Genomic DNA, 288358 nt, shown 5'->3' on the forward strand with positions numbered 1-288358 from the left:
ATAAACAATCACTTATGGTCCTTTTCTTAGTATATTATTACCATTTCCCCAAACCTATTGACTAACCTCTTCAATTTTCTCTGGCATGACTACTCACATATGTTGATATATCTGGTTACCACAGCATAAGTGATGATAATTTACCAACTTTCACTTTTCAGACACTAGCTTCCTTTCTCATTTATTTCCAAAAGATGTTAAAATGATTCTATACTCTCCCTTTTGTTTAGAGTTCAGGGAGCTACCAACCTAAAGATAAATCTGCAAATCTACCTGGATATTCTTTATCATTGTCACTAGCTTAGTGGTGGTCTGCCATTTTTCTTGAAAGCTGGGCACCAACTGCTGGCCAGAAATATTTTTCACGGAATTCTTTGTACTTTAAATAAACTACTACTTCAAGAACCGCCAAGTGTCCCTCATTCATCTTTAGGACACAGGGAGCTTCATGTACATCTTTGCAAGCTTTGACTCTGGGAAATGTTTGTCTCATCCTTTTGCAATCCCTTGCTGTCTTTGAACTCACTGTAGGTTTATTAATGGCCTTGACTAAATTAAGGTAGATGTATGTTTTAAAGGTTTATTGTATGACTAATCTTATGCAAAAATGCTTATTTATAAAATTAGATCACCTATTTTTTTTTCTTTCTCTTTTTACCCATTTTTAAAAGGTCTTTCTGTGGATTTTGCGTAATGAATGAACATCACTAAAGGGGAAAAGATTGTTGTTTCCTTTGGCATTTCTCATCTTAAAGCAGAAGAAGAGTACGCATCTGCTTTTCCCTGTGGAGAGGGAGATAATATGATAACCTTCTGATTATATACATAAGCAGAAACTGATCAGCTTCTCTTGTGGTTCGTTTTTTAAGGGCAAGTTCCAGTTGGATTGTGCTAATACACATATTCATGAATCTCTCCAAACAGGATTCACAGCTCTCCAGGGAACTCTTGAAGTATGCATCATTGTTTCAATGAAGTATCTTCATTATAAAACATAGGGACTATAAAAGGTGAATACCATTTGCCTCAGCCTAATATAATCTCTAGTTTGACTTTCTTCTACTGTGGCAATTTTTTTTTTCTGTAACAGAAAGGGAAAATGACAGAGAATCAAATTAGATATTACATGAAATTGGGTAAAAATGCCTTTTCTTTAAAAATCGAATTCAATCTCCTCTACAACATTATGTGGATGAGGTTGAGAACCTTAACTCTGAAATCCAAAAATCTTTGTGTGCCTACAAATGTTTTATTTGATATGAAGTAGCTTATGGAAATTTTTGGTCTCCAGAGGTACATAAGTTCCTTACAAAAAAAAAAAAGGTTCAAAAAGTGTGAAGATAAAAGTAAGTAAACACCTTTAAAGAATAAGCAGAGATCCAAAATTAGGCAAAGTCACATTTTGGTATCACTGCAAATAGTATAACATCTTTATTTCACTACCTTTAAATGATGAATAAAATACCTACTTTTCCAAATGTTTCACCATTCTTCATAATATAGAATTTTCCCAGGGAACCCTAGATTTGGGAATTTATACCAACACACATGTTACAAAGGAGTCTTTATTAGAATGGACATGAATGGAGTTCTGAGCCAGACTACAAAAGCCCTACATTGGAATGCTATATAATGGGCTGTATTATAGAGAAGCACCACTGTCTTTTAGATATGGAGGACAGTTTCATACAGCATCTATTGCAAAGAAACAAAGAAGTTATGTAACTCACAAATTGGGGTATTCACATTCAATTCTATTAGTGGGGGGATGTGGAAAACTTGGAATATAAAATGACTTTGTTTTTTCTGACTAATACAGGGTATGATTAAGTATCATTTGTATATTTCTTGTATACTGACCACAAGAGATAATACAACAGAAAATATAAAATTTCTATGTACCAAATTATGTTGTTCTGAAATTGATAGAAGTATTATCAGCTCCAAAAATTACTGATATGTTAGTATTAAACTCATGAAATTGCAAATCTAGAAATTAGAAATCCTAGGTCAAAAAATATATGTGTCAATAATCTCAAAGATAGCAATTTTTTGTCATTAAAAATGTAATTAAACATTTATATTAAACTGGAAATGACAAACACTATTGAAGACAATAGAATGCAGTTTTTATACTAGGTTACTTAGTGAAATTTCTATATGATAAGAACTAACAGAACATAGTTTCTGCTTGGATTCACTGGCATTTCCTTAATTAGGTACATCCAAATTTAGTTTATAATTTGAAATGTCTAGTGATATCTGAATTATCCTTATTTAGCTTGGCTGAGGCTAATTTTTTTTTATCTCTATTCTACCTTTTCCCTTCCTGTTGATTAGTTGGGGGCACACACACCTACCAATAGTTGTTTAACTACTAAGTTGTTCAGTGACTACTTTTGACATTGTCTTAAAATGAAGTTGATAAGTTAAGATTATTAAAAGAGTATATATACTACCTTTCAAAATGAAATAGAAAGGACTATAAAATTATCGTGTGCGTGTGTGTATGTTTGTGTATATGTGTGTGTAGACACAAGCATATATAACCTATATTCCTTTTCATTTGAATGGAATTTACTAGTTATAGGTGTGACTGGAAGAATATGCTAGGCTAGGTCAGAATTTCTCAAACACTAAGAGCTCTGAATTACAACTTGAATTTGAACTTTTATGATTGATTTACCTGGCAAAATGTTACTTGTGTTTTCATGGAATAAAAGAGTACTTCTGATATTTCATAAGGGATGTTAGAGATCTAATGGTTTTTATCAAATAACACTGAGACAACGGTAGAAGGCAGGGAAATAGGTAGATGAAAATTTCCTGGAAATAGCTATATTGTCTCTTACAAATAAAGAATGGTGATAAGTATATTGCTCTTGGTTGTAGTGGAAAGAAGACTTTTCTAGGTATTAAGTCTGCTACTAGAGGCAGATGAACTCAAGTTTCCTTCTAAATGAAAAATGGTTCAACTAAGTTAGCTTTGGAAACTTAGTGGGATCACTGTTCCATGACTGAGTTTCTTCACACCAAAGATGAAAATGCTGGGTCTGGTGGTCTTTTAGGTATCTTTTTACATTAGCATTTTGGAATTCTAAATATTATAGATTTTCATAAATCAAAATATGTGAGGATGTTATATCTAGCCTTAATGCATTAACTCTTGACTGTCTCAAATGAAAAAAAATTAAAAATAGATTCTTGGGATTTTCTGTAGTTTTTTTTTTCTGGAGTTTTAAGAGTTTCTAAAGTACTTTAATATCATCAATTAAATTAAAACAGAATGTTCAACCATTTGGCCAATTTTGATGCTAAGTGAAATTAATCAGTAACTTAATAAAATAGTCATGTTCTATCACACCCCTCCTTCCTTTCACAGAATTACGTATATGAAATATTTTACAGAAGTTGAAGACTTTAACAGTGTGCCTGTAAGAGATAGCTAAGGGTAATAATGGAGGAACTTGAAACCTTGTTCTTGATTCTTCATTCTTTTCAGTGAAAAGAAAAGATTCTCTTCACCATTTGGATTTGGATCTCAATGGACTCAATGGGAAATGGGAAGAATATATTGCAGAGAACATTTTATAAATGTAAAAAGAAATATTTTTATTTTAATGCCATGATATGAGGTAAACCTATGAAAAAAATAGTTTGTTTAAAACAGAAATAAAATCATAGGTAAATCAACGTATAAAAACCTGTTCCAGGAGCAGCATTATTGTCTACACAGAGACAGAAAGCTGTGAAAAACAAATGTTAAATTAAAAGTCTGACAAGAAGTTCAGAAAATATCCTAATCAAATCATAGTTTTATTTTCTCTGATAAATTTTACTTGTATGTTATTTCATAAGATTTTTTCTTTTACCCAGGGAAATGGGTATATGGTTAAAAAATTTACTGCCAAGGTAGGCTAGCAGCAAATAAAAATAATGATGGAAATGGAAGGCACATAAGGAAACATGCTTGGAGTAAAGATATAGAGTTTGTTCTTTTAATCCTTAATTCTATGGACATGAATAACCAAAAATTGTTTCCTGTTTCTTACATAGAAGTTATAACTACTGATTTTTGAAGATGTAGAGTAAATTTCAGTAATGTATTCTACATGTCACTTGAATTTTACTATATCCATTATTATATTTCACTACTAAATCATACATTTCTCTCCTACACAAAAGTCAAACTTATTTTCAGCAGCTTCAGGTAATATAATCAGGTTGAATGAGGTAGTATTTTTAATAGGCAAAAGGAAAGCTTAGTCCTGTTCGGCCAAAGACTTCTGATACCAAATCTGAGATTTCGGATGTAATTACCACATCCAACTTTGGTTGGCTGTCATTCAACTGGTAATCTAATTGGACTCTGGCAAATAACAGTACCTAAGTGAGTCCCCATAGGCTTGTGGAGAAATTCAACACAATTGAATGGGAACAAGAAAAAAAAATGCATCTGATAGTCTAGAGATGCCAGAAAAGAAATTCAGCTTTCTCTTTCAGTACCATATGACTGGGGAAAAAACAAAGCAACCAAACCAAATCAAACTGAACAATGACACTGTAAGAACTATGTGTCTAATGGAAACCACCTAGAAGCTATATACTATAAAAGTATATGATAGAGTAGAAGTAGTCCTAGACTTAAGAGTCATAGGTCTTTAGTTCAAATTTTTATTCTGCTACTTAGTAGTATATGTATGACTATGGACAAGTCACTGAATTTCTCTATCTCACTCTCTTCAGCTTCAAAATAAGATTAGCCCAAGTCATCTCAAAAGTGTCTTCTATAACTCCAGTTTATCCAGAATTGTCAGGGAATGGCATATTCTGGAGAGCAAATCCATTTTTAATGACTTGCATGAAAAACTGATTTTAAAAAGTAATAATGATCCAAATGAAATATTTCATTGTTGTTTCTAAGGATACTTAATGATTTAGCAGAGACTCAGTCACCAATGTAAATATCAGTAATTGCTGTGTATGACTTCAGAGTAGATCTAGAAACAATAAGGCTAAAATTAAGTTTACAGTGATAAGTCCTGAAACTTGTGTTTGAGGGATGCATGTCAGTTGTGACTTCCTGATAAAAGTATGTTATGGGAGAAAATGCTGGATATTTGATTACCTTTAAATATGAACATACTATTGAAGACCTGATACTGGTAGCTAAATACCTAAATACATATGATATCAATTCTATTAACAGAATCAAGTAACCATCGTCCTGACATTCTGAGAACAGCACTCTTTCTACTTTGACTTGCATGAATATTGACATTCTTTTCTGCCTTTCTCAGGGATATTTTGATCTTTCTATGTAAATATATCAGCTCCAAAAACATGTGTTCCTTCTTGATTATCTGTGCTAAAGAGAAGAGGTCAGTGAAGAAACTAACACAAAACACAGGAGTGGGGCAGATAGAGCATTGCAGAAGGAGTCATTTAGTCTAGGTTTTAAGTACTGACTCTGTTCACAAACTATATTAGATTTAGGCAGACAACTTAATCTTTCCTTATTTTTAGAGAGGGGTTTGAGCTCAGTTACTTTGGGGGGTGTCTCTTCTTCCTCATTTATAGTTCTACCTAATCAAGATTTATCTTTGAAACACACTTTATTCTATTTTTGGATTATGCTCTATTAGGACTAATGATCAATCAGTTTAGATACTCCCAGATTTAATTTTAAAATGATTTGTAAGAATTTGGCTCAGAAACACCTGGATGGCAATGGAAGGTATACAAACCCAGAGGGTTAGTAAACAGTTGATTTTGTTGAGGACAACAGAAAAAGCTCACTGTTTGACTATGATTTTGATGGAGCAGGCAAGAATTCACTGAATATTTTAATGAATACTTGAAGCACAAATTCTCAAAATGTTTGGAGTTTGGTACAACTCCAAAGTTGCTTATCATAAGCTTTTTGGAAATTATCTGAACCTGATCGGTCAGAAAATTGGGCTACTAATCCCAGGAGACAAACTATTTCTCACAAGATATCAAGAATGGATAAGTTTAAATTGGGTTGGAAATTCTGCATGGGTGGCACTTTTACAGTCTTAAGCATATTTCTGACTCCTGTCCTAACAAGAGGTCAACCACATCTGTGTGAAACTATTTTGAACATCAAGAAAATCACCAAATTTTACTTTCTTAAGTTTCTGCTTTGTTTATAAGATAAGTGAAAGTTCAGTGAGACATTGCATTCGAATCACTTGGTCCATCCATCCCTAATCACAATGCAACACACTAGTACAATAACCTCAAACAAACAAGCTATCAAAATAACCTTGTCATTTCCATTTTCCACACAGTTCCTTTTTGTCTGTGTCTGTGTCTGTATCATACTTATATCTCTGCTACTTTCTGCCATGGGCTTCTATTCTAAATTCCATTACTGCAGAATTTCAAACATGGTGAAAAAAAGGTAAAACCTAGAGAATGGAAAGTGTAATTATCCATAAACATGCTTTTGACTCTCTTTTTCTTTGGGTTAAGTAGTTTTTTTTAGATTGTCCAGCTCTTCTGGGTCATAGGACAGGACTGGTCCTACGGTTGAGACAAAAAGACATTACAGAAGAGAAAATAGAAAACTAGCCTTGGCTAAAAAAAAGTTAAAATGTTTCTAATTATAACAAGACCCTTATTTTTTCACCATTTATAAGTGAAATTTGAAAATAAAACTATTTTCATGATAGTAAGAATTGAAAAGTTAATCTGCTGAACATTAAATGGGAATTCAGATGAATGGAAGAATAAAACATTTTTAAGTATTTACTATGTGCCAGGATATGTCCTAAGTACCAGTAATACAAACACAAATAAGTAAAAACAATGCCTGCCTTCAAAGGGCTTACATTCTAAGTGAAAAAGAATATATAAAATGATACAAGATTTTGAAAACAGAGGTGAGTGGGAGAAGGTTTATGAGCAGGTAGCATCTCTTGAAGATGTCTGTAAAGTAGCATTCTGGGACCATGACTGGGTAAGAGAAGATGAAAACTCACCAATCTAAGCCCAGGGTTACAGGGGTTAGAGTCTGAGTCCTTGTGGCATGAGACTAAGGAGGAGTGTGTAGTGTGGGCAGCATAATTTAGATGTTCAGAAAATGGCATGTTAAAACTAGGAGAGGGAAAGATAAGGTAAAAGCTCACCAATAACAACTTGGAAGGCAAAATAGCAACTTGTTTCTAATTTATTGTCCTAGAAAGTTATCTGGGCCCTGAGAAATTAAGTAACTATAGCAAGCTTTCCCTGACTCTTAATTCCAGAGCTTTCTCTCTTTTAATTATTTCGTATTTATTCTGTGCATAGTTAGCTTTGTATATAATTGTTTGTATGTTGTCTCCCATGTCCACCCTCCAATTTTGATGGTAAGCTTCTTGAAAGCTAGAACTTTTTGCCTTTTTTGTCTCCCCAAAGTGAAGCACAATGCCTGGCACATAGTAAGTACATAAATGTTCATTGAATTGAACTGAATTTAATTGTCCATGGTTACACAGCTAATAAGTTTTGAAATCAAGACATGAACCCAAGCCTTTTCTACTATTCTCGAATATTAACTACCTGCTCCTTATCTAGCAACATAACAGGAAGCAATTGTTTCCAAGTAGAACAGAATTATAGGAGATATGGTATTTGAGCATTAGAAAAGTAAAATTCAAGTCCATGACTTCTAATTAAAAGGAGTGACTTCTGTCTAAAAAGAATTTAGTTTTAATGAGTGGAGGAGCAGGAAGTATCTATTTTATAAAAAATAAAACAATGCTTTATTGTTTGCAAAGCATTATTTATATGCTATCTCATTTCCTCTTCAAAATGCCCACATAAGAGTTATTGTGTTTTAACTATAAGGAAACTGAGCCTTATAAACATGATTCACTTAGGATCACACAAATGGTAAGGGTTTGAAGCAAGATTTCCAGTGATTTTACCTGCTGCACCATTTAATGTCTTTTTATTTCCTTTCCATACCATTTTCTCCTCATAACTGAATTATTGCAATAGTTTTCTTGTTGGTCTTCCTGCCACAAGTCTCTCCACTCAAGTTCATCTTCCATTAAAGTGCCAAAGTGTTCTTTTTTTTCTAAAGAGTAGGTCCAATCATGCTGATCATCTACTCAGGAGACTCTAGTGGTTCCCTAGCACCTCCAGTATGAAATTTTAAATCCTTTGTTTAGTGTTCAAGGGTCTTCACAACTTATTCCCTTACCCAACATCATTGCAGACTTCTTTTGCCTCCCTACATACTCTTCAATGCAATTAATACAGGCCTCCTTATTATTCCCCACAAAAGAAAATCAGTCTTTCTGACAAGTAATTCTTTTTGGTTATCCCCCTTCCATGGAATGCTCTTCCTTATCATCAACAGCTCCTGAGTTCGTTAGCCTCCTTTGAATCACAACTTAAATCTCACTTTCCAAGAGAAGCTTTGTTAATCCCTCTTCTTCTCTACATTGATTCTTTCTTATTTATCTTATTTGTACATATTTATTTGAATAGTATCTCCTCCACTAAGTTCTGAATTCCTTGAGAGTATAGATTGTCTTTTATCTTTTTTTGTATCTCCCTCACTTAGTACAGAGCCTGGCATGGGGAAAACATCTAAAAACATAGCATTAAACAGAGTTGACAACATACAGTGACCACCACTCACGTTTTATTCCTACATTTATGTTTGTAATTTGGTAAGTCACAGATTCTCTTTCTCAGTTCACTCTTTTAGAATATAAGGAGAAAATAAACTATATCTCACAAATGTTTTGAGTATTGATCACAAAATACTGTATAACTCACCAAAATGGCAGTTTACTTATGACTAGCAGAAAACCAGGCTAATGACTAATAGACTGTTTTAATTAGGAAAAAAATAAATTTTAAAAAACCCTTTTGGAAAAGTAGTTTATGTTGGTTTCAATTTTCTTCAATTAGGATGGATGTTAGTAAGGACATTAACCCCGTCATCTTGGCTTAAGTCCAACCTGGGTAATTAAATTCTGCCTACTTAAATTCTCTTTGTAGCTTCAGTGGCCAAAGGAATGCTTCACTTTCTACTTTATATTGTTACACAATATTGTTCCATCTTGCTAAAAAGAAGTCACAGTTAGGTCCAGGGATGGCAGCCTCATTGGTAGAAGGAGAACTTTATTTCATTAATAGTATGGCTTTTAGCATACTTTTATCCTTAAAGATTTATTAAATAGTAATATTATAAAGCAATAAGTAGCAAAAAGAAGCCAACCAGCATTCTTAGTAGAAAGTACCAAAAAAAAAAATTCAGCCTATAATGAATCATATCTGACAGGGACTCTGCAGTAATTGGAGATTCTTTTAGCAGACCTTGGCTCCAAATGTGAGATCATTATCATTAGATTTTTAAAATACCAACAAGTAAAATATGAAGGGATAAGCCACATTTTAAAGTCACCTTAAAATTGCCCCAAAAGTTCAGTCTCAATTATCTACAATCAACATCATTCTCCTTGACTAGATATTGGTACCAGAGAATAAATTCCAAGAAAGGAAAGAAAAAAGCACAATTGATGCTGACAGATTATCAATGAAAATGCTTTTCTAAGTCATGCTCATGCATGTGCCAATCCTCTGTTTATTTCTGTGCTCCACCTGCAGTGAACTTTCACTACATTTTTGTAGGGACACTGAAAATTGCACTTCCATCAGACATTGTGCAAGAGTAACCTTTACTATAAATACCTCAAACCCTTTCCTCAAGATTTCATTTGGAGATAGAGATGTCACTCCATGTGCTCTGAGTTGGTGGCAAATCTCAGATACATTTAAAAATTCTATGGCAGTCTTTTCCCCCCCTCTCTATAATACTTGTGAATGAGACTGCCTTGGGCTTACATCTTTAAGTAGAAGAGCCTTTGGTTTTCATAGAAAAGGACATATTAAGATAGGCATAAAATGAGAATTGAACTTCTATTTTAGAATGGATTGAGCAAAGTCTATTATAGACATATATAGACAGTCTATGAACAAAAGGATATTTTTTTTAATTCTGTGATAAATAGGTTTTCTTGCTGATGAATATTTATTCTCATGCTGTCAGCTCCTACCACAGGAAGATAAGAAGTTATAACTATGGTTCATAGTGGTTTCTTAGATGTAAGTATGTCTACTAAAGTCTGACTCCAGCTTATATTCTTGCCTTATCATATCAGTGTTGGAAGGGATCTCAAAAGCCGTCTGGACAAAACTATACATAAGAAATAATGGCCACTACAATATACTCAACAAATGGCTATCCAGAATCTACTTGAAAATATTGTAAGTCTTAGTCTTTCTGATAAAAGATTTGGTTTTCAGCCCATGTTATGGATAGGTCCTTTATCTGTGCTTGTATTAGAAGGAAAGCAAGGGTATAGTTGGAATTCCTGATTCAAGCTGCTGAAAGAATTCAATTATAGTGACAGAAATACACTAGAGCCTAGTTTTAATTCCATATGCGCTCTAACCTCCCAAACTCATGGCATCAGCTATAAGAGCAGAAGTCAGCTGGGGCCCATTCTTTGACCCACAGACAACATGTCAGTGGGATAGGAAATGTGACCACTCGCAGGTCACCCCTATCCCTAAGAAGTCTCAGTGGAACACTACCTTAAGCATATTCCAGAGCTTTAGGCTCCTATTAAGGAAAACTCAGGAAGAGCAGAATGAATCAGCCCTAACTCTTTCATCAACACCTCTAACCAATACAAGCCTTTCTATATAATTGTGGCTGCCTCAACATTCTTCCCTTCTAAAATGTAAAGTTTCCTCAAATGTAGTGAACTCTTAATGCCTTCTGATAAACTAACCAATGTCTTACTTTCACCTGGTATAAAGGAACAGTTTATTTATTAACCAAGACATTGGGAGAACTTATTTAACTTCCTTCTAAGAGTTAAGAATAGACTATATGATGAATATAGAGATGAAGATGTTACAAAGTTAGAGAAAGGGCAGGGAAACCAACAGAGAAGAAAGAAGTACAAATGAAGAACAATGGAAGGAACAGAAGACAAATATTGCTGATTTCACAAATTTGTTGCTATGTCCCTCTAAATTATTTCCATGTCACTTTTGGTATGTTTTACCCCCAGAAGCATGTAAGCTCTTTGAAGATTTCAACAAGGAACAGTACAAATCACTTTCACCAAAGAGCCCCCTCTACTAATTCAGAATACTATCCTCTCTACAACTTTAGACAGTTACCCTAGCCAATGGGAAGTTAAATGACTTGCACATAACTATTTGTCAAAATCAGGTCTTGAACCTAGGCTGACATATAACAGATAATTACAAAATACTTGTTTAACTGAAATGTATGCTAATAAATTGTGGCCCTCTGAGATAAAAGGAAAACACAGAATGTAAAAGTTCATTATTTAACCTATAGTGGAGAGCTCAATGGGTAACGTTACCCATGCTTCCTTAAGTATATATCTTCTATATAATTCTTTAGGTAAAAACATTTCCATTTGTAGGACATCCTTATTATTGCTACACTTTCTGAATTATGACCATTTCTAGTACTGTAATCAATTCCTCATTTTGTTCTGACCACAACTCAGTAGACCAATATTTCATTCCCAACTTTATAATTACCCTTGTATCCCCACTACAACTTTTCACCAATCTGAACAGGATTTAGGACTGTCTGAACCCATGTAGTCACCCCTCTGTGCTTATTTTCTATCATTGCTAAGTATAAAATGTATGTACTTAGTGATTTATGTAGTATCTCCCTAGCATGTAGAACCTTTTGAAGACAGGGATGATTTTGTCTATCTTTTTTTATCTTTATCATTTAGCACAGTATCTGGAACATAATAGATCCTTTTAAAAATTTTTTTTAAATTTATTGCCAGATTATACATCAATACAATTTTTAATGATCATTTTCTGACATTTTGTTATCCATTTTCTCTCCCTCCTACCCAACCCTATGAGTATTTAATAAATGACTATTGATTGGGTGGAGCCAAGATGATGGATAAAGTACACAGACCCACCTGATCTCCACTGAAATATTCTCCAAAATGACATAATGTCTAAAAATGAATCCTGTATCAGCATAACTCACAAAAAGATGGAGTGAAATAAATTTTCATCCTAAAATAACTTGGAAGGTCAGCCTAAAAGATCTAGTGCATCAGGGTGGAAGTGGAGTGCAAAGCAGTGTCAAGGCAGACCCTACAGTGCATTGGGGACTGTTGAACCAACAGCAAAGACTCCTGGAGCTCTCAGACACAGACAGTAAGAGAAGGTCAGACAATTGCTTAAATGGTGATCATAGGAGTTCTGCTAGCTCTGATTACATGACTCTTACTGAATTGCCCAAACAAAATCAGATCTCAATTCCTGGTTTCATCCTCAGGGTGAGAAGGGGCACTAGCACACACTAGTACTTTTGGCCACAGAGGAATGGGGGATATTGGTCTGTAAGGGTTAAATTAGGAGTTTTGACAAAATAAGAGAGCAACTTTTAATAATTTAAGTTTTCATGAGAATATAGTTTTGTTGTAAATTAATATTATCTCTTTAAGCCAGAGGAAAGAAAAATTCCAGCAGCTTTTAATAATTAACAATTTAGTTTCATTAAAATAGAGATAGTAAAAGAATTCACTAAAATGAATATAGTAAAGGAGAGAAATAAAGGAAAGGGGTAAAGAATGAAAACTTCCTAATGCCTATACTAATTACCCTATAATTACATATAACTACTTATAATTGCTACCTAAAACTGCCTATATCTACCTATAACTGCATATAACTACCTCTAATAACAACCACCCCACAAAGTTCTAACACAATCCAGCCCAAACAGTATGTAATCCAACCCCAATTAGTTCTGTCAGCAAAGACCAGTCACCTCCCAACCCAGAAAAGTTCAAAAAGCCCTCTAAAGGCTAAAGCCAAAAAACTCTCTCACTAAGCCCAGGCCTGCCTTTATATTCCAGCAACTAAATGCCAACCACCAACCCAACTCACTCCCAAAAGCCAACTTCCCCTCAACTGCCAGCCCTAACTGTCAGCAACTGATCCCTTTTTAAATCCTTTCCTACCTCACTTCCTGTCTTTATGGTTTCTCCTTTTTGTCTCTATGGTTTTTACCTCCTGTTACTGTGGGTTGGTTAATCCCTATACATCTCTATGGTAAGAGGACCTCCAGGTCTCCAGTTAAATTAAATAAAGAAATAAATGATTCATTTTTACAGGTCAAAGATACAAGCTGGGAAAAAATGCTGATAGTTGCTCACAAGCCAGAGCATAGACCAAAACAAGTATTAAACATACCTTTTTTTTACATAATACCACCTCAGAATAACTGAAAGTTTATGGATCTCCAGATATAGCTCTGAAGGCTGGTACACAAAGAACCAGATGCTCAGAATAGTGATCCCTTCACCATAGGAACAGAGTCAAACCCAAACGTTAATAGATATTTGAGTTAAAAAAAGAGAAAAGGCAGAAAATTAGCAAAAAAGAAAGAAGAAAAAAAAAGAAAAAGAAGAGAAAAGAAAGAAACAACATAAAACATTACTTTGGTGATAGGGAAGACCAAAACACATACTCAGAAGACAAAAGAGTATCCAAGAAAAATTGAGTTGCTCTCAAGCCTCAGAATAATTCATCAAGAGCTCAAAAATGATTTTTTAAAAAATAAGAGATGTAGAAGAAAAACTGAAAATAGAAATGAACATAATACAGGAAAATGATGAAAAAATTAACAGATTGATCAAGGAAACACAAAAAAATGCATAAATTAATAACTTAAGAAACAAAATAGTTCAATTGGTAAAAGAGGTACAAAAGTCATTGGAGAGATCTCCATAAAAAGTGGAATTGGTCAAATGAAAAATGATGTTCAAAAATTCAACAAAGAAAACTCATTTAAAGGCAAATTTGGCCATATAGAAAAAGAGGTACAACAGCTCCCTGAAGAAAACAAAAACCTTATAGTTAGAATTGGGCAAGTGGAAGCCAATGACTGTGAGATATCAAGAAACAATTAAACAAAGTCAAAAGAATGAAAAAGTAGAAAAACTGACTTGGAAAATAATTACAGGAGAGATAATCTAAGAATTATTGGACCATCTACAGTCATGATAAAAAAGACCTTAGATGTTATCTTTCAAGAAATTATCTTGGAAAACTGTCCTGACATTTTGGAACCAGAAGGTAATAAAAATAGAAATTGAAGGAATTCACCAATTACTTTCTAAAAGAGAACCCAAAATGATAACTCCTAGGAATATTGCAACCAAATTCCAGAATTTCCAAGTCATGGAGATACTATTACAAGTAGTGAAAAAGAAATAATTAAAATATAATGGAACCCAAAAGTAACAAAAATATTAGCATCTTCTACATTAAAGGATGAGAGGGACTAGAATGTCTACCAAGAATCACTTACCTAGCAAAATTGAGAATAAATCTTCATGGTAAAAAATGGATATTCAATGAAATAGAGGACTTTCAAATACCTTATTGATAAGACAAGAGCTGAATGGAAAATCTGACTCAACTATAAGACTCAAGAGAATCATAGAAAGGTTAATAGGAAAGAGAAATTATAAGGTATTTAATATGGTTAAACTGTTTACATACCTATATAGGGAGATAATTCTTGTACCTCCTAAGAACCTTTGTTATTAGGGCAGTTAGAAACAGTATACAGAGGAAAGGGGCAAGGATTTGAGTTTAATATGATGGGATGATATAAAAAAATAATTATTGCATGAGAAAGAGTAATGCTTTGAGAAGAATGGAAGGGAGAAATAGAATGGAATAAATTCTCTCACATAAAAAGAGACATGAAAAAGCTTTTATAGTTGAAGGGAATATGGGGGAAATATGGATGGGAAAACTTGAACCTTACTCACATCACAATTGGCTCAAAGAAGGAAGAATATATACAGTCAATTGGATATAAAAAATATATTGCCCTAGAGAAAAAAATAGGAAGGAAAAGGGATAAGAGAAGAGAAGAGCTGATAGAAAAGAAGGCAAATTGAGGAATATGGTGGTCAGAAGCTAAACACTTTTGAGGATGGACAGAATGACTGGAGAAAGAAAAGAATAAATGAGGGGAGACATAAGATGGAGAATTATACACAATAATCATAATGGTGCAAAGTTGTTAGGCTTCTTTAATAAAAGCCTCATTTCTCAAATTTTGAGGGAAATAAGTTGAGTGTATAAGATTATAAGTCATTCCCTAATTGATAAATGATCAAAGGATATGAACAGGTAGTTCTCATACAAAGACATTAAAGCTTTCTGTGGTCTGGAAAAATGCTCTATCAGTCTTCATTAGAAAAATGTAAATTAAAAGAACTCTGAGATACTACCCCACACCTATCAGATTGACTATTATGACAAAAGAAATTTGCAAAACTTGGAATAGAAGTGTTAAAATCGAGATTCTAATACACTGTTGGGGAAATTGTGAATTGATTCAACCATTCTGGAGAACAATTTGGATCTATGTCCAAAAGGGTATAAAATAATAAATACTCTTTGATCTAGCGATACCATTACCAGGTTTATATATTAGAGATAAAAAATTGGAGAAGGACTAATATATTCAAAAATACTTAAAGCAGCTTTCTTTGTGGGGGCAAAGAATTGGAAATTGAAGGGATACATGTCAATTGGGGAATAGCTGAATTTGTGATAGCATATAAATCTAAGAGTATACTAATGTATTGTAAGAAATGACAAGAAAGAAGAGCTCAGAAAACATATGAAAGATTTACACTAACTCAAGCAGAGTGAAGTAAACAGAACCAGGAAACATTGAACACAGTGACAAGAATGCTGCATGATAACTGTAAATAATAGCTATTTTCAGCAATACAATGACCCAAATTAATATCAAATGATTCACCATAAAAAAAATGCCATCTACTTCGAGGGAAAGAACTGATGGATTATGAATTAAGAGCAAAGCAAATTTATTTTTCACTTTTTAAATTTTTTGGTTTAAATGTTGTTCACAAAAGAATTAATATGGGGAAATGTTTTATATAATTACACATGTAAAATCTATATCAGATCACTCACTGTCTCAGCTGGCATTGAGTGGGAAAGAAGGAAGGGTTGGAGAGAACTTGACTCAAAAATTATTTTTAAAATATTGTTTTTACATGTAATTAGAAAAGAATTAACTTAATTTTTAAAAATATTCATCATTTTATTAATTTCCTTCATTTGTAGGTGGCTATATCTTCCTATCAGACACATATATTCTACATCACAGAAAGTTGCAAGTGAAGGAGGCACTTCTGCTTTCATCATACTGTTGCACTGACCATTCCCTGAGCCAATTATTTTTAAGGGACAGCTCAAACACCATCTTCTACATGAACCTTGATCTGATCTCACCACCAATAATGCCCTCCTTTCCAAATCATTTGGCAACCAACTACTTTGTATGTGATTGGTTTATATTATCTTGATATTTATACCCTCTATATTTATATGCATTTATCTACCATACACACTCCCTGAAAGTTGGGGTTTTTTCATTCTTTGTATTTGTACCACTATTGCTTAGTACTGCACCTTACACATGGTTTTTATTTAATAAATATTTATGGGTCAATTAATCTTCAGAGGATGTTTTTCTAACATATCACAATACCTTAACTCTAGTAAAAAAAAAGGCAAGGGAAAATGGTTTCATTAGAGGAGAAATACCAGTATAGTTAAAAAAAAATCTCACAATAGGAATTAGGGCTAAGGAACTATGATTCCATTAATGAGGAACTTCCTGAGCCAGAGAAGGTCACCATCTTCTCTGACTTAGAAAATGACTTAGAGCTGCAAGAGGCTAAATGACTTGCCTAGATGGTGTCAACAGCTAGTATGTGACAGAGTTAAGGCTTGAACTCAGATTTTTGCATAACTTTGATGCTAGCTCTTTATCTACTATGCCAGTGGCTCTCAAAGTTTTGATCTCAAGACCACTTACACCTTTAAAATTATTGCGGAGGACACATAGAGCTTTTGCTTATATGAATTATTTCATCATTATTTACTATAGTAGATATTAAAATGTTTTAGTATTGTTATAAAATTATATTGATTTCATATACCTACTTCAGGGGTTTCAAGTATTCCCAGGGTTCATGGAACACACTTTGAGAATGTCTGTACTATTCCACTCTGCTTCTTGTGTTTTGTTTTTGTTTTTGTTTTTGGTATAAGATGAATAAAAGAAACCCACAAAAATTTTGAAATTTCATTTGTGATTCTTTCTATATCTTTCCTCACAAAAAAGTTTTATAAGAGCCATTTTTATGGAGTAAAATTGACTTGTTTTATTTGTTTTCAATTTCATTCTCATCCTATAAAGATGAACAAATCATGCAGAACAGCAAGATTCTAGCTAATAAGGCAGAGTATAGAAAAGAAAAAAGAGTACTACTGACTTTAAATCATAGGCAAATTTGAAAAAAAAAAGATTTTTTTGAAGATATGGTTAGCCTATTACTAGTTAATCCAGAGATGTCTGTTTTATATCTTTTAATTTTTTTATTTTTCCATATTATATATCAACACAATTTTGAAATCATGTTCTCTCCCTCCCTCACACTCCTTTCCCCTCCCCAAGACAGCAGATAATATGAACTATAATGTACATATAGTATACATTTCCATGTTCAATCATTGTGAAACAAGACATTTCACTTATGCTGTAAAAAAAAAATCATGGAGGAAATTAAGTAAAGAATGGTAGGTTTCCATCTGTATTTAGACTTCACCAGTTCCTTCTCTGGAGCCTTTTTTCACCACAAATCCATCTCAGCTGCCCTGAATCCTTGCCTGGTTGATAATAGTTGCTATTTACTCTTTTTCTTCATATATTACTGTTGTTACTGTGTATACTATTCTCCTGGTTTTGATCACTTTGTGATACATCACTTCATATAAGTCTTTCCATGGTCTTTTTGTGATTTTCTTCTTTGTTATTTCTTAGAACTATTTCTTATTTAGAACTATATTAGAACTATATTTCTTATTTGTTATTTCTTAGTTTACAATCTTAATAAATCTCTATGCAGTATATTACGTAAAAATAAAAATATTATATTTGAATTTGGGACAATCCTGTTGGTAATCTGAATAAAAAGCCGTTGGCTTTGTAGAACTAACCTTTCTTATTATGACATATTGTTTCTACTCTAGACATTTCACCATCAATCACTTCCTGCCTCATATACTTTCCTAATTCTGGGATTTTCTATGTCCTATGCAACTTCTCTAATTGTTAGTTGCCCATTTATGATGTCAGGGATAGAAAATCATTAAGATGAACTTGTGTGAGACCCTACCAGTACTACTATATCTCAGACCTTTCATGACACATGGAGTGGCAAAATCCTCAGGACGGCTCCCTATTGAAACCAGGAAGAGTATTTAGAATTTTGTATGATGATGAGTTAAATCCTAGATGCAGCTGTGCCCAGGACTGTCTTTCACTCCTTTATCCTCCTGCCACTCACCTGAATAGCATTATAACTGAGATTCCAGCAATATCCCTGGTTGTAGTTCTTTTCTTTCTTTTCCCATCTTGTTTTAGAATTATCAATTAATGTATGAGCTAAAAACAGGCCGAATTGAAGCATATATTTGTCATTGTTGAATGGAAAGGCCGTCTTCTCAAAATATCAGAACCACTCTATTAGACTGAAACAGTATGTTTAAAATCTGTCTCTATTGCTTAACAATTGTTTGACAATGGCCAAGCTAAAAAGTCTTTCTGAACCTCAGTTTCTTCATCATTAAAATAAGAATAACTATACCTTTAGTTACCTCATAGATTTCTGAGAACTATATGGATGTATATGTATACATATGCATGCATATAAGTATTAATTTATACAGGTATATATGTGTGTTGAGAGAGAGACACAGAGAGACAGAGACAGAGAGATGAGACAGAGTGCTTTTTAACCAAAAGGCTTAATGAATGTCAGCTATTATTATACCTATTGATTTATAAAACTAAGTGAAGATATTTGACACTAATTCTTCAAAAACTCTGAAAGGTCTGGTATTATCTTTTGACTTTACTAAAGACTTTAATTTTCTATGTTTTTTTCCAAAAAATGTAATAATTCCTGATATACCCCAAATCACTGAAAAGCTATTTCAATTGGGAATATATGCATATATGTGTATATATCACTGCTACAGGCATGTATTTATTGTTGTTGTTGCCTTTGAGAGAACCTTTGATTTTATTAGTGTTGAGAACCCCCAGTGAAGAAACTCCCTCTACCAATGTATGGAGGCACTCATTCTGGGGTACTAGGAGGTTAAGTAATTTCCCCAACTTTACATAGTATATATTAAATTTAAGACTTTAACTCAGGTCTTTTCTCTATCCATACCATACTTATTCTTAAATGTATATTTACACACAGAGACATGCATATGTATATAGAGATGTGAATACATAAATACATACAGTACATATATCTGTATATATATAAATGTATAAAATATGTGTGTATATATATATATGTGTGTGTGTGTGTGTGTGTATATATATATATATATATATATATATATATATAGTATGTTTAACATTTGTAGAGTTGGTGAATGGCCTAGGTAGACAAGGCAAGAGGAACCACTAAAACTGATGAAGCTTTAAAGGAAAAGGCAAAGATATAACTGATTAGCCCCCTAAAATGTCTGTGAGAGTTCTTTTATATCTTAACTTCTCCAGATTCATTCTGAAATGTTCTTTTAGTGGCTAAAGAGAAGAGTGCAAGATGAAAGTCCCCATAAAAGCACCAAGAATTATTTGTGTCATATATGCCCTTGTTAGATCCCTCAAGGAGAACGGATTAGTTACTAACATAGTTCAAAGTGGAGAATTGAGTAGCAGAAGGGGAGGAGGTTTTCTCTGCCAATGTAGTATGAACTGAAGGCAGCTACAACTTTGAAGTCTATATTCAGAAAAGCTTCAGTCTGCAGAGTATAAAATGGTTCACAAAATAGAACTCTACCTGTGTCCAAACACACTACAGTAGAATTCATGACTAACTTCACTTCTTTAAAGACTTTAACATTTTGCAGTTTTACTCTACCATGTTGGCGTGCAGCCAAATTTTCTCTCCTAAAAGTATGTAAAATGTGTGCAGTATGATAACAAAATCTCACAAATAAATGCTAAAGCTTTGACTATTGCTTGCTTGTAGCTTATAATTCTTTCAAGAAATCTGTGGGCTGCAGCAATCAATCAATCAATCAATCAACAAGCATTTATTAAGTGTCTGTTATGGGCCAAGCTTTGGGGGTACATTCCTTACTCTTAAGGAGCTTACAATCTTTGCTGAGTATTGCTCACATACATGTCCTATAAAAGACATTTTCTCATTAGGTATGATATTACTTGTCTGTCTAGATCTATTGTTGAACCAAAAGGACTTTGTCGAATCATTGGCAATACTAAAACCAATAAGCTATGAAGGAAAAGTCATATCTCTTAACTAGAGACATCTAAGAAATCATGGAATAAAAGGTCTGGAAAATAAGGGAAATGTAGGAAAAACATCTCCTTACACTCACAAAGAGACACATACACACCCTCACACTCCCCACATACAGGTTGATACTTCTAAGCTGCACTTCTGGGTTCATTTGCTTTCAGGTCTTAGTTAGCTACTTTGTTACATTGGATTCTATTCTACTTTTTAAATATCACCAAACAATTTTAATGCTTATTCTTTGATAAATTATTTTAAAATCTACTAGTTCTATTGACCCTTTATTCCTACTTTATAATTTTATTATTTCTCTTGAGATTCTGACCTCTAGCTCCTCCAAAGAACATTTTTTTCAGTGACACACAGGTGTCAATTTCAAGTCTCTCTCACACTCCATATCCATATCAGTTATTAAGTCCAATCTATTCAACCTTTATCATGTCTCTCCTATAAAACCCCTTTTCTCTGCTAACTCAATCTTGGTTCAGGCCCTCATCACCCCATGAATGGATTGTTGTGAGAGACTTCTGGGTGGTTGCTCTGACTTAAGTCCTTCCCTACTCCAGTGGGGTGTCCATCCTCCACTAAAGTGTCATTATCTTCCTAAAGCACAGGTTGGATGAGGTTACATCCCTCACCATAATCAATAAACTCCTGTGGCTCCCCATTACCTCCAGGATCAAATATAAAATCCCATGACTTTTAAAAGTTTTTTTTTTTACAATTTGCCCCCTACCTTTCCAATCATGTTACATCTTACTCTCTTCCATGTAATTTACAATATAGTGAAACTGTCTTCCTTGTTGTTTCTTGTATAAAAGACTCCATTGTCCAACTGTGTGCATTTTTACTGGCTGTCTCCCATTCCTGAAATTCTTTCTCTCTTCATTTCCAACTATTGCTTGGCTTCCTTGAAATCTCAGCTAAAACTTTACTTTCTATAAAGTCTTTCCTGATTCCCATTAAATGTTTTCTCCAAGTGTCTTGCCTTTGTGAATATCTCCAAAATAACCTGTCTATGCCTTTGTGCACAGTTGTTTAGATGTTGTTTCCCCATTAGACTGTCAACGCTTTGAGGGCAGGAAATTTGTTGCCTTTCTTTCTTATCATCACTGATGAGAACAGTGTCTGGCACCAAAAAGAATAATAAATGCTTATTGACTAGAAATACACTTACAAAAGTCCTTAATATGTTTTTGTTGTTTAATAGTCAAATATTTTACATACTTGCTATTTATTGTGAATGGAAATTCTCTGTCATGTCCACTTAAATTTTGTTAGTATTGTTAATTAGAGATGATGATAAGGATTTTAAAATTTTATTTTATATTTTGCTAACTTTTAGATATGATTGAAGCTATTCATCACCTTAAGTAGTCTCCTCATTGCTTCTCTGTGATTTTCTACATAAACCATCATACTATCTATATCTTTATTTTGTTATGTATAACTTTAATTTCTCTTGTCATAATTATAATTACCACTTATAAAACTCTACTAGTGGTTTTGGATTGCTATACCTTAATTTATTCATTTGGATGTTTTCCTGTTGTATTATGAAAGCTATTAATTATTTACATTAGTTTCCTCATAGATTTTCTGGACTTTGCTAAGTAATCTGTTGTATCATCTATAAATAGCAATATTTTTCTTTACTTTGATCATGTTTATAACTTTGATGAATCTCATCTTATATAGGTAGAACTTCTAAAACTCATTTAGTTCTTAGGGATTTTCTGAATTTCTGCATTTCAATATTTTGTTAGAGTTTTCCATTAACATTCATTTTTTAACATTTCATTTTTTTGGTTTTTTATCAGATATTGTCTTCAATAATTCCCTCCATTCATTTGTTTCTAAGGACAGGTCTTGATTTGTTTCCCAACTCCATCTAGAAGATCTCTGCTTCCAAATGGCCTTCCACTGCTCTCCAGATGACCTAATCAAAAGGATGTCATAAAAATAAAAAACAATAACTCCCTCTCATTTTTCGCTCTGGCTCTATTCATTATCTCCCTTCTCAAGTTTTGTTTGAAAGACTTCATCTATTAATTCCTAGATAACAGAAAAGTTAGTTCACAAGTAGAGAAACAAACTTCTTAGTCCAAGAAATATGAATTCATTTGTTTTCCTTTTTTACTTGTCTGATCGGTTTTTGAAGAGTAAGCATGATGATTTTTACATATTCTTTTGTCTAGAGGCTTTTAATTTGTTTTCTCTAGTCACAGAAGTATATGAATAAACTAATGAAAACATATTTATTAAATATTTACTCTGAGCTAAGTTTTGGGAACAAAAATAGAAAAAGAGATAATCTAGGACTTCAAAGAAGCTAATTATCCAACAGGAGAAAATAACATATAAAGGGGAGATGTGACCAGGGAAGGAAATTTTATTATCAGGAGGTAAGAGGGGATGAAAGATAAGATAGTCCAGAGTTATGGTCCAGTAGAGGATTCCCTTTTCTATCATTATACTTTAGTGAACCAACTTATCTATATAGTATCCTCTTCTCTTGAATCTTCACTTATTTTATGTCTTGCCAAATTTTAACCTTGCAATACTTCTACCATCTGCTCCCCCCCTTTGCTTGTATACATTGACTGCTGAATGGAGCTAAGAGAAATCATGAAACCATCCCAAGGCTCCTACAAATAAATTGGCTATCACTATAGCAAGGCAAACATTTTCTTCTTTAGATCATAAGTATAGAAGTGTAAGAAAAGAGAAAAAATTAAGGGTAAAAGTTTTTGTAACTTGCACAATGTTACATAATTCATAACTGTCTGGAGCAGAATTTAAACTCAGGTTTTCCTATCTCCTACCTCAGTACTATATCCTGGGTGAGGACCATATATAGGCCAGTGTATCTGGTCACAGATTAGATGGAGAAGAACAAAGTATACAAAGACTTGAAGGATAGAATTTTATTAAGTTATAATGAGTTTTAATGGGACTTCTGGGGGTAAAGCCAAGATGACAGAGAATAATAAGCATTGATCAACACTTTCCTAACTTTCCCATCTAAACAATGTTAAAATAAGCCATGAAATAGAAGTATAGAGTGGTGGAGCCAACAAAAGGAGAGGATGGGGCATTCTTTCAGCCAGACACCTTAGGAGGTTAGAAAGAGAGTTCACATGGATGAAACACCAGTAATGGGATGGCTGGGGGTAACAGAAGCAAAAGTAGTTTTTGGAGCACACAGTCAGAAATAGTAAGAAAAACTTGACAAATGTTCTGAGATTACAAGGAACATCTCTGCTAGCATCAGATGTAGGACTGGATGATATATTTCTCAACTCTATAGTCTACACTAAATTCTGGCTTTACAATTCAATGGCCAAGAAGATAACTTTTGGTCAAGAGGAAACCAGACCCTTAAGATCAATATTAATTTCAATCCCAAGGATTTGGGCAACCTTCCTGGATAAAGGCTATATTATGGAGAGAAGTGACTAAACCCCTCCACAGACCACATGACCAGAAAACTTCTAAACCATCAGAACTAGCTCTGGGATAGTAGCATAAAACAGTATTTTGGGGAGAGTGCAACTCCCTCACACACAAGGAACAGAGTCCAATTTAGACATAAAATTAAAAACCAAGAAATAGAATAGAAAGAAGAGCAAACAACAAAAGGATCTGACAGTAAAAGGCAATTATGGTGACAGGAAATTTAAAGACACAAGCTCAGAAGATAATGAAGTACAAATGACTACATGCAAAGCCTCAAAGGAAAAAAAAAGTGAATTGACCTTTAGAAGTTCAACAAGAATTTTGGGGAGAACTCAAAAATACCTTTAAAAATAACTAAGAGTGGTAGAGGAAATAATAGGTAAAGAAGACAGAAGAAAAGAAGAAAAATATGAAAATACAATTAACAGCTTAATAAAAGAGACATAAAATGATGAAGAAAACAATTACTTACAATTTAGAATTCAGAAAGTCCAAGCTTATGATTCCACAAGACATCAAGAAACAATAAAACAAAATCAAAAGAAGAATACATTATTGTTATTAGGCCATAGACATAATATTTCAAAAAATTACCAAAGATAATTTTTGCATCATCCAAATATAATTATCTTATTAATGCACTTTCTATGTAGAATTCTTCTAACTGCCCTAAATTAGAAATCACATACATTGTCTTCCTCTATAGAAATGTAAACATTTTAACCATATTAAGAATCTTATAATTTTTATTTAATATCAAGAATAATTATGTCTGAATATTCTAGAATCAAAGGTAGAAAAAGAAAATGAAAGAATCCATAGATCACCTCCTAAAAAGATTCCAATATGAAAACTCCCAGGAATATTACAGACAAATTCCAAACCTCCCAGATCAAAGTTAAATACCATAAGCAATCAGAAAGAAACTATTCAAATCCCTGAAACCATGGTTGGGATAACACAAGATTCAACAACTCTCATATTAAAGGAATAGAGAGCTTGAAATATGGGAAATATTTTCTAGGAGGGAAAAAAACCTGAGATTACAACCAACCAAGAACAATCTTATCTAGCAAAACTGAGTGTATTCCTTCAAGGTAAAAATTAAATAGAGGGTTTTTAAGCATCCCTGATGGAAAAAATTAGAGGTATATAGAATTTTTGACTTCTGAAAATGACTCAAGTGAAGAAAAATAAAGGAAAACATGAAAGAGAAATCATAAGACCTCAATAAAGTTAAACTGATTAAATTTCTATATAGTAAGATGATGTATGCAACTTCTAATAATTTTATAATTAGTAAGGCAATTAGAAGAATTATAAACAAATAGAAGATGAAGTAGTGAGGTGATTGTATTGGGATGATGTTAAAAAATAGATGAGCAAGAAAGACTGATGTCCTAGAAGAAAGGAAGAGAGGAAGAATGGGGGAAATTATCTCACATAACAGATGCATTCAAGGGAGAGTTTTTACAATGGAAGAGAAAATGATGGGTTGGAGTAGACAATGCTTGAACCTCAATCACATCTAAATTGGGTCAATAGGGGGAATATACTTACATGTGTATATATCCATACACACATATGTAAGATAAATATGAATTAAACACAAACACTCAATTGTTAATAAAAATATTTTTTACCCAACAGGGAAGTAGGAAAGAAAGGGGATAAAAAAGAGGAAATAATAAAAGGGAAGGCAAATAAGAGAAGGCAACTGTCAGAAGCAAAATAGTCTTTGGAGGAGGGACAGTAATAGAAGAGAGATAAAAAGATAAATAAAAGGATTATAAACTGATAGAATGGAGGGAGATGCACAATTAGTAGGCATAACTATCAGTGGGATTTAGATAAACTCACTCATAAAATGGAAAAAGCATAATGGATCAGAAACCAGAATCCAACACTATGTTGTTTACAAGAAACACACTTGAAACAGGGAGACACACAGAGTTATGCTTCAATTGACACAAATAAGGAAGGTGTAGTGATCATGATCTCACACAAAGCAAAAATAAAAATAGAACAAATTCAATTAGAAAAGCAGGGAAACTACATCTTGCTAAAAGGCATAATAAATAATTAAGTAAAATAAATACTGAATATATAAGCACCAAAATGGGATAGCATCTACATTTCTGAAAGTTAGATGAATTATATGAGGAAATATGCTGTAAGATGAAACTAATAGTGAACTCAAAAATTCAAATTTCAGATCCAGATAAGTCCAACCATAAAACAAAAAAAAAAGTTGAGATCAATAGAATCTTAGAAAAGTTATATATGATAGACCTCTGGAGAAAACTGAATGGAAATGTAAAATAATGTAATTTTTTCTCTGCTATACATGGCACTTTTATAAAAATTCAACAATGTGTCAAGAAATAAAAACCCTTCAACCCAAAGCAGAAGAGCGGAAATGTTAAATTCACCCTCATCAGACCACTATAAAATTTTAAAAAATACATTTATTATAGGGCCATGGAAGCATAGACTTAAAATGAATTGGAAGCTTAATAAACAAACCCTTAAGAAAAAGTGAGTCAAAGAACAAATCATAGAAACAATCAAAGATTTCATTAACAAAATGACAACAATGAAACAGCATACTAAAATTTGTGGAATACAGTGAAAGCAGTATTTAAATGAAAATTCTGTGCATAAAAAAAGAGAGAAAGAGTGGATCAACTCTGCATGGAACTATATAATAAATTATAAATAGCAAAAATAAAAAACCTCAATTAAACAACAAAATAAAATTCTGAAAATCAATGGAAAAATTAATAAAATTGATAATTAAAATTGAGCTACTAAAAGCAGAACATGGCTTTATGAAAAAATAAAACTATTAATAAGTTCGATTTAAAAAAGAAGAAAACCAAATTACCAGTAACAAAAATTAAATGGAAGAATGAACCACCAATGAAAATGAAATTAAAGCAATTATGAGTTATTTTGTTCAATTATTTGCCAGTTAAAAATGGCAATTCAAGTCAAGTCAGTGGATATTTTTAAAAAATATAAACTGCTTCGATTAACAGAAGAGTAAATAGAATACTTAAATAATCCAGTCTTAGGAAGAGAAAATGAACAAGCCATGAAAGAACTCTTTAAGCAAAAGAGTCACCAGGACCAGATGGATTTATACATCAATTCTATGAAACATTCAAGGAACAACTAATTTCAATACTATATAAAATATTTTTAGAAACAGTTAAAGAAAGAGTCCTCCCAAATACCTTTTATAACATAAATATGGTTTTGATACCTAAACCAGAGAGAGCAAAAATAGAGACCAATTTCCTTAATAAATGTCAGTGAAAAATTTAAATTAAGTAGTAGCAAGGAGCTTATAGGAATATATAAGTAAGATCATATACTATGAGTAGGTGGGATTTATACCAGGATTGAAGAACTAGTTTAATATTAAGAAGCTTTATGCATAAGTGATCATATAAATAACAAAAATAACAAAACTCATGATTATATCAATAGATGCTGAAAAACATTTGACCATAAGCAATACCCATTTTCTATTGAAACAATTAGAAAGAATAAGAATAAATGAAGCAGTTGATAAAATGATAGGTAGTATCTATCTAAAGCCAAGAGCAAATATTATCTGTAATGGGAATTAACTTGATGTCTTCCAAATAAAATAAAGGTTGAGTATGAGGACATCAATTATTGCCACTATTATTGAACATTCTACTAAAAATATTACATATAGCAAAAGAACTAGAAAAAAATAATTTAAAATCATAAAAATAGGTAACAAGGAAATGAAACCATTATTCTTTGAATATCATATGATGGTATACTTAGAGAAGCCCAAAGAATCAATAAAAAATCTATTTAAAATAACTAACAAATTTAGCAAAGTTGTTGGATATAAAATAAACCCACATAAATTATCAGCATTTATATTTACCAATACTAAAAAAAAGAAAAAAACCCACACACAGAAAGATGAACTAGAATGAAAAAATGCCATTTAAAATTACTGTAGTCAATATAAAATATTTGGACATTTACCTGCCAAAACAAACCCAGAGATTATATACACACGGTTACAATAAACTCTTCAGACAAATAAAGATTGCTCTAAACAAATAAATATTAATTGTTCGTAGGTAGACAAGTCAATATAATAAATAACAATCCCACCAGTTTGTTTACTTATTCAGTGCAATAACAATAAAACTAACAAAAATTAATATATAGAACTAGAAATAATAATAATAAATTCATCTGCAAGAGTAAAACATCAAGAACATCAAAGGAACAATTTTTAAAATGTAAGTGAAGGTTGCCAATCATTTCAAACTATATTAGAAAATGGTGATCATCAAAACAAATGGTTTTGATCAAGAAATAGGGTAATGGGTTTTAGGAAATGATTGGGTGCACAATACATAACAAAAATAATCATAGTAGTTTAGTGTTTGATAAATCCAAAATTCCAATCCAACAAAAAATCATTTTTTGACAAAATTTTCCAGGAAAATTGGAATAAAGCAATATCTGGCACTGAATATGAAGACAATGTTAAATGGATTAAATGATTTAGACATTAAGTGTGATACCAGTAGTAAATTAAGGTGGAATGGAAAATGTGTCTGTCAGATCTATGGGTAAAAGAAGAATTTATGACCAAAGAAGATTTAGAGATCAAAGGGGAAAAATGGATAATTTTGATCATATGAAATTGAAAAGGTTTTGCACAAACAAAATTGATGCAGACAAAATCATATGGAAAACAAAAAAAACTAGGAAAATTTATAGCAAATTTCTCTAATAAAGTCATTATTTTTCAAAGATATAGGTAACTAGGATGAATTTACCCCCAAATAGCATTTCCCTATTGATAAATGGTCAAATGCAATGAATAGCAGTTTTCTGAAAAAGAAGTCATATGCTTATTGATTTATTTGATTCCTCTATCTGAAAACTATTTCTTTATATTATTTGACCATTATCAATTGGGAATAATTTTTATTCTTTCAAATTTGGATTGTTCCCCTATTCATTTGAAAAATCAGACCTTTATCAGAGAAGTTTGTTATAAAAAATTTTATCCTGGGTAGTTTATTCCCTTTTAATCTTGATTACATTCATTTTGTTTGTACAAAATCATTTTAATTTAATGTAATCAAAATAATTTATTTTACATGTTGCAATGCTCCTTATCACTATTTTGGTTGTAAACTCTTCCCTTCTTCATAGATCTGCCAAGCAAAATTTTCTATGTTCCTCTAGTTTACCTTTGTATTACCCTTTTTGTCTTTATCATAAACCCATTTTAATCTTAACTTGAATTGCACATGAAATACTGATATATATATATGTATATATATATATATATGTATAGTTCCTGTTATATTGTTTTCTAGTTTTCCCAGCAGTTTTTATCAAATATGGAGATCTTATCTCAAAAACTGGAGACTTTGGAATTATCAAACACTAGATTGCTAAGATTATTTACTTCTGTATATTGTGTACCTTATCTATTCCATTGAGGTATCATTCTATTTCTTAGCGAGTAACAGACTATTTTGATGATTACTGCTGTATAGTACAGCTTGATATCTGGCAAAACTATGACATTTTCAATCTTTTTTTTTAATTCATTTCCTTTGTATTTTTGTATTTTTGTTCTTCCAGATTAATTTTGTTACTATTTTTTCTAATTCTATAAAATAATTTTTGTTAGTTTGATTGGTATGAGACTGAATAAGCAACTTAACTTTTAAGTAGAATTGCCATTTTTATTATATTATCTTAATATATCCATGAGCAATTAATCTTTCCAGTTGTTTATATCTGACTTCGTTTGTGGAGAAATTATTTTTCAATTGTGTTCATATAATTTTGTATTTATTTTGGTAAGTAGTTTCTCAGGTATTTTATATCATCTAAAGTTATTATAAATGAAATTTCTCTTCTTTCTCTTGCTGCTAGACTTTGTTGGTAATATAAAGAAATGTTGATGACATATGTGGGTTTATTTTGTATCCCACAACTTTAGTAAAGTTATTATTTCAACCAGTTTTTTGTTGATGATATAGGATTATTTAAGTATATTATCATATCATCAGAAAATAGTGATAGTTTCCTCCTTGCCTATTTCAAGTCCCTTAGTCTCTTTTTCTTTTTTTATTGCTAAAGCTACTATTTTTAGTACAATATTAAATAATTGTGGTGAGAATTGACATCCTTGCTTTACCCCTGATTTTACCTATCCTCATTACAGATTATACTTGTGATGGTTTAGATACTACTTATCATTTTAAAGAATGGCCCAATTATTCCTTTATTTTCTTGTTTGTTTATTTGTTTTAAAGAATGAGTGTTGAATTTTATTCAATGCTTTTTCTACCTCTATTTGGAATGATCATGTGATCTCACTTTGGTGATTGCTATGGTCAATATTTTCCTACTATTAAACCAGCCTCACATTCCTGGTGTAAATTCTATCTGGTCTTACTGAATGATCCTTGTGAAATGTCGCTGTAGTCTCCTTGTTACTATATGATTTGAAATTTTTGCAACTATAATAATAAAATTAATCTATAATTTTCTTTCCCTATTTATGCTCTTCCTAGCTAAGATATCAGAATCATATTTTTGTCATAAAAGGAATTTGGAAGATTCCTTCTTTGTCTCTTTCCCCAAATAGTTTATATAATATTGGGATTAATTATTATTCAAATATCTGAGAGAATTTACTTGTAATTCCAAATGACCCTGGAGTTTTTTTTTTTTCCCTCAGGGAGTTCATTGATGACTTGTTTCATTTTTTCTGAGAAGGGATCATTTAAGATTTCTATTTCCTGTTTTGTTAATCTGGACAATTTGTATTTTTGTAAATATGCATCCATTTCACTTAGACTATCAGATTTAATTGACATATAATTTGGCAAAATAGCTCCTAATGATTGCTTTATGTTCTCATTTGGTGGAAAATTCACCCTTTTCATTTTTTACACTGGTAATTTTATTTTCTTATTTCCTTTTTTTAACCAAATTAACCAGTTATCTATTTACTTTATTTGTATTTTCATAAAACCAACTCCTAATCTTCTCTATTATTTCAGTGGTTCTCTTATTTTAATTTTTAAAAAAATTTCCTTTAATTTTTAGTGTTTTTAGTTTATTCTTCATTTGGGGATTTCTAATTCATTCTTTCTTTAGTGTTTTTAGTTGCATAAACAATTCATTGATCTATTTTTTTATTCATTATTTTGTTGACATAAGTTCTTAGAGATAATTTTTCCTTAAATATTGCTTTGTCTAAATAAGTTTTGATATGTTGTCTTTTCTTGTCATTCTCTTTAATGAAATTGTTTTTATAATTTGTTCTTTGTTCCACCCCTTTTTAGAATTAGATTATTATCCAATTAATTTTTCTTATCTTTCCCTGAACCTTTACTTATAATTTTTTATTGTATTATGATCTTAGAAGTATGCATTTTGTTTCAGCTTTTCTGCATTTGGTTGTGAAGTTTATATGCCTTAATACATGGTCAATTTTTGAGTAGGAGACAGGTACTACCGAAAAGAAGGCATATTCTTTTCTATTCCTATTCAGTTTTCTCCAGAGATCTATTACATCTAACTTTTTAAAAACTCTATTCACATTTATTTATTGTTTCTTTTGATTTACCTAGATCTGAGAGAGAATAGTTGAGGTCCCACACTAGTATTATTTTACTATTTCCTCCTGAAGATCATTTAATTTCTCCTTTAAAAATTTGGACATTGTACCATTTGGTACACTTATGTTTAATATTGATATTACTTCATTGTCTATGCTATCTTTTATCAAGACATTATTTCCTTCCTTATCTATTTTTGCTTTAACTTTCTTTGAAATCATGATTGCTACTCCTGCTTTGTTTTACTTCAGCTGAAGTACAATAAATTCTACTCAAGGACCTTACCTTAATTCTGTGTGTCTCTCTGCCTAAAATGTGTTTCTTGTAAACAACATATCATAGGATTTTGGTTTTTAATTCTCTCTGCCATCTGCTTCTGGTTATGTGTGTGTTCATCCCATTCACATTCAGGGTTATTACCTGCTTCCCATCCATATAAATTTCCCTTTTAATCCTGAACATTCTCTCTCTTTTCACTCTGATTTCTACTCACAAGTGTTTGACTTTTAATCAGCATACCACAATCTCCCACTCTTTTCTAATACTTCTTCCCTTGTCTTATTTCCCACCCTTTGTCTTTTGGGTAAGATCAGATTCTATACTGAGAAGAGTATGGTTGTTATTTCCTCTCTGAGCCAATTCCAAGAATAAGGTTTAAACATTGTTTGTCCCCATGTTCATCCTCCCCTTATAATTTTGTCATACCTCTTTAGGTGAGATAATTTATTCTGTTCTATGTTTCACTTCTCTTTTTTCTCATTGAAAACTTTTTCACACCTTGAGAGTTATTTACATATCATGTCATTGTAATCAGCATTCTCCTGCATTCTCTGTCTATATATTTTCCTTCTAACTCCTCTAAAATTGATAAAAATAAGTTATAATTATCATATTTCCATGTAGAAATATAAACAATTTGATCTTATTGAATTCCTTAAATTTTATCTTATTTACTTTTTTATATTACTCTTGAGTCTTGTATTTTAACATCAAACTTTCTTTTTAGGTTTGATCTTTCACCAGAAAGATCAAACTTGTATTTGTATTTCTTTTATTAAATTATCATTTCCCTTACCCCATTCCCCTAAAAGATTATGTTCAGTTTTGCTTTGTATCTGATTTGGGGTTGTAAATATGATTTCTATGCTTCTTAGAATATCATATTCAAAGCCTTTTGATCCTTTAATGTGAAAGTTTCAGTGTTCTCTGTAATCATTACTGTGGCCCCTTGGTATTTGAATTGTTTCTTTCCATCTGCTTGCATCATTTTATACTTGGCCTGAGAGCTCTTGGGTTTGGCTATGATTTTCCTGTGTGTTGTCATTTGGGGATTTATTTCAGGAGGTGATTAGTAGATTCTGTCAATTTTTCTCTTACACTTTCTTTCAAGAATATCAGGGTAGTTTTCTCTCATAATTTCACATATTGTAATGCCTGGGTTTCTTTTTTAATAATAGCTTTTAGTTAGTGTGAAAATTCTTAAATCATCTCTCCTGTATTTATTTTCTAAGTCAGTGGTTTTCTTCAATGAAATATTTTACATTTTGTTCTATTTTTTCATACTAATTCTAATTTTAAAGGAATTATTTTCTTCTATGAGCTTTTAAACTACTTTTAAAAAGTTTTTTAATTTAATTTTTAATAATTTATTTTTCATTTAGAGCATTTTTTCATGGTTACATGATTTATGAATTTTCCCATCCCTCTTCCCTCCTCCCTCCCAGAACTGACAAGCAGTTCCACTGAGTTTTACATTTATCATTGTTCAAAACCTATTTACCTATTATTCATGTTTGAGATAGAGTGATCATTTATTGCCAATACTCCAATCATATCCTCATCAAACCACATGATCAGTCATATATTTTTCTTCTGCATTTCTGTTCCCAGAGTTATTTATCTGGGTGTGGATAGTGTTCTTTCTCATAAGTTTCTCTGGATTGTCCTGGATCATTGCATTGCTACTAGTAGAAAAGTCCATTACATTTGATTGTGTCACAATGAAACAGTCAATTTTGAGATTTTGAGAAACTTTTTTTCTTCTTTGGATTATCATACCTCTTTTTTTCCCCATTTGATCAGTTTGCTTTGCATTGCTTTCATTTCTCTTCTCCATATTTCCTCTGACTGAATTACTTGATTTTTAAAAGCATTTTTGAACTCTTCCAGAACCTGAGGCCAATTTATATTTTTGTTTGAAGTTTTTTGTTTAGATGTCTTGCTCACACATTCCCTTTATGAGTCTCTGTCTTGTTCTTTATCTCCATGATAATTTTCTGTAGTTTTTCAGTTGTTGTTGCTCCTGTTTGGCCAATTCCCCAGTCTTTTTCTCAACTATTACTTTTATCTTAAATGTGGGCCCTGTTCTCATGGTAGAGGAGGCACTCTCTCAAATTTCAGTTTTTTCCTTGAAGCTATGCTTAGCAGTAGTTCTGGATTTTAGCAAATTTCAGATCTTCCAAAGTAGTATGATGGCCTATGGGCTGAGACTTCTGAAAGCCACCTTTCACTGCTGACTGGAAGAAATAAAAGTTGGTCTCAAGGCTTAGCACCAAAGTTATGAGCATTTATTTGTAAGAGAGAGAGAGAGAGAGAGAGAGAGAGAGAGAGAGAGAGAGAGAGAGAGAGAGAGAGAGAGAGATTGAGAGGTAGAGAGAGGTCTTTCTAACTTAAGCTAAGATCAGGTCCCATGTTTTAGCCCAGCATGGTGCCTTCCATGATGTACTGCCACTTGCCAGCACCAGCCCAGGGTGTGATTCTGTTCAAGACTTAAAGTAAAAAGCACCTCTCTTTCCTGAGTTTGCCTTTTAAACCCCACTAGCTCCTCCCTCTTTGGTTACATTGTACATTAAGGCACATGCTGATGCTCATGCTGATGCCAGGGGATGCCAGGGCTAAACCTGTACTAGTTGTCCCACTATAGGGAACAACATCCTCTAAATAATTTACTTCACACATGATTCTGTCTCCAACCAGTACTACTGCTTCCTACTAATGCACTGTGAATGGAACTGTGAAGTATTCTAACCAATTTGAAGAGTAATTTGGAAGTGCATCTAAAGGACCATAAAATTGTGCATGTTCCTAGTATTAGCAATACACTACTAGATCTGTTTCCCAAAGAGATCAAAGAAAAGGATGAACTAATTGTATAAAAATATAACAATTCTTTTTGTAGTAGAAAAGAATTGGATATTGAGAGCTTGCCCACCAATTGGGGAATGGCTGAACAATATGATTGTGATAGAGTACTATTGTGCTATACAAAATAATGAAGGGGTTATTTAAAAAAAACTGTAAAGATTTATATGTACTCATACAAAGTAAAGTAAGGAGAACCAAGAGAACACTTTACAGAGTAACAGAAATCTTGTTAAGATGATCAACTGTGAAAGACTTAGCTATTCTGATCCATACAATAATTCATGACAATTATAAAGGACCTTTGATGAGAAATGCTATCGACCTCCAGAGAGAAAACTGGCAAACTCTGAATGCAGATTGAAGTATACTTTTTAAATTCTTTTCTTCCCTTTTTTTCTGATTTATTTTGCAGCATGACTAGTAAGTAAGAATTGCATGACTTCACATGTATAATTAATATTAACTTACCTGCCTTCTCAAGGTGGGGGAGATAAGAGAATGAAAGAATTTAAAACTCATTTTTAATTTAAAAAATTTAAATGTAATTTAGAAATATTCAATGAAATAAAAAATATACTGAAATAGTTTTGATCATGAAGGTAAAAAAGTCTGAAGGAGCTCACTGAGTAGGGAAGTATCATGGTCATCATTATATTTTAGAAACATCAACTTGTCAGGTTAGTGGACAATGTATTGAAGTGGGAAAAGAATTGATGTAGGAAAAATAGAAGCTATTGCAATAATCCTTTCATGGGTGATCAAAACCTGTACCATGGTGGTGTCTATGTAAGTGTAAAGAAGTGAAAATGTGATGCTAGAAGTGGCAAGGTTTGAAAATAGCCTGAAAATATGGGGTAAAATGAGAAGTCAAAAAAGACACCAAGATTTTGGGTCTGGGTGACTTGAAGGATAGTGATACTCTCAACAGGAATAGGAAAGTTGATGAAAATAAAGGGTTGGGAGGGCATGAAGAGTAATGAATTCTGTTTTGGATATGTTGATTTTCAGATGTTTACAGGGAATCATCTTCAGATTGGGTACAAACAGCAAAAAGAAACCTCCTTAGAGATTATAACTGAGGGAGGTAGAATCAAGATAGCCACTTGGACACAGCAAAAGTCCAGACCTCTCTAAAATCCCTTCTACACCAAAAACAAAATAAAACAAAACAACAAAGTGTTTTGAGGGTACTGAAAAATCAAATCTAAAAACAGGACAGAGCTGGGGGACTCTCCTGCTGGCTTCAATTTAAAAGGTATGCCAAAAAAAATACCTGGATTCTTGAATTCTCATATTTAAGGAAAAGGAAAAAGGAAGATCCCAGGATCCCACCATCACCTACTGTACTGAGTCTCTAGTGGTTGCTGGAATCTCGTAGTGAGTGCTGTAGCTTAGAGGGAGTGCCTTGCTGGCACAGCTGTGCCAGGCTCAGGGTGCTAACCACAGTCAGGAGGGAGGAAGCTGGAGGACAACCATGGAGATGACAGCCTAGTTGCAGCTGAAACTCTTCATCTTGGTCCCCCTCTTGAGGTTTTGGCCTCAGGACATGTTCAACTCCAAAGAAAAGCTCTGCCATTCCTTAATCTTATCAATAAGGCAGATAGGAAGCCTTCAGAAGGCAGAGAAGTTCAATCTCCAACACCCCTCCCCACACACTATGCTGAGAGCCACCATAAGAATCCTGCTGACTCATATTCCAGGGTGAAGACAGCAACCACCACAAAATAATACCTTGATAACAGGGCAGGAAGCACAACTCCCTTCAGCTTCCAGACCTTCACCTACACCTTCAGCTTCTGCTGCCAGCTGGGGAAGATCTGACTTCAGGACTAATTAATACTCTATCAGCCTAATCCAATCAATCAGAAGAGCAGAGAAGAAGCTGCTTCAGGACAGAATAGCCCAAACCCACAGATCAAGTAAATAAACAAAGGAGCCAGATTACAGTCAATGATAGGGGGCAAAAAAAAAAGGAAAAAATATATGAGTAAACAAAAGAAAAAGACAAAAAAAACCCATTACAATCAACAGCTTCTCTCCAGGTAATGAACAAGAAACAAATGGAAGAGAGGAGGATCAAGGAACACTGAGCAAAAATGCAGAAATTCCTCAAATTAACACAGGGTTTGGAAGAGCTCAAAACTCAATTTAAAAAAACCATTAAGAGAAACTGAAGACAATTAAGAAAAGAACTTAAAAAGCAAAATAAGTCATCTGGGAACAGGGGCATATGAACTAAAAGAAGAAAATAGTGTCTTGAAAGCCAGTATTGGCCAGTTTGAAATTGAGGCAAAGAAGGCAAAAGATGACCTACAAAGAAAATCAGACCAGAAGGAGAAGGATGACCAAAAAGTCAGGTATGAAATTCAGCCTTAAAAATTAGAATACAACAACTAGAAGCAAATGACTTCACAAGGCAGCAAAAGTCTATAAAACAAAATCAAAAGAATGAAAAAATTGAGGAAAATATGAGACACCTCATTGACACAATTACAGACCTGGAAAATAGATCCAAGAGAGACAGTTTAAGAAGTGTTGGACTATGGGAAGATCATTATAAAAGAAAAAACCTGGATATCATTCTACAGGAAGTTATCCAAAAAACTGCCCCAACATTCTTGAACAAGAGGGAAAGTGGAGATTGAAAGAATCCACAGATCACCTCCTCCATTTATTCCTCAATTGGCAATGCCCAGGAATGTTATAGCCAAATTCAAGAACTACCAGACCATCCCCCAAAAATACATATACACATATACATATGTGATATATATATCACATGCTGCTAAGAAGAAGTCATTCAGATATCATGGAACCACAGTTAGGATAACATGGGACCTGACTGCATTCACATGAAAGGACTGGAAGGCATGGAATATGATATTCCAAAAAAGCAAGGGAACTGGTCTACAACTAAGAATCATATAGTCAGCAAAACTGACTATATGCTTGCAGAGATTGTAACTGAACTTAATGTAAAGTGATTACAAAGTGAAAGAATATTGAGAAAAAAAAAAGAGTAGTCCCAGGATAGAATCTTGATAGTTAGTTGTGTGTGTTCTGAATAATGATCTAGTAAAGGAGACTGAGAAGAAACAACTCAAAAGAAAGTTAAACCAAGGACAAACTATTCTTAGAACACTCCATTTCTTCACCATCTTCTACTTCTTGATTAACCAACTTTTTTTTTAATTTAGCTTAAATGTCACCTTCTGAATCTTTCTAGGCCTCCCCAGACATTGAAGCCTTCTCCTTACAGTTTACCTTTCTTTTACTCTGTGTGTATACATATGTGGGTATCCGTTTATTCACATATTGTCTCCTAAGAGGAGGGATTGCTTTTATATTTTTACTTTTCTATGTATTCCCAGAGGTTATCATCATGCCTGGTACCATGCTTAATAAATACTGATTGATTAATTGATTCTAGGTTTCTTTGGTTGCTTTTGGACCTGAAAATTCAGTGAGGGAAGAGGAGTCAAGAAATACTGAAGCAAAAATAATTGTGATAGGACAAGGAGACAGCTTCTTTTTTATAAAAAACATGAATATGTCAACCATATCTATCATTGTTTCTAGAAGATGATGCTTCCTTGGGACCTGGTATTAGACAACTTTCTATTAATTGCTTCATGGTTGTAAAAACAAAATGCAGCCACATTAATGGTGATTTCATGACTCCATCAAATGCAGTGATGTTCTCCTTCCAAGCAAGGAAAATAAAAGTTTCTTTCTCATTCACCTTTCTACTTCACTTAACTCTCCCTTCCTTACTAATCCTTCAATATTATAGATGCTATAGTAAGTTACTTTCCATATGATGGACAGCATTTCTTTACCACTTTAGCAACTCCCAGAAGATTACTTTGAAAGTGACATCTTCCACACATCTTAAAGGGGTCATGATGTTTTCTCTTTCAGATTAAAAAAATGAATTTAAATATAAAAGAATGATATCATTAAAATAGAAGAATAAACAACTTATTGGTTATGAAAAGTTTTCTTACCCTAAAGAAAAAAATATGAGGGGAAAGAGATAAAAAAGGGAGGTGGGACTGATAGAAAAGCAGTCAAATAGTGGAAGGTGGAGATCAGAATCTAAACAGGGAAATAGAATGCAAAGTAATGCATAGTAGTCATAATGATTCAAAAGTTTTTTTTTAATAAGTCTCTCTAATAAAGGCTTCATTTCTCAAATTCAAAGAGAAACGATTTGAATATATAAAATTATTAAATCATTTCCCAATTGATAAATGGTCAAAAAATATAAACTGGCCTTTCTCAAAGTAATTTAAGTTCCCTATAGTCATGCAAAAAAGGCTCTAGATCACTATTAATTAGAGAAATGCAAATTAAAGCAACTCTAAGGTACTACCCCACACCTATCAGATTTCCTATTATGACAGAAAAGGAAAATGACAAAATTTGGAGGGGATGCAGGAAAGCTGGGACACAAATACACTGTTGCAGGAGTTGTGAACTGCTTCAACCATTCAGAAAAGCAATTCTGAACCGTACCCATAGGGCTATAGAACTGTACATAACTGTACATACCTTTTGATCCAGCAATACCACTACTAAATTTTTATATCAAAGAGATAAAAAAGGAGGCAATGGATCTATATGTACAAAAGTATTTAAAGCAACACTTTCTGTAAGGGCAAAGAATTGGAAAGTGAGGGGATACCCATCAATTGGGAAATACTGAGTAAATTATGGAATACTGTTGTTCTATAAGAAATGACAAGCAGGAGGAGCTCAGAAAAACCTGTAAAGGTTTACAGGAATTGAAACAGTGTAAAATAAGAAGAACCAAGAGAACATTGTACAATGACAAGAATACTTTACAATTGCTAACTGTGAAAAACAGCTATTCTCAGCAATACAGTGATCCAAAATTATTCCAATGGAATTATAAAAATTGATTATAAAAAATGCCATGTTCTTCAAGAGAAAAAGAACTGAGTCTGAAGCCAGAACAGAGCAAACATTTCTCACTTTCAATTTTTGTTTTCTTCCACAAAAGGATTAAAATGGGAAAAAATGTTTTACATGATTGCTCATATAAATTCTATATGGGATTGCTTACTGTTGCAAGAGATGCTATGGGTCTATGGGAAGTAGAGGGGGGCAGAGAACTGGAGACTCAATATTCTTTCAAATATATTGGACAATATTTTTTCATGTAATGGAGGAAAAATAAATTTAGAAATGAAAATATGGGGGAATGTTGTATACAGTAAAAACAATAATATATGATGACTAACTATAAATGACATCATTCATCAATGAAAGGATCCAGGACTACTTCAAGGGAGTCATTATGAAAAAAAGGATATATCAGCCACCATAGAAGGAGCAGATGGAGTTCAAATGCTGGTTGAAACATACCATTCTAAACGTTACTTTCTCCATGAATTTTTCTCTAATGTAAGCAATATGTGTTTTGTTTACCAATATGACAAATAGGGAAATATGTATTATGTGACAATATACATACCACCATTATCATATTGCCTGCTTTTTGGGGAGGATGGAGGAATGGGAGGGAAGGAGATAACATAGATTTTTTAAAATGTCAGAAAATAAATATCAGAAATATATCAACATGTAATCTGGGAAAATAATATATATATATTTAAATGTAATATAAATAAGATAAGATAAAGGATAATTTTGTAATGTCAAAAATTTAGAGATCAGATGTTCATTTATAGTTAACATTCTAAAATGCAAAATAGGAGGCTATGCCTTAATAAATAGAAGACTATTCAAAAATTAAAATTTCACATCAAAGAAGAATATGGAATTCTTGGCCTTAAGTATCTATGAAATATATATGATTTTTTCTATCAAAATATTGAAAATTCATGTTTGTGATAATATTAACTGCAATATTCCCTCAGTACCTTTTTCAAACCCAAACTATTAATAGCTTAGCAACATATGCTCCCCCCCAAAAGGAAATGGTTACCTCTATGCATATATTTGATGCCAAACATTTGTACTTATCATTGACAAGAATTAAAATCCAAATCAGGAACTTAGATAATTTTAATTAATAGGCTAAAAATGTCACCAAAATTTATGGTCCCATTATTAGAGATACACTCATAAGTTCAAGACAAGTTAGGGTTTTTTTGAGATAATTTCAAATTTACAGAGTGTGACAGGACTTCTTTATGCAGTTTTGGAATTTGAAATGGAGTGGTGGGGAAAGAAAGATAGCAGTATTTAGCTAAATTTAAGAAGATAAGTCAGATGTCCTGTTATTTCAGGATGAATATCTAGCTGAGTATCTAGGCCCTTTGCATTCTGAATTTAGGGCATTTTATAATAAATGAGAATCCTAGTTTGGTCTCAAAGTTTCTCTAAAAAAAACCTATCTCCCTATTCCCTATCTCTCATTAACATAATTTATCATTACTCCCTAACACAGACTATCCAGTCCAAGCCAAACAAATATACCAGCCATGACTTTATTCTTCCTACCTTGGTTCTTAGATTCTCTGGTAACAAATCAATTAAACTTATCTCTTTGAAAATTCTTCACATTTAGGATGCCTTCCATCATTAAGTTCATTTGATTCTGACCACCCTTAACTCAACATTCTCTGAGTAATCATTCACTTAGTTTGCATTTTATTCCTCCTTGCTTATATGTTGATTGTTATTTCCATAGGAGTCAATTTGGTGAGTTTTGAGGGTACAACTTCAATTCCTATTTATTTTGTTTCTCTGCTTTAACCAAAGATTAGGTGACTGTTCCCAGCTTATACAAGATGCTCAATCAGTATGGAATCTTGATGAGTTGACTATCTTACTAAGAGGAGAATCAATCATCTTCTAACTGCCTGGTACTGATTGTATGACCGGTACATTTAAGACTTCTTATTTAGCTCTTAGGAACTCTGGTCAGGGATTTGAAAAGAAAAAGAAGGGAATAAAGAGACTGGAACTATTGGCCATATAATCATAAAGAAATGAAATTTAGCCATTCTTAAGAGCTAACTAGACAGTTATTCTAGTTAAACTTTGAAAACGAGAACAAAATTGGACTTTTAAGTTAACAGAAGATGAACAGAACATTTAAGTCTTTTAAAATATTGAGTATGTAAATTTGTGATATCAGTCTTGATATTCCCACAATTCATTTTATTCATAATAATAGGCAGCATGGTGACTTAGAAGCATAGAGAGCTGGTTTTGGAACCAAGACTTGAATTCAAGTCTCATTTCTTTAGGCAGGTAGGTAGTACAGTGGAAAGAGTGGCAGACCTGGAGTCAGAAAGATCTGAGTTCAAATCCAGCCTCAAAGATCTATTATCTGTGTGACTCTGGGAAAATCACTTAGTTCTGTTTGTTTCAATTTCCTTACCTGTAAAATGAGATGAAGAAGTAATGTCAAATAACACCCAGTATATTTGTTAAGAAAATCTCAGATGGGGTCATGAAGTATCAAACACAACTGCAAAATGATTAAACAATAATTCATTTTTGACACCACCTTCTAAGTCACTTAGCTTCTCTGTGTTCTGCACAGTTTTTGAGGTCTATAAGTTGAAGAGAAGTTGTCTACCTTAATTAGTAGGAGTTTCCTACTCCAAGAATTTGTTATAATCATGAAATCATAAGTCTAATGCTTATCTCTAATAATAATTAGTAGTAGTAGCAGCATTGCCTACTTGAATAATAATTATTATTAGAACAGTTTATAAATTTAATACTTTCAAACATTTTCTTTAACTATCAAACTACTAATAAGTTATCTATATATTCTATAAAAAGGATACAAGAACTTCCAAGCATATAAATGAAAGGAATTCTGAGCTTCAAGGAACATCAGAGATCATCTAGTATCACCCAATTATTATATAGTTGAAAAAAACTGGGGCACAGAGAAGTGACTTGCTCAGTCTTTCAACTAGTTTTGACATTTAATTTCTATCAAGCCTCCTTAACCTCCCCTACCCTTTTTTGATCTAGGTATTTTAGTAGGTATTTATATAAATGCTTAAATTATTTTTCTTAGTAATAATATTTAAAATGAAACGGTAAGTTCTTTCAGAGCATGTATTCAATCCGTATGTGTCTTATTACTTATCCTTGTACCCAAGCTTGAATAGCTAGCATTGTGCCAGTTCATACTAAATATTCAATAAGTATGGAATTTTAGTGAATTAACTATTTTTACTAAGAGTCAACCAATAATCTCCTCATTGCCTAGTATCAACTGTATGCCCATTAATTAATATAATAAAAGTTATTGATTTATTTATGAACACATATTGATTTTAAAGATCAGATATTTAGACTGAACAGAAACTTGTAATCATATTGTCTAATCATTTAAAGTTCATATTTAAGGGACATTGTAGATCTGAACTCTGAAGCCCTATCTAAGTATCAAAAGATTTTTTAAAAACCTAAGGATTTGATCACTACTTGTTTCTAAAATTTTGCTTAATTTCTCATGCCTATTATTTGATGGGTTTAACCAAGTTCTTATTGATTATTAAAAGGGATGTATTTATATACTTTGGATATAATGCCATTTCTTTCCTGAAGGATAATCACTAAGGACATGTCCCCTCTTGCTCAGAAAAGTAAATTGTAACACCATTCTCTTCAAATCTCTTACTAGCTTTTATATTGAAAATCTATTCAATATTATGTAAGGAACAAGACACTGTGGCCATCAAGGGACCTAATTGTCACTAATAAACCGAGTGACCATGATCTAGTCATATTAACTCTATCCTTGCCAGATTTGTCATCTCTTCTGAATTGGTTGTGCTAGAGTTTCTCTAAGAAATCATATGATTCTACTTGTGAATTCTCTAAGTATTTGGTGACTAGAGGCTTCCACAAAGAAAACAGCAGTTAGAAAATGGATTCATTTGTCTGTATCTAATGCAAACATTTCTCCCAGAGGGAGCTCAATAAATATTAATTGTTGATAATGATTTGTGCAATCAACAATATGTGTGGTTTGAATGCATATTCAGTAACTTCCAAAACACTAGAAATTCAGTGCTAATGGCTTAATGGACCATGAAAAGAAGCCTGTTTTACTTTAAAGAACTGGAAATTCATTTATACATGTCCATCAGTGATTCATCTTCTTATTCAATCTGCACTTTTGGTCTGGCATTGCTGACTCTCTCTTTTTTAACTTGAGCTTAAGGTATACTGAAGGAACCAAAGATGAAAAATAATTGTGTAACAGAATTATAAAAGCTGTAATGGGCTTTAGGGATCATCTCTCACAAGCTCTTGTTGCAGCAGAAGAAACCTGGGCTCAGAGGCACAAGGTTACTAGTAAGCAGAAGAGCCCGGATTTGAAACCAAATATCCTGATTCACAATGCAATGTTCTTTCCTATGCCAATATGTCACAGAATCACACTATCACAAGAAGAAACATTAAATTGATTTATGCTTTGGAACCCCCAAGGACAACACTAGCACAAAATGATACAGGCTAAAAGGTTAAATTGTGACTCTATCTAGAAATACTTTTCCAACAAAGATATTTGAAAAAAAAAATGTGTGGATTGTTTTATAAGATAGTGAACTCTCTATCACTAGAGGTATTCTGTCAGAGACAAGAAGATTAGCAAACAGGGATGTCTTCAAAGGGATTTCTTTATTAGACAGGAGGTTCTTTCTACATATGAATTATTCTGGTTATCAGATCCTGTCTTAGCTTTTCCAATACCTTACTCTTCTATTTCTTCTGTCTTCCAAACAGGTATCTCCCTTGATGCAATCTCAGACATTATTCTTTTATCCTTAATTCCAGAGCAAGCTCTAGAGGAAGTCATTCATGACTCTAAACATAACTATATATATATATATATATATACATATATATATATATAATTCCCATAGATATAAAATGAACAGTATTCTCTAGCACCTTCTTCAGTCCTTTTACTCTTTCTGTCTATAAAACATTATGTTCTCATTATCCCCAAAGACCCCATATTGATCTTCTTTCCCCATGCAGCTGGAAGAATTCTGTATATACTCATGGCCCTCAATGAAAACCAAATATACTCAGGAGCCAATGCCAGAGAGATGCTATATTAGCAAAAGAACTCTGATGGCAATTCATCAGACCTTCAAACCTTGATCTTTATGACATAAAGAATTCAATTCATTAGGGAAACAAGTACATTTAATAGTAAAAAATGCTAAGGCACAATGAGATAGAGGAACTCACTACTTCTTCATTTGCAGTGTAATCTAGAATATATAGATGTAAAAGGAAGATGGGACTTGTTGCCCTACACAAAGAAGAGGAGAGTTGTTCCAGTGACTGATAGGTCCAAGAAAGGTAGTCCACATTTTTTATAGGCTAAATACATCTGTTTTTTTTTTATTTTATTTCTTATTAGCTTGAGTGCTTGTGGAAGAGACATGGAATTGTTTTGGGAACCCTATCAAGTAATGGGACTCCCAAAGTTTTCCAGTATGGAAGCACAAGTCTCAAAATTTTAATGAAATACACAAGTCAGATACTAACATCCCTAGCATTCTCATGACTGAAGGCATGAGACACAGGGATTTTATGAGAGGTTCTCCAGAACTGAGTCCAGACCAACTCTGTTAGGGATTGAGGTCCAACTGTCTTTTGGATTATGTAGAAATATCAATAGTGTTGGTTAGACATCATTTAAACTTTATTAGTCCTTTCTAATAACCCACCTATAGAATTCATCTTTCTCTTTCAACAAATTAAAACACCCAATAATAATCTCTTGGATCCTCTATCTTGAATTGACGCTGTAATTGTCCTCCCTCATTTTATCTCATGGTTTGCATTGAAGTCAAATAAATCCACGTCATCCCTAATATATGTTCCATCTTCTATTTCTTATATATTTCTATTTTGTCAGTTAGTGAACAAGCATTTAATAAGTACATTGTATATGCCTGGTACCATAACTAAGTACTGGAGATGAAATAGACAAAAACAAAACAGTCCTTGTTCTCAAGGAGCTCACAGTCTATTGGAATTTATACTACTAAAAATGTCCAAACAATATATATATACATATATATATATATACATACATACATATAGTGAATTGAAATTCAGCTCAAAGGAAAATTCAGCAAGATTAATATGGACTTGGAAAGGTTTCTTTGCAGAAAGTAGATCTTCTAGCTATCAGATTTAGCTGAAACTGGAAGAAAATTAGAAGGCGGAGAGCTCCAGGGACAAACAAGGAAAATATCCAGAATCAGTAGCGGAGTGACATGTGTGAGGAAAAAAAAGGAGACCAGTATCACAAGATCATAGAGTAGACAGAGTACCTATCTGCCTCCTGAAATCCCATTTTTCTTCTAGATCCAGATAAATAGTATCTGTCTCATGAATTGCGACTCTCCAAATCAAAAGCATCCTCCTCAAATGTCATTAATGCATTTATTCTCAATGTCTCCTTAGCTCTTATTATATATTACCTTAAGTTATATTTATTTATATTTTGTGCTCAGTTGACCTTGAGACAGGAACTTTCAGTGGTTCTTCACCTTTCAGGTCCTGAACCCCTTCATCAGTCTGGAGAAGCTAGTGGATATTGCCTCTAAGTAAAGTTTTTAATTCATGAAATAAAATGCATAAAATTGCATTAGAAACCAGTTCCATTAAAATGTAATTAACAATTGTTCAATAAGTTAATTAAAAGTAGCTTAAGTATAATAATAAATCCTTAATAAATTATTGTTGATTTTTAAAAGACCAATAAACAACCTTGTACAGGATATTGCAGCAACTGATAGCTGTGAAAGAATCCTCCCATTGAATTTAGCTCCAACTGAAGTCCTATTCCCTGAGGTAGATGAAATTGTTGGAAACTTAGTCATGCCTGATACAAACTGATTAGAAACATTAGATCACATTGTTGTGGATATTTTGTGTATCTATTTGTTAGTAAGAAGGGCCAGTTGTCTTGATTTTGTAACAAAGTTGATATAGGCTGAGAAGAACAGTAGACCTTCTCAAGGGATTTTGACCGACATAATTGTGGAGACAGGTTAAAAAAAAAACACTATTTATTAAAGTTACAAGGATTAAATGGTTTAATGGAAAGGTAAAAGCAGGAAAGATTCCTAAAAAACTAATGGGTTACTACTTCCAACCACCCAAATTCAAGGTCCCTCACCTTCTTCTGTCCAAACCTGCTCTGTCTCCATATTACTAACTTACCCAATTTCTAACTATTTAAGCCTATTTCTAGTAATTATTATTGCATATTATTCAATACTGCCTCCTTATAGTTGTTCAGTTAATTTTTCAACTTCTATTCAGTCAAGGGCTTGGCCTCGTTGTTTCAGGCCTGAAAAGGCTGCTCAACTCTGTAATCACAGAAGAAGCAAAAAATAGATTTTCTTCTCTGAACTGCAGATCCTCCCTTCCTAGCTTTCCCAAAACTTCCACCTTCCTCCTCTTTCCACAACTGCCACTCTGTTTCAAGGAATTTCCACAAACCAAAGTTTAGCCACCTCTCTGGGCAGGGGAAACCAGCAGAGAGAGAGAGTGCAAAGCAGCCTCCAGGACCTTGCTTAGCCCCAGAGACAGACTGACAGTTAATTTTAACAGAATTTCCAACTCTTAGGTCTCAGAATTCCTAAGCAAGATCTTAGCCCAAGGTTCCATCACAAGCGGTCTGCCAACCTGACAGGATTCAAAACTCCTGTCACTTACTTATCAAAACCCCAAATCTTATTTCACCCCTAATAACACCATCTTACAAAAGGAAAAAGAGGAGGCATAATAGCAGAAAGAACCAATGACTTTACAGTTGATGAACCTTCATTTGTCACTTACCGTCATTTGAATTTTTACTGCCTATATTGTCTTGGCAAGTCATTTTCTCATTTTTGAACCTCAGTTTCTTCACATTACAAAGTCAAAGTTTACACCTAAGTGATCTCTTAGGTCCCTTCAGATTTAACTCCTATGATACTATGAAGAGATAAACAGGAGGGAGCCAGGTACTATGTTTGTAAGTTTTAAAATTTTGAATTCTATTACAGGTTCTGAAACGTAGTGGTTAATAGCATTTTGGGAAAATAATATAACTTTTTGGGAATTTAAACTTCTCTTTTTGGGATGAATTTGATTGGTTGTTTTTCTGAGTCCCTTCTGAGCATACAACTAACTGAAAATCAATGTTATATACATATGTTTTATCTTGTATCCCTATTATAAATTCTCTTGCCCCTTTTTCACATTAGTGTATCTAAGATCTGAATTGGTACAAATAATTAATCAAATGGAGTAGCCATAGTATTTGAATTCTCACAAAATATTTCCATTGAGTTCTAACCAGTTACTATATTTTGCATATAATTATAACTTAAAAAAGTGTGAATTCAAAAAATGTGATGATTTCCTGGGATTCATTATTCACATTAAATGCAACTAATTATATCACAGAGAAATACATGAAGGAAATGAGCACTCAAAAAAAAATGTTGACTCCTGGTAGAAAGGGAATGATTTGAAATATAGCTCCACATTTTTGAAAATGTCATAATTTAATGTCAAGGATTTGGACTAACCCATCTGTATGACCATTTTCAATTCTTTTATTTAAATGCTAGTGTTAATAAAAAAAAAAGTATCTTAATCCTTTGAAAAGGAGTGAAATAACCAAAAGGTGAAGCTTCTTTTCCCCTTCTCAGAAGAAAAGTTTGCTGCCTCATTTAATGAAAACAGAGACAAGTTTACTGCAAAGACTTGTTTCTTTGTTTGTTGTTGTTTTTAGTGAAGTTCATTAAACTCTAATAGTCACACAATCAAATCTACGAGTTTCCTGAACTAATTCTTGGGAGAAGAAATAACAGGGTTACTTACACATATTTGCATGTATACACATGCATGCACCTTCACTAATATGTCTTCACTGACTTCACAGCTGCTGTTTCCATAAAGATACCGCACAAATCGTCTCATTTCCTTTCCCTCCATCTTGTCATACCTCCATTAGACAGGAAAGTGCACAGATATACTTTTTTATGAACTTTCCCATGGAATACAGGCTTTATGGTCAATGCCAAATTGTCATAAGTTTTATGTAAACATATGATCCTTAAATCATAAGTAAAGATTTTATTTTTTACCTGTTTCCAAAAGCTTCAGGAGATGGCAAGGTAGCACTGCCTTGTCTTGGAGGGTGATATTTTAGCCATGATACTTGCACTCTTTTGAACAGTTTGTTCAAGTTTGACATGTAGACGAATAAAACCTATAAGATGCTGAGAATATTATGTTTGTCAGATTTCTTTCCTTTCGATGTTAAATGTGATTTCCAAGTAATTCACATAGGTACATATAGAACTGAATTCATGTAGCTTAATATCAATGTTAACATTATTGGAATATTTATATTTTCCATTTATCTTTACTGTCATCCTGTCACTTATTTTTTTTCCTATGTATTGCCTTCCCTAGATATAAAACTAGTTTCCCTTCAGAGTATAGTAAGATTTCTTCCGGCTAAGTTTCTCACCTTAATATGCCTCTAACACCTAAGAAACTTTCATTGTACTTCAGAATTCAACAAGATTTTAAAAGGCATTGATGAACCTTAGTCCAAACAATAAGATCACACAGTAACCGTATGGCTTCATTTGATTCATCCAACCTTCCATTCCAGTTGTTAGTGTGTTTACTACAAAAAACTTTGTTATCTATTTTTACATATTTTATACATATTATCTGCCCACTAGCCTATACATTTTTTGAAGGTTTGAACTGTTTAAACTTTTGTCTTTGTAGGTAGTACATCACTGCTTGTTTGTTGGTTGCCTGTTAGGCCTTATATAGCTACAAAAGGAGAAAGAAAAGAGGTCTTGATTCTGTGAAAATGAAGAGGAAGCCAGCTGTAATGAAACCAGTATAGATTTCCCTATCTACTTTAGGCTTTTCCACTGTAAAATATCATGGAAAAGAAAGAAAATTTGAAAATTCACAACAAGGAGACATGCTTGGGAAAACATGTGACTTGTTTGGCATGTGGATCTAGCCAATTAGAAAACTGAAATATATTCAACCCAAATTAATTGGTTACTAAGTACAGAGCCATGTGATAAACTAAATTTAATAAGACCAGTACTTATGAAATTTACCAGCTAGTAGAGTAGGAATAATACATAGCTAATTTTAATATATAATAATACATGATAGTGATATTAAAGAGATTAAAAACAAAGTGATATGAGATATCCAAAGAAGGAAAAGGGTTTCAGTGAATGTTCTAAGAGAAATTTCCTATAGATTTCAGAAGTATGCCATGACTGACCCCTAAATAAGTGGCATTAATAACAGATACCATCAATACCAGCAATGTTTTACAGAATACATCTCCTGAGTTGATTCCAGGGACTTGGTTACTTATCGTAAAAATGAACCACCAACGTTTGTACTCAAGTAATCAGTTTTATTCACATTAATGTAATTCTATGTCCCTTTTTGCTATACCTACTGTGTTGAAGGTACTATTGAAGCTTCTAGTGTTGGTCTTGGGGGTAGAAAGGGACATTTGAAATAATACTTGCTTTTACAGCTTTCAAGATCCAGTAGAATGGTTTGAATTTTGTCCTCTAAGGCAATTCTAGGGAAAAGATGTGAAATAAAGAAGTCTAGAAATCTGAAGTGTCGAACATGAAATGTGAAAAAAAAAGAAACTAAGAATCAGGAAGCTTATGCTCTTCAGTAACTGGTTCTTTGAAAGTCAACTTAATGTTCTTATGTACATCCTTTAAATATATTTAAGTGTAAAATATATCTTTATGTTATTAACATAGTTAAGTAAAGTGGTTCCTATGGACACTGTAATCATGCTGGCAATTTTCTTATTACCCTATGCTCATTTTAATCAGCCAACAAGCACTTATTGTTGAATTTGATACTTTGACAGGAAAATTGATAATATGAATTAAATTACAGTATGAATTGGTAGAAAAATAGATTAGAAGTTAAGAATCCTATAGAATCTTCTTGTTCCAGACTTATTGGTTGGTTCTGGAAAATAATTTTACCTCTCTCAAAATTGTATTTTGCATTTGTAAAACTGAGATGATATCAATTCCTGTCCAGCCCACATCACAAAGTTGTTGTGAGGATCAAATGAGATAATGCATATGAAAGCAATTGTAAGGTACTATTATGAGAGGTAGTATGTTGCACTGAAAATAGATAGTGAGAAAGATGATTCATTTCTACCTCTGACACTAGCTATGTGATTGAAGGCAAGTCACAATCTCATCTTCACTTGTCCCCCTCCATAAAATGAAGAAAATAATACTTTTCCTATCTACCCCACATGGTTGTTGTGAATAAAATGCTTTGTAAAGAGTAGAGGGTCAGGAATGGTGGTACATGCCTGCAATTCCTGCTATTGGGGGAGGCAGAAGCTGGTAGATTGCTTTGAGCTCAGAAGATTCAGAAAGGCTAAAGCAAATCAGTTGTCTACAACTACTATGGTGAGCTTACCAGAGTAGGGAGTTACAAAACTGCCGAAAGAGGAAAGTAAAAAATGAAACAGGCCAAATTTTCTATGCCAAACAGCATTGAGATTGACCCTGTAAGAAGCTGATGTATTTTAATCTTGTATGAGATAGGAGAACTAAGTTTAAAAAAGCAAAAGGAAAGAAAAATAAAGAAAATAGAGACCTATATATGGATAGCTAGGTGGCAAAATAGGTACAGTGCCAGTCCTGGACTCAGGAAAAATAACTTTCCTGAGTTCAATCCGACCTTTGATACTAACTGTGTGATCCTGAACAAGTCACATAACCTCATTTGTTTCAGTTTCCTCATCAATAAAATGAAATGAGCTGCATAAGGAAATGACAAACCACTCCATTATCTTTGCCAAGAAAACCCCAAATAGGACAACAAAAAGTTGGATGTGACTGAAAATATTGAACAACAACAGAGGTATATGTATTTCACTTATTGAATTAAGTTCCAAAACACCACAAAATCTCTTCAAAGGAACTAAAAGTAATCCAAAGTAAAAAGTTCATGTTGAAAAAAAGAGATGAGAAATGAATATTTTTTTCAGATTATTTTCTCTAACTGGATAGGCACCCCATTTCTATTTTTAATTTTTATAAGTCCAAGATAAATCATGAGCCTAATCTGGAATTTAATAGGAGGAATATACAAACCTAAATCAAATTTGGGAAATTATAAAGCACTCTCAGTGATCTTCAACTAACTATTGCTCCACATAACCAGATTTAAATATATATATATATATATATAGTTTCCCAGTAGTACTATGAATTTGTGAATCATAAAACAGTAAAATTGTGACACAAAGAAGACTAGAAATATACTTAATAGCTATGTCAACTATAACAGGTTATCAGCAATGATAGCTACACATAAAGAACACATATTATTAAAAATAGCTACGATAAGGTATATTTGGTTTCATCTGAATCCTCACAATCACACAGACTTGTTGAGGGCAGGCAGTTAATAAAAGCTTGATAATTGCTTAACTGATTGAGACTATCATGTCTTAAAAGTGACAGACAATACATATATAATGTAAATGGTACATCAGTGACCCCAAATACTAACAAAATAGGAGAAAGGTCTTCAAAACATTGACTAGAATACATATGGAGATTTTTGTGGTAAAACATGAATGATAACTACATACAGTGATAGAGAGCTAGAAGTTATTTAGTCTTATTCCCTAATTTTACACATAAAGAAATCAAGCACCAATGAAATTAACTCACTTACGCACAGTCACACACATGGCAGAGCTGAGATTAGGATCATGGCATTTTAATTCCAAATGCAACCCTTTTTCTATACCACCACCACCCTTTCACCACACTGTTCACATAGAGGTGCAATTGCCAGTCTATGAAACATCAAGTGTTCATTTTATGATGTGAAATTGAGGAACTGAATTTTTTTAATTGTATTTAATTAATTTAGAATATGTTTCCATGGTTACAAGATTCATCTTCTTTCCCTCCCCTCCTCCAACCCCCCTCCCATAACTGATGTGCAATTGCACTGGATTTTACATGTGTCATTGATCCAGACCTATTTCCATATTACTGATATTTGCACTAGGGTGATTGTTTAATGTCTATATCCCCAATCATATCCCCATTGACCCATGTGATCAAGCAGTTGTTTTTCATCTGTGTTTCTAATCCAAAGTTGTTTTTTTTTGTTTGTTTTTTCCCCCTCTGGATGTGGATAGTGTTCTTTCTCATAAGTCTCTTAGAATTGTCCTGGATCAATGTATTGCTACTAGTAGAGAAGTCTATTACATTCAATTGTACCACAGTGTATCAGTCTCTGGGTACAATGTTCTCTTGGTTCTGTTCCTTTCACTCTGCATCAATTCCTGGAGGTCTTTCCAGTTCACAGGGAATTCCTCCAGTTCATTATTCCTTTTAGCACAATAGTATTCCATCACCAACAGATACCACAATTTGTTCAGCTATTCCCTAATTGAAGGGCATCCCCTCATTTTCCAATTTTTGCCACCACAAGGAGAGCAACTATGAATATTATGGTTCAAATCTTTTTCTTTATGATCTCTTTGGGGTACAAACCCAGCAGTGGTATGGCTAGATCAAAGGGCAGGCAGTCTTTTAGTGCCATTTGGGTATAGTGAGGAACTGAATTTCTGTTCTACATCTAACATTCTCTACTTTAATAATCTTTAATAAGTCGCAAAAGCTCATTAATCCTATTTCGATATTTGTAAAATGGGGATGCAATTACTTAACCCTTCTTCCCTTAAAGGATGATATGAGGAAAGCCCCTTGTAAATCTTCAAGCACTATAGTAATGTGAATAATTACTATCATAATTTCTTCATCAATTTGGACACAATTCCTTAGAATAAAAATTCTTAACCTATGGTCCACACTCAAAGCTGCATAGATAGATTGCCAAGCATCAATTACCATGGATAAGGGGTTCACAAGGTGAGAAAAAAATAAGTGATATAACACCTCTCTCACTAGAAGTAGCATCATCATGGAAAGATCACAATTTCATTGAAGTTTTGAATTCACAAGTATTATGTCATAATTTTTTGAGAAATTCTCAGACAACAATGTCAGTGAAATATATTTAAATAGTTGTATTGGCAGTGTTAACTGATCCAGAGAGCAAACATGGAGTTAACAAAACACTTGAACCCCATGGAGACACAGCAAAATGTTAGCAGCTATGCCATTATCCTGTCTGCCTTTCCCCCAGTCTCCTCGATAGGCATATTGCTCAGTGTAGAATGTTGTTTCCTGCAACTTTAGAGAGTAAAAATAGAAATAATAAAAAATTGACAAGACCATTTTTTTGGTTTTCTTTAAGGACTACAACCTGTAGACATAGCAATTAGGCAATTCATAAGCATTCATATATTTATATATATATATATATATATACATATATATATATATACACACACACACACAAACTATACACAGTCAAATGTGTAGAGTGGTCCCCTAGGCACTGCATACCTGTTGGAATGACTATATATGAGAAATAAATGATCTCTAAAAATCTATTTTGTAGTAAAGGAAATAGTATTATATGTTTGGGGGGGGGGGTCATGAATAATGAGATAATGGGATCATGTGCTGTTAAAACCTATGAGTACAAAAGAAGTAAGCAAGGAATTTTTATACTGCATTCACTTTTCCTCAAGTGAGGAAGTACTTTCTGATAGAGAATGGATGAAAAATTTGGTACACATTCTAAATATGATTTTTATGTCAGTTTTCTGTAAGAGCTCAGGACAATAAGTTGAACATATCCACATATTTACAAGTATTAATGATTGTTTTAGGATGTCAAATCAGAAACCAATTCAAGGAAATACAACCTATTTTTATGTGAGGGAAAATTCTGAAATGGAAATAATGACTTTAGATGTCAAGAAGATCAAAAACACCAATGTGATGTTTGGTTAACTGTCAAATATTGCTTCTCTCTATTGGAGTTAACCACTCTTAGCAAGTACATCAAGTTCATCCTTGTTGCTGTTAGTGGTTTGGTGACTGACATGATTCTTTTTTTTTTTTAAAGCAGCTAACATATAGTGCATCCTTTTAAAAAGATGAAAGTGGAAAAATATCCCCCAATCCATCTGCTCCTTATGTTGACTGAGGTGCTATTAAGTACAAGGAACTAACTTAACCATAGATGTGAAGTATACTCCTAAATTTTCTATGGTGAAGAGCTCTCTCTCATTATCTGCAAAACAGTTAAAAATAATTTCTCTCTTACCTTTCCTTTAAAAAACACAAGATACACACACCTGGTTATTGAATGGCTATTTTTAAATCATGATATTTCACACCAAATGTGAGAAATATCCAACTGTTCAGGTAAAGCTAGCTGGTGCTCCATCTGTAGAATATGAAAGAAGCAATTGCCATACATTAAATAGAAAAAAAATTCTTCTAAAGCTAATATTAACCCTCTTTCTTGAATTTCCATCCCCCAAGGCAAGATTTCCTGACTTGGGAAGAGTACTTGTCCTCTGTAGGACAACAGGTATTAGCAGTGACCATAGGAAGTCATTTTGTGAAGCTCATTTCTTTGGCTGTCAGAATGTGACAATTTTTCTAGGTATCAGAAAGTCTGGCTTTTCGTATTCTCTCTCACCATCACCAAGCTCCCACTGATTTCAAAAGAAGTTCCATGCTTGGATCTTCTCTGTGTGTACAGAGCATATTTAATTCTCTGAAACTCGTCCTAGGTTTTCAAATTCTACCTTGCACTAAGAATGTTCAGAAGAAGCATGTCTAGATAGTTAATTTTCTTAGATACCAACTTAATAATCACTCTATTTAATAAGTACCCTCCTCTGTCTTTTTACATCATACTACATATGTCTAATTTTCAGCCTAACATACATTCCAACTAAATGACTTGATAGTAGAAAAATGGCGAGAATATTAAAAATCAACACGGTATAGAGATAGAGACTGGACTTGTGATTTCATTGGTATAAGAAACTCTCGGGTGTGGACACTTGCTCTATTAATATAAAAGAGTAGCTTTTTAAGGTCTTAGAGAGTTGACATAGCATTAAAAAAATGTATTGCCATAAGACTTGCTATTGCACCTTAAAAACCATTGGGTCTTTCCACAGGATGTGAACCTGAACTGTCTCATAAGCATTGTCTGCCCTATTAGAATATGAGCTCTTTGGAAGCAAAATGGTAAAGGAAGAAATGCTGTGGAGGTTATTTTCTAACTATGTAACTTTCTCCCCATGTATCAGAAAGAAAACTTGGGAAAGTAATAGGTAGGCTCTTTACCTCGCTATAACCCTTAATTTATGTTCCAAAAAGTATGTTACTTTCCACAAGCCTAAACATCCCTGGGAGAACTAGCCAATGAGGGCCTACTTTTTAGGTCTCTCACTCTTCTTTGCCTTTTGAATATCTATGCAAAAGCTGATCAAGCCTGATTCCAGAAGTGAGGAACCATGGGACTCTTACCCAATATGCACTTAAACTTTGATTGTTTTTTTTTTTTGTCAGTTCAGTGAGTAGTAACAAAAAATCTTTTAAAAAGTTGCTAAACCAAATTTGAAGTTGTATACCGTAAGCTCAGAAAAAAAATTGGAATTCTCTCTTTCCTTGTGATGAGTTGAAGGAAGAATAGCTTTGCACATCCAGATTGAAAGGTATTCTAAACGTTTTTCTCACCCTGCTGCTATCTGGCTAAGAAACCTTGATGTTTCTACTTTCTTCTGCCACTATTACATGTATTCTTTCCTAATCTTAAGTGAATAAATATAGAAGACAGAATAGACTAGGTAACAACTTCAAAAGCTTCATAACATCTAGGAACCATCAACAGAGGCCTATCACCTAGAGTTCATGGTAGATTCTGCCATTAGCAATAGCAACTGAGTCCTGATGAGGAACCAACACTAAGGAGCATTCATCCTTAGCCCAGACTAGCAATAAAAATACATAAAAAGGTCATTCTGCATTCAAGTAAATAATTTAAACGTTGGCTATGCTACTACCAGAAATGAATTTGTTGGGACTAATATTTAGTAGTGTAAAAGTTAAATGAGGAGTTTTGACAAAATAAGAGAACAGTTTTTAATAATTTAAGTTTTAATGAGAATGTAAAAGAGTTGTAAATTAATATTATCCCTTTAAGCCCAAGAAAACATCTAGCAGCTTTTAACAATTAACTATTCAGTTTAATTAAAATAGAGATAGTAAAAGAATATAATAAAGGAGGGAAATACAGTGTGAAGATAGGATTAATTTTCACTTTGTCTACTTTTTAACTAATCAACAAAAGTGAATATACCCATACTTAACCCTAAAGTAAAGGAAGTCTACAAAAATACTTATTACAGAAGTTTACACCTCCAAAAGTGAAGATACCCCTACTTAACACCTAAGTAGGGGAGGTCTGCAAGTCACTTGCAAAAGTGGGTGAAAACTCAGAAGTGACTGATTGCTCCCCTGGGCAGTGCTAAGCAAATTTAAACACTGTAGAGTAGAGGAAGGGACAGGAAGGGACATGGAAAAACACTATAAAAACCCTGAATTTCCTTTCCAAACTCACTTTCTCCTTCAAACTTGGCCTTGGAGGAGTTCTAGCTTTGAGACTTGACTTGGACTGCTTCTGGTAAGACTGCTTTTGAATTTTCCCTTTGGACTACAACATGGGTGAGTGAAAAGGCTGACTCCTTTCCTGACTTCTGAAGAGATTAATGTCTGGAGAGGCCTCCCCATCTTGGGGAGGCGTCATGGTTATTCATCACTGAGTCCTGTGGCTAAATGGCCCTCTGACTGAGGACTAATTAGCCCAGTCTGAGTTGAGCCAGGCTAAGGTGATAATCTAGATTACTTATTCTACCCTCTTTCACATTTATCTACTTTACTCTTTATCTCTATTTTGTAAATAAAGCTGCTAAATAAAGTCATTTTGACTTGAGTTATAATATTGGTGACCACATTTTTATATATTTAGTCCAAACTTAATTTTAACTCCTATAAGAGGACAGAGGAAGAGAAAGAAAATTTTGTAATGTCTATACTAGCTATCCTATAACTACCTACAGTTACTACTTAAAACTGCCTGTACCTCTCCATAACTGTCTATAACTACCACTAATAACAACCACCCAACAAAGTTTCAACCCAATCAAAACCAACCCAACCCATGTTTAATCAAACCTGAATTAGGTCTGTAAACAAAGACCAGCTATCTTCAAATCCAGAAAAGGTCAAAAAGACCTCTAAGTAAGATCAGGCCTGCCTTTGTATTCCAGCAACTAAATGTCAACCACCAACCCAAGTCAATCCTAGCAGTCAACTTCTCCTCAACTGCCAGCCTTAACTGTCAGCAACTGACAGCCAATTGTCAGCAACTGACTCCCTGATCAACTCATACTGGCACTTTTTATCCATCTTTCTCTCCTTCACTTCCTGTCTCTCTGGTTCCTCCTTCCTATCTCTGTGTTTTTCCCTTCCTGTCTCTATGGTTTCCACTTCCTGTCACTGTGGGATGGTTAATCCTTATACCTCTGTATGGTAAGACGACCTCCAGGTGCCCCATTTAAAAAAAAAAAAAAGAGAATTCCTTTTTACAGTAGTCACTAATTTCAGCTTGAATTAACTCATCCAGGGAACATGCAGCTTTAGAAGAAAGAATGTTTTTCCAGTTTAAGCATATGATTTTATTTATTTTTTTTTGGCGATTCTATCCAAATTATGCTTTTCCAAGAAATAGTTCTTTGTAAATAGTTCTTTGTAAAAGGATGGTCAATTGATATTGAAGGAAAGGGAGTGGGAGGAGAAGAGGAGAGAGGAAGTAATAAGTATTTATATAGTACCTACTAGGTGTCAGCCACAGTCCTAATTACTTTTCAAAATACTATCTTATTTGGTCCTTGCAATAACCTTGTGAGTTGGATGCTATTTTCTATATTTTACAGAAAATGACACTAAGGCAAATGGTGGTTAAGTGATTTTCCAAGAGTCACATAGCTAGTGAAGATTTGAATTAGGATTTGAACTCTGATGTTTGCTTACTCCAGGTACAGTGCTTTTATCAACTATGCCACCAAGTTGCTAAACTGAGAAGACATAAATTAGTCAAATCAATGTTAAGGGTTTATTGCATGGTGATAGATATAATGAAGGAGGAAAAACAATGAGATATGGCATCCACAGCTCTAAAATTAGAAAAAAATATTCCATCACTTCAGGGTTACCCCTGGAATCTAGAAAGGAACAGTAGTCACAATAGCAATCTGATTTGGCAGTGCTAGTGAGAGTTAGGAGAATAAACTCAGAATTAGGTTCTACAAATCCATAAGCAACTCATCAGTTATCTAGGGTTTTATTGATGGTACATATCAAATTTAAACATCAAGTAAGAGGTATTATCTCCCGACCTAATAAAAAGCAGACTTGTCAAGAAGGCAGAGGGTGGTAATCCTGATCAATATGAAGTTTTTTTTTTCTTTTCATAAAACTATGTTGTAGTTGATAGAACAGTTATCGGTTCCTTATATTATGGTTTTGGTTAGTTATTGTCTGTGCACATTCATAACTTAGGAAATTGAATAAAAGATACACAAATGAATGTTGGAAAAATACAAATTAAGAAACAAAAAAAACAATTTATAAACAATAAGGCATAGAAGAAAAACAGAAACCAAGAAAAGTATTTAAATATGAAAGTATTTGTTTTATTGGGATAGAAGATTTATTTAAGAGAGATATAAGATTAAATGGGTCATTAAGAACATTACACATATGTGTAATTCTAGGCAAATGTTTAGTTCTTACCTTTCTTTTGGCTAGGATGGAGAAATTGAAAAGGATACAGAAAAGAGAATATTTTCATATTTAATCTTATATCTAGCTCTGAATAGGCATGCACTATAATGATATAAATCCCAAATAATTAAAATCACAAACTAAATAGACAATTGAAGTAGGGCTATGTAATAGATAATTTCATAATCATTTGCAAATATGTTATTAAATCATTTACAAACTAAAGCAATTTATTACTAAAGCTAAATAGGGAGAAACATTAATTATATATGGGTAGAACAAGCTACTATATAATAACAGTTATAATACAGCTAAAATAATTTACTTATTCAATGATGTAACAAACTCCCTAAACAATATTTTATAAAACTAGAAAAAAATAATGAAATTCATCTGGAGTAACAAGAAAAATCATGAATCTAGAGGGTAAATATGGAGGGGGGAAAGTGATGAGAGGATCTATTAGTATCTGATCTCAAAGTAATCATTAAAATGGTTTCATATTATGAAAGACAGAGTAAGAGAGAAAAACAGAGAATGATTATAAGAGATTAGGTCTACAACATACGGATGCACACTTAAAGAAGTAGGATTGTATTTAACAAAACCCCAAATCCTAGTCCCTGTAGGAAATCATTATATTATATTTACTACTGAGAAAACAGAACAGTAGGCTGGCAGAAAGTGAGCTTACACAATACCTCACAACATACAACAAGATAACCTTCAAAAATATCACCTTACAAATATTTTAGAAAAGCAGTGAAGAATTTCAGATCTGTAGATATGAAGAATTCATCACAATAAAAATTGTAGGATAACAGAAAATAAGATGGGCAATTCTGATTATATAAAAATTAAAATTTTGTAAAACAAATCTAATATAATTAAAATTAGGAGGGGAATAGGTAGCTGGGAAGATCTTTACAATAAATGTCTCTGATAAAGACCCCAATTAAAAGAAATGTAAGAAGCCAATTCAAATTTGTAGGACTAAAAATTATTCCACAATGAATATATGATCATAAGATACAAAAAAGTCATTTTAAAAAGAAGAAATATAAGCCATCAACAACTTATGAAAAATGTTCTAAATTATATATTGTTAAATAAATGTACATTTAAAACCCCATGTTATGATGGGGTGGAGTCAAGATGGTGGCCTAGAAGGATCAGAAATACAGACCTCTGAATACCCTTCTTTACTGATCACAAACCAAATGCTCCAAGGGAACTAAAAGTCAAAACTAACAACAAGACAGAGCCAAGGAACCCTTCTGCTGGACTCAATACAAAAGGTAAGCCACCACAAAAGCCAGAATCCAAGAACACTTGGGTTTTAGGGGAAGGCAGAAGGAAGGTCCCTGGATCCCTCCCACCACCCAAAAAAAAAGTGCTAAGCTTCCAGTGGCAGCAGAAACCTCTGGGCAGGCAAAGGTGCTGATTTGGAGGGTGTACCTTGCGGGCAGGACTGTTCCAAGCACAGAGAGTCAAACACAGAAGGCAGGGAAGGAGCTAGAGAGGGAGCATAGAGCTGGCAGCCTGGTCAGAGCTGTGGAGATCCTCATATTTACTCCAGCCTTCCAGGAGGTGTTGGCCTCAGAGAACACCCAGCCTAACCAAGCTGAACTTAATCCCATCAAAAGTCTTCAGAATTCAGGGAAGCCCAGAATCCACACCCCTCCTCATTGACTGCTGGGCTTTAATCCAATCAAAAGCCTCCAGAGGACAGGGAAACTCAAACCCACAACAAACCTCCCCTAGAGACTGCACCTAGAGAGCTTCTGTCAAAGCTCCAAGAAGGTAGACTGACAGAAATCCCCAAAACCAAAAAAAAAAAAATGAGAGGAGCAAGAGCACAGACAATTATGGGAAGCAAAGAAGGGGTGAATATGAGCAAACAACAGAAAAAGAAGAAAGAAATTACAATAGGCAGCTTCTATACAGTGAATGGAACAGAGGGGGAGGAAACAGCAAACAATAAATCAGAACTCCAAACTAATTGGATACAAACTGTGGAAGAACTCAAAATGCAATTCAAAACACAATTAAGAGAGGCTGAAGACAATAGGGAAAAGAACTTAAAAACTAAGATAAGTCTTCTATAAACAGAGGCACTTGAACTAAAATGAGAAAAAAGTGTCTTGAAAGCCAAAATCAACCAGCTGGAAAATGAGGCAAAGGAGATGAAAGATGAAACAAAGGAGATGAAAGATAAGGTAAAGAGGATGAAAGATGACCTTCAAAGAAAAGCAGACCAGAAAGAAAAGGATGACCAAAAAGCCAGGGATGAAATCCAGTCTTTAAGAACCAGAATACAAGAACTGGTATCAATTGACCTCACCAGGCAGCAGGACACTATAAAACAAAACCAAAAGAATGAAAAAATTGAGGAAAATATGAAGCATTTCATTCACAAAACAAAGGATTTAGAAAATCGTTTGAGGAGAGACAATTTATGAATCATTGGTCTACCATAAGACCATGACAAAAGAAAAAGCTGGACTTAATACTACAGGAAATTATTCAAGAAAACTGCCCCAATATCCTAGAACAAGAGGGAAAAGTGGAGATTGAAAGAATCCACAGATCACCTCCTGTACTAAATCCCCAACTGACAACACCCAGGAATATTATGGCCAAATTCAAGAAATATCAGACCAAAGAAAAGATATTACAAGCTGCCCAGAAGTCATTCAGATACCACGGAACCACCGTGAGGATAATGCAGGATCTGGCTGCATCCACACTGAAGGTCTGAAAGGCATGGAATATGATATTCCGGAAAGCAAGGGAACTAGGTCTACAAAAAAGAATCAACTACCCAGCAAAACTGACTATATTCTTAAAGGGGAAAGTATGGCCATTCAACAAAATAGAAGAATTCCAAGAATTCGTGAAGAAAAGACCAGAACTGACCAGAAAATGTGATGTCCAAGCACATAACTCAAGAGAATCATCAAAAGATAATTAAAAAAGAAAAACAAAACAAAACAAAACAAAAACATTTTTAAGAGACTCAATAAGTTAAAATGATATGTATCCCTATAAGAAAAGAGGTCATTGGTAACTCTTAAAAATTGTTACTATCACTTGGACAGGTATAAGAATTACCCTTAGAGGGAACACTGACAAACTGTATGATATGAAAGGACAAGATATAAATAGGTATATAGATATATTCATGTATAAATACATATCCATGTATATATATATATATATATATATATATATGTATATATATATATATATATATATATATATACAACTAGAGCTAAAAAAAAGAGACTAACACTAAAAGAAATGGGAAAAGAAACAAATGGGGATAAATGTATATGTCACAAAGAAACTCATGTCGGGAGGGGGGACAACATCAATACACTGGAAGGGTAAAGAGGTTGGAGATAGGAAATACTCAACTCTTACATGCTTTGAAATTGACCCAAAGAGAGAACAACAATCCAATCCATTGGGGCAGAGAATAGATTTGCGCCCTATAGGGGAGTAGAAGAGTAACAAACAGATGGGTGGGGAGAGAAGCAGCATAAGGGAGGGGGGGGTAATTTAAGAAAGACTATAGGGAAAATAAGGGGGGAATAAGATGGGAGGTAGGTAGAAAGGGAAGTAAAATAATGGTGGTAACTAGGGGAACTGATTAAAAACAAGCATTGATGTAGAAGGAAATAGTGAAAGAAGAAAAGGCAGGACCAGGAGTAGAAATCAAAATGCTGGAAAATACATAGCTGGTAATCCTAACTCTGAATGTGAATGGAATGAACTCACCCATAAAACACAAGTGAATAGCAGAGCAGATTAGAATCCAAACCCCTACCATATTCTGTCTACAAGAAACACACATGAGGAAGGTGGATACACATAGGGTGAAAGTAAGAGGATCGAGCCAAATCTATTGGGCATCAACTGAAAAAAAAAAGGCAGGAGTCACAATCATGATATCTGACAAAGCCAAAGTAAAAATAAATCTAGTTAAAAGAGATAGGGAAGGTAATTACATCCTGAAAAAAGGCAGTCTAGACAATGAGGAAATATCAGTATTCAACATGTATGCACCAAATGGCATAGCATCCAAATTTCTAAAGGAAAAACTAGAGGAGCTCAAGGATGAAATAGATAGAAAAACTATACTAGTGGGAGACCTGAACCTTCCTCTATCCAAACTAGATAAATCAAACCAAAAATAAATAAGAAAGAGGTAAGAGAAGTGAATGAAATCTTAGAAAAATTAGAGTTAGTAGACATGTGAAAAAAAATAAATAGGGACAAAAAGGAATATACCTTATTTTCAGCAGCAGATGGTACATTCACAAAAATTGACCATTGTTTAGGGCATAAAAGTATTTCAAATGAGTGCTAAAGATATATATAGTAGTCTCTCAGTGATCGAGAATGACTATTGTCTTTCTGTGCAGTTTCATCTACGGTGTACCTTCATGTGGCTTTGGAGTCCAAAGGCTGAGGTGCAAATTTTGTGGCACATGGGGCATGGGACTCCAGTTGTTATGGGAGGTGCGGTTGTGGCCTGGTGTCGGCGTTCACACACAGTGGCAAGACGTCGACGTTGCTTTCCATGAAAGATGGAAAGGAGTGCTCAGCAAACACGGCGTGTGCAAAATGAACAACAACGGCCTACTGCTACTCAGCAAATGCTCAGAGTTCAAGCTCATCATCACGAACACTGTGTTCGGAATGGCAAACAAATATAAAACAAAGTGGATGCACCCAAGATCAAAACAGTGGCATGTCATTGACTACATCATTGTACGCCGGCGAGACATCCAGGATGTAAAGATCACCAGAGCCACAAGAGGAGCTGAATGCTGGACAGACCACGTATTGGTTAGAGTGACTCTTCAAATACACATTGTGCTTTGTCATCCAAAATGCGCCCAGACAGTTCGCGCATCTTACAACGTGAGTCGTCTCAGAGATCCATTCTATTTGCAAACATTCCAGTCCTGTCTGGACGACAAGCTGTCTGCCAAGGGACCACTCACTGGAAGCCCAACCGAGAAATGGAACCAGTTCAGAGACGCAGTGATAGAAACATCAAAGGCAGTCCTAGGCCCCAAACAACGCAACCACCAGGACTGGTTTGACAAGAACAACACTGCTATTGAAGACCTGTTGAACAAAAAGAACAAAGCCTTTATGGAGTGGCAAAATAATCCAAACGTTGTTCCTAAAAAGAACAGATTCAAGTCTCTCCAAGCTACAGCTCAGTGTGAGATCAGGAAGATGCAAGATCGATGGTGGGGAAAAAAAGGCAGAAGAAATCCAGCGGTTTGCTGATATGAAAAACTACAAACAATTTTTCAGTGCCCTCAAGACTGTCTATGGGCCATCAAAACCCACCACCACTCCCTTGCTATCCTCTGACGGTGACACTCTCATAAAAGATAAAAAGGGCATCAGCAACAGGTGGAAAAATACTTCAGTCAGCTTCTCAACTGACCCTCTTCAGTCGACCAAAGCGCCCTTGACCAGATCCCCCAAAACTGCTCCATTGAACAACTTGATGTCCCTCCTTCAATAGAGGAAGTCCACAAAAGCTAAAGAGAAGAAATAATAAATACAACCTTAGATCACAATACAATGAAAATAATAATTAGTAAGGGTACATGAAGAGGTAAATCAAAAATTAATTGGAAATTAAACAATATGATTCTCCAAAACTGGTTAAAGAAGAAATCGTAGAAACAATCAATAACTTCATTGAAGAAAATGAAAATGATGAGACATCCTTTCAAAACCTATAGGATGCAGCCAAAGCAGTAGTCAGGGGGGGATTTATATCCTTGAGTTCATATATTAACAAATTAAGAAGGGCAGAAGTCAATGAATTGGGTATGCAAATTAAAAAAAACTAGAAAGTGAACAAATTAAAAATCCTCAGATGAAGACTAAATTGAAGATCCTAAAAATCAAAGGAGAAATTAATAAAATCGAAAATCAAAGAACTATTGATTTAATCAATAAGACTAGAAGCTGATAGTTTGAAAAAAAAAACAAATAAAATAGACAAAGTACTAGTCAGTCTAATTAAAAAAAGAAAAGAAAAAACCAAATTGACAGTATCCAAGATGAAAAGGGAGACCCCACCTCAAATGAAGAGGAAATTAAGGCAATCATTAAAAACTACTATGCCCAATTATATGGCGACATATATGGCAATGTAGGTGAAATGAATGAATGTAAGAGTTGAGTATTTCCTATCTCCAATCTCTTTACCCTTCCAGTGTATTGATGTTCTTTCCCCCCCACCATGAGTTTCTTCGTGACATATAAATTTACCTCCTTTTGTTTCTTTTCACATTTCTTTTAGTATTAACCTCTTTTTTAGCTCTAGTTGTGTATATATATATATATATGTATACATATATATGTGTATATATATATACATATATTTATACACACATATGTATTTATGCCTACATATATCTACATACATATTTATGTCTTGGCATTTCATCCTATACAGTTTGTCAGTGTTCCTTCTAAGTGTAATTCTTCTACCTGTCCAGGTGATAATAACAATTTTTAAGAGTTACCAATAACCTCTTTTCTTATAGGGATACATATCATTTTAAATTATTGTGTCTCTTAAAAAAAGGTGTTGCTTTTTTGTTTTGTTTTGTTTTGTTTTTCTTTTTTCCCTCTTTTTTAATTACCTTTTGATGATTTTCTTGAGTTATATCCTTGGGCATCAAATTTTCTGTTCAGGTCTAGTTTTTATTTTCTTTACAAATGGTTGGAATTCTTCTATTTTGTTAAATGACCGTGCTTTCCTCTGTAAGAATATAGTCAGTTTTGCTGGGTAGTTGATTCTTGGATGTAGGCCTAGTTCCCTTGCTTCCCAGAATATCATATTCCATGCCTTTTGGTCCTTCAGTGTAGATGCTGCCAGATCCTGTGTTATCCTCACTGTGGTTTCATGGTGTTGGTATGACTTCTTCTTAGCAGCTTGTAATATTTTTTTCCTTGGTCTGATAGTTCTTGAGTTTGACTATAACATTCCCGGGTGTTGTCAGTTGGGGATTAAGTACAGGAAGTGGTCTGTGGATTCTTTCAATCTCCACTTTTCTGTCTTATTCTAGAATATTGGGGAAGTTTTCTAGGATAATTTCCTGTAGTATGATGTCCAGGCTTTCTCTTTTGTCATGGTCTTCCAGGAGACCAATGATTCTTAAGTTGTCTTTCCTGGAATGATTTTCTAAATCTTCTGTCTTGGGAATGAGGTGCTTCATATATTTTCCTCAATTTTTTTCATTATTTTGATTTTGTTTTATAGTGTCCTGCTGACTTGTGAAGACAATTGATTCTAGTTGTTGTATTCTGGCTCATAGAGACTTGATTTCGTCCCTGCCTTTTTGGTCATCCTTCTCATTCTGGTCTGACTTTTTTTGGAGGTCATTGTTCCTCCTCTTTGACTCATCTTTCATCTCTTTTGTCTCTTTTCAAGCTAGTTTATTTTAGCTTTCAAGACACTATTTTCTTGTTTTAGTTCAAGTGCCTCGGTTTCTAGATGTCTTATCTTAGTTTTTAATTTCTTTTCCCCTATTGTCTTCAGCTTCTCTTTAATTGTGTTTTGAATTATATTTTGAGTTCTTCCAGAGCCTGTATCCAATTTGCTGGGGTTCCTAATTTTTTTTTTTTGCTTGGTGTTCCTCATCCTTCTCTGTTCCATTTGCCCTTTGTTCATTGCCAGTATAGAAGCTGTGGATTGTCATTTCTTTTTTCTTTTTCTATTGTTTGCTCATATTTACCCCCCTTCTTTAGTCCCTGCTGTTGCCTGAGCTCTTGCTCCTCTAATTTCTTTATGGTTTGGGGCTTTTCTTTCCACCTTCATCCATGGAGTTTTTTCAGTAAATCTCTCAGTGCAGTCTGTGGGGGAGGGGTGTTAAAGCTTGAGCTTCACTTCCCTCTAAAGACTTTAATGGGATTAAGTCCATCTGCCTTTCTGGATGGGCCCTGAGGTCAAAACCTCAGGAAGGAGGGGGCAATATGGAGTGTCTCTCTGCTGTTGCAACTGATGCCCTCTCTGTACTCTGCATTTCATCTCTATCTGCTTCCCCACTACCTCTGTTGGACACTCTGAAGCTGGCACAAATTTGCCCACATGGTACTCCCTCCAGACCAATGCCTTTGCCAGCCCAGAGGTTCTAGCTGTCACTGGATGCTTAGAGCTTTATGTGGGGGAGGGGTTCCAGGACCTTCCTTCTTCTTTCCCCTCAACCCGGAGTGCTCTTGAATTCTGGATTTGGGGGCCTTACCTTTTAAGTTGAGTCCAGCAAGAGGGTTCCTTGGCTCTGTCTTGTTGTTGGGTTTGATTTTCAGTCCCCTAGGAGCATTTATTTTTCATTGGTAAGGAAGGGTTTTCAGAGGTCTGAATGTTTGCTGTCTCTACACCACCATCTTGACTCTACCTCATCCTTTTCCACACTCTTATTTACCTATAGTCACTGAGCCAATCAGATCCCAAGATACAGAACACAGTGTTGTGGTTGGTTGCCTTTCTTTCCATTAGTCAATGGTGTGCCATGTACAATCTCAGGTTGGCAAACTTGCACAAATGATAGCGGTTGACTGCATTTCCAGGGTGTACAATATGGTATTCATCTGAAAAATCATGTGATATAGCAAAAACTCCATGATACAGAATTAAATATATTTTTAAAAGCCTATGATACAGTGAAGCTGTGATAAATGAATAGTGATATAGCAAGGGATGACCATATATAGAAAAAGGAATACAATTTATACCATAATAACAGTATGATAGAAAAAAACTAAAAGAATGACAAAATACCTTGATCAAATAAAAAATGATTTGTAAGCCAGAAGTCCAAAAGAATGAATATAAACCATGCCATTTATATCTTTGACAGATAATAATGAGTTAATACCCAGTAGGATTCAGACATTTTCAAATATGGCCAACGTATGAATTTGTTTTCCTGTTCTTTGCAGCTATTTTAATGTTTTATTTTTGATTTTGTTCTTTTTGTTTGCTCTATGATGATTAGAGTTAATTAGAGAGAGAGATTTATTTAATAAAAATAAATTAATAATTTAAAAGAGAAGACATAGCCCTATCACTTGTTTGTTACTACAGAAGAGCAAATTGAAGAAAATGCATTTGATCTATATCAATAAATTTTGATTAGAGAAAAACAGGAACTTCCATTAAAAGGATAACATTTGGAAAATGTTACAACCTACGATGAAGGAGGACTGTAATCATTGATTAGTTATAGATTTTAATTTAAACACTAGAATAATTTAGTTGTCCATTTATAAGGCCAATGTGGAATGAGATAAGAACCTTAAGATGTCCATATCTTTCACTTAGTACACTGAAAAAAAAGTTATTCAAAAAACATTTCATAATACTGAGTTTTAGCCTTTATTTAGCAAAAATTTTGATAACATATATGAATTATTTTAAATTAATCATTCAAGCCAGTCTTCAATGTTTAGTTCATTATAACATTCTAGCCACTTTGTTTTATATAAGCATTTCATCCCATACAGTAGATTTCACTAGGGATTATTTTTCTTTCTTGGGAACTCATATAACAACTAGAATGTCTCTTTATTCTTCCAGTATGATTTAAAGCAAATTGTTCTATGTATTACAGTAGTTTAAAAATGTATTAAAAGTTTTAAAAATTGTGAATTATGTGAAATAGTCTAACAGTTTAAGTTTAAATGATGCAATTAGCTAGTTACAACTGGAACAACCAGGCCTTATTTAAAATAATGAGGTCTGACAGTTATGGAGTCTGAATTATTCATTGATAACTAGCTTTTCCTCTTCTGCAAACCATGGGTAACATTAATAACAGAGGTGTAAGTGTGATAACAAAAGAGTCTGACATTAAGAATACACATACAAAAGTGCTAAATTCTTATTTAATTAAAAAAGACCATGGTAGCAATATTTTTCTGAAAGAAAATCATTAAGCAGAATGTGTTTTCTCATATATTTCATTGTATCTTTTTTTTTAAGGTAGTTTCTAAATAAAGAAATAATGGGTTTTGTTAGTATTTTACTGTTTGTTTTTCAAGAAATGTGTTTGTGAAACCAGTTAAAGGATACAGGAAAGCAATGGTTTTTAAACTACTTGGCTTAAAAAAGAAAAAAATAGTTTATTGTTTCCTATTCCTACTCTTTTATTTATTTATTATATTTAGGAATATGTTATACTTTCTATTGGAGGAAAAATACAGATTATAATGATACATGTAATGTAATTGTAAAGGTAAATACCTCAGTTTAATTTGAAGTAAAATACTTTTTATTTGGTTGTGATTACCATAAATCTGTTGGCTCATTGATGGTAATGTTTATAACTGATTGGATAAATCAAGTTCCTATCCTGCATATTTTGCAGCAAAGAAATTAAATTTGCATACCTATTTTACCCATGGAAGTGGCTAACTGTGCATGCTCAAGGTTTGAAAATGATGTGACCAGTATCCTTACACTGAATTTGGGGAGAACCCATTCTTCACAGCTATAGCAACTAGATGTGATAAGTCTGGTGCCATTTTCAGCCCTCATTCCTTGCTCAAACTGTACCTATTTCCGGTTACCACATGAAAAGTTCCTTTTTCTACCACTATGACTACACATGTAAGTGAAATCAATCAATGTGCAGGCTTCCATTAAACATTTATTTTGTGTCAAGCCCTGAGTCTGAATGCTAAAGGTAAAAATAAGCAAAAAAGTTCCCTCTCTTCCAGGAACTCATATTCATAAGGGGAGACAGCCCATGAAATAAAAAGAACTCCATTAAAAATGTGCACCAACATTAAGGAAAAGAATGGTATCTTTTCTTGGCTTTGGTAGCAAAGGAATTCAAATTGAGTCAGTTAATCCTAAGTAAAAAATCTAGGTTAAGGGAATACTTCATTAATAGAATCAGAAAACTTGTTTTAAGTTTACTCTTGGGCATGCAACAATAGAACCAAGAGTAAGTGAGCATAGTTAAGCTTAGAATGTCCCAAGAGTCTAAGTAAAGAATGTTCAAAATTGGGATTTTAGATCTGTCTCCCTTACTGAATTTATGGCACAGTGCCCATGCATTTGTAACAGAGTGGCCTTTTTAGAAAGACTTTCAAAAGAATTTAAAAGATGGGTTTTTTTTTTTTATTAGTGCAGATCCATACACCATAACCTGATTTTTTTTTTCAGTACAGATATCACTTACAGTATATCTATCATACACTGTGTCATTGGTCAAGAGAGGAGGCACCCCAATATAATGATTAATAATCAATGTGTCTGTCCTTTAAGTCCACCCAGAAGAGGAATGAAAGACTGTTATAGTATCTCTCCCTGAAGGAAGAAAAACACTGAGGGTGGGAAAAAAGGGCAGGATGAGTTTCCCTTAGAGAGATATAAATAGTAGAGCTGTCCAGCACTGGGTTCTGCATTGTTTGGTATAAAATGTTGTAAGTGAATGATACATGCAGTTTACATCACAGAGTCTTTTTTAAATAAAACTATTAATTTATGATAAAAACATATGTATCTATAGAAATAGCATTTTAGATTTTTTAGTAAACTTCTTTTTCCTTTTTTCCTATTGAGCCACGTAACATAATTCAATGAAGACATTTATGAGTATTCTATCTTTAATTGCAGCTAGGGAAGGAATTATCACAGTTTATTCCCATGCAAGATTCTCATTATAAGTATATCTAAGCAAGTTTAACTCTTGTATTGCTTTTTTTGTTGCTTTGGTCTAAGTCCCTAGCTTTGTTCTTAGGAGGGAAATCTGCTTTATCTTTTTTCTCCCTTAATATTTTCTTCTGTTGGCTGTTTTTGCTTCCTAAAGGAAAAAGAAAGACTGAGGTAGTTGAAACTCCAATGTACAATTCCACTGATTATTTTATGCTAATGAATGAACCATCTAGTAATATAATATTTCACTTTTTGTGCCCTCCTGGTGGTAGCATAAGATAAATTCTAGAGTGTCTTTAATTAACTAAAGGAAGCAGAAAGAAATCTCTGTGGATTAATAATATTTATGGCCCTAAAATGAACAAAATAAAGGATGGGGGTAGGAGGGGGCACCTAAGTGGTAGACAAATCTTAGAAAGTTAATTAAAATGAAATTCATGCTTATTTTGGCATTTTTGTCTACCTTTAATACTGATGGGTGGTAAATGGAAAAATTTAGACTTTATCTAAATCTTTCTCAGCCTGGTCGGTCTTAAGCCAACTTGTCCATATATTTTATTCCTGACCTTTGGCAATGAAGAAACAGCATTAGATACCTTTAAAGGCTAATTTTTATTTTGTCTTGTTTCTCAAAATGACTCTGTCTGTGTACCCCAGATACATCAAACCATGGCCAAGGATTAAAGTGAATTCAGGGGAAAAGAATATTTCACTTAGCTCCTCTGCAGGTGGGAAGGGAAGAAGGGATGTGAGAATGCCAACAAAGAAGCTAGGTTGAAACTGAAGACATAGCAAGGACAAGTATTTTCCTTGAATCTCGTCTCCTGGAACCACAGTAAAATGACCAGTGTATAGATACAATTGAAATTGTTATTGATACAACTCATTATGAGTCATAAGAGCAGAGATTTTTCTTATTACTTTTGAAGTTTTTATTTCCTTTTATTTGCATCTCCAGTGCTTAGCATAATTTCTGGCTCATAATAAATGATAAATAAATGTTGTTTGACTTGTTAACTTTGTCACTTGACCCCCAACTAAACAACTAAACAAAAACAACAATAAAAGTCAGCACTTCATTCTAATGAACTTTACATTTTATTTTGATGGCACCTTTATTTATACAGATTTTCTGATTATTTATTCAGTGTTATCCTTGACTCTTCATCTCACATAGCCAATCCAAATCTTACCTTTTTGTGTCTTGACATCATCTTTCATATCCACCACCTAATCACTTTAGTTCAGGCTCTTATCTTTCTCTCTGGTTCTTTTGCAATAGCTTTCTAATTGTACTCCCTGTCTCAGGTTTCTCACTATCCAAACCATCCTCCACACAGTAGCTAAAGTGATTTTCTATAAGCACGGATCTGCAGATCTAATCATGTCACTCCCAACTTGACAAATTCCAGTAACTCCTCATTGTCTCTAAAATAAAATATCAAGTCCCCTGTTTAGCTTTTAAGGCTTTTTACAACTTGTGCCAACCCTATCTTCCCAGTTTCACTATAAATTACTTACCCTTTTACACTCTTCAATTCAGCCACACTGTTCTATCTGTTCCTCACATGTACCACTCCATCTGCAATCTCTGTACCTTTGTACTAGTTGTCCTTCATGCCTGAGACACTTTCCATCCTCAGTTCTGCCTCATAGTAGAAACCCAAGCCCCACTTCCTATAGGCAAACCTAATGCATGAAGCCATATGCATATGCATTCAGAAACATGTATATAATCTAATGTCATGCAAGATCTTAAGTAATAAGAATTATTTCATTTTTGTCTTAGTTTCCCTAAGTGATAATTGAATGCCTGTCATAGTAATATTCCTTTAAAGAAATACTTATATATGGAAATGTTGATTGAATATCACCAAAGAAACATTCTTCATTTTAGCTAGAAGTTAAAAGAATGCAATCTTTCCCTAATCATTTTTATACCATTTGTATGTCATGTAAATGGTAAGTGCTTTTGAAACACTCTCTAGAGAACGAAATGGATATTTTGTGTACTCAGTACAAACTTCCATCAATAACTGGAAAGATCTGGGCTTTTGCCTGAGAATTAGACTATTAAGTGAAGTTTCGCAGACTGTATCTTTAAACTATTATATGTCCTTTATTTAGTGGGAACTATATGAATGAACCCTCTAATTTCAAGTCAAATGGGTCCTGGGCCCATGTGCTAGCTAAAGTTTTGTAAGAAGGAAGGGTTTATAACAACTTAATGATCAGATTCCAGGGCTTGCTCTAGGAATATCAGAATCTAAATCTGCAGAACTCAATCTCTATGAGGGTACATGCAAATATAAAGAGCAACACTTCTTGTTTTCAGCTGCAATACTTGGCAAAGTATGTTCTTTCCTTCTGTTTTCAGCATATCTTCTTCCTTCTCCCTTAATTGTCAACTGCCTGGTGACCATATGCTACCCTCACTCAATCCGAACTTATGTCTATGGCTTCTACCTAAGTTTCCAAGATAGGTGGAATATTTTAGTAGAAAGAGTACTGGATTTGGAGTTAGAAGAGATCTGGGTTTGAATTTTACGTCTTACACTAAAGTCATTTTAATCTATCTGATCATCAGTTGCCTCATATTAAAATGGAAATAAATGTTTTGTTAGAACTTTATTAGGCTGTTATGAGAATAAATGAAACTGTGCATATTAAGTGTTTTGATAAGGTATGCAAATCTCAGTATTTTTTATTCCTCTGTTAAATAACTTCCTGTCCTATTCTAATATTATTAAAGAAATAATCTTTGTAAGAAAATGTACCAATATGGAACCCATTCAGTCCATTCCCTCAGAGCTTTATGTGAACAAGCTAATTAATTTGGTATATTAACTGTTACTAATGATTAATCAATCACAGGTAAACTATTTGTATTTGAACTGGAATTTTTATTCCTTAACCTAATGTACTGACTTAATGGTGGGGATTTTAAGTACTATACAATGGCCTATTGAGGAAGTCATTTGGTGATAGGCAAGATGTTGTCTTTTCAGTTTTTCAACTCCACCAAGATATCTGACAAGTTCCACAATCCAGTTACCACTATACCTCAACAATATCCTCTCTCCTAAATTTGATAGGAAATTGAAAATATTTTACATACCTTAAAATGTATAATTGATATCATATTTTCTTGTCTTCTCAATTGTAGGGGAAAGAAGGGAAGGTATTTATAACTTTTTTTTCAATGATTGCAAAATTTTAATGTGACAATTTTGTCCTTAAAATCATTTACTGGGCAGCTACGTAACATGATGGAATGTTGGAATCAGAGTTAATTCAGATATATAAATGTTCTAATAATCATCACTATAATGACTAGAAATATCCAGCTAATGATTCCACAACCAAGTACAAAATTGACTACCACTGGTAGTTAATAAATCTAAGTATGACATTGAACATATACATACAAAACATACAAACATACAAACATACATACGAACATACAAAAATACCTGACATATGAACAAAGATAATGATGCATTTTTATCATTGACAAATAAGCATGTGCACATGAACTTACACACATGCACTATAATGAATGAAGTTACATTTTATTCTCCATGTTTCCACACATGACTGCTAGGTTGTGATGGAAAGAGAAGGAAGTGAATGTGTGGAAATATATACCACCATAGCAAACTGTTTTTCTATGTAATTAGGGGAAAATTAAATTAAATTTTAAAAGAATGAAATGCTAAGTTTAAAGAGTATACCTGTTCCTGTCATGCCATAAAGACTGGAAAGTCTAAAATAGTTTCCTGCTCATTTTTTTTCATATTTCCCTAATGCTTATCAAATTACTACTCCCCATTCAAAATATCATAACAATACCAATGTTTCCTTGAAGTTTGTTAAGACTGAATGACGGATTCTGTGATATCTACCATCACTGGCTGATTAGTACTCTCCCTTCTAACCTACATAAAAATTAAAAAAATAAATAAATAAAACAATGCATGATCTTATTAACTGAGAACATTAACTTTTAGATAATATAGTTGTTTTCCTTGTATATCCTACTACATTCTGATCATCAAATAAAATTTAAGAACCACTCCCTAGCAAAGTGAATACTTAATGCAAGATAATTCTATCATTCATAAAGTCTCTTCTGGTTCTAGGATATCTGATTCTTCCTCTTCTCAATCCAAACCTTCTTGTACACATTCACTATTTTAAACTTTCTAAATCTTTGCATTGATCTTATTCCTCCACTTGAAAGTCTTTAATGGCTCCTATTGCCTCTCTGATCAAGTCTAATGTTTCATCCTAGCATAGTTTTACTCCACATGACTTAATCAAATTATATATCTAGCTATATTAAAATTTTCCAAATTAATAGTAATTTGAGAAATGAAAAAGAAAGTAACTCAACCTCATTCTTGGCATATTCACAAAGGTGAACAAAAATTGTAAATATTGATGGGAGAGGCACAGAGGAGCACAGACATTGATGAACTGGCAGTGGACCTGTGAATGAGTGCCAGCATTCTGGAAAATTATTTAGAAGTATACACAAAAGTTACTAAATAGTGAAGCTTTTTAACCAAGTTATACCAATGCTAAGCTTTCCACTTGAGTCTCCCACTAATATGGTTTTACTGTCTAATTCCTCCTTCAATTCTCCTAGTTTCTCTATTAAAAATTTGGATGCTATACCATTTGGTGCATACATGTTGATTAGTGATATTTCCTCATTGTCTATACTTCCTTTTAGCAGAATATATTTACCTTCCCTGTCCCTTTTGATCAGGTCTATTTGTACTTTGGCTTTGTCAGATATCATGATTGCAACTCCTGCCTTCTTTCTATCGGTTGAGGCCCAAAAGGTCTTACTCCAACCTTTAATTCTAACCTTGTGAGTGTCAACCCGTCTCATATGTGTTTCTTGAAGACAACATATGGTAGGGTTTTGTGTTCTAATCCAATCTGCTATTTGTCTGCGTTTTATGGGTGAGTTCATCCCATTCACGTTCAAAGTTATGATTGTTATTTGTGGATTCGCTGGCATTTTGATGTCTTCCCCTAGTTCTGACCTTTCTTCTTTAGCTTTCTCCTTTTGAACCAGTGATTTACTTTAGGTCAGTCCCCCTAGTCCCCTCCCTTGAGATGCTTCCCTTTCTAGCCCCTCCCTTTTTATGCTCCCTTCCCCTCCCCCCTCTCCTTCCCTCCCTTTTTGTACTCCCTCCCCCCTCCCCCTCCTTAATTTTCCTTTCTTTCTTGCCCTAATGGATAAGATAGAATTCAGGATCCCACTGGATCTAGATGTTCTTCCCTCTCAGATTTGATTTCACTGAGAGTAAGGTTTAAGTACTTCCACTTCACGCTCTCTTCCTCTCCTTCTCATATGAGAGTTCTTCCCCTCCCCTTCCCATGTGTATCTTTATATGGGAAAGTTTATTCTATTGATTCCCCCCCTATTTCTTGAAGTTAATCTTAGTATTATCACGGTTCCCCCCTCCCTTTTCCTTTTTTTGCCCCAACTTTCCCCAAATCTTCTTGATTCCCCAATCTTTCCCTATGCATGTTTCTTCTAACTACTCTTATGATGATACAATTTATGAGAGTTACACAAAACATTTTCCCCACATATTAATATATATAATTAGATGTAAATGTAGTCCTTATAGAAGAGAGTTTGACTTAAAGAGAAAGATAAGATTTATCTCCTTTTCCCTTTCTTTCATATTTACCTTTTCATGTTTCTCTTGCTTTCTGTGCTTGGATATCGAACTTTCCACAGAGCTCTGGTCTTTTCTTAGCAAATGCTTGGAAATCTTCTATTTTGTTGAATGCTCATACTTTCCCCTGGAAGTATATAGTCAGTTTTGCTGGGTAGTTGATTCTTGGTTGGAGACCCAGCTCTCTTGCCTTTCTAAATATCGTGTTCCATGCTTTGCGGTCTCTTAGTGTGTTAGCCGCTAAGTCATGTGTGATCCTTATGGGAGCCCCCTTATATCTGAAGCTCTTCTTCTTGGCTTCTTGTAGGATTTTCTCCTTTACTTGGAAGCTCTTGAATTTGGCAATTACATTCCTAGGCGTTGTCTTTTGGGGATTTAGTATAGAAGGTGTTCTATGAATCCTTTCTATTTCTATTTTGCCCCCTTGCTCCAGAACGTGGGGGCAATTTTCTTTTATAATCTCCTCTAGAATAAAATCCAATTTGTTGTTTACCTCTGGTTTTTCTGGGAGACCGATGATACAGAGATTTTCTCGTCTTCCTCTGTTCTCCAGGTCCGTGACCTTCTCAGTGAGATATTTTCTGTTTTCTTCCAATTCATTAATTGTTTGGGTTTGCTTTATTGATTCTTGCTGTTTTATCATCTCACTTTCTTCTAGGTGCTTGATTCTGGTCATTAGGGACTGGATTTGCTTTTCAGCCTTGTCTGCCCTTGTATTGGATGCTTCGAGTTCTTTTTCCAATTGAGCAGTCTTATCTGTCAGACAGCTGATCTCTTTCTCCCATTTTTCTTTCCAGAAGGTTTCCATCTTTTGGATAAGTTCCAGTTTGAGATCTTCCAGAGCTTGTTGATAGTTTCCATTTTGGGAGGCGTGTTCTGAATTTTTTTGGATTTCCCCCTCATTCTCCTCTTTTCCTTGGGTACTTCCACCATAAAAGTTTTCAATAGTCACTTTTTTCCCTTTCTTCCTGGAGGCTTGATTTTGGGCCATGTGAGCCATCCCTTTGGTGGTTTTATTTCCCTTTCCTTTTTGGTCTGGGGTCTGGGTTATAAGAGTGGTTTTTCTGTGAATTTAGGTTGCTTCAGACTAGTTCTTCCCAGCCTCCGAGCCCAGGTATTCAGCTGAGCCCAGGTATTCAGCTCCGCCCAGATAATCAGCGCGCCTTGTTCAGCGCAGCCCGCCCGAAGTCCGCTGGCTTCTCCAGTGAAAGCGCCCTGAGACGTTTTTTCCTGGCAGTCCCCAGATCCCAAGGACCCTGGAGTGCCCCCCCAGACAGAGACGCTCCCCACTCACTCGCTGTCCCGGTGAGCGCTCAGGTAGCTCACTCTGGTTTAGTGGGGGAGGTGGGGTGGGGGAAGGGCGGCTCAGTTCACTTTTCTGTGCAAGCTTTTCCTTCTTATTTTAGTGTGGAAATGTTCAAGCCCCACGTACCTTTGCCTCTGTGGGGTACTGGGGAGTCCTTCTGTTCCTCCAAAGGTGATTTTATGCTCCTTTGATGTAGTCTATTTCGTTCGGTGCTGGGGAGAGAAAGCGTGCAGCGTCTAGATTGCAGCCATGATTACCCGGAAGTCTAAGCTTTCCACTTGAAAGGCACCAGGGAAATGACAAAAGGTCCTCTCTGGACAAAATGAAAAATAAATAAAAATATAGCAGATCTTTGAATGGTGGCACAAAACCTAGAGAGAAATATATCAATTGGAGCATGACCGAACCAATTATGGTATATGAATGTGATACAATCACCTTTACACTTTAAGAAATAAGAAAAGATATGACTTCAAAGCGATATGGCAGATTTCTATGAATAGACATAGGATGAAATAATCAGAACCTAAAGAACAAGTTGTACTATAACATCAATAATGTAAAACAGTTTAAAAAGTCTTTCGTAAACAAATTAAGAATGAAATAAGGATAAGCATCTATTTATATGATAACAATAATAAAGACAAACAAATTTGAAAGCTAAAGTAATCTGTTCAATGTAATGACCATTCATGATTCCAGAGGACAAATGGTGAAGCTTGTTATCTACCTCCTGAAAGAGAGAAGTGAGGCATTCAGGCTACAGGATGAAGCATGTATATTTTGAATACAGCTTTGAGGAAATTTGTTTTCATTGACTATGCATAATTATAATGAGAAATTTAATTTATTTTTCTTTTATTTTCCCAAAGGAAAATGAAGAAATGGGTTTTTTTCATTAAAATTTTGTAGTTTAAATGTAAAAGATGATGAATTGTGCCAAAGAAGAATGGGGCCAGAGGAGATGGAAAGGAAAGAATGCAAATACAAATACATACATTAATAATTTAATTAATTAATACACATGTAATTTATTACATATATATGTATTTAAAAGCAGTCATTTTCTCATGTATTTTACACTTGGAAGAAAAAGATAGAAATTAGGCACAGAGCTAGGTGCATAGTAGTTGTACAGCACATGCTTATTAAACTGAACTGAATGACTATTTTTAAAAATCATATGCTGCCTCATGAGAAACTATCATGAAAATAAACCTATGCAAAAATTATCCTTAATAAAACCCTTGTTCGGTTATTTCTTCAATTCCAAATTCAACCTTTTACCCATAAGGGTAAAGGGATCTTTGTATTTTGAGATTTTTATAAAATCAGGATTTGAGATGGAAATGGAGATAAAAGTAAATATCAGCTCAACCATATCCAAATTTTTAAACTTGTTAAGGCTTATTAGTCTTGCTAATTATAGTTATCAGAAATACAAACATGAATAAGACTACATGGTATCTTTTCCTTCCTCTCTAGTTATTTTCCATAGCCTGTTACCTTCATTTTTTCCCCATTCTGAGCTTAAACTTGCAAAGGGATAACACTGCCACTATGTTATTTCCTTTAGAAGATGCTTTAATAAGGTAATAAATCTCTCTGCTATGAACATTTTCATGTTGTTTAACTTACACTTTCGTTTTCCTACTTTCATCTTATTACTCCTGGTTCTATCACCTTGAATCAGAGCAATGTCTTTCCCTTGCTGTTTTTTCAACCTTTCAAATACTTGTAGACAATGATGGAATTGGGGAGGATGCCAGCAAACACAGTTCCAGGACCTCCTTGCCCCACTAGCACGCAACTCATTTAACAGTATACAAATGATTTAACAGTGATACCTTCTGAGTTCCCACAGGAAATCATTTTCATTCCCACCACTGCTTGCAGATGGAGGTCATGTTTCCCTCTCTCCTTAGTCACTGCTCAGCCAAACTTAATATTTACATAATTCTCCCTGTAGTGCTAGGTAAACTTTATTTCAAATGGGAGATGTTTGTAAGCATGTATTTCTAGAAAGACTTGTGGAATGTGAAGAAATATTTTAGGGGCTCTTGAACTAGAGGAAAATTAAATCTGAATTAGTAATAATTATAGTCACTGCCAATGAATCAGAGAACATTTTAGTTCGAAGTAACTTTAGACATCAACTCGTCCAGTCTCCTCATTTTACCAATGGTGAAACCAAGGCCCTAGGATTTAAAATGAGTTTTCTCACCAGAGATAAAAGTTACCTAAAAAGCACTTGTAAGAATGCAGTTGCTTATAGTCTTGTAAATATAATCATAGGATCATAAATATAGAGCCAGAATATATTGAAAAAGAAAGAGGAAGGAGAAAACTGCTCTCTCTTATTCTTTCCCTCTCTGTATGTGTCTCCCTGTCTCTTTGTCTCTCTGTCTGTCTATCCCTCTCTGTCTCTCTTTCTTTCTTTGTGTCTCTGTCTGTAACTCTCTCTCTCTCTCTCTCTCTCTCTCTCTCTCTCTCTCTCTCTCTCTCTCTCTCTCTCTCTCTCTGTCTGTCTGTCTCTCCCTCTCTGTTTCTCTCCTTGTATACAGATAGATGCAATGGTAAAGTTTAGAGATAGCCACTACAACAAAAGGTAAAAGGATGAGTGGCTATATCAAAAAAGAATGACAAAAGAGACAAAATTTGTAAGGAAAAAATTAACAATTGATTCAACAATAAAACCAATTGTAGCAAATAACATGTTAAGAACAATGTACAAATAAATACAAGAATCACAAGGATTTAACATGAAGGTGTTCATCTGGGTGAAGATAAATGAAGGTAGAAGGAAAATATTTGTATCCAAAAATATTGCAGTCACTTTGGGGAAAAAAATGAATATATCGTAATAGATTATATACTTGCCACAAAAGTAAAATGACAGAACTTCTAGAATCCAGATATTTGGTGGAATTTTATTTTTGCTCAATTTTTATTTTTCAAGTGATAATTTTTATTGAGATAAATTTTTATTACTTGTCTTAATAAGACTTTATCTGAGGAGACTACAACTTCAGAAGATAGAGAATGGTTCATATTTCTATCAATATTGTTCATTTCCACACACTTCATAAAATGGCATACATATTTACTAAATGTTTATTAATTGATTGATCAATTGATCCTTCAAAAGGTTAAGAAATAAATGAGAGAAATGTTTTTGGAATCTAATTCTTACCCTTAAGAGGGTACTAGTAAGTAGTATGAAAAAGATGTGATCCTTGAGAGGAATCAACAATTTCGTGTTAAAATTGAAGGTAGAGAATGAGTACAAAGGGAGTAGGATGAATTTCAAAGAGTTCAAATTTTTAAAAAAGATCATATTTAGAAAACCAAAAAGAAAAAAATCCAAAAGGAACCCCAGAACATTGAAATTCTGATGGTTCTAATATCAAGAATTCTGAAAAGAAGAGTAACAAGGAGTTGTTTTAAAAGAACAGTGTTAAGGATACTCATCAATTAGTAGATCTTTAAAAGGAAAGATTTAAAATAGTATATGAATAGGTAATAAATGATTAATCAAAATAATGGCATGATTCTAATACAAAGAGTGTTAAACATCAGAGTGAACTATGACTGAATGGTAAGAAGTTAACAAAAATGGGATTTTAAAAAGCTATGCTGTGAAAGAGAGGAGGATAAAAGAAGCAATATTGCTTTTTGCAGTGAATGGTATGATTACTAATGATGAATAGAAAACAGAGAAGTTCAACTTTTAATTTGTATCTCCTTATTCATGCCATGAATCATGATCTTTGAAACAGAAAAGATAGAATAAATATGAATGAGTTAATACTCAAAGTAAAGAGAGAGAGAGAGAGAGACAGACAGACAGACAGACAGACAGACAGAGAGAAAGAGTAATAGGGCATCTATCTTCCCTTAGTGAGTTCAAGACACAGGCCTAAAGAAACTAAATTCTAAGGTTCTGAAAGAACTGAAAGATAAAATTGTTGAATTATTGTCTATGAAAGATTTATGGAGATTGGAAGACTACTACAGTATCAGAGTACTAAAGAAGGACATCAGCTTTTTTTTTTTTATAAAAAGAAAAAGAATGGAATCTGCGAACTATTAGCCATGGAAGCTTCAATTTAATTCTTTTTTGATATTTCTTTTTGTTTTTATTTTTCATTTTTTATTGCCTTTGGTTTTTTAACCCCACAGTCAATTTTTAAAACATATCTCTTTCCCTCTTTTTTAACTTTATTTTATTTTATATAAATTAATTTATTTAGTCAATTTAGAACATTATTTCTTGGTTACAAGAATCTATTCTATTGCATTTTGAGTTCTCCTAGAGCCTGTATTCAATTCACTGATGTTTCTGTTTTTTTGCTTGATGTTCCCTCATCCTTCTCTGTTTCATTTGCTCTTTGTTCATTGCCTGTATAGAAGCTGTCAATTGTAATTTCTTTTTCTGTTGTTTGCTCATATTTACCCCTTCTTCACTCTCTGTAGTTGCCTGTGCTTTTGCTCCTCTTATTATTTTTGTGGTTTTGGGCTTTTCTGTCAGCCTTCACCCTTGGAGCTTTATCTGCAAATCTCTCAAAACAATGTGGAGGAGGGGTGCTGGATCTTGAGCTCCCTTGCCCTCTGAAGGGTTTGATGGGATTAAGTCCATCTGGGTTGAGCTGGATGTGCCCTGAAGCCAAAACCTCAGGAATGAGGGGCAATATGGAGTGTCTCTGCTTCTGCAACCAGGCTGCCCAATCTGTGCTCTGCACTTCTCTAACTGCTTTGCCACAACCTGTGTTCAATGCTCTGAGTCTGGCACAGCTTTGCCCGCAAGGTACTCCCTTCAGACTACCACCTTTGCCCACCTAGAGGTTCCAGCTGCCACTGAGGCTTAGAGTTCTAGGTGGGTGAGAGGTCCTGGGACCTTCCTTCTTCCTTCCTCTTAAACCCAGTTGTTGTAAAATCTGGCTTTGGGGGGGGGGGTTCTTTAAGTTGAGTCCAGTAAGAGGGTTCCTTAGCTCTGTCTTCTTGTTAGGTTTGATTTTTCAGTCCCCTAGGAGCATTTAGTTTGTAAACAGTAAGGCAGGGTCTTCAGAAGTCTGAACTTTCACTGCCTTTATGCCGCTATCTTGACTCTGCCTCTGTCCATTTGATTCTTAACAGAATTCTAGAATATGTAATTATTAAAGTTATGGTTAATGAGAACTAGGAAAAATAAGTAATTATCATAGAATTAGCATGGCTTTGTTGATATTAAGACACATCAAAGAGACATTATTTCCTATTCTGGAAGCTACAAGATTAGTAGACTGGATGAAGAAGGGGAGTAGTGTAGCTATAGCTTACTTAGATTTTACCATTGAATTTCAAGCATAATCTCTCATTCTAGTGGTTTCTAGTAGAAAAGTCACAGAGATGGTAGCTGGAAAATAATATACTAAAGTGAACTGGCTATTGATTGAATTACCAGACCCAAAAAAGTATGGTTTAATGTCAATTTTTTTTTAATTTTACTTAATTGTTTAAGAAATTTTTTCCACAGTTACATGCTTCATGTGCTTTTCCTCCCCTTAACCCCCCTGTAGCCAATGTTCAATCCCATTGGGTTTTACATATGTCATTGATCAAGACCTATTTCCATATTATTGATATTTGCACTAGGGTGATCATTTAAAGTCTACATCCCCAATCATAGTCTCTTTGACCCATGTGATCAAGCAGTTGTTTGTTTGTTTTTTCTGTGTTTCTACTTCCACTGTTCTTTCTCTGGGTGTGGATAGCATTCTTTCTCATAGATCCCTCAGAAATGCCTTGGATCATTCATTGTATTGCTGCTAATGGAGAGAAGTTCATTACATTTGATTGTGCCACAGTGTATCTGTCTCTATATAAAGTTATCCTGGTTTTGCTCCTTTCACTCTGCATCAATTCCTGGATGTCATTCCAGTTCACATGTAATTCCTCCAGTTTAATAAAAATACTTTATTAAAGTCTTTAGTGAAGTAATCCAGGAGTTTGTATTTGACTTTGTATAACTCAAGATTTTTTTAACAGTGAAATAAAGCTAAGATAGTTAGCTAATCCTTTGGAAAACAGGATGAGGATTCAAAAAGATCTTTCCCAGAAGGTAGAGTTAGGTGGCACAGTGGAGAGAGAGCCAAACCTAGAGATGGGAGGTCCTAGGTTTAAATACAGCCTCAGATACTTTCTACCTGTGTGATCCCAGGCAAGAGGCTTTGTCTAGTGCTTATAGGTGGTATTCCTTGATTCTAAGATAGAAGTTGTTTGTGTTTTTTTAAAGATATTTATAGGCTCTTATAGATCCAAAATTAACAAGAGAAATTTAATGATTAAAAGTGAAGTTTTACACTTGGATTTCAAAACATTAATATGAGAAGTTCAAAATTGAGGAGGTATAGTTAGAGAGCAGTTCATCTAAAAAAAGAACTGGATGGGTAGAGCTAAAACTGGACACTTAATAGCACTGAAGGATGAAATTGCTTGGAGAATCCTTCCAAACAAACTTTTTTAAAAAGTTCCTCAAAATAACAGTATTCAAAAAACAACAAGATGGATAAATGGGGCTCTCCTGTGGGAAACAATTTGAAATCAGACAGAGACAAGAAACCCCCCCACACACACACACACACACACACCTACAGCACCAACTTCTAAGACTGGCCATAGGCCAACTTTGGGATTTCAGAATCCTGTCTACACCAACAACAGAGCATCCCACACACATATCCCTTGAAGTCCTAAGAGCTGGCAACAGCCTGAAGTGAGGTCCTAACATCAGTAGCTCTTGATCCTTTCAAAACTGCCCTGCAGCAAAACACCTAGGCCCAGGGTAAAATGGCTCATATTGCTGAGTCCTCCAAGTCATCAGCAAAGGAGACAGAGTTATCAGCTTATAGAACTCCTGATCCACAGGGGAAAAAAGGCTGGGAAAATGAGCCAAGAGGAGAAGAAATAACTAACCACAGAAAATTTCTTTGGAGACAAAGATCAAGGCACAGATTGAATAGGGGATGGTGAGATCCAGGTAACCACATGAAAACTTCCAAAAAAATTGGAATTGGTGTCAAAAACAGGAAGAGCTCAAAAAAGGAACTCAAAAATCAATTACAAGAGGTTGAAGCCAAATTGGAAAAAAAATTTAAAGTAATGCAAAATGAAAATAACAGCTTAAAAAGCAAAATTGTTCAACTGGAAAAATAAACACAAAATCAAAAGAAGAAAAGAGTCCCATTAAAAGTAGAATGAACCAAATGAAAAAGGAGTATCATGAAAGAAAATCATTCATTAAAAATTAGAATTGGAGGGGGGCAGAGGTCAGCTGGGTGGCTCAGTGGATTGAGAGCCAGGCCTAGAGACAGGAGGTCCTAGGTTCAAATCTGGCCTCAGACATTTCCCAGCTGTGTGACCCTGGGCAAGTCACTTGACCCCCATTGCCTAGTCCTTGACCATTCTTCTGCCTTGGAGCCAATACACAGTATTAACTCCAAGATGGAAGATAAGGGTTTAAATTTAAAAATAAATAAATAAAAAGAATTGGAGGGGACAGATGGGTGGCTCAGTGGATTGAGAGCCAGGCCCAGAGATTGGAGGTCCTGGGTTCAAATGTGGCCTCAGACACTTCCTAGCTATGTGACCTTGGGCAAGTTACTTAACCTCCATTGCCTAGCCCTTACCACTCTTCTGCCTTGGAACCAATACCAAGTATTGATTCCAAGATAGAAGGTAAGGGTTTAAAAAAATTAGAATTGGGCAAATAGAAGTTAATATCTTCATGAGATATCAAGAAACAAGAAAACAGAATTAAAAGAATGAAAAATAGAAGAAAATATGAACTATCTCATTAAAAAAACTAACCTAGAAAACAGATCAAAAAAAGAAAACATTGGACTACCTGAAAAAATCATGGTAAAAATGGCTAGATATCATATTATAAGAAATTATCAAATAAAACTGCCATGATATTCTTAAGCATGAGAGTAAAATAGAAATTGAAAGAATCCATAGGTCACCTTATTCAATAAATTATCAAATGACAACTTCCAGGACTGTTATATCCAAGTTCAATAGCTCCAAGAAGAAGGAGAAAATAATGTAATTATCCAGAAAGAAATAATTCAAATATCATGGAGCCCCAGGAAGGATTACATAGGATCTGTCAGCTTCCAAATTAAAAGATTGGAAGGCTTGGAATAGGATATTCTGAAAGACTATGGACCTGGGTTTATAACCAAGAATCATCTCCCCATCAAAACCATTTATATTATTTTAGAGGAAAATATTGTCATTTAATTTTTTTAAAAAGAAGTTTTCCAAGTATTCCTGAATAAAAGACCAGATTTAAACAGAAAATTTGATGTCCAAATACAAAATTTAAGAGAAGCATAAAAATATAAAATAAAAATGATAAATGTAAGGGCCTCAATAATGTTGAATTATTGATATTCCTGGAGGAAAAATATTTTAACTCTTAAAATGTTTTATCATTATCATAGAAGTTAGAAAAATTATAGACAGAGAATTTCGTAGTGAGTGTTAGGATAACACACAAAAATAAAATAAGGGATGAAAAGAGGATTGCATTAATAGAAATGGGAAGAGAGAGAAGTAAAATGGGGGTAAATTGTATCACATAAAGAGGCATGGGGGAAAGACTATTACAGTTAAGGAGAGGAAGAGGCTGGTGACAGGTAAATCTGAAACCTTATCATTACAATCTTCTCAGAGGAAGAATAACAGCCAGATTCATTGGAATACAGAATCCTATCTTACACTAGAGGAAAGTAGAAGAGGAATGAGAAAGGAGGTGGTGGGGACAGGAGTAATAAAAGGAAGGGAGAAGTTGGAGATGATTAAAAAAACTGGTTTTGAGGGGCAGAGTGAAAAGAGAAAGGGCAGGATTAAAAAAGGAAAATAATACAGAAGCAAATACACATAGGGTATTCATAACTATAGATGTAAATCAGATGAACTCACCTATAAAATGGAAGCAGACATCACTGTGAATTAAAGATCAGAATCCTGCAATGTTTTCTCTATAAGAAACCCATTTTAAGCAGGTAAGCACAAACAAAATAAAGTTAAGGGGCTGGAGTAGGATAATACGATCTATTGGGCTTCAAATGAGATTTTTTAAAAATCATAAGTAGCAATCATCATCTCAGACAAAGCTAAAGAAAAATAAATCTGATTAAAAGAGATAGGGATGGTAATTACATCTTGATAAAAGGTAGTATAGAAAATTAAGTAATATCAGTACTTAACATATGTGCACCAAATGGTATAGCATCCAGATTTTTAAAAGAAAAACTAAAGAGCATAAGGAGGAAATGGTAAATATATACTAGTGAGAACATCAACCTTCCCCTATCAGAACTAGATAACCAAAAATAAATAAGAGAGTAGTGAAGGAAGTGAATGGATTTATAGAAAAGTTAGGTTTAATAGATATCTGGAGAAAAAATAAATAGGGATATAAAGGAATATATTTCTTTTCAGAAGCTCATTGTGAATGACCAAAAATTAACCATGTACTAAGGCATAAAGACTTCACAACCAGATGTAGAAAAAGCCAAAATAATGAATGCAACTTTTTCAGATAATAATGCAATAAAAATTATAAACAATAAGTGTTCATGAAAAGGCAAACTAAAAATCAAATGGAAACTAAATAATCTAGTACTTCAGAACATCTGAGTCAAAGAACAAATTATAGAACCAGTCACTGATTACATTAAAGAGAATGACAATGAGGAGATAACATATCAAAATTTATGGGATACAGCCAAAGCAGTACTCAGGAGAAAATGTATAACCCTGAATGACTATATTAATAAAGTAGAGAAAAAACAGATCAATGAATTGGGCAGGAAACTAAAAAAAAGATATCCTAGAAAAAGAATGAATAAGAAATCCCCAACTGAAGCCTAAATCCTAAAGATAAAAGGAGAAATTATTCAAATTGAAATTAAAAAATCAAACTATTGAGCTAATAAATAAGACTAGGATCAAATTACTAGTATCAAAAATAAAAAGTATGTCATCTATCTATTTAGTGCCATACCCATGGAACTTCCAAAAAATTTTTTTACTGATTGAAAAAAACATAACAAAGTTCATTTGGAAGAACAAAAGATCAAGGATATCCAGGGAAATAATGAAAAAAAAAATACAAAGGAAGGGGGTCTTGCAGTCCCAGATCTCAGACTATATTATAAAGCAGCGGTTATCAAAACAATCTGGTACTGGCTAAGAGACAGAAAGGAGGATCAGTGGAATAGACTGGGGGCAAGCAACCTCAGCAAGACAGTATATGGCAAACCCAAAGATCCCAGCTTTTGGGACAAAAATCCACTATTTCATAAAAACTGGTGGGAAAATTGGAGAACAGTGTGGGAAAGATTAGGTTTAGATCAACACCTCACACCCTACACCAAGATAAATTCAAAATGGGTGAATGACTTGAACATAAAGAAGGAAACTATAAGAAAATTAGGCGAACACAGAATAGTATACATGTCAGACCTTTGGGAAGGGAAAGACTTCAAAACCAAGCAAGAATTAGAAAGAGTTACAAAATGCAAAATAAATAATCTGGAATACATGAAATTAAAAAGGTTTTGTACAAACAAAACCAATGTAACCAAAATCAGAAGGGTAGCAACAAATTGGGAAACAATCTTCATAAAAACCTCTGACAAAGGTTTAATTACTCAAATTTATAAAGAACTAAATCAATTGTACAAAAAATCAAGCCATTCTCCAATTGACAAATGGGCAAGGGACATGAACAGGCAGTTCACAGCCAAAGAAATCCAAACTATTAATAAGCACATGAAAAAGTGCTCTACATCTCTTATAATCAGAGAGATGCAAATCAAAACAACTTTGAGGTATCACCTCACACCTAGCAGATTGGCTAACATGACAGCTATGGAAAGTCATGAATGCTGGAGGGGATGTGGCAAAGTGGGGACATTAATTCATTGCTGGTGGAGTTGTGAATTGATCCAACCATTCTGGAGGGCAATTTGGAAATATGCCCAAAGGGTGATAAAAGACTGTCTGCCCTTTGATCCAGCTATAGCACTGCTGGGTTTGTACCCCAAAGAGATAATAAGGAAAAAGACTTGTGCAAGAATATTCATAGCTGCACTCTTTGTGGTGGCCAAAAATTGGAAAACGAGGGGATGCCCTTCAATTGGGGAATGGCTGAACAAATTGTGGTATATGTTGGTGATGGAATACTATTGTGCTAAAAGGAATAATAAAGTAGATGAATTCCATGGAGACTGGAACAACCTCCAGGAAGTGATGCAGAGCGAAAGGAGCAGAACCAAAAAAACATTGTACACAGAGACTGATACATTGTGGTATAATCGAAGGTGATAGACTTCTCCATTAGTATCAATGCACTGTCCCTGAACAATCTGCAGGGATCTAAAAAATACTACCCACAAGCAGAGGATAAACTGTGGGAGTAAAAACACCGATGACAAGCAACTGCTTGACTACAGGGTTGGAGGGGATAAGACTGAGGAGAGACTCTAAATGAACACTATAATGCAAATTCCAACAACAGGGAAATGGGTTCGAGTCAAGAACACATGTGATAACCAGTGGAATCGTGCGTTGGCTATGGGAGAGGTAAAGGTGGGGGGGAGGGGAGGAAAAGAAAATGATCTTTGTTCCCAGTGAATAATGTATGGAAACGACCAAATAAAATAATGTTTAAAATTTTAAAAATAAAAATAAAAAAAATAAAAAGTGTGATTTCACCTCCAATAAAAATGAATTTAAAGCAAGCATTAGGAGCTATTTTGTCCAATTATCTGACAATAAATATGATAATTTAGGTGAAAAGGATGAATATTTATCTAAATTATATAGGTTAACAAAAAAGGAAATAGAATAGTTAAATAATTGGGTCTCAAAAAAAAAAAGAAAGAAATTGAACAAGTCATCAATGAATTCCCTTAAAAAAACTCACCAGGACCAGATGAATTCACAAGTGAATCTATCAAAGATTCAAAGAACAATTAATTCCAATATTATACAACCTATTTGGAAAAAAATTATCAAGAAAGGAGTCCTGCTAAATTCTTTTTATGACACAAATAAAGGGATGATACCTGAGCCAGGAAGACCAAAAACAAAGAAAAAGAAAATTCAGTCAATTTCATTAATGAGCATTGCTGCAAAAATTTTAAATGTATTACAAGGATTATTCAGTATGACAAAGTGGGATTTATATAAGGAATGCAAGGCGGATTTAATATTAGGAAAACTATAAGCATAATTGGCAATATCAATAATCAAACTAATAGAAATCATATGATTTTTCTCAATAGATGCAGAAAAGGCCTTTGAAAAATACACCTTTTCCTATTAAAAACACTAGAAAGCATAGGGATAAGAGGATCTTTTCTTAGACTAATAAGTACTATTTATTTAAAACCATCAGCAAGTATCATCTGCAATAGGAATAAGCTACAAGAATTCTCAATAAGATGTGAAGCAAGCATGCCCATTATCATCACTATAAATTAATATTGTACAAGAAATGTAAGCTTTAGCAATAAGAGAAGAAAAGAAATTGCAGACATTAAAGTAGGCAATGAGGAAACTAAATTATCACTCTTTGCAGATGATAAGATTATATATTTACAGAATCTTAGAAAACCAACTGAAAAACTAGTTGAAATCATAGCTTTACAAATTTTGAAATAATATCATAAAATTTGAAATAATAACTTTATAAAGTTTGAAATAACTTGAGCAAAGTTGCAGGATTCAAAATAAACCTACATACATCATCAGTTTTTCTATATATTTTCAATAAAGCCAATCTACAAGAGTTAGAAAGAGAACTTCTATTTAAAATCATACTACATAAGACAAAATACTTGACTCTATTTGCCATGATAAGTGCAGGAATTATATGAACACAATTACAAAATGCTTTACATACAAATAAAATTAGATCTCAACAATTGAAAAAACATTAATTGCTCATGGGTGGATCAAGTTATTATAATACAAATGATAGTCTCACCTAAATTTATTTAATTTTTCAGTGCCATACCAATCAAACTACCAAAAACGATTTTATAGAACTAGAAAAAAATAATGAAATTCATCTAGAAGAACCAAAATAAAATATATTAAGGGAACTAATAAAAAATGTAAATGATGGTGGCTTAGAGGTATCACATCTTAAACTCTACTATAAAGCAGTAATCGTCAAAACCATCTGATACTGGCTAAGAAATAGAAGGATGGATTAATGGGATAGATTAGGGGGAAATGACTTCAAAAATCTAGTGTTTCATAAGCCCAAAGGTTCCAACTTTGTGGATAAATCTCATTATTTAACAATTTTGACACTATTTGACAAACTCACTATTTGGGAAAATTAGAAAATAATATGGTAAAAATTAGAATTAGATCAATATCTTACAAACTATAACAAGATAAGGTAAAAATATGTATATGATTTAAGTATCAAGAATGATACAAGTAAATTAGGGGGTACATAAAATAATTTACCTGTCAAATCCATGGAAAAGGAAAGAATTTATGACTAAGCAAGAAAGAACATTACAAGATATAAAATGAATAATTTTGATTATGTTAAATTTTTAAAAGTTTGTATACAAACAAAACCAATACAACCAAGATTAGAAGAGAAACAAGAAAACTTGGTAAAAATTTTATAACAAATTTCTCTGCTAAAGGTCTCATTTCTCAACTATATAAAGAACTAAATCAAATGTATAAGAATACAAGTCATTCTCCAATTAACAAATGGTCGAAGGATATGAGTAGACAGTTTTCAGATGAAGAAATAGATGCTACTAATAATCATATGAAAAAATGTTCTAAATAACTCTTGATTAGTGAAATGCAAATTAAAACAACTCTGAGGTGCCACCTTATACCTACCAGATTGGCCAAAATGAGAGTAAAGGAAAATGACAAATATTGGAGGAAATTTGGCTAAATTGAGATACTATAACATTGCTGGTGAAGTTGTGAACTGATCCAACCATTCTGGAGGGCAATTTGGAATCATACCCGACTTAGGTTTGTATCCCAAAGAGATAAAAAAAAGGGAAAGGGAATTTTTCTACTGATCATAGAAAAATGTTTATAGCTGCTCTTTTTGTGGTGGCAAAGAATTGGAAACTAAAGGGATGTCCCTCAATTATGGAATTGCCTAACAATTTGTGGTACATAATGGTGATGAAATACTATTGTGTTATAAGGAACAATGAACAGAAAGATTTCAGAAAGAACTGGAAAGTCCTACATCAACTGATGCAGAGTGAAATAAGCAGAAAGAGGAAAATATTGTACACAGTACCAGCAACATTATGGAATGTACAAATGTGATAGACTTAGTATCAGCAATATGATTATCCAGAACAATTCAACTTATGAAAAAGAATGCTATCTATAGAGAATACTTGGAGTAGGAATGTAGATAAAATCATATGATTTTTTCATTTGTTTATTTGGGTATATCTTTGGAGGACTGGGTTTTATAAGATTATTCAGTTACGAAAATGAATAATATGGAAATGTTTTGTGTGATAAAAAGTGTAAAACCAAATTGAATTGCTTATCAGCTCCAGAAGGGTGGGGGAGGGAGAAGAGAGGAAGACAGTTTGGATCATAATACTTCAGAAAATATATGTGGAAAATTATTGTTATGTGTGATTTGTAACAAATTTTAAAAATGTGTATCTACAAAAAAAGAACTAGGAAAGGATTATGGACTGCAAGTTCCAAAGTAATTAACAATTGACATGATCATAGTACCCCTACTACCAAATAAAATATTTTTCTTCACTAAGAGAATTATCATTTCTAGATATAGGGACAATATTGTCTTGCCATATTCTACCCTCTTCATCCTTTATCTAGAGTATTGTGTTCAGTTTGAGGTGCCACCAGTTTAGGAAGAACATTAATTCACAGAAGACAGTAACCAGGATGGGAACGGACCTTCTGATCATGCCATGAGAGTATGGGAAATTTTTAGCCTGGAAAAAAGAAAATATTAGATAACAATTAACTGTTCTAGTATTCAAAGAACTGTAACATGAAAAGGGATATTAAACTTTTACAACTTAAAGATATAGTAGTAGAATAGAAAACAAGGCATAATGGGTGGCATAGAAGTAGAATTTGACCAAATGTAAATATAAGCTTCCTCACACTGAAGCCATGCAAATTTGGAGTGGGAAGCCTCATCTGGCTTTGAGTAGGTTCCCCCTCACTTGAGATACTTAAGCAAAAGATAGATGGCCATTGGATCCCTTAGGTACCTTACAACTCTGAGACTTCATGATTTTATGAAGTGGTTTTCACAGGATTACACAGGTCATAATGGGCAGAGATAGATTCCAAAGACAAATCAGATTTCAGCTTTGTTTTTTCCCATTGTCTAGAACTCTTAGTAACTGCAAGCATGGAAACACCATCATACAGAAGAGGATACACTAGGATTTGGAGAAGAGCACCTCTGCTAAACTCTTACTCCATCACCTACTAGCCCTTTGAAACTTTACTTGGGAGTCACTCAAATCACTCTTACTCAACCTCAGTTTTCCCATTTATATTTATTGTACCTGTGACAGTGCTACTGTAAGGGAAGCTCTTGGTAAAAAGGTTAAAGTTTCACAGAAAATTGAGCTGCAATTATAATATAGTCTATCATATGAAAATCACAAAGGATCATATTAAAGTCTACTTGTCAATCAAATATAAATTGAAGCTCAGTGAAATGTTTACAATGACATCAAGAGAAAGTCATTAAAAATAATACTGTATTAATTTTCATTGATGGGAAGTGATTTAAGCCTTTCCATGAATAGTATAAAATTTCTATTGAATATAACACCATTTGGTGTTATGTGGTCATTTCTTTTGAATAATAATTTAAAAATAACTTTGGCAGTTTATTCATAGAAAGAGACCTGACCTGGGAGTTGTAATATTTATTGGGAAAGGAAATAGGAAGATTGGAAAACAGGGATAAATGGAGGTTTGTATGGGGTATGGAGGAGTTAAGGGGAGAGAGGGAACACTGCTTGATGAGGCAAGGGAGGGAGATGCCCCCTGCTGAGAGGAAACAGCAGGGGTCCAATAAGGATGGTTTGTCTTTGAATGACTGAAACTGAAGTTCAGCTCCCTCTATGACCAGAAAAGATAGTCCACTTATCTGACTGCAAATTCAAATAATATAAAGTTTAATAATCCAGTTGGAATTGGAGTTTTTCCTTAGCTTCAGAGTATAGGGCCAGGCCCTAGAGGCTGGCAGAGAGTTTGTCCCACTCCCGTCTACTCTCGTTGTTCTAATTCAGAATCTTAGCAGTACAACAGAAAGCAAACAAGAACAATTCTAACCTTTAGAAGCCTGTGTCTTTGGGCTGAACCAAGAAGAGCATGCCACTCCAGTGGCTCCTCTCTCCTCTGACACCCGGAAGCCAGTCCCCAGCCTACAGGAAGGAAGAGCTAGTCACCAGACCCAACTGCCACACCCAGCAGGAAGGAAGTGCTAGTCAAAAGACCCAACTGCCACTCCCAGTTGGCCCCTTTCCCCACAAACTGTCAGTCTTATTTCCTTTCCACAGAGTAAGGAGCTTTCAATTCTACTCTAGTGCTGGCTCTTTCACTAACTAGCTTTATGACCTTCAGAAGCTGTTTAACACTCTAAAATCTGTTTTTTCATCAACAAATGAGGGGGTGAGAATAGTTGATCTCTAAGGTACCATCAGCTGAATAAGAGTTAAACTAAAGAGTATAAAAGATGTCAGAGACCCTAGGGAATATCTATTTCAATATATACCTGAATATTAATGGCATCTACAATAGGCTCAACAAGTAATCATTTATTTAGTCTTAACTTAAAGATAACAAGAGTGTTGGAAAGAAGAGAAGAATGGCATGATAGAATCATTATAAAAACATTATAGATCTAGATAGAAAGTAATTTAGAGTTCATCTACTCCAGGCTTCTTGTTTTAAAGTTGAGGAAATTGAGGCCCAGAGAGTTTGTTTAAGCTACACAAGGTAATACATGTTCAAAAGGAGAATTTGAATCCAGACCATCTGTCTCTACCGTCAAGGCCCTTCCCACTCTGCCTTTTTGCCTCCCAATGACCACTCTGCTTTTAGATAGCTATATCTTTCAGAGACAGTTAGAAACAATTTTTAAAAAGATTGTATTTGTTTTCTTTACATCAAAACAAAATTAGGTTGGTCTGATTCTACCTTCTGGCTCTAAGCAAGTCTAGTCTATTTTTCAAATGAGAGTCCTGCAAATATGTGAATATTGTGTATTCTCATAAATTTCTCTTTCTCCATATGAAGCATTCCCCATTCTTTCACCTAGTCCCATATATCCTATATTAAGCAATATTTTTTCAATTTCTGATTTTTGTCTCTATAGCCCCCTCCAAAGTTTTTTCAGTATTTAAGGATGTTTAAGGAACCACACTTTAGTTATTGATCTATTTCTTAATTACTTCTGATTTCTAGAAATAGATATCCAGATATATTTTGTTGATGCCTCAAGATAAGTTATTAGCCTAGGATGGACTGTTATCAGAAAGACCTTTTCAGGTCTAGGATGTATACACATATTTTGTAGTCCAATAATATAGCCAGCATCACTTAACAGATATCCTTTTTATGAAACTCCAGTCCATTCCTTCCTTAAATCCTACATCAGCATGTATTTATATGAAATCAAGTCACTCTGGCTTTGTAAGCCCTACCCTAAAAGTTCTGGGAGGAAAGCATAACAAAAACAAAGCTAGCAATTAGGGTCAGATTTCCTTAAGCAGCCCCTGTGCCCATTCCACCAAAGAAGTGAACTAAAGCCACTCCTGTCATTGAGATACTATGAAGGAAACAAACAAACTCTAGAACAAGAGTTAGGATCCGCTGAGCAAAGTAAGAAACAGAATTCTAGTGGAAGAAGTCAGAAAAAGCTGAATCTGGGGGCAGCTAGGTGGCCCAGTGAACAGAAATCCAGGTCTGGAGATGAGAATCATGGGTTAATATTTGACCTTAGACTCTTCCTCACCGTGTGATTCTGAGCAAGTCACTTAAACCCAGTTTTGATTCTTCTGACTTGGAACCATATATTTAGTATTGATTTTAAAACAAAAGACAAGGGATTAAAAAATAGAAAAAAGCTAAGTCATTTTTATTTCCTCCTTCTTAAACTTGGGACAGGGCAAAACTATGGCCAGGATGGTATGAAAATTAGACTGTCAAGATATTTACTTCCCTAGATGGCTTTGGACAATACATTTAAAATTTCTGGAATTCCATTTCTCAATTTATAAAATGAAAGAGTTGTGTTTGGTTGTACTTAAGATCTCTTCCTTCTCTAAAATTCTAGAGGTTATAGAGTTATGACATATAGCTATATCAGTAATCAGAACAGGGAATCCTATCCCCATTTGTGAACCATTCACAACTTTCTAGAAAGTTTCATTTTCAGTTGGAGCTAACTCTGGGCTACAAAGCAGGCAGTCCCTTGGTTCTTATCTCAGTTTATTTATTTTAATGACTTCTTTAATTCTTTCCTTCTTATAGTAGATCTACCTCTAATTTTATCCTTCAGGATCCTTAAAAATTCAGACTTAATTACTTGACAAATATGCAAAGAAAATTCCAAATGTGAACAGCAGTTCCTTCCTCTCCAGTCCAAACACAATCTCTACTCACAGTCAGTCAACTAACATACATTAGGTGCCTACTGTGCACTAGGTAACACCAACAAGCAATGTCAACAAAATCTACTAATATTCCTTTAAAATTATGTATAGGTCTCCCCTCCTCTATTCCTGAATCTTGCCAACCCTCCTTTTATCTCATCCCTGACCACAACTTTCCACAACCAATCCATTAAATATTACTATGCCAAATTACTTGTATCTATTATAAAGTCTTCAAAAGCACAGAATATGTCCTTAATTTAATAGCATACAGCTTGAGGGAATGTTCTAATTGCTTCAATTTTTTCTGATGTTCATGTTTTCTCCTAACATCAAGAAATTCAGGTAGGTGACCAGGAAAAATGTTAGTATTTGATATAGAATACACTAGATATTCCAAGGATTTTCTGACCATGACTATAATTAGTATATGCTCTTTCCATGATTTTTCTTCATTTTTTCAAGAATGCATGTTCCCTTTTATTTTGTCACATATTTTGTATATAGCAAAAAAATTCTCCTGTAATACAATTTTTGAATAATCATTCTTATAACCAGATACTTTAAAGTATGGTTCTTAGTGAGTGAAATTTCCTGAGTATTTAGGAAAATCTTAGGACTGTCAGAAGAAATGAAGCATGTACTATCCCTGAACCTTTGCTTCCTATTTTATTTTCACATCTTTCTGCATTATTAAAGAAACAAACTAAAAATTGCCATGAGTATTGTCAGGGGCAATAAATGCAAGACATAAAAAACAAAAAACAATCTTGTTCCAGCACCCCTATTAGCTTTTCCACTTTCTATGCAAAAATTATATCTGTCAATATTTTAATTTCATCTGAGCTGCGTGGTAAAAGTGACTGACATCTAAGCAGATATTTGTCAACAAAGTGATGCTTGTATATAGTGCAATTAAAAATTAGGACAAATATGTATGGTTAGATGTAAACTTTTTGGTATTTTTTTTACTTTATTCCTGAGAATATGATGATGAATAATTGATTCATATAGTGATCATATATTTTAATATAGGTAATAGCTGAATAAACATTTTAATGTTCATTTGAGAGCTGATAATAAAGTGAATCCAAATGCACATATATGTGACATTAAAAATCATTGCTCAGCTTTCTTATTAGCTTTTAAAACACCTTGAAGTATATATGTCAGCTGCCTAAGTGGAAAGAAGAGTAATTAAATCCACAGAAATTATTAGTCAGTAGATATTAAGGTCAAAGTGCAGCCACCAAAAATAGCAATATTTTACAACATCTCACATTGTCTAATCAATACACAACTTTGTCCACTTGAAAAGGCAAAGCAGTAGAGATACAAGGAAGTAAATATGAGTAAGTACTCTACACACAAATAAAAATTGAGGCGGTGGACATTTAATTCCTATAATTTCATGTCTTTCTGACTAAAAACAGTCTGATAAATATGATGAACAAGGATTCCTGAGTACTTAATTTTTAATGAACAGAATATTGAATGTTTGAATCACCACCACCACTGAATATCATCATCATCATCATCATTATCACCATCATCACCATAATCATCATTAATCTTTCTTCAAAGGTATCAAACTATTACTTGGACTTTAGTCAATGTAAAAATTCTGTATGAACACCAAATAAAAATAGCCTATAATATTGAATCTGAAGGTCACAATGAACCAATGGAAGAAGATCACTCCTCTAGACCTATAATTATCCTCAGGCATGACACATTAAGCATCAAGATATTGAGAAAAATGCTATGACTGAAAGTCATAAGATTTCTGATTTCTTTAAATCAAAGTTAAATGTGAAAAACTTTCAAGCAATAACACCTATGCAACACTAATCTTCACATGTACCCCAACTATACACATTTGGAAACTATTCTAATCAAGGCTTAGAAAAGGTTAATAAAACATAGTCTATTCCCCTAATTCTTCTAAAGATGGATGAATACTTCTATAGCTAATAGAAAAAAGAAGGATTGATAGTCCTTCAATAATATGATAGGGCAAAGACTTATCAAAATATTTTTTCTAAGTACACATTGCTTCAATAAGCCATTGTTTTTTTCAAAATATAATGAAAAGTGTTTTACCTCTTAATGGAACCTACGAAATGACAAATGTAAAAGAATGGAATCAAAAGGTTCTTCATAAATGATAGCTTTATGAACTCTCAAGGAATCAGTGAACAAATGACTGTCATGAGTATTTATTTTTAGAAATAAAGAGATTTAAAGGTAATAATTCAAGACAAAGGCAATACCATTGACAATAGGGTTTTCCTTAAGAAATCTCAATTTAATGATCATTACAGATTATGCAAAAGAATTAAGACTAGGTAACATATCATTTTAGGCTGTAAAATATTAGCACCTACAAAATATTTAGAATAACATGTCCTATATTAACCATGTATAGGATTATCCATCAGAAGCTTGATAATTTCAAGAGCCTGAAGATGACAAATACACTACAAATACAGACTTCAAAATGTCCCAGAGAACGCAACCAAAAAATTACTGTAACAAGTTCATTATTTCAGACTGAACTGTTACACACAATCACCCAAACGTAACATTAATTCATAAAGTGTTAAGAAAAGTATAAACATATGTCACTATAAACTACATGGAACAAAAGATTTCAAATTATAGTTATATGTCCATGGAGTTCAAAATCCTGCGGGAATAGGAAAAGACATATTATCCCTATTGATGTGTCTGGTAGTAGAGTTATACTGAATATTTTTTCATTGAATTTATATCATAATAATTTTATTCAACCACAAATATATATATATTCATTTGCACAATGGTCTGCAAGAAATTAAATACAGAGAAATAATAGATAGTGACTTATCCTAATATTGTGTTAGTTTTAAGTCCACTGAAAAGGAATGAGGGCAATGATGATGATGACAATGATGATGATATTAAAGGTACATGCTTTGGGATTTGACAGACTCTCCACTTTAAAGTTGGAATTAAAGAAAAAAATTACAATCACCTCTCACTAAATACCATTTTTTATGGTGCATAGTAGTGATAAACCACAGCATCATATATTCTTTACACTGAATAAATAGGATCATATCCTCATAAGATATGAGAGAGTGATGACTAGGTTCATCATTCCATCTAGACATAGGATTCACTATATGCTATATTGCAGTGGACATGAGACCATATGATCCCTAAGATAGGACCATTCCCTACCAGGATTTCCTTGCTCCTGCCACATCAGTTGTGCTAGTTTTATCTTCCCCTGAGAGGTAACAAAGGTCTCCCTAGACTTGATTGTCCTAAGGAACTAAGATTTAAGCTTTGTAACTCCTGACATAGTTTATGACTCTGGTCATACTGACATGCTTTTCTGTTTACTTAAGAGCATTGTAAAGATTAAAATTTAGGGGAGATAGGGAGACTGAGGCAGGTAGAAATTAGTTTCTCTCTGCAAGGAATATATATTTTTTAGAGGTTTATTAAAGGTTAAAGATTAAGAATATACAAGTAAGAAACATGTGCCTAGGCCAGAGGCCTAGACAAAATAACCTCACATCATGGAAGAGACGCCTCTGCTCCAAAAACGGAAGTCCAAAAAGGGGCCGAGCCCTTCAAAAGCCTTTGCTTAAATATCTTCTCGATCTCGGCCCAGGTGAGATTACAAGGCATTCTGGGGAAGTGGAGCAAAGGCTCATGGGGATTGTAGTCCTGTATTCAAGTCTATTTTTTACAGCATAGAAAGATGCACCCAAATGGAGTTTTTCAGACTTGGGTAGATGTCTCTAAACTGTAAAAGTCATCATAACCTACCCTGTTGATCAGACATATTTCCATATGAAGATAAGAGGAGACGTTATCAATTTAAGTGGAAGGTTATCATATTCTTTTTAAATATCCTTTCTATGTTACATCCAAGTACCTCTTTTTGGTAACTAGATGGCTCAGTGGATAGAGTGATGGGTCTAGAGTCAAGGAACACAAGTTCAAATCAAGATTCAGACACTTATTAGCTATGTGACCCTAGGAAAGGCACTTAACTTCTGTTGGTCTCAGTTTCCAGAATTGTAAAATGAAAATATTAATAAAATTACCTGCCAGGGATGTTGTGAGAACAAAATGAGTTAATATTTCTAAAGTTTTTAGCATAGTGCTTGACCCAGTACAGGCACTCAATAAACACTTTTTTTTCTTCACTTCCTCTTAACTTATGAGTTTTCACTTCCCTTTCTTTGGCCTATGAGTGTCTGATTTCATTCTAACACTGAACTTTAAATAAATGGGTAATGATCTAAGTCAGGTCTACCATTACAATCCTCTTAACTAAGGATGATAAAACTATTTTTTCTTGGTGATATTACTTTTTTTTTACCAATCTAAGCATATGCTTTTGAAAGATCAGAAAATATGATCTTTTGTGATTCTCAATCTGGCTGTGATTGGCAAATTGATTACACTAGTCCTCTCCCACCATTGCAGGGCAAGAGGTTTTCCTGAATTATAAATAATTTCATGAAGGTTCTTAGTCATGGTCATTTTAGTCACAGCTTAATTCAATCTCTGGATTTCACCTCCTTGCAAATAACCTTGTCCCACAAGATGACTCTGCCTTGACACCTGTTCTCCTTTCCCCCTTTTCCCACTGACCTTTCTTTATATGTTATCTTTTCCTATTAGAATGTATGCTCCTTGAGAGTAAAAGCTGCTTTTCTCTTTGCTTGATTTTTTTTTAATCAAAAAATCATGTGTTCATCAGCTTGTGCTGATTCTGGAGGAAAGGCATAATTTTAATTTTGTATTCTTTTAACTTTTAAAAATCAATTATTGGGTAAAGCTATTTTAATCATAGCTTTTATCCACATTGCTTTGCTTTTTTAAACTTGCAACTCCTGGATTTATCTAATTTGAAAAAATTCAATGACTTTCTCAAGATGACCCAGACAATATGTGTGAGATGCAGGAATTAAACAAGATATCTTGCCTCTGAAGACAATTTTCTAGCTATTATTCCATTCTTCATTTCAATAGATCATGTTAAAAACAAAAGTAATTTAAAAATCACTACTATATATAAAGATGCAAAAATTTGACAGAATAAAATTTTTCTTCATTTAAAAAGTTTAAAAAGAATAGGAATAGATGGAAGAATAATAATATAGAGTTTATGCTTTTTAAATTAAATAAATAAATAAGAGGGACAAAGTAGGTATGACCAAGACCTACACATGTCTGTTTAACCAACCAATCAAAGACATGTTCAGTATTCAGCATTGTTTGTCTCTTTATGTGGCATGGACTAGAGTATGCCAACACTATCCATGGGGTTTTCATGACCAAGATACTGGAGTGGTTGACCAATTTCTTCTCCAGTGTATTAAGGCAAACAAGTTTAAAGACTTACCCTGTGTTACACAGCTAGTAAGTATATGAGGCCAAATTTAAATTCGGGTCTTCCTGACTCTTGGCCTGGCTTTCTATTCATTGACCCACTTATCTGCCCCTAGCCAAGAAAAGGTTAAGTGACTTGCCCAGGGTCACACAGCTAGTAAGTGTCTGTGGCTGGATTTTGACTCAAGTCTTCCTTATTTCAAGTCCATAATGCCACCTATCTGCTTCTGAAATTAACTCATTCCTATCAACCAATAATCAGTGAAGAAGGGGAAACACCTGGGGTTTTTTGATGGATAGTACTAGAAAGTCACATCAACCCCTCAGGGTTACCCCAAGAATTCTGAAAAGAGGGATAATCCAAGATTTGACTCCCTTATATGAGCGGTAGTTGGGATAGTGAGTGCAGAGGCTTAGCTTATACAATGATTATTTGGTTTAATGTCACTTCTTACTTCTTGTATTTTTAAAGTGATTAAGTGTTGTAAGAATCATTTAATACAATATTATTTCAAAAGTGGGTAAGTATCTGATCTACTACTACATGTTTAGTAAGTAATAGAACAAGTAGCCATTGCTATAGATGATATAGTTCCCCTCTCAGCTGTGCTTCTGACTCCCCTAGGGCTTTGCCACTATGACTCAGCTATCTCTTATCCTGAAGTTTCCCTCAGCAAAGGGTTCTTCTTTTCCTGGAACGTCCTTCCTTGACATTGACCCCCAACTCTTCTACTGGTGAGTTTCTTTTGGGGCTTCCATTTGGGGAATGGGTACAGCTACTCTTTAGATTGGATTTAATTTTGCCACTATCCTCAGTGCAAATACTTTCTTAAACCCTATTCCCAATCTGTGCTTTTTATCTCATTTTTATATGTTGTCTTTCTCCAATATAATGTTCATTCTATAATGGCAGGCACTTATCTTTATTTTTGCTTGTATTTGTCTCCATCAAACTTAGCATAGTACCTGGCCCATATTAAGTGCTTAATAAGTTAAATGCCTGTTGCTTACCTTATTTGCCCATCTATTTAAGGATTCACAAATTGATTTGTGGACCTCTACAGGACCTTCATGGCAAAATTAGTGTTTGGTAGCTTAACATTTCTTATGGTTGTGGCATTATATTTTTGTTGAGAAGAATCTATGTACAGAGTATGGCAAAGGTACTCTGGGCAAATTTTAAATACTATCTCAATCTGAAAATAAAGGCATTGGATGTGTTTCTTCACTGATGTCTCTTTTAGTGATCAGAGGAAAGCACTTCTGACTACATTCTAAAATGATATTAATAAATTTATCCTGTGGACTGACATCCCTCCTTTGGTACTATGTTTCCTTAATATCATAGAGATTGTTACAATCCCTCAAATACTGTCTCATTTCATATTCAAATCCAATTTCCTTCACATTTTAAAATTATAAGCATAGATAAAATAAAATTAATAGCAAGCTACAGCACTATAAATCTGATTTATTTAAAATAAGAAAGTATAAAAAACAATGATTTTGTTCTATACAAGTTATTGGGAAAGAAGAGAGGGAATTTTCCTGATTCATCTGAAATGAAATTACTGAAGAATATGTCATTTAGGACTAACTCCCAACCTGACACATTTCTTAAAGATTTGTAAGACATGATTTTATTTGGGAAAATACAGGGTTGGAGGAGAAGGGGTACATGTAGAAAGTATGGCAGTAACCATTAAAATGAAAAGATAGTGCTCAAATCATGAGACAATTTGTGACATTCTAGAATCCCTTCTCAGCATTTCCAAATGTCTGTTGTATTAGTGACTCAAGTACCTAGTAAAGAAGAGATAATGAGATCTTTCATCTCATCAATATACTATTCCCTCCAAAGATGCAGAAAGTAGCTCATTAGTGACTGCTGATCCTTAGTAATTCTTGCCCATGTTTTCTTATAAATCTGTTACAGGAAGTTTTTCCCTACATTACTTCCTCTATAGCTCTTGTATGGCTAGCAGTGAAGCATGTAAGCTGTCCATCAATTACCCTTCACTCTTGCTATATGAAGATTTTTCCCAGGCATATTTTTTTTTTGATACCATCTTTACATCCCAACTTCTCCTATTCAGTCTCTCATTTGTCATGTTGCAGCCTGCTCATAGCCAGGAGGCTCTCCTTTGCCCTTTGTTCAAGCTTTTACTTCTATTCTTTGGAGGATGATATTTCATGATTTTCAGTCATACAAAATCATCGGAATATATTCTTAAAATATGAGTTATGTTAATTCAAATAATTCCTAATATGATGCAAAAAAGGTGAAATCAGTCATCTGAAATTAGTTTAGACCAGTATCTTCTATAATATACTATAATAAGCTGCAATTAAATGCATGACAAAAATAACAAGTCAGATAATTTTTAAATAGAGAAAAATGGAGATACTTTTTAGGAAGAGAATTCTAAACCAAAGGATAAAGCTAATAATAAAAAAATAGATAATTTAAATTATATAAAATTAAAAGATGAATATAAATAAAACCAGGGTAATTAGAACAGAATAAAAGCCTCTGCATGAAATATTTATTGAAAATATCTCTGATGAAGATCTAAGGTCAAATATTTATAGAAAACTGAAACATGTATATAAGAACAAGAATCATTCCTCAATTATTGTTGTTCTTCCTTTCTTCTAAAGGGCATCATTTACATCAATGAGTAATGTCTTAACTTGCCAGTGTATTGAACTTGAATGAAGCAGAGTTTCACAAAGTCATCAGCCTCAGTCTCTCTCCCAGAGTCATCAATTATGTAATATATGGCCAATAGGAGGGTCTCACACACACCTACACTGGGGAACTGGAGAGGGGGAGAGAAAGGGTTGAGAAAAATGAAGAGAGGGAAGAAATTGATATACCCCTCTCTTCCCCTTGGGGAAGGTAATCCAGCTTTATCTCCTTGAGGGACAGAGTGTGTCTTCTTAGAGAGTGGTTCTGGGAGTTAGAGGTTACAACTAGAGGCCAGAGCTTTAGTGAAATGACCCACAGCTTCCCTACTTGGTCTTAGCTATAGTTGAGAGACCAGATGGACTTTCCTGTCTCTGGGTCCTTCAAGTACACCAACTGCCACTTCTCCTCCCCCCAAAATCTGAAGTTACTCCTCTTCCCAAAGGAGAGGATTATTTCTTTTCATCTAATTATTTAGATCCCTAGGATCCTGAGTTAGCCCTCCTTTCTGGGGGGAGAGGTGTGGTTCTCTCCAAATCTTCAGCCCCCTTCCTTAGTGCCAAGAACTAGGAAGGCCTGATATAAGTAGTAACACTTTATTTGGGATCACTCAGGGAAGGGAGAAATGAAAGTATTAGGTGAGGAAAGTGGGTAGCAGGAATCCCTATTGATTGGCAAACTGATGCTCCCACCAAGTTCAGGGGTCCAGGCTCTCGACCTTGACCCCTCTTCTGGTTAGCTGCTGGTTTGGTCCCTAATCCTGAGCTAATCTAGTTAGAGTAATGGAGTTCAGGACAAGTGGGGGAGAGAGGTGGAGAAGAATCTTTGGAGAGGAGTTTCTCAATAGTTAGCTTTCTTCAAAGTCCCAGTCTATGATGTCTTAAGCTAAGTGAGAGATTTCAGGGGTTCACTGGGAAGCAGTTGATATCCAGAAGAATCCCTGGCCTCTTCTCAGACTCTCAGCTGGAGGAGGGAGGTGGGCTGGCAGTTTTGAGTTCTCTCAGCTTCTGTTCTCTCACTGGAATCTTGAGTTTTTTCCTTTGCCCTTCCCCTAAGCTTTCTTTTTGCAGTTGATTTCTGCCAAGGGTTTCTCTCTTACAACTTCCTCTCTTACAATTACAATGACAAGACAAGTCAGAATGACTAGCAAAGGCCCAAGATGTAGTAGATGGCCTGGGTATTTTCAAAGCTCTAAGTGTCATATAGCTCTTGCTATAGCTGCTTTCATAGCTATGGGAACAAGTTGTTCTCATATGACCATTCTGCCAAAGGAAGTCTTCACATGATTAGAGTAGACATCCTCCTAAAGGACTAATGGATTTGAAGACTATCTATTCATCAAAATCTGGTTAATTCCATCTCCTAAGGCAGTTTTACAAGTGTGTGGCCACTGCACATCCAACAACTTCTTGGAGCCACAGGTGAGAGTTGGGTACACCAAAGATGAATGTGCAGCTCTGAAAAGACCTCAGCAAGTTCTCACATCAGATTTTCTAGTCTTTTTAAATACCTCATATACCCCATTTCTCAGTTAATAAAGGGGAAAAGGATACAGTTTTCAAAAGAAACAATACAGACTCTCAACAACCATAATAAAAAAACACTCCAAATAACTAGTAATAATAAAAATAACAGTAATACTACAGTTTTATCTCATCCCCATAAGATCATTAAAGATGGCAGAATATGAAAATAATTCAGAATTGAAGGATCTCATAAAATGATAAAAGTTAAATAATGTATTGGCACTATGGCACTACAAATGGCTCTAACTGTTCTAAAAAATAGAATTATATTTGAAAAGTTACTAAACTCTACATATCTTTTGATACAGTGAGCTCACTACCAGACAAAGCCCAAGGAAGTAAAATTCAGGGGGGAAAATTCTTAAAAACAAAAATATCTAAGGCATTTATTTGTATTTGGAAAGAACTGGAATGACTGAATGAAGGTGTGTTAATATCAGTTATGTGAGTCCTAGACAAATTGTGACATATGAATATAATAGAATATTATTGTTTCAGAAGAAACAAAGAATATAAGGATTTAAAATAAACTTCAAAATTTGGTATTAATTTATGCAGGACTTCAAAATTAAACATATTTTAAAAATAGGTATTAATTTCCTGCCAGGAAACAATGTGTCAGGGTGGTTTCACTGGAGAATCCTACACTGATCACAGGGGGCCTGAGGAGCTGTACTTGGGGTGGTTGTGCTAAGCATCTGGGTGGAGCTAAACACCGGGGGCAGACCACGAGCTGATTATCTGGGCAAAGCTGAACACCTGGGTGGTTGGGCTGTGATCAGGGGCCCAGTGCTCTAAGAAACCTCGGAGGATGGGAAGAACTAGTCTGGGGCAACCTAAATTCACAGAAAACCCACCCATAGCACCCAGACCCCAGACCAAAAAGGAAAGGGGAATAAAACCACCAAAGGGATGACTCACATGGCCCAAAGTCAAGCCTCCAGGAAGAAAGGGGAAAAGGTGATTATTGAAAATGTTTATGGTGGGAGTACCCAAGGAAAAGAAGAGAATGAGGATGAAATCCAAAAAAAATAAGAACATGCCTCCCAAAATGGAAACTATCAACAAGCTCTGGAAGATCTCAAACTGGAGCTTCCCCGAAAGATGGAAACCTTCTGGAAAGAAAAATGGGAGAAAGAGATCAGCAGTCTGATAGATAAGATTGCTCAATTGGAGAAAGAGCTGGAAGCATCCAATAGAAGGGCAGACAAAGCTGAAAAGCAAAACCAGTCCCTAACGACCAGAATTAAGCAACTCAAAGAAAGTGAGATCATAAAACAGCAAGAATCAATAAAGCAAAGCCAAAAAAATTAATGAATTAGAAGAAAAATTAAATATCTCACTGAAAAGGTCACAGACTTGGAAAATAGAGGAAGAAGAGACAACCTCCGAATTATCGGTCTCCTAGAAAAACCAGAGATAAACAATAACCTTGATGTTATTCTACAGGAGATTATAGAAGAAAACTGCCCACATGTTCTGCAACAAGGGGGCAAAATAGAAATAGAAAGGGTTCATAGAACACCCTCTATACTAAATCCCCAAAAGACAACCCCTAGGAATGCAATTGCCAAATTCAAGAAATTCCAAAAAAAGGAGAAAATCCTACAAGAAGCCAAGAAGAAGAGCTTCAGATATAGGGGGGCTCCCATAAGGATCACTCACAACTTAGCGGCTAACACACTAAGAGACCTCAAAGCATGGAACACGATATTTAGAAAGGCAAGAGAGCTGGGTCTCCAACCAAGAGTCAACTACCCAGCAAAACTGACTATATACTTCTAGGGGAAAGTATGGGCATTCAACAAAATAGAATATTTCCAAGCATTTGGTAAGAAAAGGCCAGAACTTAGTGGAAAATTTGATATCCAAGCACAGAAAGCAAGAGAAACATGAAAAGGTAAATATGAAAGAAAGGGAAAAGGAGATGAATCTTATCTTTTTCTTTAAGTCAAACTCTCTTCTAAAAGGACTACATTTACATAAAATTATATATATATATATATTAATATGTGGGGAAAATGTTGTGGGTAACTCTCAAAAATTGTATGCATCATGAGAGTAGTTAGAAGAAACATGCATAGGGAAAGATTGGGGCATTAAGAAGATTTGGGGAAAGTGGGGGCAAAGAAAGGAAAAGGGAGGGGGGAACCATCAATAATACTAAGATTTACTTCAAGAAATAGATTGGGGGACTTAATAGAACAATCTTTCCCCTATAAAGATACACATGGGAAGGGGAGGAGAAGAACTCTCATATGAGAAGGAGAGGAAGAGAGCATGAAGTGGAATTACTTAAACCTTACTCTCAGTGAAATCAAATCTGAGAGGGAAGAACATCTAGATCCAGTGGGATCCTGAATTCTATCTTATCCATTAGGGCAAGAAAGAAATGAAAATTAAGGAAGGGGTGGGGGGGAGGGAGTATATAAAGGGAGGGAAGGAGAGGGGGGAGAAGAAGGGAGCATAAAAATGGAGGGGCTAGAAAGGGAAGCATACAAGGGAGGGGACTTGGGGGCACTGACCTAAAGTAAATCACTGGTTCAAAAGGAGATAGCTAAAGAAGAAAGGTCAGAATTAGGGGAAGATATCAAAATGCCAGAGAATCCACAAGTGACAATCATAACTTTGAATGTGAATGGGATGAACTCACCCATAAAACGTAGACAAATACCAGATTGGATTAGAACCCAAAACCCTACCATTTGTTGTCTTCAAGAAACACATATGAGGCAGGTTGACACTCACAAGGTTAGAATTAAAGGTTGGAGTAACACCCTTTGGGCCTCAACTGATAGAAAGAAGGCAGGAGTCGCAATCATGATATCTGACAAAGCCAAAGCAAAAATAGACCTGATCAAAAGGGATAGGGAAGGTAAATATATTCTGTTAAAAGGGAGTATAGACAATGAGGAAATATCACTAATCAACATATATGCACCAAACAGAATAGCATCCAAATTTTTAATGGAGAAACTAGGAGAATTGAAGGAGGAAATAGATAGTAAAACCATATTAGTGGGAGACTTGAACCAACCATTATCAAATTTAGATAAATCAAACCAAAAAATAAACAAGAGGTAAAAGAGGTGAATGAAATCTTAGAAAAATTAGAGTTAATAGACATATGGAGAAAAATAAATAGGGACAAAAAGGAATACACCTTCTTTTCAGCACCACATGGCACATTCACAAAAATAGATCATACACTAGGTCACAGAAACATGGCACTCAAATGCAGAAAAGAAGAAATAATAAATGCAGTCTTTTCAGATCACAAGGCAATAAAAATATTGATCGGTAAGGGTATATGGAGAGCCAAATCAAAAATTAATTGGAAATTAAATAATATGATACTCCAAAATCAGTTAGTTAGAGAAGAAATCATAGAAACAATAATTTCATTGAGGAAAATGACAACAGCGAGACATCCTTTCAAACCTTATGGGATGCAGCCAAGGCAGTACTTGGAGGAAAATGCATATCCCTGAGTGCATATATTAATAAATTAGGGATGAGAGAGATCAAGGAATTAGGAATGCAAATCAAAAAAATTGAGGATAAACAAATTAAAAACCCCCAGAAGAAAACCAAACTAGAGATCCTAAAAATTAAGGGAGAAATTAATAAAATCGAAAATGATAGAACTATTGAGCTAATAAACAAGACTAGAAGCTGATACTTTGAAAAAAAACAGACAAAATAGACAAAGTACTGGTCAATCTAATTTAAAAAAGGAAAGAAGAAAGGTAAATTAACAGCATCAAGGATGAAAAGAGGGATCTCACCTCCAATGAAGAGGAAATTAAGGCAATAATTAAAAACGACTGTGCCCAACTATATGGCAATAAATATACCAACCTAGGTGATAGGGATGAATATTTACAAAAATATAAATTGCCTAGACTAACAGAAGAAGAAATAGATTTCTTAAATAATCCCATATCAGAACAAGAAATCCAACAGGCCATCAAAGAACTTCCTAAGAAAAAATCCCCAGGGCCTGACGAATTCACCAGTGAATTCTATCAAACATTCAAAGAACAGCTAACCCCAATACTATACAAACTATTTGACATAATAAGCAAAGAGGGAGTTCTACCAAATTCCTTCTATGACACAAACCATGGTACCAATTCCAAAGCCAGGCAGGCCAAAAACAGAGAAAGAAAATTATAGACCAATCTCTCTAATGAATATAGATGCAAAAACCTTAAATAGGATACTAGCAAAAAGACTCCAGCAAGTGATCAGAAGTGTCATTCACCATGATCAAGTAGGATTCATACCAGGGATGCAGGGCTGGTTCAATATTAGGAAAACCATCCACATAATTGACCACATCAACAAGCAAACCAACAAAAATCACATGATTATTTCAATAGATGCAGAAAAACCCTTTGATAAAATACAACACCCATTCCTATTAAAAACACTAGAAAGCATAGAAATAGAAGGGCTGTTCCTAAAGATAATAAACAGTATATATCTAAAACCATCAACTAATATCATCTGCAATGGCGATAAACTAGATCCATTCCCATTAAGATCAGGAGTGAAACAAGTATGCCCATTATCACCTCTAATATTTGACATTGTACTAGAAACACTAGCAGTAGCAATTAGAGAAGAAAAAGAAATTGAAGGAATTAAAATAGGCAAGGAGGAGACCAAATTATTGCTCTTTGCAGATGACATGATGGTCTACTTAAAGAATCCTAGAGATTCAACCAAAAAGCTAATAGAAATAATCAACAACTTTAGCAAAGTTGCAGGATACAAAATAAACCCACATAAGTCATCAGCATTTCTATATAATTCCAACACAGATGAGCAGCAAGGACTAGAAAGAGAAATCCCATTCAAAATTACCTTAGACAAAATAAAATACTTAGGAATCTTTCTCCCGAGACAAACACAGGAACTATATGAACACAACTACAAAACACTTTCCACACAACTAAAACCAGACTTGAACAATTGGAAAAACATTAACTGCTCATGGGTAGGATGAGCCAATATAATAAAAATGACCATCCTACCCAAACTCATCTATCTATTTAGTGCCATACCCATGGAACTTCCAAAATAATTTTTTACTGATTTAGAAAAAAACCATAACAAATTTCATTTGGAAGAACAAAGGATCAAGGATATCCAGGGAAATAATGAAAAAAAAAATTCTAAGGAAGGGGGCCTTACAGTCCCATATCTCAGACTATATTATAAAGCAGTGGTCATCAAAACAATCTGATACTGGCTAAGAGACAGAAAGGAGGATTAGTGAAATAGACTCGGGGTAAGTGACCTCAGCAAGACAGTATATGATAAACTGAAAGATCCCAGCTTTTGGGACAAAAATCCACTATTTCATAAAAACTGGTGGGAAAATTGGAGAACAGTGTGGGAAAGATTAGGTTTAGATCAACACCTCACACCCTATACCAAGATAAATTCAAAATGGGTGAATTACTTGAACATAAAGAAGGAAACTATAAGAAAATTAGGAGAACACAGAATAGTACACATGTCAGACCTTTGGGAAGGGAAAGACTTCAAAACCAAGCAAGAATTAGAAAGAGTTACAAAATGCAAAATAAATAATCTGGAATACATGAAATTAAAAAGTTTTTGTACAAACAAAACCAATGTAACTAAAATCAGAAGGGAAGCAACAAATTGGGAAACAATCTTCATAAAAACCTCTGACAACGGTTTAATTACTCAAATTTACAAAGAGCTAAATCAATTGTACAAAAAATCAAGCCATTCTCCAATTGATAAATGGGCAAGGGACATATAAAGGCAATTTTCAGTTTAAGAAATCAAAACTATTAATAAGCACATGAAAAAGTGCTCTACATCTCTTATAGTCAGAGAGATGCAAATCAAAACAACTCTGAGGTATCATCTCACACCCAGCAGATTGGCTAACATGACAGCTATGGAAAGTAATGAATGCTGGGGGAGATGTGGCAAAGTAGGGACATTAATGCATTGCTGGTGGAGTTGTGAATTGATCCAACCATTCTGGAGGGCAATTTGGAACTATGCCCAAAGGGTGATAAAAGACTGTCTACCCATTAATCCAGCTATAGCACTGCTGTGTTTGTACCCCCAAGAGATAATAAGGAAAAAACTTGTACAAGAATATTCATAGCTGCACTCTTTGTGGTGGCCAAAAATTGGAAAACAAGGGGATGCCCTTCAATTGGGGAATGGCTAAACAAATTGTGGTATATGTTGGTAATGGAATACTATTGTGCTAAAAGGAATAATAAAATAGAGGAATTCCATGGAGACTGGAACAACCTCCAAGAAGTGATGCAGAGCAAGAGGAGCAGAACCAGGAAAACATTGTACACAGAGACTGATACATTGTGGTGCAATCGAAGGTAATGGACTTCTCTATTAGTGGCAATGCAATATCCCTGAACAATCTGCAGGGATCTAAAAAATACTATCCACAAGCAGAGGATAAACTGTGGGAGTAAAAACAAAGAGGAAAGGCAACTGCCTGACTACAGGGGTTGAGGGGATATGACTGAGGAGAGACTCTAAATGAACACTGTAATGCAAATACCAACAACATGGAAATGGGTTAGAAACAGGAACACATGTGATAACCAGTGGAATTGTGCATTGGCTATGGGAGAGGGAAAGGTGGTGGGGGAGGGAGGAAAAGAAAATGATCTTTGTTTCCAGTGAATAATGTTTGGACATGACCAAATAAAATAATGTTAAAAAAAAGAGAAAAATTCAATTACTATAGTAATATGCATATCAGTAAAATTAGAGCACCTAGAATAACAACTAAGTCTCTGATTTTTAAAGAAGTATTATATATTAGAAAATAATTTATATTTGTAATGAATCAAATATTCCAGAGCAAAATTTAGGTTGTTGGACATTGCATATTCTTGGGCAACAAGAGCATTCTAGCAGAAAATTTTTGTGATATACTAGCTGGATGCACAACATCATTCTAGTCACTGGTTTGCCATTAAAAAAATCATAATCTTTGAAAGTCATCCCTTTTTAGAACATAACCTACCTCTAAAACATTTAATTAATATCTCCAAGAAACTTTGTTTCTTCAATATTTTTCTAACCATCATCAACGACTACTTTTTATGATGACTGGATTTAAGAAGGGAATTCTCATTTTAAACAGTGTGTTTTTACAGCAACTTATCAAACTGTGGCCTTTAGCTGTTGTTCTGTGACAGCCACTCTATTAAAATCCTGATGTAAACAAGTGGAGAAGGTGAACTGGAAGTACAGATATTTGCACGGCATTACTGTCAGGTAAAATTTTAAAGATAGGTTTTATGAACCCATTATTTGCAGTCAAGGCTTTTGACTACAGAATCTGAAATCATTTAAGGAGACAAAGTGTTTTGTCAAAACATACTGCTGGGAGTCAGTGTGTGGCTTCTTTTTATGTAATTCAATTTAGTACTGTTGTTTTCATGAAAGAGAAAGTCTAGCAGGGCAGCCATAGTAATGCAGTATAAAATGACAATATGGTAAGCATCTGAGGAAATTAAAATTAAATGGTTTTGGTCTTCATTTCATTTCTTAATAAAGGTGTAATTGCATTGAGGTGTACCTGGTGACAGAATAAATTAGGAAGATCTTGCGTGTAAAGGCCTAGGCCTCCCCCACCCCAATTAAACTAAAATTTATTTTCTGAATCTATAGCATAAAGAAGAAAATCTGAAGCTCAAATCCAAATGCAAGTCATTAAAATGATTAGTATTAATTAATTTTTTCTTGAATTCATAATGTGTTTTTTAATGGATAGAATGATTCAAGAATATTCCTCCTATCCTTCTGGAAGTGATACTCATATCCTGGCAAAATAATGAATATCCTATGGGAATCTTAAGTATAGAACTAAAAGGGGCATCAAAGGCCATGGAGTTCTGTCTTAAAACAACTCAATTCACCAATATTTGGAGAATGTTTACACACAAATTGTTAGTATTCTAAGTTACATTATCAGGGCACCAAGGTGTCTCAGGGGATAGAGACCCAAACCTGGAGAAGGAGGCCCTGGGTTCCAGGAGAACCTCAGACACTTCCTCACTGTGTGATTCTGGACAAGTCACTTAGACTCAGTTGCCTAGTCCTTACAGCTCTTCTGCCTTAGAACCAATACTTAGTATCAATTCTAAGACAGAAGATAAAGTTTTTTTTAACTTAAATTATATCATGAACTAATTCAGTTAACTGAATTAATTCAGTGCCTGAATTATCTCCTGCTGTCAAAATTGGTCAAGGGATCCAATAGCCCTCTAGATATGTATTAAGTAAAGTCTTTGCCTGTCCCACTCTTACATTTAATATCTATGAAATGTTATGATGTACAAGTTAGCCACTAAGCTTTAATTTTTCAAAAGAGATATTCCAAATGTAATTTTTTTAAAAAATCTATTCCAAACCATCTTAAATTCTCATATGTGAAAGGTAGAGCTAAAATCACCACATAAGTTTCTTTCAACTGGGAAGAATCTCTGCATATTGCTCTATGATTTAAAAATGTTATAGATATTTTAAAATCATATTTTAAATATTAATTTGTAATACAATAAATTTGTAAAGATCATATAGGTAGGAATTGGGGACATTAGAAGTATTGGAGTTATAGTACAGACCATTCAGCTTGCCACCTTGCAAAACAAATTTGTCCAGAGAAAATTCCTTGATTGCATTTTATAGAAAATGGATTGGAATGGATAAACTTCTGCTTTTCTGCACTCCTATATGAATTGTATACATGATGAAATTAATGATTTAGTATTTATTGAATATGATAGCAACATAATTATTTCTCCCTGAAATGGATGGGTTGGAAAGTGGGATCAGATAATGATCGACACATACATTATAAGCCAAGCTGACAAAAGCAAATGTATTTTAAGCACGCTATTATGATGGCATGCATGTTTTAGTTAAGAATCAAGTTTTGAATTTGTTGAACAAAATATGCCAAAACAACAACAAAAATCAGTGTATGAGGACGGTTAAATAGCAAATGCAATCTCTATGTTCAAGAAAGACTTAAACAGTGCCAATATTATATATTTAAATATATTTTAGAAGGTAAAAATTGTAAGATGAATGAATGTTCCTTCTATATTGGGCATATTGAGAGAATCTTTGATAAGGAGTGGTCACTGCACATTTTTTACACATGTGGAGGAGAACAATGTTCCCGTAAATAGAAACCATTGCCTTACTAATCTGGCAGAGCTCTGGAAGGAGGGGAGAAATGGGAAATCAAGGGAATTTTGTGACCTGATTTATAATTTGCTAAATGTAAAATAAATAAATAAATAAATAAATAAATAAATAAATAAATAAATAAATAAATAAATAAATGAATGAATGAATGAATAAATAAATAAATAAATGAATGAATGAATGAATGAATAAATAAATAAATAAATAAAGGATCTTTGAATTTATACATAAGGTTGAATTTAAGATTTGTGCAGTTTATAACTAGAAGAGATGGAACTTTAAACTAGGAGTCAAGATTTCTATAATCCAATAGTCTTTATTTAAAAAAAAACAACCTTATCTTCTATCTTAAAATAAATAATGTATATTCGTTCCAAGGCAGAAGAGTGATAATGACGAGACAATGGGAGTAAGTGACTTGCCCAGTGAGCAAGTGTCTGAGTCCATGTTTGAACCTAGGGCTTCCCAACTCTGGACCTGGCTCTCAATCCACTATGCCACCTAACTGCCAATTTCACTAATCTTTAGATAAATATCCAGCTACATTGGAGAGTGGAGGTAGTCTATGACAACTTTAAAGAGTGGTTGACAGGATTCTCTCCTGGAAATTCTTTTGAAAAAAATTGTCACCATGGGAGATTTGGGTATTTTGTCAAAGTCAGAAACACTCTAATAAAGAAGAAATAAAGAGTAAAGGGAGAAATGTAAAACATAGAATACATAAGGGACTGGGATTGGATCGATTTTATTTAATATCTTTGTAAATGCTCTGGAACAAAGAGGGAAAAAAGGAAACTACAAAGTTTCAATGGCTCTAAATTGTTCTATCCAGTGAAGAGTTGAGCTGATAGAGATAAGGTTTTGCTAACCTATGTGAATGGGCAGAAACATGAGGGGGGAGTTGCATTTGCAAGGTATTGGGAAAAAAATACAAATTATATATTAAAAATAAATAAAGATTTCTGAGCTAGCTATCCATGATCAAGAAAAAGACCTAGAAGAAAAAGTAGATTTTTATTTACTGAAGGTATCTTTCCAGTCTCCTGAGGTGGCCAAAAAAGACCAAGAAAATATAAGGCCTCAAAATGATTATTGATGAGACATCTAAGTGGCTTAGTCAATAAAGTACCAGACCAGGAGTCAGGAGGACCTGGGTTCAAAGTTGGCCTCAGATACTTCCTAGTCATGTGACCCTCAACAAGTCACTAAACCCCTTTTGCATAGACCAGTCTTTTTGTCAGAAAGTAAAGAATTAAAAATATCTATGTGAAACTATCCTCTACAAAATTCTTTCTCATTTCTGTGTAGAAATTATTATTTGTTATCTCAGACTAAGCTAGAGGCACAAAAGGTCTGGCAGAAAGGTTTCCACAGTGTGTGGCAATAGTAAGAGCTTAATAATGGTTTGTTGAATGATTAATTCTCTGATTAATAGGATTTATGTTTGTGTTCAGTGAATAAATTAGTTAAATTTGGAGAATTTTACCAACAGGTTGGCCATAGGATGATTTGCCTATAGAAATTCTTTTATTTTTAATTTTTAAACTCTTGCTTTCTGTCTTAGTAAGAGTTCTAAGACAAGAGAGCGGTAAAGGGTAGGGAATCGCGGCTGTTACTTGCCCAGGGTCACAGAGCTGGGAAGTATCTGAGGCCAAATATGAACCCAGGTTCTCCAGATTCCAGGCCTTATTCTCTATCTACTGTGCTACCAAGCTTCCCCTGGGCTTAAAAATTCATGGCCAAGTTGTAAAATAGTTGTAAATTACACAAATTGAGTGAATACTATTTGACAAATCTCTGACAAATCATGTAACATTCTGAGGTCTGTTTCCTCTGTTTTCATCAAATAAGAGGCTTAGATTAGATGACTTCTATGGTATTTTCTCTTGGATCTATGATCCTATGTCAGAGTATCTAGTGTAGCCAACCAGTTTAGAAAGGTGAGGAAACTGACCTATTGAAAGAATAAATGATTTGAGGGCATCTAGGCAGAAAGAAGATGAGAGTTAAAAAAAAAAAGAAATAATTTCTTTATTCAAGTCCATATGGGTAAGCATTGAGGTAGAAAAAGCCTTAGAGATCATCCAATCTAACCCATTTGTTTTTAAGATCAGAGAAATTGGGCCCTTAAAATTTAGAGATGCTAGGATTCAAAGTCAGGTTATCTATCTTTAAATACAATGTTCTTTCTACTACACTATGTACTTTATTTCAGAAAGAATTTAGTTGAACCTGATAAAAAATGATTGTAAGGTTGAAAGAGCTACCATAAGAGAGCTGAAGAAAAAAATCAAAACCAGAACCAAAAAAATGAACACTTCAGTCCAAAAGAATTAAGACTAAAATGGCAGACATTTGAAATTCACAAGATTATGATTTGTATAGGTAAAGTGAAAATGAACCTACTCAACAAATTCCAAAATACTAGGAGGAGGAGATGATTTTTTTTTATTAATTGAGTTGCATTTAACAATTAAGTGAATATTTTGACTATTTTACATAGTAAGGGATAAACAAATTCTCCCAAGACACTACAAGAAGAAAATATCTATGGATCTATGGTTTCAAAAAGTTAATACAAATCTAATAATTGTACAATAATACATGGATACTAAAGACAGTTATATGCAATTGCTTATCTTTGAGATGTACATATCTTTGAAGGCAGGAACTATTTTATTTTTGTCTTTGTTTTACTAGTACATAGCAAAGTGCCTGGCACAATAGTAGGTGTTTAATAAATATTTGTCGATTGATTACATGACATATGAAAATTTCTTTTAGCAGTACCTCCTATAGAGTCATTATTAGGTTAACTGGATAGGATGGATCAAAGTTTCAGCCTATTGTGTCCATTTCTCTACATTTCTAATTGCTATGGGTTCTACTGTAAAAAAAAATAAAATTTGGATATTTTATTTAATATACATATATCATATTTTATTCAAAATACATCAATATTGTATTTGTCTTTCTGGTTATTAATTTTCAAAACTGTATTCCACTCTTGAAAATGTTTTATCAATATTTGTGTCTTTTCATCATTGTCTAGTCCACTTATTTTAAATGGCTTTTTTATGTCTCTAAATACATTTTATTCAGCTGGGGGAGAAACATGAAGAGGAATAAAAAATTTGTATAAACACTACAAAATTCAGCTGCTTTTTCAAGGAAGTATTTGTATGTCTAGTTTTTGCGTAAATCTATAAAATACTACAGTTAATTCAAGTAGATCACAACAATTGATTTAAAATGGAAACATCATACATAAGGGATATAGTCTTTCTACATAATTATAGGAAGGTCATCTTCCTTTTCACTGTTTCTAGGTTCAACAAGACTGTCTCTGTGATGTAGCATAACACTAAGTTAGGTGAGCACTAATTTCAACTCAGTACATTATGAACTGTAGAAGTCACCCATCTTTTTTTCTCTCCTCCACTTGTATCTTCATTACTGTACTTTGTCAGTGGTTTAGCCTTGACATGAAAATCCAGGGTGGGCTTTTCTCTTCTGTGTCTGTCTCTCTTTAAGTACAGAACAAGGAGCCTTCATGTATCCTTCTGGCAAGAATTTCATTCCACCACATCACATCACAAAGTTTTGCTATAACCTTGACATTGAAATTTTGTCAGGCTTAGACTGTTTATATGCCCCCATGCCTCTTGGAAGTCACATGGTTCCTATAATATTTTAGGAAAAAGACAAAAACACTGTAATCTCCCTCAAAATATATGCCCCCAAACCACTATAGTTACTAACAAGTCTATCAAATGTTAAAACTAAAGTGTAATGTTTTATCATAGCTCCATGCCTATTTTTCACTGTTAACACCTTTCTGGGAAGTATATCCACTATATCCTTGAGGCTCTATCTCATGTTAGTAATTCCTGGATTTCTTCCAATACCCAATATTTAACAAACATCCAATAAAACAAAACCCGGAGAAGACAAAGTCTCAGTATTCTTTTACCATTGAGGAGATAATGTTCTGTGGGATAGATTTAGTTTGATGCCAACATCTCTGAAACCCCAATACCTCCGATTTTAGAGTATACTTTTTGGTATAATTCCTGGATTTCAAGGAAAGTTTTATACAAACTAGAAAAATGTTTGCGTAAATGACAAATATGTGACTATGACGAATATTTTCCTTATGAAAATAGCTCTAAAGGCAAGATTCAATACAAATTTAGTGTTATCTTACCACATCGATCCAAAATGTGAAAAAAAATTAGTGACAAGTTGTCTTGTTTTTCTCTTTAAATAATTCAGTTTGACAAACATTTAGCCATCACCTACTGTGTACAAAGCACTGTGCCATGTGCTAGAGATGAAAAGAAAATGGTCTCTTTCTTTAAGGTGTTGACATTCTACTGAGAGCAAAGAGGACAGAGATTACATTTATACATGTTGTGTCAGTAAATAAAAAACCTGTACTAAATAATTTCAAGAGGGAAGAGAATGCTGATAAATGGGAGGATCAGCAAATGCCTATCTGAGTTACACTTTGAAGAAAACCAGGGTTACTCTGAGGCAGAGATAAGAATAACCCTGGTAGATCTGGAGTAAAGGTTTTCAACCTGGTCATTGTGAACTGATTTAAATACACATACATATATATTGATGACTATATTTCAGTATAATTTTTGAATTTTATGCATTTTAAAACCTTATTTAGAGAAGTTATCCATAGGTTTCAGCAGACTGCCAAAAGGGTCCAAGATATACTAAAAAAAAAAAAAGTTGAAAACCCCCAGACTAGAACCTAATGCTTTCTAAATTTCAACTGTTTGGAATTTCAGAGGTGCATTAATATCTTTAAACTACTAAACTAGTTGGTTGACTTTTTTTTTTGCTGGAAGAAGATAAAAATGGCATTGCTGGTGATGTCTTTTGACTTCTGCAATAAATATATTTAAGTGGAGCAGAGCTGCCCAAAGTTATCAGCCTCACTCTCTCCCAGTCATTCAAATCTGTTGGTAAGGCAAAAGTCAAGATGACTGGTGATGGTTTGGAATAGAGCAAATGACTATGGTGTCTTTGATGTCTAGACAAGCTCTAAGCATTCCACAGCACCTGCTTCTGCCATCTTCTTGGCCACTGGAATACATTGTTTGTATCTGCCCTTTATGCCTATGGAAGACTTCACATGCCTGGGGTAGACACTCTGCCCCAATTCACCCATACTCAGAAAAAGAGAAACAAGGGGGTAGCTGGGTGGCTCAGTGTATCGAGAGTCAGGCCAAGAGCCAGGAGGTCCTATGGTCAATCTAGCCTCAGACACTTCATAGCTGTGTGACTCTGGGCAAGTCACTTAACACCCATTGCCTAGCCCTTACTGCATAGTATTGATTCTAAGATGGAAAGTAAGGGTTTATAAAAAAGAAAAAAGAGAAAGAAAATCAAATTCCTAATGAAACAGGCAGAAAGTAGTGACCTAGGAAAACCTAAAAGAAAAACTTTTATGTAATATGTTTTTATTTTTTTTTACAAAGGTTAAGTTTTGTTATTCTACAGAAATTTAATGAAAAAAACTAAAAGGAAATCTATGCTTAAATTCAAGCAAATTCAAGTCCTGAATGTGAGACTATAAGATTAATATCTACATATATAAATAATGAGCATATTTTTCATAGAAGATGTACCTCTAATGTGAGAAGGCTTGTCAAGCCCTTTTTTTCAGGGTTTGTTCTTCCTCCTTGATATTTATCTACCAGCCAACTCTGACCTGTGTTCTAAGAAACTGTAGCATGTGCAGTGACTACATCCTGCTAAACCTCTTGGCAGGAGGGCTAAATCAGCTTGAGGGTAACCAATGCCTCAGAACAGACTAGTGGAACAAATGTGATATGAGGAATCTAGAATCCTTCCTCAGATGCTAGCCGTGTGACTGAATAAGTTAGTTAACATCTCTGAGCTTGAGTCTCCTTATTTGAAGAATGAGAGCATTGTACTCGATGGTCCCTTGGGTCCCTTTCAACTCTGAAATTATGATCCTGTGATAAGAATAGTAAAGAGTTGCTATTTCAGTATTTCTATTCATTTCTTTATTCATTCAGGTCCAAAAGGGTTAACTAATGAAGTGTCCAAAATCGCCTGACTTCCAACAAGGATAGCTTGGGCTACAGCCTACAGCAGCCCTCCGCACAATGAAGATGCTCAGTAAATGTTTTTGATTGACTAGCTGGAAGAATCAAGTTTCACATTCATTCTTCACCTAACTGAAGCTTGCATACTACCCAAAGAGATGAGGTACTTTCTTATATTATACACGGCCCACTGAGTACAATTGTAGCAGTGCCCTTTTGTAGTATCTCCCACAATAATCTTCTATCAATGTTGAATGAAATATTGAAGTGGAGTATGCAGAGGATGATTAGCAAACTATCCTTTCATTTCCTTAAGATTTGGGAGTGATTTGACCACTTGTACAATTCCAGAAGGGGAAGAGTTAAGCAAGGATGGACTGAAAGACTATTTGAAAATCAGAGTACAATTCACTCCCATGCACGTCCAACTCATCTTCTGAACAAGGGCAATGTCAACTCATTTTATTTGTACAATATAATTTTTTCTTTCTGATGAGCTTCAATCAGGGCCTTTTACTTCTCATTCCTAATATAAAGAGAGCAATATAAGAAAAGCTGTTTCTGGGAGTCACTGCTGAAGCAGAGTTCCAACAGCTTTTCCAGGAATTGCTTTCTAACAAGGAAAGTTCTGCCTCGCTGGAAGTAGGGAGGAACCAACATAGAATTGAGGTTAAGTCCCAAGCTAATTATGATAAAGAGACCAGATTTAGAATTTCCCCCACAGCATCACACAAGTCTATTTCTTATGTGGATAGGATGATTCCACAATTCAAAGGAAATTGTGGGATCACTTCACCCCTTTGATCAGATTTTTTTCTTCTTAGAATGGGATAACAAAACCCAATGGTCAAAAAACAAAGCTATAGAGCAAAAAGTTACTAAGGGCATAATGGGGGTTCCTCTGATAGAAGATGAAGGAGTAGGGACATGGGGAGCTAAAATATCTGTTTCCATATCATCCAGAAAGCTGTGTTTTTGATGCTGGATGTGTGTGTGTGGTGGGGGGGAAGCTTTGGGTGGCTTTCTTTGGGACATTATACAATATGATTCTCCTGGTCAAGTACAAAGTCCAAGTAAAATGCCAAGTTATAAGATAACCTTCTTTTTGAAGCTTTCTATCAAGGCATTTTATATTTGGGTCTAAAGTCATAGGTAAATTGCAATGCAATTCCAATCTTTCTCTGGAAGTCAAGCACCAACAAAATGATTGTATGTAAAATGTTGAATGTTGAAATGCTCCCTTCCAGGTCCTCTCTGGAATACTCATTGTTTACAAAACTCTCCTTCATGCCTTTGCTCATACAATATTCCTTATACCTAAAATTCTTTTCCCTCTTCTTGCTTCCTGTTAAATATTTCTGAAAGTCAGTTCAGATATTATTACCTCTTCACGATGTCCTGAGGTAGTAAAAACAGTCTGCTTCCTCCCAGATATCACTCAGCACTTTGATACTTCTCATATATTACTTTTTGCTATTTTTATTTCTATATGGGTCACATCCCCCGACACAGCCTCATGTAAGCTTGGTATACTCCACAATGCATAGCACAGCACTATATATATGGATGGGATGAGACTGGAATTTGGCTTTTATTGGCACAGGGAATTCCTGATGAGGAAACTCCCTGTACTAAACCAGATCAGCAGGTTTTCTGTAATTCATTGTCTTGGAGATTTCCATTGAGCATAAAGAGGTAAAATGACTTGTCAAACATCACACAGGTAGCGTGTGGCAGCCAGGATTTTAACTTAGGTTCTTGATTCTGAGGCTAGCTCTCTATCCACTATACTATTTTGCTTGTAAACACATAGAAGTTGCTTAATAAACTTTTGTTATTTGTTTGAAAGGAAGATACATCATGATCCATCTTATCTATCAAGGTAAACTCAGCAAGTCAGTTTAAAAAACTAATCAACCAAATATTTAAATTAATTTGTGAGCACTTTTCAGTTGATTTGATTGTGAATTTAGCCCTACCATCTTTTACATCATCTTCTTAAAGATAAATGAATAAAGCTTTTTGTTGTTTTTGGTTTTTTATCAAGCAAATGTATGGGAGTATTCCAGGGAATTGTGTGTATCATTTGATTCTTTCTCCTAATGATTTATAAGTTTATGTTATATATACACATGCATGAACCCTTAGCAAATATCTAAGAATGTCTGCCAAACATTTCCATTTTTTGATATTTCCTTGACTTTTTTGACCACTAAGATGAGAAAGAGTTGTACAAAAATGTCCCATGTCATCCACATTTGAGTCTCAAAAATGTAATGCAGATGAAGGGATTCTTGTATCAGGTCAGAAGTAGTGATATATGTTTGCCAAGTAGAATTAATAAGATTTTGGAGGAAGGCCATTTGACCTAGATATCCGATTCAATGAGAGACTCAGGTAAACAATTATCACTGTTCAGCTATGGGACAAGTTTTTGAATGATTTTGCAGTGTTTAATTAATCAAGTATTTATTAAGCACTTAATATGAGTCAGTCTCTGTCTAAGCTTAGATTCTAATGGAGGAAGATAATGAGCATTTGTAAGAATATATAAAGAATGTTTATACACACACACATACACACACACACAATACCTTCTACTTCATGACTTTCCCCATTATAGTATCAATAAAACACAGGTTAACATAAGAAATTAAAATGGAATTTGAGGGGAGTTTTGCAGAAGCCACAAATAACATATAAAGGCAAAGAGACAACACAAGCTTAGAATAAACTCAGAAATGCATAAAATATATATTATATTATATCAACCTATTTTTTAATACCACAAATATAAACCATTTCTTTTCTAAAATTAAAATAAGTGAAGAGTTAAAGTTTGAGAAAAGAATGTGAAAGCCAACAGATGACACACAAAGGCTAGATATGTTAACATTGACCTACATCTAGCCTATGACCAAATATTTAACCCAAATTGTACTAGAAGGTGCTGTAAACCCCCCATAAAAGAAAAAGAAAAATATCAAACTTCTTCTCTGGTAGGAAAGGAGGGCAAGAATATTTTACATAGATTTTCCAGATCATGGGGATGCCATACACATAAATACATGCATATATGTGTATATCCACATATATAAACATATGTACATAGCTTTTTGTATGTATATATGTAGCTATAAGAATGAAAGTCAAGTATATCCTGCTTCACCTTAGCTCTCTAATGCTTTTAAGTAAAGTTCCAGAGTAACTAATATAAAGCATTATGAACCAGGTATATGATAACCTAAATATCAAGTGGGTCTAGGAGATATCCTATAGAAGGATAGTGAGTTATTAGAAGACAAATTTTACTTGAGGGACTCTATATACTGATTGGTTATGACTATGGTTCTGAGTCACAGAAAAGCTAAAATAGCCCTAGGCATGGGACCAGTTGTCAAAAAAACAGGAAATGCTCCTGGCAGAGATGCAGTAGATGACAAAAGCTCAGTAGAGAAATCACCTAACAGTGGCTATAGAGGCATAAAGATATTTTAGCCTATTCTAGCACAATATCAGAAAAACAAAATGTCTGTAGGTTAGTTATTTTCCCCAAAGGTAGGTGGAAATATTTCAGAAATTCTGTCCTTATACAAATAGGAAGAACATTCCTTGTTATTAACCTCATCCATCTATTTAACTCAATGCTTTTTGCTTAATTTATTTGGTCTGATAAAGAGAGACTAATAGATGGGGGGCTTGTCAGTTATGAATATGAATAAATATTGAACCAAAGAGTACTTTGAATATGGGACATCATTTTTTTTGTATTTCATTTAGTCAATTTAGAACATTATTCCTTGGTTACAAAAATCATATTCTATTCCTCCCTCCCCTCGCACTCACTCTTCCCATAGCCCACTTGCAATTGCACTGGGTACTACACATGACCTTGATCAGAACCTATTTCCATGTTGTTGATGTTTGCACTAGGACGATCATTTAGAGTATATATCCCCAACCATATCTCCCTCGACCAATGTAGTCAAGCAGTTGTTTTTCTTCAGTGTTTTTATTCCCACAGTTTTTCCTCTGAATGTGGATAGTGTTCTTTCTCATAGATCCCTCCAAGTTATTCAGGATCACTGCATTGCCCCTAATGAAGTTCATTACATTCTATTGTACCACAGTGCATCAGTCTCTATGTACAATGTCCTCCTGGTTCTGTTCCTTTCACTCTGCCTTAATTCCTGGAGGTCCTTCCAGTTCACATGGAATTCCTCCAGTTTATTATTCCTTTCAGTACAATATTATTCCATCACCAACAAATACCACAATTTGTTCAGCCATTCTAGAATTAAAGGGCATCCACTCAGTTTCCAATTTTTTTTTTTTTTGCCACCACAAAGAGCGTAACTGAATATTCTTGTAAAGTCTTTTTCCTTATTATCTCTTCGGGGTACAAACCCAGCAGTGCTATGGCTGAGTCAAAGGGCAAACAGACTTTTATCGCCCTTTGGACATAGTTCCAAATTGCCCTCCAGAATGGTTGGATCAATTCACAACTCCACCAGAAATGCATTAATGCCCCTACTTTGCCACATCCCCTCCAGCATTCATTACTTTCCTTTGCTGTCATGTTAGCCAATCTGCTAGGTGTAAGGTGATACCTCAGAGTTGTTTTGAGTTGCATCTCCCTGATTATAAGAGATTTAGAACACTTTTTATTGTGCTTATTAATAGTTTTGATTTCTTAAACTGAAAATTGCCTTTATATGTCCTTTGCCCATTTATCAATTAGAGAATGGGTTGATTTTTTGTACAATTGATTTAGCTCTTTGTAAATTTGAGTAATTAGACCTTTCTCAGAGGTTTTTCTTATGAAGATTGTGTCCCAATTTGTTGCTTCCCTTCTAATTTTGGTTGCACTGGTTTTGTTTATACAAAAACTTTTTAATTTTATGTAATCAAAATTATTTCTTTTACATTTTGTGATTTTTTTCTAACTCTTCCTTGGTCTTAAAATCTTTCCTTTCCCAAAGATCTGACATTTTTACTATTCTGTGTTCACCTAATTAACTTATAGTTTTCTTCTTTATATTCATGTCATTCACCCATTCTGAGTTTATGTTGGTGTAGGGTGTGAGACTATCTTCCAATTTTCCCAGCAGTTTTATCAAATAGTGGATTTTGGTCCCCAAAGCTGGGATCTTTGGGCTTATCATAGACTGTCTTGCTGAGGTCATTTACCCCAAGTCTATTCCATTGATCCTCCTTTCTGTCTCTTATCCAATAGCATACTGTTTGGATGGCTACTGCTTTATAATATAGTTTGAGATCTGGAACTGCAAGGCTACCTTCCTTCACATGTGTTTTCATTATTTCCCTGGATATCCTTGATATTTTGTTCTTCCAAATTAATTTTATAATGTTTTTTTTTTCTAATTTAGTAAAAAAAAAAAGTTTTTTGGTGGTTCAATGGGAATGGCACTAAATAAGTAAATAAGTTTGGGTAGGATTGCATTTGTATTATGTTAGCTCATCCTACCCATGAGCAATCAATGTTTTTCCAATTTTTAGATCTAGTTTTAATTGTGTGGAGAGTGTTTTGTAGTTGTATTCATATAATTCCTGTATTTGTCTTGGCAGATAGATTCCTAGGTATTTTATATTGTCTAGGTTGATTTTAAGTGGAATTTCTCTTTCTAATTCTTGTTGAGATGTGTTGGGAATATATAGAAATGCTGATGACTTCTGTGGGTTTATTTTGTATCCTGCAACTTTGCTAAAGTTGTTGATTATTTCGACTAGCTTTTTGGTTAATTCTCTAGGAGTCTTTAAGTAGACCATCATGTCATCCGCAAAGAGTGACAGCTTGCTCTCCTCATTTCCTATTTTAATAACTTCAATTTTTTTTCTTCTCTAATTGCTACTGCTAGTGTTTTTAGTACAATGTTAAATAATAGAGGTGATAATGGGCATCCTTATTTCACTCCTGATCTTATTGGGAAGGCTTCCAGTTCATCCCCATTGTAGATGATGTTTGCTGATGGTTTAAGATATATAGTGTTTATTACTTTTAGGAAAGGCCCTTCTATTCCTATGCTTTCTAGTGTTTTCAAAAGGAATGAATATTGTATTGTGTCAAAGGCTTTTTCTGCATCTATTGAGATAATTGTGATTTGTTGTTGATTTGCTTGTTAATATGGCCAATTTTGTGGATGGTTTTCCTAATATTGAACCATTCTTATATTCCTGGTATAAATCTTACATGGTCATAATTAATAACCCTCATGATCACTTGCTGGAGTCTTTTTTGCTAGTATTCTATTTAAGATTTTTGCATCTGTATTCATTGAGGAAATTGGTCTGTAGTTTTCTTTCTCTGTTTTTGACCTGCCTGGCTTTGGAATCAGTACCATATTTGTGTCATGAAAGAAATTTGGTAGAACTCCTTCTTTGCTTATTCTGTCAAATAGATTGTATAATATTGGCACTGTCTAGTTTTTTTTTTTATTTGCATGCCCAATTCATTGCCCTCTGCCCTCCCTAATTTGTTAATATATGAACTCAAGGATATACATTTCCCCCTGAGTACTGCTTTGGCTGTATCTCATAGGTTTTGAAAGGATGTCTCATCATTGTCATTTTCTTCAATGAAATGATTAATTGTTTCTATGATTTGTCCTCTAATGAACCGATTTTGGAGAATCACATTGTTTAATTTCCAATTAATTTTTGATTTTCCTCTCCATGTACCCTTACTAATTATTATTTTCATTGCATTATGGTCTTAGAAGGTTGCATTTATTATTTCTGCTCTTTTGCACTTTTTGCAATGTTTTTATGTCCTAGTACATGTTCAATCTTTGTGAATATACCATGTGCTGCTGAAAAGAAGGTATATTCCTTTTTGTCCTTATTTATTTTTCTCCACATATCTACTAACTCTAATTTTTCTAAGATTTCATTTATTTCTCTTACCTCTTTCTTATTTATTTTTGGTTTGATTTATCGGATATATATATCTATACATATATCTATATTTTTTATATTGATATTGATATTTTGGATAGAGGAAGGTTCAGGTCTCTGACTAGTATAGTTTTTCTATCTATTTCATCCTTGAGCTTCACTAGTTTCTATTTTAGAAATTTGAATGGTATGCCATTTGGTGCATACATGTTGAGTACTGATATTTCCTCATTGTCTATACTGCCTTTTATCAGGATGTAATCACCTTCCCTATCTCTTTTGATTAATTTTTACTTTGGCTTTGTCAGATATCAGATATATTTGTCAGATATTTTGGAACTCCTGCCATATTTTTATCAGTTGATGCCCAATAGATTTGGCTCCATCCTCTTACATCATCCCTATGGGTGTCTCCCTTCCTCAGATGTGTTTCTTATAGACAGCATATGGTAGGGTTTTGGTTTCTAATCCCCTCTGCTATTTGCTTGTGTTTTATAGGTGAATTTATTCCATTCAAATTCAGAGTTATGATTACCAGTTGTGTATTTCCCAGCATTTTGATTTCCACTCCTAGTCCTGCCCTTTCTTCTTTCACTATTTCCTTCAATACTGGTGTTTTGTTTTTAATCAATCCCCATAATCCCCACCCTTATTTTACTTCCCTTTCTACCCCTGCTCCCTTCTTTTTCCCCTCTTATTTTCTTTACAGTCTTTTTAAACTACCCCTCCACCGCCTCCCTCCCTTTTATTCCTTCCCTCCCCACCAGTCTGTTTGTTACCCTTCTACTTCCCTATAGGGCACAAATCAATTCTCTGTCCCAATGTATTTGATTGTTCTTCCTTCTTTGAGTCAATTTCAATGCACATAAGAATTGAGTATTTCCTATCTCCAACCTCTTTTCCCTTCCAGGGTATTGATGTTCTCCCACCCTTCCACCATGAGCTTCTTTGTGACATATAAATTTACTCCATTTTTTTTCTTTTCCCATTTCTCTTAGTATTAACCCCTTTTTTAAACTCTAGTTTGTATATACTACTAGAGTTAAAAAAGGGGGTGTTTTTTTTGAGAAGCTACATTGTAAGCATGGGCTATTTAAGGTATTAGAGGAGACACATAACTCAAGACAAGTTAATCAGCAGAAATTAAGCAATACTGATGTTTTCAAGATATTGTAATTGAACACACCTTTATTGAATGTGTCTTTAACCTCTTTTGTGTGGTGTGTTAGAGTGCTTGTGGTGTCAGGAAGGACTAGCACCTTGCTATGAAAGCTTGCCAAACTCTTTTTGGGGCTGTTCATCTACCTCTGGTGTCCACTTTTCAAATAATAAACCTATTGTGTAAATTGTATATTTTTATGAAAAATATCCACATTTTTCCAAGATATAAAAATTAAGAGCATTGCTTTTACACATCTTTACAAATCTCTTTATTGTCTGACTTAATGTAAGGCATATGGATTCTCCTTTCTTCTTTGTATTCAATCTATTTGTGATGTTTTGTTCTGATTAAAATATTTGAAGAAAATCTAAGTTCACACAGATAAGTAGTTGGAAGAGGGAGGAGTATTTTAATAGGCAAACAGCATCTTAGAATCAATATGAAAGTAGTTTTGACCTTGAGGATTCTCTAAACTGGTACCAATACCCCTAAGAATCTGTGGACTACCCTTAAAGAACTGTTGGTTTATCTCATTGTCGGGAGTGGGTTAAAATACAGACATTTCCAGATAAGTTTCTCTCCCTATCAGGCTTGAAAAATCAAAAGATTTGAAAGCTATTAGTACTCCAGTATATGATCCTCTTCCAGTCACCTTTCTTTTTTACTGACAGGTTGCTGTTAAAAATTAAAGTAAAGAGAGGCCCTCTTTTTGCTACATCCTTTTAATGGATCTGAAGCCAAAATAAGTCAGACTAAATTATGGGAGTAAATGACCTCCCGGGAAGTATTATACCAAATTCCAAAGAACTGTAAAGAGTTTCCTTTGATCTTTTTAGCTTCACAGCCTGAAATTCAAAATCTGTATTTAATTTTAGATTGCATATGCCAGCTTTTAAGTTTCCTTTCCAACTCGATATATCATTTTAAATGATAGGACACCTTTAACTTGTATTTCTTGAAACTGCTGACTGTCATTTCTTTATTCTTTTACACTATAAAAACAGATATAAATATAATTAATTGCAAAAATAATTTGGGGTTGGGTGCTATAATGGATAAACCATTGACCTTCACTTAACAGACAGTGCTTTAAACTGAACTTAGTTCCTAAGCGAATGACTTTGATCTGAGAGAGAATGTATTTTACTTTAGTCCTTGTGGAAGATATATAGAAAAAAAAAGACTAGGAGGAAAGATATAAAAATTGCTAATTCGTGTACTTGGGAGCAATTTGGGACAGAGGCAAGTTTTTCTTCATTACATTTTCCCTCCCTTTTTGCATGCAGGTGTATTTTTATTTTCAACACAATCCTCCCTATAGCTAAACAAGTGCTTGGGCTAAGCAACATTTCAATACAAAGTATGTCTATTAACAGCTGGGAATGGTTTCATGTTCTAAAGCAGATTTCATGTACAAGTAGTTTCTCTTTGGTCCTGATTATAAATGGTGAGTGCAAATATTTCTATTTACCCTTGGTGGTGGGATAATTTCTGGGGGAAATGGATGCTCACTTTAAAACCCAGGTATGTGACCCTGTTAGACATGCTGTAACTAGCATCTGCTGAAACTTTATGCATAAATAATTTGATAAGGGACACTCATAAAGATAAATTGATACTTGATAACAAGAGTTCCAAGAGTTTTTTTTTGTTGTTGTTTTTTTTTTAAGATTGCAGAGTGTGCTGGGTATATAGGAATCAGTCCCATAACATGCACTTTTACTATATGCATGTTTGGAAATTATCTTTAAACAGTGCAGGAGATTTCCCATTAAATTAGATTACAACCATTTAGATAAATCCTAAGCAATATCAGAAGCACAGAGAGGCTAGGGTACTTGAGCAGATTCACACAGCTAATAACTATCAGATTATTTTTATTAAAAAAAAAAACCCTTACCATCCATTTTAGAATCAATACTGGGTATTGGTTCTAAGGCAGAAGAGTGGTAAGGGCTAGGCAATGAGGGTTAAATGACTTGCACAGGGTCACACAGCTAGGAAGTATCTGAGGACAGATTTGAACCCAGGACCTCCCATCCATAGGTTTGACTCTCAATAGACTTAGCTACCCAGCTGCTCCCTATCTGAGATAAAATTTGACCACAAGTCCTCTTGAATGATTTCAGCATCCTATAAACTACCCTGCTGCCCCATTACTTCTACTCCTGCCACTTCTGAGGGCTAGTAAAGCCCAGGCTATCATCGTTTACATTTCTGATGACAAGTAAATCTAGCATATAGTGACCAGTGTAGTACTATGTGGCTATGAGTAATGGAACACTAAGGCAACCAAGGAATTGATATGGAGGATCACCGAAAGGGCAGAGGAAATGTGCCTGGACTTACAGTAATAACTGACCAGTTGATCTTTTTTCCATAATTCTCTCTTCATCCTGTTCTTAGTTGTCAGTGATCTTCCTAAAGTAAACTCCAGAGGTTCCTAATGTCCTCTAAGATGGACTCTTGGTTTGTCTTCCAGTGCCCTCCATAACCTGGTTCCTTCCTACTTTTCCTTACATGTTACTTCCTTCCCTGTGTTCTGCTTAGAGGCTTCCTTGATGTTGCTCTCATATGATACTCCACCTCCTGACTTGTACTTCCAGTTGGTATTTTCTCTAGTGGTGACATTGTCCCTCCTCAACTCTGCCTCCCACCTTCCTCGGTTTCTTTGAAGCACTTGCTAAAATCCCACCTTCTGCAAGAAGCCTTTCCTCATCCCCTTTTAATGCCCAATTTATTTCTCTAGTATTGATGGAGAGTCCCTTTTACCTTAATAAAAATAATATCTAGGATTTATATAATGTTTTATGATTTGCATAGCACTTAACATAGATTACCTCATTGGGTCTTTACAGTTCTGTGATAGAGGTGCTATTATCAGCCTTGTTTTTACAGATGAAGAAGCATAGGCTAAGAGAACTTAAATAAAATTGAAATTCAAGTCTTTCTGACCTTAAGTCCAGCATTCTATCCACTGTACCACCCAGATGCCTTGTACTTAGAAATCTTAGTTACTAGGGGCAGCTGGGCAACACAGTGGATGGAGAGCCAGGCCTTGATATGGGAGGTCCTGGGTTTAAATCTGGCCTCAGATACTTCCCAGCTGTATGACCCTGGGCAAGTCACTTGACCCACATTGCCTAGCCCTTACCACTCTTCTGCCTTGCAGCCAATACACAGTATTGATTCTAAGGTGGAAGGTAAGGTTTAAAAAAAAAAGAAATCTTAGTTATTTTGAAATGTCATTGAATATAAAATGATATTAAAACAGATAAATATGTTGTTATTTTGTTGCCTAAATGTGTGTACACTGCCCAACTGCAATTTGCCGAGTCTTCCCCTTATTTTCTCAAGTATTTGAAGATGATGATCATGTTCTCTCTGAATTTTCTTTTATAAAAACTTAGCATGCCTCATTTCTTTGAGTATTACTCAATGAAAGTCCCCGAAACTCTCAATATCCTGGTTTCCTTCTTATTCTGGATTTATCCTAGCTGTCAGTGTCCTTTCCAATGAATGTACTCTAGATGTGAGATGATTAATACAACATTCAACTGGAAGATCAAGTTCCTTGTTTGTCATACTATGTTCCTATAATCTGTATGACAGCCATATTCATAGCACAGAAAGTTCTAGATATATTTGGGGAATTTTTTTTTAATTTCATTTTTCTTCTAAGCCATCTTTTACACAGGCGAGGAGAGGGGACAGAACTACATTAGTTCAAGCAGTCAGTCAGTCAAAAAGCATTTGTTAAAGACTTAACATGCCAGGAACTGCTAGGTTTTGAGATAAAAGAAGGGCCAAGAGAGTTTCTGCCCCCAAGGAGTTCAAAGTCTAGTTTGGGAGACAACATGCAAATAATAAGGTACAAACAAGATCTCTTTGGAGTAGTTGGGAGGCAATTTGATAGGAGTAGATACTTGTAACATGGGAACCAAAAATTCCTGAAGAAAGGGATTTGGATTAAATCTTAAAAGAAGCCAGAGATACCAGGAAACAAAAATGAACATTGGCAAATTCTAGCTAGAAAAAATTCTACAACATTCTAGACTTGTGACCACCATCGCAAAGGCCAAAAGACCAGTCAAACTGGACCAAAGAATATATGGAGGAGGAGAACAAAGTGAAAGAAGACTAGAAAGGTAAGAAGGTGAAAGATTATATAGAGGTTTAGATACCAAACACAAGACTTTGGAAGAAATAGGGAGCCACTGATGTTTGAATTTGGATGTGTACATGGGCAGACTCCAACAATTGAGACCAGTGTTGGTGAGATGAGGCAGGGGGACCAAGTTAGAAAACGTTTCAAATAATCTTGGTGGAAACAGATAATGGCCTGGATTTCAGTAGAGATTGTGTAAGTAAAAAGAAGAGGATATGCCCAAGAGATATTGTAATGGTAAAAATGACAGGGACTTGACAACAAAGTTGATACGTTTAATAAGTTAGAGGACTTAGGGATGACACCAAAGGTGAGACACTGGGTGCCTGGGAGTGCTATCTACTCTTATCTGTTATAAACTCTAAGAGGAGGAAAAATTTAGTAGAGAAAGGAAATAAGTTCTGTTTTGAATGTATTAAATTTGAATGGCCTACAATCTATCCAATTCAAGATGTCCAGAAAGCAGTTGGTGGTGATGGAAGACTAACTGAACCAATGGAAGCTTATGAGATTTTCATATGAGATGAAAAGAGGGGAAATAAGAAAACGGCCCAGGAAAGAACAATGGAGGATATCCACAGTTAGCAGGGTGACGTAGATGAAAAATCAGAAAAGGAGACTGATACCAAGCATCTAAAGAGGTAGGAGGAGAGCCATGAGAGAGACATGTTATGAAAATCTAAAGATGAGAATATATCCAGGAGTATAAGGAGATCCACTGTGGTGAATCCTATAAGGAAATCAAGAAGGATGAGGATAAAGAAAAAGTATTTTGCTAGATATGTAACCTGAGTCTCAACCAGGGAAGGTGGAGGAGAGACAGCCTGTGCTATATCTAGTTTGCACAGGAGATGTGACTCTTAATTAATGGAAAGAATATTGAATGCAAGGCCGCATGCCTTTCATTAGTGACTTGAGTTGGTTCCAGACCCTTTTTGGGTGAATGGGAAAAGAAATCTCCAAGGAAGATATGGAAAAGGAATTTGGAGTGGTGGTTCCTTTTATGTCCCTGGACTTTTTTGAAACTCTAGAGACTATTGTAAATGGGTCTCCTCTGGGTAAAATTGTTTCCTCTCTCCTTAACCAAGTTGAGATTTTATCTTTGTCATAGCACCCTGCCTTTTGGAAACATGCAACTTGTGATGTTGCAAAAGAAAATTCGTACTAAAACAAGGCAAACAAAATAGAAGCCTTTAGAATCCTTGGATTCCCACTGCCAATTGTTGGTCACTATCCCATTTTTGTGGGTTAATCTGGCTAAAATTATCCACAATTTTTTTCTTGGTAAAAGATAATTTTCATAGTGGTACTCACCTACTTAAAGCCTAAAATGGTTCCTTATTGCCTACCTCATTAGTCTAAACTTGTTCACCTGACTTTCCAGCTCCTCCACCATATGACATCCTTTTATTTTTTCCTGGTTATTTACTCACTTCTCTTTGAAGAGACAAAATTGATTTTTTTTACCAGATGTTTTAGTGAATATCAAACTTAATCCTTCTTCCCCCATCGCCCCAACATACACACACATGCAACAAATGCATGTATGTGCATGCCTGCTTGCATGCAAACATATACACACCTGTTTGCTTCTTTCCAACTATGCAAATCTTACCTACCCTTTGTCTCCAACTTCCTCCATTGAGTCTTTTTCTACTACTTTTACTGCCTATGACTCTTCCTTTCTGGAACTCCTCTTACATTCACAAGGAATATATCTATTAGCAATTGTGTTTCCAAAGGAACTGCAAGTTAAGGGCCATTTCTGAATTTCTTCACTGCCAATATCGACTAAATTAGTTGGATTTTGGACCAATGCTGTCAGACAAGGAAGCATGATATAGAGTTGTAAAAGACAGCAATGGAAAGGAGTATTGTCTGCAAGAGACAGTAACAATAATAATAATTAATAATGGTAGGGATAACATTTATTTAGAACTCACTTTTCACTGGGAACTGTGTTAAGAGCTTTAAATATCTCATTAGGTCTTCACAAGAACTCTGGGAGTATCCCCATTTTTACATATGAGGAAACCAAGGTATGTGGTACTTAAGTAAACTTTCTAGGGTCATAAAACTAACAAGTGTCTGAAAATATGTTTTTCTCCTGCCATTAAAGGCTATATCTATAACAAACAGACAGCATTCCCTTTGTGCATTTAGGACTGGACATTTGAGCAGTACTTCTTTTTAGTGAGGGGCTCATGGGGAGAAACAGAAGAATGAATTAGACCTTAGCCTCCTGATCTTGGGACTCAAGAGCTAGTAATTTTACTGTCCCATTTATCCAGTCACAAAAGAAACACTAAATGTTTCAGGAGGGGCATATATGAATAGGACACTAGTATCAGTAGCTCTAGGGTTCTCTAAATACTCTCAAAAATATTTCATAAGAATAATATAGGAGAGTTAAAACTAAATAGTAATTTTCCTAAATAAAATTAATGTGATTTTTGTGTTTTATTAAGAAGAAGAGTATCCAGAAAGAGAAAGGATATAGTTCCTCTGCATTCTGCTTTTGATAAACTTGAGCATGTCCAAATTCTTCAAGATCATGTCATACAAAGATCCATTGAAGAAACTGGAAATATTAAGCTTAGAGATGAAGGGAACAAGATAACTCTTTTTTAAGTAATTGAAGGATTCCCTGTGGAAAAAAAGAGAAAAGGCTTCTGCCTAGAGGCAGAAATAGGAAAAATAGGTAGCAGTTGCAAAGCAGTCAAGTTGGTCTTGATAAAATGTAAAATTTCCTGATAATCAACTTCATTCAAAAGGAGAGGGAAACTTCCTCATGGCTTCCCTCTCATCAAAACTCTTTGAACAAATGTTGGATGACTAATTGTTAGATATGCTATAAAAGAGATTCTAGATCTAGATCCAGATTAGAAGAGAAGGACCTTATTCCCCAATTGATAAGTGGGTAAGGAACATGAATGACAATTTTCAGATAAAGAAATCAAAACTACCAATAAACCCAGGAAAAATGTTCTAAATCTCTTATAATTGGGGGCAGCTGAGTAGCTCAGTGGATTGAGAGCCAGACCTGGAGACAGGAGGTCCTAGGTTCAAATCTGACCTCAGACACTTCCCAGCTGTGTGACCCTGGGCAAGTCACTTAACACCCATTGCCTAGTCCTTACCATTCTTCTGCACACAGTATTGTGTGCAAAATTGTGTGCAATACACAGTATTGATTGATTCCAAGACGGAAGGTAAGGGTTTAAAAAAAATAAATCAAAATAAATGAATAAATCTCTTATAATTAGAGAAATGTACATCAAAACTCCTCTGAGGAACCACCTCACACCTAGCAGATTGGCTAACATGACAGCAAAAGAAAGTAATGAATGCTGGAGGAGATGTGGCAAAGTAGGGACATTAATGCATTGCTAGCGGAGTTGTGAATTGATCCAACCATTCTGGAGGGCAATTTGGAACTATGCCCAAAGGGTGATAAAAGACTGTCTGCCCTTTGATCCAGCCATAGCACTGCTGGGTTTGTAACCCAAAGAGATAATAAGGAAAAAGACTTGCACAAGAATATTCATAGCTGCACTCTTTGTGATGGCAAAAAATTGGAAACTGAATGGATGCCCTCCAACTGGGGAATGGCTGAACAAATTGTGGTATATGCTGGTGATGGAATACTATTGTGCTGAAAGGAATGATGAACTGGAGGAATTCCATGGAGTCTGGAACAACCTCCAGGAATTGATTCAGAGTGAGAGGAGCAGAACCAGGAAAACATTGTACACAGAGACTACACTGTGGTACAATTGAATGTAATGGACTTCTCAACTAGCAGCAATGCAATGATCCAGGACAATTCTGAGGGATTTATGACAAGGAATGCTATCTACATCTAGAGGAAGAATTACAGGAGTAGAAACACAGAAGAAAAACAACTGCTTGATCACATTGGTTGATGGGGATATGATTGAGGATATAGACTCTAAACAATCACTCTAGATCTATTATCAATAATATGGAAATAGGTCTTGATCAATTATACAAGTAAAACCCAGTGAAAGGAGGGGTGTAAAGGGAGGGAAAGAACCTGAATCATGTAGCCATGGAAAAAATATTTTAAATTAATTATTAAATAAAAATTTTCAATTAAAAAAAAAGAGAGAGAAGAGAAAGACTTTTCTATTCCTTCTAACAATAAGAATATAGGATTCTATTTTTGTTACCTGTTTTGGGGCTTGGTGCCCCTACTAAGATAACAACCTCATGCTACCCCATACATTTATGTCATTCCACCCCATACACCAACCCCCCCCCCAACCCACTTGATCTAGCACAATTTAAGGAAAATAGGTATTCAGTCTTTTTCAGTCTGTACAATTCTTTATGACCTCATTTGGAGTTTTCTTTGCAAATATGCTGGAATAGTTGACCACTTCCTTTTCTTGCCTATTTTACAGATGAGGAAACAGATAAATAAGGTTAAGTATATTTCTCTGGGTAACACAACTAGCATTTAAATCCAGATTTGAATTCAGCTTTTTCTAACTCTAGGCCCTGTGCTCTATCCACTGAACCACCTAGGTGCTCCAAGGAAAGTAGTAAGAACTTAGGTAACACTTAGTAATTATTTCTCGTGGCCATTCAATCTGCAAAGTTCTGTCTAGGTGTTAACTATCAGGTTATCCTGTTCTTTTTCCCCCCCAAAAAATTGACCTATCAGAAAGTGAAATATTTTAGAGTTAGAATTGTATTATTATTATAAGTATTTCTCCAATATTTTTAAAATTGTTGATGATTGTGGTGTCAAACTCATTTTCATGATGGTCACTGTGGAGGCAGTATGGTGCAATGGATAGAGAATTGACTTTGGAGACAAAAAAAAATTGGGGAGCACTCATGTAACCCTGGGCTCTCCTCTCTCTCTCTCTCTCTCTCTCTCTCTCTCTCTCTCTCTCTCTCTCTCTCTCTCTCTCTCTCTCTCTGCCTGTCTCTCTCTGCCTGTCTCTCTCTCTCTCTGCCTGTCTCTCATTTTATTAAAATTAACAAAAATCAATTATTTTTAATTCTCACCCAACTCTATTGGGGGAAAAAAGGGAAAACAAATTCCTTGCAAGAATTATATATATATATATATATATATATATATATATATATGTGTGTGTGTGTGTGTGTGTGTGTGTGTGTGTGTGTGTTGCCTTTGAACCTAGAGGATAAAATAATTCATTTGGCTTATATATCTATATCTATCTATCTATCTATCTATCTATCTATCTATCTATCTATCTATCTATCTATATATATATATATATATATATATATATATATATATATATATATCATTCTACAGCCTGATTCCATTATCTCTTTCAGGAGACGGATAGTATGCTTCATTATAAAGCTTTGCTATTAAGGCAGTTAGGTGGAATGAAGATGTTTACCTCAGTTTCCTGTTCTGTAAATTGGGATAATAGCATCTAACTCACAGGGTGGTAGTGAGAATAAACAAATAATAATTATAAAAATTGTAAATTACTCTTTAGTACAATGTAAGACACATAGTAATTGCTATATAAATGTTAGCCACTATTGTTACTGACATTATTATTATTGTTGATCCTCTGGAATCATGGACTGTCAATGCCTATTTCTCTTTTAATATTAGATTTATTAAGTTTTTTGTACAATATCTTTTTTAAGGAATCAAAATTATCTATTGGTAATCTTCTTTATCCATGGATTTGATGCCCAAGAGAACACTGATTATATCTTGTAAGGAACGTATCTTCCTGCATTGTTATCAGCATATATTTCCGTATTCAGGACTTCCCTATATATTGGAATCACAGAGTCAATCCTTCTCCTCTATATTAATTAGTTAAGTAGCTGAACAAATGAAATCATTGGATCTCTGATGATGAAGTCAGTTAAAACTATGAATCAGAACAGTTAAGTTTAAGTTCGGGTTCTACTCTTTAAAAGTATGTGACAAATGGGCTAACCACTCAAACCCGAGTTTGTTTCCTCATCTATAAATAGGGATATTAACACTTATCCTACCTATGTTATTGGTCCATTGTGATGAATACATAAGATTAGATATGTGAAATAAGATTACAAACGGTTCACTCTTTTATATATATATATATATATATATATATATATATGATGATTAATTATACATGAATGGAGAGCTCAAGAAATTTATATATAGTTTTCACTTTCTTGATTAGGACTCTGGCAGTAGAGGTGGGGGAAAAACAATTTAGCAAAGGTGTCATTGGTTATATTTATGTTTTAATGATGAAACATGTAACATTCAGGTGAGTTGATAATGCGGTACTGAGTCTTAATTACCATAATGAATTTACCAATGGACTTTTCTTGACTCAATTCAATTATTTTTTGTCTTTTTTCAAAACTGAAATTAGATAGTTTAAGTCTCATTAAAATAGTCAATTCTCTATTTGACTGAGTTTCTCTCACTTAGTCCCAGGCTTGGGCAGACTAATTGGCTCCCAGCTAAACCTGAGTAATAGGCAGTCCAGTTGTGGATTCCCTTTCCAGAAGCTCTCTCTCTCTTTTTTATGTGTTTCTTTTACATTCAATGGAGCTTCTTTTTCAGGTGAAGGGTTAAAATCTTAGCTTCTTGACTCATTCTTTGTTAGTACCACTCCATTTCATGCTCCTCTATTTGCATAACTACTGAGTTTGAAGACTCTTTCTGAGCAAAAGAGAAAGGCTTCTCATCTAATAGAATCATAGAGCACAAAAGAGACTTGAACTATTAGCTGATCCAACCATGCCACTTTACAGAGAAAGGAAATGAACTGCACAGAGGTGAAGTGATTGATCCAGGTTCATACAACTAGTTGGTAACACCAATGGGAACAGAACCCAGGCATGGGATTCCCAGTCCAGTACTTTTTCCACAACACTATGGTGCCTTTACAGCTTGTGGAACATTTCATTTAAGTGAATGTATAAGACATCACAAGGAAAATGTCACCCCAGAGCTCTCAATTACTTTTTAAATCCTTAAGAGGAAGCAGAGAAGCAGAGTGGAAAAGGAGATAAAGAGCCATTGTCAGTCTGGAAGACCTGCTTTCAAATCCTACTTCAGACAAAAACTGACTATGAGATCCTGGGTGAGTCACTTAACCCCTTATTGCCCCAGGCATCTCTCTAAGATTATAAATTTCAGAGTAGTTTCTGTTCAGCATCAGCAAAGAGAGTTTCCTCAGAGGAAATTCTTTACACCAGTAAAATCATAGCCCTCACAAATCCAGACCAAAAAAAAAAAAGTAAGCTATCAGGTTTTAAAGCTACTTTGTTCTATAAGGTGACATTTCTAAAAGTAACCCTATCAGAAACTGAGGCATTTGAGAGTTGGGTAAGATTTTTTTTTTCTTTTTGCCCTCTTATTATATAGAATAAAATAAATTTAAAAGACCCTATCAGGGGTTCCTTTGAGTATTGTATCATAAAGGAATCTCGTAAGAATGGGCTAGCCACAATAAAGAAAAACAACAACAAAAAATCAAAGCTCTCTCTCTCTGTCTCTGTCTCTGATTCTGTCTATCTGTCTCTCTCTCTCTCCTCTCTCTCTCTCTCTCTCTCTCTCTCTCTCTCTCTCTCTCTCTCTCTCTCTCTATCTCTATCCCTCCCTCCCTCTCTCTGTCTCAGCTTGTCTGTCTTTCTCTCCACCCCCCACTGGAAAGGGATAAAGGCTAGACCTTTAGCTTTACTTAGCTTCATTTGAATGCCAATTAAAAAGGGCTAGGGAGTAAGTCTCCATACAATTTCTCCATAATATTTTTTTTTTTTGGTGAGGGAAGAGTCGCTGAAATTGCAATGGGGAAATCAAGTGACAATCTGATTAAACCAGTGGAGATTAAACAAAAATTACAGGAACTTCCTAATCCCAAATTGGAGGTACCTGCCAGTCTGGACCAGAGAAATGTCAGGAATAAGAAAATTTAGACTTCATCTTTAGCTGGAGTATTCTCCCCCTTACTGGGTGTGAGGGTTCCAAGGCTAAGCAAGCAGTACACCAAAACAGAGCCATCCAGTCCTTGAATGAGGTTTTCCAAGACCAATATGTGGTTCACAGGCCCACCCTTGAGATCCCTAAGTGAAGAAGAAAAGAATGAGGAGGAGGAAGCAGAGGATGAGGAGGGGGAAATTATTTGCTTAAAAAATATTCCTCCTCCCAAAGTAAAATCTATGTAAGAGATTAAAAGGAGAACCAAATACAAAAATTTAGCTATCTTCTACTGAGCTATATATTGAAGAGATTTATAAGCAAAACAAATGCTACTTTCCTCACTGTTTGGAGGGTTGCAAAACATAGATTTTAAAAATTAAATATTTAAATGAATGTATATGATTTGATATTATTTTAAATGAATTAAAATATTTTAAAATCATCCATATTAATGTCTAATATGGAAAATATCGATAGATGTAAGCCACCCAAACAAAAGCTCTTTGGGATTATTTGTATTCTATCAGTAAATGTTTATTAAGCACAACAAAAACAAAAACAGACAAAAGCTAGTTTTAGCTCTAAAGGAGTTCCTAATCTAATGGAGGCAATAACAAGCAAACAAATCTGAACAAACAAGATAAATATAATATAAAATACAACTAATCCATGAGGCAAAGGCATTAGAATTAAGGAGGAAAATGAATGGTTTTCTGTAGAAGTTATGCTTTTTTACTGTGACTTGAAAGAAGCGGGGGAAGTCAAGAGGTAGAGATGAGGAAGGAAAGTATTCTGAGAGTGGAGATTAGCCAGTGAAAAAGCACAAAATTGGGTGTGGAATGTATTATTCACAGCAAAACAAGGAGGCCTGTGTCTCTAACTATATCCCAGAGTATCTGGGGGTAGGAATGGGAAAGGTATAAGAATATTGGAAAGGTAGGAAGAGTCTAGTTCTGAAGGTTTTGAAAGAAAATAAAAAAGTATTTCACATTTGATCACAGAGGTGATAAGGTGATGCTGGAGTTTAATGTTCAAGAAAGTGACATGGTCAGACTTAGACCTTAGGAAACTCAGTTTGACAGCTGGTTGGAAAATGGACTGGCGTGAGGAGGGATTTGTGGCACAAAGAGCAACCAGCAGGCCAGTGCAATAGGCTTGAGTCTATAAAGGCCTACCTCAGGGTGAAGGCATTAAAGAAAAAAGGCCTACATAAGAGATGTTATGATGGTCAGATCAAAAAGAGTTAGCAACCAATTGAATATGAGGGTGACACAGAGAAAGGAGATGACACCCAGGTTGTGAGAATGAGTGACAAGGAAGATGGGAGTAGCTTAACATGGGAGGAGGAAAAAAGGGGAGAAAGAAAGAAAATATGCATTTATATGATACCCACTATGCACTGTGCATTTTTCTAAACAGATATCTGGTTTCATCCTCCCAACCCTGCATGGGAGCAGCTTTTGGTATAACCATTCTACAGAAGCAGAGAGATTGAGTGAGCTACTCAGGACCACACAGCTAGTATGTGTCTGAGGCCCAGTCTGAACCAAGAGCTTCTTGATCCCGGTCCAGAGCTACACTGTCTGCCTCTGCACTTCGGGCCAGGGAGAAATACAAGTTAATAGTAATGAGTTGTGGAGAACAAGTTTCAGTCTTTTCCTTAAGTAATGGACATAGAAAGCAGCAGAACATACCAAAAAGGAGCTTTATGACCAGGAATCCAGCTGAGATGCTCAACAGAGGAAAATTGATAGAGAATGGAAACGTGATACCCAACAGTGAAGGGCACAATTTTATCACCAGAGGACACCACAGTCTCTGAAACAACAAAAATGCCGGTCATTCTAGAGGTATGTACATCCTCCATTCTCCATGTTGGCCTGGGCCATAGATCATCATCCATGGACCCTCCAAGTGTGTGCTTTGCTCACATAGAGGAGAGGCCTGTTCCAGGCCCTTATTCTCTGGTTTTGTGGGTTTTCTGCTCATAGGCCTTTCCTAACTCATATTGTGGTGGGTGTCCTCCCATAGAGTATTTAATTTCCTTCAGGTGCTATAGAATGGAATGTCCCTTATTTTGAAAGAATATATTTTCAGGCTGGCTGGTAAAAATGAAACACATCCTGAGCCCTCATGAGCCATGGTTTTGAGAAGGTGCCCTCCTGTAGAAAATCTCCAATCAGGGGTAGATTTTCTTGGGGAGCACTTACGGAGATGGGAAGAAAGACCACTCTGGTCTCACATGTTGTCGTTCAGTGGTTTCAGTCACATCTGATTCCCTAAACTTTCTGCAGGGAGTGAAGGGAAATTTTAAGCTGTGGTTTACATAAAAAAAAAAAAAGGACCTTCACTGGGCCAACAGTTGGAAGGGATAAGGGGTCTACAAAAGCATTTTTTTTTTATTATATAAAGCTGTTAACCTGTCTTGACCATCAACTGTTGAGTCTATCTGAAAAAGTAAATGTTTCCAGTAGCCGATCTAGCATTGGGTGCCATTAGGATAGAAGCCAATATTCAACTGCAACCATTCCTTACAAACATCAGTCATTTCAGTTTTATGGGTTTCCTGTAGCTCCCACCAAAGGAATTAGCGCTCACCAAAAACTGAACTCTCCCACCCAAAGATTATTTATTAGTCTAAAACAAAATAAAGTATACTTTTCCTTTCTAGAGGTTTATTAAAAATCTCTATCTAAAAATTGTGATCACGCATCTCTATGCAGCCATTCAGCTCCATTCCCACAATGCCTAGGAAATGGAGACACTGAACTCCTAATGGGAATTGTGTGGGGGGCTGGGAGAGAAGAATAGTCCTTAGCCTCTCCCTGTCACATCTCAGAGAGCTTGTGTCAGCACTAATGCCACTAAATGGACCCAGTGATTTTCTGCTCAGGCCAAAAGGAGAATATGGGAGGGGAGCTGAAGAGAGCCTTTTTCCCCTGTGACTGTTGAACCTGTTTTCCCTGGTGCATTGGAGACAATCAAGCTCAATGAAAGCAGCCCTTGGCAAACATCAGTTGTCTGGAGCTTAGGCCGATTACTCCTCGTTTTTTGATTAAAATATTTATATTCCTGTCTCTGGAAATCACACACCAAAATAGAGTAACGATCAATTTGTTCTTCCAAAAGCCAAATCTTTTCATGTAATAGAATAATTAATGATTAGACAACTTATTAGGATAATGAGTAAGTTTCAAATGTTGATTTTGAGCTACTGAGTTCAGGCCAAATCAAACACAATTAGTTTATTTCCCTTTAGATCAGTCTGAGCACCTTCTCTGTATCCCGAATGTAGTGCTTTCTTGAAGGCACCTGTCCATCTCTATGGCGTATCCTGGCTATGTATATTCACATGAATCCATGGAAAATTACAGACATATTAGAATTATTTACATCCAATTGAAAAGAAAAAAAAATCCACAGTATTTAAAATAGGATCTAATGACCATCTAAGAAATTGCTTACACAGAGGCCTTTATGGAAATGTCCATGGGCACATGTATACACACAGGCATAGATCACTTAAGGGTCTGATCCCCCCTTGTTGCATGAACAACGTACCTCCTGTATCTTCCATTAGCATTAATGTGTGTTACATATGCAAAGCAAGGAGAGAACAGGCCCCTTTAGTGATTAATAACAACAACGTTTTCCTGCTTGGTGGGTGTACTCTTCCTGGGAAAGGCTTTTGCTGTCTAGTTAGGCTGAGCTGCTCTGTGTATCTTAAATAACAAAGTACATTCCTGGCGCTAGGTATGCAATTATTCATCGACTGTTTATAGATCATTTAGGAAGGGAACTTCTGATTGGCAGAGAGCTACTGGCTCTTCAGGACGTGGTTGTCATAGATCAGATCAAGAGTTCAGGTTGGTCTACCAACATTGCAGTTTCTAAATTGAGCCATCCCTGTGTTCCAAAGCTCTAGAGCTTCCTTTCCTTAGCAATTAATACAATAACTGCCTGCTTGCTTGTCTTTGGAGCTGGGTGGGTGGGTGGGTAAAGAAGAGGATGTATATTCAGCTCATAGAAACTTCAATTAGTTGCTAGCAAAGATTTTATCCTGGTAGCAAAACCAGGGGAAAAAAAATTCTTTTAAATTAATTTGAAGATGCCTACATTTAGAGAATGGCATTGCTTTAACAGGGCTATGCAAATGAGTCCAATTTAGCATCTTGTATTCAGCTGGAAACCATTGCTAAATGATCAGGATAGCCAGTCACAGATATTAAAATGAATTATATCTAATCTGAATTTTAGTCACGCTACATTAACTAATAGAAAGTTATTAACATTTCAAGAGAAAAAAAGCTTTTGCCTGCAAAATTAACAGTGGCTGAGATGTGACCTGTGAGCCATGAAGCCTGATCACTGTAATGACAGTGTAATGGCATATTTACATTAAAATCTCTGCAGCTAATATGTGATTCAGAATTGGACGTTAAGTCGAGGATTATTTAGTCTGGCCTGTTGGCCTTTCTCTAAGTAGTTTTTTTTTTTACTTCAATACAAATCTGAAACTTTTCATTTCATGACTATTTATGTGACCAGTTTCTACAGCTAAGTCTCTCCATCTTTACATCAGTTGCTTTATAAGCCCTAGTCTCTCCTTTCATTTTCCTTCTTTCCTACTATTTCAATATGCTTAATATTTAACATATAGACATGTATGTGTACATATGTCTATATTTACATATTAAATTCCAGCGTGGAAAACCTCAAGAAACTGATGCTTCATGGCAAAGCAGTGGGGGAACATTTGCCTTCTTCACGCTTACTACTAATTAGCTTCAAAAGGCAGCCGGTTTTGATGTTTTCCACACTGTACATTTTAAAATACATAGCATGGAGGTTGATGTTTCAAAACAAAGCGATTTATGGTTGAGAGAAAAATAATAGTGTGAATATTTTCCTTATCACCATTTTATGGGAACACAGGATGTATTCCTACTATCAGATATTTCCCCCCTGTGGAATAGACTACTTAGAAGTTAAAGATTCAACAATATCATTTGCATAATCTACAGCATTAATTTACCTTGTAAATTCAGAGTATAGCCGTTATTTCCTCCACTACAGTTAAAAAAAAAGACTAGAATAAAATGAAACAAAGATTAAAGCCGAGGAATATATTCTGGAGGTCCCTGAACACAGAAGCCCCTTTTTCTCATTAGTAATTATTTGAGAAGAGGTGTGAAAATGCTGTTTGCAAAAAGATGTATTTAGAGGGTTTCAAAAATGTCATTTGAAGAATCTGCTTTGTTTTCTGAAACCATTAAATTCATGAAAACTGGGCCCTTTCAGAATTTGAACATAAAATGAAGCTGTATTTCTCTTTTAATTTTTAAGGAGAATAGAACAAGGGGAAAATACTGAGTTCTTAGTAAGCAATTGCTTTTTGACATAAGTATTTTATTAGTTACATTTGAAAGATAATCTAATCCATATATTTCTAATGATGTTGACTGAAAAAATTCTAGTTTCTAAACTTGAATCCTTCTAGTTGTTTCAGCATTTTTAGTGTTTCAAATGCTATGAAAAAAAAATATTGCTTGGTTTCTCTTGGCCTACACATGAAAAAAGAACTCTCTTCTAAAAGACTGTTTCTAAAAAAGAAATGATCCTACTTACACTGGGAATGCATACAAAGATGTACTCCTGCACAGACACATGTCAATCACAGTGGACATCATGATAGAAATGACAGCCTAACACCATTTCCCAATTAGAAAAAGAGCATTAATATGGTGACATCTGTTTGACTGACATGCATCTATGGCGAATGATTGCTTTGCACGTATTTGTAATAAATATAGGTGCTCCATTTGCAGAAAAATCAAAGCATCATTCTATTTCTCAAGTCTTTATTAAAAAACGGTCATATCATAAACCCTAATAGAAGAAATAACTAGAAATTTGATCTGATGTAACATGATGCAAATTAAGTTTAAACAGTTTGAACTTTATTTAATATTTCTGAATGCATTGCATTACTTTATTTTTTTCCCTATGAAATGAAAGGACTAGGCCAACATTAAATGGTAGCCAATATCCAATTCTCCTTCAAAAACTGATCTCGAAAAACAAAAACAAAAACAAAAACAAACTGATCTCACCCCTTTTGCCATTGATAGAAGATATTTACTTCGCATTTTTGTGAAAAACACAATCTTCGCAGCCACTGGCACAAATACTATTAATTTTAAAGGTTCATTTAATAAGTTGAATTGCACATGCTTATTAAAAAAGGGATCTCCCTTTGTTGTGGTTGGTGAACCTTTTCCAGAATATATTTTGGACACTCTAAATACACTATAATCACAAATAAGGTCTTTGCTTTTAAAAGACTTCCATATATCAGTGAGGTTGAGAAATGAGGATTTTTTTAAAGAGTTTTATTGTCTAGAAACCAAAAGCCTAGAGTGACTAATTCCAATTTTATTTAATGTAGAACAAACCATACAGAGCTACAAACTAATAATGAGTCACTTAAAAATTCTCAGATAAGTTTGTGGGTTTTTTTAATACAAACTTCCTTACTTAATTCAGATATTATGATGACTACAGCTTCTAAAAAGCTCCCTTGATAACTGGTGCATCATTTCATCTTGGCACCAAACTATTTAACATTAAAATACATTGTACCTAAAGATTAGTATGTCAGTGCTAAAAATACATACCAAAAAAAATCCTTCCCTCTAATATGAATATAAGATTACTGAAAAGCCCAAATCTTGCCACTATGACATGCCAATAGAAAATGATCTTTTCTACCGTTAGTTGCAAAGAGCTGGGAGAACTGATTTAGATAAAATAAGAAATTGTTCTGTCTCCTGAACATTGGCCCATGATCTAACCTTTATATTTAGATTTTTAAATATGTGCATAAATATGTGCCATATGAGATAGGTCCCAGCTCATCCCAGACAGCCTCCCTTTAGAATGTCATCACAACGAACACAGATTCCCATGAAACCTATCAGAAGGTAATAGAAAGTAGCTGTGGGGAAGAAAAGATAAAAGATCAAATAAATATCTCTCTCTCCGGAATGGTAGAGATGTGCTTCTTCCTAGAAGCAGAGGAAGAACTAGATCAGGGCTTCCTAACCTGCAAGCCACACACTGCTGGAGGACTTCAGAGTCATTGCAAAAAAGTCACAAATCCACTTTTGTACCAACCATTGTCATTTGGATCGTTATTTAGCTCCAACAAAATATGCGATTTGAATTGAATATTTAAGAAAACATACCTACCAATTGACAGAATGATATATCTCACGCTTCCATGAACTGCAGTTTTTCAAATATATGCAGATGCTATTGTGAACTGACAAACCAAAGGCTCTATGATTTCCTTAGTGCAGAGAACTCTGACTCTAGATAATATGGAAATAATATTCTTTTAGCAAGAAGTGAATAGTCTCTATTACTAAACAGGTAGGGTGTTGTTGTTGCTGTTGTTTTTTGTTTTGTTGTTGTTGCTGTTATTGTTGTGTTGTTGCTGCTGATGTTGCTGTTGGTGTTGTTGTTTCCTGGGGTGCTGAGAGAGTAAGCTAATACATGTCAGAGGTGGAACTTTAGTTCAGGTCCACCTATCTCTATTTCCAATATACCATTCATTAGGACAAATTGCCCCCATCACAGAAGTAATGAACAAAAAAACCCTTAAAAACAGCACTGAATATTATAGTAACTTTTTGTTACTATTTCTTTTCTTGATTATATGGATACAAATGATATAACTATTACGTGATGATATTTGAAGTATATTTTAATGATCCAGGCCTACTATGTTATATGCATTGTGTATGCATATTTGCGTATGTATATGTAGAGGAAAAGAGATATTTCATAGGGATATAGGTATCTATATGGAGAGACAGACAAACAGACAGAGACTGAAAGACAGACAGACAGAGAGAGAGACAAAAACAAAGAAAGAGAGAGGGGGAGAATGAGGACATAGAGAAAGAATGAGGACATCATTTGATCCTCACAACAACCCTTCATCTCTAATTTACTGTTGAGGAAACTGAGTAAGTGACTTGCTCAGGGTTACATAGCTAGTGAGTGTCTGAGACCAGGTATGAACTCAAATCTTTTGACTTTAGGCCAAATAATCTATCCACTGTGCTACATAGCTATTCAAAGATAGGGGAAAGGGAAATTTTATTATGATTATATATATAAATATATACACATGCCAATACCCTGTATTACAGTTATCTGTAATTATGTCTCCACTCGGGGTCTTTGGAGAGGTAATAATTGAGCTGGTATTTGAAATTTTATATTTATTAAGAACCCTCTCTGAACAGAGCGTTTTCCTAGGCAATGGACGGCAAGACAATGTTTCTCTAAGGTACTTATTCCTACTGATGCATCAGAGAGTGTAAATAGAAAGGCATAATATATATATATATATATGTATATATATAGACAACTATAATACAAAATATATAAATATATTTTGTATTATAATAATACAATATTATTGTATTGTACAATACAATAATACAAAATTTTAAAAATACAAAATATAATGCAAAATTCAGTTTTAAAAGGCCCTGTGTGAAGTCTGATTGGGGGGAAAGTAATCATTGATCAGGGAAAGCTTCATGGATTTCAGGCAGTCATCACTAAGAAAGTAAGTTTTTAGCCCAAAAGAAGTATTCACTTATCAAATCATTGATTTTTTTTCTGAAAAAATTTTTTTACTGCTCTTTTAATGAGCACCCATTAAAAGCTCCATATCTACCTTTTGATATTTTTCCTTTTCATTAAGGCTCCATTCAAATGTCACATTCTCTAAGTTTCCTGATTCTACCCCCACCACTCAGATGAAAGTGATCTTGCCTTTCTCAGATTTCTAAGAGTACTTAATTCAGAGCTCTTCTTTAATTTATAATATATTACTTTCTATTTTAAGTATTTGTATACATCTTTTTCTCTTTATTAAATTATAAACTACTTGAGGAATAGACTCATGCTTTATTTCATGTTTGCATCCATAGCATCCAGGGTAGTACTTTTCATGTTTTGATCAAGCCAGTTCATTCATTCAAGTATCTCTTCTGAAATTTGATCTAATATCATAAGGGCATCTCCAAAATGATCCTAAATGCATCAACCTCAACATATCCAAAACAAACTTCATTCTGTTGCCTCACAAAAACTTTCCTCTCCATAACTTCTTTATTTCTGATAAAATACCCAATATTCATTCAAGTTCTCAAACTCGTACTCATCTTTCATCTCTCAACCTTGATTTCCAATCATTTGCTGAGTTTTGTCAGCTCTGCCTCCCTAACATATATCACATTCATCCCTTCCTCTCTGCTTACACAAATCCTGTATTGCTAAAGTCCCTTCTCACCTCCCACCTGCATTAATGCACTAGCCTTGCAACTGGTATTCCTTTATCCATTCTGTTCCATCTCCCAAACACTCCCTGATCAAGACACTATATGATCTCTTGTATTTGGTATCTAAGACCTTTAACAATCTGGCTGCAACCTACCTTTTAAAGTTTATTGTTTATTACTCTTTTTCAGGCATTCAACATTGTTACCAAACTGGCCTCCTTGTCATTCCTCACATATTTAATGCCTTCTCCCATCTTCATTGCTTTTTCAAGCAGCCATCCCTGCTGGCCTCCACTTCATAAAATCGATGACTTCCTTCAAGGTTCAGCTCAGGTAGAGCATTCTATAGGAAATGTATAAGAATCTTCCAGGTGCTAAGAGGTTTCCTTCCTCAAATTACTTTGAATCCATTTTGTATGTATTTTGTATTTAATTGTATGTGAAGTTGTAGCTATCCCCCCCCAATAAAATATAAGTTCTTAATAGGAGGAATGCCAATCAATACAACTGAAAGACTTCATCTCATATCTGGTCAGTCAATGCTGGAAGTATTGCAAGAGAACAAACATACCCATATACTATTAGTGGAGCTTTCAGTGGTCTAACCATTAAGGAAACAAAATAGAAATATGTGAAGAATGTGACTAAAATATCCATGCCCTTTTGACCTAGAGGTCCCAATGTCTGGCTTGTATATAAAGGACAAGGAAAACAGAAATAAAGATATCACACACACCAAAACAGAGCAGCGTGGATTTTTTTTTCTTTTTGTAGTGGAAAGAAAGTGGAAGTCCACTGAGAAATAGTTAAACAAGTTGTATGGTACATGAAAATAATGGAACACTACTACACTGTGTGGCATGATAGTCATGAAGAATACAGTTAAGAAAGGAAAGATTTATATGATCCAAATAACATGAAGAAGCAGAAAAAAGATATGCAGAATGACCATAATAATGTAAACGAAGAGAATAATGACAAAAGAGCAATAATAACTGAATTTTGTGAATTTAAGATTACCAACCCCCCCAAAAGAGATATGAGAATGCCCTTAAAACGTTGGGCATAGTTAATGTCTTGATTAGTTAGCTGACTTTTCCCTTCTCTTTTCTTATTTATTATAAGAGATGATTGAGAGAGTAAGAAGTGAAGGTGATATAATAACAAAATATTAATTTTTTATTTCAAAAAGGGGAATAAACTCCTTGTGGGCAGACACTAGACAATTTGCTTATTCATTTCTGCCTTTGGTCTCATAATTAGCTTAGTACTTGGCACATAGTACAAGTTTAATAAATGCTTAAGAAAATGAATATGGATTAAGTACTTATTATGTGTAAAAATTGTTGGGGATATAAAGATCGAAGAACAACCCAGTTCTTGCTCTCAAGGAGTTTTTATTTTAATGAATCTGGTGTGAGTGGAGGGCTGGTATTCACGTGTATGTACAATACAAGGGAGGATTTAAATATGGATAGAACGGTGGGGGGGGGGGAATTGAGATGTGTTCTAGAAAAAATGGAAGAGAAGGAGAATATTTTTATTTGGGGGTTGGGGAAAGTGGAGGGAAATCAGGTAAGACTTAACAGACAGATTAAAAAAAAAACAAAAACTTGAAATGTGCCTTCAGGGAAGAGAAGAATTTTAACAGGTATAAATGAGGAAGGATGAATTCCAGGGATGGGAGGTGACTTTCACAAATGTATGGAGGCAAAAAAGAAGATTGACTTTAGGGAATAGTTTTACTAGATGCCCCTTTAAACAACTACATTTTAACCAAACCAGTTTAGCTAGAATGTGGAATATTTGAAGGGGAGAAGAGAATAAGGCCTTGATTTGTAGAGGACTTTATACATCAGACTCTATAAAGAATTTTGTTTTGGTATTTTTTTTCTAAAAACAATAGAGAACTACTGAAAGTTTTCAAGGAAGGAAGTGACATGAGCAGATCAGAGCATGTAGAAAATTATTTTTTCAGATTATTTTATGGCATATTACTAAGTGTAGGATAAAAAAAAAACAAGTATTCTTAAAATGGAGCTCAACTAAGAAACTAGACACTCCCTTTTAGTATCATGATCAGTTCTCTGAAATTGTATTCTAAAGGGAACAGGAAAAGAAAAATAGTGTTTTCAGAAAAGTGAGAAGGTCAAGTATCCTAGTGTGGGGCCGGAGTGGCAGAATTGGTTAGTTTTGTTCATTCTCCAATCTCCTGAACCTTTTGAGTTTTTCCCCCTTCCCTGTAAGATTATAAAGAGATGGCAAAAAAAGACATTTAAAGAAAAGAATCAAAGACTGATCTGAGTCTGTGGTAGTAGCAGCATATTGGTAGCATTCTTCAGGGAAAGTTAATTGGTTTTAATGAGGAAGGAGGCTACAAGATGGAGAGAATAAGGACTATCAAATACTATTAAGAAATAATATCCTTAAGATCATTTCCTATAAGAGAATGAGACCTTCTGGATGACCTTGCTAAGATAATGCCTTTCTCTGAATTATGTTTGAAAAAAAGCTAATTAATTTACTTTAAGTCTGTCAAATGAAATTGTATTGAATTTGTTTTTTGGTTCTTTGGTTGGTCAGTCAATTCAGAATTAGCAATGAGTGACAGTCAAGATCTTAAATGATCTCAACTGGTTAAACCCATAAATGAGGAAAAAAAGAAAGATATATGTAAAGTCTAATACTGATTCAATAGATTAAGTGCATAAATAAAGGATGGGAGAGGTATCTCTAAGTTGGCAGCTGTAATAAAGATACAGTACTTTTAGTTGATCAAGAGCTTAACATATATCCAGAGTGGCATAGCTATTTAAAAAAAATTAAGCCAGAAGAAAATATTACTAGGACTAAATGAACAGATAAAAAGAAATGACAATTTCTTTGTTCCTTGTACTCAGAATATTTGAGATATTTCTCAAATTTCTTCAGTTATTAATACCACATATTATGAAGGATATTAGTAAATTAGAATTCACCTAAGGGGGAAAAAACCAATTGGTGAAAGTATGATAAAAGTTCTGAAAAGCATTTATATGGTGGTAAGTTGAAGGAACTAAGTAAGCATTATTAGTCTAGAATAAACAAGACTTTTTTTAGGGAAAAGGAGAATATAATATTGGTCTTCAAAAGACTTACTGATTTTCATGGGAAAAAGAGGTTAGACTTTCTCCACATAACTTCAAGGGGAAGAAGTAGAAGTAACAGTCTAGTCATCAGAAAGCATATCAGTTCAGTCAGGAATGGGGGAAAAAAAATCACCTTTTATTAATTAAAGTAGAATCAATCACAGAAGCTTGAAATTGAAAGGGAATATTACTTAGCCCAATCTCTTATCCATCCAACTTACACTTCCCTTCCATGATATCTCCAGCAAATGGACAACCAGCATCTATTAGAATACCTCCAATGGCAGTGAACCTATCACTTAATGAAAAAATGTTTTTAAAGTCTTCTAAACTTACTGATTAATAGGAAGTTATTTCTTAACATACAAGCCAAAATCAGCCTATCTATAACTTCCATGCTGTTTCTAACTCGGGTCTCTGGAGCTATATAATTTGTATATATATATGTATATATATATATATATATATATATATATACATATATATATGTATATATATACATATATATATGTGTGTGTGTATGTGTGTATACACATATATATATATCATCTATATCTGTTTAAAATTTAATCGTATTTGAAGGATCACAGAATTTCTGAGTTGCAAAACAACTCTAAGGTCTATTTCAATCCATAAACCAAAGGTATCCTCACTACAACAAATGATCATTTAGACTCTGTTTAAAGATATATAAAGAAGGATAATCTACTACCTCTCAAAGCAGCCCTTTCCACTTAGGGACATATTTGTGAGAAAATTTTCCTGACATCAATTCTAAATTTTCTCCTTTGCACCTTCTCTCTTGGCCCTGCTCCTTGAGGCCAAAGAAAACGAAACTAAACCTTCTTCCATAAGCTAGCCCATACAATACTTGATTCAGCCATCAGGTCCACCCCAACTTTTTTTTTTCCCTCTCAAGACTAAATATCCACAGTTCCTTCAATTTCTCCTAATATAAGGCCCTTCTTCTTTCTCCTCACCTTCCTCTAGACATTCTTTGTCTTTTTGATAGTCTTCTTAAACTTTGGTGCCCTGAAAGTAACATAATACTGCAGATGAAGTCTGATGAGGGCAAAAAAATCCCCTCTATATTCTAATGGAAGACAATTATCTTCCTATCCTGAGAAGTTAAGTTCTTCATAACGAAGTATATGATTGCATTTGCTTTTTTGCCTGCTGATTCATATAGAATTCGTAGTCTACTAAAATCCCAGATCTTTTTTCATAATTGTTGTTTAATTATGTCCCCCTCATCTTATACATGTGAAACTGATTTTTCTTTTCATACTAAGATATTTATCCCAATTAAATGTGATTTTCACTTTGTTTGTATTTTGTCACTTCCTGTGGACCCTTTCTTAGCATATTTTAGAGTAAAAATAAATTTCATTTTAACAATAAAAATAAAAGTTAAAAGTCAAGTGTAGTTTCTTGGATTGCTCCACTGGAGACTTTCTGATACATTGACATTGAATTATTAATAACTATTCTTTAAGTTTTGTCACATGATCTGTTTTAAGTCTATCTGATGGTTTTATCATTTGATGGAAATCACTCCACATCATCACAAAAATAATGTGATAGTTTATCAAAAGCTTTACTACAGGTAAATTATATTTATATTGATATCCCCATTTACTAATTTAATAATCCTACTAAAAAACAAATGAGATTTGTCTAGTTTGATATGAAGTGTTTTTGCCCTTCAAGACTCTTTAGGTGTTAGCTAACCAATTCTTTAATTATCTTTTCTAAAATTTTTATTTTTCCCTCCCACTCAGGAATCAGTCATGCTTACTGGCCTAGTTTACATACTCTGTTCTTTTCCCTTATGGGAATAGCAGATCATCATTTGCCCTTCTCCAACCTTGTAGCCATAAATATCACTGAAAGTAGAATTGCATCACATGTGCCAGTTCTTTCAGGGTCTAAGGATTTGGTTCATCTGGGACAAGTGACTTGAATTGATCAAGATGGCAATCACACCCATCTTAACTCTTCTTTCCTCTAAATGAAATCTCTCTAGTGACTTATGTGATCTCCATGGTGTAATTTCTTGTTTCTTCACCATTTTGATGACCATTCTTGGCCTAAGCTCCTACTTATCACCTTATCCTTTGATTTTTGAACTTTGGTAGGGTACAGTTAGTAGGACAATTAATTATACCTTAATATGGACCAGAAGAACTCAGATCTCCTTATTTCTAAAATAAAGAGATTAATGTGGATTTTTCTAAAGTACCCTCCAATACTAAATCCCATGTTCCTAAGCCCTAAAAATGGTAATGGCATTAATAACTTAAAAGTTATCTTACAAACTCTAAAATGTTATGATTCTTGGTCATGTTGGTTCATTTTAGAGGAAAGATATCTTTTAATAAAAAGTCATATATTTTCTTGGAGAGAAGATTATCAACTATTAAAAAGAACAAAACTCTAGGATAAAAGTATGTGTTGAAACAAATTAGCTATACACTGCTAAAGCTAAATGCAAATTCTCCATCTGTACCATTGTACAGTTTATCTCAGCATTTTAGATTAATACTATTTTAAAAAGTTACATGATGCAAAAGACTGGAAAAACATATACTTTTTAGCCAAAAGAAAAAAAAATACTTTGAAATGGCATAGATGTCAAAGAATTAATTCCGAGGATCACAGAACATTTCAGCTGGGATAAAACTCAGAAATCATCTAGTCCCATTTGACCAGGAAATTCTACTATATCTTTGTGTCTATTTTCATCCAGCCTTTTAAGTGGTCATATAATATTGACTCAAAAAAGTCCAATGACAGGAAACTGGTCCATTCCACTTTGGATATGAAAGGATTTTTAGGAGGTTTTTCTTAACTGAGTCAAAGTTAATGGCAGATGATGGTGATAGTGCAAGGGTTGAATATGAAGAATAATCAATCTTCCACTTATCAATCATTTAAATATTTGTGAGTAGTTGTTAGTACTGGACTCCTATCCCAAGTTTATCTTTTCTAAGTCACTGACCTGAGGATCAGTATAACCTAATAAGTATTACTTATTTCATCTGAAGAAAAAATATAATTTTGTGTAGTAAAATATAAAATGTATGACTGAATTGACTGTTTCTAGCCTGACCCATAAAAGTATTCTGAACACAAATGAATGACTTTAGCTAGACTAATAAACATTTAGTAGGGTCTATCTTTATCAGGCTTGGATCAACCCTAGTAAATATAGAGAGGAAATTTCTTCAGAATTGGATTACTCAATTGCAATTAAAAGAATCATTCCTAAGAGGCCAGATTTCTCTCTAAATTAGTCAATGTTTCAAGTGTGACTTTCTTTCTAGGATGTCAATGAATCAGCTGATTCAATTCATGTCAGACAAGTAATCCATAAATTCAATAGAAGTGGGGGGGGTAAGGGGGGGTGAAATGGTTTAAACTATTTGTTCTGCATTGACCAGTGAAGAGGTTTTAGACTTATTCTGCTTGCCCCAGAGGTAAAAACTAGGAACAACCAGAAAAGCTAAAGATACAATACTTAACTTAATCCTTAACAATTAAAGTCATCTCAAAGTAGAAAGGGAAAGGGTTGCTTGGGATCTGATGGCTTCACCAAATCAGGGGTCTTCAAGATAATGTTGGAAGACACTTCAGGTATTGAATGGAAATAGTCACAGAGCTGTTGCCATTGAAGAAATTTGTTCAGGCTCCAGTTAGACTAGATTAATAGTAAGATTCTGTAATTCTAGGTAATTGATTCCTTGCCACCCATTCCAGTTAAAATTATATTTTCCAATTCTTTGTTCTCATGTCATTTAAATTCTGATTATGGGTGAAGACCTTTCCTTTTGCATTAATCATTGATAGTCAAGACATAGAGAACATTATGAGATGTAAAATAGATAACTTTGACTACAGTAAATTAAAAAGATTTTGCACAAGCAAGCCTAATGCAATTAAGGTTAAAAGAGAAATAATAAACTCAGAAAAAAATGTATAGTAAGTATCTCTGAGAAAGACCTCATTTATTAAATATATAGAGAACTGAGTCAAATTTATGAGAATACAAAGCATTCCTCAGCTGCCAAATAATCAAACGATAGGTATTGAATATTCTCCGATGAAGAAATTAAAACTATCTTAGACATATGAAAAAAATTCTCCAAATCAATATAAAATGGAGAGATGCAAATTAAAACAACTTTGAGATATCACCTCATACCTTTCGGACTGCCTAATATAAGAAAAAGAGGAAATGATAATTGTTGGAGGGGATATAGAAAAATTGAGACACTAATACATTGTTGGTGGAGCTGTGAACTGATAAAATCATTCTGGAAAGTAATTTAGAACCATGGCCAACGAGCCATCAAACTGTGCATACCCTTTGATCTGGCAATACCACTACTAGATCTGAATCCCAAAGAGTTCAAAGATAGGGGAAAATGACCTACTTGTACAAAAATATTTATAGCAGTTCTTTCTGTGGAGGCAAAGAATTAGCAACTTAAGGGATGTCCATCAGTTGGAGAATTTTTTAACAGTTTGTGGAATATAATGTTCATGGAATACTATTGTTCCATAAAAAATGATGAACAAGATGATCACATAAAAAAAATCTGGAAAGACTTACATGAAGTCATACAAAATGATGCAAGACAAATCAAGAGAACATTATATACAATAAGAGCAATAAATTATGAAGATCAACTGTAAATGACTTAACTTTTTATCAGCAACCCTAAGGGACTCATAACAAAAAAGACTATTTATCGCCACAGAAGGAACTGACAAAATCTGAATGCAGATTGAATTATAACATTTTTCATTTTATTTCCTCCATGAATTTTTCTCTAGTGTAAGTGATATGTCTTTTTTCACAATATGATGAACATGTATTGTATGATAACACATGTACAATCTATATCCTATAGCCTGTCATCTTGAGTAGGAGGGAGATGTGGGAAGGAGGAAGAGAATGAAGCTCTCAAAATATCAGAAAATGATTGTAGAAAATTGTATTGACATGGAATTGGGGAAAAGAATTAAATCATATCTTCTCCATGGAGTAAAGATATTTTACCCATTGGAGACATATTAGAAAAAGGTATCTTCCTCTACCCTAGAACGTGGCATATTGTAAAGCTCTTTGAGGGCAGGAACTATTTAGCTTAGCACAAAGCCTGGAATATAGTAAACACTTAAAATATATTTGCTGATTGACTAAAGAGTATTATGAAAGGAATTAGAAATATTAAGGATAATCTCTTATATTTAATTTCAGACACCATGAGTGTCCATTTAAAATGAAAACAATGAGAACAAGTTCCTTTTTGAATAAACAAAGCCAAAGAAAGACTTACCTTCATGTTTGATATCAGCAATGCAAAATAAATGTCAGAGGCTTCCACCTGAAGGAACTTCCCAAAAGTTTTCAAACTGAATATGTCAACAAATGTTCTCTTTCCTGTCACATGTGGTAATGATTGAATCTTTATGCACATGCTCCCTGCAAAAAACATATATATTTTAATGTATGTATAATGATCCAATTGCTTTTGAACATCTGATTCCACTCATCCTAAAGTAAAACTAATGTTAAAAAGGGAAGGGGAGGAGGAAATGTTCACAAGCTGATGAGAAGTTTAGTTTTGTCAGGGAAAACCTCAGGATTTTCTAGCAAAAGCCTGTCTACACCATGATCACTGGCATTTACAAGGAGGAATTTGTGCAATGGGCAGGAAGATTATTGCTAACGCAATTCTGAGATTATGAGGCTTGCATTTAGCAAACACAATGTTATACTTTTCAAGGCCAACCTCTAGCTAAGAGTCAGGATACAGCCCTTTGGCAATTAGGCTGGAGACATGGGTTATTTTCTGATGAACCATGAAATACCATCAGGCTGTACAATAGTTGTAGAATGTGGCAGTGACTTGGGGACTTTATTGGAACAATAGTTTTCTGTGGCAAACTGGTATAACATGGCAAGTAGCTCATGTTGCCTGTGTGTCTGCTACCACTACAATAGGAAAACAAGGGAATCATAATTCTCTAACAAATAAAATAACTCCTAGGTCTTCTTTCCTAACCAAATTTAAAAATGCCATGCATGCCTTCCCCCCTTGTCCTCTATTGTTTTATGCCTTATACTAGCTCAGTAATAAAAATTGACATTTATATAGTGCTTAAAATTTACAAAGCACATTATGAAAAATGATCTAATTGAAGCCTTGCAACAACCTTTTCAGACTGGTATTTCTATCCTCATTTTGGAGAAGAAGAAATGGAGGCTCTGAGTGACTTTCTAATGAATTTGAACCCAGGACTTTTTGATTATAGGTCAGGCATTCTATTCACTAGCCCACACTGGGTTTGTTTTTTTTTGTTTTGGGGGGTTATTTTTTGCCAATTATGTGCCCTTTTTAAAGTTAAGAAACACAGAAATGTTTAGGTTTCAAATTTTCTCTTTATTTCAGGTTTGACTTGTTTTGTTTCCCCTTAACAAAGGATGTCCAAACACCAACATTAAGAGCTAAAGGGAAATGGTTAAGGCAAGTGATCTCCAGATTTTCATATGTGTTTGCTATATTACACTAACTCCCAATCTAGTATTTGATCTAGTAGAAAATCTGAGAAATTTGCATGTAAAGTACTATAAGCCTGTGATATGATAGAACTCTAATTTTGGGGATTGATTCTCCATCCACATCCTACAAACCTCTGATTTACACTAAAGTTTATGTTTTCTTATTATTAAAAAAAAAAACAACTTCATTGTCCCTCTATTCCCAGTTTTCTCCATATTCCTTGGCAGAGGGGTTAGCCCAGTCTGGCTAGACAGACTCCATTAAACAGTCTCCCTCCTGTCTCTTACAGAATGAAATGCCTGGTGATAGCTAACATTATAGAGCACTTAAAGTTTTCCAAAGTACTTTATATACATTATCTCAATTTATCTTCACAACAACCCTGTGAGGTAACTGCTATCACTATCCTCATGTTTCAGATTAAGAAACTGATGCTAAGAGAAGTTGAGGGTCTTGTCCAGGGTCACATAACAACAAAATATCTAAGACAGAATTCAAACTCATGCCTTCCTGAGTTTCTATTCACTAGGCTCCTTTGCTATTTTTATACATATAGAGCACAGAGAAGCTGCCAGGTCAAGTCCTCTGCAAAATTGATCAGTGAGGTGGGTTTTTTTTTTGTCCTCTTCTACCTTTCAATAGGTTCTTACTAGTTAAGCTAACAGATGCCAAATGTCCTCATGTCACTAGCCACACAGGATCCCCAAGCATGGTGCCCCACTATGGCTTGCCCATCCATCCAGTCAGTCAATAAATATTTATTATGTACTTGCTATTGATTAGACAATATGCTAAGCAAGATGCCACACTCCAATCCTCTCTCTGATTCCTCCTATTCATCAAAGCACACTTGTCCAGGTACCTTGCTCTGTCATGATCTTGTCAGCTAACTACTTTGCTAATTTCCTTCAGGCTAATTAACTTATTACTTCACCTTCTCTCCTCTCTATTCTCACTAACAGGTCACTATTATCACCTGCCTGTAATACTCTTCCAACAAGTCTCACTACCTTCCCTCTCTCCATATCCAGTTCATTTTTCAAAGGCCTGTCAAATGATCTTCTTGAAGAGATCTGGTCTTGCTGATATATACTCAGAAATCTTCAGTGGATATCTATTGTTGATTCAATAAAATTTAAACTAGTTTGCCTGATATTCAAGACTTTTTACTTTCAGGCACCATTCCAAGAATGTCTCTGTTTTATTTCAGACTGCTCTCCATCACATGCTCTATAATATTCAAGGTAAAGCTACCATCTATCTCCTAACTACACATACTTTGCTATAGCAGTGTGCATAAGGTTAAAAAAATACCAATTGTTACATTTTCAGCATGTCATATTTTCATTGGGAGCATTTACACAAAACACTACAAATCAGAATTTAAAGTGAAAGAGGAAATGGTAAGTAAATGCACATTAAACTTAAAAGTGTGTTAGATACAAGTTTTTTTTGGATGCTGGTTGTTAGAGTGGTTCCCTGTATACCCCTGTTTAAATTCCATTGTAACTTAGATGTAACCCTTCCAGACATTATAATATACTCTCTCTCTCTCATACTTTAGTCTAGATAAAGTAGCCTTCATGCCTTTACTCACATGATGCTTCATATCTCATCTTTGTGCCTTTTCAGTAACTTTCATTCATGCCTAACCTGCCTCATAACCTCCACCTCTTAAAATCCATGGTTTGCTTCAAAACTCTTCTTAGGGCCATGAAACTTTCCCTGACCCCTTATCTGCTAGTGCCGTCCTCCCATGAATAATTATCTTGCATTTGTTTTAAATATGTTTTGTTCATAGGCATGTCTAATTTTATTTTCTTTCACTTTACTGTGGTTTGCAGATATTACATTTTTGAAAATTGAATGTTTGTAGCAGAAAAACACTGAAAAAGTCAGCAGTGCCATTTTTCCAACAGCATGCATTCTCATTATGTCTCTGTGTCATATTTTGGTAATTCTCACAATATTTCAAACATTTTCATTATTATTATACTTGTTATAGTGATCTGTGATCAGTAATCTCTGACCTTACTACTGTCATTGTTTGGGGGTACCACAAAATGAGAACATATAAAATCGAGAAGTTAATTAATAAAAATATTGTATGTTCTGACTACTCCTGTTCTCTTATACTGTCCTCAGGCCTTCCTATATTCTGAGATCCAACAAAATTGAAATTAGGTCAGTTAACAACCCCACAATAGCCTCTAAGAGTTCAAGTGAAATGAAGAGTCCCTCAATTCAGCAAACTTCAATGTCTTATTTTAAGGAATTGCCACAGGGGGCTGCTGGGTGACTCAGTGGATTAAGAGCCAAGCCTAGAAACTTGAGGTCCTAGATTCAAATCTGGCCTCAGACACTACCTAACTGTGATCCTGGATAAGTCACTTAACCCCCATTGCCTAGCCCTATTCCATTTCTTCTTCTGTTAATTTAGACAATAACACCTAAATTGCCATATTTGTTGCCATATGATTGGGCAAAATAGTTTTTAATGATTGCCTTAATTTCCTCTTCATTGGAGGTGAGGTCTCCCTTTTCATCTATGATACTGTTAATTTGGTTTTCTTCTTTCCTTTTTTTTATTAGATTGACCAGTACTTTTTCTATTTTGATTTTTTTTTTCAAAATACAAGCTTCTAATCTTATTAGTTCAATAGTTCTTTCACTTTTGATTTTATTAATTTCTCCCTTAATTTCTAGGATCTCTAATTTGGTTTTCATCTGGAGTTTTTGATTTGTTCATTTTCAAGTTTTTTGATTTGCATGTCCAATTAATTGACCTCTGCCTTCCCTAATTTGTTAATATATGAACTCAAGGATATAAATTTCCCCTTGAGTACTGCTTTGGCTGAATCCCATGGATTTTGAAAGAATGTCTCATCATTGTCATTTTCTTCAATGAAATTATTAATTGTTTCTATGATTTGTTCTCTAACTGATTTTGGAGAATCATATTATTTAATTTCCAATTATTTTTTTTATTTTCCTCTCCATGTACCCTTACTGATCATTATTTTATTGCATTATGATCTGAAAAGATTGCATTTATTATTTCTGTTTTTCTGCATTTGTTTTCCATGTTTTTATACAATAATTTGTGAATGTGCCATGTGCTGCTGAAAAGGTGTATTCCTTTTTGTCCCTATTTATTTTTCTCCACATATCTATTAACTCTAATTGTTCTAAGATTTCATTCACATCTCTTACCTCTTTCTTATTTATTTTTATTTGATTTATCTAAATTTGATAGTGGTGAGTTTAGGTCACCCACTAGTATAGTTTTACACTCTATTTCCTCCTTCAAATCCACTAGTTTCTCCTTTAGAAATTTGGATGCTATACTATTTGGTGCATAAATGTTAATTACTGATATTTCTTCATTGTCTATACTGCCTTTTATCAGGATGTAGTTTTTTTTATCCCTTTCCTTTTTAATAAGATCTATTTTTACTTTGGCTTTTTCAGATATCATGATTGCAACTCCTGCCTTCTTTCTATTAGTTGAGGCCCAATAGGTTTTACTCCAACCTTTAATTCTAACCTTGTCAGTGTCTACCCACCTCAAGTGTGTTTCTTATAGACAACATATGGTAAGATTTTGATTTCTAATCCACTCTCCTTTTTATTTTTGTTTTATGGATGAATTCATTCCATTCACATTCCAAATTATGCTAGCCACTTGTATATTCCCCAGCATTTTTATATGCTCTCCTAGTTCTGTCTTTTCTTCTTTTGCTATATCCTTTTAAACCAGTAGTTTGCTTTTAATCAGTCATCCTAGTCCCTAGCCTTAGTAAACTTCCCTTTCTTCCCCCTCCCATTTTGTTCCCTTCTTATTTTTTCAACATCTGTTAAGTTCCCTCCCCCCTTTTCCTCCCTTTTTGTACTCCCAGCCTCCTACCCCCTTTAGTTTTCCCTTCTTACTTTCCTTGTTGGGTAAGATAGAATTCAATACCCCAATGGATCTAGATGTTCTTCCCTCTCAGAACTGATTTCACTGAAGGTAAGGTTTAAGTATTACCTATTAGCTCTCCCTTTTTCTCCTTCTTATAAGAGTATTTCCCCCCTCCCCTTCCCATGTGTCTCTATGTGTGATAAAGATTATCCTATTTATTTTATTTCTTCAAGTATCTCTTGGTGCCATCTTCAATTCCCCCCTCCATTTTTTGCATATCATCTTATAGCATTTATTTCCCCAATATCTTCCTGTGAATGATTCCTCTAATTACTATAATAGTGAATATAATTTTTGAGAGTTACAAATAACATTTTTCCATATATTAATATAAATAATTTGATCTTATTAAAGCCCTCAAGGAAGAAATTTTGAATTAAAAAAGTTTTCCCCCTTTCCCCTCTCTTTCTTATTTACCTTTTTCATGTTTCTCTTGATCTTTCTATTTGGCTATTAAACTTTCCACTTAGTTCTGGTCTTTTCTTTACAAATCATTGGGAATCTTCTATTTTGTTGAATACCCATACTTTTCCCTGGAAGTAGTCAGTTTTGATGGATAGGTGATCCTTGGTTGAAGACCCAATTTTCTTGCCTTTCTGCATATCATATTGCAAGCCTTATAGTCCTTTAGTGTGGAAGCTGCTAGATCTTATGTAATCCTGATTGATGCTCCTTCATATATGGATTGTTTCTTTTTTGGCTCCTTGTAAAATTTTCTCCTTAACTTGGAAGCTCTTGAATTTGTCAGTTACGTTCCTGGGAGTTATCTTTTGAGGATTTAGTGTAGATGGTGTTCTATGAACTGTTTCAATGTCTATTTTGCCCCCCTGTTCAAGAACATCAGGACAGTTTTCTTGGATAATTTCTTGTAGTATGAATGTCAAGATTTCTGTTTATTTCTGGGTTTTCAGGTAGACCAATGATTCTCAAATTGTCTCTTTGTGCTCTGTTTTCCTGATCCGTCATCTTTTTGCGTCAGTCTTTTGACTTTGCTTTTTTAAATCTTGGTGTTTTACAAGATCATTGGCTTCCAATTGCCTAATTCTGGACTTTAAGGACTAGTTTTCCTTTTTGGTTTTGTCTATTCTGCTTTTTGTGGCTTCTAGCTGTTTCTCCAATTGAGAGTTCTTGTCCTTTAAACTGTTATTTTCTTTTTGAACTATTTCCCACTTTTCTTGCCAGAAGGCTTCCATCTTTTTGATAAGCTCCAATTTAAATTTTTCAAGAGCTTATAGACAATTTCCAGTTTGGGGAAGGTTTTGGTACATTTATTTGTATTTTCTTTTCTATTTCCTCTGTAGCCTGGGTTTTTCCTCTGTAAAAATTATCCATGGTCAACCCCTTCTTGTTTTTCTTGGTGTTGGGAAGTTGTTGTTCCTGGGCAATGTTTACCATTACTGTGGTGGTTTTTCCATCTCTTTCCTGTTAGAAATCTGAGTGAGATGGGCAGGCTCTCTGTGTATGGAGCTAAGGAGCAAGGATTTTGGCTGAGGCCAGTTCTTGAGTCTCTGCACCTTCTGCTATTTGTTATGCCTCTCTGTGCTATCTCCCTGCCGGTGCCCACAGTCTGTGCTCCCCAGCCTGCTGGTGCCTCAGATATAGATGCTTTCAGGAGTAGGTCCTCAGTGGTCTCAGTCAGCTGCCAAGGATTGAGGTGCCCCTCACTTACTCCAGAGATTTCCCCTCGCTCAGTCACTGATTCTAGTGAGCTCTGGCTCTAACTCTGGCTCCTTAGGTGGGGTGGGGGAGGGTGGATCAGCTCGATTTTTGGTGGAAACTTTTTCACCCCCTTATGGTATGGAAATGCCCAAATCCCATGTACCTTCAATGCTGCGCCCTACTGTAGAGTCCCTTCATTCATATGAATTTGGGTTTTTTTGGCTTTCTGAGGTAGTCTGTATAGGTAGGTGGTGAGGAGAGGAAAATTCCTGTGTCTAGACTGCCACCATGTTTACTCCTTTTCTTCCTCATTCAAATTAATGGCCATGATAGTAGTATCAGGGTTCTGTGATCCTGCAAACTGGTCACAACGTTCATGGAACAAGAAGGACTTTCATTCTCATCTTTGAATCTTCAAAGGTTAGCTCAGAATCTGACATAAAACACATTTTTAATAAGTGATTATTGATTGAAAGAGGGGGCAGAAGAGAACAATCATTAATTAAGGGCACTGCCTTCTGCCCTGCTCTCTCAATACCTTTCCTAAGGTATTAGCAATAATGTTAGGCACCCAGATGGAAATCAGGTGATACAGTCAGGAGAGAGGAGCTGAATTTGGCTGGAATGTAGGATATGACAGGGGGAATTAAAGGAGATAAATTTGTAAGGTAGGTGTCAGAAAATGAGGGTGCCAATCTAGGAGGAACAGCTGTGCCTCTAAGGATATGGGAGCACACAGATGTCAGTTACTCCATGGGACTATTTAAAGGTACTATGCAGTAGCTTCAGGGGTGGCCTTAATCACTGGCAACTAGCCAAGGTGGTAAAGGGGACACATGGCGTCTTAAAACCCTGGGCATTCCCCAATCTATATAAATTTTACAGTGATGGTTTGGAACTAGATTGTGTAGAGAGAATTATTTTCAGGGTGCTCTTTTCCTATCAAATAAAATTGAGTTTTAAAAGTGGACTCTTCGAGATACAATTTTTTAACCTTAAGGAAAGAATCACTTTAAAAAGGCAGGAAAATATGTCTTAAAATGCTTTGGTAGTCGGGGGAAGGGGGGACAATTTTGAGTTATGGCCTTTCAGCACCACCTCTGGAATCATACCAGTAGGCAATCTCCTATTCTCCTTATGCCTAAGGCTGGCCCTGGAGACAGCAATATAGCCTCTGAGATGAGACACATGCTAATTGACTCCATGTCACTTTTCTCCAGCCCAGTCCTGGGAATGCTCTATTCAACTTAAATGACTCAGCAACCATATGAATGGGAGGATTGTGTGTGCTGGCCAGAGAAAGGGAGGTGAGCCATTTTTTAATGAGTCCACCTCCCCCCACTGGTTCTTTTTTATGAAGTTATATCATCTCTTTCTGAAGTGGGAGAAATTCACTCAAAGAATATGGAATATTATCAATCTAAGTTTTTGAAATATTTATATCTTTCAATTTTATTTCTGAAATTCCTTTCTGATAATCATCTTGCTAGTAGAGTATGTGTATATGTTTGTATTTGGATAATATAAAAGGACAGAGCTTGGTTTGAAAAACAAGAGCACTGGGCTAGGAATCAGGAAGACTTGATTTTGAACTTTATCTCAGAAAATTCCTATCTGTGTGACCTTTGGTATATCCCTTAACCTTTTTTCAGCCCCAATTTTCTCATTTGTAAAACAAGAACAATAATAGCACCTACCTCATAAGGTTGTTGTGAGGATTAAATGAGACAAAAATACATCATATGTTCTGCATATCTTAAAAAAATTAAACAAAAGCTATTGTATAGTCAATTGAATAATCTATGGATTATCTAACTATGAATTACCCACTTTGTATATTTGTGACAACTTATCAATATCCGAATGGCTTCCTCTGCCATCTTGCAGACTTCAGGTCTCTTCCTCCTCTATAGACAGATTTTTTTAGAAATGCACACTGCTATAATTATAAATATTACCCAGACAAAATATAATTAGAAAGATAAATCTCTACAAAAGAAATCAACACAGTATAATCTAAAGCCAAATATAAACAGCTTTTGGACTGCAGAATTTAGGATTATTCACACCACTGCTCCCCTCCGTTATTGCAGATAATTAAGAGCTTGAGAAATACATTTCATTGTATTCAAGGATGCTATTGAATGATGACAGTGTTGAGTGAGAGTGACTGTAGAAAGTACTGTGACTAACATACCTTTCTATATTATTTTTTGACATGTGGGTTCATACCCTATGATGATAATATGCCAGTTTTTTATTTGAACCCCAACTCCATCCTAAACAAATAAGCAGAGAATAGGCTATGTGGACTTAATAGAATATGGTCCTGTTGCATGGAAAAACTCTGCTGGCCATCCTAATAAAAGAATCACCATGTTGATGAGAGCATCATTTTATACTCCCCAAAAAAGGGGGTGGGGGGAAATCAGAAACTAAAAAGAGGAAACAAAATTCATTAAATAATAAAAGTCTGATCTTTCTAGATACAGAAAGCACTCTATATGCATGTTTATATGAATATATGTACTTATGCATGTTATTTATCTAATTTAAAACAAAACAACTAGAAATAATTATTTCTGAGACTAGCAGTTATCCCTACCATATCCTCAAAGATCTCTAGAAATACCTCCAACCTCTGCTCTGTCTACCACAAAATATTAAGAGGAAACCCTTTCTCTCCAGGTCTTGTATAGATGAGTCGTGTGGAGGTCCCTACAGAGTACCCTAAAGAAAACAGTGGTCTCAACAGGTATAGTGCCAGCTTGGGAAGGTTTCCATGCAGACTTGGGAAGGCACAAAGGCTTTTGTCCATTCAGAATGAAAAGTACATTGTACTTGACAATAAATCTGCCATTTTAAACCTCAGGGGTTTTAATCTTATAAATAATAGAGTTTGGAGAAGAACGGCTTGCAAGTCTGCGTAGTTATGCTCAGAATTCAGATTTATGTAATGCACTCTCAGAGATATTGTGTACGGAAATGTATGCAAGTGTCAGGGTGCTGAAGACTGATTCCACATTGTCTCAACACATTCAAGGCAATTCTAATATCCACCTGTATTATGCAAACTGTTTTACTAAACCACTCCAGGAACATCTTTTCATTCAATGTGGAAAGCCAGGAATCTAGATATAGAGAATGTCACAGCTGGCTAATCATCATTGTCCCTATCTTCAGAAAAGTCAGTTAACTTTAAGAGTGTACATTCAAAATCTGCATGACCCTAGATAAACAATAATGGGTGGAATATATGCAAGGCTTAGTGCTATGTCCAGATGTTTAGGGAGGAGCCAGATGCCCTCCTCTAACATGGATATGAATATGACAAAACAAAAACTCTGGGACAGCAGAGTGTATGTTCTGGGCAATTCTTATCCCACTATCACTATTCCCACAGTCTGCCCCCAAATGACAAGATGACTGATCAGAAGATAGGGATAATAGTAACTGACACTGTTTAAGTTTTATAAAGAGCCTTACTTAGATTGTCTCCTTTGAATCTCATGGCCATGCTCAACAGCAAATTCTAGAGGCATTAATATTCCAACTTTATAGATGAAAAAACTGAGTCTTGGAGTGGTTAATGGTTTGCCCATGGGTAGCATAGCCACTAAATGTGAGAATGAGAAGTGATACCTTTTTTCCTCTAATGAAAATTTTATTTAGAAATTGAATTTCACTAATTCAGCAAACATGTATTAAGTACCTACTACAAAGAAAAGGAACAATATAGTCTCTACCCTAAAAGAGTTTACATTCTAATGAGAAAGAAGAAATGCTATTTAAATTGAAATTCCATTTATACAGTCCCAAATATAAGCCATCCTTTACAAAATAAAGTCCTTCCTCTCATAGAGCAGAAAAATTAGGCAATACTTGGGCTTAAAGTCTACATAAATAATTTTGCTTAAAGTCTATGCAAATCAGGGGCATATATAAACCAACAAAAAGAAAATAAAGTTATTGTCTTCTTTTCGTCTTTTTATGCTTCCCATTTTCTTTTTTAATTTAACTATGTCTTTTATGTTTCCATTTTTAATTTCTCATATAGAGGTAATATTCACAATTTATTCTGTAAGTATTAAAGCTGTAGCTTTGTACGATGTTCTATTGATTCTACTCATTTTGCTGAATAATGAACAGTAAAATGAGTAGAATCAAGAGAACATGCAATTCTCTCCAACTTTTAAAATTATCCTGATAATAATTTTTTTTACAGCAACAGTAGTATTCAATCGCAATGATACCACAGTTTATTTAGCCATTCCCCAATTGATGAGCATTCCTTCCATTTCCAGTTCTTCGCCACCACCAAGAAAGCTGCTATAAATATTTTGGAACATATATATTATTTTCCTTTTTTCCCCTGATCTCCTTAGGAAACAGACCCAGAAATGGTATTGCTGGGCCTAAGAGTATACACAGTTTTACAACTCACTTGGTATAATTCCAAATTGCTCTCCAAAATGATTGGATCAATTCCTAGCTTTTCCATTTTTCCACATTGATAAGTAGTATTCAAAACCAAACCAAGTCTCTCAAGATTATATATTCAAGGGTATGTTGAACCACCTACTATACCTTAATACTCCACAAAAACGAAAGCCAAAACAAAGAATATTTGAGTAGTACTCTGGTTATACATTAGACAATATCCCCTAAGTGGGCATGTTGAGTATGTGATGGTTTTCTGAAAACAATCCCTCTACCCTATCATATGAGAACAGATAATAACCAAATGTTTCCTATGCCTACTCTAGCCTTTCCTCTAATTGAGGCATCTGTTCTTTTCCAAGAATCAATAATTTTAGAAGTAACATTTGCCAGAACCCGTTTCATGGATTATTCAGGGATTGAACCTGGTCTGTGCCATACTGTAGTTAGTTAACCGTGTTGACAGACTCAGTGAGGAAGGTGTTTTAATGCAATGATATACCACTACTTCTAGACCCAGTGACAAGATGAAAATCAGAGGACAGGCATAAAACATCCATGAAGAAATGACAGGACTTGAAGTCAGTTTGAATAATTTCTGAATCATAAATTCAGGAGAGGGGAGGGAAAAGAAGAGATGAGGGAAATCTAACAGGAGGATAAGGGAGCTGGCAATTAGCACCACCTACCTCAGACACTGAAAAGCTAATACAGCATTTATACACTTTCGTTCCTTGTGATGGTAGTAGATACACACACACACACACACACACACACACACACACACACTCACTCACTCACTCACTAACATCTCAATGACTCAGAATCAGAAGTGCATTAGAATGACCACATTAGCTATGCTGAGTGGGAAATATAGACTCTGTTTGCATTTTCCCCAGATGCAGGTATTCTCACAACATGCACAATTCTACTCTATGCATGTTTTCCATTTGTACATTGTCTTTCTCTCAACTTTCATTTTCCTCCTTCCTGTCTCTACTCCTGCTGAACATCACCATTTGATGGGGTTCTGCAAATCTATATTTAGCACCCGAGAAACACCTTTTTCCCTCTGAACCCTCAGGACAGCTAAGATCAGCACTTCTGCTAATAGTTCCCAGGTTTGAACTTCAGGGAACTTGCCTACCCCTGGAATTCACTTCTCCTTCTAGTCAAACAGGGAGTTAGGAACACGAATCATATCTTTTTGAAATAGTTTACACAGACAGAAACTGTACCATTCCTTTATTTTTTCCTTTCCTTTCTTTTGATAGATGCTTAAGAAGTAAAAATGAATCTAAGAATGTTTTTAAAAACTTGGAATTTTTAGGAAGAAAATATTTTAAAAGTTAAGACAGATTCAACAGAATAAGCCTGCATCAGACTTGTGGTTTCATTTTTGTAGGGAACTTACTGTATTTATATTAACCTGCATCTACTCAGAGCTTTGGGTTGTAAAAGGTTGCCCATATTCCTATGTGCTTACATGATTTTGGGAACGGTCGGACATCAGCCTAGTATGTGTCAGATGTAGGACTTAAACCTCTATTTCCTTGACTCAAACCATCTGCTGATCACTCTACCTCAAATAGATCTTGGTCAAGGAATACTAACTTAGAAGTTTTTTGTTTTGTTTTGTTTTAACCTCGGCAATCCTTTTCCTTAATTAGGCATTCTTTCCTTTGCTCAGAAGGAACTACCAGAATTATTTGCCTCCTAAAACAATATGTTGCTTTCATTTTATATTATTCATATAGGTCTGGATAATAGCCACACCTATGATAGGACACCAGATATTGTAGAAAAGGGAATTCTCTTCCAATTACAGTATTTTAGCATTTAAAGGAATTCAAGTGGTCCTCTAGAGGAACTCATAACTGAAAAGGAATACCTACTATAATGTACATGATAAGTGGTCATTTGGCCTGTGTTTGAAGATCTCCAGTAAATAGGAATCCACTCCTTCCAAGCAATTCCATTCTCCTATTGAATAGCTCTAATTCTTGGGAATTCTTTTTATCATATTAAGACAAAAGTTGCCTCTTAGGAAACTTCCAGCCATTGCCCCTGGCTCTGCTCTCTGAGTATAAGTTGAACCAGGTCTCTTTGCAATAAAATCCTTTTTAAATATTTCAAGACAGATTTTATCTCCCCTTCCACCCCAAAAAGTATCCACAGCTTTCTTCTGTGCAAGCTAAATATACATATTCCCTTCAGTCTTCATAAAACTTGAATTTGAAGTGTGCCATGATCTTTACTGCCTTTCCCTTATGTCATATTAAGTGGATATAGACCTACTGATTAACATGGTTACCAGGAGTAATTAACATTTGGTAAATATTTATTAAGCATTTATTATGTGGCAGGCACTGTGCTAAGCTCAGGGGAAGAAAGAAAGGAATGAGGGAAGTAAGGAAAGAAGGATAGAAAGAAGGAAGGAAGAATACTTGACTTCAAAGAGTTCATAATACATGGACAAAAGAACACAAAAAGAAGACAGGGAAAAAAAAGTGGGAAAGTAGAAGATAGCCAATAAAAAAGTCAGTCATAAGAGACCCAAAGTACAGCAGCCAAGTGAGAGATAAGGAAATATTTGAGCTGAACTCTGTACTTAAAAGGAGCTTTGGAGTTCATAGGACTAATCAGAGAAGAAGAGAATAGTGACAAAATGTAGTCTCAAGGTTGATGAGACTTTATAAGAGTAGACAGAACAATGGGCAACAAGTTTCTTGTATCCTGATCTAGTCTCTTGTCCCTCTAGTAATTTCTCACAGCTCCACTGGGGTCTCTATGTAGGAGAGGGTGAGGATCAGGTCATATCAGAAAAAAGTAGAGCAAAGGAATGACTCATGCTTCAGGCAACAACTGAACATACATATTGTGTGGTCAATGTAATTCTGGAGGGCTGGATGGTGGTTGAAGATAGAAACCAGCAGGCTATCTAAGCAACTTTTGCATCATGAAAAATTAGGAGGTGGGCATAAAACACTCAGCAAAAATGACAGGACTTGAATTTACCTGGAAAAACAATGGGACAGAAAGATGTACTTCAAAATGATATATCCCTATTATGTAGTGCATCTGTGGAATAACTGGGGGGAAAAAATCAGAATGGATTGGAAGTCAGAGAACCTGGTTTTGAATCCTTAACTTTTATATGTGTACATAATTGTATATGTATATGTATAAGGGTCCCATGCCAATCAATCTTCTATCTCTGTGTCTGTTGTTAATTTTCTAAACTTCAATTACATCCCCCGCCATAGGTACCTCAACTTCCCCTCCATTTTTTTTGAAGTCTTACACATCATTAAAATGTAAATTCCTTTGGGGCAGGAAATATTTTTCTTTTTGCTTGAATTTATATCCCCAGAATTTCTCACAAAGCAAATACATAATAAATATTTGTTGTATTGCCTTTCTTTACTTTATCCACATGATCTATGACAAATGCTCCTTTTACCTCTTTAATACAACAATCTTTCCTTCTCTGAAGTCCTCACTGAAAATTTTTTACCCAGTCCAAATGATATTGCATTTAGTATACTGGCATTCTATTTATTTTCTTAGTTTCCTCAAGAACTTATCTTTCTTTCCAATGCAATTCTTTGTGCTAGAGGACTTTAATAACTCCTAAGATGCTCCCTCAAATGCTTTAGTTGCTCAGTTCCTCAGTTTCTTCACATTCCATTATTTAATCCTTCACTCCACCTCAGCTACAGAATCACATATTATACCTCACCATTATCCAAAAGTTTTCCAATTTGATACTACTATTCCCATATCTGGCTATAACTTTTTTCTCATCATCTTATCTTTTTCTATTCCTTACATTCCTCAGAGATTGATCCATCCTTCAAAATACTTTAGACTTCTAATACCTTCAAACCTCTGTTCTTTTTCCAACAATTTATTACACTTGCTCTAATATCTCAAATTAGTCTCAGTCTCAAACTAGTAACTAGCTATTTTTCAATTCGATAATACCTTACTTCTTGCATTCTTTAGCCTTTTGTTCTAATATGTCATTTCTTACCAAACCTCAGCTCTATACTCCCATTATCCATCTCCTCTGCTCCTTCTTGTATTCTAGAGGAAGTCTTACAAAAATGTTGATTAGGTACATTAAAAATTTATGATATCTAACCTCAAATAGGCCTTCACTGAATTGAGGCAGTTCTCTTATTCCTCCCCAAATAATTCCCTGCCTCACTTCTCACAGCCACCATTCCATAACTTTTTTTCTCCCCAAACCTTACAAAATTCCCTTCTCTCTTCTCTCTGATGACAATCTTGACTTTTACTTAACTGAGAAAAATGAGGTCATTCAACAGGAGTTCCCTCTGCTCTCAGTTTTTTTAAAGAAAATATAAACCCCTAGAGAGGATCTTTTACTCAATACTCCTTTCTCTTGTCTCTGAAAACGGGTAGTTATTTTTCCTGCCCAGAATAACCCCTCTGTTCTCATTGATCTCATCACCTCTTGTCTTCTTCAGCAGATTGTCCTCCATTCCTCTTTTCTCTCAAAATTTCAACCACTCACTTTCTATAGGTGCTTTCTTCCCAGTCTTTAAAAACACCCAAGTGTCTCCATTCAAAAAAAAAAAAAACTTTCACTGAACCCTACTCTATCCTCAGGCTATCATCGTATATATGTCCTCCCTTTCTAAAATAAGATTTCTATACTTGTTACCACCACTTCTCCTCTCCTTTACATTTGGAAAGTACTCCCTCTAAAGTTATCAATGATCAATTATTTGTTCTAATTCATGATGTTTTAGGAGTCAAGATCCATCCATACCACATTTCTACTTTATTTAACAATTCAGATACTCTTAGTATCTCCTAGATACTCTTTTATTTTTATCCCATTAATCTCTTTCTGTTTTCCTCCTCTTCTCCAACTCATGTATGGCTTAGCAACTATGCTGTAAAACCCAGTGGAATTGCTTGTTGACTATGGGAGGGGGTGGGTGGGAAGAAGGGAGGGAAAAAACATGAATCATGTAACCATGGAAAAATGCTCTAAATTAATTCATTAAATATATAAACTTTAAAAAGAAAGAAATGGTAAAAATTCAAGCCCCCCCCCCAAATAAATAAATAAAAGAGCTCAAGATCTCTAAAGAACAGAAATTTCCCTTTACAACCTACCTCTTTCAACTTTTTTTTTTTCTGTTGGGAAAAGCAAGTTGAAAAGTTGGTGAATTTTCCTTAAATTCTCATTTAGAGCTGTATGTAATAATAAACTATATGAGAACTATGTGTGAACTACACAGGAATTACAATTCACATGTCAGTAAATGGTAAGTATTGCAGTTATTTATTTTACCTTATTAAATTCTATAGCCAAACACATTTTGGTCCTTTCAATATTGTAGCAACTACAAAAAGAATCTTTATTGCCACAGTTCACAGGGAACAAAAGTTTATGGCAATCCAATGGCACAAAACAATGGTAGTTAAAAATTAAAATTTTTCTGGGAATATGTTAAGGACTATAACTAGAAGCAGTGTCCAAATCATTTTTACATGGTATGAATGATTGCCCTATTTCTTGAGCAACCATTCTTGGGTAGAAGACAGAAGGTATCATAAGCAACAATGGGAAGAAGATAATTTGTGCTTGAATCAATTAGAAATTATTAGAAAACTAGAGAACTTTAAAGAAAGGTACTTTAAGGGAACATCTAGTGTATTTCCTTCATTATGAATACCAAGAAACTAAAACCTAAGACCAACCAACTAGTAAATGGCAGGACTGGTACTAGACCCCAAGCCTAATTACTCGCAATTCAAAGTTCTTTTTAGTACTCCACACTCTATTGCTACTACTATTAAAAACAAAAAATTCCTCAGATACTTCCCAGTTGTGTGACCCTGGGCAAATCACTTGACCCCCATTGCCTAGCCCTTACCACTCTTCTGCCTTGGAGCCAATACACAGTATTGGCTCCAAGATGGAAGGTAAGGGTTTAAAAAATAATAATAATAATAAATCACTATTAGTGCAAATTCAAATTTTCTGTGTTTACACATTGTTCTTATTTAGTTTCCATTTTTCCATTGCAAAGTGATGCTGGAAAGCAAAAGACTTATGACAGATTTTAGTAAGTACTATGCCTTTCTCACTATGGATCTTATATAGAGGAAGGTAAAAGTAGCAGATCTCAGAGAGACTAATTCTCTCCAATATTAACAGTGTTCAAATTCTCTGAACTAAGTCTGCAGAACCCCCATTTGATTCCCTGAAAAACTAATTCTATTTCAGATATTCAAAAATGTTTAAGTAAGGACAGGTTGTGGGGAGGGGCCCTGCTCCATTATGATAGACAAAACTCATGGAATAGAGTTCATTAAGTTAGAATCCTGGATCCACCTTGGATCTCTGCAGAAAGCAAATGTAGATAAGAGAAAACTAAGCATCTGCTGTATAGGAAAGTTGATGCAGTTCTGACCACTCAGCTGGTCACACTGACTTGGTCTAGAGATAACTCCACTAACTATACTCCATGCTCTTATGAGATTTAATGGTAATGACATATCATTGATGTCATCACTGTTCAACTAATTAGTTTAAAATATTTAAATACAGAAAATCTTACTTAAATTGTATTAAAAGTATTACATCAAAAAGTACTTCATTTATGGTTTTATGATATATAATAACCAAAATAATTTAGAAAGTGGTTTTGATACACCTAAAATAAAATTATCACCTCATAAAACATTTATAACATTTACTTTATGAGAAACTACATATATGTATGTGTATGTGTATACCTTTAATGTCCATATATATGCATTGTATATGAATGCTTTTCCCTTTGAAATAACATCATCAACACAACTGGATTGCTAAAACTATGTGACTGAATTTCCTTTATTTAAACTTTAATTGAAAGACAGAAATACTATTGATCTGAGGACTGCAGACAGAAATGAGGTATTTGAGGGAAGGGAACCAATAATTCTTCCCCCCTTGCCATTTTTGAACGCTCAAATATATAGAGTAAAATGTTATATGGTTTGCAAAGTGTTTTGAATATATTACTCCACTCCAGTTCTTAAAGAAGATGCAATTATTAACTTTGCAGAAGAGGCAAGATGAGGGTATGAAATGTTAAATTATTTGTCCCAAGTATCATAATTCAGGGTTTAGAGGAAGGATTTGAACCCAGGTCACACTAGCTCCAAAATGAGCACTCTGTCACTTCAACATACTGCCACACTGCAAAAGAGTTGATCCAGAATCGGAGACCCAGATTATTTAGTAAGTATGATAAGAATCAAAGTGCCTCTTTAGAGAAGAGTTGTAGTGTAATATGGGGATACTTCTGTTTCTCTCTGCCTTTCTCTACAGAACCAAAAATGCCACTATTAGAGATTCATTCTTTCAGGTTGAAACTCCTTTCATTCTTCTTTTAAAATAGTATTCATTACCTCAGAGAGGTAACACATTAAATACTAACTCTTAACATGCAACAAATCTTTCTTTGCGATATTTCTTCATGCTCACATTAAGAAAATTGTAAATCTTTATACTTGGTGCCAGCCAGAATCCTTTCTGGGACCTGCTAGCTCAATCCTTCCCTTTTCCCTTTTGAGGATCTTCTTTGAAGCAGTCCCAGAGGAATTCAAATAACCTGGCTCAGCTCCCCTAGAGGAAGATAGTGCATGAAAAAATAGTAAGGGAGGTCACGGAATTACTCCTATGAAGCCCAAGATTTAATGAGAGACTGGAAAAGAGAAAAGAGATACAGAGGGAAATGTAAGCTATATGATAGATACATAGATACATAATAAGATTTTCTTCTAAAAAGTAAACTGTAAAAAAAAGATCTGATTTGCATGAAAATTCTAATCACACTGTGTACTGTGGGAAAAGGGAAGCAGTTGGGATTGACTCATCCAAATTGCCTACTACTACAAGTTGCCTACTACAAAGAAAAGAATGGTGTCCATAGAATCTTGAGAGAATTCCTAGAATGGAGATGCAAAAGTTGGGGAATTCTTGTGAATAAAAACAACATTTTTAAAAGGATGAGGGTACTCTTGGTGGAGGCTCCAGGATAATATCTTTATGTGAGTCAGTTGTTAGAAAGTAATTCCCCTGCAGAAAGTAATGGGTACCTTCAATTGTTGAGGGTCAGAACTGTAAAAGTCAGCAATTGAGCTAAGATAAAGGAAATGATAGTACTAAGAATAAAAGCAGAGGCTTAGAGAAGCAAAGTCTACTTCCTTAGAGCTGGAGATAGCTCCAGAAAGTTAAAATTGACAGGAAAAATGGTCAGTAATACCTGGAGATTTGGGGGTGGGGGAAGAAGCAATTCAATCTAAAGGAGTCCTAATTGTGATCCACCAAAATAAAAAAAGCCAATCCTAATCTCTCCCTTAATGAAAGCCCCATATAAGATAGTAATGAAACAAATAGTGAAAATGTCTCTGCAGAAGGGTTGTCCACCAGATGGAGAGGCCTTCTGATTCCATGAATTTATATATGAATCCTCCGTTCTTTAAATTAAAAATAAAGCTAGTCTATGGTTTTAACCGTCTGCACCTAAGTGCTTAGTGGAAGAGCCTAGAACTACCCTTTGAGTGGCGTCACATCCTGACATTTCTGAATTGTATATGGTCAGGAACAATAAGCTAGACACATGAAAACTCTGCAAAGTGTGCCTAGACCTTTCATGTCAGACAGAAACTTCAGACACAAGGATTATAAACTCACGTATGTTTCCACATAAGATATTCCTTACCCTCTCAACATATTCTTCTTTTGACTCTAGCTGCTTATTAGAGGAAACCAGGTGAAGAGAATACTGAGACTGAAGTCAGGAATACCTGAGTACGAATATTATCTAAAATATTTACTAACTACATGATCCTGGGTAAGTCACCTTAACTCAGAGTCCCTCAATTTCTTCCTTTTTGCCTTTTTAACAAAAGCCTCTCTTTTTTGTTTCTTAAAGCAATCATGTAGGAGATACTGATAACCTTAGCAAAGGTATGGAATATATATATAATCCTATTTTCTGTAGGTCATTGGACCAATTATTTCACTTCTCTTTGATGAATTTTTTTCCTTAGAGGTAGGCAGAATTCACTTCAGGTCAATAAATATTTAAGCACCTACTATGCACAGAATTTTCATTTGTTTCTCATGGTTTTCTTGAAGGCCATCCCATCAGAGTGAAATTTTGACTGAGACTATATATATCTAGCATCTTAGTACCATCTACAGTAACTGTTAACTTTTCCAAAGAGAGTTGATGCCTAAATGATAATTTGGGGGTAGAGGAAGTCACTAAAATGCATTTAATGATCTAAACAGGGTTTATAGTACAATTCTGTCACTTACTTCTCTGTTACCTTGGAAAAGTCTTTTTATCTTGCACATTTTCATAAGTTATAGTGCTCTTTCTATAACATTATTTCCTAGCAGTTTTGAATTATCCACAATTTTGAACTGTTTAATCATAATTTGAATGAAATAAAGATTAAGAAAATGAAATTTTGATGTCTTACATTAGTTTAAGGGATATGACTATCTCGTGACTTTTGATTTTCCATTTGACTTTCCATTTGAAATCATTCATTATCATTTCTTTCAGAGGAATATTGGACTACAAAATATATTCAGAATATTTATCATAAAATATCCAACATAAACATATCATTATATTTTGTCTCCTTTAATATATATATAATGAAAATAGTTTTAAATCCCTATTGATGAACTGATTACTTTGAATAACACTCAATGATAAGATAGTAATATAGATTTCGTCAAGAAGTCAAGGAAAGTGACCAAGCATGTATTGTGTCTAGCTTTATACTAAGCACTAGGGATGCAAAGAAAGTCCAAAAATAGTTTTCATTTCCCTTTTAACCCTTCCTTTCTGTCTTAGAATAAGTACTAAGTATTGGTTCCAAGGCAGATGAGTGGTAAAGGCAAGAGAATTGGGGTCAAGTGACTTGCCCAGGGCCACACAGCTAGGAAAAATCCCAAACCTCCCATCTCCAGGCCTGAGTCTCTTTCTATTGTACCATCTAGCTGCCCTAATAGCCCCTGCTTTTAAAGAACTCATATTCTAATGGAGTAGACAACATGTTAAAAAATAAAATAAAATAAATTATATATGGGGCAAATTGGAAACAATCTTAGAGAAATCCAATGGCATTAAGGGGAATCTAGAAAGGCTTCTTGTAAACATTAGTTGAAGGTCGATAGATAGAGAAGAGGGAGAGGCTTCAAAAATAGGGATTTAGATGATATAATATACTGTACAAAGAACAGCAAAAAGTCCTAAGTCACTGGATCACAAAGTATGGAAAGGAACAAAATCTAAAAATAATAAAATAAAATAAATAATAAATAAAATAAAATAAATAAAACTTGAAAGGTAGAAAGGGACCTGGTTATAATGTAAAAGACAAGATTGTATATTTGACTCAAGAGGTAATAGGGAGGCCCTGAAGTTCACTGAATGGAAAGAAATGAAGATGTGATATGGTAAGAATTGAAATTTATGGTTTTTTGCCAGCTGAGTAGAAAATAGACTAGAGTGGAAAGAAACAAGGCAGGGAGACCAACCAGAAGACTGTTTTAATAATTAAGGCATGAGGTAATGAGGGACTATACCAACTGATAGAAGTGTCAGAGGAGTAAAGGGGGCATGTATGAGAGATGTCATGAAAGTAGAATTGATAGGATATAGCAGCTGATTGTAATGAAAGACTGAGGAATCAAAGGTAACAAACACTATGTTTTGAGTCTGAATGACTGGGAAGATAGTGATGTCTTCAATAATTCTAGAAAAGTTAAAAAGAAAAGAAGGTTTGGAGAAAAGATGACTTAAGTTATGTAAACAACATTAAATTGCAATTTTTGCTTTTCCCTATGTCTCTAATACATTAGATGTTGAACTAAAGACCACCTATGAAACTTTTTTTCATAGAAATTATATACTTTTAAAATACAAAGGGTGCTCTGGTTAAGAGTAAGTGCCCATGATGAATTGGCAGGATGGATAGGAACTCAAGCACAAATTTGACTTCACTATCTTGCCTTAGATTCTATAGATAGTAATATTATTGGTAGCTTCAATTTCAGTCACAGGGAATGTCTCCATTACACAATATATTTTTCAGAGTTAGACAAGATATTTTTTTCTCTGCAGAGCATATATCATAAACTACTTGCTACACTAATTTTATGAGATAGTTATTGTAAAGAATTATTTCTAGAGAAATGTTGGAAGGGGAGATGAAAAACCTCATTCTGGAAACTGTGCATGGTCAGCAGTTGTCCAGTTTAAGGTTTGGAGGAAGGATCATGTTTTTAGATCATTTAACCAGATCAGCCTTGTTAAGCTTGGTTCTGGCATTAGCCTGACTCTGACCCTACTGTCACTCTCCAATCCTATCCTGCTTCCATGCCGAGTTTTTTCTGCTGCCCCTGTTTTCTCCCCACATAGTTTCTCTCCAAACCCACATCCATGTTCCACTCATCAACCACCGCTTTAGAAAGCTTCAGGCTGGATGGTCAGGCATGAAGTGCTGGCAGGTGGTTTAGCTGTTAGCCAGCCTTGTGTATCACAAGAGATCTGATGCTATCAAATTTCTTTTCCCCCAAAGACTAAAGAGAGCGAGCCTTTGTAAGCATGCAGGAGGGGGATGAAAACAGTTTGTCTCCTGAGCAGCCAGCCTTTGTCATTTTACAAATGAAATCACTTCGGAAATTTAGAGAATTAATATCATAATGAAGACGGGAGTGCCCATTAGGGTGGTCTAATGTTGCTCTGGAGATATATGATGGATGTCCAGTTGCTGCAAGCCCTTATTTGCAGAGAGTCACCTCTGTAGTTGCCATTATTAGGAAGATGTCTGAAGCAGATCAGACACAACCATTGCAAGATGAGATAGTGTTTGACTGGTTTCCAGGGAACCGAAGGATACAGGCTTAGTTGTACCTGTCACTATGGCTCCCAGATTTTTTTCCTCTTAATGTCTTTTTTAGCTGTAGGAAGTTTCTCTTTAAAGATTCACTGTTCCTCTAATGGCATAAAGTGAGTAATGGGGAGCATACAAAAATGATATAGAGATTAAAAACAAATGGATTCAGTCTATTCTAAGACAATGTGGGTCAGCACTGAAAGAGGATTTTATGTAATTTTCATTCACTCTGAAAAATAAACACAGCCAAATCTTTAGAAATAAATGTGAGACTGGTATCCTGGTACAGATGCACTGGAAAACCCTATAGTTTCAAACATCCCTGACTTCTCCTGGTAAACTATGGGCACACCCAGAACAATGAACAGAATATTTGATGCCCATTCCTGGAACTATAGCTTCCAGGAATTGCTTTAAAATGTAATTGAATCATCATTTCTAGCACTTAAATATCCTTCCCAGCAGCACTGTTTTCAAGATTGGGGGCTAGTTAAGAGAAAAGGGGGGGGGAGGCTGAAATTCAGTACCAACTTGAATTGTAGGGTCAGAAAGTTTCAATGGGAGCTCAAAAGTTTGGAAAGATATAATTAGGTAAGCCATGGCTAGAAGGTGACTAAAAAGCTTAGTTAGATCTACCCCTTCCATTTGACCTCTTCTCCAAAGACTTTCCCCCCTAATACTCAGTATTTCTATTGGTTATTTATATTGTCTCCATTACAACATATATCATATGCTTTCTGGGAGTAAACATAATTCATCATAATTCAACCAAGAATATAATCATGACTACAATAGGATGAACCTCATGAGCAAGTCTTATACAATTTCTGATTGGAAAAGTTATGGATTTATTCATGTGTATATAGCCATAGATTGGAAGCATAAATTATAAAAGTGAAAAAAAAAACTCTTTGGAATTAATTATTCCCAATGTTGCTGTTGTTTTACCCACTCTAGAAAAAATAAAAAGAGTAGAGATAAATGAACTTACTACTCTAATATTTTGGAAAGCAAACTTTTGAGATAAAGAAAACTTAGTAGGCTGGAGATCATAGTTACTTTTTCTCTGACCTACTTTAGAATTCAAAAATCATAAAAACTTCTAGATCCTAATGGCCTAATTGTGCCCTTTCAGTCTATAATGGTAAACAAGAAACTTTAATAGAGGCAAATAAGCTGAGCAATTTATTGCTGAACTACTTTCCAAGTTGATTGGACCGTATTCTAGTAGGAGAAAACCCCAATGAGAAATTCATTCCACAAAATGAGGCTAAATTCCTCACAACTTCTATCCAGCCGTACCCTTGTTGCTTTTCCTATAGATTTTTATTTTCATCCATTAGCATTTTATGAAATATATATATATACGTATATATATATATATATATAATGCTGTATTCTTCTCTGTGTTATGATGTAAGCCTTCTCTTCCTATGAGGATAATAAGGTTTTTTTAGGTAGGGTCCCCTTTTTTTCAATTCCCACAGTGCCTTGCACACTGCTAGACATAGGATAGTCCCAACATAAAGGATTCAATCAATAGTTTAAGGAATTCACTCTGTAAGTGGTAAAATGCTACATAAATGATAGCTTTACATTACTAATGTTATCATTCTTGAATGAAATTGAAGCAACTAGATGATCACTTGAATTATTGGCAATCAAATGTGGGAACGGCAAGCTCAGCAACGTGGAGTAAGGCTGTAAGTGATCACTTCTATTTTTGAGGTCCTTGCATTTCTAATAAACTGTTGCTTACAGCCTTCCAATAAGAAAGATGTCCCTTCTGCTTAACACCAAGAGAGTCATTCTAATGAAAGTGATGCACCCAACTCCCGTTCAGACCCTGCAAATGCGCTATCGGACAGAGAAAAAGCTAATGAAAACAATCACATTAAACACAGCTCTTCAGTGCTCAGTGCTCAATAAGTGAGCAGCAGGCTCTCTCTGTCTAGCTTACAGAAAACAGGAGGTAGCAGTTTGCAAGGAGCAGCGTTTTAATGTGATTGGACTATAACAGACAATCTATTTACAGCATGCTCTGGGGAGCTTATAAACAAATGTTGAGTAATTTCAGCCAGCAGTAATTACCCTTGCAGCTGACAAGGATAGCATGAGACTTTCTCCTTCACCTTCAGCCCAGTCCAGAAGGCAGTGTACACAATGCCACTTCTAATTATTTCTGCATTTCTATGGCTAAAGACCAAAGTGTGTTATTAGAGAACATTTTAGAAGCTTTTTAAAAGCTTGTTTATTAGGACAATTAAAAGGCATCGCTATGACAGCAAATAAAAGGTTCCACTCTCAGGAATGCCGTTTTGAATGAGGTTCTGCCCACTTACCTTTAAGGCGATGTGGACTTGTTTTCCCTCTTCTATTGTTAAGATCTAATATTAAAGCTTAATGGGGGAGAAAAAGCATTAGCAACACAGGTTTAATTTTGAGGACTATCTTTTACTTTACAATTCCTGAGTATTTACAGAGTTGAAATTATCCCTCAAAACCTTTAGAATTTAGAAATGTGTTCACTTTGACTATTGATGGGATCCCAGTTAAAATACACTCCTGCCCCAATTCCTTTTCTTTGTAAATGCTCACCAGGCACTGGCTCATTTTGGCTGGTTGTATGATTTTATCACCAGATAGGTTTTATATTGATATATATTATATAAATATATGATATATTTATATATATATATATTAATATGATATATTTATATTGCAAAACAGAACTGATGATTTATTTTAAAAAACAGCAACAACAACAAATGTTAACCTTGAAAAGCAAATCTTCAGTTGACAAACTGTCCAAGGAATAATGTAGTAATAAAAACAATTATGCAATATGCAAAACAATCACTCTGAGCATTTGTAATTAACAGTCAAATTACTTCCCAGAAGAGCCCAACACAAGAACTTTTGTTTAACATTTCTCTATGTGCCAAACTACCCAAAAGTAATTGGGCAAGTCAGTGAACTGTGGGGTGCACTGGTTCACAAACACTGTGGCCAGTTTGGCGTTCATTGAGCTTCCATCCGCCTCAGTAAATTCCGTTCAGATCCCTGCTACAAGAATTGACAGCAGATATCTAATCCCCCAAAGTGTATTATTTACATTTTTTGATACGTTACATTGCATTACATCCTGTCATGCTGTATTTCATCACCAACAGATAGAAATTTCATAACATCATCTGACATGATGACAGGACACATGTGCGTGCACACACTCACTCACACACTCACCCACACAAACTTTTGGATCTGAGAGGAGGTCTGTGAGGACAGGTCTGCTGGCTGGCCTGAATAGTTATCAGAAAACATCTACCCCTACTTTGGGGCTACCATTTTCCATCTTAGCAACCCTCCTCATGGAGGCAGGTTCTTTTCATTATAGTTCCATCATTTTGCAACAGTGCCTGAACATAGTCAAAATATGTTAGGATAGCAGTTTGCAAATAATTTTTTAAAGAGTCATTATGAGGTACAGTGGACCAAGGAAGCACATGTTCAATAACACGAAATGACAACAGCTGCTGCAAATTGGCCTGCTTGAGAGAAACCTGCAGGAATTGATAGCAAACTTTAACAATGCACTCTAGTTGTTGATTGTTCTGACTGTTGCTGGGCCCTCATTTTTGAGATGTGGTTGGTGGAGAAACATTAATTTGTCCTTGTTCTTGAGACTGGCAGGTGTCACTTTGCCCAGTGTGGGATATGAGTGACAGTTATTTTACAGCTGATGAAATGAGAATGCAGAAATTCAAGAGTGCCTCTGGGATTTCACTGGTCATTTGTGGCCAGCACAAGGGCAGGGCATGCTGCTGGGCTAATGCAGGGCTGCTTGTTGTTGCTGCTGTTGAAGGCTGCAGACTCATACTATTTTAAATAATATTTGTATTACCAAGGATTTGTTCCCACTTTGATGAGAACATGCGGCATGCTTCAATCTGGATTGTTCGTTGTCTGTTAAACTGCTCTAATTGCTTTCCTGTGCTTTATTCAGAAATCGAGTAAAGGCCGATTTCAGTGGAAAATTACTTACAGATTTTGCATTTCTGAACATACAGTTCTACATATATCACTAATAGAATTGATCAAAAAGTAATAAACTGGAAATGAATTTTCACTCTTTAGATAGATGTACAGAGGAAAATGGATCAGAGCAGCCAAATTATTTAAGAATACAAAAAAAAGAAAGAAAGAAAAGAAAAGAAAAAGGAAAGAAAAAAGACTTTTCCAAGAACATGTTTTAATTGAGGATTATAGAGGATACTAAAAAATAGAGTGGAAGACAAGAAAATAAATAATATTGTTCTTTCCTCTTTTCTGCTTGGGCAATAATTGAGAGCTTATGTTTTCTCTGGACAAAGCCTGGCTTTTTTTTTTTTGGCTATATAAAATTAAATATCCATATGAGAATAATGCCAAGAATAATATCCATAAAGACCTAAAAATAATTAATATCAACTTATTCCTATTTTACCTAAATTAGTAACTTTTTAAACATTATACCTTGGTGACATGAGAGAAAAGTTTTTAAAATCCAATTATTGAACACTTATATTTTAGGAATTCTAAAGGTGAAAGAAAAAAATGTTTATTGCCAGCTTGAAGACAAACCATTTTGTGAAAAAAGTATTTTCAAATGGAGTTCCATATGATATATAGAAATGCATAAGAAAATATTATTCATGATGGAAATTATTGATATTCAAATGATGACAAAAAATTAGCAGACTGATAGCTTTTAATAATTAAAGAAATTTATTCCTACTGATTCAAACCTGCAAAGGAAGGGCTGACTTTTTATTGTTTCAGATAATGAGACTCCTTTGATATAGTCAGATTTTAATTTCAGTTTTTCCCTTTCATTCGATCCTAGGATTTAGCTTGTAGATCCCATAGTAATTCATTGAAGCCAAACTCAGGGAGAGAAGAGAAATTAAAAATAGAAAGTTCTCCAGTGTAATGGCTCAAAAGTACAATTATGTACAATGACACACAAGCAACATGAATGCAAGGCTTTAGTTACATAGCTAGTTATCTGACTTCATTTTCCATTAATTTCCTCCAGACCAGTCCTGAAATATTACCTTGCAAAAATAAAATGAAAGCCATATGTCGATTAAGGAAAACATGTAATGTCACAGCACACATTTCAACATTCACTGAAATAGTTAACAGCAAAACCATCTCCAAAGAGAAAGGAAAGATGCTGATACAGATTGATACTAGAATATGTTGTTTAATGTCATTTGCCAAATGTTGTTTCATTTTAGATATAATTACTTATGTTAAATAAATTGAAGCACGTGTGCAAACAGCATGATATGAAATTAGTAATTTAGGGTAATTCTAGTATCAGAAACAAGAAGATTTATTTTCTGAATGGGATCAAACCTCTCACTAAAAACCAACAACATACAGAGGGGAAAAATACACAATCTCAGAATTACTTTTTTCCCCCCTACTTACAAATGCAAAGATAAATTGTTCTCTTTTGGAAATCAAATATTTTTCTAACTACTGTGTTTCCTTAATTAAATTTTATTCTTTATAGTGATCAAATATAATTAGCAGTAACTAGTATTTAATGAAAATAAACTGCTACTCCAAAACCTTGAGTACAGATTTGTTTTAATCCCATCGCTAGTGTAGAAACCACTGGATTACAACAAAAACATGCCTTCCCTTCCTTATTTCTACACACACACACACACACACACACACACACACACTCACACACACACTGTATGTGTGTGTGTGAGTGTGTGTGTGTGTACACTAAGGAAAATCCTAGAGCTCCAAGGATTTTAGATCCTATTCAAATCATCCTCTAGGGCTTAAGATATTACTTCCCATGAAACTTAACACTTAGCAGTTCAAATGTATGCTAGATTTGTCCTTTAAGACTCTCATTTGATAGCATCCTATACTAAAACATTACCCTATCTTTGATTATTAGTGAGTGCCTGAGATGAGAAGGAAGTGTGCCCACATTGCACTCATTGACAGCTAGGTGCTATAGCAACTCTCCTGTAATTAATTGTGAGTGAAAGGGGGTTTGGTTTTTGCAGCCTCGTAAAACTTTTCCCACATGGCTGAACCCACGGTCAGGAGACGTTAGGCAACATTAACTGCCTGTACATTTCTGCAAGGCTCTGGAGGAAGCGGCTAGGCACTGGGGCTCCAATTCTGAGAACCCTGGGACATAAGACATCAGCGTCTACCTTTCATCTTAGCTGAGATTTGGAGAGGGTTCATACCACAGAGGCTCCTTAATTCTCACTAATTCATTTGCTTTCCTGATTCACTTGGCTTGGGATAACCTGCGAATGATAATGAACCTGTGAGGGGAGCGCTTAGTCCCTTGCCTTTGAATGTGCTCGGCATGGATTGAGGGCTTTCTGTGAATCTTGCAAGAGGAAAAGAATCTTATTAGCGCTGATTGCTAGTCATGAGGTGGCCTCTAAAAATTGTTCTTGTATTTTAACTCTCAGTTGCTTTCAGCAAGCAGAGTAAAAAAAGGCAGATTAGTTATTTGTCCAAATGATGTGCATTTCTGGAACCCTGGGTGATTTTTTTCCCTTGTAATTTAAGTCAAATCAGAGCAGCCAGCTTGTTTCCTGTGTGTTTGTTAGTCTCCAGTAAACAGCTGACACCTCAGTGTTTCCCGCTATTTTGTGAAACTTGAAACCAGCTCAGTCCTTTTCTCTGCTCCCTTAGATAAACATTCCCTTTGTAGAAAAGGAGACTCTCTCTAAGGACACTGCAAAGGATTTTTTTCCTACTTAAAAAAAAATCACTTCCAGAGTTAATTTGCCCAACTGTTGTCATGTTCCAAGTATCATTACTGGGGTGGTAGAATTCGGTCAAATTGGCACTTTTGCTTTCACAATTAGCGTGTTGGGGACCTTTAACTCCCACATAAGTAAGAATTTGTGCCCGAGATGAAAAAGTCAATAAATGAACTGGTCAGAGTGGTGTGTTTTAGTGAAGCAATAAAAAGGGCAATTTGTGTCTGCTAGTCTCTGGCCAAAGGGAGTTCAGTCTTCAGATCTTTGGGAGGTGCTGAATAACTGACTGCCAAGATTCTCTTCTCCAGCCACTACTATATTTTCACCTAGTAGAGTGGAAGCTCTCTGTGGACAAGAGCTGTTTTTAGTTCTGTCTTTGAATTCCTAGCACAGAGCCAGAGATAAGTTGATGGGTAAGAGCTGCTAATTGAATTAAACTGAATGTTAAATCATATACAATCTCTTTTGACCTCAGCTACTACAATTTCACATAGATGCTTGAGAGAAACAAACAGATGCTCATCAACAGTGGTCAACAAGAGAAGTACATTTGGTTTAGCATGCAGAAAGGGGCATTTGTGGGATATTTAGTTGGCATATTCTTTCTTATGTACTCTCTTTTTAAAAACTACTTTGAATTGAGGCAGAAATAACATGGTATAGTGGAAAAGGCACTATATCTAACATCAGGAAGACCTGGATTTAAAACCTATTAAGTTGTGTAGTGGATAGAATCCCAGGCCTGGAGTCAGAAAGGCTCATCTTCCTGAGTTCAAATCTGACCTCAGGCTCTAACTAGCTCTGTGTCCTTGGGCAAGTCACTTACCTTGGTTGTCTCAGTTTCCTCATCTGTAAAATGACCTAAAGAAGGAAATGGTAAACCAAGACCATCCCAAATGGGATGAGGAAGAGTTAAATATGACTGAAAATGTCCAAACAAGCAACAATAACAACTCTAACACTTTTTAGCTACATGGCCATGGGCAAGTTATTTCACTTTTGAACCCATTTCTTCTAAATAGTTACCATTGAAGAATGTTGTGAGTATTCAATTGTACTATATTTATATGAAGTACATTATAAATCTCAAAGCATCAAATGCATTTTAGCTTTCATTATAATTATGTGTATGCTTCAAAGAAACTTAGATATATAATATTTCTATCAAGGATCACAATTTCTAAGCACCATAGATAGACTCTGGTATTCACGTATAGAAACAACAATTCTTTTAAACACTTACCTTACATTTTAGAATTGATACTAAATACTGATTTTGAGACAGAAGAGTATGAAGTATATGCTTTAATCTAGCAATCCCACTTCTAGGTCTGTATCCTAAAACAATTAAAGATAGGGGATGAGAACCTACATGTATATTAAAAAAAAAAACAACCAACTCTTTTCATAGTGGCAAAGAAATGGAAACTGAAGGGGTGCCCATCAATTGGGGAATGGCTGAAAAAGTTATGGTATATGATTATAATGAAATACTAATATGCTATAATAAATGGCAAACAAGATGATCACAAAAAACTGTAAAGATTCATGTGAAGTGATGCAAAACCAGGAGAACGTTGTACAAAGTAACAGTAATAATGTAGGATGGTCAACCATGAATGACAACTATTATCAATGAGGTAAAGATCCAAGAGACTCATGACCAAAAAAAAAAAAAAAGGCTATCCACTACTGTGGAAGGATCGGGCAGTATGAATTCAATTGAAAAATATCATTCTTTACTGATTTTCATCCATGAATTTCTCTCTAGTGAAGGCAATATGTGTCTTCTCTCATAATGTGATGAACATAGAAATATGTTGTTATGTAATAATATATGTACAACCTATTTTAAAAACAGAAGAGCAGTAAAGGATAGGCAAATGGAGTGACTTGCCAAGGGTCACACAGCTAGGAAGTTAGGGACCAGATTTGGACCAGGATCTCCCATTTCCATGCTTGGCTCTCTATCCACTGAGACACTTAACTGTCCTGAAATAATGACTTTTCTCACCCTATGAAGCATGATAGAGTAAAAGCTCACAAAATTGAATCATATGACCTGGGTTGGAATCTCAATTTTGTCTTATACAAATCATTTATTCCTATATTTCTTCACTTCTAAAATAAAAAGTTTGAAATATCTGATCTTCCAGCTCTGTAACTATGTTCATTATAGTAATGGTGTTTACATTCTATTTCATTCCATAACTATGTTGCTACTGCCAAGGCTCACCTCTGAGCAGAACTGGGAAATGGTCAAGTACAATGATCATTTCTTCATCATCTATTAAATTCAATAAAACTATATAAAGCACCTACTCTGCAAAAGACACTATTTGAAGCATTAGACATAATAAATGGCAAAAAGTGCAATTACAGGTTCTCATGATCTAGCTCCTGGACAATTGCAATAGCCCTAGAGCCAGATGCAGTGAAGGTGCCAATCTGTATTGATAAGGAAAGTTCATCACAGGGAACTCTAAATTCCAATGAAATGACAGATCTAATCCCTACCACTTATCTCTCTTTCTCTGTCTCTGTCTATCTATCTGTCTATCTATGTCTGTCTGTGGCTTTCTCTCTTTCCCTCTTTTTCCCTAGCACATAGTAAGTTCTGAATAAATGTTCATTGCCCACCTGCCTACCTTATATTTAAAGATAAAAAACTCTTTAATTTTACAACTGCAAAACCTAAGGCCCAGAAAGATTAAGTTAACCTCACAGTGGTAAAAAGTGGCAAAACCAGGATATGAACCCCTTATTGCTAATTATAAAACAAACACCCTAGCACAGTGTTGAATTGATAATTGATCCTTAACATAAGTACAGAAAATAAAAGGTCACATGAGTGAGCTGCCTGGCAATGATTTAACTAAGAGGGACTCTATTTCTCACTGTAAGGTCTGACAGAGCCCTTTTCAGGGTTAGTCATCCAACTTTAGTGTAATCCAACTCTCACACATTTCTCCAAGAAGATATAGCATGTAGTAGCCACAGTCCTGGCAGATGGAATAAATCCATTTTAGGGTAGCTGGCAGGTTTCAAACCTCTTTGTGATACAGAGGGAATCCCTGCCCCAAACAGGTGAGGACTTCTGGTGGAAGGATCAGATGTGAACAATTTGTTCCAGTCACCATGAAAGTAGCTAAAGAAGGTTCTGTGGAGCTCTTAGAACTTGCATGGTAGTCAAGGTCATCCACTGCCTCTAAGACCACCACCAGTTGTCCTGCCTTTTGGCTTGCCACTTGACTTGATGACCCCAGAAGAGGATATGAGGTTGGCAACTTTGTGCAACTTTTCCTCATAAAAAATTTGAGCCCAAGTCCTCCCTTCTCTAGGTTTTGCTTTCTATCCTCTGAATCTCTTAGCTGCCCTTGTAACTATAAGATTTTGGAATTGATAGCCTAGGATTACAATACATGGACAGATATAAGAAAGTTGAGAGGTAGGGAAGAATTAGGATAGGAAATAGCACAGTTTGGGACATTGTCATTTTGAGGTGCCTGTGAGATATCTGGAACAAGGAGCAGATGGAAAGGAAGCAAGAAAAAGATTTGATTGTCTATGGTGTGCAAGACAAAATATTAAGTACCAGGGATAGGAAGAGTCATGAAATATGATTCCTTCCCACTATGGCTTCATAATATGATTGAGCAGATAGTATTTCTGCATGAAAAGTTAGGTAACAATATAAGTTACCACATGCTGGGAATCAGATGAGTTAGATATGTTATAAATATGCAGGTGTTCAAAAGAGGGAGAGACTCACTGAGGGCTAGGCATGTCCATGGAAAGTCTCCCAAAGAAGGTGAGCCTTCAACAGCTATCAGCACTTGAAAAATCTCAAAGGACTATTAAACTGACTGACTGTGGGCTAGAGGTTGGTTAGTGGTTTAGGAAGAAGTGGGAGGAATTGATTGAATAACAGGCTATCCTGAACAACAAAATATTTTGAAAAAAGTAGATTCAATAGGTGTGAGGAAATGGTCAAAATAGAGAGTGGGGAAAAAGATGTTGTGGCAAGAGTAAGTATGAGTCTGAAGTCTGACAGTAGAGCAATCCAGAAGGATAATTTCAAGATCTGAACATATATCTACAATTGCTAAAAATGGAGTAGAGGTGAAGACCACTGGAGTTGAAGAGCTAGAAAGGAAGTTTAAATTCAAGGTGTCATATTTATTATTAGGCATTAGAACTGACAACATTGCTAGAAAAGATAAAAACACAGTGGTGAAGTCATTGAGAAAATTAAAATTAATGCTAATAGTTGGAGTTAATAAATTAATAGATAACATTTAAATAGCCTATAAAGCATTTTATATGTACATTATCTTAATTGATCCTCACAGAAACTCTTTGAGCTGATTGTGATTATTAACTTGATTTTACAGATGAACAATCTGTGACTGAGAAAAGTGACATGTTTTGCTTAAAGCTGAACAGCTAAAGAGACTCTGGGTCAAGATTCAAATTCAAATTTTCATGAGTCTAAGTCTAATGTTTTTTACATTCCCCCAACTTATAGTTGGAAAGTTGGTAATCTAGTCCAATTTATAAGAAAATACAGAAATAAGGAAATGAAATACCTCTACCTTATAGCTGACAGATGATAACATAGATTCTATTAGAAGAACTCCAAGTTTGATGCTCCCTTAGAGTCTAATCTCACTCTACTCTTCTAGCCTACTTTCCTACCATTCTTTGTACTCTTCATTTCACTAAACTGAGATATTTGTCATTGTCTATGCATTTTCCATTTGTTCCCAAAGACATGCCTTTCCTTGATTCAATTCAATTCAACAAATATTTATTAACTGTCTACTATAAATAATGTATTATGCTAGGTATTCAAGATACAATTGGAAAAATATTAATTATCCATTAGTAGGCAGAGCCAGTATAATTAAAATGACAATCCTACCTAAACTAATCTACTTATTCAATGCCATCCCAATTAAATTAGCAAAGAAATTATCTCAATGCATTAGAAAAAAATAACAAAATTCACTTGGAAAAACAAAAATAGAGGGGAAATATTTATGAGTAAGTCAATATATCAACCAGTATTTATGAAATGTTCACTATGCATCACACTGTGCTGTGCTAGGAAGATAAATATAATAAAAATAAATAAATAAAGAGAGCCTTTGCTCCCAAGGAGCTTGCATTGTCTAAAGAGAGAAATGGTAGAAGACAACATATACAAATATAAGTAAAGACCAAGCATATACAAAATAAAATATAGTACCTTCAAGAGGGAGAAGGGGTTAATAAATGGAAGTTTGGTGAAAGGTTTTAATTAGGAGGTGATAATTAAATATATATACATTTTTTTTAAAGAAAACTAAGGATTATACAAGGTGGGATAAGAAAGGAGAGGTTTTTAGATACAGAAAATAACCTGTCCAAAGTCATAAAAGTGGAAGATGGAATGCAATGTACAATAGAAAACTTCTTAGTTAGCTGGTTTAATGAGAATGGAGAATATATGAAGCAGAGTATGATTGAAAAGACAGGTGTGAACTAGTTTGTGGAAGACCTTAAATGCCGAGATCAATTTATTTTGTCCTACAGAAAAAGGGATTCACAAATGATTTTTGCATGGACAGAGTGGTGACATGGTCACATATGTGTTTTATGAACATCATTTTGGCAGTTGTGCAAGGGAAAGGAAAAATACTGGAAGCAGGAAAGCCAATTACAAAGTTATTTCAATATTCCAGGCAAGAGATGATGAGAGCTTGAACTAGGATGAAGTATGTTTGAGTGGGAAAAGGAAGATGGATTTAAGAGATGTTGTAGAATTAGAATCAATAAGACTTGACAACTGACTGGATATAGGAGAACAGAATGAAAAGGAAGGAAGAGGGAATAATTAAGGATGATCCCAGGCTTTGGATCCCAGGCAGTTGTGTAAAATTTAAAGGGTAAACAGAAGAGTTTATATTTTATATTAGAGGCAAGAGGAAGGCACTGAAGTTCATTGAGAATGGGAATGACCTGGTCAGATCTGCAATTAAGGAAAATGATTTTACATGTACATGAATTGGAGTGCTAAGAGACTTCAGGCAGATAGAGAATTATACAAGAGAGAAGTAATGAGGGAGTGGAATTAAGATGGTATGTATGCAAGTATGAAAAGAAAGTCAGATTCAAAAGATATTGAAATATTAGAAAGCAATATTTAACAACTGTTTGGATATAAGGAGTTAAGAATCTAAGATAATGCTTAGTCTAAGATTATGAACTGAGAAGACTGCAAAGAGGGTGGTGCCTTTAACAAAAATGGGTAAATATGGAAGAGAGATTAGTTTAAAGGGATCCAATGAGTTTAGTTTGGTAAAGGTTGAGTATAAGATGTCTCTAGTAAAAAAAAAAATTAATGTCTCTAGGATACCCAGTTTTAAATAGACAACAGACAATTGCTAATGAAGAGATGAAACTCCCAAAAGAGATTAGAGTTGGACAGGTAGAGCTGCTATTCATCATCATCCAAATGATAGTTAAAAACATGAAAACTGAAGAAGTTACCAAAAGAAAGAGAAAGTGTTGAGGGAAAATAAAAAAGAAAGCTAAAACAAACTAGGAGCTATAGCTTAATGGAAAGAATAGATTTAGCACAATTAACACCTATATTTCATAAATATATATATATATCAGCTTAATATATACCTAAGGCAGGGTAAAGTGGATGAAAATGAATCTGGAAGATGTCCAAATAAAAACCCTTATAACATCATTGAGACATGGGCTTCATGGGCTCTTAGAACATGAATGTTCTCCTTTCCACAAAGGAATGAGAGGATTAGTAAATGTTCTTAAAGCACAAGACAAACAAGTTTAAAATGTGCAGAAATTTGTGGAAAAGAAACAAGACTGACAGTTTGTGGGGGAAGGGGCCAACTGGGAGTGGCAGATGGGTCTTGTGACTAGCACTGGCTTCCTGCCAGTTGGGGACAGGCTTCCCGGTATTTGGAGGGGAGAGGAGCTTGTTCAGCCCAGTCTGGAGTGGCATGCTCTTCTTGGTTTAGCCCAAAGACACAGGCTTCTGAAGGTTAGAATCGTTCTTGTTTGCTTTCTGTGTACTGCTAAGATTCTGAATTAGAACAAGGAGAGTAGACAGGAGTGGGACAAACTCTCCGCCAGCCTCTGGGGCCTGGCCTCCGGTCTGAAGCTGAGAAAAAAAACTCCAATTCCAACTAGTTATTAAACTTTATATTATTAAATCCACAGTCACATAAGTGGACTATCTTTTCTGATCATAGAGGGAGCTGAACTTCAGCTCAATCATTCCAGGACAAAGAGTCCTTATTGGACCCCTGTGGCTTCCTCTCAGCAGGGGGCATCTCCCTCCCTTGCCTCACCAAGCTATATACCCTCTCTTCCCTTAACCTCCTCCATACCCTCATACAAACCTCCCATTATTCCCTGTTTTCCAATCTTCCTATTTCCTTTCCCAATAAATATTAGAAATTCAACTAGCCTTTGAACAAACTTCATCCTATACAGCAAAAGAAAAAGCTGAGAAGAGACATGTGTTTATGGATATGTCAAATGCAATTGAAATGCCCAAGATCCATGAGTGAAACAAAAACAAACAAACAAAAAACACCTTCCAACTGAACTCCAACAATTATATTGACAGAAGCAGTGAAGAAATAATAGTCAAGTAGATTTCTTTTAAGAAAATGAGAGAGTTCTTGAGGACATTTTGGAATCAGTGCATTGAGGTCATCAACTACAAAAAGGTTATCCTGAAGGCATCCAGCCTAATTGATCAAAGTAAATTATGCAATGAAACAGTGGAAATGGTGCAACATTTCACTGCAGGTGGCAAAAAACGAGAAAGATACAATCATGTGGCTAGAAACATATACCAGGAATTCTCTATCCTGTATAAATTATCATGAAAAAACTCTGTTGTATTAAAAATTCAAACTCCAAAATAACCTTGAGAATTCAATAAATACACTGAACAAAAACTGGAGTATTATTACAGATAGAATTGTCACTCACTAATTCCTGAGTATAATATTGATACATAAAAATTACAGAATATTTTAATAGATATAATCCTACTGAATGAAATGGGAACAAAAACTTTCCAAATAGAGAGAACTAGCAGAAGAACCATGGAAGAACAGAAGAGGTATGTGATGTAATCTTATCATCTTTGTCTATTCTTGTAGTTGTCTTGGAGGTGCTTTCAATGAGTCTACAGAAGATAAATTTATACCACAATACTCTTATTGAATTATAAAAAGAATTCATGTTGTTCTCCTAAGCAGGAGTCCTTAGAATATGAAACATCAAGGAGTAAAAACAAGATAGAAACTTGTTCTCGGATCACTTCTATCTGAACCCTGTAAAATCAAGGTGGGAGAAGGGGGGAGGGGAATGAGACAATAACTAGCATTTATCCAACACTTAAGGTTTGAAAAATGTTTTGCAAATATTATTATTATATCCCAATGCTCCTAGGAGGTAAATGCTATATTATCACCATTTTACAGCTGAGAAAACCGAAGCAGATAAAAGTTAAAAACTTGCCAAGTGGAGCAGTTAGATAGCCCAATGGATTGAGAACCAGGCCTAGAGAAGGAAGGTCCTAGGTTCTAATCTGACCTCAGACACTTCCCAGCTATGTGACCTGGGGCAAGTCACTTAACCCTCATTACCTAGCCCTTACCACTCACTCTTCTGCCTTGGAACCAATGAGGAGTATTGATTCTAAGGCAGAAGGTAAGGGTTTTATTAAAAAAAAAAAAAAGACTTGCCAAGGTCATGTAGCTATTAAGTGACTGAGGTCAGATTTGAATTCAGGTCTTCTTAACTCTAGGCCTGGCACTCTATGTGTCTAGCTATATAATTATAATGAGAAGGAGAAGGAGAAGGAGAAGGAGAAGGAGAAGGAGAAGGAGAAGGAGAAGGAGAAGGAGAAGGAGAAGGAGAAGGAGAAGGAGAAGGAGAAGGAGAAGGAGAAGGAGAAGGAGAAGGAGAAGGAGAAGGAGAAGGAGAAGGAGAAGGAGAAGGAGAAGGAGAAGGAGAAGGAGAAGGAGAAGGAGAAGGAGAAGGAGAAGGAGAAGGAGAAGAAGAAGAAGAAGAAGAAGAAGAAGAAGAAGAAGAAGAAGAAGAAGAAGAAGAAGAAGAAGAAGAAGAAGAAGAAGAAGAAGAAGAAGAAGAAGAAGAAGAATAGGGATGATGATCATGATACCAAGATACACAGTGGATACAGAACGTATAGATTGTGCTGCAGTGTAAAGAAGATCTGAGTTGAAATTGAGCCTTTCACACATAGTGGGTATGTACATATAGGACAGTCATCTCTCTAAGCCAGTAAGTTACAAAGCAGATACCAATCTACATGGACAAAGAGGTTTTCCTTGCTAAGAGTTCCTTATAAAGATGAAATTACAAAGGTAATCCAAAACTGAAGCATCTAGTTAAATAGTAAATGATTAAAACCTGAGTTCAGACCTCAGACATGTACTAGCTATGAGACCACTAGGCAAGTCACTTAACCCCATTTGCCTCAGTTTCTGTGTCTGTAATCTGTAAAATGTCCTGAAGCAGGAAATAGCAAACTATTCTAATTTCTTTGTCAAGAAAATCCCAAGTGGGGTTATGAAGATTTAGACACAACTAATTAACAAAAAATCAAAAGAGTAGTAGTACCAGTAATAATTAACAACTCACTGAGTAGAAAGGAAAAGGAAAGAGAAGAATGGGACTATGGGAGTATATAGCAAAGAAAAAGGGTTTGTCTAAGAGTGGCATATTCAAGTAATAGTGATGCAATAGAGAAAGATTGAAAGGAAGGCTATAGGCAAATATGAAAGAAAGGTGGAAAGAGTTCCAGATAGGTAGAATATTTTTTTAATCCCTCACTCTCTATGAGATGGCTCTTCTTCTTGCCAAGGCTAATCCTTCAATATGTACTGTTGATCCCCCCTTCTCTTATGTTCTCTACCAAATTGTAATCTCAATCATCCTCTCAAGTTCTCTCTTATTCTTCAATCTCTCCTTGTGTATTGAGTTCTTCCTGGTGTCCTTCAAACATGTTGAACTCTTTGTCATCCTTGTGAAATCTTCAGGAGACCCTGCCATCTGTATAAACAATCATTCTTAGGTGGAATCTCAAAGTTGAAGATAAATGGAGTTGAATGGTGGTGTGACCAAACTCTCCAAAAAATACCTTCTTCAGGTTTATTTGGGTCTAGCTTGTAGATGGCTCTCACTGCAGCTTTGGTACACAAAGAAAAAAGAATACAAAAGTAGGAAGCCTGACTGTACCCAATATCAAACTCTACTATAAAGTGCTAATCATCAAAATAATCTGGTACTGGCTAAGAAATAGAGTGGTGGGTCAGTGGAATAGATCAAGTAATCAAGACATGGGGCAGTTAATGTCCACAGAAACTTAGTGTTCAATAAACCCAAAGATTCAAACTTTTGGGGAAAGGACTCACTATCTGCCTAAAAAAATTCTGGGAAACCTGGAAAGAAGTATGGCACAGATAAGGCATATACTAACATCTCACACCATGCACCAAGATAATTTCAAAATGGTTACTTGATCTGGAAATATAGGGTGACATCATAAACAAATTAGAGGAACATGGAGTAGTTGGTTTATGGATAAAGAAATAACTGGTGACCAAACAAAAGAGTGGACATTGCAAAATATTAAATATAGAAATTTTATTACCTTAAATTAAAAGGTGTTTGCACAAATAAAAACCAATACAATGTGGATTAGAAGAGAAACAACAAACTTTGTAAAAAAAATTTATAGCAAGTATCTCTAACAAAAGCCTCATTTTTCAAACATATGGAGTACTGACTCAAATTTATAATAATACAAAAACTTCGCAATTCAAGAAATAGTCATAAAATATGAACAGCCAGTTCTCAAAGGAAGAGATTAAAACTATCAATAGCCATATGAAAAAAAAATTCTCCAAATCACTATTGATTAGAGAAATGCAAATTTAAACAACTCTTTGATATTGCCTTATACCTACCATAATCCAAACAGAAAATGATAAATGTTGGAGAGGACATGGGAAAATTAGGACACTAATGCTGTTGATAGAACTGTGAACTGCTATAATAACTCTGGAGAGTAATATATAGAACTGGACTCACAGGGCCACAAAACTATACATACCTTTTCACCCAGCAGCACTGCAACTAGGTCTTCATCCCAGAGAGAGCAGAGGTAAGAGAAAAGGACCTACATATACTAAATATTTTTATCAGTTTTTTTGGTAATGGGAAAGATTTGGAAATTGAAGAGTTGTCCATCAGCTGGGGAATGACTTTGAACAAGCTGTGGTATATGGTAGTAATATATATATATATATATACATAGTAATATAATATGATTGTACTATGACACAATAAGGAAAGATAAACAGGATGAAGTCAGAAAAACCTGGAAAGACTTAAATGAACTGATCAAAGTGAAGTGAGCAGAAACAGGAGAAGAGTGTGTGTAGTAAGAGAAATATTATAAAACAATCAACTGTGAAGGTTTAAACCATTATGACAAAAGCAAGTCTCAAAGATTGCTACTATCTACAGCCAAAGAAGGAACTATTGGGAATCCAAGTGAAGATCAAAACATGCCATCTTCCACTATAGCCTTCATGAGATTTTTATTGTATGTGATATATGTATTCTATTGTGACATCAACATGGAAATATGTATTATATGAAAGTAGAGACATAACCAGTATTAGATGACCCACCACCTCAGGGAGGGGCAAAGGTTAGAAAGAGAGAAAATCTGAATTTTAAAATAAAAAATCGTTTGTCAAAAATTGTTTCTATGTGTTATTTAGAAAGAAAGAAAAGCATGAAAAAAGGAAAAAACCCAAGTTAAGCACAACTGAAACAACTAAAAATTTCTAATGTTGTTGCTAGTCATTAGGATAATTACTGCTTTATAAGTGTCTGAAGGGGAGACGCAGTATACAATGCTGTGTATCTGTGGAATATGTTCTGTATGCATGGCATAGTGATTTACTGGATAATTGAATTCTCTAATATTTCTTGGGGCATTCATATTGGCTTTCTGAATATCCTGGGAAGCAAGGCTACATGAACTAAATTACAATCCAGTTTGTATCTCTTTGACCCTCTATAAAATGTAGAGGAATAATTTGTATCAACTTTGTAAAATGCTTCAAAAACTCTAGTTATCAAGCACATTAACGTAGATGATGCTTAAAGAATATTTTTAAAATGTCTTTCACATGTTTTTGTCATTTTTAAAAATAATTCTACTTTTCATCTTAGCATTAATACTGTATATTATTTTCAAGGCAAAAGAATGATAAAAGCTAGGCAATGGAGGCTAAGTCACTTGCCCAGGATCATACAGCTAGAATGTGTCTGAGGGCAGATTTGTACCCAGGACTCCCCATCTCTAGGCTTGGCTCTCAATAATTCACAGAGCCACCTAGCTTCTCCCTAATTTGATTTTCATGACAACTTTATAAGGTAGGCAGGGCAAGTATTATCATTCCCATTTTACAGAAGAAATTGATGCACAGAAATATATAATTGTTTTGGTCAAGGTCAAATAGTAAAGAATTTCTCATTCTTCTGAAGTTCTATAGAAATTTGTTTGTGATTCTTGTTACAGTTAATTTTATTTTTTTTCTCGACTTCTCTGCTAAGAACCAAAAGGTCCCTAATATCAGGGAATGTGTCTTCTTTAGATCTGTTCCCTCCACTGGACCAGCCTTGTGTCTTCATACATTTTGTTAAATATCAACAGCATAGACAATATAAAAAGCCAGATCTACACACCCAAGTGGCAAATGAAAAGATGCATATTTAATTGACCAGCCAGCTTCTTCTTTGTGTAATTTTTCATTAATTACCTTGATAATTCTTGGCCTTTTATTCTTTCAAATGAACTTTGTTATTATTTTTTCTCATTCTATGAAATAATGTTCAGGTAGTTTGATTGATATAGCACTGACTAGGCAAATTAATTTAGCTATGGTTGTCATTTTCACTCTATTGACTTGACCTATCCATGAGGAATTAGTGTTTTTCTAATTATTATTTAAGTCTGATTTTATTTGTGTGAAAAGTGTTTTGAAAATATGTTCATATATTTGCTGGGTTTGTTTTGGTAGGTATACCCCCAAGTATTTTATTTTGTCTGAAGTCATTTTAAATGGAAACTCTTTTTTTTATATATTCTACTCTTGGATTTTGTTAGTGGCAAATAGCAGTGCCAATTATTTATGCAGGTTTGCTTTGTATTCTGTCACTTTGCTGAAGTTATTAATTATTTCTATTAGGTTTTTTGGTTGATTCTCTGGGATTCTCTAGGAATACCATCATATTGTCTGCAAAGAGTGACAACTTTGTTTCTTTATTGCCTATTCTAATCCCTTTCTTTTTCTGCTCTTATTGCTGTAGTATTTCTAATACAATATTAAATAATAGGGGTGATACTGGGCATCCTTGCTTTACATCTTATCTTAGATGGAAGGGTCTTTGTTTGTCCCCATTATAGATAATGCTTGCTGACAGTTTTAGATAGATACCATTTATTACTTAAAGGAATATACCCTTTATTCCAATGTTTTCTAATTTTCTTTTTTTTTTTATAAGAATGGGTGTTAAATTTTGTCTAATGCTTTTCTGCATTTATTGAAATAATTATGTGATTTCTTCCAGTTTCGTTTTTGATATGGTATATTATGTTTATGGTTTTCCTAATATTGAAACATCCCTGCATTGCTGGTATAAAACTCACGTGATCATGTTGCAATATTCTTGTGATACAATGTTTACCTGCCTTTTTTGCATCAGTGTTAATTAAGGAGATTCTCTCCATCTTATTTCCCCCTTTATTCTTTTCTCTCTTTCTTTTTAGCCTTTCCCTATTCACAGATATTTTGCTTTCAATGACCACTTCCCCCAATTCACCTTCCTTTTGACCATCTCCCTCTCTTACTTTTTCTCCCTACCTTCCTACTTCCTTATAGAGTAAGGTAGGTTTCTATAGCTGACTGAATGTGTGTTATTACCACTTGAGCTACTTCTGATGAGAGTAAGATTCAATCATAGTCACCCTGCCCATCTTCTTCTTCACTGTATTTGCCACTTATATGCCTCTTGAGAGGTAGTTTACCCCCTTCTGTCTCTCCTTTTCTCTTCTCCTCATGTGTTCCTTTTTTATATATAAATCCATCTTATACATTAGAGCATGAAAAAGGCATATACCTTCTTTCCATGTACACTCTTTTTCATTGCTCTAATATTAATAAAGTTCTTTACTTAGGTACTTTAGGTATATTGAACATTAAGTATTTTACCTTTCTTATGAATCATATCTTAATTATTTTGAATATCACCTTCCTAGATGTGAATATACTTAGTTCAACTTTATCAAAAACCCTAAAGTACTCACTTTACTTTTTTATGCTTCTCTTGACTGTCAAATTTGCTTATCAAATTTTCTTTTCAGTTCTGTTTTTTTGGAAAATTCTGAAATCCTTCTCTTTTATTAAAGGTCATTTTTCCCCTTAGAGGATAATGTTAAGTTTTGCTGAGTTTGTAATTTTATGTTGAAGTCCTGGATCCATTGCCTTTCAGAACATATTATTCCATGTCTTCTGGTCCTTTAATAAAGAAGCTGCTTGGTCCTGTGTAAACTTGGCTATGAATCCTCAATATTTGAGTTATTTCCTTCTTGAAACTTCTAGTACTTTTTCCTTGGCCTGGGAGTTCTGAAATTTGGCTACAATGGTCTTGGATATATTTTGTTGTCTTTTTCAGTAGGTTATGAGTAGATTCACTCTATTTTTCTCCTTTTATTCAAGAATATCATGCAGTTTTCCCTGATAATTTCTTGTAATATGGTGTCCAGGCTCTTTTTTTTACATGCTTCTGGGTCTATTTTCCAGTTCTGTAATTTTTTTCAGTGAGGTGTTTTAGATTTTTTTCTATTTTTAATTTGTTTTGTTGTTTCATGTCTTATGATTTCATTAACTATATTTGTTCAATTCTAATTTTTAGGAAAATATTTTCTTCCTTGAGTTTTTGTGTTTCTCTTTCCTTTTAGCTAATCATACTCTTTAATGATTTTTCTTAAAAATTTTTGCCCTATGTTTTCATTTGATTGATTTTATTCTTTAGGGAATTGTTTTCATCAGCAATTTTTTTTCTCAGCTGTTGAGTTTTTCTGTCAATTGTTTTAACTTCTTTTTAAGTTCTTCCAGGAATTCTTTTAAAGCCTGGAATCCTTTCAAACTTATCCGTTGAGTCTTCACATTTCCTTTTTGGTGCTGTTGTCCTCTTCTAAGTTAATATTTTGGTCTTCCCTGTCACTAAAGTAAATTTCTAAGGTAATTTTTTTGTCTTTTGTTTATTTTTCTAATTGTTATTTTTTCTCCCACATTACTTTATCTATCTATTGAGGTTCTTCTCTATTCCTGGGCTAGAGGACACACTGCTCCAAGCTTGCAAAGTATTCTGGAACAGGACTGGCTGTCCTTGTTCCTCATGTTGTGTCTGTCCAAGAGGTGGCTCTGGTGGCTTGCTCTGAGGAGGCTTGTAACTATTTTGTCCAGTAATATTCAGCACCCCGTGCTGCCAGTTTTCTTGTTCTGTGGGCTAGTTTGGACCCCCCTCTGTTGCTTCCCTGCCCCTGCTAAGTGTTCTTAGTTGGGCAAGCTCTTTGCCTTGGGCTCCACCCCAGGTCCTACTCTGCCATCTGAGAGTGAGCAAGTTACTTCGCTGTAGTTCCATTCCTCTTTCTATGTATGCTCCCTTGGAGCCCAGGAATCTGCTTTCATGTGGAAATCAATATATCACTGTGGTTCTAGCTGGGTTTTTCCTGGTAAAAATGCTAAAGTGATTTGTAACTTACTTCTCCACCTCATTATACAGATGAGGAAACTGAGGCAAACAGGGTTAGGTGACTTTCCTGGTACCACACATCTTTTAGGTATCAGAGGCCAGACAAGATTTGCACTCAAATCCTCCAGACTCCTAGCCTAATACTCTATCTACTTTTCCATCTGGTTTATAAATTCCTAGTTTTTAATTCTTGCTTTTACCAAGAACATTTATAGAGTGCATAGCTTTAGTTCATAGGATTATCAATCTAACACTGAAAGGAACATTAGCCACCATCTATTCCAACCCTCTCATTTTATAGACTAGAAAACTGATGCCCGGAGTGGTTAAATAATTTCACGTAACTGGTACCAGAGGTGAGATTTTCAACCAGCTCATCTAATTCCAAAAGCCATGCTTTTCCCACTTCCTTGGAAGAGTGCAGGAGAGCAGATTTAATGGTTTGCTTTGGGGATGTCAGAAGAAGCACTAGCTGATATGCAAATATGGGAGTAGCTTTATATTATTATAACCAGGAATAAATCAGCTTCTATTTTCTGTACGACATGATTTGTTGACTGACTGGGTCAATATATAGAGTTGTTGCAGATGTCTATGCAGTTTAATGAGAGAATCAAGATGAACTTAAGCGAGACTTGAGAATTCCATTCAAGTTCAAAACCTAGAAACAATCTTTTCTTTCCCATTCTAATTGTTGCTGTTAAATACCATGATATTGAGTTATTTCTTTTTTTTCACTTTTCTCATTTACTGAGTTTTGTGCCTTTGATATTTTCATCTGAATATTTAGAAGCACACATTAATGTAGGGTTTCTCAAAATATCTGCATGGGGTAGGAGGTTGGTTTAAATGTGTCTGCATTATGACAAGACAATCAATTCAGTGAAAAAGAATAAAGTCATCCAGTAATTAAAGAGGGTGGTTCCTGTGATGAATGTTAACCTTCTGACAAACATTTTGTTTTTTACTGCTCAGAATATTATTTTGGTTTGCACTAGATACAGCTTTACATGTATCAACTTTCTTTACATTGCTTCTTACAGATGAAGAAAAAAAAAACACCACCAAGAAGTCAATCAGTTTGGCTGACATCAGGAAAACATACAGGGAAACCTACTCTCAATCCCCAAATCTCAACTTGCCTTTTGCTAAACTAACCACTAACTGCATTTTTTCTTATTAAATTTACCTGGTTTAAAAAAAAAAACATTCTTTTCTTGGCTGTCATTTATTATGCAACATAATACACTACAGACGATATCTCCAGTATACTGGACTGCATTTTCCATGTTTGTCCTAAAAGGAAGGTGATCGGCTTTAGCCTGCTTTTCATTATATGCATCATTCATCCATCCTTCTCCACCGATATCTCTAGAATTTGTAGCATATCCATCATTATCTAACTGCCAACTGTTTTCAGAGGTTCCCCTGCTTTAAGCTCATTATTTCTTCAGATTGGGGAATCTACAGAGAATCTTTCCACAACATGCAGCAGTCAGCATGGTACATGTGTACAGATGAATGGTAGGGTTTGTCCTTCACAGTCTCTTTGTACCCAGCTTTGCACCAGAACTGCAGCACATAATGAGCAGCAAATGCATACTCATGTGCCTAAAAATGTTCCGTGAGCATGGTTAAAAAAAAAAGCCCCCCAAGACTACTTTCTCTAAATAAGCTGTTAAAACCAGGATAGTTTCACTGGGTTTCCTATTTATTTAATAGTTTGGGTATCCTCACAATTCTCCCTATGATTAATTGCAAGAAAACTTCCTCGAAGCAAAGTCCACTTGAATGGGCCCATCAGCTTTCAAGAGGAGTGATGAATAGGTTACACTTGGGGAGGCTGAAAACTGAATCAGTAACTTGATGATGAAAGCCCCAACATGCAGATTGTAAGGAGTAGAAGAATCTTTCACTGTTATTGGTTTAAAGCTATGTCGACCCTATCCACAAAGGGCTATGTTAGAAATCAGAGGAAAAGCCACTTACTGAGCCCTTCACTATAGTTAATTCTTTAGGCACTTAAGTTGATGGGTCTAGATAGATGGAAAGGATAATAATGGACTCAGGAGATTTTGAATGTCCTTTTTTTTTCCCTGACTGATTTTTTTTAATTGGTGCTTATGATACAGAGAAATGTACAAAGTAAACTTTCACCATTTTTGCTGATTGACAAAATTTACTTTGAGATTCCAGATAATGAAGCAACCAGCAAGTCTTTGTTGATCAAGCTAAATAAAGTTTGTTTCTCCTTCCATTAAAGGAGTTCAAAGAAAACATGTGTGACCAGTCCACCGTGATCAGACCCGGAGCTTATATACCTTTATTGTTTTCTTGTTAAAGCAAAGAATAGCCAAAAGGATTAGTTATCTCAGCTGTAAATATCTGAGTTACAGAAACACAGCTGGAAAGTCATGGCTCCCTACCCTTCTACTGTCTTTCCTATAGCTAAATCAGCATGGCACTATTGAGGGCTAAAAGAGAAAGGTGTTTTGTCACTTACTCCTATCATACTAACACTGAAGTTTACTGTCTTTAATGATTTGGAATCCTTTCAAGTCTCTGGGTACTTAGAAGAGTTCCTCATGCCCACTTCAACGAATTCTGCCCTAAGCAATATAAACCTAACTGTACCCCATGATTTTTCACAGTGACTTTAAAAAAGCATAGGGAGGAATATCAGAACCTACCTCATCAGGCACTCCTGATTAAAGATTAAATGAATATCCCACAAGAGTCAAGGGAAAAAATCAAATTTTAACTCTCAAAGGATAGAGACTTTGTTTTAGAGAACATAATATAGTGCTAATGTCCTCTATATGTTTAGCAAATGTTTTCTTGAACAATCAAGTGATAATAATTCTGTTCTGCTTACAATTTACAAGATGAGAGAATATGTACATTATTACTTGTGTAAAAGAATATCATTTTACTCTAAAATGAAGAAAACTACTGAAATGTGTGGGCAAAATATTTTCTTAATGAAACACCTAGGCTTTCCCTTTCTCCTGGTTTCCAATAGTAGAGGGTGTCTCATTTTCTCTTCTGGCCTATCAAATCAGCCAAATTATATAACCCTAAGACCAAGGAAAATCATTGTCTTCAATTATCCCAAGTTTTGTGAGAGGGAAGTGAAGTCAATGGGGAATTGATTCAGGAATGCTATTGTTGTTCTAAGAAGCTAAGAGACTTGAGAGCTGATAAGGGTTAAAGAGGTTGAACAGTTCTGATAAACACCACTGGCCAAGCTACTTATTTGGAGGCTCAGGGAAAAAAAAAGAAAGAAAAAAAAAAAGAAAAAAATCCACAACCCAGCAGGATATCTACTGAACAAGTTGCCTCTAAATGGAAACATTTAAGAAGTTTCTAGCTTTTTGTTAGTGGTGTTTAAACTGCTTTTTAATGGCAAGTTATGGAGCAACTTTAACAGAACTTTGGTCATGCTCAATATTGGATTGCTTATTATTTGGAGTCTGAGATATTTAAAACATTAGCAGATTACTGTAATAGTAAACAACTGACTAAATGCTATTTTTGGTGTAACATGACTGGGAGAAGCTTGAAACATGGCAATGATAAAAAAAAATGCAACAATAACCCTGGCTGAAAATAAAACATTAAAATTTATCCGAGCTATAATACCAAAGCCAGGAACTGCATTTTTTAAAAAGCAGTAAAAATCACACTAATACTAAACATTTCTAAAGGTTCAAACTTGTAAGTAGCAATGATACCAATGTTGTTTTTCTTTAACTAAGCACCCATTGTAGGTAGAGGCAGAGATCAACTGTTGCCAGCTAGACCTGCTCATGAGAAGTGATCATTAAATTTCTAGTGTGATTATTTATAACTCAGAAAACAGCAAAATGCTATAAACTAGGCCTTAATTTATTTTTTATAGATTTCCAGATTTAAGAAAGAGATGGAGAAAATATTAAGAATGAAGATTATACATCAAAGTATTTCACGTATACTTTAAAAAAAAAATCAGAACCAGTTGTTAAATATTTACCAGAACATTCTTGTTAGAGTAGATCATTTGTAGAGATTTGTAGAAAAGAGGCAATAGAATTATCCAGTTGAGTTTATCTTCCCTTTGTTAATGGAACTACAAAATGGGAAGAACATTCTTTTCCATAGTATAGGATTTTAAGCTTGTGTGGCTAACAGGAAATACCTCCACAGCTTACAGTTTGGGTTTCTGAAAGGATTATTGGCTATGTGGAATTGGAATTGAAGTGATTCTGTTGGGGCTGCACTACTAAAATTAGCTCATGAAGCCCTATGTTGCATTTATTCTTAAGTCAGGAAATGGGCACAATTAGCACAAGTCATTCACAGAAATAGAATAGTAGAAAGAATGGTTATCTATACATACACACACACACACACACACACACACACACACACACACACACTCCTCTGTGGTACATTCTCCCACAAAAACATACTAAGCTAATCTCTAGAATGGTAATAATGCATACACATAAGATACAGAGAAGGTCAAGTCAAGCCATATCTCCAGCTCTGTAGAATCCCAGTGTCCTTCTCCACATCTCCTCACCTTGGTCGCCATTAAGCACAGCATATGTCACAGTTGACAGAAGTAGTCTCCCTGGGCCTGCTCCTCACTACCAGGATAATTCTTCCTTGAATCCATAGCTCCACCATTGTCTATCTCACCAGGCCTATTCCTGTGGAGCACAGTGTCTCCTACTGCAAGCCCCAGGGGCTATTTTGGAAAGAGAGAGGAGGACAAGTATGTTTTCCAACCCCATTCTACTTCGTAGAGGTTAGTGGGAAAAGCAAAAAGCAATACCCTCTTCAGAGCTGGCTCTCATGTAAACCACCGTGATCACACTGACACAGAGTGTTTTTCCTGCCTTGATGGTGTTCCAGAGCCGACAACTTATTCTCTATCTTCTACCAACAGGGTGGCCTTTCATTAGACTACTGATGGCGGACTGCCCCTCTAATTCCATCTGGAAGAATACCTTCATACTTCATGAAGACTTAAAATTAAATTCCTCCTTTGTACTTCTTTTAATACTTTGGAAACTTCATTTTCTGTTTTGTATCCCTTTTCTGATTTCATCTATAGAACTAGTTGGTTGGGAATGCTCTGACCCTCCCCATTCTACTTACATATCTAATCAGCAAGGAAAATCACTGGCTCTTTCCTTGGAACAATGACCTTGCCAGGATTTAGCTATAAACCCAACAGGTCCACATCAGGAAAAGCCTTCTGTGGGAGAGCAACAAGCTCAGAATATGCCTTGAAGACACCCAACCTAAGATGCTGTCTGGCTGCAGTCAAAGAGATTCCCACCTCCAAATGCCTGCTAAAAGTGTGAACAGTGGGAAGGTGCTGTCAGCATTCCAGGAGGGAGGGAAGGAGAAAAAAGAGCCAGGACCACCCAACTTCTCAGGTGAAAATCACTCCCTGCCCACCATTTTGAAGCACTGTTTCACTTAAAATTTTGAAGAAGTTAAATGATAAGTCATTCATACACTCCTCATACCTAGCAGCCCAAGAATAAAGTGGTTTTTTATTTAAGAAAAAGCCCAGAGGCTTAGGAAATAGTTGGTACATAGATGTCCTATATTTTAATCTGGAAGCACTGAATGTGAGTCATCAGGGGCCTTTAGAAGGCAAAAGGAAGAATCTGAGGCTCGTTGCTTTTATTTCAGAGGATATTCTGTTGAGAACAAAGCATAGAGGATGTTGAATCTCAGAACCAAAAAAGAGGATATAATGAATCTCAGGAGAGACACCCACAACATTATGGAGATCTCTCTGGGAAGGAAAAAAACCTCCTCACTCCCAAACCATTGAGATTCTTGTCCACAGTACCTTCATTATAAAAGGAGGCAAGCACACACACCATGCCTGTCAGACTGGCAGCCAGGCTGCCTGCAGCCTAAGGTACTGTGAGGAAGGAGTCCATGCAGTGCAGGATGTTTGATGAGTAACTCAGCAGCAACCTGAACCTCATGGTCAGAGCCTGCTGGCGTGCACGCCCCACCGTACTGAGAGACAGATGGAGGTGATGAGCTGGGGATGGCTTCCAGTGCAGATGGGGTGTGGAGAAGGTGGCTTGTTAATAATACGGCTGCTTCAAGCAACTTCCTGTCAGCAGTTAAAGTTTCAGGATCATGGAGTTGTGGCTCTTGAAAATTGCTGCAGGACTGACATCAGTGCTAGTGTAAATGTGTGTATGTGTGTATGTGTGTGTGTGTATGTATGTATGTGTGTTTTAAGAAAGAACTAAGACTTTTCCTCTGGAAAACAAAATGGCAAAGGACTCTAGTATCTTTGCCAAGAAACCCTCTCCAAAACAGTGTCACAAAGAGTTGGACATGACTGAAAACAACTTCACCACCACAACAAAGGAATCCCACCCCACCCCCAAACACCAAGGGAACATGGCCAGGTACACGCCTGTGACAAGACTAAATTGGATACAATTTCATATTGTTTAGATTGAATAGCTTAAATGCTCTCCCCAAACACAAATATCCACTTCTCATTGCCACACATATACATTTATGTGCAGTTTTTATGGTTAAAGAGGTCTTGTCGTATTCCAAGCACAAATATTTTCTACATGCCAGGCATTGAGATAAATTCTGGGATGTAAAGAAGAAGAAAAAATGGTACCTTCCCTCATGGAGTTTACAATCTTATAGAAAGCTACATATAAAGTAGATAAGAGTAACCTTGGAGGAAATGGACTAGTGTCTGGGAGGTTGGTGGAAGGTAAAAGGTGATATCTGAGTCTTATTGAAGGAAGCCAGAGATTTTGAGATGTACACACAAGTGTTTCTCAGGGAAATTTTATGGTTATCTATCAGTGACCCTAATCAAACTCTGAAAATATCCTCAAACATTCCCCTCTTGTTTTTATCCTATTTGAGAAGAGTTTCTTTCCAAGGTCACCATTCAAGTAATATTTCAGTCTGTGGAATGGTTTAAATAGACTATGGAGGGAGGAGGACCTCTGCCAACTCCAAAAGGAACTCTTGTCATGTCCCAGGACAATCAGTGTTTACTCTTACGAAGAGTCAAGGACTAATGGTGGCCATCCACTAGTCTTTTGATTACACTTATTTGTAAAGAGAATGCAATTTCAAACATTAAGATCATTATTGGTTGACCAGAAGTTTAAAAAAAAACTTTATAAATGTCATTTTTAAAAAGATTACTCTTAATAATAGCTCATATCTATATAGGACCTTATTGATTCTCAAGCAGTTAACTCTTAATGAGTCTGAAATTGGAAGTACTAATACTATTGGAAGCAGCACGATACAAGGAGAAGAGTACTGACTCTGAAGTCAGAAGATCTGGATTTTTAAATCTTCCCTCTTATGTTTATCTACATGACCTTGATTAGATCAAGTCATTTAATAATTTTATAATATTTTGAAAATCCCTTTATAATCTTTATCTATAAATATATCTATCTATATAGTCTTTATCTATAAAATTTTGGTGTTGAATTAGTTGGCCTCTAAAATTCTTTTTTTTAAATTTCTAGATCTATGGTTCTATTATCTCTGTTTCACTGGTAGAGAAATTGAAGCTCAGACAATTTAACTAACTTGCTTCAGAATCACTAGCAAATAGTAGAGACAAGGTTAGAACCTAGATAGTGTGAATCCAAGTCCACTGCTTTTTCTATTACATTATACTTTGTTATGAACCAGTTTTGACTAGGAACTAGAGTTGAATGGAGGATGAGTGGGGTTCATTTGTTTTTCCTCTAATCTGCCTAATAATAATAATAATAATAATTAAAGAAGAAGAAGATTGAAGTCCTGACTCTACCACTTATAAGTAAGTGGATTTCACTTAGCCTCAGTTTCCTCATTTGCAAAATGAAGATAATACTCATTTAATTCACCAGATGGTGCTACTGTCCAGTTTCCTTCTCAATATCAAAAGCTCAAGAACTGGCCATCCCACACTTAAGCAGATGCTTTTACACTCTACTCAGTACCTGGGGGTGCACAAGGGAAATACCATATTCTCTTTGACCTGAAGTTGCTAATTCTAATCCCCAACTATTTTTCTCTTGTGGGTGTCAGGGATCTTGTTATTATAGGATTATGAACTTTGTATTTCTCTCCAATTCAATTCTTTTTACTTCTGCCCCTATGCATTGAGTGATTCTGGCTTTGTTTCTTCCCTATTGTCCCTCCATTTCATGTACCCATATTACATGAATGTGCTTTGATAAAATTGCCAAAAAATGGTAGTTTGACAATATTGTTTCTTTTCTTTTCTGGTGAACAAAGTAGAAAAAATAAATTAAATTAAAACATATATTAGTAGAATTATTCCACAGTATAAATATACAGATGCTCCTACATCAAAGTGTCATGTAGCTAGTATATAGGCATGAGACAATTCTTCTTCTTCTTCCTTGTTGTTGTTTTTTTCTTTTTTGCAGGCACAATTCAGCTACCTAGACTCAATTTCTCCCTGATCAGTGGCTCCCATAAGATGACAACAAATGCCCTTACTGCTGTGATTAACAAATATGCCCAATGTTAGAGGTAGCAAGTATCTCCCCTTTGTTTTTCCACTTTGAGCTTCAGAAAAGGTCATGGTTCAATCAGACCATGGGAACTTGGGGATTTGGGTGGCTTCCAATGCCAGCTCTATGGATACTATCTTTGCTAGCCATTGTCACTGGCAGCAACCTCGAATCTGGTCCACCAGCCTGTTTGATCCTCATACCTCTTTATTATTAATGGAATGGGGAAGTGATGTCTAAAAAAAGTTAGGTGGGGGTGGGGGCTGAGGCTCCATTATCATACCTTACCATCTAGAATCACCACTCCCCAAGGGTTTTTCCTAGCTTATATAATTTCCTAGCATTTGTAGTCCATCCAAACTTCTGTTCTTTCCCTATGATCTCTGACATACACAGAAGCCTGAGACAATCCAATGAACCCAATGTAATTTAGATATAATTTTCCACTAACACTTGTGTGGTCTTTCTTGGGAAGTTGCTATAGGGATCAAATGCAATAATGTACAATGAAGTACTTTGTGATCATAAAATGTTATACAGACAATAGCTGCTATTATGCACATAATATAACGTTTCAAAATAAAATTTCTGTAATAAAATGTAGAAAATCGGGTTCTTCACCCAGTCTGTACTGAGGAATGCTGGAAGTTTCAATTCCATTTAGGCAAAGACTTCAAGGAGAAATGATTTCCTTTTCTTGGACTCAGCAATGTAGATTACAACTCCCCTGCGGCTTTTCAGGAAAAGCCTATCACTGGCTGGGATTTAAAACCTTTTCACTCTGGTAGCACCTCCTTGTCCTTGTATTTTGCCTTCAAGAATCCAGCAGCCAGATTGACTTTAGTGGAGAAAATGAACAAAGGAAATCGTCAACACTTTAAACACAAGGGAAATGGCATGGTATAGTAAGAAGAGAAGTGGACTAGGAGCCAAAAGCCTGAGGTTCAGTTCTCAGCTCTGATATGAACTACCTGTTTGACCTTGAGCAAATCAACTAACCAATCTGTAACAATTTTCTCATTTATAATATGATGACTTAGTGATGAACTCTGAAGGTTCTTCCAGATCAATCTTTCTAAAAATTGGTAAGGAATAGATTTATATATTTATTTGCTTTAAATTCTAACATATTTGACATGCTATTTTTTTGTCTTTCATGATGATTAGATTCTTTTATTTTAATTACCTTCAAAATAAATTAATTAAATAAGAAAATAAATTTCCTTACCTATTTTCCCACATTTGATTAGTTTTGATTAAATATTCAAGGACCAAGGTAATTGATACAGAATTTAAAAATAAGAGAGTCTTCCATTCAAAGCCAAATGATCTTTAAAAAATATTTAAGTAAAATGAAAAAGGAAGGCCAAATTTGAGGGATATCAGAAAGTAATGATGTAATCATACACTTGCTGTTTTCCCTGCATACTGTCACAGATTCAATGCATATATAGCTCCTACAATGACTATATTCCATTCTCTAAGATAATTGCATCATACTGAAAATTATTATAATAGTCATTAGTAGAGTGGATCATAATTTACAAATGTTTAGAATAAGGGTGAAGTTAGTCTGAATGGAACTGAGACTATTCAGAGTTAACAAATAAGTTCAAGCAGAATTGGTCCTGTCCAATTGATTTTGTGAGCAGTACTTGTAGATTCTAAACAGTTCAGAAACTTGAGATGGGTCAGGAAATAAAACTGTACTACACTTTCAGACATCAGTTTGAGGGTGTTTCAAATGGAAAGAAAGATTTTGGATCCCAGAATCCTCATGGATGTCATGTTTCTTTTATTCTGGTTCTCTGAAAAACCAAAACACTAACTGCATGAATAGTTTCAAATGAGGGGAAAGTTCACTATTAAACTGCTTTACAAAAGCTTCCTTACAGGTTCTAATAGCACTCACAGAATGATAGATTCTACAGTGAAGATTTCATGAAAGATCGTCATCATTAGCATTTTAAAAGTCTGAATTCAACACAAATTGTTGCCATTATTCTACCAGCAGTTCCTGGCTGGTAACTTAGTATGATTCAGGGACAAGATTAAAATCCAGGTTTCTAATGATTTCTAATCCAGCACTCTTTCCGCTAAAGCATACTACCTCATGTATGTCTACATTATTTGCCATAATTTAAAGAACAAAGAAAATGTTACCTGATGCACAACATCTCCTCCTACCTATTATAATGTGAAAAGCCTAAAATGCTTAAGTAAAACACTTCTGGGTCAAGGAAATGTAAGGCTCTGAGAAATTCCTATTAATAAGTATCTATTATTTATATGAACATAGGCTTAGATCTAAAGCAGAATATAGAAATTGTCTACTGGAGTCTAATACTATCATTTTACAGATAAGAAAACTGAGGAGCAAAGAGTGGAGTGGTTTTCCAAGGTCACCAAATTTGTAAATAGAGCCTGGATTCAAACTCAGTTCCTCTAATTCTAAATCCACCAGTCTTTCTCCTCTACCACACCCAACCCATGATAATATAAACTCCCTGAGGGCAAAGCATATTTTTAAAAAAGAGAAGTATTTCTTGATATCCCCATCATTTAGTATCTTATATATAGGGATCGGGATTTCATTGGTTTAGGGAACTCTTACTTGAAGGAATTTCAACAAACTAATGCAGATCTGTACCTGCTATATAACTTATATATCCTTTTTCATTTTACTTAAAATTTTTTAAAGATCATTTGACTTTAAATGGAAGTCTCTTATTTTTAAATTCTATATCAATTACTTTGGTCCTTGAATATTTAATCAAAACTAATCAACTTATATATACTGAATAGTAAGAGCTTAATTGACTTGCCCATGGTCACAGAGCCAGCATGTGTCAGTGGTGGGACTTGAACCCAGGTCCCTCTAGACTTCCAGTCCAGCTCTCTATGCACTGCCACTCTATATAACACAAAGTAGCTACTTGCAAATATTTGATTAATTAAATTGATGACAATATGTTAAGCTATTATGATCCACTAAAACTGGCCACATTGATTAGTTTATTGGAACCTGAGGGCATGAGACACAGAACAAATTTCCACTAAAGAAGGTTAGTTTCAATCATGATGGACTGTCAGAAAGCCAGATCCAGTGTTACTGGGGCAGCTCCAGGCATTCAGAGGACATCCTCTGGGCCTGGGAATGCCAAACATCGAAAGCAAACTTTGCTTACTTAACAATTTGGTCTGGAGCCAGCTCTTGTTCTCGTTAAAGTTTAATCCCAGTGTGCTCCCCAGTGTACTAGGAGCTATCCAGAATCAATGGACACAGAGACACCTCATCATCCTCCCAACCAGTATTTACCAGGTGCCATTGCATCCAAGGCTCTAAATGAGGAGCTGGTGGCCTATGCATAAATCGGAAGTATGAACCTTATAGTCAGAAGTCAATGTCATTGGTGGGCACAACCTAGTCAAACATTTTTTGCCACCTATTATACAAATGGACTCTTTAAAGAAGTTGTCCTCACGTTTTGTGTAATTTTTTTTTTTTCAGAGGAGGGTGCCTCTGAGTGGACAGAAGAAGTGTTGATGTGGAAAGTGAGAAAGAAGTGAAGAAGGAAAATAGCCAGCCTGACTCTCCAGTGCTGCTGCTGAGATCTACTTCCTGCTGCCAGGGCAGACTCTCTGCAGTGGCCAAAGAACCAAAGCCAGTACAATAAAGAGGAGAAGGAAACTCAAGGAAAAGGAGGCAAAAGAAGGAAGAGAGATGGAAGAGGGGCATTTTGCTACTGGCAGGTTTGCTGTGCAATCATTAACATTTTCAACATATCCTTCCACTGAATTCCTACTTCATTTGTTTTTCATTTGTTCATCCTTTTCCCCAAGTCCACTGACTAAAGGGATATAAATTACAATACAAATTACTCTTCCTCACTGAACAAGGTGATTTAAGACTGAAGCAGACTTTATACTCTAAACTAGAGGTATAAAACACAATACCCACAACATTCCTGAGTGCTGCCCTAATCAAATTAAAACTATAATTGGGAAGTATTTAACAAAATAAATAAAAATACAATAGAGCAAAGATAACATTAATATGTTCCTTTGCAATCAATATGGAGGCCCCAGGGATCCTTATAGAGAGTGTACTGTTTCTTTTTGAATCTGACAGCATTGCTGTAAACTATCCATGCCCATATTTGCACACAATCACATGCCACCCATGATAAATGAATCAGATAAATTTATTTATAAATAGCTATTGATCTAGAGCCCTCCATAGAGAACCTTCTATCCACACACTAAGCCTGACTGCCCAGGTTTACCTTTAGTTCAGCTGAAACATCTATAAAATGATATGTTGCTAGATGGTTATCTATTAAGTCTTTTTTCCTAAAGAGGTTCAAGAATATAGGTTAACCAGATACCTCAGTGAGCTAGAATTATTCACCAATTTGGGAACCAGATGTCTATTCCTGACAGAGCTATATGGTTCATTTTAGGATAAATCATCCCACACAAGTCTTCTCTACACTAGCACTGCCCAGCAGGTAATGTGAACCCGCCAGTGAATCTGCCAGTTTCTTGACAGCCACTGAGGTGGATTTCACACTCTGTGGGGATGTCAGCTTCCAGGGAGTTCAAATCGAAGGCCTAGCGAAGGCAAACTCCCTGTCGGAGATTCTGCCTGTCAGAAATGCTTGGCCAGATAGATTGAGTCCTGGACTGATGTGTCTTGACTCTAGTAGAGATTTTGAGAAGACAGGAAATCACACAAAATTTTCTTCCTAGCCATTCCCACCCAACTGAGACAGAAGTCATGGAAAGAAGATGGTTGCACCAGCAAAATCAGAGATCCACAATAAGAGAATGAATGGCACTCAGGCCTGGCACATCCTGCTCTAGGGCATTCTGTTCAAGAGTTTGGCTTCTGAAATTTCACCTCTTTCCTAAGTTTCTCTGATGAGAGGTGAAATCCTATTTGAGTCAAGGACTCTTGTGTCACCTTTCTTTCCCTTTTAGGTCGAAGGCCTTCTGTCCTCCAGGCTCTCTGTGCTACAAGATAAGGAAAGGAGAATGCAGTTAGAGCAAAGAATTAAAAAGATCATTGATTTAGAGATGGAATGAAAGAGTAAATAAATGAGGAAGATATGAAGTATTTACTATGTATAATGACTGCACAAAAGCTGGACATCCCAACAGAATAATAAGACAGCCACTACTCTCAAGAAACTCATGTTCTAATGGAGGCTACAACACATTATGAAGGCTTCATGCAAGTCAGAGGGAAAAGTCTTACTGTCTTGGGCTGTCCCCGTTAGGATCTGAATGGAGATGGTGGTCAAGATGGTGATGACAGACCTTTCTGGAAAGTCTCTCCCAGCTATCTCTCATCGCCCCCTCAGAAGGCCCTGCTGCTTCACCTAAGCTAGTTTCCTGTCTTCTGTGATGGCTCATCTCATCTCCATAGGAATAGCCTCCTTGTGTGGTGTCTGTGAGGACCAAGCTGGAAGTAGACCCTGGGGACTGGGGGGTTCAGTCATTGTCCAGGCTCCCATACCAATCTGCCTATGGGTGTCCATTGTTTAGCAGCTGTTGCCAGTGGTGATCAGCAAGGGCTTTCAGTGCTATACTAGTTCAACCTCTTCACTTTAAAGATGAAGGAACTGTATTGTTAAGATATTTCACTGAAGCGTCTCACTTTGTGACTACATTTGTGATTCTCTTGGCAAAAATCACTGGAGAGCTTTGCCATTTCCTTCTCTAGCTCCTGTGGAATCTCAGGCAAACAGAGTTAAGTGACTTGCCCAGGGTCACATAGCTAGTTTAAGACTGGATTTGAACTTGGGTCTTTCTGTCTCCAGACTTAGAACTCTATACACTTCACCATCTAGTTGCCTTGAAGAAAGTGTAGCATGTAGAAATTAAGGGAATTGCCTTTAGGTTTGTAGAAGTTAATTTCTACTTAACTATAGAAACTATATGATTACACTTAAAAATTAATTGGCCCTTTGAGACAGATAAGTAGATTAGTAGATTGAAGGCCAGGTGTAGAGATGAGAGGTCCTGGGTTCAAATCTGTTCTCAGATATTTCCTGGCTTGTGACCCTAGGCAAATCACTTAGCCCTCATTGCCTGGTTCTTACCATTCTTCTGCCTTAGAACCAATACACAGTATTGATTCTAAAGTGGAAGGGAAGGGGTTAAAAAAAAAAAGAAAAGAAGTTCACCCACAAAGGACCTGAGATGGATAATGGGAAACAGAAAGTTAGAACATATACAATTGACAGCACTATAAAGTAGAATGAATACTGGCTCTAGATTAAGAGGATCTAGAATCAAATTTCACCACTAATGTTCACTCTGTGTGACCTTGGGCAAGTCAATCAGCCTCCTAGGCAAATATATACTGGATCAAGCTCAAACCAGCCTTTAAGAACCAACTGTTGAATTTAAAGGGTGAGCATTTATACCTTGGAAATCAACAACTACCCATCAGGACTTGATTTATTGGATTTTTGTTTGTCTCGATTTTTAAAAATGGAAAAAACTATAATCACATAAATTAAAATTAAAATTGTAGGGTGTTTTCAGAAAGCCAGTTGTTAAATTTATACCAGTCTACCTCTGTCCCTAAACTTCAGTTTCTCCATCTGTAAAATGAGGGATTTGGATTAACTAGTCTCTGAAGTTTTATCTTGGGGGAACTATGTGACACAGTAGATTAAACACCAGACTTGGAGTCAGGAAGACTCGTCTCATAAATTCAAACTGGCCTCAGACATTTACTAACTTTGTCATCCTGAACAAGTCACTTACCCTGTTTGCCTCTGTTTCCTCATCTGTATAATGCATTGAAAAAGGAAATGGTAAACCACTCCAATATCTTTGCCAAAAAAAAACCCCAAACATCAAGTGTCAGACTTGACTAAAATAATTAAACAACAAAACATCCTTCTCTCCTATAATATCCCTTTTTTGTTGCCATGAGCATACTCCCTCCATTCCCACCAGATGCGGCCAATCTTCAAAACTGTGTCTAGTCAACCCCTTTTCTCCCTATAATTTGTTACACTCCCCATATGAAATCTAGAAAGTCCAAAAAACTCCAGATAACAAAAAGAGGATTTTTACAAAGGGGATAGAAAGGAAAAAGAAGGTAAAAGATGCCTATTACCCCAATATTTCTGCAAGAGAGTCTTGCACACAGAGGTGCTCAGGCTTACATAGTGGATAAATTCCAAATCTCACCCTATTTCCTATTCATTCACCAGAACAGAAAATAAATGAACTACTCTGTATTTTCAAAGCAGAGATACTGTACACATTTGTTTACCTAGTTATCAATGGCCTTCATACATTAGCTGCATGATGCTACCTGTTTTACATTGCAAGCACCTCCAACTCAGGGTGCATATCAGTTTAATTTATCTCATAAAGCATCTTATTTGATGCCACATTGCATTTAATAAATTCTGATTACTTAAAAAAGATGAGTGTTTTATAACAACTTCCAATCATGTGAATAAAGCACAATAAAGCAATTTCAGGGTCTCTCACCATTTCTTTCTTTTTTTTTTTAAGTTAGCAATTCTAACTTAAAATACAAATAGAATCATTTCTTTGAGGTTTCAGGGATAGCTCCCAGCAGATGTAATGAAAGCACAGCCTTTGGACTACTGTCAACTATCTAATGATACCTTGTAGTTGAGAAAAAACAAATTGTTTTGGTAGTTGCATATCATTTCAAAGCTCTCTTTAATTGTGAAATTATTGGGGGCAGCTGGGTGGTTTAGAAGATTGAGAGTCAGACCTAGAGACGGGAAGTCCTGGGTCCAAACCTGGCCTTGAGCACTTCCTAGGTGTGTAACTCTGGTCAAGTCACAACCCTCATCACCTAGCCCTTATCACTCTGCTGCCTTGGAACCTATACAAAATCTTGATTCTAAGGCAGAGGGAAAGGGCTTTTGAAAAATAAATAAACTAAAATAATTTTAAACTAATTGCATTTCCTATATTTTAAAAGAAGTAATTTTAAGAATTCTCTCTATTATCAACAAACTGTTCTACAGATACATTGATATCATTTAATTTATCTAAAAATAAAGGTAGGGCTAATACATCAGAAAGTCACCTATTTCTGTATATTTTTAAAATTCACTTTTATTGCATTCCTGTTTACCCTATTTTAGTACAGTCAGAGGATTGGGTTTTTCTTTCTTTTTTTTTTTTTGCAGTCAAACTATTAACCTCAGGAAACTGATTATCTTCAGGATATGGTAATAGGGCATGGAACAAAAATTCCAAATGGCCTAGAGATGTAGTGTCCGTTAACGAGGAGTTTTTATTCCCCTTCCAAAATGATCTCTGGCTTGTGTGAGGCAGGTTTCTTTTGTCTTTTTGGCAGACACTTTGGCTGAACTTGGATCTGAGCTTCAAATGCTTGTATAGAACATTTCAACATGACCGGGGAGAGAAATTGTGCTGACCAATATACCTATTTTAAGACCCTGTGTGCTTGATTTTTCAGACCCAATATCAATCCAGTCTAGGTATCTCATGGCTAGGATCTCATCTCATTATTTTTTCAATTCATATTGGATTCACTGTTAAGCTATTTTCAGAAGTGCACATTGACCTAGATTCTCCCAGAGCGTAAGGTACTCCCCAGGAGTACGTTCGGTACTTTAGGAAAGCTGCATTAACTCTTTTGGGCATAGAGTATGAACTGTCACTCCAGTGGCCTAGAAAAGACACTCTCAGGGCACTATGTAACACCAGATGGTCCCGAAAACCATTTAATCTGTCTCCCCAAAGTGTCTAGCATCCTGTAGTTCATGCACGAGGAGAAGGCGGGACTTAAAATGGAAACTTCCCTTTTTTAGCCAAATTCAGTTAATGTGTAAAGACTCCCCTCACTGATGAAGATCAACAACTGGGTAATTCATAGACCCCTAAGTAGTGTCTGAGTAACCATTTATGCAGTTTCTCTGAAACACTTAGTCTAATATCTGAGAGGAATTCCTGCACTAGAAAAAGATTGGACTTTGAATGGAAGGCGCCATTTTTTATACAATCTGATTTCATTAGTGTAGCAACTGTAGGTGGGAAAACTCCCTTCACTGATGCAGATCAACAGCTCCCTTTAAGTCAGAGGCCTGGGACACTGGAAGGTACCTAGAAATCCAAAATGAATGTTTTAGAGGTAAAATGTGAAAATGTCTTTCTGACAACAAGGCAAAAACTCTACCCACTAAATCTCTTTCCCTTTAGAAAAGTCTCTTATAATTTCACATTGAAAAAAAATTAAGTAATATATTTTTTTTCTAGTGGGTAAGATTTTTTGCAATTTTATAATCTGGATTCCTGATTTAGAAAGGACTCAGATTCCCTAGTAAAAAATGCTACTCATTTTGAAAAAGAGTTTTCTAAACTGAAAAAAAAAATCTAGAATAATTGAGGCTGGTCTTAAAGTTTATATAGCTAAAAAACATCATTTGTAAATGAAAAAGATAAGGCTCAGAAAAATGAAGTGGTTAATACAAGGTCTATCTAGAATTAAAGCCCAAGAAAGAAGGAACTTGTCCAAAGGGATTCTAAGACTATGGATCTAGATCATAGATTTCAAAGAAATATTAGCTATCTTCTATTCTAAATCTCTAATTTATAGATGACAAAAGTGAGGTCCAGAGAGATTAGGTCACTTGTCCAAAGTCATGCAAGTAGGAAATAAGTAGCATGATAATGACTCAAACTCAGGTCCTTTCATTACAAATGGAGAAATATTTTGCAACACAACCAAGGTTCTCCCCAGGATCCCAGGCCAGGTCTCTCTTCCCTTGGTCACTTAGCTTCATATACAAGGTCATAGCACCTACTATAAAATATTAGGCTACATTATATACTATTATAAGTAACATATTGTACCAGAAAAAAAGCTGGTATTGGAGCCAAGATCTGGGTTCAAGTTCAACCTCTGATATATGTACTGGCCATGTAATCTCAGCCTCTCAGTCCCCTAGACAGCTATAAGTCTGTCTGCATTGGAAGAAAGGATGTCCTCATATAGGAATTCTGTAAATCAATTAAATTACAGTTCTGGTCCCTATCCCTGTCATATACATAGAGAGTCATTTTACAATTCGCTAGAAGAGGGCCCTACTTCTCTCACCCCCCAAACCAATAGAAGACTCTTGCCCTCTGTAGGAAGTTCACTAGAGATCCAGTTAAAAGCTGGCTCCTAGAAAACCAGCACAAAGAAATAGGAACCTGATGAGAGAACTGAGGAGATCAATCAGGCTTCTGAATTAAGCTCAGATTGATGATAGTTCAAATTTACTACCATCAAAAAGCAGTTTTCTTACCCCTTTGAAATATGCCACTGGAGCTAACCTTGTTCCTCATCCAAAATGTGTTTTCTTCTCCACTCTAGAAGCCCATTTAGACACGTGGTTTGGTGCTAAGGCACATAAGGAAAAGGCCTCTTCCAATGCCACTGCCACACCTGTTTTAATGCTCAAAAAAAAAAATGCATTGTCTGGGATTATTATCTTATTTTAGGGTCAATTTAAAAGAAATGACTATAGGAATCAGTAAACATTTGCCATAGAGACAGGGGCAAAGGATGAGTAAAATGCTCTCCTTTTACAAAAAAACACGTTAACTCTTCCGGTCTATGAAAGAGATCATTTGCTAAATGTCCAAAAGAGTTAATGATCTTCCAAAAGGGAATAAAGATCAAACCCTGTGTCTTCCAAGCAGGTCTAATGGCCTAGGATACTAAATCTTATAACTCCCTTAAGTGATTTCATTCTCTTTATTTCCCCCATGGAAAGCAAAATCCCATCTCATTTTAAAAGGACAAAAGACTAGGCTATCTTTAGTTAACATTAAAACCATATGCGCCCAGGAAATTCAGAGTTAATAGGCACTAAATTCCACTTTTAACCTGCCTATCGTTCCTGGGTGTTGCCATAAACATATTAGAGTATGTTGATACCACTTAATGACTATTAATGTCCTATCGATGCCACTTGGGTAAAGTTGGCTGTATTAACTCTGGAGCCATAGTCTTAACTCACTTTTCCTCTCTCATCTGGTTAGTATCATTAAATAAAATTTGGTGCTCCTGAATAGTAAATACGGAAACCAAATTAATTCACATTTTTCTCCGCTATCTAGCTAGACAAAATAAAAGAGATATTTTAGGCTATCTCCTCCTGCCCATTAATGTTGTGTATATAAATAAGCCAGGTTATCTTTTCCTTTTGAGAAATGTTGTTTTATCTAACAGTCGCTTTCCTAGTAGTTCAGTACTCCACCACTCTAAATTAGGACACTTTATCTTAAGGCTTCATAATCTTACGAGACTATAATTGGAAAGTTTATAAAAAAAAAATCTTGCTTTGTAAGCTTGGCAGCTGAGATAGAAAGAGGGAATGAGAAGGGCTATAGCAGAATTACACCATCACTGCTAGCCTGACTCCTCTTGACAGAGCCGTTTAATATTTTGACAAGACAAAATATAAAGCAGCATTTTATTCTGTAGAGACTTCACTAGACACAAGCATGGAAGTGCCTGTGATCAATAAAGTTTGCGGTGGAGAGTGATTTATTTACAGCAGGGTATTATGTGGAGAAAGAGCTGTGATATTTCCACAGGCTTTGACGGCATAATGGGCCCCTCTCAATCCTTACATGGAAGGGTTAGATTGTCATGGTTGCTCAGGCAGTATTCAAAACGTTATCTGATCAGCCTTAAAGACTTCAGAACGAGACAGATGATTAGTTACCCTAAACGATCCTCATCATGCAGAAATTGATGATTTAATATAGTCAATGACAGACGATTCCATTTGTACTAGATAAAGTGTCTGCGGTTTGTATCAATCATAATAGAGTTATTATTGAGCATAAAAGAAAAGCATGTTTAATATCATTAATTCCAGATATGTCGCTTTCCACATCTGGCATTCATCCATAGACCAGAACCACTCCAGGCTATCATTCCTGCCTCTGTGCTGGTGACTATAGTGTTTTTTGTAATTTCAAAATGTTTTTCAGCACCTCCAGCTAGGTGCAATAACAGTTTACAGATTACCTATGTCATCACATTTTGACAAACTTCTCAATCTGATGTGACCTTCATCTTTAGCCATCTGCTTGCCTTTGTTTCTGCTCTTTTTTGATAAACCTCCACAGCTTAAAGCCACAGTAGTTCGTTCCATACACTGTACTTCTGGGTCAACATTTCACCTGTGTAAATCCAGAAACACAGGCTACGTTGTAAAGATGGTAACCTGGGTTCAAGTCCCTGGACACCTGACTTTCCCTGACCCCCTTAGTTATATTTTTTCATCATTCTTGCCAAATGCATTTTGATTGTGTGGAGACTACAGTAAACCTCAGGAATGCATACACTCTATGAAAACATAGAATGTATCTTGGGAAACATGCAAAATGGAGGATGAAGGGTGGTTGAGTGTGGGAAGACTAGCAGGAGGAAATGAGGGGTAAATTAATAAGAAAGCAAAGTAATAAGGAAAAGTGGAAGAAAAATCAAATTTCTGAAATGTCAATCAAGAAACAGTGACATAAATAAAAGAAATAAAAGAAAAATTCATTACAACCAAATGGAGTAAAATCTACTACTGTCTCCTCTTCTGTAAAGGACTCTAACTTCCTTTTTAGTGATATGTGAAAACTGAAAATTCCAAATATTGTGTTTCTTCCTTATAGGAAGGCAATATATCTTAGTGATGACAATGAGAATGAAGAAATTCAATTGAATTTAGCAAACACTTAAATACTATGTGATTAATATGCCCTACCATTTGAGCCAGAGATTTCCCATTCTAGTCTTATAATTCAAGAAAGTCAATGAACAAAAAGGAAAAAAAATAGGCCTAGTTACAACAAAATATTTTAGCAGCATTTTTTTCTAGGAGCAAAGATTAAGAAACAACCTTGATGTCCAATTGTTGGGGCATATCTAAGTAAGTTGAAGTATATATTTTAATGGTATTATACTATAAGAAAAGAGGAACTTGATGACTATATGGGAATATGAGGAGACATATATAACCTGATTCAAAGTAAGGAAAGACCAGGAAAACAATATACACAATGGCTACAACAGTAAATGGAAAGAATAACAAAATAAGTGAATGACCAGAATCATCATGAGCAAAGTTGGGTCCTTGCAGAGGTAAGAATTGTGATTGTAAATTCAGTTAAGTATTGGTTAGTTTTGAGGAACTCTTTTTTCCCCTTTTTTAAATTTTTTCATTATTAGGTATGACTGGGGGGTTAGGAAAGAATAAAATTAAAAATTTAGACAATATAGAAAACAAGATGTATTTTTAAAAACATTATGTATAAGACTATTCTATATAGTGAGGGTTATAAGACAAAAATGAAACAATTGTTGATTACTTGGTGCTGCTGGGGTGAAAAGAAAGAGAAGATGTTTTTGAAATTTAAATCAAAGCAAAACAACAAAATTTGTGGGGTACATAAACTCTGTAAAGATGCAGTTTTAATGTCCTTAATGAGGAGACAGCATGATGCACTTGAAATGGTACTGGTTTTGGAATCAGAGGACACAGGTTCAGTTATTAACTCTAGAACTTACTGTGGTTAGCTCCTTAACTTTACTGAACCTCAGTTTCTTCACTTGTAAAATGAAGGGATGGAACAATTCTCCAATACCTTTCATATCTATATCTATAATCTTATTATGTCAAGTTGTCTGAAGTAGGAATTAAGTAACTTGCCCAGAGTCACACAGCTAAAGACATGGCAAATAGAAAGTTTGAAATCTTGGCTTTCCTGACTCCCAACCCAGTACTCTATTCACTACGTTAAGTTATTACTCTTATTCTGATCTATAATTGGCTCTTTCCCCCCTTTTACTACCTACATATCATAATGAAAGGGAAATTAAGCTGCTAGAGTAAACATTACAATATTTCAAATAATTCACTGACAATTTGAAATATTCAATATGGAACAACCAAAATACTTAAAGGGATATTGTCATTGAACAGCTTGCTTCAATATATATACCACTGTGAGCACTCGCTATACCAAAAGAGATCAAAACTGAAGACTTAGTAAATGGCCTTAAGGAGTGATAGGACCTAATTTTTTTTTAAACCATGAATGCAGCCTTATAATTAGTTTCTCCAAACGGAGTGATCCATCTCTGCACCTCTCTACAAGACAAGATACTTTACTAGCGTAGTCTTTAGAACTCCACCCTTCGTGTAGACTAAAGAATCATAATTTGATATTTAAATCCTCCCCTTAACCTGTCAGACCAATTTTTCCTCTTAGATTTTAGGAATGTACAGCCAGGTCCTGATTAGTGTGAATAATGAATCCCCTGAAGTGGCTGCATTATTTAAATTCACACTATGTATTTCCTTAGGGCTGCAACTAATTATTGCACTTTACGTAATTATAATTTCAAATAATGCAAATTTTAATATGTAGGATCACTTCAGGGAATCTGTTATTTGCACTAATCGGGGTGTGGCTAAACAGGATTCAGTGTAGTCCTTATTCATGAGATCTGGGACTGAACAGTGGAAAATGTTGTGGAAGCAAGGCAGCTTGACATCTGTAAGAGAAAGCCAGCTCCAGATGCAAGAATTGTTAGTTTTTTGTTCCATCTTCAGAAACATGTTGGATGTGTGACCCTGGAAAAGTCACATGACTGGTTAAATACCCTTAAACTTTTGGAGAATAGATACTTTAAGTTATTGAGAAGTTGACTACTTAGACTAGATGACAGAGTTTCCTCTCTGGGAATACCTTAATATTAATGAAGTCACAAGTCTCATTTTCTGTTTGTTTTGTTTTCAAGTATGCTGAAATGGAAGACCAAAAATGTAGGTTCTTGTCTGGGTTCTGAAAACCATTTCTAATAGAGCATTAGGGAAAAGATAACATTTGAATTAGGAAGATGTCAACTAGCAGAGAAGTATTACAGTAAAGAAGTTTTCTAAATGCAATACACACTGTGAACAAAGGCATGGAAACAGGAAAATGCTGAGTGTGTTCTGAAAAACATTACTTACCTAGTAGGGTGGGACCTTTTAGTAAATGAAAAAGGAGCAGCATGGTTCAGAAAGCAAAGAGCACTGAATGCTAGTCTAAGACAATTAGAGTTTTATTCAGTAATATTGCTAGCCCATTTATTGGAGCTAAATGTTTTCACAAAAGAATTAGACTAGTCACACCTAAAGTAACAAATTGACTTTTATGATGGAATATTTTAAATCACCCAGCAAAAGACTCAAGGCCTGAAATAAAGAACCCAGGGTAAGTTTAGAGAAGCAGGTGTCATTGTGTGCAAAAGATACTACTAGGTCTCAATTACCCAAGAGGCAAATGATCAGACTTCATTACCAACATGGGCCACTTACTGAGGACCATGAGTATGATGACTTTTATGTCACAATAGCACCTGAAAGGGAAAGGGAGAGTGTGCCTTTCAATCCATCTCATTCTTCTAAGCTTTCTGTCACATGTCCTAGAAAATGTATGAAAAATCTAGGTTTACATCATCTTCCAAAAAAGACTAGCTAGTAGAGTCTCTGTCATTAATTTTATGAAGAGGGGGCAATTTTTCATAAAACATAAACAATAAAATAGGTTTGATACCATAGGTAGAGGGATACTAGGAGTTGGCTGGAGAATCATATAAGGGAAGTAAGCAGAAAACATGGACGTTTCTAGAAAAGGGAAGTAAAGGAGGCAATCTGTTATACTTCTTAAAGTAACATATGAAGTAGTGGAAAGAGTGTTGGTTTTAAAAAAAGAAACTGGGTTCAAAACCAGCTCTGCTTTTTACTATCTGTGTAAGCTTGGGAAAATAATCTAATTTCTCTTGGCCTCAGTTTCCCCAAATATAGAAGAAGGGGTAAATGATAACCAATGTCCTTGTCAGCTTGAAGACTATGATCCTAAGTAGACAATAGGAAACTATTGAAGAATTTTGATTAGTAATCATATTTGGGCATAAGGAAGTATTGTTAAAGATGAATTGAAGATGGATGAAACTGTAGACAGAGAGATCAGCTAGTCAGCTATTGGAATAATTCAGGCAAAAGGAAAGTCTCTTGTGGTTGTAAATTTATAGTCATGTGGAAACTTCAGCCACCAAAAGAGTTCTGATATCCAATATATTTCCAGGAACAGCAAGTTCCCTTTAAATTAATAACTTCCTTAATGATAATTTTAATCCCATTTCCCACACTCTGTCCCTATTCTCCTTTTCTTTCACATTAGGCGTTTTAGACTATTCTCCTTCTTGACACCCTCTTCTCTTTTGGTATTCATGACAATGAACTTTCATAGATTTCCTATCTAATTTATTCTCTGTTTCGTACTGACTCTTTACTCTCCTCCCAACCCTTCAGGATGGATCCCCCTGAAGTTCTTTGCTTGGTCTTTGCTTCTCTCTCTACACACTCTCTCTTAAAGACCTCATACACTCCCATGGTTTCATACATCATCTTTATGTATTCCCCAAAATAATAAAAATTAAATTGGAAAGGAAAGAAAGGAGAAGAAGAGGGTAAGCTCCTGGATTTTGTAGAATGGGCACAAACCCTTAGTTCAAAATTTTCCCAGTTGAGAACAGAAGTCACAGGTTGGATAAGAACACATGAGATTGACCAATACTAAAAAATTTTAAAGCTTCTGAATATGTGAGGGGAAGATAAGGAATCCTAAAACCTAATATCATTTAGTTTAACTATTGAAAGAAATAGAAGTTATCATAAGCCATGCTTAAATTGAATATCCTCTACAGCATCCCCAAGTTCCTATTTGAAGAACCTCAGTGAAGAATAACACACTTTCTCCTCTGGAAGCTTATTCTGCTTTTAGACTACTCTCACTCTAGGAAGCATTCTCTTAATCAAGATGAAATCTACCATTCATTGCTACCTTGTTCTGCTTTAGAGCTAAATTGAAGCCTAATCTTTCTGTAAGCAGACACATTAAATACTTGAAAAGAGCTACCATCTTCTCCCTAAGTCTTTGCTGTTCCAAGCAAAACATCTCTAGTTCCTACAAATGCTCCTTTATAGCTCTCCTTTGTAACTTCTTTTATTTCCCTTTCTCTGAAACTAAAAGAACTCTTCATACTTTTACACATTCTCTCATCTTCTACTGCAGTCTCTGAGAAATAGATCTCTTCTTTTATCAAGACTAGTTATTATAAGCATTTCTAGAAGACTAAGATTCACAAAATACATTTACATGTATTGTCTAATTATCTAATCCCAATAATCATATTGTGAGGTGAGTGGTACTTTCTTCACTTTTACAGATGAAGAATTATGTCCAAAAGAAGTTGTGTCTTGCCTGAGTCACACAGCTGAAGAAGTTTGTGAGGAGAAACTCAGGTCTTCCTGATTCCCAGTCTAATGCTATTTGCTGTACTGCCTACCTCTCCAGTTTCTTATTCCCTTTTAGAATCTTGCCTCAGTGATCAGTCCCTCCTTCTTTCTTATCTTCCAACATTTCTTTTCTATCGGTTCCTTACCATCTAAAAATACGGCCAAGTTGGTTTCATCTTTAAAAATTCTAAATTTGACCCTTTGTTCACTTCTAGTTATCTATTTCAACCCAATATAATCTAAGCCCCCCAAATATATTAAGTATTTACTGTGCTAAAGGCACTGTACCAAATAATGGGGATGCAAAGGCAAGATGAAAAACAGTTCCAGACCTAAAGGAACCTATATACTATTAGGAGAATAGACTATATAAACAGTTCCACTCTACCCCTTGACTGCAAATCACATTTGATTTTACCTTTTTATTTATTTATTTATTTATTTATTTTTTGGTAATCTGCTATTGACTCTGCTTTGGCCTTGAACATGTCATGAAACTTCCAATTTGTTTTTCAGGATAGAACACTTGAATTTCAAGACTTTGAATGCTATACAGAAGAGTTTGGACATTATTTGATAAGAACAAACCATTAAAGAACTCTCTATTTCTGGTGTGGTAGGAAAAAAAAAAACATTCAAACTAGAAATTTGGAAACCAGCCAGTAGTCTTGATTCTGCCACAGACTCAACACTTGACACTGAGCATGTGATGTCCAGATCTTCCATACTGTGGGCCTGTGAGTCTATGATTTTTAACTCACTATACCTCTCTGGTTTCAGTTTGATAGGCTATAAAATAATTGGGCTATTCTAGATGAACAGCTCTCAAAATAAGGGATCCTTGAGATCCTTGTTTCAAAGGGACTTAAAGGTCAAAATTATTTTCATAATAATACTCAGACATTATTTGCTTGTTAAAAACTGCTACCTTTTCCAACTACATATCTAGGTGAGCCTGGATTTTCATCATTTTTAAAACCAAATAGAAAATCACAATAGATTGAATGTAGAAGCAGTTATAAAAATCTGTCTTTTATTAATCTGGACATTAAAAAATTTCACAAAAAAAAAACAATGCCATGTTTCTCACAATTTTTGGTTTTGTAAAATAAAAATAATTTTAATAAAAATGTTATGCTTGTTAACTATTTAATAATTTTAAAATATATCACCTTTACTTCCTAAACCAAATAAACAAAATCTCTTTGAGTTCCTCAATAATTTTTAAGAGTATAAATGGGGTTTAAGAGTAAAAAGTCTGAGAAACATTGGTCTTAGGAATCTGTAAGGGTCATTTTCATTTCTAATATTCTTAGAAATTTCTGGTTCCAATCCAAGAAGGTTCCATATGCTATACAACTCTATTTGTAATCCTTATCTTCATTCAAGACTAAGCTTCATGTAACACCTATTATACCAAATCTTCCTTGATCCTCCTGTTCATTAATACCTTCTCTTCTAAAATTTTACTTTGTATTTACTTACTTTTGAACATGCTGTTTCCTTCCAGCACAATAAAAGTTCCTTGACAACTGAGATTGTTTTCATTTTTATATTTATTTCTTTAGTAAAAACAGGGTACCCATATCATAAGAAGAACTTAATGGAATAAACATGGCACAGTGGGGAAAAAATAAAAGGACATGAGAAAGTAAAACCCTATCTATTTGTTTTTGTTTGTTTTTTTTCCCCAAAACAAAAGTCTTTATGTTCCACTATTGGAAGCCTACATTTCCCTTTCCCAAGCTGGAAAGCAGCTACAAAAGCTACTAATTAAAAATATGTTTGGCATAAAAATAATGAGAAATTCTGTAATTATTTCTCTTATGTTTTAAAGACTGCCTTTAAAAAGAATCTGCTGTGTAAATATTTTTGTATTTATTACAATTCAGCAAAATTGTTTAGACTTCAGCATACATTTTTACTATAGTTTTAAGACTGATGCTTAAGTGTTAAGCTTTATCTGTCATTGGGTATTTTCATGGTTTCTAACTTACTTCTTCTGGCCATATCCCACTAATGCATTTATTCTCACTTGTGTCATTGTTTCTGCTTTTATTTCCTTATGAAATTCCCTCTTCTTTTTTCCTATCAAATTTTTAACAAGGTTCAATTCATATCTGACATCCTCAATGAATTAATTTCTCTCTAGCCTCTATTCAGCTTTTTCTTTTCAAATTCCAGTGGCAGTTTAGGTTTGCTCTGGCCTGTTTAGTTCCTGGATTATATGCTGCTATATTCATGCATGTTTTATCTCTCTAATTGGACTGTAAGTTCTTTGAGGGCAGACACCATATTTTCTGCTTTTCTGTCCTTTTTATCCCCTTGCACAATGCTTAATAAATACTTGATTGATCCAAGTTTTAGTTGGTTCATATCTCAAGTCAACCAGTTAGATTTTCACTAGTTTAATATAAAATAGTAGGAAAAGTTTTGTTCAACAAAAACAATTTCAATAAAATGTTAAACTTAAAAATACATCGCATTCTTTGAAGGCTAAGGGCAAAATAGGAGAAGTAACAATTGACGAGACCTAATACAGGAGAATACACTAACTAAAAAAGTATCTTCTCTGTTATGGGACCAATCTATAGAAATGTACAACCACAAGGCCATTTTGGAACTCACTAAGCAGATCTAAGAGGTCAAACACACAGGAGTCATATCTTACCTGTATATCAAAAGATCACAGAATTCCCAACCTTTCAAGCTACATGCTCTTTGAACACAACAGCAACTTACACTATGTATGTGTACTATTTTAAAGAAAACCAGCCAGTCACCAAGGGCAAAATTTTCTTGTCAGATCTCCATGGAGAACCTGGACTCCAACATTGTGCTCTCCCTAAATGTGTAAAAATCTTATTTGGTGCTTATCAGGACAGAAAAGAAACAAAAATAAGATTCACTGTTGACTACTGCTTTTTCAAATACTGGATTTTTTAAAAGTCATAGAAAAAATCTACAAGCTGTTTAAATGTTGTTAATCATATCACAGAATATCAAGTATAACATTTGCAGTCAAAAAAGAAAAAATCTAGGCAAAGACTCTCCAAAAAAATATAGATCTAATTCCTACATGCTTCAATAAATTATTATATTCTTGGGAATTAAGGTTGAAGTACAAGAGAAGTGCAAAAGACTTCATTTTTCTCTCAGTCAGGGTCATGTTTAAATGTTTGAGTTCTTTCCTAGAAAGAAAAAAATCAACATTCTAAATCTTTCTGTTGAAATTAAACTTAGAAGAAATACATAAAATTACAAATAGAACTGGTCAATTCTTGATTGTCCATCTAGAGGCCATCCATTTTGGAGATTCCCTGTAGAGAATGTTTAATCTTAAATCGTCTTACCCCTGCTATGCAATAGTACACTTAAAAGCTACTGTTCATTTATCATCATCAAAAAGCTTTTATTAAGGACTGAATTGTGTGTGACACTTGGCTAGGTATTGTACAAACAGAATTACACCCAGCTGATCCCTGGCCTCTAACAGCTTAAACCCTAAACTAACCAATGTGAACACACATGTATAAGGAACCCTGGCAATGTTCCTAAAGCATTAAACTCTGTAAATTCAACCAACCAATAAATTATTGGGAGGTTGAAAGTGGGGGAAGAATTGTTGAATCAAATTAGTTATTTAACTGACTTGATCAACTCAACAGGTTGAATTAATAAATTCAATTGGAATGGTTAAATTTAAAGCCAGGCAAAAAAGGATCTTATCCCTATAAACTTATACCTGAATGACATGCAACCTGTTTATAACAGATAGAAATCAAGGGTAAAGATGATGTGCCATAATGGATTGAATTTTGGTTTTGCAATTAGGAAATCCTGTGCTCAACTGCCAACTCTTAGCACTTCCTAGCACTGGGCAAGTCATTTAATCTCTGTGTGTTTCAAGCAGCTCCTACCGAGTCACTGACAGATTGCAATCTACATTGGTGGAGGGGGTTCCCTATACTGTGAAAATCTTAAGTGCTTCACATATTTCTGATAAAGTAGTGATGAGTGTCAGAATTTGAAGATCAAAATAAGCTTACAATAAGAGTGGACATCAGAGAGGATAATTATGGAGGAATCATGAACAGACAGGAAACATGAAAATACATGCTCAAGTAAAGCAAATTCTTTTTTAAAACCAGCTAAACAAAATATCCTCTAAAGTTTATCTGCTGTGTCCAGGCAATCCCATAATGAATTCTAAAGCCAAATGGAATTTATTTCTGAAGTATATGTATATGTTCTGGGAAAATTGCTTCTCTCCTTTTCATCTAATGGGAATAATATTATTCCAAGAATTATCAAAAATTTTTTCCCTGATTTACAGTAATCAATTCATACTGAAAAAAGCAGGTACAATGAGCAACTAAAATTAACCATCCACATGATGAAAATATTTCCCTAACTATCTTTTCCCTGAAAAAGTTACCTTTATTGTTGGTATCTGGCGATTTTAAAACAAGAATCGGGAATCAGTGTCCATCTTCCTCACTGAAAAGCTCATTCAGATCTGACTGTGCTGACAACCACCACTCACTTAGTTGTATGAGTTTTCACAGGGTCAGCTGTCCAATGGCCCACCATCACAAATAATTTTGCTTCCAGAAATTTGCTTCTTGTCACAGTCACATCAGGTGAAGAGAAAAATGAGCTAACGGTCTGCAGTTAGGGGTTGTTCGAGTGGCAGAGGGTTCAGTTCCTCTAGAACAATGACTCTCATTTGACGTTGGGTGATTGTGAGGTAAAATACTGTCTGTACCTGAATGGAGCCTTTGTCTATAACTGAGGGGAAATAGAGCATCTGTGCTGGGAAGAAGAAAATGGAACTTCAAGGTTCTGAGGGAATGTACCATTTTGCAAATATGCTGATAGACTTTGAAGATTATTTGTCTTTTGAAAAAAGAATTCCATACACACACACACATACACAGAGTACACACAGTACCTGGCACCACATAGTAAGTATTAAATAAATGTTACCAATTTGCTATCATTATTTTTAAAAAATCGTTACCTTCCATCTTAGAATCTATATCAGTTCTAAGGCAGAAGATTGGTAAAGGCTAGGCAGGGGGAGTTAAATGACTTGCTCAGGGTCACACAGCTAGGAAGTGTCTGAGGTATATTTGAACTCAATCCACTAAGCCACCTAGTCCTTTGCTATAATTATTAACAAGATGGTTTGAATGAAATAAGTATGTGAAAGGGACAGATGGTGTCAGGAAAACAGCTTCCCTGTAGTGAGTGGCAACCTCAAGCAGGATGGTGTTATGTTTGAGACTTCTTGGACACATAGCAAAATAATGAAGACTCATTTTGAACATTAAGGCAAAAAGTTCCAGACAGACCAGGATAGCTATTCAAGGATGGATAAGAGGAATTTGACAAAGTTTTTGTGTCAGTAGAATCTAAGCAGGAGATTTTCAAATAGGACAGGCTCTGAAGAAGTTTCTTTAGTTACATATCAAGGCACTTGGTTCCAATCCTTCAATGTCCTATCCATCCACACAGATCAGTCTCTATTTTTGGCATTATATTTGAATAGTAAAAGCAGGAACAGGTCACAGTATTGTCATTAAGAAGCTTTGGTGAGGATAGAAGCAATAAGATTAAGAGGAAAACTAGGGAGAAAATATATGTTCTACCCAAGGAATGAAGGGCTATCATTGAACCATATCTCTCAAATGACTACCCAGTCTATTCTTGCCTACCATGACCTCTCCATCCAGTCCAGTCCTGTCTCAGAATTTTAACTGCCACTCCTGACTATCATTGATCTTCAAAGATTAATACTACACTATCCAGAGTTCCTTTCAAATATTGTACCTACTAGATATGAACCAGAGTGTTTTAAGATGGGCTTCTGAATTGCAAGGCTCTGTCTTTGTTCCGTTATTTCCATGGCTGTGCCAGGAACACTCAAAAAGACTCAAAACTCTGACCTTGACCATCATCCCTACATGGACAAAGCTTATCCAACATTCATTCATCACACTGGTCACTCCCACCCCTCCACAGCACAGCACACCAGACTCACAGTATGTTAGTCATAAAGGACTTTCAGTTATCTAAGTATATTCATGTCCACTTCAAAAAAATTACCTTAATGTCCTATCTGTCCAATTACCCGAGTCCTCAAGTTTTGACCATGAACAGAAACTGTCATTCTCTCATGTTCTCAGCTCCCACACACAGTTAACCACTCTCCAAAGTATTCTTTCTACATCTGGGATTTTGAAACTAGGATCAAGATGATTCCTGAATTTGGAGAGGGGAAAAGTATATCTTCATTTCAAAACAATTGGTTTCCTTTGAAATTTAGATACTTTGTTTTTGTATATTTAAAAAAAAATTGTTCTAAGGAAGGGTCCATAAGCTTTATTAGGGGGCTCCCAATAACAAGAAAAAGGATAAGAATCTATGTTTAGACACTTTCAATATTGAATTTAACTTTATTAGCTCTCAAATCCCCTCTGAACATTGCCCCTAATTGCCTAATAGTAGCCCTACTTGTTTTATATTTTCTTATTCCCACTTCACTGTCTCCCTGCCTTAGTTGTTATTCCTGTTTACCTTGTCCCAATACAGTCAATTCTTATATTCAGTGGTAAATAAACAAGAACTACCTATATTCAAAGGCATTAGAAGGAAATAGAGAGACACAAGAGATCTAAAAAACACAACTGAACACAAGGAATTTATTATCTAATAAGGATGGTATGTGATTGTAAAGCAGTTAGCACAGTATCTGGCACAGAGTAAGTTCTATATAAATACTAGCTAAGATGAGACATGATGATGATGAAAGTTGATAATGTAAATCACAATTAAATTGCAAAATTATGAGTGCAATGCAATGTTTAAATTGCCCTTCCTAAAAATCCTTTATTTGGGGCAAAGCCAAAATCTGGGAGAAGTTTGGGAGAAGTGTGACATAGCATTGAGTATCCTATTAATGCATTTTTTATTGGTTAATCCTATGCCCAGGAGTAGAACTATGCCTCCAACAGACTTGTCTATGCACTTGATTCTTATTATGCTTTCCTCCCATAAATTCGGAGAAATATGGCTGGACCTAAAAGAGAAATCTGACTGAATAAACTCACACTGACCACACCTTATACTAATGAATATGAAATACTCAGCCCCTACACGGAGAGAAGAATTAAAATATAGTCACCATCTCACTCAGAACTCTAGAGAGGTCTGGACTTCCCTAGGGCTTCCTATGGGATTCAGTAGAGTTCATAAACCTCTAGGTAAGCACACAATCCCCACCTCTCTGGTCCTTACTGTAAATAGAATTGGAAATTGAGAAATCATTATCTTTTAGCATCACAAAACCCACAAGGATAAGATTAGACTACAGGGATACAAGTCTTTTGTTGAATAGTTAAGTCTTCTTGCCCCAGTCATAAGCATAGGCTCTGACATTATTAGTTGTGAGTATGGCAACTTGATGGAAATAAACCAGTAATCTGGAGGGAACTACTTTCAACTATGGATGATGTCAGGCAAGAGACTGAAGGCAAAATATAAAATACAGAATCAAGATACCCAAGCACAGGTACAAGATACTCTAGCATTTTAGAATGCCAGGATTATTTGAGGAATAATTAGTGTGCAGAATTATTAGAATGCTGCTCATAGTCAAGCCAGCTAACATTTATTAAGAGTCTACTAAGTGCCAGGGACTGAGTTATGCACTGCAGATATGAACAAAAGCAAAATAAATAAATAAATGAATAAATATGTTCTCAAGGAACTCACACTCTAATGGGGGAGACTAAATGCAAAGAACTGTTTAAAAACAAGCTAGAAACAAGAGATCATCTTTAATCTTACAAGGCAGATTGGGAAGCATTCAGAATTTGCCTTTGATGGTGATAAACTGTATGAAGTTGGACAAATAATATAAACTTCCCAGACCTCAGTTTCCTACTTTGTAAAATGAGAAAGTTGGACTAAATGACCTTTGAGGTCCTTTCTAGTTCTAAATCCTATAATCAGTGAATGTCACTTTGAAGATGACTCTCAGGGAAGGAAAACAGTAAAAACTAGGCAGCATTGTATGTTCTATAAGTGCATTTGTGAATACTTGGATCAAGTGCATAACCAATAAAACAGAATGGATTGTAGAAATCTATGGTTAGGAGAATGACAGTCAGAAATGACATGGAAACAAAAAAAAAAGGAAGAAATCTGAAGAAGGCAAAATATGACTAGATGGAGCAATTTTTAAGAAGATGGCTCATTTTTCCTTCATTGATTTTCACTTTGTGCAATTTTTATCTCCATGTTTTCTGTACTGATTAAGTCAGACCTCTCAAAATGAATAAATTTCAATTTCCATTTTGCCAATGAATTGATGCCATTGATCTCATAAGATTAGCTGCCTCTAATAATGACTCCAAGCAAAGGACCCTAACAACTCAAAGGCTGAAAATACAAGATTCCACAATTTAAATGCAGAGATACTTTGTGGCATATTTAATCAGTCCTAATGAACATATCAATAAACACTTCTTCAGCAGAGTGATTGTTTCCACACAGCAACAAACTCTGAAACTCTATTGACAGAATCAATTGTCTGAAACTTTGTAGAAAACAATACATATTGAATCACTCCCAAGACTAATCTTAATAAATGATCTGCAAAATAGCCACAATATAACAGTCATATTCCTTGCTTGGATTTCTTTCCTTTTTTTTTATTGTTGATACTAGAAATCTCTAGCTTTCTCCCAATTTCCATAATCTTTTTAAAATCAAAGTATGTTGGGTCAGGCTGGTTGCATACCTGCAGAGAGACCTCTGAGTGACATTTAAGTCAACTTTGGAAATAGGCAGTCATCCACTTCCTTACAATAAATAAAGGAGAATGTCATTGTCACTTATTTTATTTGCAGTTCAGTCCCTGAGATGACAGAAGGCTAGGAAGTTTTGCCTGCTTATTTGCAAGCTGATTTTGGTACTAAGTGGACAATAGCAAATAATTTCTTTTTTTTGTCTATAAAAATAGAGTGAGTTATGATAGTATAGATGGCTCTTTGTCTAAGGTATAATAAGCAGAGTTCCCTTCTATTTGTGGCTGTTAACAAGCTGACAGAAGAAAAAGCTGGGAGGAGTGGGTAGAAAGCTTACTGGCCTTGGATTAAGAATGATCTGGGTTTGATTTCTGCCTCACCTGAGGCAAATTTAATTACTTAGTGTCCCAAGCAACTCTCTTAGAAAGTGGAAGGTCTTTACCCTAATGGATAAATAAAATAAATAATGGACCAAAAAAATAAAATAAAACAAGCCTATTTCAGGTCTTTGTTTCATAGTCTCATGTAAATTTTGACTACCCAAATGAATCTCAAAATCACTGGGGATAAGAACCCTATTTTCTTGCTTCTAATACCCACACCTAGTAAAAAGCAGATTCTCTCAATATATATTCACTAATTACATAGAAATATAACTCTACTTATACCTTTGAATCCAGTCCAGGTGACTATTATTTTATGTCATTAACACTCACAAAGACTTAAAAATTGCTGCAAAGTGAAGTGAATAGGACCAGGTCATTGTTAACAGTAACACCAATAATGTAACAATAATCAGGTATGACTATATTTAGTTACTCAGATCAAGACAATGACCCAAGACAATTCCAAAGGACCAGGGTGAAAATTGCTACTTCTAGAGAGAAATCTAAGGGACTTTGATAACAGATTGAAGCATACATTTTTCACTGTGTTTCTTGCTTTTTGTTATTTTTAATAGCATGGTTAATTAATATTGAAATATATTTCTGCTGTGGAAAGGAAACTAGACTAACTGATATATAGTGTCTTCTCAGTGGTAGGGGAATTGTCAAGAGGGAGAGAAGTAATTTTGGACTAAATTTAAAAATAATGTTTATATATAATATACATGTATTAAAATAACACTCTCATGTTTTCATTGGGTCTCTATTTAAACTATTTCTGAGATTAAATTCTAAAATGCTAGGTAGTATTATTATCAGTTAAATAACAGTCTTACCAAGATATTCTACATAGCAGTGGCAATGACAGGAAAATCACTACTTTCTTTTACCAGTGGGTCAATGTTATGAAATTTTAAATCATATAACTGAATTTCTTTAATCTTAACTAAGAAATTATGAAGAATTAATAAGAATAGTAAGAGTGTGGTTTAGTAGATAGGATTATAGACTCAGAGTTAAGATATGAATTCTAGTCCCAATTCTAACATATTAGTGTCAAATACCTTGATATCTCAAGATCCCTGACAACTCTTTATGATATAAATTTATGGACAAATGTTCAGTATACTTTGGTGGTGAGTTTCCATTTTGAAAGTTTCCCATGCCAATAATAATACAGCTCTAAACCAAAACAAACAAACAAACAAACAAAAAACCCCAACAATAGTAAAAGATATAATTTAAGTAGTAATTGTGACCTGTTAAAAGTTCCAGCATCCCCCAACTGAAATCTAACTTGAAGTTATTCTCACCAAATGTGCAAAACCCCAAGAATGTTCATTTGCGTTATATTTTCAGAGAAATCACATCCCAATGACACATATTCAGAAAATGGCAGAGACAAAACTTTGACTTATATAATATTATCCCAAATTCAAGGTCTTTTCCATCACTCCATGAAATATGCTGTGGAAAAAAAAAAAGCTTTAATCTCTGAAAATCTATTCTTTCTCTTCTTACATCTCTACTTTTCTAACTCTCATTCCCAGCATCAGAAACATGTCTAGCAACACTAATTTTCTGAGATTTTTGTTTGTTTCTAGATTAAGCAAATTTGAGTCATTGAGGAAATTAGAAACATTTAGAGACATTTTAAAACAGTGGCTTATTATTATGGTTGTTATTATTATTATTATTATTATTATTATTATTATTATTTTGCAACTCCTGGTCTTTAAGAGTGTGCAATCAACCTTAGTGTTACAGCATAATTTTGTAGTGGGGAATACTATGAAAATTAAGAGACCCCCTTTTAAATATGTATTGTTTGTTTTGAGGGGTGCTTAAATCACTAGCAACTAAAAGTTTTATGGAATATTCCTTAGATGCCCCTGAAATTCCCTGAGACATAGCTAGGATACCAGAAAAAGTAAATGGTTTTCTTCAAATAACAGCTAACCAAACTATTGGTCATAGGAAGTGTACACGATTGTTCTCCTGGATTTCTTTGGGAAAATTTTGGAGCAATCATATTAGTAATAGGATAGTTTACATGTGGAGACGAATGTCTCCTGTCTTTTTTTGTTACATCATTCTTAGAGTTAAAACACATGCATGGAGAAAGAAAGTGAGAAGGAAAAGAAAGGAAAGAGGAACGTAATGGAGATGAGAGGAGAAAGTAATATGAGAGGAAAAGAAGAGAAAGAAGAAGAGAAAAGGGAGGGAAGAAAAGAGGAGAGGGGAAAGGAGTAGAATCAAAGGGAAGAGAGACAGGAAGAAAAGAATGGAAGCAGATAGGTACAGTGGTAGTTCTGGAGACTTTAGTGGACTACTGATGCATTAATGACTATAATAAAAGTTAAGTTTTTGGTGGAGGGAAAGCTAGAGCTGAACCAGTAGCAAAGACTGATATTTTTCCTAGCAACATTCTATTGGTGTTGCCCTAGGATTTTGAAATGGGAAACAACAGAACTGCAAATTAATATCACACAACGGTTAATTAATGGTGTTAGTGGATGTGAGCAGGCTATAACAAATGACCAAAAAGGAACTTTGAAAAAATAAAAAAGAAACAATAGATATTTCTAGGGAAATGCATGATAGGAAGAAAAGATGTTCTTTTCATGGGACAGAGATAAATATGGACAGATAGAAACCCAGAGTATATCACTGGAATCTTTATAATGTTAAGGAAAAGAGAGGAAGGTCTTCAGCAAATATGGGAGGATGATTGCATAAGGTATGGTAAGAATGCATAGGTTGTCATTTTTATGATTGGATGGGAATATCTAAATTATTGGAATCACAGATCCCTATAAAAGGACAATTTGGCTTGACTTCTGAAGGTAGAGCTAGTAACAATAGTGTTGAAAATGTAGAGGCCAATGCTGACTTGATGTAAGAAGAAGCTTTCTAGCAGTTAGAGATTCCCACAAGTGAAATAGAATGCCTTAGAAGGGACTAAGAGAGCCCATAGTTGAAAATCTTGAAGTAGATATTGGTTATTCATTTGTTGGAGATACAGTGGAAGAGATTCTTAATTCTGATAAACTAGATGATCTCTCAAAGTCATTCTAATTCTGTAATTCGGTAATTCTGTGATCACATTACTTTCATGTTTCTTTTACCAAATTCAGTAACTCTAATCAAAATTTTGTATTGTGCTTATATGCCTACCGCTGCAGGCTAACCCTCTACTGTTTTTTCCATTGTCATTAATATCTGTCAGTGATGGTATAATTGTTAATAATGGCAATGAATCATAATGCCCTTACAAAATTACTACCCTCTAATGTCCTTAAGTCTATTTTGTACTTCTTATAACTCCATTTTAACAAAATTATTTTTATGAATAGAAGATAAGACAAGTTATTGGAAATTTCCTTTTAATGATGCTAAGAAGCTTTCAGACTCTCAGTTTCTCTGCTTTGGCTCAGTCACAGATAGCAATGTGGTAAAATAGGCAAGCCATATTGTACAAGCATAACTGGTAACTTTTGCTTTTTAGTCCAATATTTGGGGCAATTTCCTTGATTATCAGGGACAAATTACAGAATAGTTACAGGACTTCTAGAAATTATAGTGCAGATGGGGAGTTAATTTATTCTGAGTAGGGATAAAGGAGCAGAGAAAAGAAAGCAGAGGAGAGGAAAGAACAGGAAAGAACAGAAGAACGAACTGATGAGTGGGATTGTCATCACTGAAATGAATCTGCAAAATAACAATGAAAATTTAACTCTTTTTTTTCCTTCATGACTATAGCTGGCAGACATTTTATACACAATCTCTCTATTTTTTGCCACTTTTAATTCGTGAATTTATTTTACATAAAATTATGATCATAAGTATTATGTGACTCATGCCTGCTAATTAATTGCATTAGTGAGGGAAGTGAGTGAATAGCTAGGAAAATAAACAGAACTAAACAGGAGAGTGTTCTGAACCTTGATCTAAAATAGCTAGATTTTTATCCTGGCTTTAGAGGCTCTGAGCTATAATCTTTATGGTTTTAAAGTCTTCACATTAATAAATCTTTTTAAAGTAGACCAAGGTTGAGGCAGCTGAGTGGATAGAGGGACAGTCCTAGAGTGGAGCTCCTTGGTTCAAATCTGAACTCAGACACATCCTAGCTATGTGACCCTGGGCAAATCACTTAACCCCAATTGCTAGTCCTTACTGCTCTTCTGCCTTGGAAATGATACTTAATATCAGTTCTAAGATAGTAAGTAAGGCTTAAAAACATAAAGTAGAAGTAGACAAACTTTGTAACTCAGAACCCTTTACGCATGGGTTATGGAGTCATCATGTGAGAATTTGTTTTTCATATGCTATATTAATTCCATATCAGGGTTGCTGGATTAGAGAGAATTACTGTGTGTTTCTTTTCTGGGTTCTGGGTCAGAGACTCTGCTTTTTACATTTTCTTTGTCCTCAAGAATCCTAGTGAATAAATTCTTTTAATAAAAAAAGCAAGACAAAGATTCTTTTCCTGTCTCTATGACCTATCATATGTATCTATCACATGAGGATGAGAAGGGGTGGATAGTTTAATGGACCACATTCCAATTAGCTATTTACTAATTAGAGATCTTGGGATGTTCAAAGGAGGGGCTGAACAGTGAGCTCCTAAAACTCTACTTACAGATCTGCCTGATGGAGTTTCCAGATTGTTGATCATTTGAGGGGGCTACCAACCTATCACTTCATTGGTTATAATGTTAGCCTCATCAATAAATTGATATTTTTACCAAAAATCAGCTTCTGAAAATAATTCAAATAAAAAAAATATGAGTAAGATCCAAGTGACTTAAATTCTTTAGGTAGGGCCAATGAGAGGGAGTTTTCACTTTTGGCTTCCCTCATAGAGTAAACCCTTCACTGATAACATCGTTTGTTGTTTATATAATTTGACTTATGAATGTTTATTTTACTAATTTTTATGGGATCATCCTGCCAAGTTATCCAACACCGTGGTCATGGGAAATAATGCAACATTCCAGGTAAACAGACTTTTACTTCTATATTTAATATTAGGTTAATTGATTATAATATCTATTGTTATCATGGCAACAGTTCTAAAGCTCATGGCAGTGGAAAGTTCCTGCATGCATAAATTCTCATTTGTGAGTTGATTGTCAGTTAATTCTTGATCATCTATCTGTGTGAGAAATTAAGCTACTGCTGGAAAGAAAGATCAAAAGAAACAGTTACAGAAAAACTTGGTTTCTTTGTATTTTATTTTTACATTAAAATTCCTCCTTGTTCCCTAAAATCATACTGTTGATTAACAACCACTAGCAGAAGGATTCAGTCCCTAGGGTATGAGTTGGGAACTATACTTTAATTCTCATGAGCTGCTATTGAGAATATTATATTTAAATTTTTTTTGGAGATGATATGATATTTAAATGCAATCTAAAGGCCTAGGAGAATGAGTTTATTTACCTTGGCATGGAGGATAATAGAAAAATAGTCTAGCAAAAGATAGTAGCAATAAAAAATTCTTAATCATTTAGTGGATATATGTCTTCCTAGCTGATTTTTCTAGGAATACAAAAGTACTTACTAGATTAACTTCTTTTGGAAATGGTGAAATTGCTGTCCAAAACGTTAGAATACTATGTAAATGAAAAGCATCACTTAGAAAATTTAAATAGTTTAATTAGAATTTCAGAAACAGATGCTCTGCTTACATTACACTAAAAACAACTGGTTGAAAGTTGAAAGATACAACCAATTTTTCTCCCTAAATAGTGTCAAATAATGACATTTTTCACTCATCTAACTAGACTTTTGCTGTCATGTATATACAACTTTTATTAGCCTAAGCCTAATTTTCCACTGGAAGGCAAGTTGTCATCAACTCAGAGGAAAATCCTGTCAACGAGCCCCATTTGCTGCCTGCCCTCCACTGTGCTCATGTGTAAGGCTCTGACAAAGCACAGTGCATGATTCCAAGCACCTCCATGGGATTAGGCAGCCTGTGCCAGGGACAAGGTCAAGGCTAGCAGTAGTGTGCCTGGGTATTCTCTCAATTGCATGGTGTGGCCATTGCATGCCCAATTCTATTTTCATCTCCACACTTTACTAACAAATGATAAAAAGCTGTTTAGGAAACTACATGTGTTGGCAATTGTGGTTGGTACCTTCAGGTGAGTAATTTTCTCTCCCCTTTAACCAGACAAAAGAATATTTAGAGTAAAGAATGTGAGATGAGAATGGTATAGTTTCTTCTTACAGCTCCATATCATGGTTCCAATAAGCGAAATTCAACAGAATATTTGTCTTAAGCAAAACTATCATTTTTCCTATGATATCCCTTCTTGCGTATTTTCATCGGTTGAAAATAAACAATAGTCTTTTTCTGTTTGTGCTTAAGAGAAAAAATCTATCTTATGAAGCTGAACTGAACTTTTTGTATGTCACAGACCCCTTTGGCCATCCAGTGAAGCTAAAGCTCAGAGTAATGTGTTCAAGTGAATAAAGTAAAATACATAGGAATACAAAGGAAAGCAATTATATTGGATACATATCAAAATATTGAAAATAAAGTTCCTGGACCCCAGGTTAAATAATCCTGGTTTCATTGTTATATCGAGTGAACCCAGCTCATTTTTTAAAAGGTAACACAACAATTGGATACCAAAAATGCTCTCCTATGATATAATGTATTCATTTTATAAGCATTCCTTAAGAACTGGCTAGAAAAGATAGTAGGCACAAAGTGAACAAATAATCAAAGAATTTCTGTTCTGTTGGGGGAAGGGCAGAGGATAACAAATCTCCTGATAAGAACATACAAAATACATGGGCAGCTGATTGCTCAGTGGATAGAGCTCTAGGTCTAGATTAAGAAAGACTTAAATTCAATTCTGGGCTCAGACACTTACTAGTTGTGTGACCTTGGTTAAGTCACAACATTGCTTGTTTCCTTATCTCTAAAATGAGCTGGAGGAAAATGAAGGATTGTCCCTTGTTTGAGGAATGGCTGACCAAATTTTGGCATATGATGGTGATGGAATAGTATTGTGCTGTAAAGATTGATGATCTGGAGGATTTCTATATAACCTGCACTGATGCAGAGTGAAACAAGCAGAACCAAGAGAACATTGTACACAGAAAGTAAAACATTGTGGAACAATCCAATGTAATGGACAGTAGCAATGCATCAAGGAGGACACACCTAAAGGACTTATGTAAAAGAATGCTATCCACAATGAGAGAAAGAACTATCAGAGTAGAAATGCAAAAGTAAAACATATGACATCACTTATCACATGCATGTATGGGTGTGTGATTGGGGGTTTGGGCTTTGAAAAATCTCTCTATAGCAATAATGAATAATATGGAAATAGGTATCAAGTGACAATATTTGTATAACCCAGTGGAATTGCCTGTCGGTTCTGAGAGGGGGGATGGAAGAGGGGAAGGAAAGAAAATGATTCATGGAAACGGAAAAAATATTTAAAAATAAAAAATTTTAAATAAAATAAAATAAAATGAGCTGGAGAAGAATATGACAAACCACTCCAAAAGAGGTCACAAAGAACTGAAAATGGCTAAAGAAACAACAGATGCAAATACATATATGGATATATGCACAAATACAAATTAATTTTGGGTGTCATGGAGACAGAAGAAACAGAAGAGGATCGGGATTGAGTTCATATAGGAAGGAGCACCTAAGATAAATGGATATCTGGAAAATTGTTTTGAATTTCCCATCTCCTCAGTAGTCCTACCACTTCCATAAAGTAAAACCTAAGATGTTTGGAGACAGGGATTGGTTTAACTTTTTCTTTGTGTCTCAAACACATAGTATAGTGACCCATGCACATAATGTATTTAATATGTGCTTACTTAATTGAAAAAATACACATTTGTGTACCTTCAAAAAAGTTAAGATGTGACACACAGAACCAAGTCAATTATTCAAATCATAAAAATCCAAACTGCAAGAAAAAAATAGTATGTATTTTTTTAATGTTGCAATGAACTCAAGAGAGGAAGAGTACATCATAGCATTCAATTACCTGGTATACAATGTAAATTGAGAAATGTAATAAAATATGAGAAGTATTGACATTCCTCTACGCTGTTCTCATTAAGTATATTTTCATGTGCAGAAGAAGAAGGAAGGAGAGCATGTCTTTGCAGCCTGAATATAGGATAATGGATAATATTGCACCAGGAGACAAAGAGTAATAGATTCAGTATCGTTCAGGTTAATGAAAGTTGTGTTGTAGCTGGATATCAGAGAAAAGACTTTTTGACCCAAATTGCCAGGTCAGGGCTTGCCAGCATATTCTCAATTTATTAGATAATACCTCAGTTGTTGTTTTCTTAGCCAGTCATGTTCTCTATTCATTCATATAAGTGCTCACCTTTCTTTCGTGTCTCTATCTCCCTTTATCTTGCTTATGATTCTGACAACCAAATAGGGTTACAGTTACAGTCCTGTTTAGGTTTATTAAGTGTACATCTTTCATAGCAATGGATGGTATTTTCACTAAATTACTGAGAATGAGAAAGCTGCAAATGTATTTTTGGGCTTTTATTCACCTCATTAATTTGCTCAGTCATTAATCAATCACCATTCAACAAATACTTAAAATATTTGTCCATAATATGTTAGGATACCAAGGATGCATAAGACAAAGTCTTGACCCTCCCTATAATTAGAAGATTGTGGTGGTGGCAAAGTGGGGACATTAATTCATTGCTGGTGGAGTTGTGAATTGATCCAACCATTCTGGAGGGCAATTTGGAACTATGCCCAAAGGGCGATAAAAGACTGTCTGCCATTTGATCCAGCCATAGCACTGCTGGGTCTGTACCCCAAAGAGATAATGGACAAAAAGACTTGTACAAAAATATTCATAGCTGCGCTCTTTGTGGTGGCCAAAAATTGGAAAATGAGGGGATGCCCTTCAATTGGAGAATGGCTGAACAAATTGTGGTATATGTTGGTGATGGAATACTATTGTGCTCAAAGGAATAATAAAGTGGAGGAATTCCATAGAGACTGGAACAACCTCCAGGAAGTGATGCAGAGTGAAAGGAGCAGAACCAGGAAAACATTGTACACAGAGACTGATACATTGTGGTACAATGGAAGGTGATGGACATCTCCATTAGTGTCAATGCAATGTCCCTGAACAACCTGCAGGGATCTAAAAAATACTACCCACAAGCAGAGGATAAACTGTGGGAGTAACAACACCGATGAAAAGCAACTGCTTGACTACAGGGTTGGAGGAGATAAGACTGAGGAGAGACTCTAAATGAACACTATAATGCAAATTCCGACAACAGGGAAATGGGTTCAAGTCAAGAACACATGTGATAACCAGTGGAATCATGTGGCTATGGGAGAGGGAAAGGCGGGGGGGGGGGGGGGGGGGGGGGGGGGGGGGGAGGAAAAGAAAATAATCTTTGTTTCCAGTGAATAATGTATGAAAACAACCAAATAAAATAATGTTTAAAAATTAAAAAAAAATCTATGTAGTATAGCGAAGGATCCTATACATACCTGAATTTTCTATTGTCATTGTTTTATTTATCAAATAAAAAGAGATTATAGTAAAAAAAAAAAGAAGAAGATTGTGGTGGTCTGCAAAGAGCTCTGTATTAGGAGTCAGTAGATGCTAAAGCTATCTGAAAGCTTTCAGAATGTTGTCATATAGAAAGATGATCCATGTTTTGTTTGGCTCTAGAAGGCAAAATAGGGACAATGAGTGAAAATTTTGCCAACAAGAAAATTTAGGATAGAAATAAGTAAAAAAAAAATGTCCTAGCAATTAGAACTATAAATGGGCTGTCTTGGGTCTGAAGTAAGTTCCTCCCTCCTTCAAAGAAAGATTTGGGGCCTTACTTGTTGAGTATTCTGTGACTAGAGATTCTTACTAACATATAGATTGAATTAGAAAAACTGCTGATACCCTTTCCAAGTAAGAAATTCTATGATTCTGAAATCCTCATTGGCCAAGGGGTCCTTAACCTTTTCTATATGTCAGGGACCTTTCTCAAACTCTAATGAAGCCTATATACTCCTCAGAATCATGTTTTTAATATATTTAAAAAAAACACAAAAAGAACAAATAACCTGAAATAGGTCATCAAAGCATTTTTAAGTTCATGAGCTCCAGGTTAAGAACTGTTGTCCTAAAAGAGCAATACCAAAGCCTAACTTGAATTTCAAATTCCTCTTCAAGGAAAATACCAAGCCCCAAGGAATAATTTCTTATAGCGTTTGTTTGGAAATCTATAGAAATGTGACCTTTTTGGTGTTACAGTCTTCCAAAAGAACACCAAAAGCCTTCATCATTTTTAGTACAAATACCCAAAGACTTTGTGCTCAGTCTGTACTGTCCCTGATAGTTATTTTATCTCCAGTCTTCCTTTTAGATGCTATTTGGACATTCAATACAATACATATTTTAAGTATATTTTAGTTACCAGGCACTGTGCTAAGCCTTAGGGATCTAATTAAGGAAAAAAAATGCAGTCCCTGCCCTCAAGGATCTTGCTATCTAACAGGGGAAGACAATGCACAAAAAAGAAGCTGGATCATAAGAAATGACAAACAGGAAGGTCATATAAAAAACTGGAAAGACATAAAGTGATGAAAAGCAACATATGACTAAATACCAGTGGTATGTACCCCTTTTCTTTCTACCCTATCAGTTGTATTATTACTTTTGCTCTTTGTTGATGGTGTGACATCAGACCTACCATTTATTATATTATCAATGCACTGGGGCACAGGTGCTAGATAAATGCCAGATGACAATGATGATGCCTTCATATCCATGAACCTGCCTTTTTCCATTCATAATGTAAGAATATTAAAATTTGGCATCAGGTGGCATCTTCAAAATTCCTTAGATGAAAGTTGCTATTGAAATGCTAATGACTGTTTAGTTGCTTCTAGAGGACCAATTCACAATACAGTTCTTTGGGTTAAAATCAGTAGCAACAAATCATCTATAACAAAAGACAGAGAAAAAAAAAGAATTATACCAGTGTATCAGTGCTCAGAAAAAAAAGCAAAAAAAAAGGCCCTGGGTTAAAAAAAATGCAGCGTAAGGGAAGTTAAACACTTAGCTATTTCCATTTACAAAAGAAGTTTCCATTGAACCTAAAATATGAGCATCATTGTTTATTCAAGACCTAAATCTTTTCTTGAAGAAAAAAAATGACCAAAACCAGAAAATAGAAATTAGGATTTATTACCATAAATCAGAGAATACTACATATCCTAGGAACCTTAGAGATCACAGACTAATTTTTTTTTAATTTTACCCTCCACAAAATTGAGAACAAACAGGATTAAGCAATTTGCCTAAGAAAAATGAGATAGTTTAGTGGCAACACCAAGACTATAGAATCCAGTCTCATGATTCCCAGTGTCTTTCTTTTGAATTTTTTGGGTGGTGCAGTAGAGAGAAAGGACAATGGCTTAGGGAAATCAAGACATGGAAAGTCCTGCTGCCAATTCAGATAAATATATTGTTTGTTGCTTATTAGTTACCTATGGAATTGAGATAACATGTGATTTACAAATGATCACAAAATGGTGTCATAGTATCATACCCATTTCTATCTTTCCCAACTACATCATAATGAATTGAATAATAATATAATCTCAAAATAACACGTTATTTTAAAATACATATTTTAAGAAATCAATTTACATGGCTATTTCCCTTCTCTGCTTAAACCATATTACAAAAAGGTTCTAGTATTTTAAATTAATAATTTTTAGAGTAAATTTATAAATTTACTATTGTAAATTATAAATGTAAATTATAAATATAAATTTACTATTGTAAATTATAAAAACATTATAAATGACTTTTGATCATTGACTTCTCTTTGAACAGACTGGAAGGAAGACAGTCACTCTAAATGCCACTCCAAAAATTAAAGATGCTGAAGAGTTGAGGGCATAGAAGGAACACTTAAATCCTCATTACCCTGGAGATCTTTACCAAAACTTGGGATATCCCTCCACAATCAAACAAGTAAGGGGTCATCGTTATGAATTTACATGAAACTCAGGAACTGTGGGATGGAGAATTTTATGTTCCTTTATTGTTTTAATAAAGAAAAGGATCATTTTCTTGTATCAACCAACAGTTTCTGTTGTCCAGTGATTCAGTCAATATGAGATAAGTCCAGAAGCCCTATGTCTTTTTTTTTTATTTTTAGATGTCAATTTATCTAAAGTAGCATGCTGTAGTGACTATACAGTCTTACAATTATGAAGACCTGTGTTCAAGTTCTGTTTCTAACATTCATTTACTGTATGACCCTGCTAGTCACTTAACTTCTTACTCTCTAGGTCAGCTCTGTAATACAATAAAGTGGAAATTAGCTTAATTGACATTTTATTTTAAAATTTAAAATATACTGAGTTCCTGGAAAGTGAGAAAACAGGAAGAGGCAGTCAATATAGCCCTTAAACTGAAATTGCTGACCTCTGACCTCAATCATAAAAATAAAGGTAAACTCAAGGGGTGGAAGGAAATCCTATTTATCAATCAGAGATGGAGACAGCATTTTGACATTGAATTATAAAATAATATGTTAGCTAAATTAGAACCTGATGAAATGTTTACACATCTTGATAGCCCCAATACACAACTAGAAAAACAAGGAGTGAAATCAGTAAATCATATAGATCATAAAAATAGGGAAAATCATACTTTACAGTATTTTCATTGTAATAGCTGAGGAAAGATTTCCTGCAGATCTCCTATTTGATTATTGTGCTGTCTCTGAAACTGAAGTCCCTAGAGGCCTTGCAAGATGAACAAGAACCTCACCCTCTCCCATGAATTTCATGAAAATTATACTCCAAAATTCCAAATTAAGTACCAGATTTCCAAATTATAGCTGGAACCTTGGACAGATCACCTCTTCAGGTTCTCTTCTCTGCTAGTTGTGCAGATAGAGCATTACATACCAACCTATTATTTTTCCTACTAACTATTCATATTCTTTATTTCTCAGATCCTACCAACCTTCCCAATATCTCTGGCATTTGTCTCCTCCTCTCTTTTACCACAAAATTACACCCTTAATACCACCTGCCTGGACTGTTGTATTATCCACCTTATTTCATTTCTTCCACAAAGCATTTTCTGTATCTCAACATGCACAGCAGCAGGCAAACAAACCCTTCCTCTGTTACTTCCATCTGCTCTGCTTAGCTTATGTATTCCTCCGTTTTGTTATTTAAAAACCTATGTAACTTAGTCACAATTTAACCTTTCTAGTTTTATTGGACATTATTCTCTGTGAACTTCACAAATTGCACTTCTCTCTGTTCTTCACTTATGAGACTATTTCCCATTCATTCATCTGTACACTCAACCCATTTGCTTGAAATGAATTCTTTATTTGTAAGTATGTGGAAGATTAAGAAAAAAAGTTTTGAGGAGAATGATCTATTGTTATATGCATTAGTGTGTTGGATTTTTTGCATCTTTTCTTTAAAATAAGTGTTCTTTGCCTGACTAAGAAAAATAAACATTTTGGTCTGGGTCTTGAATTCTATGATCTGGAGAGAATCCTGACCAATTCCTTGAATTGAAGGGGCCTATGATTGAAAGGGAGTGATTAGTTTTGGTGTTTACTTCAACAGACGTGATATTATATTCTTCCTTTAAGATGAATCTCAAGCATCACCTGTATTATCTTTCCTGCTACCCCCCAACTTCTTGTGTACTCCTCATACTATTTAGTATTAAATAGATTTATGGATTTATATATTAATTTTATATTTATGCTATATATACATATATATTTGTATGTGTTGGTTTTTCCTAGAAGAATGTAAACTTATTGTGAGTAGAGATTAACTACTTTTTTGATCTTATACCCGTTGCATTCCCAATGCCTAGCCCAGTACCTAGCATATAGTAAGTGCATAATAAATTAATTGATCATTCGATTGCTAATGACTTTTTTGTTCAAACCTCACATAACCCTTTGTGTATTTTAATGAATGCATCATGTAATATTATGTATTATAGCTGCAAGCAAAGATAAAACTTCATCTGGTTTCTTTCAATGGACATGCCCTATAACCTCACAGAAGAAGAAGAAATAAAGAATCCATAGGTGATTCTGTTGTATAATCACATTCAAAGACTTCATTATGGATCTACAGTTCACTATTCCAAATTTCAAAAAAATCTTCTAAATAAAGCAGAAAAAAATAAAAATTACATATGCCAGGAAGATTAGGAACAAAGAAACAATGAAAATGACAGAGAATAGTAATTATTAAAATATCTAAAATGTCATTATTTGAAGTGAAAGAAATAATTTAAAACTCTTTTCTTAGTAAATATATTTAATATAATTATTTTGTATAATTATTTTTCTTTGTGCAAAGTAATCATCAAGACACCAGGCCATAGTTTGTTACTAAGGATAAGTAGAACAAAGGTCAGAAAACTTTTCGGTCTTCTACAATCAAGCCAATCATGGTAATTTGCATATAACAGAGAAGCATGATGGGGAAGGTTAAAAGTCATTTTCTAACCACCTTTTTCATCCAGAGTCTTTTTCCAATTGAGGAAGTAGAGTTTTGGAAATACTTTCCCTAATTAAGAGGGTGTAAGAATCAAGAACTGAAAAGGGGTTTTGACTATATCATATATAAGACTTTAACAAAAAAGGACTCAAAGGAGACAGAATAGAGGAAAAAAGAGAGTTTAAAGAGTTCAACAAGTAGTCATGTCTTAGCTTGCTTAACTCAACTTCTTTGAGCAGAATGACTTAGGGGAAAAGTTTCATAGCCAATGACTGAGAATTGATGGAGAATTACAATCTTCCCCTTGCTAGGGAGAGACTTACTATTTCTAACTAACCTCTAAGTACATGGAAGGCAGAGTAGCAAATGGTCCTAAAGACAGGCAGAAGACTAGAGCTGAGGCTCATGGAGAAGGTGTAAGAAGTAGCCCTCTCCCTCAAAGGAGAAATTTACTAAACCTACAGATGAATAACTGAATACAGAATAAAATCATAAACAACAGGCAGGAAGAAACAGTGACACAATGTGCCATGGGTTCTAGACATAGCTGGAGAAAGAATGTAAATTACCTAAAGACATTTGAAATTTTGTAGTATTAGAAATATGATCTCATACTTCATGTATATGTTCTGGCCATATATGTTTCCCCTCTGTATGTTCCTTCATGTGAGTGTGTTGGCCACATGGATTATCCATGGCTATATTCCCTAAATATGGTTGTTATGTATGGAACTTCTTCACACTTGAATTGTTTTTATATTTGTGGGAGAATAAAAGAAATGTTTTTAGGGAAGGATCTGTTAAATTTATTAGTCTGCTATTTCATTGTGACTTTTCTTCAAAATAAGTATATCTTCTACATGAATAAAGGAATTTGGTTGTAGGGCTTATAAGCTATGATATGAGAATTCTTAGGAATCCTTATAATTTGGGAACCTATGACTGAAGAGATTCTTGAGTGATAATATTAGATAATAATGTCATTAATCATGGCATCATGTCATTAACTATGGGGTATTCCACAGGGCTCTATCTTGGACTTGTTTCTATTTTTTTCCTCTATATTATTTCACTTGGTAATCTCATAAGCTTTTATGGATTCAATTATCATTTCTATACTGATATTTTTTTTAAAAAGTATTTGTTTGTCTGTTACATTAAAACTCCCAGATAACTCCTTCCCTTCTTTCCTTCCTCCTTCACTCCCTTACCCACATCATTTGACAAAAACAATATACATACATACATATAAAACTATGACTTGGATATTTCTATTTATTAGTTCTTTTTTCTGGAGGTGAACATTTATAATTAATCTTTAAGTAATATTTGTTACTATATATAATGTTATCTTGGTTCTCCTTATTTGCTCTTCATAATTTCATGTAGGTCTTTCTAGTTTTTTTAATTAACCTCCTCACCATTTCTTACACTGAAGCAATATTCTCAAATATACGTATTCAATCCTAACTTCTCTGCTGATCTCCAGATTCTCACCTGTTGAATATCTCAAACTGGATGTCCTGTAGAGATCTTACATACAAACTATCAAAAATGAATTCATAACCCTCTCACCTCAAACTCTCCCCACTTCTTAGCTTTCCTATCACCTTTGACAATAATACTATCTTCCAAATCACTCAAGCTCCCAACCTGGGTTACATCCTTGATTCCTCATTCTCTCTCACTTTCACATGTTCAGTTTATCACCAAGAGTTGTACTGTTAAAAGATCACTCACCTATGCCCCATTCTTTCCTCTGAAACTTTTGTCTCCTTGGCATTAGCCTCCCTTCTCTTCTCTGAGTTTTGGATTCCCTGAAGTCCTTCAATTTTCACTTGTCTCATCTATCCTAAGGAGTTTTCCCTAATCCCCCTTGATTATGATGCTTTCCATTTATTATTTCAATTTTATCCTGTACATAACTTATTTGTACATAGTTATTTGCACTTATCTCTTCTATTAGATTATGAATTCTTTGGAAACAGGAACTATATTTTGCCTTTCTTTGCACCTTCAGCACTTATCACAGTACTTGGTATACTATAGTGGCTTAATAAATGTTTATTGCCTGATTGACATCATCAATGTTGACATTCTCTCCAGGGATATAGATTGCAATCCAGTCACACCTGCAAAATCCATAACACTTTCACAAATCCATAAGTGTACCACAGAAGGACCATCAGATATTCTGGGAGTTTCTCTTACTTTCTCTCAATATTAAGAGAATACCAAATTAATATACAAGTTGTCCATTGATCACCCTTTGCTTATGTCCTAAAATCAGGGCTGCTTCTTTTTTATTTGTATATTTATTTCTTGATATGTGTTTAATAGAAACAATATGTTTATCGATCGACTGATGTCCTTTACATTATTTTCCCTTAATTCCTTGTTTATAACGTGTTATAGCTAATTCACACCCATCATGTACTTCTTTATTGTCCATTGGATGATTTTCAATTCCAATACTTTGGAAACCATAGGTCTCCACAAGAAAAAAAAAAGCAATTCAACAATTCTAAAAGAATTTAGAGCTTGACAGAAGCCTAGAGTCATTAAAGTAACTTTTTCCCCAAGGCAGTATAGCATGTTTTTCATCTTTTCATTTCTGAGACCAATTCATTGTCTATTTGCAGTATCAATCCAAGATAGTCTGAACAAAGAATTCTTCATCCATTTGGTTTTTCCTGTGTGAGTTGTCCAGGGTCATGTAACTAGAAATGTTTTTCTCTATTGTAAACTGTAAGGAGACTTGATTTTGATATCTTCCACATAGACACCTTGTTGGAAGAGGGCTTTTAAAGGGAATATTTTGTTTTATTGAATAAAAAAACCATGTATAACAACTTAAAAAGAGATTTAATTTTTAATCAGGCTGCATATGCTGGAAGGACTCTATTTGGATCCCTGGTCTAATGAGTGAGTTAGTGCTTTGTGCCTTTCGAGATTCCACAGTTATATGAGAAATAGAATTTTGAGAACTGACTGAGATTTGTAATTTAATGGGACAAATATTCCTCATAGCTGTAAAAGCAATTTAGGCTAGAATTTAGCAATTTAGAGACAGAAGAAAGATTTTAATAATACCTGAACATTATTGTTTTTTAATTTTCCCTGCTTATGAACTGAAAACTTAAACTTAAAAAATTTAACCAAGAGCAACATCAATTCACAAAGAAATTAAGAAACAAATATAACAGATTATCTTGCCCTTCCCTACCCCACTTCCTAAAGACCAGGTATATTAGATTTTTACTCTTCTCCATCACCCTTCCAGGTTTAAATCTCAGGCACCTTGGCTTCTCAGAAATTTTGTACTGGATTGACTAGTTGTACCATCCCAACTGTGATGTTTCTTTTTAAGCCAGAAAACTTCTTTTTAAAAGATATTTTATTTTACATGTAAAAATAATTTTCCACTGAAGTTATAAAATTCAAACTGTCTCCCTCCTTTCATTACCTCCCCCTTCCACGAGATGGTAAGTAATTTGTTCTGGGTTATACATGTATTATCATGTAATACCTATTTCCATATTGTTCATTGTTGTAAAAGAATACTCATATAAAATCAAAACATCCAAATCAAAATCCAAGTAAACTTAAGTGAAAAATCATATGCACTCTGAATCTAACAGGTCTTTTTTCTGGAGGTGCATAGCATTCTTTGTCATAAATCCCTCAGAATTGGCCTGGGTCACTTTATTTTTGAGAGTAGCTAAGTTGTTCACAGTTGATCATCCCACAATATTGCTATTACTGTGTACAGTGTTTTCTTGGTTCTGCTTAATTCACTTTGCATAGGTTCATGTAGTTCATCATTCCTTATAGCACAATATTATTCCATCACCATCATATATCACAATTTGCTCAGCCATTCCCGATTGATAGACAGCCCATCAATTTCCAATTCTTTGCCAGTACAAAAAGAGAAGCTATAAATATTTAGGTACAAGTAGATCCTTTCCTGCCCCCCTCCCTTTTTCATCTCTTTAGGATACAGACCTAGTAGTGGTAGTGCTAGAATAAAGAATATGTGCAGTTTTATTGTTCTTTGGGCAAAGTTCCTAATTGCCCTTCAGAGCTGTATCTGTTCACAACTCCACAAACAATGCATTATCCCAATTTTGTCACATCCTTCCAACATGTATCACTTTCCTTTATTGTTATAATGGTCAATATGATAGGTGTAAAGTGGTTCTTCATCTGAAAACTTTTTAAATGAAACATGTATAGCCTTCAAGAGAGCAGAATAAGAGGAAAGTACCTAGAAATATACTATTTCCTACCCAACCAAAATTTAATGAGGCAAGCTAGAAAAAGCTAGAGATACTAGGTAACTGACCTTGGAGCCTGGAAGTCCTTCCTTCAAAACTTCTAAACACTTAGTGACTATAAGCAAATCACCTAACCTCTATAAGCTTCCATTTATTAATTTGTTGTAAAACAAGGGTAATAAAGCCCCCTTTCACAGGTTTATTGGTGGAACAAATAATAAAATATTTTGTAAAGCACTTTTTAAAATGTTGAATTGTCAGCAACAGGAAAACCCTGGCAAAGAAAGGAGAAGTCAGGTAGGATTATTGGGGATCCTAGCAAGCATCATTGACTTGAGTACTCAGGTTCATACTATCCATTGTACTCACCTGCTCAACCATGGAGGGGTAGAGGGAGTTCCAAAAGGCATACACATTCTCTAATTTTCTCTCCCAAGACTTGTCCAATAACAATCATTGTAATATATTTTTGTTCTAGCCTTTTACCTAAGAGTTTCCTGTATCCTCATTTAGACCCAAATATAAAGAAGCCAGAGATTAGCTGCAAATACATATAATTTAAATTAGGGCAGTCAGCCAAGCTTCTATCTTAATGTTAGGAATTTTCCAGGCTCTGAGCAATTGTGATTTTGTTAATAACTTTTTATCTGATATAAATTCCAAAAAAAACTGGGGTGAAAGGGACCTTGTAGACTAAAGGGTTTATATCACCCCTAGGCCAAAAAACAAGCTAATTGGTGAAAGAGGGTATAGAGGATCCAGTCTTCAGCCTTGGTTATGAGACAGAAATAAGGGCATGGTGGAGACAGAACAGGTCTCAGTGACCTGAGATTCAACTTCCTCTTTCCCCGAGGAGAAAAAGGAGTAAAAATTTTGAAAACTTTCTATAACACTACTCACCAGTGTTACATATATATATATATACAATATCACAATATGATTCAAAAATGATGTCTTATAGAATTATAGAATCCGGTTAAATAATTGCTAGTCCCTAGTCCTCTGAGAGAGACTAACAATTATTTAAACCAGCACCCTAATTTTACAGAGGAGGAAACTAAGACCCAGAATGATTACATAACTAGATTAAGAATTAAAAGACCTAGGATCAAATTCCAGTTCTATCTTTTTTTTTTAAACACTTTCCTTCCATCTTAGAATCAGTGCTATATATCAATTCCAAAGCAGAAGAGCAGTAAGGGCTAGACAATGGCTATTAAATGACTTGCCCAGGGTCACATAGCTGGGATGAGGCCATATTTAAGCCCTAAGACATTCCATCTCTAGGCTTGACACTCAATGCACTAGGCTACTTAGCTCCCCAACCAGTTCAACCTTTTATTATGGAAGCACCATTGGATTAACCTCTCAGGCTCAGTTTCCTCACTTGTAAAATGAAAAGTCTGTCCTAGATGATTTCAAAGTTCCCTCAAGCTGAATTTATTCAAAATCACACACCTAATTACCTTTGTAAAGACAAAGATTATTTCTGTTAAATGTCTGATCATCCTTTGTTGTTAATACTCCTCACCAGTGATAGCATCACTGATATGTGATAGCATTTTTTTATCATCAAGATATCTATCAAGATGTAGGTATAATCTGATACCACTTCCCCTATGCCTTAGGTGTTCACCTGAAATATTAACAGCTTAACTAAACTTCTGAGTCTAGAAAATTACCCCCAAATGCCTGAAATATTAGCTACTTTTCTCTTTCTCCCTTATTAAATATTCACCATTTACTGAATGAGCTAGATTCTTGAGATTCCCAACACAGAGAACTTTAAAGTTGGAGAGAAGATTTAGTTCAGTCTTGACTGAAAGTAGGAAAAGTGAATGCATTTGCTACTTTTTATTATCACCTCAATCCCATATAATTTCTAAATCTTGTCACAAAGTTTCTCAGGTATTCCAATATATATATATTGAGGCTTCTCCTCAAAGTAGTACCTCACTTAAATCTAACTGGAAAGCTAAAATTAAAAAGTTGAAATCATGGAGATGCATGGAAACAAACTTAAATAATAAGTTATGATAATTATGTATAGGATTTCATTTAAAATTAGAAATTAAAAATCCTTATCTAAACAAAGGCTTTATTTCTCAGTTTCCTCACCTTTAAAATGAAAGGGTTGGACTAGATGACCTAGAGGTCCCTTCCAGCTTTAGATCTATGATTATCAGAAATAGGATTTTGTCCGGAGTGATTAGCCATTATGGCAGCCATCCTCCTTACACCAATATCCATAAAATAATGATTCTTTCCTGGAATAAGATGCATATTAATTAGATCCTACAGCACTTGAGAGAATTTAGTTCAATTCCCACTAGTGGGGTCAGGAAATGCGTCCACCTTAGTTAGCAGTGAATTTTAAAATCTCAATGCACCACACAACTTAGGGTCATGGAGTAGAGTGGTTACCTCAAGGGAAGGGTAAAATCAGTGGCAGGAATTCTCTCATAGACAAGAATTGCACCATGTGGCTGAATTGATGGACTTCATTTGAAAGGCTGTTTTCTGTCCTAAGGAAATATCAACTACCCAGTTCACCCATCAATTCAATGTAGAATGATGCCAAAGAATTAAATGGCCAGGGAAGGGCTAGAGTTGGTGTTAAAAAAGGTAGGTGTGACAGATTAAAATTCAAATATTCAAATGAGTATGCTTAAGAAGAATTAGATTTAGGGTCTTATTTGAAAGGAATGAAAACTCTGGTGCTGAGCTGGGTATAATAATATGGGAAGAATTTTGCCCACTAGAATTTTAAACTAAAATTATTATTCACTCTGAGGGAACAGAGTCATAAAATACCTCATTTTTGCCCATGAACTGCTAATTAATCGGCTTTAAAATCTAAAGGATTTTAGAGACTAAGAGTTCCAGGGGAACAGGATGCTCCATACATGTATCAGCAAAGGATTTCTTTTTTTATTTTTATAACACAGAAATGATGTGTTAATGTGCCCAGTAGGAAGACATACAGTCTTATTACCTTTCTCAGCTTTCTTTCCCCCAAATGTATAATTTACCACGCCAGTTTGCATAGGGATCCTCTCTGATGGAACTATAAAAGGCAAATTTTTGAGTATAATAAATATGTCTTCTAGAAACATGTACTTAACCTGTGGATTGTAAATTGCTTAATTGTAATTTATAAACTAAGGAAGGTTGCTAGAGAAAAACCTAATAATCAATGAGCATGATTCTTCCAGTGTGTAAATTACTCCCTTGGAGGATGGTAAATGCACTGAAAATCTGTATTTACTTTTTTCTTGGCACTAGGGTAATAGTTATTCAACCTGATTTTCCCTCCAACTTGTTTCATTCCCAGGTAATAAGAGTAGGCACTTAGGAAACTATAGGTCACTAGAAAACCCTTTAGTAACTGCCCGAAAGGGTGAATTAAACTGTATGTCAATGGTTTGAAATACTTAATGCATGCCACAAATACCGTACTATCTATCAGCAAGGCTGGGTATACCTATGGTTGGATTAAGTGGCCACATACATACTGTGATTTCAAAGACAGCAAAAGGCAAATATTGTTGGGAAATGGTGCTACATTAACACTTTAGCATCCAGATTAGTTTCCTGCCACACACTTCAAGAAAAAAGGCAATATTCTAAGGGAAAGGTAACAGAAATAAATTTTGATGGAGGTATGGAGTCAAGAAAGTCTAGAATTGCTGACCTGAGAGGAAAAGAGAAAAATATGGTGGATGGGATTATGGAAGCATGTTAGGAAATTAAGATTTCAGGCATGAAGGTGACAGAAATATTGTTTGAGAAGAGGAGATTCCTGAAGGTAAGAAGGCATTCATTCAATCAGTCAACAAGCATTTATTAAAGGCCTTCTATACATCAGGCACTGTGGTAGGTAGGAGATACAACAGTAATAAAACAGTCCTTGCCTCAAAGAATTAATATTTTATTGGAGGTTAGAGATGTGATTCCATACACATATAAATAAAAAGGATATACAAAATAAATGCAAAAAGTAATGGGAGTAGTGGAGTGGAATTTGTGTCTAGAGGATTTTTATTTAAAGTCTCATCAAAAAAGTGGCATTTAGGCTGAGCTTTGTTGAGAACTGAGGGTTCAAGGTTGCAGAGGTTAGGAGAGAGTGAAGCATATAGAACATATATGTCCATTTTTACTTATACAAATATCTGAGAGAGGCGATAGAATGCTTCATGTGGAGAATGGCAAGGCACATGGGTCATCACATCTGCTAGAATGTAGAGGGTGTAAAGAGCAGGGATGTAGCCTAAGCCTGGGAAGGTAGATTAGAGTGAGATTGGAAAGGGTTTCAAGTGTCAATCTGGAGTTAGTATTTTATTTTGAGCAACAGAATCACTGGAGCTTTTTTGAGCAGAGACTTAAACAGCTCAATCAGATCTATGCAACAACAATATTACTGGCCACGGTGTGGAGGAAGGATTGAAGAGACAAAGAAAGGGGGACATAAATAAGGATGTTATTTCTATAGTAAGAAGTAAAGATCCAGAGTGCTCACCATATGAATAGAAAGAGAACAGATGGGGGGAAAAGGTGTTTAGGGAGAATTAACAAGATTTGACAGTCAAGTATGTAGGATGAGAGAGAGCAATGAAAAAGAGTTGAGTGTGACCCCAGGGTGACAAACCTTGGTGACCATTTGGATGTCAGTACCCTTAACAGAAATAGAGAAGTTAGGAAGAGGAATCTGGGGGAAAGAGAGATTCTGTGTTAGATATATCATGCACAGGACCAAATTACCTTCATGTTAGTGCCAAGGTGCCAAAGGAGATAAAGCACTGTTTTCTGAGACACATGAAGTTGTCTAACACCAGCAATTACAAAAATGAGACCCTCAGTAAGGAGTAATCGCATGATGTGGACCCTGAATCAATTACCAGTTAAATAATTAAGCATCTTCTCCAGACACAAAGCATTTTACAATAAGCTCCATTTTAGGGTCACTATCACAAAAACCTTTTCAAGCTTCTTGAGGTTAGAGACTTCATTATATTTACCTCCCCTGGGGGCCTGCACACAATAAGCACTTAATAAGTGTTGTTGGATTGAATTTATTCACTCTTATTGGGTAATTTCCATGTTACCATTGCCAAAGGTGATTGAATGGATTCAGGAAGGTCTTTTAAATTTACCAGAATTCTAAAGTGTTTCATAACAGATAGTTGTGGATCCTGAGAAAAACAGAGCGCTTTCTTTGTTAAGACTGGTTCTACTCTATTTTATGCCTTCTTTCTGCTCCCATCTGACCAAATTCTGCTTTCCCTCTGTGTACCAACATGAAAATCGTGGTTTTTGGTTATTGGTTTTCCTAAATAGTGCACCTTTGTAAGGGAAAAATAAAACTGACAGGCTGCAATTAGGCAGATCTCTCACTTGGCACCAAGGAGAAAAATTTAAGTTATACACTGATTTTCATCCAATATATTGACTGGCTTTTACATCAGAGAACTCTTGATATATAGACAAGGTCAAGTTATAAGAGTAATGTTCCAGAATTACTTTTTAATTCCTGGTAGCTTTTGAAAAAAAAAGGCATTCCCTCCTGCTCATATTTATTACAGCTTTCATCAAACATTGGAGACTAGCAACCAAAAGGGATAATCTTCAACTAGTTTTCATTGATCCAGCATGGATTGCTCTTATGATTTATACTCTATAATATCAATATGCAACTTAAATTGCCTAGTCAGATATATATTTTCAAAATTACTCACATACATGTTTAACTCTTTTAATTCTGCTCATATTTTAAATTTTAAGTATGACCCATATTTATATGTATATTCCCTATGTGTATGCGTGTGAATATATATAATATATATTGGCTACTTAAAAAAAAAAGTTAATGCCAGCAAACCTCCCCCACTGCTTGTGTACTACAGTATAACAGTTCTTGATTACTCTGACAGAGTTCCAGTCACAGGTTGTGAGTCAGAAAGAGGATTTTCAATGTCCAGCAGCTAAATGTGTCAGCAATGACATTTCTGAAGTTCTATTTTTATAGAGAGAGGAGGGAAAAAAATCACTTCTTTGTATCTGTCCTTTGCAAAATTCTGTTTAACTGTAGCTTTAGCTGTGGACTACAGTAAGTGCCTTCTTAATACAAAATTATACACATTGACATTTTTAAACCATAATACTTCTGGTAATGAGAAAATAAGCTACCCAAGTTGTTTCTCGTGAATTTTTGGCCTCTTCCCTCCTCTCTCCAATTTTGTTTTAAAAAATGTGTGTGTGTATATAAATATATATATATATATATATATATATATATATAAATTAAGATTCATTTTAAATAATGCAAACTGGAATTCAGATCTATGGTTACCTCCTCTTGGCCAGATCTCCCTCATCTAAAAATGTGTAAATGTAACTGAAGATATAAATACTAAGTGAATTAAAAGTCAGCACTGTTTGGAGGCTTCTTTTAATTGGCCTACAGGGAGGTTCCCTGTATATATTAAAAAGATGGTGTGTCTGAATTATAACTAACCCACCTTTAAACTTCCTTTGTGTTTAAATGCACATTGTTGGTAAACCATGTTGATATGTTTTACAATAGTTTTTAGTGTGGTGAAAATTGTAAGTTTGGCCATCTTGGCATAAATGGAAATTTCTGATTGGCTGTCATATCATTGTCAATGATGGCTAATAAGTGCACAGCTCTGGCTGTTTTCCTTATTTTTATTTATAAATTCTGTTTCATAACAGCAATAAGATGCTCCAGGTCTTGCAGTACTGGGGGATTATTGCACTTGTTAGGTGGTTAAAATCACTGGGCCCTCTGCCTTGTGCCTTATAACACCACTGGAGGCACGTAATCACCCAGAAATGCACTGCCTGGAGAGTCTTAGTGCTTTATTATGACATATCTAACTTTCAAAATAAGCTATTTATTTTGAAAGTTGGAAGCATCACAATAGTATTCAAACAATAATTTAAAAAAAGAAGAAAATTCAGAAAATTGGATCAGAGAAATGGCCAGAACAGCAGAGTTCTCAGAGTAGACTTAAAAAAAAAAAAGATGCAACAAATTACCTACAATTAACTTTTTTCTCTACAGGTAAGAGAACAGACTGATACAATTACCTGGGTATTTACATAATCTTATTTACTTTCATATTTAAAAACAAATAACAATATATATATACAATGTATATTTAGATATATAATATATAAACTGCACATATAATACATGTATACGCACATTCATTTCATACTCATGCATTTTATATTTGCATATTTGCTTATATGGATGTATATATATATTCATTAATATACTTGCACAGGCAAGTATATTAATGAGTAATTCTTTCCTTTTTTAATAAACCCTTACATTCCATCTTAGAACTAATACCGTGTATTGGTTATAAGGCAGAAGAGAAGTAAGGACTAGACAACTAGACAATCACTTGTCCAGGGTCACACAACTAGGAAGTATCTGAAGTTCAAATCAGTTTGAACCCAGGACGTCCTGTCTCTAAGTCTGGTTCTCTATCCACTGAGCCACCTAGCTCCCATCCTGCATATTTGTTTCTAAAGCACACAATAAGATTAAATACTCAGGAAAATGTATGAGTAAGCCATACATCTTCATTAATATTCACTTAAGATTTTCATTTTCAATATTCACTTAAGATTCACATTTTGCCCCAAATTTCTTCATACATAGTCATACAAACATAGTCATATATGTGCATGCATACGAAAATGTGTATCCAACTTTTCAGACGATTGAAAATATTTATACATAAATTCATTTATGTGGGAGAACAGATTACAAAGATTTTCATAGTATGCAAAATCAAACTTTGATACACAAAGTATTTAAGAAGCTAAAAAATACATAATAAAAAATAAAATTGGAAAAATGTTGGAACCAGGATGATTTTTGAAAAAGAAAGGAAGAAAATAGTGGGAGGCAAAACATAGAAACATCATGCAATCACTAATCAGTGCTAGGGTTTAAATTTCCAAATTTAATTTTAATTTGTAAATAATTACTTGGAATTAAGATCCAATACCTTAACAATTGTTCTAAATAACAATGCAAACTGCAGGGGACTAAATTATCTTTTGAGAGAAAATACAAAAGTTTTTTTGGAAAGAGGCCAATTTTAGGTAGGGGGTGTTTATAGCCTGGGGAGTTACTGTAGCAATAGAAAAAGATTAATAATTTGCACATGTGAGATTCTTGGCAAGCAGGATGCAGCTGTAAAGAATTAACCCCTCCTGAGAGATGGGAAAACACAGAGCAGCTGAGAAGAGACAGGTTAGAAGAGACTGCAAAACTATGCAGGGTACAGATGTCCTCCAAGAGAAAATATGTAAAGTAGATTTTTAGGACTGCCTTGATTTGGGGCCTTCAATACGTATGTTATGAAATCTTAAATAAAAATAAAGTAGAAAATTTAGAATTTATTTTTTTAAATGCTAGGTCAACTTAAGCCATTTAAAAAGTCAATTATGCTAACTGAGAGAAGAGAAAATTGGTCAAATATTAAGAGACCACTAGTTTGTCTAAAATACTATATACTGTGGCTGATTTGATCAAAAAGTATATACATTTACACTTATCTCTTTAATCCTGCCACTCCAAAATGAGGGCTTCATCAGACTGTAGAAAAATATTTTGGGAAACTAGAACCTCAAAAGAAAATATAAACAATAATTAGGAAAATTTACTCAGACAAATCAAATGACTCAAATTGATGGTCTCATCTTCCTCCCCTTTCTTCTCTCCATTCTCTTTATTTTTCTCATATTCTTTCTCTTTTATTGCTGTTATATATATATATATATATGTGTGTGTGTGTGTGTGTGTGTGTGTGTGTGTGTGTGTACATATATATCTTTAATTCTCCAAGTGTTTCCATTTGTCATGTAACTGGATCATCAGAAGACATTTATCTTTTGCTATAAATGAAGAAACAATAATTTTTCAGGCATGTGTTCAAATGAATCTTTAGAGGTTTCAAAATGATTAGCTAAATTTTATCTTTAACTCAATAATTATATTATTATGTTTGTAGTAAGCAGTGGTGGCAGGGGTAAAGTAATATAGCTGGGGCCACACACCATAGATACACTTTGACAGCTCTGTGGGCACCTAGATTTAGAGAGAAAAGAGTATTTAGGTGTCAGTCTGTGCTTCAAAACAGCACTGGTGTGCAGTTATCAGACCAGCTGATATTTTTTGGTAAAATTCACAGTATAAAACATGGGAAGGTATGGAAGTAAAAAGCCAGGTAATATTATGGTGTTCCACTATAGTCGTTTCTTGCTTTTTCATTTTCTTCTCTGTTTTCTTGTTGTCATCATTTGGCCTAGCTACCAAACTCTTTCTGGATTCACCTGATATGTCTTCTGTTACTCTTGAGCTCAAATGCTGGATAGTATATCAAATATATCTGAATGATGATGATATGTGTCTTGGATTCAGCCTAGAGCAAATCCATGAAGAATAAACTAAAATCTCCATTTCTATGGAATGGATTGATTAAAATTCCATTGCAAATAGGTGTGGGTACCAGAAATTAAACCTTCATTCAAAGTGGTCAGGAATGGTAGGTGAGGCAGTAGTTTTAGTGAGGTATGAATTACTGTGACTTAGAAAATTGAGTGAATACTGGGAGAGGGCAGATGTAACAATGGCACCATAATATTTGTCTTAGATCTTTCCCCCCTGTGCAGTCTCCCTGATGTAAAGAACTGCAGGTATCATTTCGCTTGTTTTCATATGAAGAAAAGGAAGTTCAGAGAGATTAAGTGAGTTGTCCATATCTCCAACCATTAAAATGTGGGATTTAATTCCATATCTTTCTTTCAAATTCAGCATTCTCTCAACTTTTCAATTCAACCCTTCTTTTTCAGCCATAAGATTTTTCAATTAAGTCTTTGACTTGACTTTTGTATGCAAGTTGTTGATTCAGCCTACTTATATCTTTGCTGTGTCTTTCCAATGCCAATAGTCAATGACTCATAGCCAAAGGGTTTAACTGGAAAAATATTAGAATTAAGGAGATCTAGTTTTGCAGCAGTCAGAAGTTTGAACTCATTGAATGTACTGCTCTATTCCCCAAATATGATCTACCCATATCTCCTATTCAGTTCTTACTCATTGTCCCTCTTTAGACCTACAGTAAGAATGGCATTTGTTTGATATAGTCTGAGCTGGTTTTTCTTTAAAGGAGCAAGGACCCCTTCCTTGGAATTTGGTTTGTTTGGAAGATGAGTGCCTAAACCATTGCTGTATCTTCGTCACCTGAGCCATAAAGAACCCAAACAATGGGGAGCTGAGGCACAGAAGATTAGTAAAATGCTCATTGCCTTACTTGACATCCTTCTGATCCAGTGCTGCTACCTTGATGATTTTGGATATTGAAATAAACAGTGTCATTTTTTTTGGTAATCAAAAAAAGTGTTATTTAAATACTTTATTATTATTATTATTAGTTAAGTCACCTTTTGCTTTTTATAATCTACCAGAATTATATTACATTCTAGTCTTGAGCTAGACTTGACACAGAATAAGGGCCTATCCAGATATATTTGTGTGTGTGTGTGTGTGTGTGTGTGTGTGTGTGTGAAAAATAAAAGGAGAGAGAGAGAGAGAGAGAGAGAGAGAGAGAGAGAGAGAGAGAGAGAGAGAGAGAGAGACTTATTCCATGGTCTATTCAACCTATTCCGTGATCTATTCAACCAGTTACCTGTTACAATCTGGAAAAAAAGCATATATTTCATCATTTTTCACAATATAATAATTAGGTCATTATCTATGAGCTTTACCATAGATGTCTTATTTACAGCTTTCTAGAGATTAAACAATCAATGCATGCAATGTCTTTTACTAATATGAACATTTGGGAAAAAATTATTAGCAATAGAAAATATATTTTTGCATGTAATTTCACACAGTTCATTTTCCATGTAGTTGCTTCTGTCATAGTCTGGTATGGTTTAGATAGATAGATAGATAGATAGATAGATAGATAGATAGATAGATAGATAGATAGATAGATAGATAAACTAGATCTATATTAGAAAATACCTAGTTCCAGATGTCTATTTTATAGGTATAGAAACTGGCACCCATTACAATGACATTCTTCAAGATTCATTTTGTTCCTCCAAGGGAAAAACATTAAAAATTATTACAAAGATCTTAGAACAAGAACTCAATATATGACAAAAATGACTGAAACTTTGAAAAGCAATTTTACAAATACTAGGCATAGATCAGCATCACACTATAATACCAAGATAAGATCAAAATGGGCATATGATTTAGACATAAAAGGTGCTGTCATAGGCAAATTAGGGAAGTAAAGAATAATTTACACACTAGTTATATGGATAATGGAAGAGTTTATGACTAAACAAGATACAGACCATCACAGTAAGTAATATGGATGATTTTGATTACATGTAATCAAAAAGATTTTATATAAATAAAATCAATACAACAAAAATGAAAAGTAAAGCAGAAAACTGAGTATGGAACTAGGGAATTACAGAAAATTTCTCTGATAAAGACTTTATTTCTCAAATATTTAGGGAACGGAACCAAATGTATAATTATAGGAGCTATTCTCCATGTCATATGAAAAATGTTTCTAAATTACTGTGATTTGAGAAATGAAAATTAAACCAATTCTGAGGTTCTACCTCACACCTTTAAGATTGGCTTACATGACAGAAATAGAAAAGGACAAATATTTGAGGGCATGTAGAAAAATTGGGACATTAATGCACTGTTGGTGGAGTTGTGAATTTGTGCACCCATTCTGAAGAACAATTTGGAACTATGTTCTAAGGGATATAAAACTGTGCATACCTTTTTGATCTGCAATTCCATTCTAGAACTGTATCCCAGAGATGAAAGGAAAAGGAAAAGAATTTATAAATACAAAAATATTTATAGCAGCTGTTTTTCTGGTGGTTAAAGAATTGGAAATTGAGGAGTTGTCAATCAAATGGGAAATGGCAAAATGAGTTGTAGTCATTGATTGTGATGGAATATTACTGGTTATAAGAAATAATGAAGAAGGAAATTTCAGAAAACCCTAGGAAGATATAAGAACTGATGCACACTGAGCAAAAACCGGAGAATATGGTTCCTAGTAACAGCAATATAATATTGTAACAATGATCAACTAACTGTGAAAGACTTGGCAACTTTATTAATACAATGAACCAAGACAGCCTAACATACTTATAATGAAAAAAAAAACTAATTTTATCCAGAGAAAGAACTACAAACTGAAAATCAAAGCATAATATTTTATTTAACTTACATTATTTTTTTCTTGATTTTTTTGACAAGTTTGGATAGGGTTAGGGCTGGGGTAGAGGAAGAGAATTTGAAACTCAACATTTTATCATATAAATGTTAACATTTATAATGAATATTAAAATATACAAATAGCAGGTTATTCTCTTTATTTCACAGTCATGTTTCTGACCTTAAAATTATGAATATCTATAGAAACTTATCTGCCAAACTTGTTAGTTACTTTCTCATGTTTTCATTGAGTATGCTTTCAATATATTTATAGACCATTTGTGAAAATATTTTATGAAAAAATTAAAGCAGAAAAATTAACTAAAGTTAAGATCTTTTCAGTTGCCTTTAAAGAAATAACTGATTAAATCTTTGATGTTTCCTATGCTTTTGCAACTCCCCCCCCCTTAAATTGTATTGCCTTCAATTCAGAGTATGCTAGCCATGTTTGCTGATTTCATATATTTAACTGTCATTGCCAAATACTTCACATAGCATAATGAGTATTATGATTTTCTTTTAAATTTTATTCTAGACTAATGATTAATTTGACTGTAACTCCTCTCACCAGTGAAGATAAGCTATTTTACTGAAGCTTTATAGTCTTAAAGAGTTGCCTGGGCTATTGAGAGATTAAGTGATTTATTCATGATTTTATAGTTTATTTGCATCAGAAAAAGGACTTAAATCAAGGCTAGCCCTCTTTCTGCTATGCAACATTGTCTTTCATGAGTATTGAGATTAGGATATTCCAAATGTGGCCATTCCACTACATAGTTTTATGTTCAATAAAAACTTTTTTAATGCAGTGATAAATGAAGGCCACTCTTAAAGGATTGTAAATGTGACTAACTTTAGGCAATTTTAGGTATGTTATTCAACTTGTGATGACCAGTTATGAAGGAGGAAGCACTGTTGTATTTTCTATCCAAACTACTATGTTTTATAATATTGCCATCCCCTCCATCAGTTTTATATTCATATCATAATCTTTTCATGATCACTAAGGGTTTGGGATATTTGTTTTTGCTTGTGTAAAATAGTCACATGGAAAATATAAATTGGGTTTCTTTCAAAACCTAATTTGTCTCTATGACAGAACTATTTTCTCTGAAAATATCTCATTATTCTATATTCTGTTTAAATCAAAGCCCAAAGATCTGTTTCATTTAGCATTCATTTGTTGTGTTCCTTCTAGTTTTGTCTACTAACACCTTCAGGGTTATCTGAAGTTAAGCTGGATCATCAAGTTCTACACAAATATATTTTTTCTTTCAGATTTTTTGGGGTATTTTGTGACCTGATACTGCACACAGTCTTGAAGGGTCCTTCTTGATAATGTTTTACAAATGAGCTAGTCTTCTAAATTGTTGTTGACCTAGACTGCCATGCCCCTTCACTTGCCAAGAAGTGAATAAAGAGAATAAAATGGTCTTTGAATTTTTCTTCAGTTTCCTCATTTTGGCAACTGGATTGCATTCCTTTAGACTGCCTGAGAAGGTAATATAGTTTAAATAGGTAAACAGAGGCAATGCTACAGAGGTTAATAGAAGACTTTGAAAATAAATATAATTTTGAATCCCCCTCATAAAGTATTTACATACAAACATATGTATAAATATGTGTATACATATACAACTCTCACACACATACATATATATAAATACACATACACACATATATATGTATACATATTATATATATATATATATATATATATATATATATTTGCCTGCAGCCACCACCAACGTTGATACTTCAACCTTCATCTGAAATTCTCTAATGTGTCTTTGTTGTGGGGAATAGGACCTTGACAGCAGCCTGATCTTTCTGCTGAATAGGTCAGTCTCCTACTGAGCTGGAATTTGCAACCTTCCAGGGGTTGCCTCACCCAAACATTACATATATTTTCAGCCAAACCAAGACTTGAACATGACCATTATTTCTAGGCTTCAGTAAAACGTTCACAAGTAAGTGTGGACTATCTAAAAGCTAAATAAAAAATGCCTTGGAATTATAGCCCTTGAATACTCTTCCTATTAACCAATATATTTCTAATAGTTTCCCTTAACCGAAAATAGCACCACACACAAATCCAGTAATGGAAGCATTTGTCAAGCTGTGTTAGTTAACAGTAACTCTAATGTAAGGACTACAAAATGTTCAGGGAAAATTAACCTAATGATTTAGCACAATCCCATGTTTAATTAACACAGTAATGTTTTGCCCACTAACTCTTCTATTGACTAAAATAGTATTTTATCATACAAAATAGAATAATAATACTTGACATTTATGTGGTACTTTTTACAGTCACAGCATTTTACAATATTTATTTAATGCACACAAAGCCTTCCAAGGTGGGTAAGATTTATTACCCCATTTTACAAATGAGGAAAACAGACAGAGTCCTTAAAGATTTGTTCCTGCAGTTAGGAATGAGTCAATGGCATCGATGGAATTGGAGTATGGAACTTCTTTTTCTTAGTTCTAATTTGAGTATTAATTCCCTTTCCTATCACAATGGCTATTCAGTTTATCCCTTAGGGGCCAATGGAAACTTTCACCTGCCAACAACATGTTCACCTGCTCTAATCACATTAACCAATCACCTGTTCTCTTCCTTCCTCTTTTAGCTGGGCCTTCTGCCTGCTAAGCTCAGTGAATATGCATCATATTTTTGTAGTCAAACACTCTAAAGGGTTCACCCACAAAAACCAATTCTCAAGAAACCTTTGATTAAAAAAATAGAATTGAACTATAGGAAAGAAGAGATTAAAGTTTCACAACAGTGTATTTCAATATGTGGAAGGGGGATTGGTTTAAGAATGGAATTGTTAGAGAGAAAAAGAAGTGAAAAACAAAGACATGGGTGGGAAAGAAAAAGAAGTTATGTGAGGGAGACTTTCAGTTTATAGGATGACAATCTGAATAATTTTAAGAGCTGATCTCATGGAGACTAATTAATTGATAATGCTGCCTGAGGATCTAATGCCAAAACTATGAACTTAGTCTTCTTGTCTTAGTTTTTTTCAAAGAACTGAAATAATATATAGCTCAGCTGAGTTTTGTTAATTTTACACAAATAAATTCTGTTTCTGTTTTAAAAAAAACTGTATAGTAAATCACTTCATACCTATGAGTCTCAGATTCCTTCAATGTTCATCTGAACTTTAAATGTCTGACCTTTCCATTTTTAGAATGGTGCCTCTCACATAGCTTCCAACTTCTGATGTTCATTTCAACTTAACTTTCTTCTGAAGACACATTTCTTGGTGCCTCATACAAGCATGTCTTCTTCTTTTGATACCCATGATACACAGAGCCAACATGAAGATTAGCCATATCTGTTATTCCCCATTTTCACTGTCAAATGTTTTCTTCTGCCATAATCTCTCAGCAACCACTTCTGAAGTCACTTTCCCTCTGGTCCTATAAGTTCAATAAGCACCTCATAATCTTTGGCTATATTTCCATCTTTTCCTTTTATGAATTCTTGGAGTGGCCTTCAAATCCCTCATTTTCCTCGGCTCTCAGACTTTGCCTCCATTCTACATTAAGCACCACAGAAGTAGCACCTAAGACTTCCTCAATTTAGTTCCTATGAATAGGAATTTGTTCTGGATTGCAGAGTTGCCAGTTATAACTCAGTAAAGAGATAATGGGACTTAGCCAAGGTCATGAAACAGCAGTTAGAATGAGCATTCAAATTCTTCTGGTCCTCAATCTCATATTCTTTTCACTACTTTTCTTCAAGTAGGGGTTCTAAAACTAGGGTCTTTCAATGGATTTGCAGATATATTTAAGGCCCCCATGGATTTGGATGAGAGAAATAATTTCATCTTTTTCCGCCTTCAACTTTTGGTTTCCTTTCTAGACATTTAAAAATAGCATTCTGACAAGGGGTTCATAGATTTCATAAGCAGTCAAAGAACTTTGTGACACAAAAAGTGGTGAAGAATCCTTGTTCTAAAGAAACAGTTATTTGCTTGAAATTAAGTAAAGGCAATGGTATAGGTTTGCTATTCTTTTAGATTATTATCAATTTAAGAAGGACATTAACAATCTAATAGACATTCTCTGAAGAATATCCAGAGGAGGGAAATTAGAATGAAGTATTTTGATTCTATGTCATATGAGGACCAGTTGAAAGAACTGGGGATATTAAGCCTGGGGAAAAGAAGTCTAGAGGAGACATATTCAAAGAAAATATATTTGATGGACTATCTGATAAAAGAGAAAGTGCTGTTTGTTCCAATTGACCCCAGAAGATAGAACTAGGAACAATGGGTGGAACCTGAAAAGAGCTATCCAAAAGTGGAATGGGTTGATTTGAGTGGTGATTGAGTCCCTTTTATTAGAGACCCTCAATCACATATAGATGACCACATGTTAGGCATATTATAGTGAAAATTCATTTGAGGTATTTGTCAGACTTGATGGTCTCTGAAGTCCCATCCAAATATAAAAATTATGTCTCAGAATATATGGAAGAAGCTAGAGATCTAGTCATTTTTGTAGCTATCAAAAGGGAATCTTTCCTTACATTTGTTCATTGGAAAGTTTTAGGATGCTAGGATAACATTTTTTAGTCTAATTATATGAGGAAAAGAGATAAATTTTGTCAAAAATATCCATTTTCCCCCTTTCCTCCAAAACAACTATTAAACAACAACAACACTCTTAGTCCTTAGTTCTCAGGAAGCATGAAGGTGGGTATTATGAATGTCCCTTGGAGATAATGGTGACTAGGCCACTTGGAAGAAATAGTTCATCTACAATAGAAATCTCTGGGGAGCCACTCCCCAGGGGACCAGGACACAGCTGTCAATCACCTCCAGCCAGGAGCCATCAAATTCGCTTATATAGAAGGCTTTTATCAAAGAGTTGTAGAATCTTAGAGCTGGAAGAAGTCTTGGAGATTTACAAAGCCAAGTCAAACAGTGGTTCACACATTCTTCACTTTTTTATTTTTTCTTTTACTATCCTTTCTATCTCTATCCTTCATGTCTTCTATCTTTTGTCTTTCCTTCAATTATCTTCTCCCAAGTTCTCTCTTCCTCATTCTGTTTATACCACACTATACTATATTGATTAAATTAGAATGTGATCACTTTAAAATTAAGCTTCAACCGAATTACCCAAGGCATCTCAAACAACATATGGATAATTTTCTGGTATTCTACTATGTAATTCCTTCTACATTTGAAGATTATAAGTAAGAGAAGTCAGTCCACATTAGATTCAGTCTTAAGATAAGTGGATAAAATAATAATAAAATGTTTTTTAGAAGAGACTGTTGTGTATATGTATGCATGTGTGTACATGTTTGAGAGGATAGTGCATCAAAGAAAGAGATTGTAAAAACAAAATTTTTCTTTCTCAATTTAGGGGAATTGAATTTTGACTCATAGGTATTTTAGCTTTGGATCTTTTGGGGGGGATAAGCATTCCTGCTTCACTTTTATAACCCTAGAAACTTGGTAGCCTATATCAAGTTCCATGAAAATTCTACTTCAATAACTCAGAGGTGATGCTATTTACATGGACTCTACGTCAAGGCAAAATATAAAATCTGAAAGGTTCTATTCAGATTTCAAGACTCCCAAGATGGTTGAATGTTGCAGCCCAATCTTAGGTTATGTGTATTTGAATCATCATCCCCAGAGTTACCTCAAGGAGATAAAATTTCTCAACCACAGAAACTCTCAAAAATTAAGTTGGTTTCTTAAAGGACTGAAGTAAGACTTTATTTATGAAATTCAACCCAATTTGTTGAAACATAAAGTTAAATGCCTATGGAAGCTTTCCAATATGACTGGTTCTTTAAAAAAATTGGTTTGTTTTAGAGAAAGTGTAGTCATATTTAAACAAATTCCTCTCTGAAGAAAGATAAGTCCTATTGTACTTAACCTAGGAAAATGTTGCCTTTTCAATGAATTAAAAAAATATAATGACTTATTTATACAATACACTAAAGTTTACAAATCACTTTACTTGTAATAAAGCTAAAGTTAAATATCACACATATCTTTATTTTACTTAAGAGAAAATTGGTCATCAGACAAGTGAAGTTATGACAAAAGAGGAAAATGAAAATCATTGAAAAGGTTGAGGGAAAACAGACATGCTAGTACACATCCACTACTGGTAAATTTCTGAAATTTTCCATTCATTCTGGAAAGCAATTTGGAACCATGCTTCCAATGTGACTTAACTATTCATACTCTTTTACCCATCAATACCACTACTTGGCCTATACTCCAAAAAGATCAAAGAAAGAGAAAAACGACTTGTATGTATAAAAGTATTTATGACAGCTCTTTACATAGGGCTTGTCCTATATTTGGGGAATGGTTAAATAATTTAGAGTATATGAGTATAATGGTAGTGTATTGTGCTATAAGAAATTATGAAATGGACAGTATTGGAGGAAACCAGTAAGGTCTTATGTAAAACAAAATGAGAAAAACCAGGAAAATATTTTATATAATTATAACATAATTATAGAGAATAATTACTTTGAAAAACTTTGAAACTGTCATTTAGAGATTTCAAGTAAATATAAACTATTTTTAAACCAATAATCTAAATATAAATCACTATGCCTACTTCCTGCTAGATAGATGATAATGTAAAATATGAGGACAAAATGTGAAAATTTATCTAGCTGGACTATATATGTTTATAATAATAATGCCTAATTTTTTATTTTTCATATTGTTTTTGTTTCATTTGAGTTTTTGATGTCAAGAAGTAAGAGGAAAAAAATATAAATTCATGTAAAACAAGTTTATTTTGAAAAAAAATCAAAGTGCTAGAGTAGCTGTGTGGCTTGATGAATTGAGATCCAGGTCCAGAGACAGGAAGTGCTAGGTTCAAATTTGACCTCAGATATTTCCTAGCAAGTCACTTAACCCACATTGACTACCCCTTACAACTCTTCTTCCTTGGAACCAATACACAGTATTGATTCTAACATAGAAAGTAAAGGTTTAAAAAAATGAGTATAAAATTAAACCATTCACTGAACATGAGTGATAAAAAGAGAAAGTAAAGAAGGAATTCTCTCAACTTTTAAAAATGACCAAAAAAAAGTAAAAAAGACCAGGATAAGGGATTGATTTAAATCTTTGGTGGAAAGAAATTTTCATGGAAAAGTTGTTTTTTTCTACTAGTGAAAAATTATTTTGAAATATTTATTTCCATTTGAACTATGTTCTAAATAAAAACAATCATATCAAATGGGTGGAAAAATCAATCACTTTTCTTCTAAATTTCTACAAATAGGAGTAAATCTTGCCATGTTTGGGGATGGAAAAAATCAGATTAGAATATATATTACAGTGCCTCAGAGAAAATAATTTCCATTTTGCTTTCATTTAAGTAAAATTTCTCCTCTTTCAGATCTGTAGCTTTCTTGTTTGATTCCCTTCCTAAGTTTTTTGTTCTGTTCTGTTCTCTTTTGATAGGCATAGAAAGGAAATTTAGCATTAGTAGTACTAGAATCTGGAAATTAAGTAATATCAAAGGAGTCCCATTGAAAACTTTGTGGATTAGGAAAATGAGGCTCAGATACTTGTGTGACTTTGGGCAAATCATTTAATGCCTGAGCACTTTATTTCTTTATCTGTAAAATGAGGATATTCAGTGACTTATAAGATTACTTCCAGAGCTCTAAATGCTATAATCCTGTTTTATCCATTATGCATTCAGGCAGTTAGGTGGATAGGGCACAGGGACTGGGAATCAAGAAGATCTCAATTCAAATCTTATCTTAGACTCTTAAACTAGGAGTGACCCTGTAAAAGTCACTTAATATTTTTGTCCCAGTTTGCTCAATTGTAAAAAGGGAATAATTTCCCAGGATTGTTCTGAGGGTCAACTGTGATTTGTAAAGTGCTTTTCATGGTACCTGGCACATAGCATGTTGTGTGTATGTAAAACATATTTATATAAATGCTAGTTATTGTTGTAATTTTTCACATCTAATATACATCCTGTCTTCTCTTGTCTTCTCAGCCTAGTATGAATTCCTTTTCACCTCCATTTACTAAAGCCTCTTTATTCCTTCAAAATAAAGATCATGCACCCTTTTCTCCCTGAGTAATTTCCTGACCCTTTCTTCTTTCTCTTGGCCAAATCTGTTCATTCTCTAATCATTTTCACTTAGTAATTTGCATGATCCACCCCTGTGTACCTATTCCACCCTGCAGAGGTCATCTAGTCCATTCCCTTTATAAGTAACTTATCTGTGCAGCTTCTTTTAGTACACGTATTCTCTCTTGAGAACAGATTCAGTATTATTTCTGTTTTTTGTTTTTCATTTTTTTATCCTTAGTACCTAGCCCAGAGCCTAGTGCATTTGGGGAAAACTGAGATGCTCTCAGATCTATAATTTTGCCATTTAGAGAATTCCCAGCCCAGAAACCCCCCTCCAAAAAGAAGACTAAAAACTTCTGTAATCTCTACTCTCAGAAGCACACCTTGGGGGAACGGAGATGTCTGATGACTTTCCCTTGATGTGTGTTAAATACAGAACTTGAATCCAGGATTTTCCAACCATAAGGCTGGCACTCTCTCCTGTGTTGCCTTTCACCTTTTACATAGCAGAAAATGAAAAATGGTTGTTGAATTAAATTGAAAAGAAGAATTTACAATGAAGGTAAAATGATGTGAGTCCACAATGTCTGTCATTGCCTTATAGCATGTCAGGCTTTTAGGCTGATGTATCAACTAGGCCACTATAGTAGCAGCAGCACAAGTCACTAAATGATATTGTTTGCTGAGACAGTTAAGTGTCTTCCTGAGTGGCTAATTTGTTGACAGAGAATGACTAGGATGTAAAGTAGCATAGAAACCAATATTTGTAAACTACTGAATTTGAGGGGAAAATATTTATAAAAGTTTATTACTCAACAAGAAGTCAGAGATACAATCGGTGACTGAGGGAGAGAAAATACAAATAATGGGAGTGAGAGGAAATTAGAGAAAAATACAAAAAGAAAATGAGAGTGCATGATATATAAGTGGAAATTTGTAACTTATTAATTTTTTTTAATTTGATAATTTTTCTGTTAGCCAGTAGTAAATGAAAATCAAGAGCTAAATGAGAACAGGATCGTTTTGTTGTCTAAATCTTTCTATTATGATGATTTCTACTAAATCTTTCAATTATGATGATTTCTACGCAACTCATCTCCCAATGTATCCATAGCACTTGGATACTGAATTCCTTGTCATTTCCAGAAACATCACCTCCAGAAAGCAGTACTTTCAAAATAGCTCATGAATTCCTGGTTTATTGATACTTATCCCCTCCCTGGAAGATAATACCGGTAACTGGGTCTCTAATTATTTTGAGAAAATCACACTTACCCTACCCCACAGGAAGGGAGAAAGAAAGGGAGCACAGAAACTAGAAGGACCCCAGTGTTTTCAACCTCTCTCAGCAGATTATTTTCTTTTCAATAATATGTAAATATTATCATACACAACTTAGTGAGTGTTTTGATACTTCTTCCCTATAATCCACATTCTTGTTGAAAATCTGAGCTCTGGTTTGGCTATTCCTCGAGCCATTAAAGAGCACATGATCTCACTGGTTAGCAGACAATAGGTTTAAATCTAAGAAAACAAAGATTTTGGGGGGTCAAAGGCTTTGCTTCAACTGTCCAGGCAATTGTGAATATGATCTTCATTTCCTGCATTTTCAAGATGAAAAGTGAATGTGTTGTTGGTTTTGTGGTCTTATCTAGAGTCAAATGAAAGGGTGTGGGCTCATTTCTTGAGCCAACAGTTCAGTTCAGATATCAAGCTGCCAAATGCACTTGCCAGTTAGAACTTTACAGACCACCTGACCTGAGTAAACTGAAAATTGATTCTATAGATAGTAAATGGTAAAACTGGAAATAAAACCTAGGCCTGAGATCTTATCACTTTGGGACCATGAGATCTCATAAATTAAGCATCATTGAGCCTGGTGTCTCCTTCCATTGCCGCTCTCTGGAGAAAACCTAAAAGCCAGGGCACTCTAGGATGAGCGGTGGATGATTCAGTAGGTGGCACAATTTTCACTGAGTCAGTACTGAACTGATGCCCCAGAATGGTACGAGGGGGCACTTCGCTGCTGGAGGTGTCGTCTAATGGATGAGGGTAAAACCAAGGTCCTGACCACCAGCAGTTATTAAAAATCCCATGGCACTTTTCAAAAGAGTAAAGATGATGTTAAACCCTGTGTCCTGGCCAATTTCCAAATTGGGCAATTATATTCTGCCTACTTAAAATTTCCCTGTAATTTCAGTGGGATAATATATTCTTCAATTTCTTCCCTATGCTTTTGCCATTACCCGCTCAGAGGTGGATGCATTTCGATGGTGAAGGAAGTGATGAGACTTTGAAAAATGTCTTCCAAGCTCTGGGATCTGGGGATGAAAGGTGCAGTATCTATCTATCTATCAGAAAAAGGTGCCATTTTAGTTTGCTTCCAGATTAAACTACTCTCCTGTGATTAGGCTGTCTATAAGAAAATTGCCAAATAAGTGTCTTTAAAAATAGCCTCGTCAGGTAGTCAAAGGTGCTCTGCTTGCAAAGGTTTCCAAGACAGACATTTTAATTCTATTAAGTTGTGACTAAGAAATGAGGCTTCTTCAGCAGTGAATATATTATGTAAATATTAACAATTTAAGCAGAAAATTACAGGCATTTAATGGGAATAATTAAATCCTCTAACTTCTTCCTATTAAGGCCTAGTTCAACCACTTCAAAATAGAAGCAACCATTTTGGTTTTTCTTAAGATGTACAAGTCGTATGGGTTTTCTTTCATGTGAAACCTTGATTGGAAAGAAAAGATCATTCTTGGAGAACTTCTCTCCATTTATGAATGAATGGTCTTTATAAAAGGAGTGTTTTAAAAAAAAAAAAACTTCCATTGACCCACCTTACCTGTGGGGAAAACCCATAGAAAAACCTTTTATAATTTCAACATGGTAAGTGCAAGGGTACCTATCCTTTGTCTGCTGTGTTTCCAGCTCATCATCAGAAGAAAGTGTCAATAAAAAATCTGATGTCTCTGACATCTCTCTAGTATTTGAATCTTTATCTTCCGTCTCTGCTTTTAACTTCTAAAATATTCACTGCCAGAGAAATGTGATATTTAAAAAATGTCTATTTCTTTAAGTAAAATAAAATTCTTTTAGGAGTTGTTTTTGTTTTTAGATTGCTTTTATTTTGTTTTGTTTTGGTTGTTGTTATAAAGTTAAATTTTCTAATGGTCTGTTCTTAAAAAGTCAAATGGTATTTTTTTTCTGTTTTACCTTCCTTGTGAAGATTTCCTTCCACGTAGTCTTAAAGTTCTAAGGGCCTCAAAGGTATCTGCTTCTAGCACTTTAATTAATTTTAATTGTATTAAAAAGTCTTTTTTATACTAACTTCCTTGAGTCATTCTGTTTAAAAGATATATTAAAAAAAACTTCTCTCCTGTGCTTATTAATAACACAGTTAAAAGGAGAAAATGTTTGAAAGCATGAGAAAAAAATCTGCCAGCATTAAGAGACAGTACTAAATACTATGGGGAAGAAGATTATAGTTGCTGAATAAAGAAATCACTTGAAAAGGAAATAGCATCTTTAGAATTTGAACTTGCCTTTAGCAGAAAATGTTGTAATGTTTTTAGTCTCACATTGACAACTATAACAGACTTTACTGAATACTGGTAAGAGTTCACTTTGTAATAGCAAAAGTAGTCACTCACTCTGATCACTGTGTCTTTTTAGTATGCAGCCCAGAGGATTCAGAAAAAGATTACATTTACCATAATTAACATATATGTAAATGGAGATCATGGCTATGAATGATAAATTTTCATAGCAATTTAAACCTTGTACAAATTAATCAACCATACAGACACTTGATTAATGAAAGGCAGTGTCACTTTAAAATGCAACATGTTAATATATATTACTGTTATCACTGATCAAAGAATCTTTAAACATAAACCAATTAGAAGAAAGTTCAATCTACATTTTTTACCAATTTTAATTCCCATGTAATTATAATGGCAATATGAAAAAAGAAGGCATTTTATTCTGCTTTCCTATTTATTTACTAAAATCAGTCATGAGTCATGCAAATGAAATTTGGCTACTTCATTACTGTGATTGGATTCCCAAAATACAGGATTACAGTAGCACTGAAGGAGAAGATGAATGCATAAAAGCAATTACAAAATAGAGTCGAGACGTTTATTCACATATAATACCTAAATTTAGAACTTTCCCATCGACTTCCCTGCCTTCAGTTCCACTGGTTACAGAAGAACTGCCTACAGACATATGGATTAAATAGTGGAGGTCCAGTAAGCTATTTAGGATGAGGTCTCTTCTGCCATTTTGCCAGATGTTGTCTACCTCAATCCCTTCAGAGGAGAATGAGGAAAGTTAACTGTTATACTGTCACATTTCTTTAGGATTATCTTAATTTTTTAATAATGTCAAAAAACACCATGACTTGGCATTGAGATAGTTATTGAATGATTTATTTAACAATTAGGCAAATAACAATGTTGTAACAAGATAATATAGCTAACATGATAAGCTGTGTTCAGATAATAACTTCTCAGATAATCTATCCGATAATCACCTACATATCTTATAAATAAATAATTACTCTAAGGTAATTAGATCCTTGATTTTAGCATTTAGGAATGAAAACTTTTGATTGAATAGAAACAAAAGACCTGCCCATGCAATTTTGATACAAGGTAGAATATGAAGGGCAGCTAGATGGCTCAGAGGATGGAGTGATGTACCCAGTCAGGAAGTTGTTCAACCGTTTCAGTTGTGACCCTGTTTGGAGGTTTTCTTGGCAAAAATACTGGAGTGGCTTTACCATTTCTTTTTCCAGCTCATTTTATAAGTGAGGAGATGGAGACAAACATGGTTAAGTGACCAACCCATTTTATAGCTCAGTTTTAGATGAGGAGACTGGGACAAACAAGGGTAAGTGACTTGCCCAGGGTCATACAGCTAATGTCTGAGATCAGATTTGCAGTCAGGAAGATGTCTTCCTGACTCCAGGCACAATAGTCTATATACTGAGCCACCTATCCTCCCTCAAGACCAGACTTCAAGACATTGAGCAGGCATTTCACCTCTCTTTGTCCTCAGTTTTCTTTTCTGTAACATGAAGATTCCCATCTGGAGGTACCCAAGAAGATGGTAAGAGGGATCTAGTTTAAGGTGAGGAGATCTTCCTATGTAGAAGAGAAAAGATCAAAGGAAGCATCATAACAAGATTCACTAGATTCAACAAGTTAAGATTTTAAAATCCAAGAGAAAGGTACTAAACACCTCTCATATGTGAAGCACTATAGTCAGCACTGAGGCTAGAAAGACAAAAATGAATATATTCTGGCCCTCATGGTATTTATTGCATTTTACTTATTGTTTTCCAGACACAAAGGGTCAGTCTATAAAAGGATACAGAAAGTCACCCATCCTATATTAAGCATTTACTATGCTTTAATCACTCTATTAAGTACTGGGGGTTATAAAAAGGACAGATAACACCTCTATCCTCAGGAGCTTACACTCTATAGAGGAGGCTGCAAACAATTATGTACAAATGAACTATGCCGAGGTGGGAAAATCTCCTTCTATAAGGTGAGATTTGGCTGAGATTTCCAGAAAGCCAGAGGAAGAAGGAGGCAGAGATGAGGAAGGAGAGAATTGCAGGCATAGAACATAGCCTATGAAAAATGTAAAATATGGGAAGATGGAGTGTTTGGTACAAGGAACAACATGAAGACTGGTGGCACTGAATCTTAGAGCTTGTAGAAGAGAATTATGTTATAATGCTGGGAATGTAGGAAGGAGCCAAGTTATGAAGGCATTTAAAAGCTAAACAGAGACTTTTATGTTTAAAGATGGGAGAAATAGAAAAAGATAAGGAAACAGATGGAAATTTGTTATGAATGGAGCATAGACTTTGGTGGGCAAAAGGGTTAAATAATACTAAAAAAATGAAGTCCAATTAAGAGTTCATATTTCATCTGAAAGACAATGTAAAATCAACATTTGTGTCATATGAGCAGCGCCAAATGCTAGATCAAATTTAACATCTATAAGAATAAAAGCTAACACATATATACCATTTTAAGTTTTGCAAATGACTTTACCTTTGAGCCTCATCAAAAGAGACAAATGCTATCATGATTCCCATTTTACAGATGATGAAACTGAGGCTGAGAATGTAAGCAACTTGCCCACAGACACATAGCTAAGTAAAAAATCTGAGGTAGGAATTGAATTCATATTCAGATTTTATGACTCCAAGTCCAGTATTCTATCTTCTTTAACAAATGTGTTAAACCAAAGTCCCAGAATACTCTTCAGTGTTGCCCTAACCAGATTTAAAAAGTAATTGGGAAATATTTAACAAAAAATAAAAATACAACAAAATATCAATAATGTTAACATATAAGTTAGTTTGTGAGACAATTTGCATATATCCAGTTAGGGATATTTGTAAAGGCTTCAAAGAAGATGTGGTACCTGAGTACCCTGTGGAATTAAGAACAAGTTGGTCCTCAGGTTCCTACTATATGAGATGTGGGAACTGAAGGTGCTATGACAGTCACTTTATTGAATGAAAACAGATATATTGAGTGGTTAATAAATACTTCATCATGAATTAAATATACTATGAACATGTTTATGAACAAACATTGAGCGATTGTTTTTACCAATGATATTCGACTTTTTAGCTAACCATCATTGTACTTTATGCCACTATATGAATATAGTTGATATTTAAAATGTGTATACTTCCTTTGTGGGAAAATGTTGCAATTTATCCAATATATCCCATACTAAATGATTATTTTTTTTATTTTTTTCCCATAGATTCTCAATAAAATTTTCCAACGTGTGAAAGATCTTCCTCTAGATCATTTCACATTTAAAAAAATTTTATTTTTATTGTCATGCAACACACTTCCATATTGGTCATTGTTGTAAGAGCATACTCATACATAACCAAAACACCAAAATAAAATCATAAATATACTGACTGATGTGAAAGACAATTCCAACAGTTCTTTCACTGGATGTATATAGCGTTCCCCATCATAAGTCTTTGGGGATTATTCCAGATCATTGCATTGCTGAAAGTAGTCAAGTTTTAACAGATAATTATTGCACAATATTGCTTTTACTTTGTGCCATGTTCTCCCGGTCCTGCTTACTTTGCTCTGCATCAGTTCCTGTAGATCTTTCTGGTTTTTTTTTTCCTGAAATCATCTTGCTTATCATTTTTTACAGCACAATAGTTCTTCATTGCCAACATGTACCACAATTTATTGAGCCATTCCCCAATTGATGAGAGTCCCTCAATTTCCAATACATCATTTTAATTAATGTGTTAATCATTCTTTATTCCTCAACCTTACTGTCTGAACAGATTACCTTTTAGAATCATATATTTTCTCTTTCATGTACCTTGGGCAATGTATTGGACATAAGTCATCATTGGAAATTTGCTGCAGGTTTCTTATTTTCAATACGTGTCTTTATGTTGCTTTTTGAGTCATTTGAAAATTTTACTTCTTGGAATTATGGTGAGTCGAATTTAGATTATTGTTGTATAACAGCTGTGTAGAAAAAAATTAGTCTAGCACTAGAGACCATCCTGAGGAAAACTGTGTTCAGTTTCTCAAATACTATACACACTGTTCCTCACCTCCCATTTTATTTGAATGGCAACTCATTGTCCATCTGTAATGACTTTCTTAAATGTGTGTTCTGAACTATTAACTCAAAGAATTTTCCAGTCAGCAGTATATTATAATCTGGAGAATAAGCATTTCATTCATTTAGTTTTTTTCCTGTATAAGTGCTTGTCAATCTCTTTTGACAATCATGAGTCTCACTGAAGAAATCTTGAAATGGTCTAGACTTTGATGCAATCATTACAATATCATCTGAATGGGGAAGGTGCATGTAGATGAACTCACCATATAAAGGGAATCTTCATTAACCCATTATAAAAATTATCCGCATTATGGTGGCAAAATTAATTAGAAGTCCATTGAATGTTTATCTCTGTGATTTTGTTCATT

Source organism: Monodelphis domestica, chromosome 4, assembly GCF_027887165.1.
Source record: "Monodelphis domestica isolate mMonDom1 chromosome 4, mMonDom1.pri, whole genome shotgun sequence".
Lineage (NCBI taxonomy): Eukaryota > Metazoa > Chordata > Mammalia > Didelphimorphia > Didelphidae > Monodelphis > Monodelphis domestica.